General features: G+C 48.2%; 2 protein-coding genes, 3 long non-coding RNA genes and 1 other non-coding gene across 12 annotated transcripts; 1 reads left to right on the plus strand and 5 right to left on the minus strand.

Annotated features, from left to right (window-relative positions):
* Positions 1-47,970: 47,970 nt before the first annotated feature.
* LOC144311517 (uncharacterized) lies at positions 47,971-97,636 on the minus strand. 2 transcript variants are annotated; one of them, XR_013377124.1, is made up of 5 exons: positions 95,952-97,636; positions 76,890-76,996; positions 51,426-51,542; positions 49,766-49,900; positions 47,971-48,863 (listed from the first exon to the last, which is right to left on the minus strand). It is a non-coding gene; the product is annotated as an uncharacterized LOC144311517 (long non-coding RNA). The 2 variants fall into 2 exon arrangements; XR_013377123.1 differs by lacking the exon at positions 95,952-97,636 and adding an exon at positions 89,732-90,381.
* LOC144306038 (uncharacterized) lies at positions 63,072-64,885 on the minus strand. Of its 2 annotated transcripts, XR_013373072.1 has the most exons (5): positions 64,613-64,885; positions 64,218-64,323; positions 63,826-63,977; positions 63,248-63,407; positions 63,072-63,143 (listed from the first exon to the last, which is right to left on the minus strand). It is a non-coding gene; the product is annotated as an uncharacterized LOC144306038 (long non-coding RNA). The 2 variants fall into 2 exon arrangements; XR_013373075.1 differs by lacking the exons at positions 63,072-63,143; positions 63,248-63,407 and having other exon boundaries at positions 63,720-63,977; positions 64,613-64,879.
* FLI1 (Fli-1 proto-oncogene, ETS transcription factor) lies at positions 88,626-211,249 on the plus strand. Of its 5 annotated transcripts, none has more exons than XM_077894154.1 (10): positions 88,626-88,859; positions 90,129-90,208; positions 159,198-159,409; positions 168,905-169,059; positions 173,031-173,234; positions 181,699-181,764; positions 204,089-204,151; positions 206,034-206,093; positions 207,968-208,015; positions 209,229-211,249. In XM_077894154.1, the coding sequence occupies exons 2-10, from the start codon at positions 90,170-90,172 to the stop codon at positions 209,756-209,758; spliced, it is 1,377 nt and encodes a 458-aa protein (XP_077750280.1). In that variant the 5' UTR covers positions 88,626-88,859; positions 90,129-90,169; the 3' UTR covers positions 209,759-211,249. The 5 variants fall into 5 exon arrangements, with proteins under 5 accessions (XP_077750280.1, XP_077750282.1, XP_077750278.1 ...); XM_077894152.1 differs by lacking the exons at positions 88,626-88,859; positions 90,129-90,208 and adding exons at positions 97,264-97,625; positions 150,152-150,205; XM_077894155.1 differs by lacking the exons at positions 88,626-88,859; positions 90,129-90,208 and adding an exon at positions 97,264-97,625.
* Positions 167,849-167,921, minus strand: TRNAK-CUU (transfer RNA lysine (anticodon CUU)). The gene has a single exon. It is a non-coding gene; the product is annotated as a tRNA-Lys (tRNA).
* Positions 189,004-203,495, minus strand: LOC144311518 (uncharacterized). Its single transcript, XR_013377125.1, has 5 exons — positions 203,404-203,495; positions 200,012-200,817; positions 194,260-194,398; positions 192,041-192,532; positions 189,004-191,352 (listed from the first exon to the last, which is right to left on the minus strand). It is a non-coding gene; the product is annotated as an uncharacterized LOC144311518 (long non-coding RNA).
* Positions 211,250-236,139: 24,890 nt separating the features above from the next.
* Positions 236,140-267,022, minus strand: KCNJ1 (potassium inwardly rectifying channel subfamily J member 1). The gene is made up of 3 exons (XM_077894157.1): positions 266,807-267,022; positions 253,161-253,290; positions 236,140-238,578 (listed from the first exon to the last, which is right to left on the minus strand). Exon 3 carries the CDS (start codon positions 238,555-238,557, stop codon positions 237,439-237,441), a length of 1,119 nt encoding a protein of 372 aa, XP_077750283.1. The 5' UTR covers positions 238,558-238,578; positions 253,161-253,290; positions 266,807-267,022; the 3' UTR covers positions 236,140-237,438.
* Positions 267,023-280,713: the final 13,691 nt, after the last annotated feature.

Consider the following 280,713-nt stretch of genomic DNA (forward strand, 5'->3'; position numbering starts at 1 on the left):
AACCCACAGAATAGGAGAAAATATGTGCAAATCCCTGATAAGGAATTAATATTCAGAATATAGAAGAACTCCGAACAAAACAAATAACTTCATTACAAAATAACTCCACTACCAAATGGAGTTTCGTAAACAAATAACCCCATTACAAAATGAGTAAAGGACTTGAGCAGACATTTCAGCAAAGATATACAAATGACCAATAAACAGGTGAAGAGATGCTCAACATCACTCATCATCAGGGAAATGTAAATCAAGATCACAATAAGACACCATTTCACACCTATTAGGGTGGCTATTATCTACAAAAACGAAAGAAAACAGTACTGGAAAACAAGTGTTGGTCAGGATGTGGAGACATTTGAACCCTTACCACAAATCCTGGTGAGAACGTAAAACTGGAACAGCCGCTATGGAAAAGAGTATGGTGGTTTCTCCTAAAATTCAACATAGAATCACCATAGAATTCAGAATTCACTTGTAGGTATATACCCCCAAAAGAATTGAAAGCAGGGACTCAAGCAAATATTGTATACCTACGTACACTGTAGCATTATCGACAATAGTCAAATGGCTGTTGAGACCTGAATGGATAAATACAATGTGTAGATACAAACAATGGAATATTATGCAGCCTTAGAAAAATGAGATTCTGACAAATACTATAGCATAGATGAACCTTCAAGATAGTATGTTAAACAAAATAAGCCAGACCCCAAAAGACAAATATTGTATGACTCTGCTTATATGAGGTACCTAAAAGAATCAAATCCTTAGAGACAGAAAGTAGAATGAGGTTAGCAGTGTCAGAGAGGAGGGAGAAATGAGGAATTAGTGTTTAATGGGGACTAAAGGTTTCAGTTTAGGATGATGAGAAGTTCTGGACATCCATGATGGTGGTGATTACTTAAGGCTATTGAATTGTGATGGTTAAAATGATGGGGTACCTGGCTAGTTCAATCAGTAGAGTATACGACTCTTGGTTTCAGGGTTATAAGCTCGAGTCTCACATTGGGGGTAGAGATTACTCAAAAATAAAATATTTTTTTTAAAAAAGGAGGTTAAAATGGTCAATTTTATATTCTGTATATTTTACTAAAGTGAAAAAACAAATGCACTGACCTGAAGAAAAAAATATAGAGCACCAGGGTAAAGTAAACCATCCACAGAAGGAATGTTTTCTGATCCACATGGATGGTGTGAGGAAAAGGAGAATGATCCTCCAAAGGGAGAGGGTAGGCACTCGTAGAAGCATGGGACCGTCCTGAGAGCTCCTCAGTCAAGTCATCTGTCAAAGAAGGGATAATATATCAGTCCAATTTCATGAGGTTGTTGAGATTATTGTATGATTGGATGATTGGGTATAAACATTTTACTGAGAAAGGCAAAGCTGGGTTGTTCTTTTCCATGCTCTAGGATATCAAATTCTATGGAGAAGGACCTCAGGGAAGATGACTATATATTTTAAGATGCTCAAGAAAAAAATTAAAACCCAGTTACCTAGAGGACATAGATACCTTTGGGCTCCCAAGTGAAAGAGTTAAGTTGAAAGAATTTGTTGCTTCTCTGAATATCCCCATAGCCCAGCCTGAAGGATGGTGGTTTCAATATAGTTTAGACACATTTGGAATAGAGCCTGAATGAATTTCTGGAATAATTACCACCAAGCTGTTTGTTGCTCTCACTGAGAAGAAATCTTTTTCCTTTTCTCAGCATAACAAACAACACTGCAAGTTAGTATTTCCTAAGAGGAAAAATGGAGAAGATGAATTCTCTCAGAATCTTAGCCTTGCAAGGGTGCTCAGCCCTTTCACCATCAACCTCCCCTCACTCCCACCCAGCCTCCCCAAACACAGGAATCCCCTTTACAGCAATCCATATTTTATTTATTTTTATTTTTATTTTTATTTTTAAATATTTATTTCTTTATTTTAGAGAAAGAGAGAGTGCAAGGGGATGGTGAGGGGTAGAGGGAAAATGAGGGGAGGGAGACAAGCAGACTCCCCATTGAGCACTGAGCCCCACATGGGGCTCGATCTCATGACCCTGAGCTCAGGACCTGAGCTGAAACCAAGAGTCAAAGGCTTAACCAACTACACCACCCAGGTGCCCCAGAGATCCATATTTTAAACCACTGTGTCTGTACACAAAACAAGTTTGAACTCAACCACGGCCTTAAATTTAACGAAAAACAAAGCAAAATCATCATTTATTGCTTTGTACATACTATCTCTTTTCTCTTTCCATCTCACTTAAAAAACTTCTGATGTTTCGGAAGACCCCATATCCACAGGAAAGGAGCATCTAAACAAATTATCAAAACTGAGTGGAGGTAAAATCCAGATACCGTTACAAGCGCCGTTGTCACCAAATATCGGAGAGGCCCCAAAAGATAAGATGAAAGGAGAGCAAGGAACAGAGAACCTTTGTCTATTCACGCTCCAGCTCTGGAACTTCTTATCCTGTACTTTGTAATGAATCTATCTCCTTTCCATGATCAAAAGCCAAGCCTGTATCTTGAGCCACAGATGGATCGGCAGTGGCACACATACGTGTGTGTGCACATCTGGCCCCCAGGTGCTGGTCCTTCTCTGTGCCAGCGAGCCTATGGAGAAGCCAGAGTTCTTGGCATAGTCCTCCCAGGACCTCATGGTTGCTCGAACCCGCTTTCTGCTATTTCCTTGCCCTCTTCAATGTGAGATGGGCTGGGGAGAGGACCCCAGAGGGACATCCTATCAGGCTTGTGGAAGATGCTTCTCCATCCTAGTTAGTTCTCTTGGGTTCGCTGAACATCTTTTGAATTCCATAAAGTTCCAACAGAGCAGAGAGGATGATTGTGGCGTACATTATGGCCCACTGAAACCCATCTTGAATCACCTCCTGTTGACTCTATTCCTTTTTCTATGCTTCTGTCACTGTGCCCCCTGTTCCCTCCTCCCTTGAAATACCTTTACTTTTTCTGTCAATCTACTCCTACACGGTTAGAATTAAATCTCAATTTTTAAAAAAGTTTTTATTTAATTATTCATGAGAGACACAGGCAGAGGGAGAAGCAGGCTTCCTGTGGGAATCCTGGTGCAGGACTTGATCCCAGGACCCCAGGATCATGACCTGAGCCAAAGGCAGACGCTCAACCACTGAGCCACCCAGGCGCCGCTAAATCTCAATTTCTAATTATAAAATTAACATGTGGCTGTAGTATTTTCAAACAATACAGAAGAGTATGGATAAAAACTAAAAACCACTACTCTGCCCCCTTCCACCCAATCTCACACCAAAAGGTAACTATTATTTACAGATTGGTAACGTGCCACACCCCCAGGGCCCCTGCTTGTTCCTGTATCTTTCTCATGGGATTATGTTTTCTGCATTGTTCTATGACTTGCAGTGCGTTTACTGGTGTTGTCTCTCCAGGGTGGCTCAGCAGAGCTACCCCATTCACTCCAGCAAGCGAGCCTAATCCTCTCTCACATTGCACATGAATATGGAAGTCATGGAGCCTAACAGGTTACAGCTTGACAGGTCAAAATATCATGCTTACAGCATGACACCATTTGTTTGAAATCTGAAAGTACTAATCACCTGCGTCATTTGCGGTGGCGTGGGAGATCTGTTTGTTTCATTCTTGTAGGTTTGTGTCCTCTGCTTTTTGTGCAAAGTTGTGCTCCATCTGTATTATGAAATAAAGCAAAATTTTATTTTCAAGTGTGTTGATTCTATTTGCCTGATCAAGACCACAGTTATAGCACAGTGTTGTAGACTTGAGATTGAACTATCCCACCTTGAATCCTAGCCCCGCTTCTTACCATGTTACCTTGGGCATCTTAACGTTTTCGACCTTTCGTTCCTTGTACGTGAAATGAGAATAAGGATACATACACCTCAGAGATTCTTGGGAGAATTAAAGAGCCTTTGAGTGCTAAGTATTTAATTCCTTAAGTTTGCGCTTGATGAATATGAATCATTGTTATCAATGGCAGCGCAGGGCTAGACCCAAGGCTTCCGTTTCCCCGCCACCATGCTCCATGAATCTTGAGAATGCAGGGACTGCTCCTCCCGCTGGCTGGGGTGCTGGTCTGCAGCTCAGGACACAAGAGCCTGATGCAGCACTCAATCATGTAATCAGGACAAGCTCGCTGACAAAGGGGGTCCTGCTGGGTTTGTAGGACAACGGGTGGCTCACACCAAGCAACATTGCCTGCATTAATTTTCCCTCTAGAAATAGTTCACTGATTACAAATTGAGCCCAGTGTTGGGGTCAGGCCCTCCTCCCCAAGACGACAACAGGACCGACCTTTCAAATTTCCCCGAGCAGGTTTTCTAGTCCCCATTTAGAAGGCAAACCACTTTCAATGGAGGGACACTGAGACCATTAATATATTTCCTGATTTATCCTGGATAAAGTGGTCCTAAACTCCCTCTCCTTCATGGGAGGCTGTCGAGGCTTCTGGGAGGCAGTCTGAGCTCTGTTTTCTCTGGGTGCTCAAGATTGGCTGCCTCTGCTCCACCTGTACCCTCTTTCTGTGCCTCGGACATCACCCTATCCATGCCTCTCACCTGGACCGAAATAGTAGCACCTGCTCTGACAAGATCTGATTCTCAGAACAGCACCATCATGACAATGGATCCCAGTGGCCATGAATTTGTGAGCTGGGAAGAATTTTTTGGGATTCTGAAATCTCATCACCTTTCAAATAAGTAAACAGAACAGGGAGATCAATTGTTTAGTTAAGAAAGCTAATAAACAAATTTGTGACATCTCTTCAAAGCTAAATGGTTAGCATATTTGTAGGAACCATCATATTGGTTCCTGCATATTGAACATCTTGGGTGAGTCTGTAGGTCTATGTCTGAAGCTCAGGTAGCTAGCACTATGGGAGCAAAATTCATATTAATTAATTAATTAATTAATTCATATTAATGAACTGTTGATGGAGTAATTCTCCCATCTTTGGATGAGATGCCTGGGGATTCAGGAGACAGCTCATTCCCCAGTAAACCAGGGAGAGGAAAGAGCAGTCCGATGTATCACCAAAACATCACCACGGATTTGCTGTTTCCAAGCCTGCTTAGGAACAGAAGTCCAATAGCCGCAGTCAGCTACAGCCATAAATGCGTTGAGAGATTTATAGAAAGCCACATTCGTCAGTTATTAATGTGCTCTCTTTTTTTGGCCTGGTGCTGATGAATGATTAGAAGTAGATTGGTTTGTTTTTGTGCTTTTTGGAACACCATTTCAATCAACTGCCAGGTTTGCTGTTGACAACTTTATCCTCCATACTTCCCTTTCTTCCTCAACATAGCCAAGATGATTCCTGAACTCAGGGACCAGGAAGGCAAACTAAGGTGATCTGTAAGTCTTAGCCATGCACAGATGCCTGGTTTCAACCTGAATTCCACCTCTGTGTGGAGGCTTTCTCTGACCATCCCCATCTCCCTTCTCCACTAGAATGTCCTCTCATTATATGTTTTAATAGCATCCTGCTCCCTCTTTTTCTTTTTAAAGATTTTATGTATTTATTCTTGAGAGACACAGAGAGAGAGACAGAGACATAGGCAGAGGGAGAAGCAGGCTCCATGCAGGGAGCCCAATGCGGAAATCGATCCCAGGACCCTGGGGATCATGCCAGGCATGAGCCAAAGGCAGACGCTCAACCACTGAGCCGCCCAGGTGTTCCTATTCCCTCTTTTGTAGCAAAAATGGTACTGTGATTACTTGTGTAATGCCCATCTCCTTTGTTTATTGTAAAATCATGGGGGGAAATGGATCAATCTTGTTTAGAATTGTTCCTGCAACTCTTATCATTATACCTAAGACCTAACGTAAAGGCTGTATGAATATTTGATGGTGGATTAAAGAGTGGATGGATGGATGCAGGGATGGATGGATGGATGGATGGATGGATGAATGGATGGATGGATGGTGGGTGGGTGGACGGATGAATGAATATTTGAATGTTGGCTATACTGTATCTAATTTACCTATAATTTCTTAATTTTGGTTCTTTGATCTTTAATCCTCCTTCCATTGTTCCTGCTATTGTCACACATTTTACCAAACTCTGGCACCCAACTCTGTCCCTAGAAAACACATCACACAACTGTTTCAGCATGAACTTTTTCCCAATCAACATAAAAATAAACCTGTCAGGAAAATAATTTATCTTTTACATAGCACAAACTGAAGTGAAGAACTGTCAATTAACCAGAAAATTTAGGCTGTGTAAACAGGCAGAATGAGTCACCACTTCACACCAGATTTCTTTTTGTCTGTTATCTGGGTAATTCAGTCTACATCTGGAGTGTTTTTCCTTTACTATTTGAGTAGTGGTATCAGTATATCCCTCATCTTATTTTTCCTTAAGGATGAGGAAAAATAGAAGCAACTGACTTGGAATTACTGGACTGAATCTAGACTTTTGAATTGTGTTTCTCTCCTAGTTTGTTTTCCAAGAGTTTTAGGTCTGAAAAAATAATTCTGAAATATGCTGCTCATACTTATCAATGGCTGTTGGTCACAGAAAACTGTTCACAGTATATACGTGTATAGAAACGGGATCCAAGGACTGATTTAGATAGAATAGGACGAACAAAGAGTATGGAAAGAAACACTGTGCTTGTACAACCCAGTTTTTTTTTTTAAGATTTATTTATTTATTTATCTATGATAGAGAGAGAGGTGGGGGGGCAGAGACACAGGAGGAGGGAGAAACAGGCTCCATGCTGGGAGCCCAACGGGGACTCGATCCTGGGACTCCAGGATCACGCCCCAGACCAAAGGCAGGCGCTAAACCGCCAAGCCACCAAGGGATCCCCTACAACCCAGTTTTTAACTTCCCAATAAGCATATAAATCTGTTGCCCACAACACCAGTTTCTTTCTTTCTTTTCTTAAAGACGCGGCTAAGGAAATTGCGTAAGCTAGAACTCAAACTTTGCACCAACCAGAAAACATCTGAGATAGCCAATGATGGTGACCTTGCTCCCAGGGAAAAGCTTGTGACCAGAGAGAATCTGGTTCATTATCCAATAAGCCAAACTCTGATTTAAGGCTGCCTCTTGCAACTTGCATCATAACCTATCCCTGGCCAAACCACAGCATGATGTAGTCCAGCACTTATTATCTTTATTTTGGTGGCACTTTGAACATGGGTTTTTAGAAATGATGGGTGTATGGATAATAGGCACATCTAAAGAGGGCCAAAAGACCCCCAAAAGAGTAAAAGTGAAAAAAGCATTATTGTTCCTTGATTAGTATAAAGCAAATGCTCTGATGGGTCAGAGGTATAGAAGGGCTGGTACTTATGCAGATTGTAGAGGTCAGCTCTAAAGGTGACCAAAATTCAAAGAAGCTTCGAGAGACGAATGTAATTAAAATCATGCTTTTTCTCTTAAATCACTTCCCAAGGACTTTATATTTTTTAAGATTTTTATTTATTCATGAGAGACTCAGAGAGAGAGGCAGAGACACAGGCAGAGGGAGAAGCAGGCTCCCTTTGGGGGATCCCGATGCAGGACTTGATCTCAGGGCCCTGGGGTTAACAACCTGAGCCAAAGGCAGATGCTCAGCACTGAGCCACCCCGGGGCCCCACTTCCTAAGAACCTCAATCTTCAATCCAAGAACAATTCTGTCTTCTTTTTTTTTTTTTTCAAAATAATCATTTTATTAGCTTCTTTATTTCTTTCTTTTTTCTTTCTTTCTTTCTTTCTTTCTTTCTTTCTTTCTTTCTTTCTTTTGAGAGAACAGGGGATGAGGCAGAGGCAGAGGCAGAGATAATCTCAAGCAGACTCACACTGAGCGTGGCAACCAACTCGGGGCTCGATCTCATGACACTGAGATCATGACCTGAGTTGAAACCAAGAGTCAGATGCTTAACTGAATGAGCCACCCAGATACCCCAATAATTGCCTTTTTATTTATTTTTTTAAAGATTTTATTTATTTATTCATGAGAGACACAGAAGGAGAGAGAGGGGCAGAGACACAGGCAGAGGGAGAAGCAGGCTCCATGCAGGGAGCCCGATGTGGGACTTGATCCCTAGTCTCCAGGATCTTCAGCCTTGGGCTGAAGGCGGCACTAAACCGCTGAGCCACCCGGGCTGCCCTAATTGCCTTTTTAAATTCAAAAGTGATACATGATTGTTTAAAATTTAGGAAATCTGAAAAAGGAAAACAGAAGATTGAATTCATCTACAATTCTCCATTCAGAGGTAGCTAATGATAACATTTCATGAGGGCAACTTTTTCTAGTTTTTCTACATAGATAAGTACTTGTAATTTATATACAATAAAATAGAGCATATTACATGATATTTTAACCTATTTTTTCTTAGTTATAAATCTTTACCTCTTTTTAATGTCAATAAATTATTACCTTTGACAGCATTTTTAATGCTTCCTAATGTGTTTGTATGTATCCTAAAAAGTCTAGAAAGTTAGCATAAGACTGAGCCTTCATTTTATCTTTTTGCAGTACTGAAAGAATCACAAGACCTGGGTTCAATCCCTAGTTCCACTAACTGGCTGTATGTTTGGGGGCAAGGTCTCTGGGCAATGGTTTTATTGTCTATGAAGTTAAAGATTATCTAGTGCATTTCTAGGAAGTCCAAGAGAAGCATTTCTGGTACATAAATCATACAATGCATAATTTCTTAACTATTCCACTTGGTCTACTATGTCTACTCCATATGAGAGGGATTTCCCCTTTTCCTTCATCCTTTGATTTGTTTTCCTTTTATTTTTCCATTTCCGTTCTCCTGAAACAATGAAATATGATGCCTTTGATCTGCTCATCAGAAGATGGGTGGCTGGATTCTTCTATGCTTCTGCAAACTTGGCACCACTCTCCTGCTGTGAAGTGCAAGGTCTGTTTCGAGCCCCAGGCACCAGATAGGTACTTCCATAAGTAAGTGCTCCTGCCACCAGGCTCATTTGAGCTCCATGCCCCTGGTGCAGAAAATCAAGTCCTACAGCTTCAAGCAAGTCTCTGCCTTCTTGAAGTCTCCAGCCAGACTATAAGAAAATATAAAAGGCACATTCATTTTCTTTGGACCAGGAACAGAAATGTTAATCTCTTCTGCTTTTAAAGGGGCCAGTAAGGATTTTGTGTTCCACATCAAAGAGAATCTAGGAAGAGACGATGTTTTTCCACTGTAACTTATGAAAATGGATGGGGAACTCAATTTGCCTATGATTTGGAATCTAAAGGAATTCCTGAGGTCTGATACAGTAGTTCAGAGAAAGATTTGTCAGGTTTCCTGAAACTTTTGCATGCAATCCTACACAACTGAGTTCACAAGGTATTTTTCATTTCCATTGCCTGTAAGGAAGGGTATCCTCCTCCCCCATCCCTGCCCCTTCGGGTCTTACCAAACTGGTCATGTAACTGGCCCAAGACTGACAAAGATCAAGAGATTAAGTACAGATTTGAATTTTATCTCTGTGCATTTCTGGAGTCTGTCAACTTGGGTATCTCAAGAAGAGCCAACATCTCACCAGAGAGTTTTCTGTAGCATATCCATAGAGAAGATGTGAAGAAGCCTCTGATGTTTTGCTTTTATCATGAATTCCATTGACCCCGGAGACTTGTGATTCTGGTGTGAAATAGGAGGGGAGTGAGGGATAGTCCTGGCACATTTCATTATCTCAGGAGGTGCCGATATTCCCACATATCAGCAAGTAGGATTCCAAAGGATGACGGCATCAGATCACTGAGCATCTTCAGAGACATTTCCTTCTTGATTATTTCTCTCCCAACCTTGTCAGTGTTGCTAAACACAGCAATAATATTCATGGAACTAGGCACCACTCCCTACTGCTGCCTAGGCTCCTAGCAGGTCTTTTCTCATTGAGATGTTGAAAAATAAAATGAGATAATAGAGACAGAAAATGCTTTGAAAGTCAAATGCTTTGCATATGAAAGGGATTAGAGATTTTGTTTATGATAACTCTGATGAATCCTGCCTTGTCTCATTGCAGCAGTCTGTTATAATATTTCATTGTTAGAACTGAAATTGCCCCATAATAGACAAGTGTCATAGAACTTGAATCAGTAGATAAACATTAAGGGAAGCATATTTCAGATCAAAATGATGAAGTGCTTTTGAACATTTAGAGAGCTTTTGAACATTTGGAGCCATTCAAAAAAGAAATGAGTGCCTGGAAAAGCACTGGATAAGTTGATATAGAGCTGTAGAACCAACCAGCAGGGATGCTGTAGAGAAGTTTCTTGCATTGTACCAGACAGCTAACGTTCCATCCGGCTCAGAGAATCTATGAAGCCACTATTTTGATATTGGCTATCTCTACTGCTATTTTTAAATATGTAAAGGGCTGTAATAGAGAAGAGGGAGTGTTTTGCTTCAGGAACATCAAGCTAAGGCCTGATTGATAGAAGTTAAAAGAAGCTGAGCTTTGGCACAACAGAGAAACAATATCCAAGCATTTGTAGGTAATTAATTGATTCAAAATTGAGTAGCTGTGACTATGGACAAGTCGTCTGACCAAAGCTAACCCCCCAGTTCTGGCTCACAAACTCCTGATGTTTAGCTCAGCTCTGGGTTCCTGTCTCACACCTCCTCTAGTCCAAAACTACAATACTTGGAAATCTCGTATTTTAAAAATCAGAGGATAGCCATGTGTTGGTGACCACTCGCTAAGAGTCCTTTCATGGTCCTGCTGCCTTATAACCCCTTCCTCTCTTAGAATCTCCCTCTCTCCAAGGGAATAATTAAGTTAATGTGCTTGTGCTACTTTCAGACCTCCAGAAACTAGATTTAACTAAGTAAAAACTCTTGATGGGAATTTTCTATTTGTTGTTAGGTGTTTGTGTGGTAACTACCATTTGAAATGCCCCCATAACACAATCATTTGATTGTCAACTCCTCTTCTCTCTGAATCTTCCCTGCCTGACTTTACCTTCTCACCACAGCAGCACTGTGGGATCAGGTATTCACATTCTCAATTCACATTTTCAATTTCTTTGTACATAAATCCAATGTATTTGCTGCCTTACACATTAGTTATTTGTTTACATCCAGGGCAAGGATGGTGACTTATCTATCTTTGTGTCTCCAGCATCTCACCTGGTGCTTGGCCCTCAGGAGCCTCTCAGTATTAGCTTAATTGGTTGAAAATATTCACAGGTTTTAATTTATATTAGAGCCTAGGAGGTTAGTAGCAAATGGATCCTGTGGCAGCCTCCAAAGCAACAAAATATGAGTATCTTAAAATTTTAGATATAGTTAGGAATCTCCCAAAATGCCTTTTTGATCCACTATAGAAAGAGCAAGAAAATTGCTACCTCAGCACCCTTTCCACTTGTTCTTTCTGCTACAGTTCTATGTAGCTGCTCCTGCGACTACATACATGTCACATGGCAATATTAACTTATCAGTGAAGTCTTGCTTGATTATCCTATATAAAATAAAACCAACTAGGATGCCTGGGTGGCTCAGTGGTAGAGTGTCTGCCTTTGGCTCAGGACATGATCCTGGAGTCCCAGGATTGAGTCCCATATCGGGCTTCCTGAGTGGAGCCTGCTTCTCCCTCTGCCTGTGTCTCTGCCTCCGTCTCTCTGTGTGTGTGTGTGTGTGTGTCTCTCATGAATAAATAAATAAATCTTTAAAAAATAAAATAAATAAAATAATAAAATAAAATAAAACAGAACCAACTATTCCCATCCTCAGTACTCATCATCCACCTTACTCTTTTTTTTCTTCATAGCACTTATTTATTCTGTATCTACTCATTCATTTGTTAATTGTTTGCCTCTTTTCTCATCAAAAGGATACATGCTTTGTAGGTTTTGTTCATTGCTGTATCCCATAGAAGAATGCTTGCTCAGTATGTGTTTACTAAACAAGTGAATGATGAATGAATGAATGAATGAGCTGTTGAAAATTTTAAAAAATACATGATTTCCCAATAAAAATGTAACAACATGCCTGGAAAAAAAGTCCAAGAGCTCTCTTGGAACAAAGAGCAAAATGTAAAGAGATGCAAAATTTTGAATAATATAAGTTTAGAGACATGGAAGATCAATCCAGGATATCCATCATTCACCTCAAGAGGTTTCCCAAAAGAGAAGAGAAAAAATAAAGGATAGAATATATCAGAAGAGAATTTATGAGAGCTGAAGAAAGTCACAATCTCTTTTCTTTAATTTTAATTTTTACTTATTTTTTAAATAATCTCTACACCCAACATGGAGCTCAAAGAGATCAAGAGTCGCATGCTCAACTGACTGATCTAGCCAGGTGCTCTGAAAGTCACCAATCTTAAAACTGAAGTTCCATTCAAGGATAAGATAAGAGTCAAAAAGCTTTTAGAAAGAAAGTAGCAAGTCATTTACAAAAGAATGAGAGTAAGATTGGCATCAGGCTTCAAATTACCAACAGGATGCTAAAGGATAATAAAGTCATGTCTTCAAGGTTTTGAAGAAAAATTATTCTGAAACTGAAAGTCTATATCTAAACTATCAAGCAAGTATTATAACAAAATAAAATGTTTCAGGCATACGAAGAATTTGAAAAGTTACCTTCCATAAAGCTTTTCTGAAATTAAAAATAAGATGTACTTTAGCAAAATAAAAATAGAAACACAGAAAGAGGTGAAATAAGATCCAAGAAACAGTGGACCTTATCCAGGAGACAGGTTTACAGTAGATTTTCAAAGCAATCATAGAACAGGAAAATGTCTTTAAAAGAAGATAGATTCCTTTGGAACATACAATTAATAAAAAGTTGGGTGAGAGGTGAAAACATAAACTGCTTTAATTAAGAGGGAAGAAAAGCAATCAGAAACAGCAGGAAAAACAAAAAGCTATGTAACAAAGTCACATGATGAAAAATAGAATGTGATCTGATTTTAACGGATTTATGGAATCTAAGAAGAAGAATTCATTTGATCTTAAAATTTGGCATGTGGCATTGGCACACATGTGTATGACATGGGATTATACCTCATTCTATAAAGTCTAATTACACAGTTTGGTTCTGTGGTGAACCATCTTAATACAAATACATTTTAATTTTTAGAATCAATGTGCAGACAAAGCATGACTGACTTAATTGTGGTTACAAAATTGAATGCAAATGTAACTTTGATGATATGAGGAGGTGGAAAGTATATAGAAAGGGAGAGAGAAACAAGAGTTCTAATTTCCTCATTTCAAATGACATGACATCAGAGATGTTTTCTAAATATGATGCATCAAGAAATAAAAATTTACAATGATAACTAAAAAAAAACCTAAAAACTGAAAAATCACTTAAAGATTAGGAAGCTGATGGGGTTGGGTATAGTGTAAGCCAGTTACATATTTCATGTTTTGTATTGATGGTTAATTAGCATGGATTAAAGTGATTAAGTCAAGAAATAACAGAATTATATTGCAAAAAATATGGAATTAACTACCAAAATATTAAAAATAGAAATAGCTCAAGTGGTACCTTTTGGGAGTGTGACTCGCTGTGAAATGGGAATGTCGACTTTCTCTTCTCGTTTCATAATGTCTGTTCTGTTTGACTTTTCATTATCTCATAAATATATGTCATATATTTAAAAACTCTGCTTTTTAAAAGAGACCATTTGTATTGGAAGATACTGGCCTGTAATCTTTTCACTTATGACATTTGCTGTGTCCGCATGAGATAAGCCTGACCAAGAAAATCCTAAAAATATTTTATTTTACTTCTGATTTGGTTTACAAATGCTATGAGGGCCTTTGGAAAGACAATAGAATTTAGTATATAAAAAAAAAAAAAAAACAGGAATCTTAGACACATCTCTTTTTTTTATTTTTTTAATTTATTTTTTTTAAGACACATCTCTTAATAAATTTCTATGTCTTCATCTTCTCATCCTTCAATGGAGTCCTTGCTGATGTTTTTTTACTCCTCTATTCAGTGTTCCAAGGAGATGAGAAGTTCAAATCCTAAACTCTAGGAAGCACTGCTTGTGGTTGTTTTCAGACTATGTGAACCACGAATTGTGGAAAAGAGCAGGGCAGTTTTTACGAATTTTCAGCATGCAAATGAATGTGCCAAATGTTGTTTAAATTGCTCCGTATGATTTCTAAGTCAACAGCTTCCACGCTCCCTGTGGCATAATCAAATTTCTACATGAAGAGAGCTGACTTACTGAACATCCTGCAGCCAGCCACCCACCCAACTCACAGCACATCTCAAAAACTCTCAGGTGGGGTGGGGTGGTGGATGGAGAATGTTCTTCACAGAGACCTGCAGCCGGCCTCATCCTCCTATCTCAAAGACCTGGATTTTTGACATTTTTCAACAGACTCTGGATAACCATCCATTCTACTGCATCAGGCTCCGATAGGACAGTGGAAGGTGCCCTGCAAAATTCCTCTCTCCCTGCTCACATGCATGGCTTTCCTTTCTCTTAAACAAAGGGCTCTCCAGTTACTCTTTCCACAGTGGTGGTGTTTCCAAGGGGTACATTGGGTTGGGGTGGGGGTGGACAGGAAATCTACAGAAAATAGAAAACAAAAATGATTTGTGCAAATTCTCATCTGGGAAGCCGGCATTCCTGGTTGCCTGCATTTATAATATTAAGGGGGAAATTACAAATAAGGCAGTCAATGAGTTAGTATGAATCAGATCTTTGTTCTTTGGCAAACCCTGCCTGGAAAGCTGAGTTCAGGCTTCTCATTGACTTGCAGCATCAATATTATAGAAATGGCTTCAAAATGTGCCCAACGCCCATTCTCCTCCCACCAGGCCAGAAAGAGTAGGAGAGGGTGGCCACACAGCTGGATCTCCTGTGGTCTGGCTTATGAAAGGGGCAAACTCTATGCAGTGCCTATGTACTCCTCAAAAATTTGGAAAGGAGATGAGAAAATGGTCCCATGGAGGGACCTAAGAACAGAGAAAGGGAGCCAATAAGACTAATAATTCTCCTGGCTCTGTTATGTGCCACCCACATCCATGGGCTAGAACTTTCTCTGAATGCCAAAACTGCCCTTCCCAGTCAACCTGCCGCCAAAATGTTGCTTGAGAAGGCAGCCAGAAAATGCTACAACCCAGGCAAGCAAAAGAGTTTGACTATGTACAAGACCGGGGGTTGAAAGAGAGAAAGGTAAATCATTTCATACATGTGTAGATCCCTTTTGAAGTTCAAAATGCTTGCACTTTTAACTCATTTGTCCTCCAGATAAATTTGTGGGGCAAGTTGATTTTCCCCATTTAATAAATATTGAAATCGAAGCCCAGACCTGATTTGGATCATAGCCATCCCGTGCAGAGAGGACTACTCTTTTCCTTGACCTTGTTGTTTTATGGTCTTTTTCCCAGAGCATATTACCAGTAGATGTCATTATCTGACCAGCAGATACGTGCTTGCCAATAGAAATGCTAGCCACTTCGTAGGAAGGTAACTTTGCTAGAACTGGAGAGGTTTGAGACCTTCCTTCTTCTCTAAACAGAGCTGGAAGACTAGATCTCATATGATCTCCCAACACCTTCTTATTTCTCTTCCTTTCTTCCTTTCTTTCTTTCTTTCTTTCTTTCTTTCTTTCTTTCTTTCTTTCTTTCTTCTTTCTTTCTTCCCTTTTTTACAGACACTCAGTGACACCTCAGTGACACTCAGATCTCCTATCTTGTTGAAGCCCCGCTACCACAAAAATAGACGTGTTGGCCCACATGTTTTCCCTCCAGATATAAGATATAATTCCAAGGGGTTTATTTTTATGTTGTTGTTACTTATCCTCTCTGGTCATGAGTCCTAGAACAGGTGGGTTCGTATATCTTCCATTCTAATTTTAATTTCTACATGAACGGAATAAACATGGCTGCCTTGATATCTCGTTTTCCTGTGCTGATGGAAATTAAAATTCAGCCTTTCTCTCACTGGACAGCTTGCTGTTTTGATGCTCCTGCCATTATTAACATGGCAGCTGTCATAGCAGTTAGCCATGGAAAGACCCATTAGCTCATCTGATCCCATCTCCCTGCCAGCACAGGATATAGGCCCTAAAAATGCTTCCTGGTCTAATGACTGCTTCAGGGTTTATTTATCCTAGGTTACAGCAAACATGGCTTCAAAAAACAGGAAATAAAGTCTCATCTTAGTTAATTATGATACCAGTTATAACAACATAGTGGAGGCTTTCTGGAAGCAAAACTTGCACTTCCATACAAGGCTGTGCTGCAACGTCGGCTACTATCAGAGAGCTGGAGTGTGCAGCTGTGATAACTCTAATAGGACCTTGGGAATATTGCATATTCCTACTGTTACATTTCAGAGGGCATCAGAAATAAAGAAAATTATATCTGTCTGTGAAATTCTGAAATTGGTCCTAATTTACTGAGCTCCCTGTGGGTAAATTAAATGTCTCCTTTGCCTCTGATTGTGGCCAACACTTAAGAAATGCTCAATAAAATTTTAGTTGGTTAAGACTGATTGAAAAGTAGCCCAGGTTTATCAGAGAAGAGGAGAAAGAGAAAGTGCACAAGATCCTGGGTTCCTTTGTATGGGAGAAGCCTGGGTGGATAATAGCTCAAAACCAAGAATCATCTTCCCTACTTACCACTACATTGTTAACAAGAAAATGAATAAACCCTTACTGCATACTTATTGTCCAGCACTGAACTAAACATGTGACATGTATTATCTCAGTTAACAACCCTAAAGGGAGGCAGTATTATTATTTTTATTTTGCTGAAAGAAAAGAAAATAAGGCCACAAGAAGTTAAATCATTTGCCTGAAGTCACATACAAGTAAATCTGAATTCAAGTTCAAGTCGATCTGACTGTTGAAGCCCATATTAGTGACCACAGTGTCATACTACCTTTCTGCTCTTGGTTTATTTTTGGACAGCCCATGCTTTCAGAGAAGAGAAGTGAGAGGCCATACCTTTGTTGTTATTCATGAGATAATTTTAACTCTTCCTCCATTTCTGAGAGGAGGTTGTTTACATTTTCTACCCTTCTTGGTCCCCAACTGATACTCACTATGTCTCCCATTGCTCTACTTTTCCACTTTCTCCTTTTTGCCTCTGTCCTATTACAACCCTACATGATAGGTAAACTAGGAAGCTCAGTCATGGTCAATAACCTTGGCTAACTCCACTTTCTTTCCATTTGTGCCTCAAGCTCGGGAGAGGAAACCATCTCTTGGGTGCCACCTTCCATGATTGAGGGTCTAGTAACAAATAATTTTTGTTCATCCAGCACCTCAGCTCTCAATTGTCTTATTTAATGTGCAAGACAACATATGAATTGGGTCAGGCAGGATTATTAACCTATTTTACAGATAACCAAACTGAAGCTCAGAAATCCAACTGTGTCAAATCTAATTTCAAATTTCATCTCTTTGCCCGAAAACTATTCTCTAATGAGAACCAAGGCTGCCTGTTCATGCCGTCCTAAGAAATGATCTGCTCAATCTGGGACTTCAAGGTCCAACCCAGGAAGCACTGATGTCCTTCATGTAGGCAAGGTTTTCTTGGTGAATAAAGGTTTTCTATGAGATCTCACTTTATGTTGGGCATTGTATCACTCTTCTCCTTGCACATAAATCACATTAATTTGATTTCCTTTAGTTGTTTCCATGTTGCTTTAAACATTGTCTTGATATAAAGGGAAAAATATAAAGTCTTAGGTATCAGTACAAAGCTTATCAGCATGTCTAAAAGGAAATATGCTCCTCATTGCAGAGCATAAAGGGCAGTGAAATATGAGTCAAAAGACCTGGATTCTAGCATAGATGAATTCTATGAAGACATCGGGAGGGTCCCTCAAGCTCTCCAAAACTCAATTTCTGCAAAGGTAAAAACAATGATGGGATCAAGGATTCATATCGAGCCTTGGCATTAAAAAAAAAAATCTATGTTTTTAGGATTCTTGGCCATGCTGACCCTGATCTAAGCAGGGGCAGTGTATTCGTTCTCAACATTGCTATTGTAGAAGACCAGGGTGTTTCCTTTATGAAGTGGCCAGGCCAAAAAAGGTACAGACGAGATATCCAAGAAACAGAACACGTGCTGAGCCAGAGTGGGCTGGTCTGTCGGGGGAGAACAGAAGTGTTGAGACCCTTCACTGAGGGGAGTGCTTTGAGCCCAGTCCATGATGCTGGTGACTCTCCATGGGTGGTCTGCAAACTCTCTTTCTTCTAAGAAACCTGTTACAAAATGGGCTTAGCAGGATTAACTCATCCAAACAACGTGTAATAAGCCCTTCTGTGTTCCAGATATTTGATAAGAGCTAAAAATAAAAGATAAAAAAAAATAAATAAAAAAAAATAAAAATAAAAGATAAAGCAATATCTGTTCTTAGAGCTTACAGTTTATCAGGGAACAAGTAACTGAGATGATCTACATTTTTAGTGGAGGCTTCTTAAGTGTTAGATGAGGGAAGAGTTAGGGAAACTAAATCTGATGATCTCTGAGGATCCTTTCATCTCCAAAATTTGTGTAATTACTCTTTCTATTTGAACATCACACTATCTAGGGCATTTTTTGCAGATGAGATTCTCCTCACTTGCCTCCTCACAGCTTGAAACACTGTATTTGAAATCCTACTATTCCTTTCTTTGTGGTTCAACGGGACACATTATTTTATAGCAACTCACCCTGTTCTTCTACCACTGGATGTATGGCAAGTCCTCATTCCCCATCTATATAAACAACTCCTTGAGAGCGGGATCAGGACTCTTGTTTATTTTGTTTGTTCCACAATGCCTAACCCAATAGTAAGCACATCAAATCTGTTCTCCTTCCCCAGTCTGGGCATGTGATAGAATCTCACTTCCCTGTGCCCTTGAAATTGGGAGTAGAATTAGGACTTGCTTTCACTGATGAAATTAGAGCAGTTCTAGCAGAAGCTTGGAGAGCCCATGCACAGTTTCAACCATTCTGTTTTTCTCTCTGGCATGTGTCAGGTGACAGCTGCTTATCATCCTGGGGCCCAGAGTCACTTGGATGCTATTGAACCTAACTCCCTCACCACCACCACCACCACCACCATCACCCTGTGATGTTCACGTCGCGATGCTGATGAGTAAGAAGTGTTGCTTCAAGCCACTGAGGTTTGGCGTTTGTCTCCACAGCATAACTGAGTTCAGACTGACTGGCCCAGAAGTGCTCAGCAAATATTTGCTGAGCTCTGTACCACTGGCTTCATTGTAGCAGATAAGTAAGAGGTAAATAAATCATGTTGGCAATGTCCTGGGGAAAAGCCCCCCTCCATTGGAAACCATTCTGCTAGCTCTCTCTAATATGCTGTTGTTTTTGTTTCTAGAAAAGTATTGACAGTTCATATCTCTTGACATTTCTTTCATTTTGAGTCCACTTCACCTTAGCAGGAAATGTCTGTCTTTGCCTCTGAGACGTTCACTTAATCTGTCTGCCCTTTACGGTTTCCTCATCTGGAAGCCAAGGGTAAGCCTAGAACTCCGTTCTTAGGGTTACTGAGGATATAAAAAGCTAATGTTCCTTAATAATAAGGAAGCTTCTTTATATCATGTGCTTCTAAAATAGCTTAAAGATAAGTGAGATCGTTTTCTCAGGCACTTAGCACGGTAACTGCAACATAATAAGTCTCCAAAAAGAAAGATAACTCTAAGAAAATAAAAGGATATGGAAGCATTTACTAAGGGCGATGGAACATAAAAGGGAACTCTGCCTGGGTTCAGCTTCCAGGAAACTCTAAAGTGCTTGCCCAGAGCTCAGTGATGCAGCCATTGGCCCTCACCCACCCCATGATGATTCATTCTCCAGATAGCAGAACTTGCCTAAACCTCAGCCAGTTAAAAGTGCTCTCTGAAAAGTGCTCAAGTATGTTCTTGAGAAGCCCAGGAGACCATGAAGTGTGAGCGATCAAATGAAGCGAGAACTTCATTTTTCCTGGGTTGGGTTGCAGGGATATTCAGAATGTTGGAGGTGATTGGCTTTTGTTGTCCTCACCTTACTTTGGGACACTGGCCAGAGGCCCCAGGACAAGAAAGAACACAGAAGGTCTGTGGTCCATCTTCAATGGGGGTGACCACCCTTGTCGTCTTATTGTTCCAAGATGTGGCCTCAAGAAAAGTGGTGAAGGATGAAAGGCTTGCTCCCAGGGTCCCCCACCTCCATCCTTCTGGGCCCTCTCCCTCACCAGGGCTTTTACTTCGGCCCGCACACCCAATGCTTCCTTAACTTTCTGCCCCTGAGAAAACTATTCTCCCTGGCAGACTAAAGAAAACAAAAGTTTTGGAATAAAATACCTGAAGCTGAATGCTCTCACATCAACTTCTTAAGATTTTATTTATTTATTCATGAGAGACACAGAGAGAGAGGCAGAGACACAGGCAGAGGGAGAAGCAGGCTCCATGTACGGAGCCCAATGCGGAACCCGATCCCGGGACCCTGAGCCAAAGGCAGATGCTCAACCACTGAGCCACCCAGGCGTCCCATTCTCACATCAACTTTTAAGTATTGTCTCAAATAACCATCACTTTATTATCTTCTAGCAGAACAGATTTGGGGTAGATTCGAACAGCAGAGACAGAGACAGATTCATTTCTGCTCTTGCAGGTGGAGTAAAATTTAGCTGGATAAAAGTCCCTAACCTGCCTATTCCACTGATTTTTCCTCAACCCTTTCACTCAATACACATTGATTCTGTGCCAACAACTGTACTAAACAGCACTAGTAAGGATCACGAAAAGGTCCTTAACGCAGAGTCCCCAACCTCATCGTGTTTAAGACCTAAGGAAGGGGCCAGCGGCAGAAATAGACTGTGAGGCAAAGCAGCAAATGCAACATTTGAAATATGGCCAGTGTATTTACAAAGGAAGAGCACCAATTCACTCTAGAGAATTCAGGGAAGGCTTCGTGGGGGAGGAGATGCCCGAGCCCGAGCGTGAACCGTGGCCAAGAGGGCTACAGGGAAAAGAGGCAGGAGGCAAGGCCAGCAGGGATGGGGTTAGCGGGGCACAGGTTAATTCAGGCAAAGAGAGGCAAGAAAGGGAGGTGGGCAAGGAGACAAAGCACTTCCCTTTTGCAGCAACATTTAGTAGGAGGTGGAGAATCAGGAAAAATAGAGATGTTCCTTTGCACCCGGCAAACTTTCATTTTAGAAAGGAAATTCTAAAGCCAAGGCCTCCTCCCTGGAGCCACCTCTACATCCTGTCCTCCTCAGATTCCCAGGTACATTTAATCCACACTGAAAATGGAAAGAAGAACAAAGTGCCATCATCGAAATGTTCAGAGCTTCCTCCAAGTCTCTCTCTCTCTCTCTGTCTCTCTCCCTCCTTCCTTCTCCCTCCCTCCCTCCTCCCTCTCCTGTTTTTTGTCCCTTTTGTGAGCACCAAACCTCCAATGGTAGGAAGCATTTGTCTAAAAATAGCCCTTCTAAAAGACCCAATCTTTTCTGAGTTTCATAAAACATCTGCTGAACAGTTTCCTATAACTGTTTTTGGCCATTAAATCAAAGCCCGGAGAAACAATGTTCTGTTTCTGCCTTTAAAGCAAAGAATTGCCATCAGACCTTCCTCTCAGCCCCCGACGACAATGGGGCCCGAAATAGCCACGGGAGGCTTTGAAACACCTTGAGGCCCCCGGGGCCAAGAAGCGGGGTTACTAGTGTCTTGTTTTTCTTTCTTTTTAAAGAGGCTGTTCATCTCCCAAGAGCAGAAAAGAAACTTGGATAGGCAAAACCTCACGGGAGAGGCCAGCCTCCCCCATGCAAATCCACACCTGCAGGGCCGCGGCGGGGGGAGCGTGAGCTGCGGGCACCGGGCCACACCTGTGCCCGTCCTCACCCTCGGTTCTGGGCTGCTCCTGCATCCTCGGGGGGCACCCACGGCTCGGGAGGTACCAGTTTGCACCCACCAGAAAGCATCTGCCACAACCGATGATGCTGACCTTGCTCAACCCTGGGAAAGCTTGTGACCAGAGGGACTGGCTGATTGTCTAGCAAAACGAACTCCTCATTAGTTGCCTCTTGCAATGGCATCGCCGCCCGCCTCTGGCCAGGGCACACACGATCCCGTTATGTTTGCTGGTCTACGGGGAAAGCTCGCAGACCCAAGGTCTAGAGACCGAGTGGGTACTGTGCAGTCTCTGCTTCCAGCCAGCTGAGGGCCACTGGCAAGGTGTCTCCCTTCCCTGCCCCTGGGAACCCCGCGAGCCGCAGGCCGCCCTGCTGCAAGTGAACTCTGCACGCAAATTGCTGGGCCTCGCCACCAAGGCGGATGGCAGCAGGAGGACGTGGGGTGATGCAGCCTGGAAAGCTTCCCCGGGGCCAGGCTTGGCGCTGCCCAGCATCAGAGAGGTCAGTGCGGTGCTAAACGGCGGCCGAGGGGCCGATGTGGGCAGAGCCAGCGTCAGCAGCAGCGCTGGGAGCTGAGACATCACGTACAAGACCCAGTCAGGGGCTGGGCATCCACAAATGCTGGGTCCAGTCCCCCAGAAGGCGTCCCAGGGCTTCTCTAGGACTTGCCTTCAGTCTGTGTGGCTGACTTGAAGGTTAGGTGAAAAAAAGTTAAGACACGAGAGAGTGACACATGACACCAAGACACGAGAGAGTGACACATGACACCAAGATCACATGACACCAAGATCACAAAGGACTCCTGCACGGCTGGTATCAAAGGCCCTACATGACACATGATTTAGGCCTCAAGACAGTGTTATCTTAAAAGGGGTGATGAAGGGACAGCCTGGGTGGCTCAGTGGTTGAGCATCTGCCTTCCACCCAGGGCATGATCCCGGGGTCCTGAGATCGAGTCCCACGTTGGGCTCCCTGCACAGAGCCTGCTTCTCCCTCTGCCTATGTCTCTGCCTCTCTCTCTCTCCCTCTGTCTCTCATGAATAAATGAATAAAATCTTTTTTTTTTTTAAAAAGGGGGTGAGGGATCCCTGGGTGACGCAGCGGTTTAGCGCCTGCCTTTGGCCCAGGGCGCAATCCTGGAGACCCGGGATCGAATCCCACGTCGGGCTCCCGGTGCATGGAGCCTGCTTCTCCCTCTGCCTATGTCTCTGCCTCTCTCTCTCTGTGTGTGTGACCATAATAAATAAATAAAAATTAAAAAAATAAATAAATAAAAAATGAAAAATGGGGGTGATGAAGCCAAATTCACAACATACTATGTGCCATCATCAGGCAGAGGGGGGCCCCAGGACCCACAGGTGTGAACAGGGGACATGGGTAAACAATAGTGCAAGGCTGACACAGAGCTGGACCTAATGAGCAACCCTCTCTCTGATGCTCTGTGGTGTCTCTCTGTTTGTAAAAATGACCCTGGCAGGTTCTGGTGGAAACGGTTTCCATGGTCCATGTCCATGGGGTCCATGATAATCTGTGATTGAATCAGAAGGCTACAGAGGCTAGCCCATCTAATCTGTGGGCACAGTTGGGGGATCCCATCTGTGATCGTGAGGGCGGAACCAGAAGTGAGAGCTGGTGGGTGCTCTCCGTTGTTCATTGTCTTGCCCTGAACACAGACAATCAGGATGGTCATGCTGGGAGAGACATGGGGTCACTGCCTTTCTGGCTCCTTCCTCCTCCCTCCCTTCCTCCCTCCCTCCCTCCCTCCCTTCCTTCCTTCCTTCCTTCCTTCCTTCCTTCCTTCCTTCCTTCCTTCCCCCTCTCTCTTTTCCTCCCTCTCTCTGTCTAGATGCCAGGTGGTATTTGTAGTGCTCTAAGAAGTATTTAATAATAATAAAGAAAAGATATAGAGTCATAGTTTAAGAAAAACAATGAAACCAAAACCATTTAAGATGAAGGAACAATCCTAATACAGTTATGAAACCCTCCCCCAAATCTGCCCGAAAGCCCACAATCCAGGAGATACCTACAACATCCAAGCAAATGATGCAGAGCAAGCCAACTTTTTAGCACATTTATAAAATCATTTCTGTACACTTGCCACTTTTTGAAGCAGAATGCAAAAGTCTATTTATAGATCTGCATCTACTTGATGGAATAGCAACAGCATCGAATGGGCTGCTTTAGGGTTTGCCTGTTGCAAATTGTGTGTGTGTGTATGTGTGTGTGTGTGCATGTGTGTGTGTGTGCACGCCAAGCTGGGAAGCACTGAGGAATGGCTCAGGCTGTGCTCACGGCTCCCCAGTCCCCAGGCCACCCTCACTGGTTCCCAGCCACCGCACACAGAAGCCCAGTCCTGGGGCTCGGCCCTCTGTACCGTTGCCAGTGAGCAAAGTGTGCCTCCTGCTAGTGAAACAAAACCACACGCAAATAGAAACAGGAAAGTAGCCGAACCCCAGTGGGTCATGACGGTCGTGTCTGATACTATAACTGTGGATAAAAGCATCATAGATAATTTTTTTAATGATTCCACTCTATTTTCCATCTTAGTCTTAGCCTGCCTGCCCGGGGAGGCCAACGATAAGCCCTCTGCTTCCGTAACCCGGGCAGGGCTCCCGCGGTGGGACAGCGGCCCGCAGGTCCCCAGGAGTGCTCTCGCAGCCCGGCCCCTGGAGCCCGTGTGCGCAGCATCACAGACATGGTCCCTCACAGGGGACCTGCTTGGAGCCATCCCTGACCTCGCAGGGGGCAGGCCTGAGCCGCTCTGGGGGTGCTGCCAGCTACGCGGCTAGAACAGGGTCACACTCAGGCACCAGGTGAGGAGCTGGCCCTCCCTTGCCCGTCCCCATCAGCGAGCTCAGGGCATACTCCAGCCCCCTCCAGGGGCTCAGAAGCGTGGCCCCTATTTCTCGCCTTCTGCTTTTATTTATTTATTTAAAGATTTTATTTATTTATTCATGAGAGATACAGAGAGAGAGAGAAGCAGAGACCCAGACAGAGGGAGAAGCAGGCTCCATGAAGGGAGCCCAACGTGGGACTCGATCCCAGGACTCCAGGATCACACCCTGGGCCGAAGGCAGGCGCTAAATCACTGAGCCACCCAGGGATCCCCTCGCCTTCTGCTTTTAAAGAGCACCTTGTTTTGCTTCCTCTTTCCCCTTCCCTTCCTGCAGAAAAACCCAGCATATTCCTCGTGGGATGCAGATGTGAGCACAACACCTGCTCTGGGTGGGAGCGACGTGGGAACCGCTGGGCCCCTTCAGCTGTGCCCACAGCAGGCAGGCGGTACTGAGCAGGCCGGTGCAGGTGGCTCCTGCAGGGTGGTGGCATCTGGACACGCGTGATCCTGTGCTCGGAGGGGGTTCCGGGGGCTGCCCAGCAGTGTGCAGAATTGCCCAAGGCCGTGCGCTCTGTGCCCACAGAGACAGGACTTTGGGGCCCCTTGTTCCCCGAGAAGCCACGGACTTGGTAGGCAGTCAGGGGACCTCACAGTGCTGGGCCGTGGGGCTCAGAGGAGGTTTCTTGAGGATGAAGAGGCTTCAAGAGTAGAGGGGCCTCTTACGGCAGCATTTAATGTGACGAGGTGACAGAGATTGCAGCTGGGGACAGCCGCCCATACAGAGGGAGCAGCTGCCTGCACAGGCCAATACTGGAAAGAGAACGTGGATCCAGATACACTCGTGCACACACATGCACATACATACATCCATACGACCTAGGTTCAAGGTCGGCTCCCCCTCCTAGCTTTGTGTCTATGTGCCAATTATTCAACCTCCCTGAGCCTCAAATCCTTTGTGCAAGATAGATAGATAGACAGACAGACAGATAGACAGATATTGTAATAATTAAGCGTGTACACTCTGTAGGCCTCTGCCAGATAAGAGGAACGCCATGGAAAACAAAGCAAACACACTGTTGATGTGGCTACAGTCCAGGGAGAGACAGATCACAAACAAGCAAAGACCCAAGTAAATATGCATTTGCAAATTGGGAGGATCCTGACAGAGAGCAACAGGGAGGGGTGGAGGCCCCCATTCTATCTGGGATGGTGTTGAGGCCACAGTCCAAGGGTGAGAAGAAACCAACCTGCAAGCACGCTGATGCTCTGTCCATTTCAGAGCACCTGTGAGGTGTCACCGGGCTCTTGGGACACAAAGACAAAGGTCCCTGCCCTCGTGGAGCTTACAGCTGGTGAAGGAAGCCAGCTGGGAAACAGAGAGCCTAAGAAATAATGACATGAGCACCATGGGGCCGAACAAAACCGGGCCATAGGGTGGGGTGGAGGGGGTGTTGTTCATAAAGAATGCTCAGAGCAGAATCGATGGCAGAAGGGAAGTTCGGCTAGCCCTGAGGAAGGTGGGGGAAGAAGAGAACCGTGGCCTGTGCACTCTGGCTCCTCGTGAGGCAAACTGCCAATAGGTCAGCACAGACAGGGTGCGGGGACCGGGGAGGAAGCCATTGCGAAGCTCCAGCGAGACATGACGTGGCTCCAACTGGGTGGGTGGCAATGCAGGGGACAGGAAGCAGCTGGATACTGGATATAGTTTAAAAGTAGAGCCAACAGGATTTGTCGACAGGCTGGATGCGGTTGTAAGAAACAGAGGCGTCAAGCACCACTCCAAGGATCTGGGCCTCAGAAACTGGAAGCGAGGAAGCACAGTGGCGGGGACAAGGCTGGCATTAGGCGACCCGTTGTGGCCACGTGAATTCCAATGTGTCTGCTCTGCGGGTGCCCCATGTGTGTGTCTGGAGTCAGAAGGGAGTTTGGGCTGGAGATGCAAGCACAAGGTTGACCTCCTACATCCCCGCCTCCTGAAGCCACAAGACTGGATGAGTTCACCAGTGAGGAAAGAATAACGCAGAACCCAGAGCCAAGGACTCTCCAGGGTTGAGGTAGTGGGAAAGCGAGGGGCCAACAGAAGGGGTCACATGGAGACCGGGGAGTAGGGGCAAAGCCCAAAAGAGGGCCTTCCAGAAGGCTGGACTCGGAAAGCCTCACAAGGAGGGAGGGATGATTGTGTCCCCTGCTGCTTGAGAGGGAAACTAACCCAAGGACAGACGATTAACAATCTTACCTCTGAGTGACCTGAAGGAGTGTCCAAGGCCTCATCCCCCCAGACAGTTTCCCTTCCTGCCCCCAGCCTGGACCCCGGCCTAGAATGCCCCCTGGGGACAGAGCAACAAAGGCCAAGGCATCCTCTAGTCTGGGGCAGGGGGGTCGCCACAGCAGAACGGTCTGTTCCCCAAGCAGCAACCAGCCTAACCCACAGATTCATAAGTACCTGAGTGGGAGGAACAGACGGGTGGGTCTAGGCACCGAACCCTGACAGAAGGCCGATGACAAAGGGCTCTTCTGGTAGGAATGATGTGGTGAACGGAGACTACGGACCGCTCTCAATATTCACACTCCCTGAACACTTTTGAAATTTCCCCCCGATCCCTAAGCCCCTCTCCGCTGAAAGCGTGGGCAGCTAGAGGCAGCTGGACACAAGGGGTGGCCCTGCTGCAGCATCTGAGGTCAGTGGGGGCGACGAGGGACAGCACCAGGGCAGCCTCATCTGCAGGCCCCGGAGCAACCTTCCCGTCCCCTACTCAGCGGTGTTTATGGATAGGAAGGCAGCGGGGCTGGGCCACAGAGAGGAAAGCCAAAGCCCTGGTCTGCTTGCTGCTGATAAGTGATTCTACAAGACAAGCAGAAGGAATCCAGACAGAGATCTAAGAACATCCAGATGCTCGGCACAGCGGCCGGTTCCTGAGGTATGACAGGCTTTCATGTGCGCCCAGCTCCTGGGGAGAGGGGCCTGGCTGCTGGCCTCTTCGATCTCCAGCCCAGACCCAGGCCCCCCAGGCAGGGGAGGGGACCAGGTCTGTAAGCAGATCTCCCCGCTGCTTCTTCCCTGCACCCCCTAAAGGCAAGGTCCAGGCTCTGTGCAAATGAGGTGTTTGGCCTGTGCTTGATAATGGAAATGAGAAGTGTGCATCCGGCACCGTGCCAGGTCCTTTAGATATTTTAATAGACTCAATCCTCACAGATGATCTAGGAAGTAATTATTATTTTGTCTCCACTTGACAAAGGAGAAAATGAGGCTCAGAAAGATGAAGTGACTTCCCCAAGATCGCACAGCTAATAAATGGTCATGCTGTGGCTCACAGTCACCCCGTGTAATTCCCATGGTAGGTCTGTGCTTGAGAACTTAGCAGGCCACTGAGCCCAGCTTCCTTGATGATCAGAGGTGAAAGACCACTCATATCCGACATGTACTTTTTCTACTCCTAGGGTGTCTGACATCAGGAAAGAAAGGGAAGGAGGGAGGATTTAATGAAAGCTAGGTACCCTGTACCCCACACTCCTGGGTCCTCCCTTCTCCAGAAAAGGAAAAGTAAATAGCCTAGTTCCTTTTCCCCTGAGTTTCACAGAACAAAGAAACATAGGACAAAAGCAGGGAAGAATGAGATGACAGGCATAAAATTGTGGCCAATCGACTTGGCCCATATCAAAAGACGGTAATTGAAACAAGATCTTTCTATGTGGTTGGGGAAAAAGATGAGCTGACCTCAGAGAGAGGCTCTCCTTCCTACCTTCTGATCACTTGCCATCCTGCCAGACTGATGGGATAAAAACACCAGGAAGGAGGGCAGAACTGGAGAGAAGAAGGGGCAATGGTGAAGAAGGGAAAAGACATAATCAATGTGACAGACAGATGGATCTAGAAAGAGCCAGAAGACCAAAGGACTGGGCACAATTACTTTTAAGGTCCAAGTCTGTGAGATCTGGTGGTTTGCGGGGATGACCCAGAACCTGAGCCTTCAGAGTCTCCACTGGAAAAAGCCAAGCACAAAAGAAGAGGAAAACTCTTAGACTGTCAAAGCTCACAATAATCAGAAACCAAAGATCGACAAGGACCAGCAGAGAGAGAACACAGAAAGCAAACAGGGATGTAAAAAATGAGAGTGGAGTCAAGCTGAGTAAAGAAAGAAAAGTCATTGAGTGGGAGAGTCAGGCTGGGGTTAGACAAGGAGTTCCCATAGAGGACTGGGAAATTTAAGCCAGAGATTGATTTTTTTTTTTTTAATTGCAAGGAATGGAAGAAAATGCGGTAGGGCAGGGATGTCCTCTCCAGGCTGACCATGGGCTTAACACAAAATGAAAACATGAACAACTTCCACAAGGTGTTTGGGAGGTAGACTCCTTGGGTTCTGTACCAACTGGCTTCTAACTCCAAGTCAGATCCAAAGTCTGTCTTCTACAAACATATCCCGCCGCGAGCCAAGCAACTGTGTAATACTCAGTGTCAGGAACGAAGCAGAAAATAATACATACTAGATCGCTCTCCAAATGGGAGGGACACCTGGGCCACTGCAGAAAGTGTGTCAGTAAGGCACTAACGGTATGATTCCAGGTGCAATAAGCACCATGAAAGAAAAGCATGAGAGCCCATTATAGGCCAATCCATTTCAGTCAGGAAAGTGTCCCCTTATAAAGTGACACTTAGTGTCCCCCTAGGAAGTGAAAGAGGAGTAGGAGCGATTCTGTTAAAGATGGTGGAAAGGGATAGCAATTATGGAAGCCCTGGTTGGAAATAGCCTGTCATGTTTCAGGGACAAAGAGGCCAGGATGGCCGCAGTGCAGTGGAGAAGAATGTGTCCAGGTCACTCCACAGAGGATGGGAAAATAGGAAGTTTGGGGACACTACATTCTTGCTTGTAGAGTCAAGGCTCCAAATACTGACAGTCTTACAAAGCAATAGATTGGCCTATCTGTAAAGTCCAGGCCTGTACCCACCTGAGAGACTTGTGGCTCAAGGACAAGGTGAGTCTGCCTAAGAGGCCCTTAGGGGGTTGGGCACAACAGACTCAGGTGGGGGAGGGGCACTTTTAATTGAAGACTTTTTTTTTATTTTTGGAGGAGGGGAGGGGCAGAGGGAGAAAGAGGATCTCAAGCAGACTCTGCCGCCAGCTCGGAGCCCGATGTGGAGCTTGATCTCATGACCCTGAGATCATGACCTGAGCTGAAATCAAGAGTCAGACTTGAGCCCCCCACCCCGCAGTGCCCCTAATTGGGGACATTTTAAATTTTAGCAAAGATGGGTTCAACCTAAAAGTCAACGGTTGTCCAGTGTAGTTTAAGCAGCAAACAAAATCTTAGGAGGAACCTCACACGTACGGTAGACTGCAAGGGAGATGCTCTGGTGTACAAGTAGGCCTGCCTGGAGCCCGGCGCTCAGCACCCCTCCACTCGCCTCTCAGGTCCTCGGGGCTCCTCGGGATTGGATGGGAAGCCCACTGCTACGGAAGGTTGAAGATACTGGCCAAACTCGGATGAGAGATTAGAGTCAGAGATGAAGGTTTGGGGTTCCCAGTATAGACCTGATAAGTGGAGACATTCACGGCACCTCTCAGAAGGAGAGAGCAGGGGGGTCGCCCTCGGGTAGGGACAGGGAGAGCAGCTGGTGACCTTGGACCAAGCCTCCAGACCATCTCTGCTATTTCAAATATTAAATTCCCGCTCGTAGTCATGTGTGCAATAGAGACATCTCCTCTCCAGGACTCTCCTTCCTCTGTCTCTTTGGTCCTGCATCAAGGCATGTCTCTGGCCCAACGTCCATTCCCCTCCCCCCTTTTCTCCTCTTCCCCCCACCCCGGCTCTCCATCCTCCAGCTCCCCTGGCATCCTTCCGTCTCCTGTCTCCCTGCCCTCGGCTCTCTCAAGTTCTTCATCACCCCCCACCCCACCGCTCCTCACTGGGGTCTGTTCGGTCATGGTTTATTTTTAGCCCCCGTGCCATCCTGAGGATGTGAACAATATTCCTGAGTCATGGTTTTACAAGGAAGCAGAAACAGCTCCCTCAACATCTCTCAAGATCACTTATCAACCTCTGGCCAGGCCTGCAGCGGAGAGAGCATAGCCGGCCAGTTCCTCTTCTGGAAGGAACCCCCCCACCTCAGCGTCTTAGAGAAGCAGCTGCTTCTGCTGGTCGCAGAGAAGCAACCTGAGCTCATCTCATTACGTCCACATCACATCCTCCGCAAAGCCCGTTTCGGGAGCAAGGACCGTGCTGCAGCCTCTGCTGTCTGCGTGATTGAAAGCAGAGAAGAAGCCTGTTCAGAAAAGGTGCAGGTGAAATCAACTCCAAAGAGCCCTGAATTTGAGTCCAGAGACGTGAGTGTTAGGGCCCTGCAGAGCTTGGCAAGTCTACTCATCTAGTGTTTACAGAGTCCCTCCCCCTGAGAAGAGTCAGTCTGCTTTCTAGATTCTCCCGACAAAACTAGAGAATCACACTACATCATAAGAAGGGCTTCTATCGGGGCGCCTGGGTGGCTCAGTCTGTTGGGCGTCTGCCTTCGGCTCCGGTCATGGTCTTGGGATCCTGGGTTCCAACCCCAGGTCGGGCTCCCTGCTCAGTGGGAGCTTCTCCCTCCCCCTCTGTCCCTGCCTATGCTCCCTCTTGCTATCTCTCACTCCCTCAAGCAAACAAATAAAAAGAAGAAGAAGGAGGAAGAGGAGGAGGAGTTTCTATCTTTCGAACAATGACCGTATGCAGTGCTGTATATGAGATCCTCAGTCACTCTGACCCATAGGGAGAAGCTGAATCTCAAAGGACTTTTTTTAAGAAAAAGATTTTATTTATTTATTTGAGGGTGTGAGAGAAAGCGAGTGCACAAGCGTGGGGGGGGTGGAGAGGGACAATTCTATAATCCAGACATCTATAATGTTCACGCAATATCAAATGCAGCAGAATTATTAATTATAATATTACAATAGTAAGCCTTAGAGACCTGGCTTCTCCCTGGCCATTTTCTTTCCACATTCTTTCTCTGTCTCTGTCTCTGTCTCTGTCTCTGTCTCCATCTGTGTGTGTGTGTGTGTGTGTGTGTCTTTCCCTTTTTCATTCTCTCTCTCTCCTTTCTTTGCAACCCTCCTCTCCTCCCAACCCAACACACACATACCTTTGGCTGCAGCTTGAGTATCACTGCTTGCCTTTTAGACGCTTTGGGATTTCCCAAAAGAAAATTTAAAACGATGTGTAAATCGCAGGCTGGGTGAGAGGTGGGAAGAGAAATAAGCCCTGAACCAGACTCAGAAGCAAGTTTCTTCCAGATGGACATGAACATTCCCAGGGGTGCTGCTCAAAGGGGGGCTGGGCTGCTGACCCCGCTGCAAGTCCTGGGACCCAAACGATCCCTGTAGGATATTAGTCACTCTATAAAACCTCTAGGCCAGTTTCCCAGGCTGTGGGGCCCTATAGGCGATCTCCCATAGGGTCTCAGAGCCTGAGAACCTATGCATCTCACTGCTTGGCGGAAGGTTCACGTTGCATCGGATGTGATTTCTTTTAAAACATGACTTAGCAAATGTCCCAAGACAAAGCTGTAAACTTTCTCGACTTCTCTCGCAGAGGGAGCTCTGAGACCCACAAGGTCACCCTCCTGGCCACTGAGCTTTTCGGAGCCTGGGGGAATCCAGAGTCCTTGCCACATGTGTTTCCAACAAGACACAGGCTGGGAGTCCCAGAGATGGTCTTGGGACAGACGAGGTGGCCGCTAAGAGCTGGGAGAAGAAAGTCCGCTCCCCAGGATACCTCGGAGAAGCACAGGAAGCCCAGATGCTGGTGGCAGCCCTCAAAGACGACCCAGCATGAATCCTCCCACAACATCCCATTCTTGGATTTGTTTGCATCTTGGCTCAGGCTTCTCTCCCCCCTCCCCGGCAACCAATTTCATTTCTGGATTCCTTTCAATGTTACTACATTTTTTTTTTTCTGTCGCTGATGATCAAATAAAGCAGTAGCAGAGATTTCTCACCAGTGACAGAGCACATTCATTCATTCCCTGCTCCATCTCTCAGGCCGGGGCGGGGGGTGGGGGTGTCTCATGTCCACAGAAAGAATTCAGACTTAGGAGAGGAAGCAAGATCAGAATGAGCAAACACTGGGAGACGAGAGGAAGGAGTAGGGGATGTGGCTGGATGACCGACAAGGAGGGCGGAGGTATCCCGGGTGGATGTTGGGGTGCGCAGGGAGGTAGCTCGGGCCTGGCTCCCATGCCTGACGTAGGTGTTCAGCACATCCAGATGCCCTGCAGGAATGATTCCCGAGCCACACTCCTTTCTTTCTGCCCCACTCCCCAGCCACCTGAGTACCTGCATCTGTGTCTTATCTACCCCAAAATGACGCTAGCCGCTTAAGATGAAGCCCAAAGCGTTCCTCCGAAAAAGCAAAAGTGCTATTCTATGGTATTTTCACTCTAGATGATGACATACATGAATGCACCGTTTCGGCCATAAGGGCCATAGCATCAACCCAATAACAGGGAAACCACAGCAGATTCCAGAATCCAAGGCCTCATCCTTTATTCCAACCCGCACACGCAACTGCCCACCTGCAGAGCACACGTGCTCGTCCGGGCCGTGGGAGGGCTCTGCAGACCCACCACCGTCCTTCCTTCAAAGTCTCGCCTAAGAAGCAAGAGTCTGAACCCCAAGCTGAGGGGGAGGGAGGGCAGTAAGAGAAATCTGGAAGACTGGAAGAGGACAAAAGGGCAGTGGCTGGGCCCTGGAGAGGCCTAACTTGCCAAGTCTTGAAGTGACTTTCTGAGCACTAATGAAATCCAAACCCCTGGGTGTGGGGGCTGATTTACACTGGCCCGAGGTGATTTCCTGTTTTTGAAGAAAAGAGGTGGGAAGGAGCTCAGAGACGTGTCCTGGGCACCAGGCAGCTTTGACAAAACAGTCCTCTCCTGCCTTGAGCATCACGGGGGCAGATAGGGCAAGATAGAGTTACTCCCTGCGCCAGAAGTTTTACAAACCAGCCGGGCGGGCTCCGTTCTTGGGAGAGGGGAAGATGCCAGCTTGGGGGCCGGGCTCTGGGGGCCTGAGAGGGGCGGGCATCGGCACCTAATGAGCTCGCAGGCTGCCTTGTCTCCGCACCAAACAAAGCGAGCAGCCCCGAGAGTGACAAGAGAGCCAGAGACAAGTGCCAGCTGCTGCTGCTGCTGGGGCCTGGCTTTCCCACTCCCTATCCCTTGTTTACTCCCCGGGAAAAGCCTAACGGTGCGGAGGCAGCTGAGCAGGTGCCACGGGGCCCGAGTGCACCAGCAGGTCAGTAGGGCCACAGCCCGCCCGGGATTTTCCGGGCGAGGCTCGGTTTCACGTCGCCGATCCAAAGGTGTCGGTAAGTAGAACCTAGCTGTCAGGCCACGTGCCCTCTTGCAGCAGTGCAGCAGGGTCACCGTAACCAGGGACCTGGCCTGGGATCGGGCATGTCCCCTGTTCGCCGAGACCTTCCCTGACCGCCCTGCACGAGGCAGCTTGCCGGCTCCAGCATCGTTCCCTCCACCTCGAGCTCTTGTTCGGGGTAACAGCGACCGTCACCACCTGACATGTCCTTTGTTCCCTGGCCTTCCCCCATCTCACCCTCGAAACATAGTGAAGCAGTTGATAAGTCGTGTTTTTATTTTTTTAAATTTTTATTTATTTATGATAGTCACACAGAGAGAGAGAGAGAGGCAGAGACACAGGAGGAGGGAGAAGCAGGCTCCATGCACCGGGAGCTCGACGTGGGATTCGATCCCGGGTCTCCAGGATCGCACCCTGGGCCAAAGGCAGGTGCCAAACTGCTGCGCCACCCAGGGATCCCCGATAGCGATAAGTCGTGTTTAAAAGAGCGAGCACCTGAGGGATCTCTCATGCATCCCTTCTCAGCCTGAGCTTCCTAGGAACAGGGCTGTGTCTTACAGTTCTGCACCTCTGTAGGGCCTCGTGAAGAGCAGGTGCTCCCATAAACGTACACTGACCAGTTCTAGTGGATTCCATCTCTGGAAGAAAGGACAGAAGGCTAGAGGGTGGGAGGCCTGACAACGGGCTCTGCTGAGGACCATCCAGAATGCACACGTCATCAGAGCCTACATCTTGGGTGCTCATTCAGCAGCCCCTGCCTGGGTCTCCTCTTGCTCCAGCCTTCGGCCTGCTGCACCCTGATATGCCCCCTCCCCTCCCCTGTGGGTTTCCATTGTCCTCTAAAGCCCTGTTTACGTAGTCTTTCCACCCTACCACTCAGTGTTACCTGGTCACTCAGGGTCTCTAAACATCTCTATACCCAAACCAACCAGACCCATCTCTGCCTGACTCCAGTTTTAAAGACAAAAAAATCCCTGGTCTTACCTAGCAACCCAGAATCATGACAGCTGACTTTCCCCAGGGATGAATTTCTCTGGCCAGGAAAGCACAGTAAATTCAGGATGGGATAGGAAATAAGAGCAGGGAAGGGTGTAAAACTCTTTGTTACCTTCCTTTTTTTTATTTGGAATGCCTGCTAATTGCAGACAATTTACTATGAACCTATTGCACTTAGCAGCCACCTGGAGGATGGCATTTAGCACTTCTATTTCCACCTTATACACAGATAAGGGAGGTGCAGAAAAGTCAGGCGCTCACAGGGAGCTTCAGGGAGAACCAAATTCTGGGCCCAGGTCCTCTGGCCCTGCATGCACACACCCAGCCACCGTGCAGGTGCTTAGGGGTGACACAAAAGAGCCCAGGCTGCGGGGCCAGAGGGGCCGGAGCACGAATAATACCATTTGCTAGCAGTGTGACCTTGAGAAAAACAACTGGAATTCATTGAGCCTCAGTCTATGTCACGTGAAGATGATAACATCGCATTTAACTCACTGGGTGGTGTGCTACGTGAGACAGCAGACATAAGGTACCCGGTCAGCGTCCAGGTATAAATGTGATAAGACCAAAATTAGCAAGCAAACCTTTTATTTTGGGGAGAATTCCAGGTACCATACAGGCCCAGCAGCGATTTCAGAAATAATATTGTCAAAAAAAAAAAAAAGAAATAATATTACCAGCTACTTAGAAAGCAGAGAAAGAGATGGGAGAGGAGAAGGAAGACAGGAAGAGGGACAAGAAGAATTAAGAGTGGTTAGCACTCTCAAAGAGTGGAAGTAATAATGACAGTAATAGTGAGCCAGCAGCAGCTATTTGGATGGCAGAAGGGGGCCCATTCGAGACGGGGGGAGACTCTTCATATAGGATGGCCTCACACAGTCAAAATGAACAAGAAGATCCAACAGGGAGGCAGAAAGTCATTTCAGGCAGAAGGAATCACAGGTGCTAAAGCACCCAGGTGAAAGCCGGCCCCCTGGAGGCTACGCCATGGAGCGCACAGGGGAAGCAACAAGAAATGAGACCAAAGAGGCAGAAGAGGCCAGACTGGGAAGGCCTCAGTTTGCCCGACTGGGTAGTGGGACTTTATCTGAGTCCCCCAGGATGTCTGCGGGAGGTGGTGCTGGAGACGTGTCCAGATTTGCTTCAGAAAGTTGACCCAGGTGGCTGTGTGTGTGTTGGGGGTGGTGGTGTCACAGATGAAGAGAAGCTGGACCAGGGAGACCCTTAGTAGGCCCCCCTAATAGGAAAGCATACACCCCAAAGATGGCCCCATCTGGCAAAGCACAATAACCTCCAAAGCCAAAGGTGAAGTCCAGAGTCACTAAAATCGAAAATGTGAGTTTGGGTTGCTCAGCGTGGTCTGTTTCTCCCGCTCTGTGTGAAAGTCACTATAAACCCTATCTCTGCTTCCCAGCTGCTTCGTCATCCCAGAGATAAAGGTGAGTAATCCAAAGGAAAGGGCCCCCAAAACCAAAGGGAATATTTATTTTAAGGAGTTTGACGTCTGTAGGAAGGGGAAAAAAAAAAAAAAAAAAAAAAACCCTGCCAAGGCCTGAATGGAGAAGCATGACATTCACATAGCCCTGCCATTGTATAAAGAGAAAAAGTCCTCAAGATCGTGTTTGTCCAAGAAATCAGACAGTTTACGGTCCCTGAGTCAAAACACTCAAGGATTGGAAGCCAGAGTTTCCTGGGCTGAACCCAGTTACTAAATAAAATGAAAAGGAAAGAGCAATTAGATGCCATGAATTGTTGTTAGGCGGGCAGGGTGGGTTGCCAAGGCTCTAATCCAACAGATGCGACAGAAAAAAATCCAGGAACAAGGCACTTGGGTTTGCCAACCCCCCGCCCCCACCTCCCCTCAGCCCGCCTCCCCAGCCCAACTGGTGCTGCTGGTGCTGCTGGTGCTGCTGGTGCTGCTGGTGCGCCATGGGGAGACCTACTGGGATCTGGAAATGCCCTGGGACCCAGTGGAGGCTGCGAGCCTGGTCATGGCTCAAAGGCCAGCCGGCCTAGCACCCGGCCCATCCCAGAAATCAAAAGAAATTTCGGCCCTTCTTGCTAATTGAGTAGCAGCCTTCACTAGTGTCCGGCAAGGAGTGACTCCCAGGAGTCTCCTGTCCTCCTTTAACCTGATTGAAAAAGCTCGGGGGGGGGGGGGGGGGGGGGGGGGGGTTTATCACCTCTGGGGGGAGGGGTTAGCAAGGAAAGCCACCCACAAGGGAGTAGTGAGAAGGAAAGAGGGGGGAAGGAGAGAGAAGTGTGAACTGGGGAGGGAGGCTGCCCCAGAACGTTCTGGAGCCTACCCACTTCCGCCTGCAGCCCCTCTCCCCTGCAGCCCCCACTGGACACGCAGGCTGTAAGGGAAGAGCTCTCTATTGGCAACCGAGCTCTTATCAGGACCACCCTGGCTGAGCACTCAGGGAAGAACGAGGGACAGTGATGAGGAAAGAGTGTGCTTGACATTGTAATGCCTCATCTGCGCTGCAAGTCACTGAAAGTGACCTGTTTGTCCTAAGTTAGAATCCAGCTGCCTCCTGCCTGGGGAGAAAAATACACCAGGCACTTCTGGCCAGGCTGTGTGTGTTTGGGGTTGCCCAGTGACCCTGGACATTGCTCAGATGTCTCACACATGGTCACACCTCCGTGGCCCGCAGAGGGGTATGCTTTCCGAATCGGGGTCGCCGGTGGAGTGCAAACTGCTGCTGGAAGATTCTCCGGGACTGAAGTCCTAATGATTGCATTTGATGAGAGATCCTTCAGCCCGGGCATCCCGAGTCATGACGCAGTCGGAGGGAGGTGTGAAAGCTCTCCTAGGCGAAGAGCAGAAACATTTCATAAACACATGGAAGAGGGAAAACCCCCAGCCAAAGTCTGTAAACTGTGAACCGTATCTTGGTTTATCTCAAAAAAGTTAGGTGGACTGGACTTGCTTGTAAAAAAATAATAAAATAAATAAAATAAAATAAAATAAAATAAAAAAATAAAATGAAAAAAGTAAAGGGATAGATTTTTTTTTTCTTTAAAGTCTTTTTTTAGGGAAACTCCATGTCTTTTCTGGGAACAGGACTGGGTGTTTCCTGGAGGGGAGGCTGGTCCTGCCAGCATCATCAAGGTGTGCAGGGATCAGCCACACGGCGTGGCAGGGACGGCCCGGCCGACCCACCGCACACAGGCCATCGGAGCGTGGGGAGGGCCTACAGTTCATACCCGTCTCAGGTCTCCACCTTCCTCTGTGGAGCTCTGCTTACTTGGGTGGGTGTGGAGGGTGGGACCCGTGTTTTGAAACCAGCAGCAACACCCTGGCACCTCATTTTATCCAGGGTGGTGTCAGAACCCTGCACTCAGGCCCGGGCGGGGTCCTGCAAGGCAGCAGCACCTAGTCCCTTCTTCTTTTTTTTTTTTTTTCCCCTAACTCTCCTGCTTCTGCTCCCACTCCTAGGGGTTTTTTTCTTTATCTTTTTATCTTTTCTCTTCTCTTCTCTTCTCTTCTTGCTTTGCTTTGCTTTGTTGTTTTTTTTTCTTTTCTTTTTTTCTGCCAAAGAAAGGAGCTGTAAACTAGATCATAGTCAGATATTAGGGACTAAATTAGGCATCCCTAAGAGAGGTGTTTGTGTTTTACACAGCAGAAGGTTCTGGAGCGGAGCTGCGGAGGGGATGGTGAACACTGAGCCAGGAAGATCAGAATGGGGGGCGCCGCGGTGGGACGGGGGTGTCTGGCAAAGCCTTCTGAGTACACCTTCAAGGCCACCACATTGGCCCTGACAGTCAGGCCAGAAGTAAAGACCTTTCTTGATAAAGATGACCTTTAGAGACTCGGCCTGGGGGCTGGGTGGGGGAGGGGGAGACAGAGCAAAAGGTGATCTTATCGCACTCCCCTGGGCAGCCCTGCAGACTGCAGCCAGGGAGGGGACAGGGCCAGCAGGGCGGGGTGGATTTGATCATCAGGCCGGCTGCCACTCTGCGAAAGCTGAGGATCTGGTCGTTGAAAGGCCGGGGGACTGACATCAAAAGAGCCGGGACCTCCGCAAAGCCCCTCTGAGTAGCCGTGTGACATTGAGGCCACTTTCCTGCTCGTTCTCCTGTAAGACACAGAGCATCCCCGGAGAGGGCTGGTGGGGAAAGGGGCCTATCCCCTTGCAGATGCCTCCAGTTAGGGCCGCGTTGCCAAATGCGCTACAGAAGCCCTAGAATTGGAGGCTCCTTCTCCCTCCCGCACCCCGCGTCGGCCCCGGGGAAGGAGCATCCTTGAGCGCGCACGGTGGGCGGTGGACGGGACCAGGCGCAGGTGTCCGGGGGCGCAGGTGCCCCGGGGGCGCGGCCCCGAGTGAGCGCAGGGAGCCCAGGGGACGTCGGGGCAGGGCCGGGGCAGCGGACATCGGGCCCTTGCGCTTCCCTGCTGAGAGCTTTCGGGGAAGCCACCCACTTTGGAGCCTCAGATGTGGCACATAAGCAAAGGGAACACGGGTCCCCTAATCCAGACGCAGACATCTGGGTTGCTGGGTGCAAGGGCAGCCCGGCTGCAGCGCGGCCAGGCGGGGAGGGGAGGGGAGGGCGCACCGGGTCGGGTCGGCGGTGCCGCGGCCTCCAGGTGCGCGTGCCCGGGTCAAGGCAGCTTTGGGGGTCCCTTTCTCAAGTAAGGGGAGCAAAGAAAGAAACAGCACACGTTGCCCTCACCTTGGCTTCTGAGAAGTCCTCCCATTCCTGCTGGGCAGCAAATTTTTTTTTTTTAATTTTTTAAGAGCTGTTTCTGCGTAAGGACAAAAGTTTTTAGCAGTTTGGATTTCAGCTTTTGGGGTTTTTCTTTTCCTTTCCCTGGTATGAAATTTCAAAACGCCTGAACTTGGTGAATACGGCTCAATGGCGCCCCCCGAAGGCCCAAGGGGAGGGATGCAGGGGAAGAGGATGCGGACAGGGATCTGGAGGCCGGTCCCCTCCCCGCCCTCCCGCCCTGGACGGTCCAGCTCTGACACCAACAAGCTGTTTACACCTGTGCCCACCCGGAGGAACAGAGGCTGAGCTTCGGCCTAAAACAGGCCTCCGGTTGCATTCCAGCCAAGATGAGCTCTTGTGTCCCTCTGATTTGGTTTCCCTTTCCGTATGACAAGGAACACAGAGCGACATTTTTTGGTTGCTGACTGAGTGGCAGGCCCTGTTCTGAGTGCTTACTTAGCCCGTGGGAACCCATTTAATGCTCACAAACACCCCATGACTTATGTGCTGTTATCCGTGCTATGCAAAGGAGGGAACTGAGGCACAGAGGGGGTTACAAGCCCTCCCGGCTGGGCAGAACCAGGTTTGCAACCTCGTGGTGTGATCAGGAGCCCGGACTCATCAGGCATCTCCTGGCCTCCTGGACCTCTCCCGCTGGGCCCCTGGAGGATGGAGAAGAGAACGGCCACAAAAGAAATGCTCAACAAACAGTAGCTCTAATCAGATTCTCTTTCTCAGTCAACCACTTCCAAATGCATGACTGGAGGCAAAATAGTGTCACTTCTCTGTGCTTTAGTTTTCCCATATGGGTAATAGGTCTGTGGACATGTCCTCCAGGTGCTGTTGAGAAGATATTTCATGCTAACCTATGAGTCTCAGAGAATTTACCAGATAAATCAGTCACTTCACCCCTCAGGACATTTCCTCGTCCATGGATAGAAGTGGTCAGTGATCCTTCAGAGCACCAGTGGTGTCACTGGACCCCATCCTGGTTCAAAGACTGTGAAGCCATTCCTGCTAACCATTGAGAGAGACCAAGAATGTTGTGGACTGTAGGCATGAGAGCCAAGACCCGTGGGATCCCGCTCAGCTCTATGACAGAGAGGCTGGCTGAGTCTTTACAGTGTGATCAGCAAACAGGCTTGGGGGCAGAGAGAGAGACCGAAGGCTCTCTGGTGTTGCGACGCACCCTTTGGGCTCATTGTCCACCCAGTGACACAACGTGCATGACCTCTACCTCGCTCAATTAGAAACAGCGCAAGAAGAAAGGATGCATGTGGGGTACAATGGGGCTCTAATTCGCTGTGCTGAGTTCTACTCCCCACTGTCAGGTGGGAGAGAATCCAAAAGGGTCTAGCACCTAGCAACAAAAATCACCATCCGTGCAGGGAACTGGTTAAAAGAGACAACTAAGAGGATGCTTGTTGTATTTTAAAACTCGATTAGATCTCACGTTTCTGCCTCATTTCACCCCGTGTAACGTCCTCCAGGTTCATCCATGTTGTCACATATCACAGAATTTCCCTCTTTTTGGAGGCTGAACGATTCTCCTTCGTATATCTGTATAAGCCTCCTTTTCTTCGTCCATTCATCTGCCAGTGGACACGGAGGTTGTTTCCAGATCTTGGCTACTGAGGCCAGTGCTGCCGTGAATGTGGGAGCGCAGCTATCTCTCGAAGGTCCTGATATCAATTCTTTTGCATAAATGCTTAGAAGTGGGATTGCTGGCCCCCGGGGGTAATTATTCTATTTTTAATTTTTTGAGGTGCCTCCGCACTGTTTTCCATGGCAGCTGCACCGTTTTGCGTTCCCACCAACAGTGTGCGAGGGTTCCCAGTTTCTCCAGGTCCTCGCCGATGTTGCTGCCTTTTTTTTTTTCATAAGAGCCATCCTGACAGATGTGAGGCGATACCTCATTGTGCGGACAACAGGGAAATGCGTTGTCACACTAGTGGGTAAAGAAACCAGTAAGTACCACAGGGGACGTAGGCACACCACGTCAGAAAATCAATTACGTACCTATCAAATCGTCCAATTAACTCTCACTTTAAATTCTAAGTCTTCGCATTGTTATTAATTTCTGACGATAGAAAGATTGAGCTCAGGGATGACTTCCCAATTATTTCTGTTACACGCACAGCACACGTGCACACGCACATGCACAAGCACACAATGTTATTATGCAAAGAAACTCCTTGTCTGCATTTCTAAGGAAAAGGACGCATGAATCTAGAGGTAAGAGGGGGGAAGAGAGAAGCTGTGTCCTACAGGGAGGGGGTTTTGAAACATGCTTTCCAGAGGGAGCCCAAGCTTAGGGGCATTTCTTTGGAGAACGAAGGACTGAGTCTCTCCCAATACAAGCGTGAGCCGGATTTCAAGGGAGTCTGGCTTCTGTCCCTAGAAGATGCCCTTCTCAGCGCTTCCCTGGCCTGCAGCGTGGGGGACCTGGGCTCTGCGACTAGAGAGACCCCTTCTGCTCAAAGGCTGCTGGTGCAAGGCTGGTGCAAGACTACGAGACCTCATAGGAGCTGCGGGGGAGCAGGAGCTGCCCCAACCCGCCTGCACTCTGCACCCCCCAGTCAGAGCACCCCCCTGCCCCTCGCCGAGCACCCCCACCCCCAGGGCCCGTGTCATCCAGCCAGCTCTTCCCGCTCCCGTGCCGGAGGCCAGGCCCTGCGCTGACGGCTGGGAGGGACAGAGGTGAGGCACTCTGAGCCCGCTGCAGGAGAGAGCTGGCACTAGAATGTGGTGGAGGGTCTTTAATGTGGGTGGAGGGTCTTTACTACCTCAGGAGAGAGCTGGCACTATAATGTGGGTGCAGCAAGGCAGCGGTGACCCTTTTGTAGGAACACACAGAACCTCTCAGAGGCCTGGCACTGTGGGACCCCCGGGGTTGTTTTTTTTTTTCCCCAGGGCTGGGGCATGCAGTGGGCGGTGGGGGGGGGCGGTGCAGCAGGAGAAAGCCAATGCTGGAAAGGAAGGATGAGGGGATGGGGAAGGATCCTGTGTGTCCCACTGAGGGTTTATGATTTGTCCTATAAGCAATGTGTGACCTTTTAGGATGTTAGTGGATGCTGAAGGTTTAGAAGGGAAACCGGGGACTCTTCCAGGATGCACACCTGGCTTGGGCTGGGAATGACACAGGGATGAAGTGACAGGACAGTGGCCCCCCAAGGAGCCAAAGACATCTTCCCTCACTTAGCTCAGTTTTTCAGCCTAAATGTCATTATCACCTCTTTCCTAAGGACAGTATGATGCATGGATGACCAGAGGGGTTGGCTACGGAGGCCCACACCAATTCCTAATTTAAAGCACATAAGCACAACAACAAAAAAAGCCCCTATCCCTCCATGGGGCTTCCGAGCAACTAGATCCTAACTTAGAGGAAGTTTGCAATAAAGCAGGGGTAAAGGGGCCCCTGCGTGGCTCAGCTGGTTGGGCATCTGCCTTCAGCTCAGGTCATGATCCCCGGGTCCTAGGATCGAGCTCAGCATCAGGCTCTCTGCTCGGCGGGGAGCCTGCTTCTCCTTCTCCCTCTGCCTGCCCTTCACCTGCATGTTCTCTCTCTCTCTCTCTCTCTCTCTCTCTCATTCAAATAAGTAAATAAGTCTTTTAATAAGGTAAATAAAGTAAATAAGTAAATAAAGTCTTTAAAAGTAAATAAAGTCTTAAAAAAAAGTAAAGCCAGGGTAAAGAGATGAAAAAATATCTGTAAAAAATATATAAGAAAGAAAGGCATCACTAAATTCAGTTTTAGAGTGCATGAGTTTTTTAAGAAAGATAAATCTTGTCACTGGATGACCCTGGTGATGGGAGAGGTTAGTAAGGAAATAATTCGTGTCCCAAATGGCCCAGACCTCTAGGATCTCTGCAAATTTTTTTAAATGCCCCTAAAGACAATGATCCCTACAAGGCCCAAGGAGAATAACTGACCAGAAGCCAGAAGCCTGAATTGCTCTTCAAGGAGAGCCTGGCCCTAGGTGGCTCCCGGGTCAGACACCTGGGGCTGCCCTGGGTTCTGGGCTCCACCTCCTGCCGCTGGGAGTGGGGCGTTATCCTGGGTACAGAGAGGTGAGAAGTCCACTTGGCAACAAGGAGTAAACAGAGGGATTGCGCTGTGGATCCAGAGAGCAGCACCGGTCTCCTGGAGCCCCTGAGGCTTCTGAACAGATCCCAGGCCCAGGGCCCATCCCAAAGCCTAGGGCTTGGCCCGAAAACCCATCAAGCGTCCTGTCCCCAAGGCCGCAGCGCAGTGATGGGCTCCCCAACTCCTATTACCAACCCGGGGGTGGGGGGCAAGTCAGGGAACACGATCCCCCTCTGGGGCCCACCCCAGGGCTTTCTTACAACCCTGCTGCCCAGGGCACACAGACTCAAGAGCTGCTGACAGTCATCCTTGGGGAAAGGAGCAAGAAGTGGGGCTCCCTGAGATCCTGGAGGCGTCCCTCCTCCGACCGCAGAGCCTGGCAGCTTCACGGCGGCCCCCAGGGTGAGAGAAGTCCAGGGCAGGGGCCCACCTTGTGGATCCCTAGCCGTCCTGCCCCGCACACTTGAAGGCATTCAACAGGTGCTCAATCATTGTTTGCCGAGCGCCCTGGTTGGCAGCTGAACTCGGTCTCCTTCATCCCCCGCATCCCCATCATCACTGCTGTCACCCACAGGGCAGCACAACAGCCGCAGTAGCGCTTCCGGCCTCCCCACCTACGTGTCCAGTGACCCCATGAGCTGGACACCATCATCGTCCCATTTCCCAGATTGGGCGGGGGGGCACTAGCAGTGCTGGGTGCCCCCCAGGCCTGGCCCACAGCACCTGCGCAGGTCGCTGCCCCTCAGAGACACCTTCTCCTTGTGGGTCTCCAGCCCCCAGAGGCCCTGAGACAGCACCCCAAGAACGGCCTCCTTCCCAGACAAGGGGGTGACAGCCAGAAGGGCATTTCTCCCCATTTGCAGCCCTGGGAAATCACGTTGGCATTGTCGTCTTTTCCAGCTTCGTCTTGTATTCACTCAGCACAGAATTTTCGGGTCCCTGCAGTGTGGTCCACTAGGCAGGTGAGGCAAACAGTGACCAGGACACCGGTGGGTCTGTGTGGGTGAGCGTGTGTCCCAGTGAGGCCAGTGCGGGGTGAGGACGGAAGGCGGGGATGAGTGGGAGTTACAACAAGCAGAAATCCTCTGCATCTGGTCTCCCTGCCTCTGTCTTCTGCTTTCACAACCGACACTCACCGCCCCCCCCCCCCCAAAAGCCTGCCTTTCTAGAAGGCACCTGCTGTCAGCCCCTCCCTGCTGGCATTGAGCTATGGGGAAAGCATAGATGTTAGAACAAATATTATTTTTTTAAAGATACTTATTTATTAGAGAGAGAGAATGAGGACGAGCAGCAGAGAAGGGCAGAGGCAGAGGGAGAAGCAGACTCCCCGCTGAGCAGGGAGCAATGCAGGACTCGATCCCAGGACCCTGGGGTCCTGACCTGAGCCGAAGGCAGACACTTAGCCAACTGAGCCACCCGGGCGCCCTGATATTAGAACAAATAAAACCTAAGTCCGAATTTCACTTTCACCGCTCCCTCACGGATGACTCTGTTGAGACTCGGTTCACAGCTGTAAGATCATTTTCCCTTCGGGGCTCCTGGGCCGGGTGGCACCAGTTGGGGCAAGATCCGTTTGGGATGCGGGGCCAGGGAGTAAATGTCAGGTGGGGCAATGGGGACAGCAAATGAAAACTTGCTCTGGGGAAGTTTGCCCGGAGAGAGAAAGAGAAATGTGGTGGTAGGTGGGAGTGGGAGTGTGGCCGAGACAGGCGGGTTTAAGGATGCAAGGAGTGCCACACCTTTGTAAGCTTAGGAGAGCAAGTCACAGAGAGAGGCTGAGACCCAGGGAGAGGAAGTGTGACTCGGGAGATTCAGGAACCAGCAGGCCGACAGCGGGGAGGTTAGGGGGGAGTGGGTTGCCCCTCTGCTCAGCGCCAAGTGGGAGGAGGGAGGTACAGGTGTAGACAGGTATAGAGAAGCATGTAAATAGCCAGTGGACACATGGGAATGGTAATTCCTCATGGTGTCCCCCTTTTATTCTATGAAATTGGTGTAAGAAAAAAAAAAAGAAATTGGTGTAAGAGCCTCTGTGAGGACCAAGGAATGAAAGATTTAAATGAAGCTTGAGATGAGAGAGGGAGATCTGAGGTTTGAACCCCAAATTATGGGGTCATGGAAAGGAGGTGATTAAAAGCAAGTAAGAGCTGATAGGAAAGTCTGAGTTCTAGCTGAGGTAGGAAACCACGAAGTTTAGTTGTAAAATTACACTTAAAAATAAAATGTGGTTTAAAAATGGGAGAGGATGATGAAAAGTCATCCGGAGAGCTCCTGGGGCTGCACCGGGTGTCGGGAGGGAGGTAGGGGGAGCAGGGAAGTGATGGGACAAGAGGGAAAATGGGCAGAGGGGCAGGGAGGGGTGCCCTTGCGATGACCCAGTGCCATGGGCGTCGGCAGCATGGCTGGATGTCGCTGATCTCAAATACCTGAACCTCGGTCCAAACTGGTTTGGAGCCAAAACTGACCTCAGATCCAAGACAAAATTCAGCCCGGCCTCGGGGAAGCAAGAGTCAGTCACTCGGGAACGTTCTCCCATTTTGCACAAGCTCTATCTCCTAGGATCTGTCCCTGATGAGCTAGCTCCCTGTTGGGAGCCGCAGTGAGGGACCAGGGCAGGGGCTGGGCAAGCCAGGTGCCCAGGGCATAAAGGACAAGGAGTACACACTCTGGGTGGTGCGCAAGGTGGGTTATTGCGGGCCACTACCCTGCAAAAATGACCGCCCTCAGCTTGGCTGCGCACCACGGTGCAAAAAGAATAAAAAAAACATACATGCTGCCCAATCCCGAACTTGCAGGCTAGCTTTGGGAGCATTTTAGAAACAGGCAAAAAAAAGAAAGAAAGAAAGAAAGAAAGAAGAAAGAAGAAAGAGAAAGAAAGAAAGAAAGAAAGAAAGAAAGAAAGAAAGAAAGAAAGAAAGAAAGAAAGAAGAAAGAAAGAAAGAAAGAAGAAAGAAAGAAGAAAGAAAGAAAGAAAGAAAGAAAGAAAGAAAGAAAGAAGAAAAAGGCAAAAAAAAACAACCAAACAAACTCTTTAAAAAAATAAATAATTAAACAGAATTAGCACGGTGCAAACGTCCTGTTTTTGCCAGGGGATCCCTTATGAGTCCAGGACATTCACATCCATCCACCCTCAGCTGGGGGAGGGGGGTCAGGATCTATTCTAGAATCTGCTCCCAACACCACTGACATGCAGGTGCCGAACTCGCCCCGGGGGGCCAGGCAGCGTAATCCATCCAGGGTCCAGGGTTTCTGGAAGGTTTCCGTTGGGCGGGTGGAGCCCGGGCAGCCCAGCAGCCTGGGCCTCGGCCTGTCGCCCGGGAGCTCGCCGCCTGGTGGCCGCCGGCTCGCCCGCACCGCGCAGAGCTGTCACCCAGGGAGCCCGCGGCGCCCCTCCCACGCTGCTCCCCTTCCTTTCTGCTTCTGCCCACCTGCTTCCACCGATTAGAAGCCACTGCCCTGTACAAGTCGATAAACTACAGATCCTAGCAGGGACGACCAAAGAAGCCGAGAGAGCCACTGCGCGGCCCCTTGGCCTTCCTGGCCACCTGAGCCTCCATGCAGCTTGGAATCTCACCCTGGAGGGGCCCAAAGCAGCAGGAGCCGCCGACCACAAATACGTGGACTTCTCCCCCTCCCTTTCCCGCTGGATGATTTTCCCATCACCTCCAGCTTTCAGGGGTATTTGCAGGGGGCGCCTGGCAAGCAGGGCCTGCTGGCCACTCCAGAGATCCACAGGCCTGGGCCACACTCCCACACGCCTCAAGTAGGCCCATGGAAGACCCTCCGGGTTCTCTCATTAAAAAAAAAAAATCTATGGTGTCTTAAGGAAAATGGGACAGGGAAGGACGAGCCCCCCAGATGGGCCTCGGCACCCTCTGCAGCTCTGGCCACTGGAAGGACCTCTCGGCTCCCTAAGGAGGCTAAGACTGCTACAGGCAGCCGATGGGAAAGGAGGCTCTGGCAAGTGATGATTTCATTCCACCATTGTCAAAGCCAAATAGGAAAATCCAAGAGAAATAAAGTGTGAGGGGGATCCCTGGGTGGCTCAGCGGTTTAGTGTCTGCCTTTGGCCCAGGGGGTGACCCCGGAGTCCGGGGATCGAGTCCCACATCGGGCTCCCTGCATGGAACCTGCTTCTGTGTCTCTGCCTCTCTTTCTCTGTCTCTCATGAATAAATAAAATCTTAAAAAAAAAAAAAAAAGAAATAAAGTGTGAGTTACTGGATCTGGGTTTTAATGATCAAGTTGACTACGTGTTCCCTATTTGTCATGTTTTCACTCTATGCATTGCTAGGTTCGCATAGCCACAGGCTGGAAGGACAGGTGCTCAGCAGAGGGAGGAGGGAGGGATGGAGGGAGGAAGGAAGGAAGGGAGGGAGGGAGGGAGGAAGGAAGGAAGGAAGGAAGGAAGGAAGGAAGGAAGGAAGGAGGAAAGAGGGAGGAAGGGAGGGAGGGAGGGAATTGGGCTGACTCCATTTTCAGATAGGGAAAGCCCACGTCAGCTCCCTACCGTGGCACATAACGCTCTACCCCCCACTCTCCAGGTTTCTTAGCTCCTATAAAAGTCACATGTCTGGGGGCTCCTGCCTGTAGGACGCCTGGGGGAGCAGAGCAGCTAATGCATACTGCGGTACCAAAGAGGAATAGCTACCTCCTCTCATCTAACCTTTGGAGTTCCAGCAGCCTTTATTGCCCTGACCCCGGTGCATGAGGGTTATGAAACGGCGATGGCTCTCCCGGGGGATGTATTTGTAGGGCAGAAAGGAGAGTTGAGAGCTCTTTAATTACCTACAGATTTTATACTGCTCGTGTGACTGGGCCAACGTCAGGGCTTTACCCGGAGCCGAAGGAGGCCCATGAGGGTCCTGCTCAAACACAGGCCCCCGAGCTCCCGGCCTCTGAAATCATCCTTTGGAATCTACAGAGGAAGTCTGAGGATTTGGAGCAAGAGGGGACTGGAGCAGAGATAAGAGAAAAGAAGGAAGCCAGTGAAAAGGGGGAAAAGAGAACTCCTTTGGGAAGCATTTGATGCGATTTGACTCTCCTGGTGCACACGCTTCATCCATGAGCCGGAAGTCTCCACAGGATGTGTTGGTTCTGATGGAAACAGGAAACTTGTGAAGAAGTATCTAGAAGAGGAAGACATGTTTCAAAAGATAAATCAATACCCTGTAAACCCAGTGATGGTGGTCGTTCGGACACAAGCTAAGACAAACAGGACACCAAATGATCCTTAAAACAGAGAGCCTGGCAGCTCACAAATGGGGACCCCAAGGCTGTGGTCTGGATGGCTGTTGCCACCAGTCAGGAATGCTGACCCCCTCCACCCACAATTGCTTTTCCTTAAATACCTGGGATTTCAAGCAAACACCATCTAATGCCATCATAACCTCAGTGGATCTTGATTCCTCACTTCCCTTTATGAGCATAAAGCGTTTCTATCAGTCTCGACTCCACTTTTTTTAGGAAATAATTTCGGACTGCCCAACACTGGGGCAGAGATCTCTCCTGCATGTCCCCAGTTTCCAGAACCATGTTATAAAATAAGCTGTTCTGTGATCACCTGATTGCTTACCCGAACCCCTTTCCGTATAACCAAAGAAGGCAGTGACTCAGTCCTCTTGACTCTGACATTCACAGTTAAGCACAATGCCTGGCACGTGATCGACCCACATGTGGCCTCCATCAGCCAGGCACAGGCCAGATCCTCACTTAATGTAGAATCGAATCTCACGGTAGCCCCTCCTTAATAAGAGGAGCACATGTCTATCTAGCACCTGCTGATCTGTATACTTTGAACGTATTAACCCATTTAACTTATCATACCCCTCTGAGGTACGTGCTAGTATTCTCCAGATCGGAGAACTGACACCCAAGGAAATGAAGTTTCTGCCCTGGGACACCCAGGAACTCCATGTCACAACAAGGCTCTGGACCCAAGGCAGTCTGTCTCCGGAACCCCTGCTCTCTCCACTGCACGACACTGCCTCTGGCCACACTTAGGGGAACTTTCAATTCAACGAACACTTACTTGACATCAACTACTCCACACCTGGAGGTAGAGAGACGAGCAAACCATGATGCCGGTCAGGAACTGACAGGAACATCTCACGTTAAGCAGGGTCAGGGTTACTCCAAATCATTTGTCAGCGAACCTTCTCAAACACTGGAAAGAGCATGTTGAGTAATGTGCTAGCAAAAAGGCTCTGTGGACATGAAGGGCCACGGTGATTCCTCATTAATTCAGATTTTCCCCCACTATTTAAGGGTTTCTCCTTTTTCCAACTTTGTGCTGAAACTTTTCTTTTCACAATGGGAAGAAATGAACAGTATAAATATAATCTCCATGTTACAGGAGCAAAATGATTCCTACCATGTCAGGAATGCAGATATATATTATAATCCTTTACCATGGGAATTACTAATAGGTTTCAATTAAAAAATGCTCACTTAAACAGGTTCCCTCTGACATAATACTAAAAGCACAGTGGCAGCTAAGCTCTGAGCAACGGGTCCAGGTCAAATGTGGAAGCCAACATAGCATAGGCCTAAATATTTAAAAGTTTAAATATTTAAAGGGACTCCTGGGTGGCTCAGTGGTTGAGCCAGTGGTTGAGCATCTGCCTTTGGCTCAGGTCGTGATCCAGGGGTCCTGGGATCGAATCCCACATTGGGCTCCCTGCAGGGAACCTGCTTCTCCCTCTGCCTGTGTGTGTGTGTGTGTGTGTGTGTGTGTGTGTGTCTCATGAATAAATAAATGAAATCTTTGAAAAAAATAAGTAAAAGTTTAACTCAGGCTTATATACTGGTAAATATATATGTTCTATCCTCCTGGCTTGATAAATAAAACTTTACAGTGACAACATGTTTTTTTTTTTTAAATGTGTAAAGCTATGATCTTTTTTGTTTTTTTTTAAGATTTTATTCATTTATTTATTTGAGAGCAAGAGTGAGAGAGAGAGAGAGAGAAGGAGCACCAGCGGGGGGGTGGGCAGAGGGAGAGGGAGGAGCAGACCACCCACTGAACAGGGAGCCCAGTATGATGTGGAGCTTGATCCTAGGACCCTGGGATCATGACCTGGGTGGAAGGCAAACACCTAGCCAACTGAGCCACGCAGGTGCCCCAAGCTATGGTCTTTATAATACTGAAAGTCAGCAAAATATCAAAGACATCTGAATTTAGTTATTATTTCAAAGGCTTGACTGATGAAATGAAACAACAATGTTTGGGTGAGAATAAAATCAAGACATATAAATAATAAATTGTTCTGTATTTACTCCATAAACTTTGCTACTCGTAGCTACATTTTGGTCGAATTATTAATTATATTGTTATAATTAGAATTTTCTTTTTTCTTTTTTATTTTTTTAATAATAAATTTATTTTTTATTGGTGTTCAATTTGCCAACATACAGAATAACACCCAGTGCTCATCCCGTCAAGTGCCTGCCTCCCAGTCACCCCTATCCCCTGCCCTCTTCTCTTTCCACCACCCCTAGTTCGTTTCCCAGAGTTAAGAGTCTTCCATCTTCTGTTTCCCTTTCTGGTATTTCCCACTTATTTTTTCTCCTTTACCGTTTATTCCCTTTCACTATTATTTATATTCCCCAAATTAATGAGACCATATAATGTTTTCAAATAATTTATGTCCTACCTACAATGCTAACCTAAAGAAAAAAGGTAGTTGTACCTAAGGCACCTGGGGGGTTCAGTTGGTAAGCACCTGACTTTCGATCTCAGCTCAGGTCTTGGTCTCAGAGACATGAGTTCAAGCCCCACTTTGGGCTCTCCACACCCAGCATGGAGCCTACTTTAAAAAAAAAAAAAAAAAAAAAGGTAATTGTACTCACAGCGTAAACATTTTGAATGTAGCTTATCAAAACCCTAAATTAAAGTGAATGCTAAAAGGAGAAAGTCAATTAGTGTTTTTCTTTTCCCAGCACCCTCATCTGGCATCTTTGTCATCATATCAGTCAAAACACCAACAATTTCTCTTGCCAACATGGCCTTTTCCCCTACTTCTCTCCAAGTTCCCATATGGGATATTTGAAACATTTTCCTTCCCCTTACTCCTCTTTACCCCAAAAGTTATTTTTATGATGTTTTTCCTTCCCCATTTTACCAGCTCATTTTGTTAAGATTTAGTTTCAGGATGTTGTTAAAATGCACCTTGCAATCAGTATGATCTATACTTTCTTTTCTGAATCCTTATTTAGCATGTACTGTACATGACCAGAAAGAAGACTTTTAATCCAGGTGGGTTCTGCTCAGATTTGTTATTGTTGGGTTATTTGACCACCTCCTAAGGTCCGTTGGTATAGATAAGAAGTCAGATGTGAGTCTGATTGCTTCTCACTTAATGTATAATGTGTTCTTTTCATTTGGAAATCAATACATTTTCTCCTTTACTTTGAAGTTCTGTAATTTTAATTTTACCTAATTTTATAATTAGGTGCTGAGCACCTAATATTTATTGAGCACCTACTATATGCTGGGCACTAATCTAAACAGCTTTCATGTATTAAATCATTTAATACTTACAACAACATTTTGAAGTAAATGTTATTGTTATTTCCATTTTACATATGGGAAAATTGAGGCCCAGTGATGAAGTGGATGGCCTAAATTCAAACATCACATAAATGGTGGAGCCAGACTTCAAAGGCAAATAAACGATCTGGCTGTAGAACTGCTCAACGCATGTGTGCCTTTTTTAAGGTACTTGGAGGAACCTGGTGGCTCAGTTGGTTGAGCGGCTGACTCTTGGTTTCAGCTCAGGTCATGATCTCAGGGTCATGGGATTGAGCTCCATATCGGGCTCCGTGCTTGGTGGGAAGTCTGCTTGAGATTCTTTCTCTCCCTCTCCCTCTGCCCTTACCCACTGCTTGCTCTCTTTCTCATAAATAAATAAATAAATAAATAGTTAAAAAAATTTAACTTGAGTGGATCTGGGTGCCTCCTTTGATTTTGCAGATTTAGGGCTTCTTTCAACTCAAGAATATATTCTTCAATAATAGAACTTTTAAAAGTATCAACTCTCTCCTATGTGTGCTTTTCTCTTTCTAGAGTTTATGCATCACTTTTTTCAGCAATTTACTGAGATTAATTCAACAGTCCCCTCCTGGGGACTGCAGGTTGCTTAAGGGCAGAGAATGTATCATGTTGACTGTTGTATCCCCAATACCTATTTCAGTGCCTGATACATGGTAGGTTCTCAGTAAATATTGGCTACTATTAAATCAATGGAATAGGCTCTGACTTCTAAATACTCTTGGTGTTTCTCGCAAATATTCTGGCAAGACCTCCAGGCAACTCCCTTCTGTTGATCCATAGGTATTTCTAACAGGGAGCCAGCAAAGCCTATGCAATGTCTGGAAGGCACCCATTTGTCTTATTCAGGCACACCCAAGGGTCTCAGTCTGCCAGCACCCTCTCTTCTAACTTCTTCCCACACAATTAGATGCTGCTGCACTCCTTTCTTTCTTTCTTTCTTTCTTTCTTTCTTTCTTTCTTTCTTTCTTTCTTCTTTCTTTCTTTCCTTCTTCTTTCTTTCTTTCTTTTCCTTTCTTTCCTTCTTTTATTAGTTTCAAAGGTAAAGCTTAGTGATTCATCAGTTGCATACAACACCCAATGCTCAACACATTCCTTAATGTCCATCACCCAGTGACCCCCATTCCCCCACCCCCACCCCTCCAGGAACCCTCAGTTTGTTTCCTAGAGTTAAGAGACTTTTATAGTTTGTCTCCCTCTCTGATTTCCTTTTATTTTATTTTTCCCTCCCTGCCCCTGTGTTCATCCATTTTATTTCTTAAATTCCACATATGAGTGAAATCATATGGTATTTGTCTTTCTTTGACTGACTCATTCTGCTTAGCATAATACCCTTTTGCTCCAACCACATTGTAGCAAACGGTAACACTTCATTCTCTTTGATATATATATCACATCTTCTTTATCCATCCATCTGTCGATGGACATCTGGGCTCTTCCCACAGCTTGGCTCTTATGGACATTGTTGCTGTAAACACTGGGGTACAGGTGCCCCTTCATATCACTACATTTGTATCTTTGGGATAAATACTCAGCAGTGCAATTACTGGGTCATATGGTAGCTCTACTTTCAACTTTTTGGAGAACCTCTATACCATTTTCCAGAGTGGTTGCAGCATTCATATGTCGATGGACATCTGGGCTCCTTCCATAGTGTGGCTATTGTGGACTTGCTGCTATAAACACTGGGCTGTAACACTCATTTCTAAGCATTCTACTAGAAGGAATGGAATAGTTTTAGGAGATGGACGAGGTCTCAGAATCCCCCAGAAAGGAGAGATCTACACAGTCTAAGATGTGCAAGAGAGTCTGGAATAGTACGTCCTTCAGAGTGCAGCAAAAAGAAATGTTGATCCCATGCTGAGGGGCACACTCCACAAGCCACCTGCTGCATATCATCAGGCTGGCTCTCACCATGTCCTCACCTTTGCCCAAAGCTTTCATCTTACTTGATTAAGATTTATTTCTATGGTACCACCACTCAAATTGTAAAAGAAAAGTACAAAATGACATCTGGCCTCAATTTAAGTCCCTCAATGAAAACTTTGCCAGCCTCCCATTTAACATTCATATTAAGAGAGAAAAAGACAAAAATTCACGATACCAACATTTAAGACTATTGATCAATCTGAAGAGACCCACTGTCTACAGACCCTATAGAACTCGGCTGATGAAAGCAGTCCACAGGGCGGGGAACAAGTCAAATCCATCTGCTCATCACTCCACTTTGCTTCAGGGTTACAAGATCAGGATCAGTAGGGAAGCCAGTGAGCTGCCCCCCTCTGTCATGCAGCACTTTCCTCCCTAAGTGTGTCACTTCCCCAGCTCCCCCCCCACACACACACACTCAAGGACTTGCTTACACAACTACTTAGAGGTTGCAAATCTGAAAAAAAAAAAAAAGGTGACAAGCTGGGTGTGAGGACTAGAAGCAGCCCATTGCCTTCTGTGAGACCTGAACCTCAGAAGAAAAGCCCAGTGAGGGAACATAGACAAGCAAAGCGAGCCCCCATGGCCTCACCTGCTGGACCTTAAAGGGGTTCACACAGCCTCTGTGTTCAGCTTGGCAGAGAAAAGTAAACTATGGGCACTGGAAGATGCTCTCTCATGCCAGTTAAGGAAGCTGGCTGAGGAACTAGCAGACATTGAGTCTATACCAGCCTGACACATATACCTGTTGAAATAAACAGGGAATTGAACACATGCCTAAGGATACAAAGGGCATACACAGGCAATCTGCATACTGAATATTGGCAAACATTTTGTTTGGTTAGCCACGGGTCTTGTGGGGGGGAAAAAAGTTACAGAGCACAAGAAAAGGTACACCATCATAAAGGCTCTGAAACATTGCAAACCTCTAACATGGTGGCTTCAATAGAATGCCAGAAGATACAGTCTCTTTGACAGAGTAACAGTGCACCCAAGGAGAGACAACAAATGATTTTGGAACAAAAACAAAAAGATTAAGAGGACATGATTCAGAATACAGAAGATTGCAAACTAATGAAAAATATAGTCTCAGAATTACATTGAAGGCAAGAAAATGGAGAGTGGAAATTGCAGGAAAAAGAATTAGTAACTGGAGAATGAACTTGAAAAGTTCTTTCAGACTGCAAAGGAAAATGGTCAACTGAAAACAGAGAAAAAATAAGAGACGCAGATGACAAAGGGTGATGATTGTGTCTAAGGCTGACAGTGACCCCCAAGGAATAAACCCAAACTGCTGGAATGAGAGTTGGAATTGGAATTGGAATCTTGACTAAAGAACACTTTTTTTTTTTTTTTTTAGGAGGTTCAAATGTCCTTGAAACCAAAAGTGTTCACCATGTCCCAAGCAAAATCTACAAAAAAGAGACATGTCCTGGGAATTTATTATAAACATAAGATAACAGGAAAACACTCTGTAGGTACATATAGGTAGAAAACCAAGCTACCTAGAGTGGAACAGTAAACAATATTGGCAGAGTATTTGTGGAGAATGTTGAAATACAAAAATCCCATGCTCACTGCTGTTGTCTTTCACTTGTGAAGGTAATAAGAAATATTTTCAGTTATTCAAGAGTTCAGAAAATACCATGCTGTATGCCTTTTTTTAAACAAACATACCAAATGAGGGAGGGATTTCAAAACCCAGGAGTGGGGATGTCATAAAAGCATCACACCAGCACGCAGCATTTTAACAAACTACATATAGAGTTAACTCTAAACAATTGCCTTAAACCACGGTTGCAGAACTAAATGCAAATGTCAGAAGAGGTTTTTAAAAAGGAACGTGCAGGATGTAAAAAAAAATAATGATTTTGCAACCATTATTTGGCTTAAAAACTCAGGAAAAGGAAGAAAAGGTGTATGGAAAATGCTTAGCTGCATTATTTCCTATAGGAAGTGCTTCAGAAAGCAACTTTACTCTTGACTTTGGGTAATTAAAGAAATGCAGATTAAAATATTTTTCTAAATGTCAAGGTAACCAATGGTGCAGTTAAAAGCATAACACATTCCACTGTGGCCGTGTTTCTTTCCCCTGCAGCTCAGGATTACACACACAACGGTGCCTTCTCTTCCCTCCCACCTGGACCCCTCCTATCAACAATTAAGCACGTTCGAGTCCCTGCAAATCCTTAAAATAGATTTGTATATCATTTCAACCCCACAACTCCTTTTAACCTGGTAATTGCCAATTTGGGTTGCACATTAGAGCCACCTGGGAGCTTTATGAACTGTCCCAGTGCTTGGGTCCAACTCCCAGAGATTCCAGTTTAGTTGGTCTGGAGAATGACCTTGGCATTGGGGTTTTTAAAAGCATTTCACATAATTCTAGTGTACAGGCAAGGCTGAGAACCACATTAGCCCTAACTCTCCGCTCCACTTCTCAGTAAAATTACTAAGAAGTTTTTCATGAAATGTGCTTCCATTCCTTTTTCTCCTAACCTTTTCTCAAATCACAACCAGGCTTCTGCCCCCATAATGTCCCTGAAATAGGTCTTGCTAAAGTCACTAAAAACCCAAATGCCACAACATCCAACAGCATGTTTCAGTACGCATCTCTGCCAACCTCTCTGCTACTCTAGGTGTTTATTAGGACCTTGCATCTCTTGACACACTCTCTTCCTTTCAATACCGAGACTCCGCACTGTTCAGCTTATTCTTGGACTTCTCTGCTGCTTCTTGGAGATTTATCCTCCCCATCCAGCCATCAAAAGTTGATGTTCCTGAGCAACCCAAGCGTCCACTGATAGATAAGTGAACAAAATGAGTACGTGCGTGCGCACGTGCACACACACACACACACACACACACACAGGAATATTACTCAGCCATAAAAAAGTTTGAGATCTTACCACTTGTTACAATGTGGATGAACCTAGAGGATATTCTGCTAAGTAAATTAAGTCAGACAAAGATAAACCAATGCCATGAGTTTGTTTATATGTGGAATCAAAAAACAAAACCAACAAAACCAAAACAGAAAACAGACTTGTAAGTACAGAGAACAAATTGGTGGATGTCACAGAGGGAGCAGCTGGGAAGGGGAATGGGTGAAACAGATGAAGGAGATACAAACTCCCAGTTATAAAATCAGTAAGTCATTGGGATGAAAAGTAATATAGTGACAAGTCAGTTACACCATAATAACTGTTTGGTGACAGATGGTAACTACACTTACCATGGCGATACTTTTGTAATGTGTATAAATGTTGGATCACTATGTTGTATACCTGAAACTAATATTGTATGTCAGCTATACTTCAGTTAAAAAAAAAAAAAAAGTTGGTGCTACTGAAGACCTACCTTAAACCATTTTGTGATTAGGAATCTCACTTACATTCTCCTTCATAAAAGACAATCTCCTCCATGCCCATGATTGCAATTTCGATCTTGTTTTTGATGATTTACAATGTGTTTCTCCAGCCTAGACCTTTCTAGAGCTGCAAGCCACATGGCCCATGATAGCTCCACTGCCTCAGCCTCTTCTGGTCCACACTATACTTGTGACCTTCTCTCTTAGTGCACCCCTCCATCCATTTCCATGAACCCAGAAACAAGGTGTCTCTTCCACTCATCACATCCACCTGTCACCAGGCCCTCTCCATAAGAATCAACATCTCCTACCCACAACTTCTCCTCCACCACTTGCCCAAACCAGCAGCTACATCTCTCTCAAAGGTGGTAGAGCTCACCACCAGTAACCTCCCACCTACCGTGTCATCAATAAGCTTTGCAAGCCCCATATCAATACTATCAGTTCCCCACAAAAGTCTTTGAAGACTCCCGCTTGTCTCAGTCAGGATAAAACAAAATAAAATTAATTTTTTTTTATTTTTTAAAAAAGATTTTATTTATTTACTTAAGAGAGAGAGAGTGAGACTGAGTGGGAGAGAGCATAAGTGAGGGGAGGAGCAGAGGGAGGGGGAGAAGCAGGCTCCTCAGTGAGCAGGAAGCCCAATGCGGGGCTCCATCCCAGGACCCCTGGGATCATGACCTGAGCTGAAGGCAGACACCTAACCAACTGAGCCATCCATGTGCCCCAGAAAAAAAAATTAAGAGAAAAGAGAAGGTCCTTCCTGGTCGGGTCCCTGCCCTCCTATCAACTTCTCTTCCACTCTTCCTCTCAGCCTCACCCTCCCCATATACCTCCTCTCGGCCTCACCCCCATCCTCCCTTATCAGCCTCACCACCACTTTCCCTTCTCAGCCTTACCTCATTCTTCTCTCTCAGCCTCACCCTCCTCTCCCATCCCTACATTTCAACGATCTTGACCTTCCTGTTCCTCAAATGTGCTTACCTACCTCCTGACACATGACATTTACCCACTGTGTTTTCCTCTGCGGAGAAGAGTCTCCCCTATCCCATTCCCCTCCCTCATTCTAGCTTTCTTTGCCTAATCCACTCAACCTGATTTCTGCCTGGAGCACTTCCCTTCACTTCACACCCCTCCTTCTTCTCTATCCACAGGCCTACCTGTATTCTACACCATTCTAACATCATGCACATTTCCTCTCCTTTAACATAAGCCTCACTGTGTAATAATGAATTTATCTTTGTGGTTTCTGATAGATGCCTGCCTCCCCGCCACTCTGACGGTGAGCCCTATGAGGGCAGGAATTAGCCCCACAGCCTATCCCTGGCATGTAGTAAGTGTCCAATAAATGATTGTGTAATGAAAACTAAATCTATCTTATATAACACAAGTGAGAAAAAGTGAAATTGAGGACATTACAAAGGAGTATGCAAAACTAAGTTCCGTTTCAACAACTTTGAAAAATTATATCAATGGTTGGAATATGATGCCATTTAAAAAAAATTTGTAATGATTACATAGGATTGTGTAAATTTTCATGTAATGTTTGGGAAAAAAATAAGCAATAAAGCTTTTCTGTATAATAATCTTAATTTCTAATTTCTTCTCAATAAAAACTGAAAAGAAATCCCCAAAATGTTAATAATAATTGTTCTGGGTTGTGCAATTAGGGTGATTTTTATTTTCTTCCTTATATTTTTCAGAATTTTCTGAATTATTTGTAAGAAAAATATATTAATCAGCAAAAGTGTCAGTCAATTATGCTCTGTGTTATAGGTGACAGAAAACCTAAAAGTGGTTCAGAAATGACAGGAATCTATGAGTAACATAACTGAGAATGTTTGATTATGGTTTAACGAAGGCCTTGGCTTCATTTCCTGCAAGCATTTTGTGTTTGGTCTATTTCTCTGTTTAGCTTCCTCCCCAGATTGACTTCCCTCATGATGGTGAAATGACTGCAGTGACAATCACAAATTTAGGGCCATTGGAAATGGACAAAGAGGGAATGAACAGTTGATGGACATGTCTGTTGTAAACATTTAAAAATGAAATACTTGCTTACCTAATTTAAAAGATTAAAAGGCACTACAATGCAGGGAAAGGGGCATTGAGGCAAGACAAGGATGTTCCCTTCTCACCACTTCTTTGCAACATCATACTGGATACAATACTCATGCAATAAAAAAGGAAAAGGTATAAGATTGGGAAGCAAGACATAAAACTATCTTTGTTCCTAGATGACATGCTTGTCTATGTAGAATATCCAAAAGAATCAAGGGGAAAACTCCTGGAACTAATAAGAGATTAGATAGCAAGATTGTAGGATACACGGTTATTATACAAAAGTCAATTGTTTTCCTGTATACCAACAACAAACAAGTTGGATTTAAATTAGAAACACCAATCATTTACACTCGCACCCAATGAACTAAAACACTTTGGTATAAGTCTGACATATATATTAGATATCTATGAGGAAAACTACAAAACTCTGATGAATAAAGCCAAAGAACAAAATAAATGGAGAAATATCCGTGAATAGGAAGACTCAGCATTGCCAAGATGTCAAACCTTCCTAACTTGACCTCTAGATTCAAGGCAATCCCAATCAAAATCTCAGCAGGTTATTTTATAGATATCAACCGATTGATTCCCAGGGAGAGGCAAAAGACCCAGAATAGCCAACATAATATGGAAGGAAAAGAACAAAGTTAGAAGACTGACATTGCTCAACTTTAAGACTTACTATAAAGCTACAGTAATCAAAACAGTGTGGTAATGGCAAAAGAATAGACAAATCATCAATGGGACAGAATAGCCCAAAAATAAACCCATAGAAGTATAATGATGTAAACTTCGACAAAGGCACAAAGGGAATACAATGGGGCAAAAACAGTCTTGCCAACAATGGTGCTAGAACAAGTGGTTATCCACACGTCAAACAGCGAATCTAGACACAGACTTCGCACCCTTCACAAAAATTAACTCAAAATGGATCATAGGCTTAAATGCAAAACTATAAACATGTAGAAAATAACACAGGAAAAAAAAATAAAATAACACAGGAGAAAACCTAAACGACCTTGGGTATGGTGATGCCTTTTTAGATACAGCACAATGGTGTAATGTACGAAAGAGATAATTGGTAACCTGGGCTTCATTAAAATTAAAACTTTCTGCTCTGTGAAAGCCCGTATCAAAAGAATGAGAAGACAAGTGCCAGACTGGGAGAAAATATTGGCAAAAGACACACCTGATAAAGGACTATTATCTAATATCTACAAATAACTCTTAAAACTCAACAAGGAGAAAACAAACAGCCTGATTTTAAAAATGGGCAAAAGACTCTAACAGACACCTCACCAAAGAAGACATGCAGATGGCAAATATGCATATGAAGAGATGCTCCACTTCATAAGTCATCAGAGAAATGCAAATGAAAAAAAAAAACAAAAAAAAAAAAAATAAAAAACGATACAACTACAGACCTGTTAGAATGACCAGATCAAGAACACTGACAAAACCTAATGCTGCCAAGGATGTGGACTAAATAGGAACTCTCATTAATTGCTAATGGGGAAAAAAATTGCTAATGGGTATGCAAAATAGTACAGAACTTTGGAAGATACTTGGGCAGTTTCTAACAAAACCAAATGTACTCTTACCATGCAGTCCAGCAGTTGTGCTCTTTGGTATTTACCCAAAAAAGTTGAAAACCTGTGTCCACACAACAACCTGCCCAGATGTTTGTAGTAGCTTTGTCATAATTACTAAGCTTGGAAGCAACCAAGATACCCTTCAGTAGATGGACAGATAAACTGCGATATATCCAGACAATGGAACATCATTTAGCTCTAAAAAGAAATGACTGTAGGCAATGGAAAGACACAAAGGAACCTTAAATGTATATTTCTAGGTGAAAGAAGCCAATCCGAGAAGGCCACATACCGTGATTCCAACTATATGACATCTGAAAAAGGCAAAACTATGGAGACAATAAAAGATCAGTGGTTGCCTGAAAGTGGAGGTGGAGATGAATTAGGCAGAGCACAGAGGATTTTCAGGGCAATGATAATAGTCTATAGAACATTATAACAATAGATACATGTTATTATATGTTAGTCCCAACACAATGAATATACAATATCAAGAATGAGCCCTTAGGTAAATTATGGACTCTGAGTGATTACGTGTCAATGAAGGTTCATCTTTGCCTTTAAAAAAAAAAATAAAATTACCATTTGGTAAGTGATGCCAATAATTGTGGGAGCAGGAGCCATATGGGAAATCATTTTACCTTTCTCTCAATTTATTATAAATCTAAAACTGTTCTTAAAAAAATAAAGTCTATTAAAAAATGAAAGGAGGGAGAAGTGCACTGAGACCAAAAATCAGGCAATGTGAGTTCAAATCCTACCACCACCTTTTACTTCCTATAAGATATTCGACAGTTCTCCAGGTCATTCCACACGTTTCCTGCCCTGTAAAATAGCTACTTAAAGACTTGTCATAAATAAGAAGGAAGAGGGGTGACATGGAGGCAGATATAGGATGCAGATTTGGTGGCAGGAAGTGAAAGGTGTTCCCAGCTTGATGGCTTCCATTGTCTCGGTGGAAAGAGATATAGATCACCTATAGAGCAGGAGGTGATGTGGGGGCACTAGAAGTGCAGGAGGGGCAGACAAGGCTTAAAATCATTATGGCAAAAGCGGGAGAGGAACGTAGTAAGATCATCCTCACAAGCTAGTAACTCAGTAAATATCTCCAAATGAAGCAAGAACAGCTTTAAAAATTGTAAATCCGCTTTCTGTGATGAAAACAAAAGTGAGCTATGAGAATGAATGCGCTATTCAAATATAAAACAAGATTATGATTGAAGTTAGTGGCTAATGAAAGAAGTCACTTCCCAGACATTTGCTTCGGATTTTCTCAAATACAGATGTTCTATTTCGGTAAGACCTCTTCAGAGGACTAAACTCTGTAAGTATTCTCACATGGATTACCACTCTTCTAGACAATTTGGACTCATGGCTGGGTAGCGTGGTAATTCAGCTAACTTGACCATCATCAGGACTAAGCGACTGCTACATTTAACTCAACCTGGAAAAGGTGAGAGAAGTTATAAAAAAAAAAAAATAAAAAAAGGCAAGGTGGCATTTTCCTGGAGTCAACAAAGGAGACTGTAAGACAATGACACCGGGAGGGAAAATGCAATTACGGACAGTTTATGTTCTGTTTATGTCATGTGGGGGTCCTAAGGGAGGGAGCTCTCTGCATAGGATGTAGGCAAGCCTATTGCTAAATCCTCTTTTGTCCCTAAGACCAGGCAGGGCAGGGCTAGGTGAGGTGCCATCAGGCTTTCCTTCAAAGGCTCCGAGAGCTCACCCTCTTGGGCCCTCATCTTCATCCCAGTGACAACTGTGCCTGGCATCCCAGCATCAGGGGAATTAACCTTAGGGGAAAAAAAAATAATTTCTTACTTCTTACCCCAACTCTCAACAAGAATACCGTCGCTGTTTCTTGTGAGCCTTGCAGTCTTGTTTGACAATATAATGAGATCTGGTGAAACAGATGAAAAATGCCTTAACCTGACTGTTTATCTCAACCCTGCCAAAGCTTTCAGCCCCCCAGGCACTCCCTTCTCTGCAGAGAGGGTCAAGAACCTTTAGTTGCAGCCCATGGCTCTGAGCTGGCGTCTTGCTACACCAAGCCACTTTTGCAATAGCAGAAGGCCGGGGTTTCTGTCAGTTTGAATTTCCTGAAGTGTACTGGCCTGTGTCATGATCTCAATGGTGTCTGAAGGCAGTTTGCTCTGTCAAGTTTCTGGAGTAGAATGGGAAGGGAAAGGAGAAAGCGAGCGTTAGAAGCGGCTGAAAAGCAGGTTGGTAAGTGACACTCAACAGTGCTCGGCCAGGGCCAGGCTGGGTGTGGGGGGGCTGGGACCCCACAAATGAATAAACCCAAGAAAGCACCCTCTCAAGGTTCTAGAAGACCAAGTACATAGCCCAGAAGGGGTCTGTAATCCAGCTGACTCACTGATCACCGTTTTAAAGCCAAGTCTATGAAGAAGAAAGTAGTGAAGAGGTATTGAGAAATTTTCCAATTATTGTAAGTAAATTATGCAGCCAATCAAGATAGTTTTGAATGAGAATGCAATTTATTGTTTGAATAATTAGTGTGAGAATTTCTCTGACCTATCGGATGATGGTCACCCACCCACCTTGGGGTTTTGCGCCCTAACCTGATGGTTCTCTCCTGCTAGTCTCTAGCACGGATCCTGAACACCATCGTGCTGTCCTGGTGTATTTACGTGGATTTCCTCCACCTGCCGGAGCTCCTCAAAAGCAAGGGATTGTTTTCTCCCCTCACATCTTCATTCCTAGAAGGTGCTCTCTAAACAGACAGTAGTAGAATTAACCAATTAATGAATGAATAAAATAAGGTCGTAAGAGAAAGAACATACACACACACACACACACACACACACACACAATGCCTTGAGGGTAACACTGTGGGTCTCTGGGAGCCAGATTACCACAGACCTTTACCCTTACCCACCATCCTCCAAGTGAAGGGATTATCTTTCATCTCAATACCATCGCCCCAGCTGCCTCAGAGAGAAATCAGCCTCACCTCCACTTCCTGTTCTAGTGCTGGGCAGCACTGCCATTCAGCCACCCATGCTTGCACCATGGAGGCTTGATTTTCACGAACGATCAAGTGATTTCCAGAAAGTCTCCTGAAGGGATAGAAAGATATCAATACATCTAGATATCCAAGAATTTCGTAGGATATTTAGGCAAGTTATCTTTACCTGGAATTTCTTTTTTTTGCAGTGGTTCACTTTATTTTTTTATTATATTTATAATATTTATATATTATGCTGTAGTCTGATCTAGGCTACTATTGATTTCCATGTGGACTCTAAACTTCTTGAAGACAAGGAAGGGCCTTGACTTTTTACCTACCACGTGCTTGGCCCATGGTCATTACTCAATATTTGAAGAATAAAGAAATTAAAAACTTACTTGAGAATGAGCCCAAAGGGATCCAAGATATAGCTCTCATTGACATCTGGCTTTGCCTCCCTTGGAGGGGGATACTGTTGCTCTCTCTTACTCTTGATGATGCCGAGCATCGTAATTTAGACGTAGAGGAAAACCATAGGCCCTTCGTGCCTTGTGTGAAGTTCTTGTGTGTATCTATTTGGGGGTTTTACTTTCTCTTTTAAGGCTGTGTAAGTGAAATGAACACCAAGTAGTCTGCATTGCACAAACCGCCTACCCCAAATGGTAGTTTGCCCAACACCCAAGGAAGTCAGATCTTAAAAAGAAAAGGAAAGCCCACAGTGGGGAACGTGATGCCGTAAGGAGAGAAGGGAGACCGAACAGTGGAGCCGAGCGGGGCAAAAGGCAAAGCTGGCAGGAACAAAGGAGGTGTTGTCACCGTTTTCCCCTTCGGATTGTTTCCACAAGGTTAGAACCGAAATAAAGCGGCATGTTCCTCAGAAAATTAAGATGTCCCTTTTAAAAATGATCTCTCCAGTTATCATCAGGGCAGCCTGTGTCCTGAGGGTCGTTAACCTTCTGCCCTCCATCCCTAACCCTGGGGCGCTGGGGGTATCTGTCTAAGAGACCGGCTTCTAGAGGGGGTCAGTATTCCCTCTGAAGAGCCCCCCCTCCCCCGAGCAAATGACTGAACAGATTAGGACGGATTAGACAAACAACAACTCAGACCCTTTTACAAGCACATTTTTCACTCGACACTCAAATTCCCTTCTGTGCCCCACAGTGTCACACAACCCAACGACTGGATAGTATTACTGAAATATCTTTGCGCCAGCCGAGTGCGTGGAACTGTGCAAAGCCAGATGTTCCTGTAACCGTGTTTTACTGAGTTATTTATATCCATATAATATTTGACATTTCCTGTGTTGTTAAAGAGTTGGGGGCCTTGACGTATTTTTAAGAGAACAGTGCCGACTTTTTATTTTTTTCTTTGATGCCCAGCACCAGAAATAAGTAATAGAGAAGAAGGACTGAATTAAACAGATGCTTAGCTATCTAAAGTCTACCTTATTTTAATGCCTTTCATCTTAAATGATCTTCATGAACGGCAAGATCCTAGAGTCATCTAGACTGAGCGTATGAATTAAGCCTACCATGCAATAAAAGCACATGCCCATGGGCTTAAAATAAGTCAGCCCATAGACAAAAAATTTTAATAAATATTGAAAATATAATCCACATTTCTAGGACTAGACTTTATGGCGTATTGATACATGAATTATATCATCCCTTTGAACTTGATAGATATGGAAAGGGCTAGTTAAAATATTTTCAGGCTTAGTAAAATATTAGCTGGCAGATTTCTCTGGTTAAGTGAAATAATGGAAACTTTACAGAGCTGAAAGTATTTGGTTGATTCTAAGTGGTAAGAATATTTAAACTGTACATGAAATTTTATATCACAAAAGATAATCATTCTGCTTTCTTTATTTATTGTAAAGATTCACTCGCAAATTATTGTTTATTTTTAAGATTTCCAAATTTGAAAAAAAAAAAAGCCTTTCCCTCTATAGGATGACAAAAGTAGGGGTCCTGGTTTACAGTCCATATTTGATATCTCTGGCTGAGACACTGAAAGTAAGGATTTTGGAAAAACAAATAAGATGCAAATTATTTATGGAAATTTTGCTCTTCAGAGTTGCTCCATAAACTTTTTCTTTTTTCTATTTTTTTAAGATTTTATTTATTTATTCATGAGACACAGAGAGAGAGAGAGAGAGAGAGAGAGAATGGCAGAGACACAGGCAGAGGAAGAAGCAGGCTCCATGCGGGGAGCCTGACGTGGGACTCAATCCCGGGTCTCCAGGATCACGCCTGGGCTGAAGGCAGCGCTAAACCACTGAGCCACCCGGGCTGCCCAACTTTTTCTTTTTAAAATTTATTTATTTGAGAGACAGAGAGTGGAGTGGTGGGCAGAGGGGGAGCAAAGGGAGAGAGAGAGAGAGAGAGAATCCCAAGCAGTTTCCCCACCGGGCACAGAGCCTGATGTGGGGCTCGATCCCACAACCCTGAGATCATGACCTGAGTCAAAATCACGAGCCCAGCGCTCAGCCGACTGAGCCATCTAGGTGTCCTATTTCATAAACTTTTTCAAAACTCCTTATGCTAATTTTTTTCCTTAAGATAAGTTTCTTTTCCCAAAAACAGAAGAGGTATGCTCACGACATTGTACAGAGAAATTTCCAGGCTTCCACCGTCTGCCTTATTCCTATTCATTCCACTCTATATCCCTTCCCATTCTCTGAAGCTGAGGACCCTCCTGACAAATCAAATCCTTCCCCTTAGTTTAAGAAAAGATGTCACGGCCCAGTGGTGCCCATCTGAGCACAGTAAGCCTGCCCACTCCATCCCGCCATCAAATCCCTTGCAAATCCTCTAAGCTGTGATAAGTCTCCAGTCTTCAAATAACGGAGATATCCTCTTAGAGCATAGAGGTCAGGAGAGCCCCCAGGACACAGGCTCCTTTGTACCACCAATTCCCCAGCCTTTTATCACTGATCGTAATCAGATTCTGCACTGAATCGTGCCAGAGTTGCTCCACTGTAACAATTGGGATGGGGGGTAGTATCTGGAAGACCAGCAGAATCCGAACCACTGGCAAGGGTATTTTTCTGGATCTGCATCTCCCAGATTTTTCCAGACCCTCGCTAAACCACTGGCCTCTGGCCCCTGAGTCAAGATTTTTTCCTATCTCCTGAAACTTAAGACTTTTCCTTCTACTAATATTCAACCCCCTACTCTTTCCTTTGAAAGACTAGATTTTCGTTTCCCTCGACATTTGTCATCCAACTTTGCTTCTTTCCTATTGACCTCAGAACTTTCTCGCTACTCCCACTAACAATGTCGATCTAACACTAGAAAATCTCCCATCAGGAGCCCCCTATAGTTTCCTGTGACAATTGTCCCACAGTATTTGGGAAGAAATAGAATTCTGTTCACAATCTTCTTCCACCGGCCTTCATTTTTTTTAAAGATTTTATTTATTTATTTATTCATGAGAGACACACAGAGAGAGGTAGAGACACAGGAAGAGGGAGAAGCAGGCTCCCTGTGGGGAGTCTGATATGGGGCTTGATCCCAAGACCTCAGGATCACGCCCTGAGCCAAAGGCAGATGCTCAACCGCTGAGCCACCCAGGTGCCCCTTCCACCAGCCTTCAAATACACACACCCAGTATATTCTCATGGCAGCATTTCCTTTCCTGAAGTATAAATTTACACACCAAATACAAAGACTCGAGTCCAAAAGATATTTCCTCTGAAAGATCTGGCCCTTTCTTCAAAAATATCAATTGATTCACCTAGCCAGTCTGGAGTGTATGAAGCAAAGGTCCCACGTTTTGACTTTGGGGTGGGCAAGTTCATTTCACATAAAGACTTTCACAGTCACTGGTAATACCATTAACCCAGCAGAACTGGACTAATGGATGTGGATACATTAAGACAATCCATTGACACCACATGGACAATGAACAAACAAAAAATATTCTACTGGCTTGGGTAACATAAAATTCCCAAATGTGAGAACTGTACATTGAAGTCTAAAGAATGATATCCACCTCAAAAAAAAATGGAGACAAAGAATGTTGAAAAGTCTAGAAGAGTTAGGGAGCCATTTCTACCAGACATCACAGATTCTAGCTTCTGAAAACTGAATATTAATAAGAAAACATAAGCAGAGCATCTAGTACAGTGCCTGTTGTATAATAGGCACTCTGTACATTATTGCTACAATCATTATGGTTATTATACTAGGGATGGATAGAGTCCTGTCTTCAAAATAAAAAAAAAAAAATAGAGGCACAGAGGGGGAAGAGCTACCTTCCACCAGGCCAAACCTACCTCTCCTGCCCCTAATCTCCATGCTCAAAGCAAATGCTGCCTATTAGAGTGGCCAGAGCAGCCACCGTTCTATTCCTGATTCCCATCTTCTGAGCCTAACATTCAGAAACACTTAGAAAACAAACATCTAGTCACCAGATGTCCCTAACATCTGGCTAAACCCATAAAACTATCCTCTACCACCACCACCGCCTTCCTAAACTCCAAAGGGTAAGGGGGGGGGGGGTAAGAACCTTATGAAATCTCTGATGTAGTGAAATAAGATCTTGACATGTTCATCATTGTGACTTTTTTCTTTCTTTGTTGCATGGCCCTAACTCTCTCCTCCGTTATGCAGAGGCATCCACGTGGCCTCAAGGAAAAGTCGGACTTCTATAGCAAGAGGATTAAAAGAAGAGAAATTCTAACGTTCTATTCTTTGTCAAGTTCTAACCTAAGCTCTTGTATACCCAAAGGGAAGGTCATAAGTGCAACTGGAAATCATGTGTATGCGAAGGCAAAGAAGACAGAGTAAAGGAGGAGAGGAAAATGATCATACCCTCCAGCCTACAGAGACCTGATCATGGTGACCAGGGCTGGCAGTAGAGGGGCAAACGTGCTGAGGTCAAGATTACAAGATGTCAGGGGCTGAGACAAAATAAGGAAACCTGAGCAGCTTCATTGGAAAGAAAGGAGTCCACCCAGAGACAGCCACGCGGCCCATGAGCTCACCGCACCAGGGGCCCGGTAGAAGCAAGACGCCTGAAGAACCTTGCACATTGTTCGAGAGGTATACCAGCTGACCTCAGTTCTTTCAGGTAGAGTCTTCTGGCATCTGTTTCTGGCAAGAAACCTGTAGCTTCTCCAACAGAAGGACATCCCAGCCAAGCTCCAAGATGTCACTGAGTCTCAGTGTGGGTGTCAATCTGTGAGCATTCCAGGACCCTCACTCCGACCCCTTAGAACAAGATGGGTTGCCTGACTTCTAGCCAAACAGAATGATATAGAAAGGAAGGCTCAGCACCAGACCTTGGATAGTTTGGATCAAGATCTTTCTTTCTTTCTTTTTTTTTTTTTTAAGATTTTACTTATTTATTCATGAGACACACGGAGAGAGAGAGAGACAGAGACAGATACATAGGCAGAGAGAGAAGCAGGTTCCCTGTGGGGACCCTGATGCAGAACTCAATCCCAGGACCCCAGGATCACGACCTGAGTCGAAGGCAGATGCTCAACCACTGAGCCACCCAGGCGTCCCAGGACCGAGATCTTTCAACCTCGACCCTACTTTCATTTGGAGCTGGCTACTCCTGTGTTGTGAGGGCTGTCCTGCGTAGCGGAAGATACTTACTTAGTAGCATCCCTGGACGACAGCCACTAGGTGCCAACAGCACACCACTACTTCTTAGTTGTGACAACCAAAACATCTCCAGATGCACCTGCAGGGGGGCGGGGTGTGAACCTGTCCCCATGTGAGAACTACCGGTGTAGCCAGGAGGGAGACCCTTCCTACTTATGGTGAATCTGTCCCCTCCTTCAATATTCCAGTACAAGGTATTGCATCAGCGATATCCACTTAGAGCTGCAATCTGTGACCAGTGAGCCACTATCTCAGACGCTACCCCAATAAGTGCATTTCTTTTAATAGTCTCAAAATATTTAAAGCACTCACCACTACTATTAATATCCCAACACACTATTCTCACAACTCACACACACACACACAAACTTTCAGAAGTCTGGTGTAAACCAACGCCAACGGAAACGATTTATTTTCCGAGGGCAATAACTAAGTTGAGTAGTTCATTCTGAAGGGGGAATTTTTATTGGCTTAAGGACTTAGGGAGCAAATGAAAGGAAGCTAGATGATGATGGCATGAGTGGTAAAACATCAAAAATGGGAACAAGTCTAATACAGAACTTGGGGCTGGTGGTAATTGCTGTGCACTGGGCATTGTTCACGTAATTGATACTATACTCAAATATAGATCACTAGATGTATAATATTGGTAAACGACGTTAATTTTTCTAATGCTTTTTATTCATCTGCCAAAAGGGCATATAATAACATACTATATGGGATTGCAATACGGATTAAATGAACTCAGTCAATAAAGTCATCAGCACGGGGCCAGATATTTAATAATGTCTTCATAGAGTTAGGCACTATTATTTTCATCATAACAGAATAACAAATGGACCTGGCAAATGGTGCTAAGAACAACGTTTGCCATGTTTTGAAGCTCTGACTTATCTGATCCTTACTCAGTCTTGTGACACAGACACAGGGATCGTTACACCCCTTTGACACAGAAATCAAGGGCCGCAGGTCACGCAGACTTGCCTCCAGACACATCACAAGTACAAGGTATAGCTTAAGACTCTAGGCTAGATGCTCCCGTCCTTACCTGAGTTCTCTTACACCATGCTGAGAGTCAAAACCCTTAGGTCAGAATGATTTCAGCTGACTCAGATGGCTTAAAATTCCTTCAAATAAGGAAATTTATTTTATCATATAACTGGACATCCAGAGGTTGGGCAGATTCTAAGAACACGCACTCAGGACTCTGGCTGCATTTCCCTGAGATGCTCTCAAGCTGCCCCCACTCTGAGTATCTATTTGTTCTCAAGGCACCTTCCATAAAACGGCCACCAGAGGAAACTGAGATGGAGAGAGAGAAAGTGCCTATTTACTGCTCCTCTTAAAAGTGAGAAAGAACATTCCCAGAAGTCTCTGCACACTTTGCCCCAAGCAGAATAAGACCACATGGCCACTCTTGAACTAAATATGCTCAAGGAGAATGGCACTGCCCTGATTTATGTTGTCGAATCGTAGCCCATCCCTGGAGCCGAGGGTGGCTGAGGCATCCCTGAGAAACTGGGCAGGGCCTGAGGAGGCATGCACTGTGCCAAGATGCGCTCGGGAGGGAAGGTAGGCAGGTAGGCCGCCATCAAACCCACTGGTGTTTAGGACTTACAACTCCTAATGAGGGCATTGTCCAGCTTCCACATTTTTTGTGTGTGTGATGATCATCCAAAAAAAGAGTTCTAGATGAATCTCATAATGCCCTCAACAAGGGAGTGAGACTTAAGGAGCCTTGGAGAGAATGGGGCAGAGGGGGACAGGGGGCTCGTACAGACCAGGAATCCTCTCAGAGGCATTTATATCTAAAACAGGAGAAGCAGCAGGTCTGAATGAAGAGAAGCTCAAGGCATGAAATCCTCAAAAAGATGAAAATCCCATGTAGTTTCATTCCAAAGCCTCAGACATCCCACCACTGCTTCACGGTCTTCCCTGACATTTCATTTGCTCTGAGTAACAAAAAGCAGCTCTACACCTTCGGTTTGTTATTTAACACATTGCAGAGAAGTTGGCTTGTCAGCTTTTTATGAACAGTTCCTCCTCTGAAACATCATAAATCCCTAGCAGTTCAAGTGTTGGGTTCGCTCTGTGTTTCCAGATCTGAGCAGCAGCTGATTCATAGATACTGCCTCGTGCTGGCCTGAAGACATCCCCGGAGGACAGGGATGAAGAGCTGAGAAAGCCTGGAGAACATGACTACCAGGATATGCTTTCCTCATGGGCTTGGGGCTCCTGCGCAATCCTGAGGCGCCAACCACTGCTCTGTGCGTCTTGGTGGAGGCCCCAGAGGAGGGCATCCAGCGGAAGCCAGAGGCGAGCCAGCGTTCCTATAGGTCAGAGAAGAGAGAGGAAGGGAGACACACGGAATGGGTGGGGGTAGTGCTCTTGCACGACTTCCTGAGGGGTGCCCAGCTCCCTGCCCAGACCCCACGCTGGGGTGGGAAGGGATGGCTGCAAGCACAGCGGGAACCTCCCAGTCCCACCACGAGGCCCAGACCTTGGCCCTGCGTGCACCCAGTTCCCCGGCAACGTCCACCCTCGCCTTCATCCCAGCACACGAGATCCCCAAGCCCTCCCGCCCTCCCAGGTGAGTCCTAAGAAAGCCACGTCACTCAGACAAGCACAGAAGCCTGAGAAGGCTGATCTCACAGCTCTGATAAGTCAGCGGCTCCTTCAATTCTACCCAAACATTCCCAAAGGACTGGCCACCACCCCCCCTGCAGGCACACCCACACTTTCCAGCACCAGGTTAAGACCCATTTAACCCACATATCTGGAGCTGCAATGTCCAGAAACCCCATCACCAACTCAAAGCTCCATGAGCAGCAAAACCAAAGTTGGGGGACAGGGGAGGACAAGACCTCAAAAGAACAAAACCAAGAGCACTTGCTTGTGAAATTTCTTTTCCAAGTCAACTCTTTTTTGGGGGGGATTAGGGGAGGTGGCTGCACAGTGGGTCTGGGATCTTGGGCCGGGGCTGAGGTATGGTGGTCCGTCTGCCCAAGACATGGCCCGGCCTTCGGAGCAGAGCGCTCCTCCTTGCTCTACACATGTGCTCCCTGACTTATGCGACTCCAGCCTTCTGTTTCTGTTTATTTGTCTTGCGTTGTGTTGTTTTATTAACCAGAAACTTGAAAAGGAGGCTTTCTTTGTTGTATTGCCATTTGGCAGAAGACTAGAGGTTACAGTAGCAAGCGGAGCCTAAACATTTTTTTTTTTTTAATCTCGATGAAAGTTTCTTCCAGAGAGAAAAACTATATCCGATTCCCTGTCTCCCATTGAACCTCTGAAGGACTTCCCACACCTTACCTTCAAATAACAGAACCCTGGCCAACGAAAATGGAAAAACATAAATTTGTGCACGTAAAATGAAAAATCAGAGGGTGCCGACAGGCCTGTGTCAACAGGGTATTTTTAGCTATCAGTGGATTTTTAGAATCAAGTTTTAAGGCATGGTTCTTTGCACATGGACATGGGATGTGTATTTTTAGGACCTCCGCTACCCTGGCTATCCTCACCTCATCTTTATCCTCATTAGGTAGAGAGTGTCCCCACTTAAAAGACTAGGAAAACAGAGGTGCAGGGCAGGGTAGGATGACTGGCTGAAGGGTAGGATTCCTGGTGACTGAGAGGCCCAGATGAATGTCTACAAGGGACAACCCCTTGGGAACTACACCTCTCCTTCCATCATGCCTCAATCTCCATTTCTCGATGTGCACTCGCTGGCTCCCTCCCTAGGATTAAATAGTGCCCTTTTATCGTGCATGACTTTCATCTCTGTCCACTACAGACTCAGCTCCTCATCTCTAAGCTCAAAGGAAAAAAAAAAGAAATTAAGCGCAGAAGGAGCTCTCCTGCAAGATTCTGCAAGATTCAGAATCTCTGTCCCAAATCCTCACCGAATGGTATTAACACAAAGGGTGACAGTGAGTGACGAGCTCTGGCTGGGGTTCAGTTACCTCGGGCCCAGCCCCTGGTGCCAGAGGAGGAGATGCAGGCAGCAGCTCAATTTTCCCTCTATTTCCCTCCACAGTCACGGGTGGCTAAGTCTCAACGATCAAGCTGTGGCCGTTAGAGGCAGGAAATGGAATCGGAGAAGAGAGACTCGAAGTCACCCACCATGGAGAGCCCAGGGTGCTATGCGTCTTCCAGGTCCCTGAGCTCCCAGCCCGGGAGCACCTGGACAAATCCTCTAGGGCTCCGATGGCCCATCTCCTTTCCTGAACTCCTGGTGAGTCTGTGTCTCGGTCCCCACTGGTGGCTGTTGCTCCGTGGCTTTTGAGGAGGGAGCTGTCCTGAACTTCCTGAAAAACTGGCTCAATAGGGTCAAGTCGTGCACAACTGTCTGGGCTGAGAATCAGGTGGGGTGGCCCAATCCTTGCTCCTGAACCAAATGGAAAAATCGGATTGGAAACCGCTTCCCTTTGTCCTCAGTTTCCAGAAACTGTGACCGATCATGGATCTAAAAGTAGGATCTAGAAGTAGGACATGGTCCTCTGGAGGTGGTGATGGGGACCTCATTTGCCAACACCTTGCATAGGGTCTTTTCTGTGGCTGCTTCTGATCAAATATCACCCGGGTCTGTATGCTCATCTACCTAAATGATGAAAATTAGGAGCATGATACAGGCAGCTTCTCCTACAGTCATGCAGAAACAGTGAGAGAGTAGAGGATTTTTTTTTTTAAGTAACTGTACAGGATTGTTTATAAACTGAACCAGATGAATTCCTAAAGCCAAATGTGTCTCACTTTTCAACCCACCACAAGGTGCAGGTAGGTGTGTGTGCCTACAAACTGAAGAGAGCCTTCTTACCTTGAAATTAGTTCAAGAATACTATAGATTGGGGCACCTGACTTGCTCACTTGGTGAAGTGTCTGCCTTCGGCTCAGGTCATGATCTCAGGGTCCTGGGATCGCGCCCCACATTGGGCTCCCTGCTCAGCGAGGAGTCTGCTTCTCCCTTGACCCCTCTCTGCTGCTTATGCGTGCTCTCTCTCTCTCTCTCTCTCTCACACACCCACACACACACATAAATAAATAAATAAAATCTTTAAAAAGGAAAAAGAATATTCTAGACTATCAGGCTGCCTGGTTCTGTTTAAAAATCAGTCACTGATACTTTCAATTTTTCTAAAAAAACAATTTTTTAAAAGATTTTATTTATTTATTCATGAGAGACACAGAGAGAGGCAGAGGGAGAAGCAGGCTCCATGCAGGGAACCCGATGTGGGACTCAATCCCAGGTCTCCAGGATCAGGCCCTGGGCTGAAGGCGGCGCTAAACCACTGAGCCACCCGGGCTGCCCTGAAAAACAATTTATGAATTTATCCCTTGTATGTAGACTGATTTCAATGGAAATAATTCAGGTATTTTTTTATTTGAAGTTTTTCTGGAGATGTTACTACATTTCAGAATAGATATACTTTTTTAAAAAGTTTTATTTATTTAAGTAATCTCTACACCCCCTGTGGGGTTTGAACTCATGACCCCAAGATCTAGAGTCACATGCCCTTCTGACTGAGCCAGCCAGGTGCCCCCAGAATAGGTACACTTTAGGATCTGTAGCTTCTGAATTCTTTAGAGTTTGGTGTAACCAAATTTCATCAGTGATAATAAAAAATATTTGAAACATTTAAGATAAAAAGCCATTTATTAGTATAGTTAGTATTTATTGGGAATCAAGTTCCAGACATTGTGCTGAGTACTTTAATACAAAAAATAAGTTGGTATTTATTAGGACTTTTTGACATATTAGAACTCTTTGTTAATGAGGAGCCATTACACAAACCTAGGTCTATTTGACCCAAAGCTGGAATCTTACCCGCTACACTATATTGCTTCATAGTACTGTTAGTGGTGGAAATCTAATTGTAATTGTGAAATCATTCTTGACAGCTCTGTTAGTCAATCAAATTTCTGAGCCCTTAATAGGTACTCAAATTTCTACATATTTGGTCTTTTCAAGGAGTTTTCCAGTAGTTAAAAAAAGAAAGTTTCTTTTTAATTGCAAATATAATAAAACTATAGGCACAAGTAAGTCTTTGTGTATGTATAGCATTGCATGATTTTTTGGAGAATTATTAGCCTAATCCCTTAATAATCAAGGGTATATTTATGTTTATATGGTTCAGTACTGAAGCATTTATGTAATGTTAAATACTGATATTTGTGGCTAATCTTAGCCACTAGTGACAAAGTTGAGCAAAAATAGTACAATTAGGTCAGATGGAGCAATGAACACCAATGTCATATAAATTCCTTAGAAAATACTTGCAAATTTCACGTTTCTTGATATTGTTAAAATGTCAGTTCCTTCTGTTTTACTATAGGTTCATCACAATCCCCAACATAACCCCAGTAGTCTTATGGAGTTCAACAAGGTGATTCTAAAATTTATCTGGAAAGACAAAGGTACTAGAGTCGCCGGAACAAACCTGCAAAAGAACAAAGTCACAGGACTCACGTTACCCATTCACACTATGATTTCCAGACTCAGTACAAAGCTACCATAGTCAAGGCAATATGGTATTGACATATAGATCAATAGAACAGAATGGAGAACTCATAAACACACAAATACAGTCAACTGATTTTTGAGACAGGTACAAACGAAATTCAATAAAGAAAAGATAGTCTTTTCAACAAACAACTCTGGAACAGTTAGATGTTTGTATGTAAAATATTAAGTAATTAAATAATGAACCATTACAAATATTGCACATCTTATACAAAAATTATTTCAAAATACGTCAGAGGCTGAAATGTAAAGTTCAAGGCTATCCAAGGTCTAAAAGATAACATAGGCGAATACCTGCTTGACTTTAGGTATGGTAAAGAGTTTTTAGATATGACAGCCAAAGCAAGACTCATAAAAGAAAAAATATAAACTAGACTTTATCAAAATTTAAAACTTTTGCTCAGAGAAAGACACGGTTAAGAGAATCAGAAGACAAGACACAAAATGGAAAAAAATATTTCCAAAGATAAATGTGACAACAGATGTGTTTCCAGAATATATGAAGAACTCCCAAAACTCAACAAGAATAAGGGGCACCTGGATGGCACAGTTGGTTAAGCGGCCAACTCTTGGTCTCACTTCAGGTCTTGGTCTCAGGGCCGTGGGTACGGGCCCCACATTGGGTCCATGCTGGGTGGAGCCTCCTTAAACAACAACAACAAAAAAAAATTAGTAAGAACTAAACAATAAAATCCTAGACAAAAGGCTTGAAACAACACTGCATCAAGGCAGATGTATATGCAAGCACACACATGGAAAGATATTCAAAATGGTTAGTTATCAGGGAAGTGCACATTACACCAAGTGCTCATGTGCTCAGAAGTATTAAAAGCAAGGGGAGCTCTCTAACTTACTGATAAGAATGCAAATGGCACAACCACTTGGGAGAAGAGTTTGGCAGTTTCTTATAAGCTAGATGTTCATTTACTATAAAGACCAAAAATCCCACTCCTATATATTCACCCAAGCAAACTGAAAACTTACATACAACCAAAACCTTGTATACAAACATTTATAGCTTTATTCATAGTCACCAAAAATTGGAAATGGCCTAGATGTCTTTCAGTAGGTGAATGGATCACTAAAACATGGCACATCCATACAATGAGTACTACCAACAATGGAATACTACTCAGCCACAAAAAGGAACACACTACTAGGTCATACACCAACATGAATAAATCTTAAATACACTTTGCCAAGTGAAGGAAGCCAGACCTAAAGGTTACATATTGTGTGATTCCACTTATATGAGATTATGAAACAGGCAAGACTCTGGGGATGGAAAGCAAATCCCAGTGCTTGTCAGGGATTGGGGGTATAAGGAAGGGCAGGACAAGAGAATTTGGGGGTGGTGATGTGATACATCTCTCAGAATCATAGAACTATATGCCACAAAGAGTGAATTTTACAGTATGTAAATTTAAAAACTCAACCCCAGTTTCAGGAGAACCCCAGGTGGAATTCAGACCATGACAATTGAATATAACTGCATTAAAATGGTTGATATAACTATACCAAAAGGTTGAGTAAGAAAGGGGACCTAGTAACTTTGGGAAACTGTGTGTTGACCAAATACTGTAAAGCTAAAAATAAAAAGAACCATATATAAAGAGAAGCAAACCACTACATTTTAGTTGGGTGAATCTGTTTCTCCCAAGGGTATGGATTAGGAATTCCGAAGGGCTTTGTAGGTACACTATGGTTGAACAAATCAGTAAATATCCTGTAGATAATAAGTGCCACATTTCTCATTGTTGGAGACAGAGATTATAAATAAGCAAAGAGGAAATTCCGGGATGAACCCTGTGGCATTGGGTTGGCATTGGAGGTAATGGCATTAACTCAGAGTAAAATATAGAAACAGATTGTTATGGACCATATAATTCATATGTTGAAGTTGTAACCCGGAATGTGACTGTATTTGGAGAAAGGGCCTTTAAGAAGGTAACTGAAGTTAAATGAATCATAAGGATGGGGCCTTCATATAAGATGACTGTATTCTTATAGGAAAAGAGAGAGAAAGAGAGACCATGGCTGTGTGAGGCCATGGACACCTGCCACCCAGGGAGAGAAGCCTCAGAAGAAACCAACCCAGTCAACATCTTAATCCTGTACTTGCAGCTTCCAGAACTGTAAGAAATTTCTGTGTTAAGCCACCCTTTCTGTGCTATTCCATTATGACAGCACTAGCGGACTAGGGCACAGATAGATAAAGAAATATGGATATGTGTGTATATTCCCTTGTTTTGTCTGCTGAGAGGGACTAGAAGCTGTAGCCCCCAGTAGCAAATAGAGCAACTAATCCTCTAATCTTGGTTTCTAAATACATTGTCAATCCAAGGAACTGGGGATCCTTGGGGAAGCAGATAATTCCAGGGCTGGGGTGGGGAAAACAACAAGATAATCCTGAAGCATTGTGTGGTGCCTGAAAGTAAGGAGATGTTAAAGGAAAAAATTCAGACCAGGTGGGTATGGCAAAAAGGATATGGAAGTCAACTTGAAAGAGCTCCCAATGGCCCAGGTCAAACCAGTTGAAATTTGAGCTACAAAATAAATTATAGTAATAGATGGCAATTCAAATAATAAAATAAATATATGTGAGTTCATAGTAATTAAAGAAAGGAGAAAGAAAGTAACAGAGAGGGAAGGAGGAAGAAGAGAGGGAGGGAGGGAGGAAGAGAGAGAGAAAGGCGAAGGAACAACTATTTTTTAAAAAAGAATTCCAATTAATAAATGTAGAAGGGATGAGTGCAATCACCATTAGAACACCACAGTAATTACTGCTTAGGGTGAATTCCACCCTAAATTAATGAGCAAAAGGGTAAGGAAAAATAAGATATTTGCATGATCTCGAAGTATTCATCAAAGAATATACTTGTTAATGGCAAATATCTTCCCCACCATCAAATTCTAGTTAACTGTGAAAAGAAAAAAATGGTAACATTGTAGTGGCGTAACAGGGCCAACACCACTTCGAGCAGTGCTCAAGGACAACATTGCCAGTAATAAGGCATCAATGTCATGGACCCTCCAGGATGACACGCTGTAGAAGGCATGTCACCTCAATGGTATTATCCCCCAAAACACATAACTCTATTTAATCATGGTAAGACTTCAGATAAACCCAAATTGAGAGGCAGCCTACATCATGCCTTACCAATGCTCTTCAAAAATGTCAAAGTCATGCAATGGAAGTAAAGACCAAAGAACTACTGCAGATGGGAAGAGGCTAGGGACCCCTGACAATAAAACACATCATAGGGTCTGGACTGGACCCTGGAACAGAATAAGGATATTGCAGGAAAACCAAGGATGTATGAATAGTCTGAAGTTTAGTTAAGAGTATTGTACTAATGCTAAGTTTTCTCGTTTTTTTATAGAAAATTTTCTTCAGATTTTATTTATTTATTTATTCTTGAGAGACACAGAGAGAAAGGCAGAGACACAGGCAGAGGGAGAAACAGGCTCCCTGTCAGGTACTCAATGCCATACCTCTGGGATCACGACTTGAACGGAAAGCAGATGCTCAACCACTGAGCCACCCAGGCGTCCTCTAATGCTAGGTTTTGATAATGGTACCATGGTTCTGTAATATAGTAACACTAGGAAAGTGGGGTGCATAGGCACGAACTATCTCTCCTATCTTTGCAAGCCTTCCTCCTGGGATGAAAGAAAGGGAAATAGAAAGTAACACTAGGTGTTTTCAACATGGAAGGAGGGGGTACCTAGGGCTCAGCAGGTTAAATACCTGCCTTCAAGTCACATCATGATCCCAGGATCATGTGATCGAGCCCTGAATCAAGCCTCACATTGGGCTCCCTGCTCTTTGGGGAGCCTGCTTCTACCTCTCTCTCTCTCCCTCTTCCCCTCCCCACTGCTCATGCTCTTTCTCTCTCTCTCTCAAAGAAATAAGTCTTTAAAACATATATAAACATAGAAGAAGAGAGAAGTGAGTCATTAAAAATCAGGGAATTGGGACTGATGTGGAGCAACCCCACCATCACTGAAAGGAGATAGAAATTTCAGGAGCCATACTGATAGAAACTCAACAGGGAAATAGAGGATTAGAAGTGCAAAGACTTGAGTCCTAGCCAGGCCCCATGGCTCCCCCTGCAAAGTTTGACCAATTATTTATATAATCATAGATAATGTCTAAAACATGTTACTTAGATAATACATGAGATGATTCTTGACAGATTCAGGTTTCTCATACATGATTCAGTTTCACCATGGAAACGATGGCGATAACAGTAATCACGTTGCTTGATGAAATAACACATTTAAATGTTGCCATGAAAAAAGAAATGATTTCTGTTTCAGATTCTGTTTCTTCATCTGGAAATTGAGCATGGATTTCCCTAGGGTCCGTCCAATCACATGTGACTGTAAGCACCACATGAAATATGTTATACAAATGTTATAATAGCAGAACGAGATGGAGCTTTCTACACACAGTCCTATCTTTCTTTGACAGAGCAATATGAGAAATTTTTCATTAGCACAAGCAATCTTCTCAACAGCACATGTATGAAAAATGGAATAAAATTCACCCTAACGATAAATGCAAGAGGCGGGGAGAGGCGCCTCTTTACAAAAGCATTATTTGTTTATGGAATGTTTCAAAGGTGACACTGTGGAGCCTACAGGAATGCTCCCCTGCTGCATCGAAATGGAACATAGTTTTAATTTTAATATAACCGGTTTAATGGTAGTTGGTCCAGAGAGTATCGCTTTCATCACAGCAGGTCAGCTGAGCATCCACGCAACAGGCATATGCAGAAGGTGTACTTGTGTACGTGTGTTCAAAAAGCAACAACGGGTGGTTTCTGCTCTAGGTTTAGGTGTCAGAAAGCTGTATGAAAAGTGTATCAAAAAAAAAAAAAAAAACCCAATGACCTCCTTCGCCCTAACCCACACCCTGTCTGATCTTCCCCCTGCCCCCCTCTCCCCACAGCAGCAGCAGCAGCAGCTGCGAGGCTGAAATGAGGAAACCTGACATTAGCAGTGTGTTCCCTCCATCCCTGTCCCCAGTGGGGCAGGCAGGAAATGCCAGCCTCCTCACAGGAAAGCCTGTTGTGGTGAGATTTCCCGATTTACTTTATAAATGCAAGAAGGCCAGATACAGCAGGAGATAAGCGCTCAAGATTGCAAATGCTTATCATCGCTCAGGGTTCTGGGCCTCACAGCCATGACCAGTTTCTTCTCTAGAGATGGAAGCCAAAATTCAGTTTGCTTCCAAATCGAAAAGCTTCCCCAACTGAAACATCTGACCATCTGCCCTTGTCGGCCCTTGCGAGAAAACCATTTCAGACAGCTTGCTCAAGTTTGACCATGAGTGATGTTCTCGCCCCAGGAAGGCCTAAATAAAGAGAATCATCTAGGGATGCAGTAAAAAAAAAAAAAAAAAAAAAAAAGATTGGGGTAGCTGGTTCCCCAAGCTAGTAGCTGAAGACGTGGTACCCATTGGACTCTGGTCTCAGCTGACCCAAGAAATTTCCAGTGAGAACTGCTTTTGCACTGCTGGTGCCACTTCTATACAAGGCCTAGCAGAATGAAAAGGACAGAGATCTCAGAAGCACAAGACAGCTAGCTAGCTCAGTGGCTAGCTGAGTCAGAGAAGGGACTGACGGTTCCATCTGAAAGTCAGGCATGCTCCGGTCGCCACACAGGCCGGCCCCTTCTGGGGTCAGAATTTGGAGGGAAGAGTGATAAGGATTGGAAGGGGCATTACACACTTCTTAACTATTTCTTCAAGATCCACTTCATTCCACCCCTCCCTCCCCTACTAGTCTTTTTTTTTTTTTTTCAATAGAACCAAAGCCATCACCCCCAGAAGCAGCAAGTAGGCCTCACAGAGTGGGGAACATAATTCCTTTTCCTGTTGTCCCCACATTACCAATCACGCTGAAGCAATGAGAACCTCACAGTCCAATCCTCTGCTCGTCCCTCGTGGCACTCACGGAGCTGATCTTTTAAAAAGAGAAAGGAAGATTCGGGACAGACCTATGTTCCACTTGCCCCCAGCCAAAAACCTAGGAGACACCTTCCTTCACAAAGTCTGATGTGAAAACGTGTACCGAGAAAATGAAAACACACCCTCCCTCCACTTTTGATCTCTTATCTAGGGAAAGCAGGTTCACTGAGAGGAACTCACAAGGCCGTGAGTCCCCAGTGTTTGTTGTGTTAAGTGGGGGACATTGTTTTATGTTCAGCTATGACGTGCATTGAAGTAATAGTGAGAGACCAAGCTCTCTCTAGGACCCCACTGCGCCCGTCTATCAAAGTTGAGAGTCACCAAAATAAAAATAATAATGACACCTCAGACCAGTATCTCATCAGACCAGTATGGACACAGCATCTCTTCCATCTAGAGGCTGGAAGCACTTGGTCAAAAGCATCTCAATTCTCAAAAAAAACTATCCTTAGGGGTATTACTGGTATCCGTCCTCATTCAAACATGGCCCACACCTCACCCTGCAACTACCACCTCCATTTAAAAAATATACCCCAAAGACCTTTGTGTGGAAGCTAATTGGCATTGGCCCCGCCCCAACTTTTGTCCAGTTTTTTTTTTCCCCCTTTTTTCTTTTTAAAATTGAGGCTATGAAGGCAGGCAGGGGGCAATGAATAAAGCATCTACACTCCATATAACACGCTGCGGTGTCCTTGGTAGCCAGAGTAAGCGTACTTTTACTTCTGTGGCATTTTTCTCAACAGCAACCCAAAGAGTTATTTTGTTTTCAGCGAATACCATCATCCTCCACCTCAAAGCTGAAGCAGACACACTGTCGTCCCACTCCACACAATTATGTTTTGAATCCTTTAAGATCCCGGACTCATTGCCCCCAACACCGCGGTGGTTGTACAGGCAGCTTTGAACTTGATGGATAACATAGTCTTTGCGAACCTTTGCCTTCTCAGAGATAGCAAAGTGATGTTACTCAGGTCCTTCCCAAGACCCACCCTCCTGCCCCCAGCAAATGAATGAATGAATGAATACGTGAATGAATGATTCCATTCTACCAGAAAAAGCATCACCCAACTTGGAACCATACTGGAATTATTTATGAAGGATTGGCACTGGCCAACTTCGACTTCTGTCTAGGTTTTTTTCTTCTCACTTTTAAACAGGAGCAAGGAAGAACAATGTCTCCCAATAACCTAAAAAAATATATAACCGTAGATGAGACTAGTAATATGCTCTTTAAAATTACTAAAATTTAAGCCGGAACGGGGCTCAGGGATTATCTAACAAAATTAATTAATTGATATTCATGAAAAGATAACTTAAGGAAGAGAAAAACTAGCTAAGGGAGTTGAAGGAAAGAATATAATGTATATAAAAATCTTTGGTCTTAAGAGCTCCTCTTTGCCTTAATGCTCAGTCTTATTCATTCTCCAGTAACCTTACCTCTTCATCCACAGTCCTGGGATTTTTTTTTTCCTTCAGAAAGAGAGAGCACTTGAGTGGGGTAGTGGGGTGAGGAGTGGAGAGGGGCAGAGGGAGGGAGAGAATCCCAAGCAGACTCCATACTAAGCACAGGACTTGATCCCAGGATCCTGAGAGCATAACCAGAGCTGAAATCAAGAGTCAGACACTTAGCCAACTGAGCCACCCGGGCGCCCCAGTCCAAGGAAACTTTACATATGTTTGATCTGCAGGTGGAGGTGAGGGATGAATCTGTTAGCTTAGGAGAGGCCCTTTCTCATGCACCTGCTCAGATCATAGATCTCTCCATCCAGCAGTTCTCCATCCTTGCTCTGAATGCTCCTTAGTTTGAACCCCATGCTCCTGCATCCTAAGAGCCTCTGCTACATCAAGAATATGCATGAATGAGTGTGTGTGTGTGTGTGTGTGTGTGTGTGTGTGTGTGTTGGTATGTGATGGGAATCAAAGGACCAGCCCGCTCACACACGTCAGAACCCAAAGTGCCCCAGTCTGACATCTCTTCTCATGGACCCTGTTCTACTCACTGCTTCCATTTCCTGGACTTATCTCCCTGAGCAGATTTCCCACTTCTTCTCTCCTTGTAATTTCCAGGAGCTCAGTCTAGGTTTGCAGCCTGTCAAGGGCTACAAGAGGACACAAATAATGAGAGATAAGGAGCGTGACATCTTGTTGGCTACCCTTTAAAATCTGAAATAGCTTGTTGGAAGAGCAGGAAGCAACTTCCTTCCTTCCTGTCATTAAAAGCAAAAGGGATAGGAAATGTAGAGGACGTTGAAACTCAATGTGATTTAAGTCTTTACTTGGGGTGGAAAGACCAGAAGACTGCTTTATACACAAGGCTACACAGGGCGAAAAACATTGTGGATGTGCAATGAATAGATCTTGATCATCCCAGAGGGTTCCAGAAAAGTTAAATCAAGTGTTTCAGCATTGTCAAGTCTTTTACTCACTTGAGGAAACCAAATCACAGCAAAACACTATTTCCCAGTTGTATTAGTTTGCTAGGGCTGCCAAAATAAATACCAAAGTATTAGTGGCTTAAACAACAGAAATTTATTTTCTTGCTGCTCTAGAAATGAGAAATCCAAGATCGAGGTCCCAGCAGGTGTGCTCACTCCCGAGGCCTTTCTCTTTGGCTTGCAGTTGGTAGCCTCACTGTGCCCACACGTGGTCTGTCTTCTGGGCGCCCACACTCCTGTATACTACTCTCCTGTTCTTATAAGGACACCAGCCCTACTGGATTAAGCCCCCACCCCCACCCCATTTCACCTTATTTACCTCTTTAAAGGCCTCTTCACATGATGCATTAATGTTCTGAATTACTGTTGGGTAGGGCTTTAGCATCAGGGGGACACAGTTCAGCTCATAACACTACTCACCAGGAGCAGAACTAAAACCGGAACCCAAAGTTCCTAACTCTAGAACATTAATTTTCCATTGATCCACATCCTTTCCCAGGTTCCATACTCTCACAGAATTATGGCATATGCTTGTCAGAAGGCATCTCAGGATGATCTAACTGTAGCTCTCTCATTAGCTGGATAAGGAAGCTGGGCCCTAATGGTCTTGCTTGGGAACCATAGAACCCGTGGTGGCACCACCCAGATAAGGACCCAGTCTTCCCCACTGGGAGCCTTGCTTGGATTCCAATCTCCAGCTCTCCTCAACTCAACACCTGAGTCACGTGCTAATGACCAGGCTCTGGATTGCAAATCTATGGCCCGAGGAAGCAGCCTGGTACAGGCTGGCAAGGGAGCAATACCCTAGAGTAAGAAAGCCCCCTCCCCTTCTCCTTTGGAAGCAGTTAGAAGGATAAGCTGGCTTTAATGAGTCTTCCTGCCCCGTCCCCTTCATTCTCTCCTCTCTTAGGCTCCTCCTTATGGCAGCTGTTACCAATTTCAGCAATTTTCTCCTGGCAAATTGAAGGCTCCAGGTGACAAAGGGAGTTGGCTAATATCCTTCTAGAGGATGAGAGAGCCTGGGTCCTAATCCCATCCCACCCCTGCTCCCAGACACGGTGGTTAGGGCTGTAGGCACTCCCCGGGTGGGCATCCACAATCCTCCCAGTGCCCTCGTGTGCACACAAACACGTCCAGCCCTGAGACCCTAGCTGAAAGGGAGTCCAGATCGGGCCTCACTGCATTCTCAGCTCCTCTGCTTTTTCCAGGACCACCAAGATTTTATTATGTGCATGATCCTTGGCGTGAATACCCCTTCTGGGTCTTAAAATTACAGGAAGAGGAAGAAATAAGGAGGCATACATGCATATGTATGCACAGACACTGAAGAGTTTGGTACAAAACTAGCAGAGGACCCCTCCATCAGCCGACCACACCCACGGTGCTTGGGGAAGGGGATGATCTCTTGATCCCCAGTTAAACTATTTATGTAAAAAGGAAACCTATAGGTGAGCACTGATTTCCTCCAACCCTGCAAAGCAGAAAATGAATTAGTACCTGCAGGTGAAATGTTCCTGTCAGTTTTCCCTTAGTAACAACATGATGGCTTGGTTTAGTATCATAGTCCCCTCCTTCCTCATTGTTCAGAAAGAAGAGGCGGAGTTAAATAATTGTCGCACACCGCTACGTGTCTATCTGTATGGACACTGGGTGTCCAGCAGTGGGCAAAACAACCTCAACACCTGCCTTCAGGGAGCTGACACTCTAATGAAGGGAGGCAAATCTTGGGTAGATAGGTCTGCAAATAAGGATGTGATAACTCTGAAACAGAAGAAAGGGTTTGAAATCAGAAGCAGGTACTCAGAGCGATCTCCTAGAAGTCCCCTTCAAGAAGAGAAAAGAGACAGGGGGGTGAAAAGAAAACAATTTCAAATCTCCAACTATCCTGGAAAGAGCCCCTCTTTTTTTTTTTTTTAAGATTTTATTTATTCATGAGAGCGGCAGAGGGAGAAGTAGGCTCCCTTCGGGGAGCCTGATGCAGGACTCGATCCCAGGACCCCGGGATCACACCCTGAGCCAAAGGCAGACCCACCCAGGTGTCCCAGAACTTCTCTTTTGAAAAGCATGACATGTGGGTAGGATGTATTGCCCGACAGAGGGGCACCGTCTGTTTTATTTGTGGTTGTTTGGAATAGCGTGTGTTCCCTTTGGGAGGGAAGACGATCTCTCCCCAGTCCCAGGAACAAAACCAAGGGGGCACTGGCTCCTGTACTTCAGACCCCACCCCTCCCCAAGCTGCCTTGTTTTCCTAAGCAGTGGTCAGGAATGCGCTAGGCGGGGGCGCCTGGCCGGCAGCCCCGAGCCCAGGCAGCCCCAGTCACGGTCCCAGGCTGGCCTTTCACCTCCGAGCTCTCCCGGCTGCTCTTATTAAGCAGCAAAATGTTTCAATATGTTGAGCTTTGGGGGAGGGACGGAGAGAAAAATCGGGATATTGTTGAGAAGGAAATAATGAATAACCCCGCCGCCAGTCTTCATACCCCCCACGTGGGGAGATCTGGGTGATAAGTGTGCTTTCCCCAGAAATGGAATCCTAGCAATTGCTTTTGCTCAGAAATTTCCAGAGCCGGTTGAGGGGTCGGGAGTAGGGGAGGCGGAGAAGAGGGAACAGGTACCACATTAATTTTCTAAGTGTCCAGAACCAAAGCAGTCAGGGGTCTGGGTACCCAAAAAGGAAGGACCAGGAGGGGGAAGCATGAGAAACTGAGGCAATGGGGATCCCCTGGTGGCTCAGCGGTTTAGCGCTTGTCTTGGGTCCAGGGCGTGATCCTGGAGACCCGGGATCAAGTACCACGTCGGGCCCCCCACAGGGAGCCTGCTTCTCCCTCTGCCTGTGTTTCTGCCTCTCTCTCTCTCTCTCTCTCTCTGTCTCTCATGAATAATAAATAAATAAAATCTTTTCAAAAAAAGAAATTGAGGCAATGAATTCTCAGAGGTAACACAGCTGTGGTTTTGTTCTGATGAACTGACACATTCTCTACCCTTACCTGTCACCCCCACTTCCCCCCCAACCCAACCCAACACACTCGAGGGCTCTGGGCAGGGGCCTGGTGAGCAGCCCTGGTTACGGGAGACTTGGGAGCAGGGAAGTCAAGGGTGTGAAAACCACCGGCCAGCCAGGGAGAGAGCACACAGGCAGCTCATCCGCAAGGCAAGGCAAGGCCCTGCTGTTATGTGCAGAACAGCCCTAGGATTGGGCAACTAAAACAGCAAATGTGGGCACGTTCACAGAAATCTGAGCCCCATTCGAGACTAGGTCTTGCATTGAAGAAATGAGCTAGGATTCCAAAATTTAAAACAAAACAAAACACAAACTCGAGGACCCAGAAAGGACTCTGAATGAGGGTGTTGTTAAATGTGTTTTAAAATTGAAATTCCATGACAGGGCCGCTTCTCTGACCTTTGCAAATCCCCTTGCTCTTAGAGATGCTGCCTAGAAAACATGGATCCGAAAAGGATGTATGCCAAGGAAAGTCCAAATAAGGGAAAAAGTCACCTTTAAGTAAGATGAACCTAAGGACTTGCAAAATCAAAGAGGACTTCTGTCACAGTGTTTAAGTCTGAGAAATAATTATTTGCATGGCAATCATGTAAACCTCATCAAATAAAAGAAGGCCTGGGTCTCAGTGTCTCCTCTTGGCTTCCCATTTGTGGTATGTGTGTGGTTCCCTGGGTTCCTTGACATTTCCCAGCAACACCGTGAGGTTTCTGGAAAAGCAGCTAGGGGCAGATGGGTGGCTGTCTATTAGAACAATTCATCAGACGGCAGTTGAAATATTGATAAGAAAACGGAAATCAAATTAAAAGACGGGAAAAGAGAGAGGAAGGGGGAGTGGGATGAAGAGAGGCGTCACGGAGGAAAGCTGCAGGGCGCGCAGACCAACGAGTGGTTTCTACAGCCCCCCAGCTCCTGCAGGGACTGAGGCTGGCTGTCTGGATGCGCGCTGCAAAGAAAGGCACACTCGGACTCTGGGCAGCCAGCAGGTTTAATTCGGCTTCACGGATCGGATCGGGGGCTCCGGGCGCAGAGAATTAGCACCCAGTGCTCCAAGATCCTGGAGCCAGCTCCTGCTGGCTGAGCAGGAAAGGGTGTCTAAGGTGAGCGCGCGAGCCGAGCGTGGGGGACCTCTGGGGGAATGCAGGGTGGTGGCAGCGCCTTTCTCTCCCCTGCCGGGCTGCCTGTTCCAGTTGCAGCCGGGAAATGCTTTCTGGGGCTCTTTCTTTCTCTCATTCTCCCCCTGGAGCTTTCTTTTCTCTCCTTTTTTTTTTTTCTTTTATCCTCTCTCTCTCACTTTCCTGGCAAAGTGCACTCCAACTTTCAAAGAAAATGGGGGACAGTCTCAGCAAGGACCTGGGGTAGAGGCAGGGCACGGGAATCTAGGAGCCCAAAGGAGCATACCTGGTCCCTGAACTCGTGGATGTGTGTTGTGGCTTCAGGAGCCAAAAAGCTGGAATTTGTTAGTGGGGAGAAAAGTGCTTTATCAGAAACACATTGGCTGCCGGAGAAGCTGCACGCTGCCACGTTAAAGATGGTTTAAAAAGAAGGAAGGGAAGAGGGGAGAGACAGCCGCCAGACTTGGCAGGGCAGGGAGAGGCTCACGCAGAGGCACCTGGCGTCCTAGGGTGGTTTTTGCACCCGCCAGCCCAAATATTCAGACTTCAGACACCATCTCCTCTGCCACTCGAAATGAGACTGCGTCATTCATTGTCTTTGTCTCTGCCATAAAACTATTTTCTTGAAGAAGCAGGGGCTGAGGGAAAGGGCCTCCCTAGATCTCCAGAACCTTCAGCCAGTCTTCTTCCCCAGGCAGTCCACCAGCAGGGAAGAGGGGGGGCAGCTGGACACTGGTGGGTTCCAGGGGTAGCAGAAGAGCCAGGCAGATCTGTGTCCTGAGAGCCTGAGCTGCAAAATATCTGTTCCCTGGGGCCTGGGGCCTGGGGCCTGGGGCTGCCTCCCAGGGGAGACCTACCTCTATCCCGGCAGCCGGCAGGGGCAGCGTTCTCTCTTCTGGCTGCGACGACCCCAGTGTCCGCAGGTGTGAAACTACCCCGGCCTGGGGGAAATGGGTGTCTCCCCCTGTGGAGAGGGGAGGGTTGCAGGTCTGTGGGAAGGAGACCCAATGACGTGAGCTGGCTCTCAACCTTCACCATCTCCTAGCCTGCGGTCTGGAGGCAGAGGCGCAGGGCGGGTGTCCAGCACCTAAACCATTCGGATCCTCCTTGCAGACCCAGGCGGAGCCCAGCCTCGCAACTCCCCGAGTCTTCTCCCTTTGAATTTCTCCTTCATCACCAACCCCCACCCCGACCCCCCACCGGCTCACCCGTGTGGGGAGGTACCGTCGGGTCACTGAGGTTTCTCCTACCCAGGTTGGTTTCGCGGCCTTCCCGACCTTCCTCACCAACCGAGGATGTTTCAGACAGTCCCCGACACATCGTCTTACGTCAAGGTAAGACATGACAGCGCCTTTAAACAGGTAATGACCCCCAGCCCCCTCTGCCATCGGGGCCTACGGGCCCTCCCCGGGGGAAAGGACGTGGAGGGTCCGCGGGCGTGTCCGGAGCCTGGGGCGCTCCCGATGGGTCGTAGGAGGGTGGCACGCAGACCCTCGGGCATCCTTGGTTGAGGAGGACCGTTTGGGAGACTGAAGGTGGGCAGGGCGCCCAGACGCCAGGCCCGGGACCGCGCGCCAGGGTGGGACTCCAGGGGCCCTGCGCTCGCGCCGCTGGCGCACGGCGGGTCTCAGGGTGGGGGCCTGTGCGCGGGTGTGCGCGGGTGTGCGCGGGTGTGCGCGGGTGTGAGCACGCCCCGCGCTTCTCCCACCGCTTCCAGGCCCCGTGCGTCCTCAGGCCCACCTTCCCTGGCCCCACCCGCCCCTCCCGAGCGCAGAGCGCGATCTCTGCCGACGGATCGGACGTGTTCTTCACTCACAACAGTTCCCAAGAATGTAAACAAGCCGGGGCCGGGACATCTGGGTTACACGTTCAAATGAAAAGCAACCCCAGGGGGCGGGGCTGGGGGTGCCCGGGGTAGGGACCCGGCGCGACCTCCCTCCTTCCGGGTAGCCCCGGGAGCGCGGCGGCTGCGAGCCTCGAGCCCCTGCAGCGGGAGGAGGAAGGGCGCGCCGAGCGGCTGCAAACCGACGGGTCGGGTCCCGGCCCCGCCCCCGCCCCGCCCCCGCCCCCGCCCCAAACCCCGCCCCCGGTGCCCGCGCGGAGCTCCCCCTGCGTCCGCGACCGCAGCCCCGGGTGGGGGGGACCGTGTGCCCGCACGTGGCCGCCTCCGTGGGGTGCGACCCTCCGGAAGCGCCGCTTTGGCGTGCAGCCCTCCTCCCATTTCTCTAAAGGGAAATTTGTTGACACAAGGTGGCACCCCCCCCACCCCCTCCCGAGGTCTAAAGGAGTTTTATAGCCACTTTGGGAGCCCGGGTCCTGGAGCCCCGGCGAGTACGAAGGGTTCCATCTGCAGTGAATCAATGAACAATAAGTGAATCAGTGTATCGGCGACAATCAGTGGATGGACGGCCGGCCGGACGGCGGCCAGGACTGGGGGACGAAGGCGCGCTGGGGTTCGTGGAGCCCAGTTTTCCCGGGAGGTTAGGCCGGGGCCCCTCCCACCCCCGCCAGTCCCAGGACCTGAAGCCAAGGGCGCTCTCGCTTCCAGCTCTGCCCCCGAGGCTGCAAGTGGCCCCGCGCGGGGAGCTGCAGTATCCCTCCCACCGCGGCCCCCCCCACCCCCCCCCGAGGTCTGCACCCACCCGGGGACCCCAAACCTCGGGGATGGCGAGCCCCAGAGGGGCACGTGGGAGCCCGGGAGACCCACCCAGGCCGAGGGTCGGGGGCAGAGCGGGCCGGCCCTGGAGAGCGGAGCGCCCGGAGTGGGCAGGAGGGCGAGGGGAGCGAGCAGTCTAGGAGCTGCCCGCCGCCAAAGGAGCCGCTCGCCGCAGGAGCTCTTTTCAAGGGGGAAAAAAGGGATTTTTCAGCAGCCACAAAGTTTGTATTGTTGCACAAAGGGGTGCATTGATGGCGGCGAAAGGTCTGCGTAGCGGGGACAATCTTGGGTCTGTTCCTCCGGCTCCCTACATCGACCATTTGCCAGAGGGGCGCAAACAGTCCCCGGCTGCCAAGCCCCTGCCGCGGCGCGTCGGGAACCCGGCTCCGAGGCTGTAGACGAACACCCCGCGGGCCCAGGCGCCCAGGCCCGGAGCCTGCAGCCAGCCGAGCGGCCCAAGCCGCCAAGGGTGCCCACTGCACGCGGCCGCGACCTGGGTTCTGAGAACCCGCAGGGGCCTCGGGGAGGTGCCCGCAGGAGGGCGCTGAGGGCGGGGCGAGGCTGGAAGGAGCAAGGGAAAGGGCCAGAGGGAACCCGGGTGACTCCAAGACAGGGACGGCGCAGCGGGTGAATAGTGGTGGCGACTTGAATTCAGGTCGCCCTCGCCCCTGCCAGGCCCCGTTCTGAGCATCGCATTTGTGCTGACTCACTTAATATTACTAACAACCCTAGGAGGTGATCCATTTTGCAGATGAGAAACTGAGGCCTTGACAGGTTAGCAGCTGGTAAGGGGCGGAGCCACGATACTATTAATAATGGCAGATTCGTGCTCAGGTTTGCGACAGCCCTGGGAGGGTTAGGTCCCCATTACAACCCCAAGGTACGGGTGAGGACACTGAGGCACAGAGAGGTCAGGGAACTCGTTTGAGGCCACGGAGCTGGGACGTGCAGAGCAGGAATTCAAACCCCAGGAGCCGTTTTCTCAGTGAGCCTTCCGACCTGGACGGTCAGCTGGCAGATATGGGGCGGAGGACGCGGGAGACCCCGCGGAGCCATCCTGGCCCCCAGAGCAAGGAGGAGCGCAAGGCGGGAGGCCACGCGCGCGCCCCACCCCGCCCGGCGGGGTCCTCCACTTTCCAGACCTCTCCTCGCTCCCTCACCACCTGGCCTGCCTTCAGCCCGTGCTGAACCGGGGCGAGACCCCCCTCCACCCCACACACCAGACCAAAGGAGGCTTATGGCCCTAGAATGTGCGCAGCGACACGGCCCAGGGGCAGCATCTGGCCGGCAGGTCCTGCAGCGGCGCTTCAAGGACGCAGGTCTGTACTCGGAATAAATGCCGTTTGGGGCGCCGGGAGGCCGGGCGGACGGAGAGGGGAGAGGCTGAAACTCTCCCTCCCCCGCCTGCCCCCACCCCTACCCCCGGGCCGCGGGTCCAGGCGCCGCCGCCCTGGGTGAGAGTCCCGGCACCTGGCTGGTCTCCACCTCTCGTCCGCCTGCGCTCTCTGGCCGGCCCCGGGCTCCCTCGGGATCTCCCCGTCGACGCCGCGTGGTCTGGGGACCCTCGGGGCGCACGGACCCTCCCCCAGCCGGGCCCGCGGCCCCCGGCCTCCCGCCGCCGCGGCCTCCCACGTAGCGCCCTGAACCCGCTCAGCGCAGAGGCGGGAGCGAGCGTGGGGAGCGGGCAGGGCGAGCAGAGGCTCTAAATCTTCCTTCAATCTGTGAGTAGATGAAGTCTGAGAAACAAATTCAAAGCAGGCGCGCCTGCAGAGCCTTCCTGCAGAAATATTCCCCGGCATTCAAGCGCATCCAGGGGCGGCTCGAGCAGCCTTGTTTGGCTAAGGTCAGACGAGACTCGAGTTCTCCAATAAAAATAAATCTCAAATTAATTATGGCCTCGAGCGAGGGGCCAGACACTTGAAGCCGAAGTTGTGCAGTCTGGGATTTTGGCGCTCGCTCGCCCGTCCCTCCCCCGCCCCCCCTCCGCGCCCCCTCCCCCCTACTCTCTTCCCCCCCCCCCTCCCTGCACTGCCTGCACTGCCCGCGCTGGACCCGGGTTGGGGGGGCGGTGGGGAGGGATGGAAGGATCCGCCCGGGACGCTCCGCCAGGCCGGGCATCCTTCGGGGTTCCCAGTGTCGGAGTCCCGGGATCCGAGGAGGCACCCCGCGGCCTGGGCTCCGAGCGTCGCGCCCTCCCACCCCCAACCTGGGCCGAGACCAAAGCAGCCCAGGAAGTCGCGCCTGGAAAGTCTTGACCGGGTCAAAAGGGCTGACATTGAGCGAGCCAAGACACGTTTCACCCAGCCGCTCCCCTCCCGGGGGGAAGCAGGACTTCCGCGGCTTTGAAAATACTGTCAAGTGCGGACGGTGCGAGGCCAGTCGTCCCACCCAAGTCCCAGCGAAGATGCTCGACAGACGAATGTCTCCCAAACAGTCGCTTTCTGTCTGGACGTGGACGTGCTTTCTGTCTGTAGGGGACCCTACAAATGGGTCATCAATTGGGTTCCCTCCCTACCCACCTAAGTAACTTTTGTTTTAAATGCTGGCCCGGCCCCCCCGCGGGCTGCCAGCGCTCCCTGACTTGACAGCCAGTCCCGGCTGGTGGAAGGAGCACCGGTGGCCGCAGGCACCGGCTCCCTGGTCCCCAGCCCTGCCCAGTCTGGGAAAGGCGGGCGGACAGTCTCTAGTGAGCCAGGAAAGAGGGTGTGTGCCAGTGTGTGGGCTGGGGTAACCAGTCCCCAGCTAAGCTAGGAGAAGGGAGAAGGAAGAGGGGGAGAGGGGAGAGAGAAAGGGGAGGGAGAGAGAAGGGGAGCTGTTCCACCTCCCCAACTCAAAGACAGTTTTCATTTGCAGCGGGCCTTACCACAGGCTCTCTATCAATTTGTCTCAATGCAAACATTCAAAATATTCTCTTTGGCTGCTCGTGAAAACAATGTGAGCTGCCAGGATCAAACCATCTTTCCAGATGTCTGGTGGTAACCACATGAAACAGGGCAGACTTGTTTACTGTTGTGTTTGGTTAGGGCTTTTTCCCCCTTCGGGATTTAAAATAGAAGCAGCAGCAGGAGTTGAGCGTCAAACCCAAAGTTACATAAGTGGGGCAAACTTGCCCACCAGCCGGTCAGGATGGGGTGGAGGGAGTCTCGAATCCCTCTGAGAGCTGCGGTTCCCAGTTGGGGTGGGGGGTGGGTCCTTCTTTCTGGGTGGAGGGCCATGTGAGTGGACAGGAGCTCCTCATGGTGGGGCTGGTAAATAGCAAAAGGCATGGCGCCAGTGCCAGTCAGTGAGTCACGAAGGGGTGACAGTCATGCCAATGCCAGCCTCTCCCCCCTCCCCATCTTCAAAGTTACGAAACTGTCATAGCTTTGGTTTCCCAGGGAGAAACAGAGAGTGCTATTGAGTCCCACAGCTAACACAGGACGGCAAGTGCTCATTTTAATGTAGTTTCACATTGAGCAACTCGCAATGGGAGAGGCAGCGCCTGCAAAAAGGAGTTTGGGGGTGCTCGGGGTGTGGGGGTGGCGGTACTGACCAGTGCAGTGAAGATAATAATACGCTCTTTGCCAGGCCTCATAGGAGTTGGGAAGAGAAACCTAGCCAACGTTTGTTGCTGCAGAGGTGCCTTCTCAAGCACTAGGAGGGTCGTGCAAGGAAGGGGGAGTGGAGCACTGGTGTGGGGTGGCCATTAACAACCTCAGTGTTTGCCCAGGACCAGGAAGGGGGCCTCCCGGTGGTGAAGTTGGAATCCCTTCTGCCTGAAAGAGGGGCAATGTGGCTGGGGGTGCCGGGTTTCTGGCCAGGTCCGGGTGGGAAGCGGTCTCCCCGCACCCTCCTGAAAGCCCTGTTGTCGTTTGAAGGTCGGCAGAGTCTGGGCTGAAAAGGAAACAATTTGGGGTTTGAAAGGATGTAATTCATTCTTCCTTTCCCTTTAACCTCTTTCCTCTCTGGAAAGCATGTGGAAAAGCTGAAGGGAAGAGTGAGAGGGCAGGCGGCCGGCCGCGGGGAGGAAAGGGTTAAGCCTGATTTCTTTTAATTGAACTCCAGAACTGGTGGCCCCAGGCAAAGGGGGGGACTGACCCCGCTAGCGGTAACCAGATGTGGCTGTCCCAGGGGAGCCCCGGAGCAGACCCCTGGATTGAGAAGCAGACAGGAGGTGGGGGGGGGGTCGGCCCGGCCCCCATCCCACCCCCCACCCCACCCCCACCCCACTCCCCCATAAGCACACCGAGTCTCAATTGCTGGCAGGCTACACTCGCCACTCCAGGTCTGGTCACGTTCAGACCCGCGTCTGTATTCGAACCCAAAATTGGAGCTGAATTGATGAGACTAATTTCGAGAGGGGGGTGGGGGGCGGGCGGGAGGGAGGCGAGCTAGCTTTCTGGCTCAATCGCTCCAGAAGAAATAAAGAATTAATAAGTCACCTTTTTTCGCTGCTGTGGACACCCTTTTGAATTTTTTTTTTCCTTTCCAATTGATTCGGATCTCCTCTGGATTTTTTTTTCCTCCTTCCCCGGGTGGACTCTTAAATAAAACTGAAAAAGTCCAAAGCGTGGTCTGGAGAGCGTGGACAAGGTAACCTGTTTTGGAGGTTGGGGAGAAGGGAGTCAGGCCGAGAGCGCCCGGAGGTGTGGTGGTGGTGGTGGGGGGGTCCCCTCGCTGAGCCCGGACTCCGGAGGCTGCCCCAGCCCGGGCGATCGGCGGCGGCGCTGCAGGGGGACCGCGGGGAGGTCTCCGGGTGGCGGGGGCCGGCCAGGCTGGCCTCCCGGCTGGGTGGGGGTGATGGTCCCGAGCACTGACCCCGGGGGCTCACGGTGGGGGCGCAGTCTGAGTCTGTGCGGCGATCTTGCGTGCTGCGCCCTGGAGACCTGCTGACCAGTGTGGAGGCGACGTGCTGCGGTTTCTTGGGGCGCTGAGTAGCGCTGCCTGGGGGGGCTCTGGCCGGGCGCCGGGACCCGGGCCGTCTGGTCCAGGTAAAGCGCCTGGGGTCTGCCCCTAGTCGGCGCGGGTAGGTGGCCCGGGGTGCCGCGGGTCCCGGCCCTGGGCGGGCGCCGGGAGCTCTCCAGGAGCGAAGGGCCGGGACGCGCTGCCCCGGGGGCGCCCTGCTGCTAACAATGCGCGGGGAGCCGGGTCCGCGTCCCCGACGGCGGGGTCCTTCCGAAACCGCCCCGAGTCCGCGTCGGCAGCCGAGGGCCCCGGTGGAAAAACTCCCATTGGATGCTTTTCTTTTTTTCTTTCTTTCTTTTTTTTTTTTTTTTTTTTTAATGGTTGGTTTGCTTCGGTCTGAGTCGAGATCTTCCAGGGCTGTAGGCTCCAGGTTATCCCCAGCCCGAGTAAACTCTCCCCCCCCCAACACCCCACCCCACCCCCAATAAGTTTGCCTCCGGCTGGAAAAAGCATTAATGAACGTATCTGTGGGAAGAAACGGAAAGTGAATGAGTCAGGAGGGCCACCTTCGGCCAACGGCCCCGGGAAAAGGAAGGAGGCCAAAGGCGCTTGGTTTTGGACTTTGGGGGAAGGTGTTGGGGGCGGGTGGGTGCAGACTGCGGGAATCAGGGCGCGGGCGCCGGGCGTGGACGCCGGCATTGTTCCCAGCTCGCCCTTATCTCCCAGGAGCAAGTATCCTGTGTGCGCCGCGCATGAATGTATCTGGGCATCTCCGGGTGTATTTATATAGTGTGTGTGTGTGTGATGCGAAAAGCAGGACCAGCAGAGGGGAGGAAGAGGGGGTGTGGGGGGAGGGAAGACGAGGGAGAGCAGAGGGGAGAGGAGAGGAGAGCGCGAGACAGAGAGAGAGAGAGAGAGAGAGAGAGATAGGACTTCCTCCCCGATTCGCAAAGTGAAGTCACTTCCCAAAATTAGCTAAAAAAAAGTTTCATCCGGTTAACTGTCTCTTTTTCGCTCCGCTACAACAACAAACGTGCACAGGGGAGCGAGGGCAGGGCGCTCGTGGGGGGCACGCAGGGAGGGCCCCGGGCGCCAGGGAGGCCGCGCCGGGCTAATCCGAAGGGGCTGCGAGGTCAGGCTGTAACCGGGTCAATGTGTGGAATATTGGGGGGCTCGGCTGCAGACTTGGCCAAATGGACGGGACTATTAAGGTAAGCGATGCGGCGGCGGGCGCGGGAGCGGCGGGGCCGGCCGGGGCGGCGGGCGGCGGGCTCGGCGCGGGGCGCGGGGCGCGGGGCGCGGGGCGCGGGGTCCCGGAAGACGTGGCCCTCGCCCTCCCTTCCGCGCCCCGGCTTCGCGCCGGCTCCTCCCGCGCCCCGGGGGCGAGCCTCACGCGCGGGGGCGACCGTCCCGGCGCCCGGCAGACAGCGATCCCCCCACCCCCTGCACCCACCCCCCCTCCAGCCTCCACCCCCCGCACCCCTCGCCCCAAGCCGCGCCCGGTCCCCCCCCTACGCGCAGCGGGCCGGGCTGCGGGCGGGGGTCGCGCTAGCACCGGGGACCTCGGGGGCGGATCCAAGCCGGGGGCCGCAGACCTCCGGGCCGCCGCTCCCGCCGGGCGGGCTGGGCGCCTTGGCCCCGGCGCTGGGCACTGGCCGGGCGGCCGGCTTCCTCCTGCCCGAGGCCGACGGCGAGCCGGGGGCGGGAGCTGCAGCCGCCAGCAGCTCGGGGCCCCGCGGGGAGGGCCCTGGGCGGGCAGGCGGCTGGGTTGCAGGCGGGTCGGGGTGCAAGTGAGCGTGCTTGGGGTCCGTCTGCGCGGGCTGCTCCACTTGGAAGTGCCTGTTTACATGTCAGCGCGGGCTGGTTTCCCTTCCTCTTGGTACTGGTGCTGCCGGGCTCTGCGCCTCCCCCGGACTGACGGGCCCGCCCCGGCGCTCCGCCGCGGGCAGGGGACCCCTCCGCGTCCGGCTCTGCGTCCGGCTCTGCGCCGCTGCCCCGCGCCCCGGGCCGGCTCTGCGCCCCCGGGAGCGCTCCGCGGGCTGCCCAGAGGGGGTCCCGCGCCCGGCCGAGCCCGCGGCCCCCGCGCCCGCCCTGCAAATCCACCCCCACCCCACCCCGCATCCTCACCCCACACCTCACGCCCGGCTCTAAGGTGCAAAATGCAGCCCAGAGGGATGGATGAGGGTCTGGGTTTCGCATCAGACTTGAGGGCTGTTGCTTGCCTGGCTCCTCCTGGAAGCGGGAAGTGGGACCAGGAGCAGAGAGGAGGGACACCCCCTAAGGTGACTGGCCTCCGAGGACCGAGAGGAATGAATGGGACCGGGAGTCGGCTTCCAGGCTGTCCCGCAACACCAAGCAGGGCTCAGTCTGGAAAAACTATTAGGCTGGTGAGTGGGGACCGGCCCAGCCCGCCATTCCCCAGAACCCAGAGGCATCAACGGCTCGCTCGCTGGCTCGCTGGGGGCTGAGCTCAGAGGAGACTAAGATGTTGTGCTTGGAGAATTTAAGAGATTTTTATCATTCGGGTGGAGTCGTGGTTTTTATTTTCTAAGGTTTTTTTCGGAAAGTCTGAAACATGCTGACTTAGGTAAAAGGCACCAACAGAAGGAACTTGAAAATCTGGAGATGAGATAACTGATTGTACTGGGTTAAGGGGAGCCTGCGTGAGTCTGGGTTCCTCCAGTTTCAAGTGTGAGGGGGTGAGGGGCCAGCGTGCCTCTGGCCAGGGTGGAGGTGGCCACTGGCCCGTCATGCCTGTTTCTCTTGGTGCTGGTGTGTGCCTGCTGGTGGTGTCTTGTGTATCCCTGGTTTGGTAAAAGGATGCTCCGCTCTAGAAACACCCGCCCCCCACCCACACTTAGGATACTTGCCACTTACCCAGAAGCACTCCCTCTGATCCGGAAGGGTGGTAAGATGGCTCCAGGGTCTCGATGTGGACACCCTAAGGAGAAGTGAAGCAATATCTCCATGATACTCAGACCTCTAAGGCCCTGAGCAAATGGAGGAAGCTGTGGTCTGTGTACCCAGGATGTGCTAACCTCTTTAGAGACACACACAGGGATTGGCATGGCAGGCTTAGACCAGGACCCCAGCGCTTCGTGTGAGGATGGAAGTGAAGGTCTTCCTTTTCATGTGGGTGGGGGGAGCCCATGGGTCCCTCCAAACCCTCCTCAGAGCACCCCTGTCTCTCACCCAGGTGACCCCACTAGGCAGACCCACCCACAGAGCAGTGCTTTTCAAGTCCTGAGGGACTTCAGTCCCCCCAAATGCTGAAGGATTGAGTTGTTAGTGTGCACTTCGGTATTTAAATTGTGTGAAAGCCACAGTTTCCTGTCGCTGTGTGACCTTTGGATCTGGAGGTTCCTAGACCCTTTTCCTGCGATGGTTCCAACACTGTGTTTGGAGGGGACAGTGGACAAGGGGAGGCCAGTGGATGTCTAGACTCTCCCGTGAGCATGCAGAGTCCATGAAACCTGTTTGAACTTCAAAATCTTTGTACAAATGAAAGTGGGACTCAATTACCTCCACAGTGGTATCTTTCCAGTCCTCTGTTCCTAAAATACCACGCATATATGCTCTTCTAAGGACACGTACCTGCCTGTCCATGGAATCCAGTTCTGTACAGATTGAGGTCCGCAGACAGATCTAGAATGTGTTCCCAGTTTGAGTGACCTTGACAATTCATCTTTGAGTGATTCTGGAATGTGATTTTTATGTACCTGACATGTTTCTTCTTCAAATCTGAGGCATGTCTATATTTCAAAATCCCTATGGGTCTCAGCCCTCAGGAGGCATGTAGTCCAGGATGCCAGGGAGGTCTGGATTTCTTTGCAGAAGCCTTTTATTTTGTGCATAATTTGCACAACTCCGTGTGATTTCCAAATCCTAATCTTGCGGCCCTTGTTCTAAGTCCTTCTGCGTCATGTTCTCTTCTTTCCAAGAATGTCTCCTGGGAAGCCTCTGAGCATCACGTTGGCAATACCAAAATTTTCAGGAGCCATTCCCCTCTTTGTTGTTTAACCTGCGATATTAAACAACACCTACCCCACCCCTGCTCCCCACAGTGATATTATCAGTGTTGACAATCGCGTGATACTGGTTGCTGCTCCAGCGATGACCTGGTTTCAAAACCTGCATCTTAGTTCTAGGCAGTTCAATTGAGTCTAAGTATCCCATCTATCAAAGCTTGATTCAGTGCACATGGTGCCATTAAAGACGGGGAAGCAATCAGCGCAGAAGCAGACATGGTGAACGAAACAGGGACGTGCATGGTGGACTCAAGTCAGAAGACCTGAGTTCATTCTCAGCTGCTACTCAGTTGCTGTGCGTCCTCCTGCAAGACGCTTCAGCTCTTTGAATGTCAGTTTTCTCACCTGTCAAATGGGCCAGAAATCACAGTGAGGATTAAATGAACTCTGGGACCTTCGTTGAACGTGCATTGGTTGAATTTCTCCTTGGGGAATAGGGGCTTGTGGGGATCACCTGGTTAGAGCATTAGATCACATATGGTCTGGATGTGCCATAATCCGTATTTTATTAATTCAACCGATATTAATTATGTGTCTGCTATGGTCCAAGGCTCTGCTTTCTGTGTTGAGAATGAAACAGGTATCAAAGCCCTCCTGGAATATATACTCTCATAGAGGTAGCAGACACGTAAATAAATAATTCTGTGTCTGGAGCTGACACACCTTCTAAAGATCCATAAAGCAGGTTAGAGGATTAGAAAGTGATGTGCCTGTGTCAGCCAGGATGGTCAGGGAGGATGCTTCACATGGAGTCACAATGGAGCAGAGATACTATGAGTTTTCATCCTTTACCTTGGGGAGCTATACAGCACTAGACAATCCCCTAAATGATGCAAGAACAAAGGGGGAAAGAGAGTTTGAAGTCACCTCTGGGCCCTGAGAGCCAGCAGAGTGTGTGTGGCAGACAGGGCCAGGAAGGTAGATGATGGCTCACAGGACAGCGTTTATCCAGTCGGGAAACAGAGATGGTATCTGAATAGAAGGCAGCAGAGTGAGGAGCCCTGGGAGCAAAGACTCTACTCCTGTCCTCAATATAGGATGCTGCCTTTACTTTGAAGAGTGAATTGCCTCCCTTGCACACCACCTTCCCACCTTCCTACCGCCTGGACTCTTGAGAACTTCAGGCAAGGCAGCACTTTGTCAGACAGTTTCTCTGTCCCCGTGACCACATAGAACTACCTCCCTCAGGTGATTATTTATGGTGAATCGCGTTTTGTTGGCGAATTCCTATGACAATCTTCCTTCTGCTCCTGCTGCCATTCACATTCAAGCTTATGGGTTTGCAACTTGAGAACTTTAGGGATGATGGAGCTCCATATGCTCATTCTATGGGTGGAGAAACTGAGGACCAGAGTTATTTCAATTAGACATACATAATGTATATGTATATAACTATTTCCAATAGTTATTTCTAGTTATTTCGCCTACCTAAGATGGCACAACTAACTCCTGACAGAGTCAAGAGGAGGATTCAGGAATCCTAACCCTCCGGCTAGTGTTCTTTCCACCACCCCGTGAAGATTTCACTTGCTTTTGTTAAATATCATGAATTATAGAATCCCGGAGATAATGTGTGTGAGAGATAGAGGCAGACAGGGAAGTACAGAGAGAGAAGCCTTTAAAAGAAAAGCTATAAAGAATCTGGCACTTGGAACCAAAGACATTTCTGTTATTTAATGAAAAATGTGTTATTGCCATCCTGAATTATGTCCGTGGTTTTTAAAAAATTCCAAATTTTCAGGTAGCACTTTTAAAATATTTTTTAAGATTATTTATTTATTGATTCATTAGAGACCCCAGGATCACAGATCACGACCCGAGCCAAGGCAGACGCTCAACCACTGAACCACTCAGGCATCCCTCAGATAGGATTTTTACATAGCTTTTTTTTCCAAAATAAATCTTTCTTTTCCTATACACAAACAAGGTCTCTGTTACCAGGAGACAACAAAAAATACATAGTTTTACTTTAATAGCCAATAGGCCCCTCTACAGACTGGGGGCAGGTGGACTGAATTCCTATTTCAATTCCTTTAATAATTGAATATTTGACTCTTTCAGCAAAATATCTACAGATGCATTACAATATAACTTGCAGACACATCTTTCAGGCTGTGTGATAAGTAGGTCTTAAATAACAACTACCTTAAGTGAGATTTCAGATTTCAAAGTCTACTTCTATTTGGGGTCAACTAGTTAGCTTGGCATCAGGTTTTACAAAGTGATTGATTTAAACCAAGTCTGTTTTCTAGAAATGTAGCATTAGTCTAATGCTAGTACTGAGTTGCCCCAGCAAAAAAAAAAAAAAAAAGTTGGGAAAATTTTTATGATGATGAATCAGCAGGCAGGATTTCTAATAGACTGAGGCCTTTATCCTACCTCAAACTTCAAAAAATATCCTCAAATTGTAAATCAATCCTCAGGCCATCCTAGTCTTCTCTGAAAGAAGTCTTATTCTTTCTGAAGCTTGATAGACAGGTTTTCAGATTAGGGACTGATTACCTAGAGTAAGAATTGAAAATCTACTATTTTCATTCATTTTAGACAATTAGCTACATTATGTATATCTAGAATAATGTTTTTGTTTTGTTTTGAATAACATGACTTTCTTTTTTTGGCTTGTAGTTAAAACTGTCTTTCTATCTTTGGCTTGTTATTTCATGACAAATTGAGAAGGCTAAAGGACATCAGTCACCATGTACACACACACACACACACACACAATTTCACAAAATCATCAACCAGAATAATAGCTTTTTTAGTAACCTCAGATCTATGCAGGTGTGTTTTCCTTGCAGAAGACTATATTCTGCTTCATTTTTCTGTTGCTTTAATGATTTATATCTATAGTGCTCATCCCATTCATGTCTCAGTTCATCGGTGGGATGGTATTACTAAGTGATGTCACTCTGATTCTTCTATTGACCTCATAGACCCAACATCAATAGCCTATGTACTTTGAGATGTTTCCCAGAGGCAATGGATGGGATTTTTCTATCCCATATTGTCACCCTTAGTGCCAATATCATGGAATTATGACAGAATTAGACAATCTATGGAATAGCCCTTTTCTGTGTGAAGCCAGCTGGCTTTATGGGGATCTATAACCTTAGCCTCATTGGCATCATAAACTGATGCCAGCCATATTAATGCAAGTCAGTAACCATGCAAATCAGTAAAGTCTTTCGCATGACTATAATGCAGGGTAACAAAGTATGGTCAAGATATAATACCAGTGTCAAAAGGGCTGCTGTTCTGGAGACAGAGCAAGAGGATAAGCCATGTGTGTGCACAGCGGAATGTAGTAAGTGTTATGCTAGCCTCAGGAAGGAAAGAGCAATTTCAACTGGAGAGACACAGAAAGACCTAACGTCAATGGTTATTTATATAGCCCCTTTTATTTACAAAGCACATCTACGTAAACCCTCGTAATTAATCCTCACAACAGTCCTATGGGAGATAATGGCATCATGGAATCCATTTTGGATGGGAGAAATGACAGTTCAGGTTGGTTAGATAAGTTATCTAAGATGACAGCTGATGGATTTTGAGCCTAGAGTCGGGTTGAGACCCCATAGTTTCCGATTCCAGAATACTTGCTTTTTCTATACCCACCCGCCACATGGCTTCTTAGCACAGGTGGACCTGGAGCCTGGCCACAAAGGATGGGCAGGACTTGCACAAGAATATATGGTTCAGGGGCTTTCTCAGAAATCGGAATACTTTGGTGAGGTGGTGGGTGGGGGATGCATATGAAGGAAAAAGTAGAAGTGAAAAGGTTGGGTACCATTGGATTCTGGAGGACCTTCAATACCGTAACAAAAAGGTATAGAAAGGAGAAATAGAATTTTGAATAGAGGGATGACCAACACAGCTGTACAAATCTCTTAGGAATGGAATCCTTCCTATCCTCATCCAACTCCTTAGGAAATGGAGAAGAGAATGGCTCCATCACTTGTCAGAGGCCTCAAGAAGTGAATAGTCAACAGGATTAGACAGCCTGTGATAGGCTCAGGCAACCAGACCATGATTTCAGCTGTCTTTAAAGATGTCTGTTTATTAAAAATGGAGTCGGGGAAAGGAGGAGAAATTCCATTTTGCCAAAGCTCATAAAAATGTGATTTTCCTTTCACTCATTTAAATGTGTCTTCTGTCTCAGTGTTCTAGAAACCAGCCATCATTTCAATTGTGCACTCCATCCCGGGGTACAACTTTAGTTCCTTTTGAGAATGAGTCAGCAGATCATAATTGAGAAGAGACAAAAGGAAAGGTTGTTTCCCTGAGACTCAAATCAAATTTCAATGGAAAGTCAAACAGGTCTGACATACTTTAATAGTTTGGTTGTGCCCATCACCTCATGCTGAAATTTCACCCAGGTACATCAGAGACAGTTATCACCGTCATTCCAAGCAGGATCAGAGATGAAGCGTTCAGATGCATTTACAGATCATTCAGTTCCACTATACAGCAGCTTCCAAATCGCTTATACCTACAAAAATGAACCAAAATGCTGACATTTTTAAGATAGTTCCCATCTTTGGGGAACAGTGTATCTGCCATGTAGCTCATGATCAAAATCCCAGAGTGTGTAAATTTTTCATGTTGCCTCCTAGAGAATGTAGACTCGAAAACTGAAATGTTTTCACAACACCAGGGCCCATTTACTCAGACGGTGCTATGTGTCCAAGGTAATGAAAGACCTTATGTCACATCTCAGTGCATACATGCAAGAGGCCAGAATTACAGGTGCCATGGGAGCTCTAACCTTGCGTTTCCAGACATGTGTGGGTTTCACGTGTCTACTGAAATTTAACATTCCAGTAGCAGTTGTTGGGTCTGAATATATGGGTGTTCATTGATTTTAGGTGTGAAGGCGTCTGAGAATGAACGATTTTGCACTATTGTTCATGTTGCAGAAATGTGAAAAGTTATTATTGTAAAATTACTCAGCTTGTGAGTTGTCTTTAAGTTAATGCTGTTACAGTCCGTATGAATGCATGTAGTTAGATCTAAATGCTTATGCCTGAAGGGTCATTTTGCCTCTTAGGCATTCATCACATAATTCATATTCATTCGTTTCTTCGTTCAATCCCAGACTGAATAATACAGGCAGGCACAATTCTCAACAGAATCCCACGTAAATGAACAAGAGCAAGATGCTTATCATATTTCTTCCAAACTTCTAGAGAATAGAGCTTTCTCTGCTTTCAGATTTTAGGCTCTGATTGTTGGAGATTCCAAAAACAGCAGCACTCAATGGGAGAATCCTTATTTGTGGCTTTTTAATATAAAGAAATGTAGGCACATTTTCCCAAGGGTAATATCCAGCTTATAATTTTCACTGCCCCTTCACTCTTGGTGATACTAGTCTGTTGTATGGACATTTTTGGAAAACCAGGGCTTTGGCTAAAGAAAGGACTTCTTCTTATTCTCTCTTTCTCAGCTGTAGTACCTCTATGTATATTTTAACACAGACAAAAATACCACAAAGCAAGTGCAAAGATAAATGAGAAACTGAGGAAGAATATTTCTCAGACATAAAAGAAAAAGCAAACATCCTAGAATACTAGATTTCTTATAAGCTAATAAGAAAAAGAAAGACCAGATAGCAGAAGAAAGACCAGATAGGCAAAAATGCTATGATAGACAATGCTAGAAAAAGAAGTACAAACGGCCAATAGACATATGAAAATAATTTCAAGCATGTGCCAAACGATATTCAAATGAAAATCATGAAATCCCAACATTTATCACCTATAAGTGCAGTATAGCAAAGACTAAAACAGCTTAATAATGCCTCATGTTAGAAAGAGTAAGGGGAAATGTCACTCTCTTACCTTATGGGTGGGAGTCTAGCTTGGTACAGTCATTCTGGAGCATACGCTGACAGGAAACATCAACTGAGATCTTAAATATTTATAGAAATTAGATAACAAGTCCAATTTCTAAAAATTTAGGTTCCAGATATGTTCAGTCAGACATGAAAGATATATGCATGATGTTTATTGTACTATCCTAATGACAAAAAATTGGAAAGAATCTAAACATTCCTCAACAGGGGACCTGTTAAATACATTATGGAAGATGCTTATAATACCATGCAACTGTTTTATGGAATTAAATCAATTGTCTATACACACTGATTTAGAAATATCCTTAGGATATATTGTCACATGGAAAAAAGCAAGTTACAAAATGTGTGGTCCCATTTTTGTAAAAAAAAAAAAAAAAAAAAAAGTGAAAAAACCCAAAGCACTCACATATATGTGTGATTGTGTATAGACAGTTTCTAAAAGAATATACAAGAGGCTATTGACAGTGGTTGCCTCTGGGAAGGGAGAAATAGACTTTTATTTTTTATACTATAAACTTAGGTAGTCTTTGATTTTTTAAATCACTAGTACATATTCTTTTCTAATTTTTTTTTAAAGCGGACATAAAAAAAAAAAGCATTCTAACCCAAATGTGCTGATTTCAGAGACTTTTGGGTCCCACTTTATAGTAAACATAGAGAAAAATTGTCCAACCTAAGATCCAGAGACCTAATCCAGAGCTCCAGCTCTGCCGGAAATGAACAATAGGGTCTTAGGCAAGTCACTTCAGTCCTTCAGAATTCATGTAAAATTTCTCATGCTAAATGTTTTCTTGTGTATACAGTGAGGGCATAATTTCAAATTTTTCTTTCAGCAACCATGCTTATAAAACTGATCACTGGCAGTCTTTAAAAACATTTCTTATTTGGGGGCATGGATGACTGAGCCTCTCATAGAAGTTCGATCTGGGCCCATATGGCTCTTCTCCACAATCTTGGGGCTAAATTCTAGAGTGATCTTTGAGGCCAGTTGAAGCCTGGGGCTCTTAGGAGGTGCTTTGTGACTTTCTGTGAGCTGGTTGTTTTTATTACCAAGTGACACTGGAGCTGTGCTAATCCCTTTGCATTAATGAAAACTAAGAATAGGGCCTCATTCTACTATGGGGTCTTACACTCTTTTCCAAAATTTGGTCTCATTTAAAACCCAAAACACATTTGGCCCCAAGCGCCTTTCCCCTGGACTTTTAAAAAATCCTGTTTAATTGAAGGGAAATTGAATTCGTCTGGTTTTGATTCATTTACACTTAATTCTTAAAAAAACGATATTCTGAGGACTTATTTGATGTCCAAGAAGAATTTTGAGCCTCTTAATGAGTTTTCTGGAAGGCTTTTTTTTTCTTCTTCTTAAAACAGGAAGTGGTGCTATGCTATGGGCAAAAACAGTCAACCCCGAAAGGCCCCAATTCAGTTTGAAACTGTATCACCCACTATTTTACATGAACCCCAATGGCTCTACCTAAGGCCTGTCTTTCTCTACTTCTTAAGATCAAGAGCCTCTTAAGGGTAACTCATCTTCCATCTAAGGAGGGATAGCAATGAGGAGGAAGGAGGAGCAATCAGAATTATAAGAAGGAAAAAAGCTATTTCTTTAGTTCTTACTATGTGCCAATATCTGTGTGAAGCTTATAGACATACCGAACTTTGATCCTTGTACCAACCTTATGATGTATGTATCACTTCCGTTTTGGAGAGGTGGAGTAACATACCCAAGGTCATAAAGGTATAAAGTGAAAAAGCAATGATTTGAACCTAATCCTGTTTGCCTACAAAGCTCTTAGAGCTTAGCCACAGTGATACACTGCCAGATTGACACATACTTCCATGAAGTTTAGGCTTCAAATCGAACCCATCTACCATGTCGGCTTTGTTGTTGTTTGTCATGCCCTTTAGTCTAAGTTACCCCACCCTTAGCCTGCAATGGTCAGATTCATGGCATATCTCAATTCTCTACCACTCTTTGCTCAAGAAGTTCCTAAGCTCTGTATTTTCCCCAGGAAGGAGTCCCTGCCCAACTTTGCTAGCAGGTGTACTGGACAGCAGGCAAGCATAAAACCAACAGGTTTTACTGGACTTTAATAAGCTAACAAGATGATAAAAAAGAGAGTTTTGTAGCTCAGTAGAGAATAGCATATTCTTTGCCTTGACAACTCATCCTCCTTTACCCTCTCCCTTTTCTCTCTTGTTCTAACTCTTACTTTCCTTCTCATGTTCTTTCACTTATACACACATACACACATATACACAAACTATAATATGTTTAAAAAAAAAACAGATTGGGGGCTTATAGAAAACACAAAGAAGGGAATGTTTTGCAAGGTTAAAAGGAAACCATCGAAAAGGGCTAACTTGAGCTCCAGTTTCTCCTGAATAGTATTTCTTGTTATTTCAAGGCTGATTGACTTATAACTGCATCCACAGCTACCTCACATCGGTTCCTTTATCAGCCTGAGTGAGACTTCCTGTGGACTGGCCCAGCTTCCTGATTTATTTCCTTTTTCCTTTGGCAGAACAAAGAAAACCAGAGCTCCAAGGATACTTGGGACCAAACATAATTTAGCACTGAAGAAGCTGTTATTTAAAATTTTTCATTCTCAGTGCGAAGGGCCCAGGACCTGCCTTGGCAGTAAGTTTTCCATGGTGTGCTCTACAGCAGCATGATGGACTCTACATGCAAATATCAGGGGTCAACAAGCCACTTGAACTCATCCTAGTTGCAGTTTGATTTCATTCAAAGGGGGAAATGGAGCCCATTCTCCTCACTAACACTACACAAGCACCCCCCAACCCCATACACATAGGCATACCTGAAGAGTTACATGGAGCGCCTCTGTATTAAGGGTGTACTCTTTTATTAACCTAATTCAACCCAACAGGCCAACAAGGAAGCCCTCTTCTTTTTTTTTTTTTTTTTTTTTTTGGAAGCCCTCTTCTTTAGAGATTTCATTCCAGCTATGTTTGAAGTATCTGACTCTAGAAACCTGCATATAAGAAAAGAAGCTTTGAAGTACATCCAAAGGGTCATTGATGTCAGTTGAAGAAGAAATTCCAGAAATTGGGATGAAGTGTTGCTTTTTTCTCTTGTCTGGAGTATGCCGAGAGAATTGCTCCTTATCACTTGGCCTCACCACCTACTGTGCACATTATTTCTGAAAGACCGTTAGGCATAATCCAGAGAAATAGGGAACATGACTAAGGGAGGTATCTGCATCCCTGTCGTATCACCTGAGACAAAAATCACAAGTTGTCAACTTATAGTATGCCCCAGTACTCTTAGAAGATAAGAGGCCGATGCACAGAAGAGATCATTGAGGCTTCAGGATGTGATATGTCCAAAGATGAGAACAGGCAGTTCATACTCCAAGCTGAAATTGGGTATTCACATACCCAAACAACACATTTACAAAAGATAGTATTTCCAGGAGCAAAGTTATCAAGACTTCATGAATTCTTGCTTTCTTTGTTTATCTAATTTCCTTACAACTGTATAATACTCCTGGGGAATATTCTGGGAAAGATGGCACTTTCCAGAGGCACCAGCTAGGCATCTAAGCAATCATCCAGCCACCCAAATATTACTAAAGTCACTGTTTTTCTTTCTTTCTTTCTTTCTTTCTTTCTTTCTTTCTTTCTTTCTTTCTTTCCTTTCTTTCTTTCTTTCTTTCTTTCTTTCTTTCTTTCTTTCTTTCTTTTCAATGATCACTGATTTGAAATGAAAATCAAATTGAAACTGAAATGCACCTCCCGAGGCAAGCAACATATTTCTGAGAGGGTTAGTTCTCCTTTGTTAATTTACACTGATTTCTCCCAACCCAGTCCTCCATGTAATCATCTCTAGAAGAAAATAGATTGAAAGGGTATTTCATAAAGGAAAACAACTCAGACATTATATGGCACGAGGGGAGTGTGTGAGGGTGGGTTTGGGCATGATTGGAGTGTCTTCACATCACCTACTTTGGCAATGTCAAAGGGAAAGGAGTGAGTGAACTTACATGTGTGAGCAGGAGACCTCTCTTTTCCTGGCACTGAACTTGGCCAGAAGCTCTGTACCAGGTTTGTGACCAGTCAGGAATCCTAGAACACAGATCTGTGAGTTCTCTCATGCACTTCCCCCACCCCTGATAATCTATCTCTATAAAGAACCTTATACTGACCTTGGAATTCTCCTCAATAAGAGCATATTGGGCCAAAGAGCACAGGTAACCTTGCTCAAATAGGGTCTTTGTGCAACATAGAACTTCCCCAGAGGTCAAGAACTTGAGGAGCACCTGTATTTTCTGCACTTTTCCTAGAATGGGGAGGGAGAAAGAACAGACTACTTTCCTGGACATGTCATTTCAGGAAAACTGGCATGTGGAGAGTTTTCCAGGGTGCCTCCGTGAAAGCATCCAGGTATGGCTTTACTGTTCTGGACACCACGGCCTCTGAGCCCTTCCTTCTGGAGACTGGTGGGTCTCCATATCCTTTCTGGGTCCATAGTGTGGTAAACAAGTAACGCAGCCATCCTCACTGCCTTCTTAGAGTTTGCCCTGGAAAGTGTTATAGATAAGCCTGGTCCAGGCAGTAAGACTGGGTTCAGAGCATATCAGAATTAACCATTTCTTCCCATCACTTTGGGGTGGGTATGACCCAGACTCTTCTCTGACCCTGCGCACGCACACACACACAGACACACACAGACACACACACACACACACACACACACCCCGCTTGATTTTTAAACCCTGTGTGCATTTCATGGGAAATTTCACACGCCTGTTTCTGATTCACTTCCAATTAAAGGCTCAAAATGCTGGTTTTGTAAGAGCTCTTTGATGATTCAGATTCATGTTGGTTCATCTTTTTTTTCCTCCCTCCTAAAAGCCCACAGAAGTTTAACAAATTTTGCTCAGACATTTGCATGCTTAATTGTTAAAAATAATTGGAAACAGGAGGGAACGTTTGGCTAGTGTGCAGAAAACATGCACATTTACGAGGAAAAAGAGATTGATGCTCCAGTGAAGGTGAATTCCTGTGGGAAAGTAAGGGGTATCACCGGGGGTGGGCACCTAGGTGTGCCCATCACTGGGAGGAAGGGATGGCCCTGAGCTCAGGTCTTCTGGAAGGGTCAGGGGGGTGTTACATGAAACACAGGAGTCCTCCCTAATGCAGCTTGCATCGACAAGCTGTTGGTTGAGTGGTCAGTCTCATGGGAAGTGGAACAGGTGGAGTGGCATTTTCCAGATGCTAGTGTTGCTTTCAACTCCCTTCTGATTGAAGTAAGTTAGCATTCTTGAAACAGCAAGCCTCCACCCCTTCCTTGTAGACTTTACTGAGCTCTGATGATGAGCTTATCTGGGGACACCCACCTCTGCCCTAAATGCAGATGTGTCTGATGAAGCGGATCTCTGCTCCCCGGCGAAAGGCTCCCTCGCCTACCTACCTATCAGTCCCTCCAAAGTGCCAAAATGGGAACCAGGGTTGGCTAATTTCAGTTCTGGCCCTCTCTAGCCTTAGGCTGGCTGGATGACATTGGGCAAGTTACTCTCCCTTTCTTAACCTCAGCTTCTCCATCTGCCCAAAAGGATTAAAACTACTAGCAGGAACCTTCTTCTCCCACGGATTTGGTAAAAATTCTGGAGTGATGAGTTGCTTTGAATTTCTTGAAGAAAGGCATTAATTAATTGCTACAATTTGACTATTGGGTGGCTCATTACATGGTTGTTCTTGTCCATTGTAAATCACGGAACAATTTCATTTCTGAGCCTTATTTGAACTTTTTACTAGGGGATCATCCTTTTCTCTTTATTGTCAGGGGCTGGTTCGTAGTACTCAGTCAGCCTGAGTTACAAAATACAACTTTGTGTTCACACAATGTAATGTGGGAATGCTGTGTGCTGTGTGGTGCTTCTTGCTTAAGAAGGGAGACACAAAAATCTTGTCAAGGCTGGCAGTGAGACACCGGAGGGTTTTGTAAATCACTATGACAGTGATGGAACGGTCCCATGAAAGCCATGTGCCATGTGAAGTGTGAAAATGTAGACTTAAACCCACTTATGAGTGTGTGATCTTGGGCCAGCTATTAACTTCTCCAATCCCTCCTTCTCTATCTGTGAAATAGGAGTACTAATGATAATAATAATAATAAGTAATATTAAGTTTTCCAGCTGCCTTCCCGACTAATGGTAAGAATCAAAAGAAGTCCAGAAGTCAAAGCACCTTGTAATTGCAAAGCTCTGTGTAAATGCTGGTTATTGTTGCCTTAGCTATTATTCCCACCCAAGCAGTGTTTGAACATAACAGATAATCAAGGTTGCTTAAATCGAATCTATGAGGTTGCTTCTTTCTGCCTTTAAGGATTCCCAAGACTTACTTGCGTTTGGTTAATTTTGCCAATCAGCTACTTATTCATATCTTGTTGCCTATAAAGACACTCTCGCCTCTGAATGCATCAGTACCGACCAAACATCACATATTCCTCCTTTCCCTCCCTCGTATCCGGCCATTGTTATACTCATGAAACTCCCATCCCAATCAATGGAGGTTTTACGTAAAAACTGAATTCAGGATATGAGTGCAGCCTCAGGAATTCCAGGCTTGTGCTGCTGATAAAGAGAGTGTGTCAAACTGAAAATACCAGAGAAACAAAATTCTCCTGTCCAACCTATGCTCAGGGATTTCTTTTTTTTTTTTTGGCGGGGTTGGGGGGGGGGGTTGTCCCTGCATTTCAAGAGTCAAGAGTCCTCCTGGAATATAAAACACATTATCTTTTACAACACTTCCTTGAGAACAGTTTCAAAATGCTCACCCAGTGAGCCAGGCCCCCACTGGCTCTCCCGTGCCCCCTCCACTCTTCTTGTCCCAGTGTCCTTGTGGTCTCCAGCTAGGGCGATAAGGGCCAGGCCTGAACTCGGTTTATTCAGAGTGGAGCTAACATTTCGGTCTTTCTATACGCTCTGCTCCACCATCCCCTTCCAGAAAGCAGAGTTTTCCAACCTGGCAGGAACTACAGAACTGAACTCCCCACTGATCAAGGGCTGTGAATATGTTTGGGTCGTGTTGGTCTGTCTTAAGTGTCAGAGCCACTAATAGGTTTCACTGATTTAAGCATGAGTGAAGGACCAGCAGGTTGAAAGTGATTTGCCTCCATAATGGCCCTCTGTTGGTGTTGAAGTCGGGAATAATCCTGGCTCTTTTCCCATGTGAGATTAGATAAAGTAGGCTTAGTCTTTATTCTCATCGTGCATCATCAACATTTTAGGAGAGGTTGTATCTCTGTCTTCTAGGCTATACCATGCAACCAAATAGGATTATGTGACCAGAAGTGAAGAAGAAGCACATTTGCCCATATTCTACCCACATTGAAGTAGCTACATAATGACATAAAGAAGGGAAAATGAAGTTGACAGTTCATTTTAAAGTACCCATTCCAGGCATTTAGGATTGAGAGTCAGAGCTTCTCCGTAAACCTTTTTTCTGAAGGTGTTGAATTATGTATTAGAGTTTTATCCCAAGCCAACAGAATTGGGATATCAAAATCCCTGGGGCTGGACATTGTGCTGCTCAGATAGTCATCTGTCGTTCTTTGGGAACCACAGTTAGCCTGAGATCAGTCCTGCTGTTTCTTTGCCCATGGAAACAAATAACCACCAAGACCTTGATGTTGTACTCAAGGAGAAGTCTATGTTCTCTAGACCAAAACCACAGAGTGAAGGCAAAGAGATGAGAGAGCATCTCGAATATGTATCTCAAAATTATGAAGAACATCTCACACAATGGAAATAAATGCCACCTTGCATGAAACTCGTTTTGTTTAACAGTGGTGTCTACCTCTGTGAGGTTGGATCATGCAAAGGTTCTGGACAAACTCATCATGCTGCTGTCTTAACTATGACCTATGTCTTGCCTAAACACTTACACATTTGAGAAGAGCTAGTGTCTAATCTTTTCCAAGTAACTCTAAATTTCTGGTCTTAAATTTGATCTGGGTAGAAGGGAGCAATATTTTCTTGGGCTGTGGAAGGTGCAAATGTCTCTCTCAGGAGTCCTAACGTGTAGGGAGCCTCCTGATAGATATGGCTCTTGTGCAGTTTTTAGGATAAGGGATTTGGGAAATGTCATCAGCAGTTCTCATCTTCCTTAGTCTTATCTCAAAGGCAGAGGAAAGTGGCAGATTTAGAGACCTGTCTTTATTAGACTTGTCCTGTAGTATTCCCTGCAAAGGTGGAATGTGCTGTTTTGCACTGTCCAATATAATATGGTAGCCAGTAGCCTGGCTATTCAAGTAGCTACTGAGCACCTGAGATGTGGCTGATGCAAGGAGGGACTAAAGTTTTAAATGCATTTCATTTGACTTGTTTTAATCTTAATTTAAATAGCCACATGCAGCTAGTGACTCCTTATCAGACAGTACACATCTATAGAATTCAGATCAAAAGCCTCTGAAAATGTGAATTCAGTCAGAGGATATATTTACCTGGATTATTCTTATTGAGTTAGCAGTGTGTTGTTTACACGGAGACTAGCACTTCCCCTTTCTCTTACGACCAACATAGAACCAAAGAAAAAATAAATGTCCTGCATTATCCAGGTACTACCCATGTTGGCCCGGAGCTGGAAGTAAGGTTATCCTGTAGTCTCCTGGCTTCTTCACCAATCCTATGCTGATCTTTAAGAATATAATGTTTTCTTTTCCTTTCAATAGAGTGGAGGCATTGGGAATGTATCACAGGGATATTCACAAATTGTGATTAAATGTATATTGGACTTGTCAAAGAGAGGTATGGGCTCTTACCATGCACCTTTTCATTGAAAAATGACTTTAACCAAAGAGAATCCTGTACAACGTGGTAATTTCGGTTTCCTCGTTTGTAAAATACTGGCATGGTGCTAAATTAGTTTGAAGATCGTTTTCAGTTGTAGTGCTTTGTGCTGCTGTGAATATACGATTTTCTATTATGTAGGACTCCATCCTCTTACCAGGTGTTTGGCTTTTCTAGTTCCCAGAGCCCTATAATTCGTTGTTGGAAGATTTCTTCTTAAGTATAAATATGAACAAACCAACTTCATTTTACGAATAACTAGCTGGGGTGGTGACCTTTGAACCCCAATTTCCCTCCATTGAGTATTTCCTAGGTTTGTACTGTTCCATGGGGACTCTCAGTTACCAAGATCCAAATGCTTGATACATCCGAGACTTGAAGCAAGTTCTCTCTTTCCTTTGTGGCCCATGGAACAGTACATGGATGGTAGGAATGACGTGCTATACCTGATGTGGCTTTGGAATTACCATGAGGAATAAATGCCCTGGCTTTTCCCAGGGGGCACCTAATGAGCAGATCGATGGTGGTGTTGCCTTAGAAAGTCTTCAGGTTGGCATCACCTGGAGGCCTGTGGCCTGTGTCCATCCCTGAGTCTGTGGCATGCATTTCTAGTTGAATTCTTTAAAACCAAGATGGATGGATGCCACAGAGAAAAGGCAGAGCTCCCTGAAGCCTTATGCCGCCAGATAGTTTCAGGAGTGCTGGACCAACTGTGGTCAGCTTCCACTCACACCTGCCCTACAGAAAGGCTAAAATACCCATCAATCCCCAGGCCCCAGGGGATGCCCAATTAGAGTCTCATCCTGACTACATGGCGACCACCATGAGCCCCAAATTTCTGTGGTGCATGCATTTTCAGAAAAGCATCTCTTCAGTTTGAAAACGTCCACCTTTGTTCTTTTCAGATTTTATCTGGAGTGAGGCGAGGAAGTGTGCATAGAACACAATGCTGTGACCCTGGCAATTTAGTTACTCCTGTTCCGTTGTTTTAATGAGCATCCAAGTGTGGGTTTTTAATGTCTGCCTAAGGTCCTTGGGGACACACACTCTGCCAGTTTTTCTTTGCACCTCAATGGTGGCACATGTTCATGCATTTATTGAGCACCTTCTGTAGGCTACGGTCTGGGTTACCGTAGCAAATCAAGACAGGCAAGGCTCCTGCTGCGTCACATTAGAGCAAAGGAGGGAAAACGGATACAGGGCCACTTGCTGTAAGTGCAAATAGAGTGAAAAGGGAAGTGGAGGGTGCTTCAGGGGAGCATAATACCGGGCCCTCGCCTGGTCTGAGGTCAAAGGTTTCCCTAAGGAAGTGACATTCAGGCTGAACCCTGAATGATAAGATGGAGCAAGCATGAAACAGGCCCTCTGTAAGTCTTTACAGGATGAGCGAATGAATCAAGGAGCTGCTTCCCTACCCAACAGCTCCATGGCACTAAGTTGAGCATCACAAGCTTTGTCTCTCTGTCCAGGGTCCCACCAGCATTTTCTGTGCGTCCAGGAGCCGTTTCCTTAATCCTGGTCTTCTGCAGTCAAGGCAACTAGAGCGTAATAAAGAATCTTGTGAGAGGACAATGGCCTCTGGAGCCACTAGCAGACCAGTGTTCTACTGAGTGCATAGAATACATATGTACCGGCTGGTAGACATCTGTATCCAGAAATGTCAAGGGCAAGAAGATTCTGGAAGGCTGCCTTCGCACCTTTGAGAATTCCAGTTGGTGGAATCAGCTTGGGGTCAACGGGTCTGACTCCTCACCTGCAAAGCGAGGCAGCTCTTTGGCAGCCAGAGTTCTGGGAGCCACACTCGTGGTCTGTCCCTCTGTTCAGGCCTGGGTCTCCCCATGCTGCTGCTATTTCCTCAACTGCACGACGGGGAGATACTGTGTCTGATAACTTTACCCCAAAGTGATGTTGTAATAAAGATGGCCACGAACGCACTTTGCAAGGTTAAAAAACACAACAAAATGCCTATTGGGGACGCAAGCTATCTATATCTGGTATTTGCTAGAATGTCAGAGAAAGCTCCGTAATTAAGAGGAGGGGTTGGCTTTCAAGATCTTTTCTGGAATCACCATCGCCTTTACCTCATTATTATTTTATTTTTTTCTAAGATTTTATTTATTTATTCAGGAGAGACACAGAGAGAGAGGAAGAGACACAGGCAGAGGGAGAAGCAGGCTCCCGGTAGGGAGCGCGATGTGTGACTTGATCCCAGGACCCCGGGATCACGCCCTGAGCCAAAGGCAAACGCTCAACCTCTGAGCCACCCAGGCGCTCCCTCATTACAACCATTGGTGGGAGGTATCTGCAATGTCAACAATAATAATAATGACATTAACTGTAATAATATTTATTGAGTAGTTACCGATGAGCCAGGCACTGTCTTTATTGCATGTAAATGCATTGTAGCACTTCTTTCCCACCGCAGCTCGCGGACTACATCTATTATTAGACACGCTTTACCGATGAGAAGGAACCGAGGCATAGAGAACTCCAGTGACTTGCCCGGAGTTATGCAGCTAGTGGGGTCTGTGTGATCCCAAAGACTTTACTCACTACATATGTGAAATATTTTCAGCTCTTCAGAATAAGAGCTCGGGGTTGCTAAGTGACTAAACATATACAATTAATTATGCCTGCCCTGGAATACAAGAGTGTTAACATTAGCAGAAGTTTATTTTTGCAATTCCTCTGGCCTTCTGGTGTTTCCACATGCCTCCACCCCTTTTCCTAACTGTATTGCTCTCCTGTTGTTTAAAGGGGGAAGGAAAAAAAAATGCAGTTTCAGACTTGTCCAAATAGAAAATGAATCGCATTCACACCAGCCAGTGCCACGGCGAGAGACTGACGTGCAGATGCCAAGCACGTTTGGGGAGAACCTTCTGTTGGCGCAGTGGGAATGTGGGACCCAGGCGCTGTTTTACTACCGAGATCTTAAACGGGGTTCAAGGGTCCTGCTATGACCTCCTCTGTCCCCCATCCCACCTCATTTACTTGGATGTGAAAGAGAGAAAACAACACTTCTACCTTCTTGAGATCGAAACAATAGACCTCGCCTGTGCTACTTTTATTTCCCCACTGGGGAATCTGGGAGCTGACCTGATTGAATTCCACTCGTAGAGGTCATGCTTTGAATTCAAGGCAGAGGAAAAAGCGAAGAAAACATTTTGCAATGATACCCCACCGGGTCCGAGCACACCGGGGCCTCTGGTCGTCCTCGCTGCTTTGTGGCCTGCTGATAAGGATAACGGGGATGACAAGCGGAACATTTCCAGGACAAAGGAAATTCCCTGTTTCATTGTTCTGAGGAAGCCACCGGTCCAGCTCGGGAGAACAGGGGTTCAGGCCCAGAGGCACAGATTTCCCGGCCCGCAGGCTGGAGACGCAGAGTAGGGCTGGTGTAGTGCGGCGGGATGGGGAGCTGCCAAGCGGCTCGCGAGCCCGTCTGTCCCTAATTTCAAGTGGGGCGTGCTGGCGTGGTTGGGAGTCAAGGAAGGGTCACTGCAGTTTATGGGGTTTGCAGGGGGGGTTAGAGAGGCAGGCATCGCAGGTCGGGAGACTCAAAAGCCTGAATCGTATAATGCGGCCCGCTGAAGAATCGCAGAAAAAGCGCCAAGAGATTTAGAGAAGTTGATCTGGTTTTGAGTTTAAATTCTGGACCTCTTTTCCTCCCCACCCCCTCCAAGCCAAAATGTCAGAAAAAGGGCCTGGTTTCCCTTTATGGAGTGCAAAATAAACAGATCTTCAGCAGCGGGAGAGGGGCCCAGTTCCCCAGCCCATAATGCCAGAGCTGGGGGTGGGGGGCCGTGGGGAAAAGCAGTTAGTCTTCTGTCTGCTTAGTATTTGGCATTGACTTTCATTTTCTCCAACCTCTGTTTTCTAGAAGCCTGCCTGTACGGGAAATTCAGGAATAAAAGAGAAGCTGATCTTGGGGGTTTTCTTGCCAGACTTCAAAGGAGGTGGATTTGGGATTTTTGATAGTTCGGAGAGGCATTTGCAAAATTAAAACCGCTTTGGGGAATTGAACCCAGAGACGGAGACCTTCGCTCTTGGGCCCGTCCCAGGGCTCTGGTCCAGTCCGGCTGGAACCCGAGCCCTCTGGGCTCCCTGCGGGCCCCTCCCAGCCCGGGGAGCGCGCCGAGCCCTGGGCACCGCGGGGTCAGCTGTGGTTAGCCTGGCCACAGGGCTCTGCATTCCTTCTGGGCTTTGCTTGGTTTGGGTGGGTGTGACCACGAGTTTACTCTGGAGAAAACTGAGACAAAGAGTCTAAATTGGGCAGGATCTCGAATCTAATGACTTGTTTACAGATCCTGTACTTTTTCCAGGGCAGGGAGGAGGAAGAGGAAAGGGCAAGCTCGTCACTGTGGGCATGGCACATTGTTGTTTTTCATTCTAAGGAGGCAGGATAGTTTCAGAAAGCAGCAGGGCATCTGCCCGGCAGCCAGCGGGCACAGGGCGCTCTGTATAATTTTCCAAGGTGGGGAGGAAGCCGCGCAGCGGCCTGGGCCTCTGCCACCGGCTGGGCTTCCGGGGAACGTACCGCTCTGGAGAGAATGCCCGACCTGCCACATGAAAGGCCCTGTTTCCTCCTGCTGCAGCTTCGAGCGATGGGGAGAGATTACCTTCCTCACCCCTGCTCCAAGTGCGCCCCAACCCAGAGCACCCGGTGGCGAAGGTGCACCTGCGGCGAGGCTCAGGAAGCGGGGCGGGGCTGGGGCCAGGAGAGAGGAGATTCCCAGGAGGCACCCCCCCTCCCCACGCACACACCAGAAAAGCAGACTCCCTAAGCTTGTGCCTGGAGGTGGCGTGGATTCAGTGATTGCTCAGCGTCAGGAAGGCCTCCAGAAGAAAGGATACTGCAAGTGGGAAGACTTCTTCCAGCTCCTGGCAGTTCTGTTGGGGCTCAGAGGGGCCCCCTCCCAGACGCATAGGGTCCCCAGGGTTTAATCCCCAAAGGGCAGGTGGTGGGCTGCAGGGGAGCGAGGGAAGAGCCTGCAGCCACACGCTCCCTTTCCTCCGCACCCCAACATGTGAGGTGTATATTGCAATTGCCCATCTCGTGATGGGGAGATTGAGGCCCAGAGACCTTAAGTCATTTACTCGAGGCCACACAGCTGCTCGAGGCATCATGCCTCATCTCCTTTGCACCCCATTTATACGGGTCTACAAGGCGAGACAGTCTCTCCCGTGTGCCTGCGCCCCCCGAACTCAGGAGGACGTGGCCCCAGGAGGCCGTCTGCTACCTCTCCTGCACTGTTTCAGTTGGGTGCAGCTGAGTTAAAGTCGTGCAGCCAGAGTGCACCCCAGTCTGTGCATGGGGAGCCCACACCACCATGCATGGAGGGGTCTTGCTATCCAGAAGCCCCCCAATGTTCCCACAGGGGTATCTAAGGTGGTGCCCGGGACCGTGGGGCGGGATGGGAGGGCGATTGTTCCCGGCAGTCTCTGAACAGGGAAGCCCCACAGATCATGGCCCCCCCAGAACACGCTCACTCTAAACCTGTCTCTTAAAAACCCTAGGACCTCCCCTAAGTCATTTGACTGCTGAAATGCAGGGGGGCCAGCTATCAGAACTGGAGAAAGAGGAGGCTGCAGGAGTTCTCATCCCAGCCCTGCCGTCAGCTAGATAGGAGGCCCCAAGCAAATCACTTCTCCTGGTCTCAGAGTTCTCATCTGCAGCCCGAGGGACTTACTCCCCATAGGCTTTGGGATACAGAGGCGACCCCCCCACCCCAGCCTGCTGGGGCTCCCCCGGAGCTGGCTGGCTGTGCGAAGCCCGGAGCTGAGCACCACCTGCCCTTCCGCTTCCCACCCGGCTGGAGTCTAACCAATGGGGAGGCTGGGTCTCTGGGAAGGAGGAGGTGGCAGGAGTCCTGTCCACTTGTTTCCGGCACCTGGAGACTAGAACAGAGGCCATTATTTGGACAACTTATTGTTTAGAGATTTTGTGCGTTTGGGTGTATTTTTTACTTTACAAAAAGGGGGCTTGCATATTTTCCAAATTTCAACTGTTCCTCCCTCTCCTGACCAAGCCAGCTCACCGCCCTGCAACGGGCCACGCACCCTCGTGCTAGCAACAGATTTCACTGCTTCGCTGCACCCCACGCGGGAGGTAGAGGGTCCGTGAAATGGGAGAAGCGGCGGCACAGCTGAGCTGGGTTGGCCTCAGTGGAAAATCCAGAAGTGCAGATGTTGATCCAAATTGGGCTGAAAAATCTCATGAGATCAGGCTTTCTCGGACTTCCTGCTTTTAGCCGAAGCAATGTGTTCGACACAAACGAACTTTCGGTATTTTGAAATTTCCGCTTCTGATCTCAGAACCTGGAAGTCAAGGGCTTTTGTGAACATTTCCACAAATATTGTCATGGTTATTCTGGAGGCCAGGTCGAACCCAGTAATTATGGAGCTTTGGGACACACCACGACCACAGCAGCCTGCGGGGACAGCGACACTGGAGGGACAGAGGCGCCCTGGCGAGGAACTTGGGAGACAGGCAGGATGGGCCCGATTCTAGCTCGGCCCCTTCTGGCCCTGCGACTTACCCTCTTAGACTCTAAGTTTCCTCATCCGTTAGATGAAGAAAATATACCATTTCATAATACCATGAGGACCAGATGGGGGGTGTGCGTGCTCCATCTGTCCCCTCTTCTCATCTATACGTGTGTGCCGCGTACATCCATGTGTGTGTGTGTGTGTGTGTGTGTGTGTGTGTGTGTATCTCTGTGTGCATCTATACAAAGCACCTTTGTGTGTATCTCTTACTTACCTACAACCTGACTAAAGTCCCCCCGGGAGTCTAAGGCAGCCCGTTTCTGATAGGTGCACACTTGGGAGTCGCTAACGTCTTCCTGATTAAAGGGTCAAATGGTGCTTTACACAAATCAGCGAGGTCTCTGGGTGCAGGAAGCATGAGCTCTATGGAGAGACCTCAGGCTCTCTCCGGTGACCAGTGAGACTCACACTGGACCTTGGAAGCTGAGCTGCATTCATAACAGCCGCTTCTGCTTCCAGAGCTTCTCCTGCTTCCCTCAAACAAGCCAAAAGTGATGCCAGGTAACAGGTGCCGCAGGGAAGCAAGGTGCTGTTGGAGCACCGCACGGTCACCGGTTGGGAGCAGCAGAGCTGTGCAGGGATGAGAAAGGAGGAGAGATGGAGAGCCAGGGACAGGAGGGAAGGTCCATCAAAATCCACCCAACGCTGAGAGGACTGGCTCCCTTGGTGAGCCGCCACTGCAGACGCCGCCACTTCTTTCCGTTTCTGTGTTGTGGCCTGAAATTTTCTTTTGCTCACTAAAAAGCATGGTGTTTTTTAACGTATTTTTCTTTAAAACGAAGATTTCCAATGGGATACATCAGCTTTGTATGGAATTGAGAAAATACAGAAAAATCACAAGAGAAACATGCCAAAGCACCCGCAGAAGCCCGCCAAGACCAGATTGCACAACCCAGAAACAACCTGTTCTTGTGTTTCCTTCCAGTCTCTTTAATGCAAATATATAGACATATAGGCCTTATTCTTTTAAGAAAGATTTTATTTGTTTATTTGAGAGAGAGAGAGAGCGCGCAGGAGAGGGAAGAGCAGATGCCCCACCGAGCAAGAGGCCCAATGCCGGGCTCTGTCCCAGAACCCCAGGATCCTAACTCGAGCCGAAGGCAGACACTTAACTGATGGAGCCACCCAGGCGCCCCTATATATGCTTTATTTTCATATAACCAGAATCATACTGTTTTGCAACCTCATTTTATTCTCTTTTATTACTAAATTATGGATATTTCCTGCATCGTTAAACATTCTTCTACATCACTCCTCCTAATGGATGTGCATTAAATCATTAAATGAGCGTTAAATGCCAGGCTTTAAGTATATGTCACTTTGGTTCCCCCCAGTTTCTGGACCTAGGATGGCATTTTTTTTTAATATTTTATTTATTTATTCATGAAAGCCACAGAAAGAGAGAGGCAGAGACACAGGCAGAGGGAGAAGCAGGCTCCCTGCAGGGAGCCTGACGTGGGACTCGATCCCAGGACCCCAGGATCACGCCCCAGGCGGAAGGCAGATGCTCAACCACTGAGCCACCCAGGCGTTCCTGGGATGGCATTTTGTAACAGGGCTGGACTCTTTTCTTTTTTATTTCAATAACATATTCTTTACAGCCTTTAGAAAAGAAACCCACATGAAATACTGAAAGAGGGATGTTAAAAAAGTCACAGAGTCCCCCTTGAGTCATAAAACCGGAGGCAAGAGAGGCGGGGCCAGCCTGAGCTCACCTCCCTGGCCTCACCCCATGGAAGCCCATGAGACCAGATTACAGGCAAACCCAGGACCTGATCTGATAGCACAAAGACACCCACAACTCTGAATTTCCTGCTGCCACGAGGCCTCTTTTTGCATAGGCTGTTTGACTTACACATACGTGGAAAGCAACTACTAAGAATAGAAGAGTTGCCTCTTTTCTTCCGTTGTCAGACTCCCAGGTATTGCTCAGCCGGTGCGGGGCTGGTGCAGCTGCCTGCTGCTCCCCGGGCCCTCCAGCAGCAGGGTCAGCAGGCTCGGCGACAGCAAGAGGCCAGTATGATTCTTTCCCCTGCTCCGTGTGTGGCAGAGGTTGGGAAGGCAGCTTTCTGAGGGCTCTTTGTCCAGCGAGGAAGCAGGACCTCTGCAGGTAGGGGGCCCTCTGGCCACCCCCCTGCGCTTCCCCCGCCACCCGGCCAACGATTTTCTTCTTCTCCAGACTCCTCTAACCTGAGCTCGCTCAAGCAACCTTGAGAAGCTGGCACCTCCTGGCAACTTTGGTAGAATCTGCTGGGTGCTGACAAGTTTGTGAACAAGCATTCTGTGTGAGCCCCTCAGGACCAGCCCTGTGTTGGCTCCCCCGCCCCGTCCCCCCGCCGGCCCCCCCCCCCCCCCCCCGCCCTCATGGTGCCTTGCACAGCTGGGACGGTCAAGCTCTTCACTGATGCCTTGACTCATGCTGCCATTCATTCATCCCACCGATACGAACTTCGTGCCTCCCATTGCAGGCATTGTATTGGTGGTAACAGTAGGATGGGGAATAAAAACAGACAAGATCCCTGCTGTCCTGAGAGATACGAAGAATAAGAAGGAAGCAACTAGAGTGGAAGAGTGTGTGGTGGGGGGCTCAGGGGAAACACCTGCTGAGTTATAAGAGATCCTTGATGCTCTTCTGTGTGATGTCTGGCATTGGGATCCTGTCCTTAACGTATCTCCAGCCTCTCCGGGCATGGCTCTGAGCTGAAGAGAGACCATTTCTTTGTGCAAGATCAGTTACCGGCAGGGGAGCGAGCCTGGCTCAAGCACACAGCCCCAGAGACCCTTGTGGTCAGGGAATTCCTAAATGAACTCAAACTTTTGGGGGCTGGGATCTGTTTACTCTTGGCACACTGGGATTTCCTGTTTCTAAGAAAATGGGCTTAGATGCTCAGCTGCATTAACCAAACAACATGTTGACGCAAATGAATCTGAAACTTGCCAGCTCCAAATTCTCAAGAAGGTCAGCTTTAAGAAGGAAGGAATTGAATGACGTTCCAGGTCCTGAATTACAAGCCAGGTGACTCAGGCCAGGTATTTATTGGTGGATCTTCTTTCCTAACCTTCTAGCCTAAAACCCCACTAACCAGCTTTAGAGTCAGAGACTCCCTGGGTCATTCTGGACCAGGGAGAAGGTGGGAGGAAGCTTTCCCGTGACCATGGCTAGCCTTAGATGTAGGTGTCCTAGGTAGCTGTAATGAGAGTCTCTGAAAGATTTGCCCCCAAAAAATTCCATCACCAGTATCCTACCTGCCTGATATGGTCACACTGAGCTCATTTCTTTGAGCCTCCAGGAACCTCATGTCAAAATGCAAAAGCCTCTCGTTGACATGTCTTGAGTGACTCCATTTACCACATGTGCTTAGCATAGCAAGGTCCTGTGAATGTGGCAGGCCTGGCAAGTTTTGACAGGGTGTGGGGAGGCAAGGGGAGAAGTGGAGGAGACTTTATTAAGGGATGCTTTTTAGAGAGGCTCAACCCACAGAGGGGAAGGCACCACGGTGGGCGTGCAGGAGGAGGATGTTCAGACAAGAGGCAGAACAGGCTGCAGATACCAGTTTGCTGATGGTAGACATCAAAAACCCACCTGGCCTACTTAGCTACAGTAGGCCTTCACATGGAGCCTTCACCTTCTTATCTATGGTCCTGGGGTGTGAGCCAACTCTGCAGGGAAAGGCCTGCTCAGGCTCCAGGGGAGACAGCTCTCTCTGCTGGGAAGAATTCTATAGTTGTTGTCGTTGTTGTTGTTTTTGTGGGGTTTTTTTTAATCAATATTTGAACCAAGAAACGAGTGGTATGGCTTCCACAGTAAAGTGCAATGATGTGAGTCAAAGGGTGTAAATTATTGGCGATTTATTCCATCGCAGAGAGTATAGTCCCTGAGATGTGGCTGATGATTGTTACTTCATCAGCAGCGAGTCAAACGAGGTAAAGTTCTCCTGGGAAAACCCAGAGTCTGGAGAGAGATGCAGAAAGTCAACGTCGGAACATCTAACACAGTCATTCATTTTGTACACTGGTCATGTATCAACTAATGGGAACCGTGGGGGAGTCTCCAGAGAATTGGGAGAAAAAAAATAATATCGGCAGAAAAAAATAATATCCATGACAACTGCCTATGAGTCCAAAACAACAGTGGAGTGAAGAGGACAGAGAAGCAAGTGAGAGATTAGGCAGCTAAAGCAAGAAAACCAAAACAAACAAAATTCAGAAGGAAAGGAAAAGGAGCTGTGGGCTTGGGCTAGGGTGGGAAGTCTTCGTGGAGGAAGTACGTTGTGATTCAGGAAGGCTTGTCTTTGCTGGGCCTGCATCTTTGGGTGATAAGAGGCCTGAATAGGTATCTTTATAAATGGTGGAGGCTGCGGAGCAGGGTGGGCGGCAATGGCTACGGTCAATGTTATGGAACTCGTGCATGAGGATATAGACATTTCTATATTTCTAATGGAAATAACAGCACTGCGTTTCTAGCGCCATGTGTGGGCTGAGCGTCGGGCGGTGGCCGCGTGTGGGGCACAAGGAAAGGAGGAGGACAGGTGTGGGAGGACTCTGCTTGAGATTCCAAGGAAGAGATGAATGGAGCCCATTCCTTCTCTCAGTAATTTAGTGATCAAACGTTTACTGAGCACCTACTACCTCTGGCCGGGTGCAGCCCTGTGAATGCAGTTGTGCAGAGGACAGGGTCGGTGCCTTGGATTAACTCAGAGTTCCCCGAAGGAAACAGGCATAAATGGATGCTCACACACTACAGACCAGAAAGTGCTTTCGAAATATGTGCAAAGCATCCCAGGAAACCAACTGAAGAACAACTAACTCTGCTGGAAAGGGCTGAGGGAGTTGGGGATGGCTTCCCAGGGTGCAGGTATCCACAGGGTTGATTTCTACAATGACCTGGCATTTACCCGACACCACAGTCCAAGGACAGGGAAGAGGCATGAGCGGGAACGTGGGAAAGAGTGTGCCACAAGTTGTGGAGGGAAGCTGGAAAATAGTTTAAAAATTTTTACACCGGACGGTAGAGAATTAGATCTTATGTTGCAGGTGACAGGAACATTATTAGCACATGTTTTTGTGAGACAGGATGACAACCAACATCCCATTCAATTCCAGTGAATAAGCATTGGTAGAGGTCCTCCTCCAAGGCAAAGCACTCGCCGAGCTGGGTAGCTCTATAGGGCATGCAAAGAGGACGCATCCCAAGCCCCCAAGAGAGCCCCCCACCAGCAAATTTGGAGAGAAGCCAGTGGAGACAGAGGGTGAGGAGAAACATGACCACAAACAATTCTGATATAAAACTGGAATGGCTTCCTTGTTCTCGGAGAGGTGAAAACAAAGGGTTATGGAGGCAGAGAGTCTCCACAGCCCAGATTTGCCTAGGCCCTCTCAGGCCCTAAGCAGGCCTGATCTGGAGGGCCAACCCTCCCTCGTTCCTTGGTCACATGACCACGACCCTCCCTCCAACTTCATCAGGGTCCACAGAGAGCTGTGGGGTTCGAGTCCAGAGGCCAGCATAGAGAAGACACCCAAAAGCCGCCCACAGCGAGCTTGACAGCTCACTGTCCCCACAGGTCTCTGTGCTCTGCCCCGGGGTGGGGGTGGGACTCTAGGCTGTAGCTCTAGGTGTCCCGTTGCTTCAGATAAAAGCTATAATTAGCTGCCACAAGTGCAGTGACGGTGGGAGGGGCCAGGGGAGACCTGAGCGTGAAGTTTTTTGGGGATTCTTTTATTCCTGGCGCCTCTGGTTGCCTCAAGTCCGTGTTCAGCTAAATACAGCTGACCCTTGAGCAGCAGGTGTTTGAACTGCGTGGGCCCGCCTGGCCTGGGATCGTTTGCAGTCCAGCAGGGCAAAAGTATTGGCTCTTCCTTGTGATTTTCTCAGGAACGTGGTCTCTTCCCCGGCTGGCTTCGTTGTAAGAACACAGTGTATAATGCATATAACACACAAAATACGTGCTAACTGCTGTTTGTGTTCTTGGTAAGGTCAAGAGGGGGAGAGCCGAAAGCTAGAGCTGGATTTTCGGTTGGGCGCGGGGTTCCACGCCCCTAAGGTCTGCGTGATTCGCATTATTCGAAGGCCAACTGTACTTATTTTTCACGTGTAGAGTAACCCACTAGGAGAGCCTGCAGTGGATGCCTACAGAATACTCAGAAGCTCAGGCAGGGTCTCCCGGGGTCTCCCTCGCCCTCTCCTGCCCTCTGTCCCCAGCACGAGCGCGTTGTGTGTCCATGCGGGTGGGCATCTAGAAGCAGTACATGGGCCGCTGGCAAGTCGTCTCCAAATAATGACCAGGAATAGTCAGCTCCTCACGTCTCACCTGTGAGCACGGGCTGCCAGGGGCTCCGGGATAAGGAGCACCCTCCAGGGCAGCCACCTAAAGGTGTCCAAGAGCCTTTCACTAACAGAGGCCTGGGCGAGAAGGCGAAGCGAAGACGAGGCTGCCACACGGGCCTTTTGTGCATGCAAGACATGATTTACAGACATCTTTCATCCTTCCTTTTATTCTCTCTCCTTTTCTTTCTCTCTTGCTCTCTATTTGACTGAGTTCTATTTGACTGGTGGTTTCAAAACTAGCAGCTGCAAACTTATGAAGGAAAAAAAACCCAAACCGCAAAACCCTTCTTGTGAAAACTGTGTGTGCCAGTCTAAAAGCGGTAGGCCGTGCGGGAGGAGCGCCTGCGAACGTGTCAGGAAGACAGAAGCAGGGAGTGTGAGGATCACAGCCGTCTAGAGCGGAGGATTACAGCGCCTTCAGGGCGCGCAGGGGTGTAGGGGAAGGGCTGCAGAGGAGTTCGGGAGGAGGGAGGAGCCCTCACAGGCCAGGAAAGCCCTCGGAGGAATGGCTCCCTGCATCAGCTGAGCTGTCTGAAACACTCTGGCTTCCCAAATGCAAATCAGACCAGCTGTTACTACCACATTACTGGTATCTTCCCCCCAGAAGGCCCAGGATCCAGCTTCTACTCCAAGTCCACCGGGGAACTTCTGAAGCACGGAGTAACCCCTGGGTCTGGGTCCCAGCTCCTGCATCACCCCCAATATCCCCAGCTAACACCCACTCCTACTCACCTATGTACTCACACCCTTCAGACACCACTGATCAAAAAGAAAGATATCTCCCCGCCCCCGCTCCTGTCCCAAACCCCTACTCCATTGCTACTTTCAACCCACAGGTCCATCTAAGGGAGTAGGGAGTAGGAAGGATGTGAGGAGAAATCCTAAGGCCCTTTGAGAGAGAATCAAGTTCCTGTCTGGCCCAAGACTGGAAAAGAAAGTCCTCCAAAGTTTCATTGAGTGTTAGGTCTGGAAGGGAGAATTCTCAGAGTGACATGGAACTGGCCAAAGCTCTTGGTCCTGGGTCTCTTCTTGCCCAAGCTCCTCGCCATCATCTAATCATTGGCCAGCACAAAGAGGGCGCTTGAGTTGTTTGGCCAGATGGTTGAGAGCGTTTCCTTGCACGCCGCTGTGGATGGACTGGGCAGGCCGTGCACGGGCCCACAGACCCAGACAAAGGGGGCCCACCCCAACAGGCCCTGTGGACAGCACTCGTTGCCAGGTACCACGGGAAGAGTACAAAAGAGAGGGGCGAGGTAGGGCTCAATGGAGAAGACCCAGGTGGGCTCCAGTTGCAAAAAGAAGGCAGAAGAAATCTAGGTAAATTTGAGTATAAGTATGTGAGGAGAAGCAAAGTTGGTGAAGTGATCAAAACTGGGTGGGGTTAATGAGAGAAAGCTTCAAGGAGGAAGTAAGTTCTGAGTAGAGGTTGAAGGAGGGGAGGGACAACAGGCTGGGGTAGAGGAGGGGGAAGAGGAAGTGTGTCCTGTGGGGGAGGGTGCTTTGTCTTTGGGAAGGGTAATATTGATTGCATGGTGGCCCCGGGAGCTGGGCCATGCTTGAGGTCCTGCCTCCAGGCAGTGTCGTTTGGATACATTTTTAAGGAGGAAGAATAATATTATTTACTAACCGTAGTCACGTGGGGTAGTGGGAAGACTTTGGAAGGGGCCCAGGCTGGCATCAGACAGATCTGAGTTCAGATCTCAGCTCTGCCCCCTGTAAACTGGGGAGCCTCCCACGCTTCACCTTCCTGAGCTAGCTCAGGAGGAAATGTCTTCTTAGGGCTACGGTGGGATGGAACTGGACGAGGAAAGTCAAGGTGCTCAGTTTTGTACCTGCCGAATAGTAGCTGCTCGATCCATAGTGACCGGGAGGCTATATTCTATTGCTTGCGGATTAGGAAAGCAGCCACAGGATACTGCTCCAAGCCTCCAAGGGCAACAGAATAAGGGATCGTCTCTGCAGCCAGGCCCTGTTTCAGCCCTTCAGTGCAGTAAGTCCAGCAAGACCTCAACAGATTGCCGTGCTAGGTGCTAGGTGCTAGGTGCTAGGTCTAGGGCCGCAGTCGTTTGTTTGCTTGAGAAGCGGGTACGTCCAACCCCGGGTGCTGAGAAATGTCCAACAGCCAGCTCTCCGGCTTTGTGCGACGTTCCCGTTTGCATGATGTAGATACCCTGACCAGGGTGTGCCTCTAGCTCGAGAGGTGGGGTCACTGGACGTACAGCTCGGGGGAGAGGCGTGCAGCGAGCACCTGCACACCAATGCAGTGGGGGACCCGCATCCCAGGGGCTGGCCGTGGCCATCGCGGTGCAGGACGGCCCCCCGACGGCCCCGTTGGCTCCCTGATTGTTGGTCAAGTGGAAGGGTGCCGAGGCCAAGCGGCGGAGGAGCAGCATTCCGTCTGTCTTCTCCGTCCTGCGTCGGGCAGAAGTAAAGGTTCCCTCCCGGCACCCACTTCCTCTCGGGACAGTTCCATACTGACTAGCCAGGTCGCTTGCCTCCCAAGCTGAAACAGAACCAAACAGGGGCTCCGTCGGTGGGCCTTCGGCCGAGCAGCAAGAGGAATAGGCAGAGGCATAGGGGGAGCTAGCGCCGCCCCAGACCCGCTCTTCCCAGCCTGCGCAGGGGCCACGGTTCACCCCTGTGGGCACGGGGGGACGTCGAGGCAGGGCACTTCCCCCCTTTAGGGGGCAGCAGGGTCTGGCTTCATCCTTGCTGGATTATCTGGCAGGGGCTGTCACAGACTCGTGGGTGCCAGATCCAGAGAGGTCTTAGGAATTGTGGGTGAGCCCCCTTGCCGCCCAGGGGAGGGTCCTGGGGGACAGCCCCCCCCCCAAGCTGTGTCAGATCTAGAACCGGACTTCCCTTTCTTGGCTGGACGGTTCTCCTGAAAGCTGATGCTCTTACACATTTCTCACATCATCACGTCTGCAATTCCTGTGGCCCCTGTGAGCGTGAGGTCCCTCAGGCCAGCCGTGTGCCTTTCCTTTCTGGAGAATTGCTCACAGGTGCTCCGCACGGCGCCGGGCAGACGTGGGGGGCGAGCGGATAACGCAGATCTGCTCCTGTTTGTGGCGAAGGGAATGATGGCAGGAGTAGTGGGAAGAGGAGCGGAAGAGTCAGGGTGGGCCTTCCAGCAAATCCCATCTTGGGAATCCGTTCCCTCCTTCAGTTACACGGGGTACGTCCTTTTCCGTCCCCCAGTTTTACACGCGCAGGCATCACCAACTTTTCTGGAAGAGGAGGGCACCCCGCCTTCCTCACATCATGCTCCGGGGGATCGGAAAGCATGGCAATCCAACCTCATTGGGCTAGCCCCCTGGCTCGGGGTGGGGGGCGAAGTGACAGGAACCCACAGCTCTCCACCAGCTCGACTCCAGCCCCCAGAGAATGTGCCCTTCTGCGGGGGGGGGGTCTGGTTCAAGGAGGTGACACCCACGTTGAGCCCTCACGCTGCCAACGGAGTGGGGCTCGCACCGGCCTCGGTTCCTGGAGAGCTTGCTCGGCCTCTGCGTGAATCTTAACCCTAAAGACAGGATCGCAGTCGAGTTTCATCTGCAGGGAGCACCTCTGCCTTGCGACCCTACAGACGAGGACGCTAGGGTCCCCGGGCCAGGCTCTGCCGAGAGAATCTGTTGTGCAGCGTTTAAAAGGAAAAATGTAGGGGCTCCTGGGGGGCTCAGTGGCTGAGCGTCTGCCTTTGGCTCAGGTCGTGACCCCGGGGTCCTGGGATCGAGTCCTGCATCGGGCTCCCTGTAGCCAGCCTGCTTCTCCCTCTCTGTCTCTGCCTCTCTCAGTGTCTCTCATGAAAAAATCAATCAATCAAAAAAAAAAAAAAAAAGTAGAAGGAGGAAACTAATGGAGTTACAGGGTGAGATCATTATATTTATAAACAATGAGCCCGTGCTAGCATTTCAGGTGTCCTGATTTATCTCGCAGGTGGGAGGGAAGAGCTGCTGGCAACCTTTCACTCAGGGCCCTGAGTTTTGGAACAGGATTTCCTCTGCAAGTTGCCGAAGATCAGATAAAAGTCTTAATCTCAGGCACACATAGCCGCAGGCTTTGGCCTCTGCCACTGTGTGCTCCGCTTTCAATAAGAGACTGAACAATGGTTTGGGACTGGGGCAGCGAAGGAGGTGGGAGAGGAAAGGAGCAGGCCGGAGGTGGAGGGGCTTCCAGGGGCGACCTGCCTTCGCCAGAGGCTGCCAGTGCCGGGCTCAGGGCACCCCGGGTCCCTTTTACTGCCTTTGGCCTCCTTGTGCCGAGGAGAAAGCATCAAAACAGACTCCAATACCTACGCCTCCGCCCCCACTTTAGATCTCTGCTTCTTGAGCTGGGTCCTCGTGAACCAGCGTCCCAGGCCTTGGCCTGGGGGAGTGCTGGGGGGTGGGGGGTGGACCGCGAGGAGGAGGAAACGTTGAAACTGCCCTCCAGATTGTTTGTGCCTATTTTTTCACAATGCATCATACGACTGTAACGTCTTTTCAGAATAGGAAGGGCCAAGACCACATTTATGAAGTGGCACTCGCTTAGAGGCTGCTCAGAGGGACGGGAGTGAGCCAAGCCCCCGAGCAGTTGCAGCCTCAGAGTAACAGTCTGTTGGTGTTGAATGAGGTGCCAACTGAGTCAGCACAAGGCGAGGGCCTTGAAATCGGGGTCCGTGCTCCCCAGGATTCTGCTCTGCAGCCCCCCCCGCCCCGGTGCATATCCTTACTACCCCAGCCCCGACTGCCAGTGGAGCATGTACTCCGTCACATGGGTACTAGGCTCACCGCTTTTACCTGGATTCTCTCCTCTCCTGCTCACAACCTCACTATTCCCATTGTACAGATGCAAACCGAAACCGGAGTCTCAGAGCCCTTTCCTAACTTGCCCCCAGGTCACCTAAGCAGGCACAAGTTAGATCAAAGCACTGAGGCCCAGCTTGGCTTTTGTGAGACCAGCATTTCAATGACCTGCTGCTCCTAAGGCAGGGGGTACAGGGCGGGTCAGAGCTGCTGAAGCCTGGCCCTGGCTCCAGAACATGCATTTCAGTCTAGAATTCCAGAAGTAAACTGGGCGCTGGGAGGAAGTCACATCCAAAGCGGTGAAGAAGGAAAGAGCTGGAATGAGGATGCTTTTCCCTTTCCTTCTGGCTTCTCTTGTTTGAGGACAGAGGTGGTCTGCGGTGCTGGGCCCTGCGAGCCGGGCGCCCACAGCCTTTCTGTTGGCTCTGCCCCGGCAGGATCCAGGGGAGCTGGACCAAGGGCCATGTGAGGGCCATACTGGGAAGGGATGGACTTCTTTATTTGCCTGGAGAATGGAAGGCGGAGGTGGGGGGAGCAAAGTCTAATTAATGCGTTTCAGGGGAAACTCAATCTACAGAATGAATGATTTTCCCAGATGGGTTGTATTCAGAGGCTCATGAAAATCCTGCATTTTTCCATTGCTGTTTCCCATCCTTTCCGAGCCTTGGCTGAATGGATCCGGAAATCCTTTGGAAAAGAAAATGCACTGGTCCGTTCACCTTGAAAAGGCCTAATGTCCCTCTTCCTTCTCAGGTGGACTGATTAATTTTACAAGCACCTCAGGAGGCCCTGCGGAAAAGGCAGATGCCATGTCCTCTCCCGCTGAAAAAGTTCATAATAATCTGTGCAAAACAGCACCTTTGGATAAACACAATGTGGCTATATATATACCCCTGGCCGTTTCCTGTTGCTCTTGTAGCTTGTGCAGACTCAAAGGTAGGGTGAGGCTGTGACCATAAGCCACACGGTGACATGTACATTAGCCATGCCCTCTGCTTCCTGTGCAGCAGACAGCCCGGGCTGCCCAGGGGGATGGAGCCCCCGAGAGCTGCCTGGGGATGTCTCCGAGCCGTGGTGCTCTCCCCTCTGGGTTCCCCGAGCTGCAGCCCGAAGCCCGTGAGAAAAACACCAACGAGCCAGCCAGCATGCGTGTCCAACGGTCTGCTTGTGTAACTTTTGCACCACAAAACAACAGGTCAAGTCAGAAAGGGTGGTTAACAAACTGAGCCATCCTTTTTCTGTTAAAGGGCCAGCGTCGGTAACATACTTAAGTCACTTTGGCAGAACCCATGGGTCGCGGCCGGCCACGTGCTAGAAACCCACAGTGCCAGAAATAGTAACCATGATTCGAACTTCAGAATCACCTCTCATTTCGGGATTTCAAGCTGCTCACGGAGACAGCTCATGGTGTAGTCTTGGAGCAGCTGGTGGGACACCCACTTCACTAAGCGGCGCAGCCAGGCCCCCAAACGTGCAGGGGCTTATCCCAAAACCTAGAGTAAGTCATAAGAAACCAGAATAAAGGTCTCAGGGGCCCTCCTTTCTCCCCACCCAGCCAGAGGTCAGCCTGGTAACCTGCCACAGCCTCCTCCTGTGGGAGATGGAGCCGCAACCTTGCACCATTTAGAGGCTTTTCAGGAAACTCTGATGTGCAGATGGAGCCACTGGGAGTCTCCATTACCGGGGCCCACCTGTTCTTTGTGATTCACAGAGTTAAAAGTCTGTAATGCACTCAGGCAACAAATATTTATTGGGTGCTTACTGCGGGCCAGGCATTGGTGCTAAGCCCTGGCTTCGAGGCTGAACTGGTGAGAGCAGACACCCTGCCCTCAGTTGGGTCTAGCAAGGTGAGACCTTCATGACACTTTTGCACAAATGAATATGTAAGCAGAAATGTGGCAGGGACAAGAAGAAAAAGTAGAGTGTCCTGAAAAAAAAGAACTCCAGGCCGGATATCATTTGGATGGGGCGAGTCACAGAAAGCACCTGTGAAGATGTGATATTTCCACATAAATGATGAAGATGGGAGGAAGGAGTATGCAACATTGCTTCCAACGCATAACTGAAGCAAGTTATGATTCTAAGAAGCAACTAGTTCCAAAAAAAAAAAAAAAAAAGGTCTTGAGCTTTTTTTTTTTTTTTTTTTTTTGAGCTGCCTTGGGCTCACTTCCCTCTTGCAATAGTTTGGGTGGTCTGTGGCAGGAAGAGAGAAGAAGAGTGAGCCCTGGGGAGGTAAGGTCCTCCGATGAATGACAGGTGGTAAAGGCACAATTAGGGCATTTCATTGCTTCCAAAGTATGCCTGAGGGATGTTCAGAGGTGCTTTATGCAACCGGATTCTGGGTTCAAAACAGTGTGGGAAACTCTGGGTTATGGAAACATACAAAAACCCTCAGGATTTACCAGAACCTCGCATCTGCTACTAGCTAACATATATCCTGAGCCCCCAAGCAAAGAAGAGGAACGACATCCTTCTGCAGCATCTTCCAAACAGAGGTGATGGTGGAAGTTTCTTTTACTGAGCACCTCACATAGGTTCTGACGCTTGCATCTGCCTAAGACTCACTTGGGGCGTGTAAAGAGTACTGGTTCCTGGGCTCGGCTCTGAGATCCTAATTCACCAGGTCTAGCATGGTATCAGGAAGTTTTTATTTTTTGAATTAAAATACACTCCGTCCAGGAACCATGCTTCAAGAAAAAACGAAGCAGGCTGGGAACCTGCGAACCTGAGAAGCATCTCAAGCAGCTCTACTCATTTCCCCGGCAAGCTTTTCCTGTCTTCCCCTCATTCCTGTTAACCTGGTTGGTGCTGAGCGAACAGACTCGTTGCTTATCTAGAAGAAGACAAAAAAAAAAAAAAAAAAGTCACAAAAACAACAATAAAAATAATAAGCAAAGTGAGTCACAGACCACAACTCCGTCTAGAATCTGTTCGGTGTCTCACGTCCACCTACAAAGACCAATGCTTGTCCTTGGGACCCGTTGGCAGGAACATCATGTATGGTGGAAACTCAAAAATCCCTGACACCGTGCAAATGCAGGATCCAGCAGAAAGTTTTCTGACATGCCCATCTGTCTTAGCCTAATTAGCCCTGTCTCTTTGGCAGCCTCCTGTCCTTTCAAATGGAACAAAAGTACCCAGAAAGACACATCTTGGTGCATTCATATGCAAAGAAGTTTGTATCTTATTTTCTCTCCCTCTCCTCCAGGCCCATCAGAATGAAAAAGCCTGGAGGAACAGGCTCTTTACAGAGAGGCGTTGGCTCCCACAAGCTCCTCCTATGTGGGGTTGCAGTCAGCATAGTGGGGGGGGGGGTGATAGGGGGCGAGCCTAGGATTGCTATTGGAGCTGGCTGTTGAGACAGCCTGGGCTCAGATTACTCTTACCTATGCCCCAGCAGCCCCCCACCCCCACCCAGAGCTCCGTGCTCCCCTCTGCAGACAGAAGACACCTCTGCAGTCACACACCAAAAGAATTCGTAATACCAGTCTGCCAGAGATCTGCCCGGGTTACGGACAGACAGGACGTGAGGAGGCTATATAACAAGGAGAATGTGAGAAAAAAAAAAATAGCATTCTCCTGCACGCTAAAGCAGCCCAGCCTTGCCCTTCTCGGAACATTCTTCAGCCAAAACAGAGTCCTTGTGCCCAGGCGCAGAGACTGGGATTTTTGCAAACGGCAGGTCAGGGGGGCGAGTGTTGGGCAAGCATATATAGGTGCACAGTTCAACCTGTTCAAAGTTGAGGGTGACTGTCACTGAAACCAGGATGAGAGGAAGAAATGGGTGACATTTCTCCAGCGATAACTACAGATGGAATGCGTTTGTCCTGCTAGCCACGAGGTCTGCATCTTGGTGTGTTTTGCTTGGTTTGCACTAATGCTCCGGCTGGTGGTCATTTGCTCTCGGTGGCCAGTTTCATTTCCTCGTTTTGAGAAAATGGCAGTGAGGCCTGTTGCCTGGGCATGCTGTGTCACTGAAGGAAGTGTGCAGTTGTAAAATGTCAAAGCCAGCAGCCTCATGCCCAGGGCATGCCATCAATCAGCAAGTGTCTCTGGACCCCTAATGAGCCCACCACAAGTTAAAATGGTAGCTAACAGATAAAGATCTCGCCTTAGAACTGCCTAGAGTCTAACCAAGGGGGCAAGATCAAAAGACAAAGAAAAATGGCATCAATATGAAAAACAAACTGTACTCACTGCCTCTGCATTCCGGGGCAAAGAGTTGCATTAGAGAAAGGGTGGCCCAATGGAAGAGGCTGGGTATCTGGAGTCCAGGGGCCTGGGCTTGCATTCTTCTACTTAGCAGCCTTGTGACCAGGAATGAGGTCTTACCCTTGCAGAACCTTCCTTTCTTCACCAGCAAAATGGGGAAGGCGAATAATACTACCTACTTCCCCATTAATCATGGCGATTAAGTAAGATTATAGGTGTGAGAAGTCTCCTGTAAAGATTAATGTCCGAAACTGTAAAGCAGTCCAACAATCTCAGTTACTATTATTGTGATTATTGCTATAATCACAGTATGGAAGGAAATAAATCTGGAAGATACATCTTCTGCCATTATTAAAAAAAAAAGAGGAGCATCTGGGTGACGTGGTTGTTTGAAGGTCCATCCAGTTCTTGGTTTTGGCTCAGGTCGTGATCTCAGGGGTCATGAGATCAAGCTGTGTGTTGGGCTCCACTCTGAGCTCAGTGTCCACTTCGGATTCCCTCTCTCTCCCTCTCCCTCTCCCTTTGCCCTTCCCACTTGTGTGGCACCCCCCCTCTCTAAAATAAATAAATAAATCTTTAAAAAAAAGAGAGAGAGAAAGAGACAGAGTCTGAGTGGACTTTGTTCTGGTCCCTTGTTATATACTTAAATTCCTATAATAATGTAAAGGTAATTAATAATGGTTATCACTTGTATTGAAGGATTTAAGGTAAACTTATTTCGAAGATTTGGTGAAATCCAAGATAATGAAGTACTTCTTAAGATACCATTTGGTTTTCATTTTTCGGGAGCTGACCTCTGATGTAGGAGAACTCTGTGAATGTGTCGGCGGTGCAATTCCTTGACAGATCAGTTTGATGGCTAAGAAATAATCATAGTAGGCATCAGTATTATTAGGCCTCTAGATAAGATAGGCAAATAAAAGGTCACGTGATAACACCTGTGTGATGGTGATTTACTCCGTAGTTGAATGCACCAGGGGCCTGAATTTGGCTGTATTTGGGGAATAAAGTGTGAAGTGCTTCTGAATTTCATAGGTCTTTCTGAGCCATCTCTACCCTTACATGACAGGTCCCTTGGAAATTCCTCTGATTCCTGCAAGTAGATAATAGTATTAAGAATGAGATGTTTTTAAAATTCTCCTCTGAGGGTCTCGTGTGCTGGTCTGAGAAACTGGTTAACCGGACTCTCAAGGGAGGACCTTGGAAGGAATAGGACAAAGGACAATTGAAACTAGCAGCTGGAAATGGGGAGCAGTTGATCCTGAAGTTCTTTAGTGCTAATACCTCCATCTGGTATCCAGAGGCCAAATCTCAGTTCCTCGGGCACGACCAAGGAGGCTATCTATTTGGTTTAGCATTGAGACCTTACCACTTGAAACCTTCACCGGCCCCACTAAACAGGAAATGCAAGCTGCTTGAGCTTAACATGCAACCACTCCTCAGGTACCCAACCCCCACTCCTGCCCAGCGTGAGTATATTGTTCTTCCTTTCCATTATGATGAGCTGCACACATTCATTTAATATGTGCAGGTTGGGCAGTTAGAAATTGTTAGAAAAAGAAGGCATGGTAATAATTCTTACACTCAGGAATCCTAGACTCAGGAGACCTCCAACCAAAGCAGTGGGATGAGTTGATAAGCTGCAGCTTTTGATGGTGACATTAGCACTCTGGCTTCTGAAATCCTTAAGATATGAACCTGTAGCCATCTCATGCTTGCAATTCTAATTGTTGGCTTGATATCTGGACCCCCTTTGTCACTTGAGCAACTTAGAGAATGTGGGAACCTGGAGGGCTCTTGTGACATGCACCCATTTCAGACACACCCAAGACATGCCAGGTGCAGATAAAAATCTCCAATGTAGCTAAAACATCTAAAAACAGAGCTTATGTCTAATGGTCTATCAATAAACCAGGTTGTTCACTGGCTCTCCAAAGCAAATGTTTATCAAATACTGTGAAAACTAGAAAGAATGGTTATTTTTTTGATTCTGGAAGAGCCAAACAGCTACCTTGTTGTCTATATGCATACTTTCTGCTATCTTACTATTTGCATAAGTTACATATTTATGGTGCAATATTTAGTAGTTTTCAAGATGCATTGTAATTTGTGGGTATTTGTGCGTATGCAGGTGTGTGTGAGGGACCATGAAAAAGACTAAGATGTCTCCCCAATGGGGAGAAGAACCTGACTCAGCACCCCAACCAGTCTAGGCCTCAGTCTGTGTTACAAAGGATGGTACTAAGCAGATGATGATACTGAGCCTTCCTCTCCATGCATCAAGCAGGCATTTTCTGAAGGATCTGTAAGTGTATTTAAAGGAGTATGGGTATCTTCCTGAGCTCAAGGGGCATGGTTCTCCAGTAGATTTAACACTTAAATGCACAAGAACTTCTGAAGACCCCTTTCAAATTGAGTTTGTTAAATCCAGCTGGCTTTGTAGCGATGATGGTGTGGGAGGGGTCCCTCTCTGGGAGCAGGAGAAAGGCCTCTCGATAGAAAACAGAAAGAGTGAGACCTGGAAGGCTAGTACAGCTCTTGCCCCTCATCTGTAAAATGAGGCTATACTCTTTGACCTACCTCGGAGTGTTATCTTCAGGACCATGCTAACTGGGAGCTGAAAAAAAACAGAACACACAGCACCAAGTAAGGTATTCCTGAATGAGACTCCTAGGAGAGACGCCAGGGGGACATGTTTCACGTCTCTCTAGATGGCCTCCAGCACACACACCTGAGCACCGGCCATCCACAATGCGGCGTCTCTCCGACGTCAGTGAATTCTACAACTCGAATGAGCCCTCTCAACCATGACCTCCACCATGAACACGATGTTCTTTTTTTAAACCTGCCTTTTAAAATCGATTTTTAACTAAATGAATAACACATGAATACATTATTTTAACAAATTCAAATAGAGATTAAAGTAAGAGCCACCTTGCTTCACCATACACCCCCCTCCTCACCCCAAGTCTTACTCCCCATCCTACATGTGGCCAGTGAGGGTTTGTTGAGGTTCCTGGGACAGAGCATGTGGATGATGTATCACCTTTTCTCTCAGGAAATGATCTTTCATGCTGAATTCCAGTCACTTCTGCTCTAGTGTTACTGGGGAGGGTTTACTTTCTATCCCACGGCAGATGGCCAATATTATATATGTAGTATGGAAGGCTTGGCAATAAGGAGCAGAGTGTCTCAGGAGAAACTTGTGTGGAGATAGCTTGCTGTCTTTAGGGACATGAAGAGCCATCGATAGTTCCCTGAGCTGAAGACTCCCCCATTAGCCGTAGAACTTTGGATGTGGAAGAGATAAGTGTGGCCAGCTTCTACCCTTGAGCTTTCCATCCTAGTCTCCCAACAGTTTACCCTTAAACTGTCACTATGGTCATGTAATTTTTAGAGAGCGTGCTCCTGGGGGAGCAAACACTCCCCATGCTTCCCTCACCTTCCCTCACCCTTCTGCCTTACATACCATCTATCCCACTCCTTCATTTTATGGAAAGGAAAATGGAAAATCAGAGAAGTAATCCTTCCTTAAGAGCCCATGGCTGGTCAGTGGTAGAGCAAAAAACCAGAGCTCAGGATCCCTTGTTCCTGTTGCCCTGCTCTTTCTACCCTGTACCACTTCGCATTAGCCTCTTGCTCATATCCCCTACTAAGAAATCAGGTATAAACAACACTCTGACATATAAGACAGGCAAGTCTCTGCCTTTTTTGCCTCACTCAGGTGCTTCAAAGCTTGGGGCCTCTCGCTATCTCAGTTCATCCCCAGCCACCCAAGCTTTCCAAATGCTTCTAGGAGGGGTAACCAAGTTCAAGGCCATTTCGATTTCTGGGTATTAGTCTACCTGCTGAGCCTCTGCATGGGCTAGAATGAATGGAAAAATCTGGCTCGTACTCCTGGAACCCCCACTTCAAGCTGTGTGACACTGGACAAATCACATAACCTGGCTCAGGCTCAGTTTCTGTATGTGTGCACCGTTGGGCCTACCTTAGGGTATCGTTATGAAGGCCAGATAACACAACAGCAGTGAAAACATTATAGGAAAGAAAATGCTAGGGGCAAATTGTCCTTGTTGTCAACGCTTGGCTCATCCTCTTGTGTCTGGGACTGAAAATAGCTCCTCTGTTGACGTCGGAACAACAACAACAACAAAAAAATTGAACAAAGTGAAGATGCAGGGCTGTGTTTCTACTCTGGAGTCCCCTGTATTATAGTATCTACGTTGGGCTTTCCAGTGTGTAGGTCAAAACAAAACAAAACAAAAAAGAAGAAGAAAAAGCAGCAGCAAATACTGCTGGGTTTTGCATTTTCCCTTCTGTTTTCTGATTAGAGTCTCTATGGCCTGTGAGCGCAGAGAGAACCTCAAAAGATTGTGTTTGCTGCAGATAAGCACCAAACTTGATGTTTATCAGCACTTATCTCCTGCAAACTCACTCTCTGGAGGCTTCAAAGACCAGGGAGATCTCTGAGCCTGCTTCTGAGGAGAGGCAAGCTCCTGCAGGGCTCAGCAGCAGGTGTGGTCCAAGAGCCCATGCTCCATCCCTAGGAACATGGTTCTCTTGTTCCTCTCCATGCAAAAGAAGGAAGCAGAAGGTTTACTCAATGCCTGGGGATGGGTAGTGGGGTAAAGGGAGCAGCAGAAAAAAAAGGGGGGGGGAGTGTTTTGAAACCAGAAGGGCTGAGAAAGGAGGCAAAGTGGGGGAGGGGAAGACAGGCTGCCTACCTACCTACCCAGGGTCCCCCACCCTTCCCCATCTCCGGACTTCATCTGCCTCACAAACCCATCCCGCCTTCAAAAGGTGTTTGAATTCCCTTCATGCTCCCAGCTCACCTTCCCCGAGCATCTTTGGGTGCGCCCACGAGTCTGCATTCAGAGGGATTGTTGGCAGAGAGTGGGACAGTGGGAGGGGGAGGCTGTGGGGGGGGGGTGATGGGGGAGCCAGCATTTTATTAGGCTGTTGAATTTGATTTATTAGGGGGGAAAAATCCTTCGCTTGCTTGCCACACAGGTTATTCTCAAAGTGAAAACTCTATTTTACTTTGAAAAAAAAAAGCAGTGCAAGTGCCTACAGTTATGAATGGAGCTCTTTGTTACCTTCCAGATCGACAAGACAGACTGTTTGGTTCATGTCTGTGCACTAGCAAAGGAGTGTGGGGGCCTGGGAGACAGATGTGGCCTTAATTGCATGGAAATATTAGAAGATCGTTAAGCCATTTTGACAGGATTTTCCTCTTGCTGCAGGAGCAAAGGGCCACGTCTGAGCTGCATCAGGTCTGGCCAGACCCTCCAGCTGGGCCTCTTGTGCCCACGTGTGAGGGACACATGGGCCCTGATTCACTGGCCCCAATGTTAGAAGGAGGCAGACGCCTCCTTGCTATCAACGTCAAGGCACGTCTGCGCTCCATGAGTACAGAGAGCAATCTCCCAAGAAACCCTCAGACTCAAAGTGGTCTGAGGTTGGGAGAGAAGCTGTATATTGAAAGAAATATTTGGGAATGGGTGCTCACGTGCATACAGAGGGAGAGCAATCAGACTGTCTCTAAATTGAAGGGTGCTCTCCATAAAGCTCTTGAGGGACCCACCGAGGGCAAATGATTTATTGAAAGAGTAAATCTGTTATCACAACAAATAATGGTATTTAAAGGCAACAGTTTTCTATCTATTCACTTTTCCCTGTGGAGTTTACATCTGGTGCTTATAGGACTGGCTCCTTGGGAGGCTGGGATGAGCTCAGAGCAATCTTAGAATAGCGTTGGGTGGTCAAAGAGCAAGAGCTGGTATATATGGTCCATCAAGTCTCTCCTCGCCTGGCCTGACATGGCTCCACTACACTTTGACCCCCTCCTCTTCTCTACTGGCCCCAGTTAATTTTCTGTGTGCCTAGAGATTGTAATTTTTTCCCCACAAAAGCCTATATTAAAATAAGTAGGAGGATTGATCTCCCAGGAGGGAAGGGGGACCCCCTCTCAAACTACAGTGTGGTGATCCCTTTGGGTTAGAACAGTGAAGGTTGTAGAGCAAGTCTGTCTCAATGAGACCAGGCCATCGAAGGTTGACAGTTGGGACCTGGAGGGAATTACTGTTACACAGCCCTCCCTTCAGAGGGGTGAGGTCATGTGAAGCATCCTAATGGTCAAGCAGGGCCCCTTCTTGGAGATGGGAGGGAAGGCCCTTGCTTAGATGATGTTTGGACCATGGCCTGGGAGGGATGGGGATAGGGTGACCAGAAAGGAAGGGAGGAGGAGAGAAGGGAGAGAATGGGCAGCAGCAAAGATCCTGTTTTCATGCAAATGTTGTTGTTCATCTAGAGGAAAAAAAGAGAAGGGCTACCAGGCAGCATTGGTGTCATCCGCTCGCCAGGCACTGGGCTTGCCAGGCACTGGGCTGTGCTAGTCACCGGCTGCTCTCCCAAGGGCTGAAGCCCTGAGAAGCACCAGGGATGTGTTATAGGGTCAGGGGCACCCAGCCTGCGAGCTCTGGTTGAATGGCCACTCAGGCCTGGGCTCTGGGCCCGAGAAGCAGAGTTTGCCTTCCAGCCAGTCGGGATGCAGGGCCACCTTACCGCAGGATCTTACCCCTGCTCCTGCAGAGCCCTGGAGACCTAGGTGCTGTTTTAGGACCCTCGGGGAGAGCCTCGGCATTGCACTCAGTGGAGGACAGTGCCCTTGGGCATAGCCTTTGTAGGTGGTGGCCAGGAGTCTACACCTCCTTCTCCCTGCTGTATGCTCTTCAGAGGATGCGACGAAATGTTTACCTGAGGTCCTAGCTGGTTATTTATGACCAGGAAAGTCCCTGCAGCAGGTTTGCTGATCATCAATGAAGTGTTAATGCCCTGCCCCTTGGCCACACTCCTGCTCAGTTCACTGCTTTCCTCTCCTCTGAAATCCCCCTGCCTTGACAGTTGGTTGTACTCTCTGTGCTTCGCGACCTGTTGCCTTCTCACCAGGCACTGGCTCAGCTGCTCTCTTGCTCTCCGAGATGCTGGACGGGGGCGCCTGTGGGAGCCACTGGCCCACACTGTTTCAGGAGCTGCGGCACTTTAACAACGCAGACACCTTACACTTGCCAGAGTTTTTTTCATGAGCCTTGTTTTTATTTAATCCTCACAACAGACCGTAATTCCTGCGGTCACGAGTTCAGGATCTTCCCCCGCCGCCCCCTTCTCCCTCTCTTGCCACACCTTCGTCCCCGAGAGCACACAGCAGATTTGGAGCTGCTACTGACCTGTCCGGGGTGACCCCCTTAATCAAAGAGTCATCTGCGTACTTGTTAAATATTTAGTTGACTGCAGAGATAGCGTCGGACCGGTGTGGGGGGTGGGGTTCTACAAATCTCCTAATTCTATAGAAACAATAATGCTCTTAACACTGCGATCCTATTTTTTCCATTGACATATTCCCGAATTTTATTACAGCGCCTGGCACGTAGCACAGGTCCAGTAAATGTTTGTTAAATGAATGAACGCATCAAGGAATGAATGCTTTTCTGGTGGCAGATACGTTCATGATCCCATGATGAGACAGGATGTGTCAGGGAAATAAGCCAAAGCGACTTTCGCAGGTTCTGAGTAGCACGGAGTCCGGCCACCACGCCTGAGTGTCTGGAAGCTACGCGGGTCACTGTGGTCACTACCTGTGGCTATTTATGTTGAAATGAACTATAATTCAATAAAATTTTAAAATTCAGTTCCTCAGTCACACTAGCCAACATTTCAAATGCTCGGTAGCCATGCATGGCTAGTGGCTTCTCCACTGCACAGTGCAGATTTTAGAACATTTCCTATCACAGAAATTTCTGTTGGACAGTGTTGGTCTAGACAACCAATGCGGGAGTTCAATTTCTTTCTCTGTAAAAGAATAATATGTTTGGAGAAACATTGTGTTTCTTAATTTTGATTTTATGGTAAGACTGAGGGTAAAGAGCATGTTCATGTTCTCTTCCAGAATCCTTCACATTTTCGAAGTCGTTCAGGCTGTTAGACCTGAGACCTTCACTGAGTCAGGATTAGAAGGAGCAAGGTGACCACAAGGTTCCCCCAGGGATGTTTTGCTTCCATAGCTTCCCAAGAAGTGCAGGGCTGTGGGGGGAGGGGGGTGACATCACTGGTTTTGGCCCTCTCGTGGAAATCACCAGGGCCATAATGAACGTGGGAGATCTCAACCGTGCAGAAAACTAAGTGGAAGTGGCAGTATAAGAACTCGACAGCCTTTGACAATGGAGCCCGGAGTAAAGGGAACGGGAAGGAAAAAGTTGCTGATGAAGTTTGTGCACATCTGCTCAGGGCGTCCCCACCTGGAGGGCTACTGTCCCATTTCCCCTAAGTTTTGGAGCCGTCAAGGATTAAGCCTTACCGCCACCATGACACATGTCCCTGAGAGAGACAGACAGGCTCCTACTGGTCACGGCCAATCCCTTCAGAAGCTTCCAAGAGTAGAGCTCTAAGTATCCTTTATAGAGTAACTAAATCAGCCCCAAGTCCCCAGGAACTGTCAGTGGGCTTCAGCTGGGTTTTCTGTTCTAAAGCGTTACTGAGATTGACAAAGAAAATATCTCCATGTAATCCCACTGAGATGTTTTCATTGGAAGGCCATGGCAGGACTTGTTCACAAAATATCTGCTTTTCCTATAGATGGATGCCGAGAGACAGGGGGCCCGGTGCCAGACTGCCTAGGTTTGGCACTCAAGTCAAACAAGGATGAAGGCCAACCCAGTGGGCGACCGCTTTGAGGGTGGCTGCCAACCGAAAGACCAGCTGTGTACCGGAGATGGAGCCTGAGCTCCAAGAGGAACGGATGCTTGGCTTTTTGTGTAGAGACCAGGCTGTCCTCGGTTCCCCTTACCTCCTCCCTGGAAGGGGGAGCAAGGATGACAACCAATGGTCCCATGAAGCTAAGATATATCTGAGCTTGCTCATACATATAATGTGTCACCCAAACGGGAACATTCTGAGAGTGAAGGGAGGTAGTAGTTAGCATTTTCTGGAACAATAGGCATAAACTGGGACTGTCTCAGGCAAATGGGGGTGTAGGATCAATCCACTAATTGATTTTAGGATTGGAGCCCTGGAGAGGAACTGGGGTATCATCTAATTGGGTCCTTTAATGCTGTAACTTAAGAAACAGGCCCAGAGAAATGAGGTGCTTTTCTTAATAAGTTAGACTCTGAATCATATAAAGAAGATGAGGTTCCGAGATTGCTTACTATGTGCCAGGCATGAGTGAGAATACAATTATTGTCATCGCTATTTTACCGAAAAGGAAACTATGGCACAGAGAGATTTAAAAAGCCTTGCCTCAGGTCACAGAACTACCAAGAGGTAGATGTAGAATCCAGATCCTGTCAGTCTGGCTCCATAGGCGACATCTCGAAGAAGACAGTGGGGGGCCCTTTCCGTGTGTTAACTCGCCCCGTCTCAAGCGGGTGCTGTCACTGTGCCCGCTGTAGGGATGAGGGAGTCAAGGCTCTCCATCAGTGGTAATAATGTCTAGGGAAAATGGCAAAGAAGATCCGTCCCTGAGGGATTTACGGTCTCACAGAAGGTGAACCGATGAACACCTACCGCAGATGGTAGGAGCGAAGGAGAAAGCAAAGCGAGTGACCAAGCAGTCTGGAATAAAATGCTGAATGGGTGGTCGAGATAGAAGGTAGTATGGATTCAGCAGTGTAGGAGGTGACTGTGGTGGGCTGGAGGGGGCGGGAAGCTCCTGGAGGTCGTGGCACTTGACGTGTCCTGGAAGGTCATCTCAGGCACCACCTCCTCCAGGAGGCCTCCCCGAGCCCCTGCCACTGCTGTGTCTTCCCACCTCCACACGAGTATCGATGTCTGGATCAGTCTTCTGCCCAGACTGGAACTTCTTGAGGACAAGTGTACAGTTTTGGGGAATCTTTATCTCTGTGCCTCGCCCAAGGCCTGACCCGTAGCAGGCCCTCCATGAGAGTTTGGTGCATCAATGAGATCTGATGGGGCAGGAGGGCTGCGGAGGCAGTGCTGTGCCGGGGTGGGAGCCAAGGGCAGAGGAAGCGGGTTTTCACCCGGGTATTTGCAGGCACCCAGGGGGCAGTAGGCGTCCCAAGGTTCGGAGGGCTGGGTCTTATGTAACCAGAGGAGAATCTATTTTAAACAGAACATTAGCATGCGGAGGAGCAGGAGGGAGAGAAGGAATGGGAGCCGGAGGCGGGCAGTGCATAAATTCTGGGCATTTCCAGAAGGGAAATGTGAGCAGGGGGCAGGGGGTGCCAGAGGAGGGGAACAGAGGGAGGACTAAAGCCGGGATGCTGGGCAGAGATGGGGTCAGGGCTGCTGAGCCGGCCCAGAAGAGAACCCCTCCCTCCATGGACCCCCACCCTCGGGGACTCGGCCACACGTCGCTGCAATGGCGCGGTGACCACATGCCGTCAGGGCCCCAACAGAACGAAGCACCCTGGAGGGAGGATGGTTCATCCAGATGTGAGAGCTGGAAATCACGCACCCAGGACTCGTCGGGCGTGAGGTCACCAAGCGTGGCCCCTGGGGCCTGAGTCATGGGAAGGAGACAAGCCGACTGGAGCCGAAATGGGCTCAGGGGCCCCTGGTTGCCCAGCGCCCTGCGAGGAGATGAACTGATACGGAGTCTCTCCCGCTAGGCCTGGCGCCCATTGCGGCGACACGGAGCTGTCCCTGGTGGCGCCAGCCGTGGCTGGCACCCCCCGCCCAGCTCGGGCGCAGGAGGCCGGATGCCCCGCTCCCCGGGGTGGTGGTGCCCTCCCCCTGCTGCCGGGGTGCTCCGCGGGCCTAGCTGCAGGGGAGACAGCGAGGGGCCCCCGCCGGCGCACGTTTCCTCGTGGGCTTCCTGTGACTGGGAGGACACCGGTTGCCACGGAAACTGTCACACGAGGAAATTGTCAGATAAGATCGTAGCTTCTAGGAACAGGACCTCGAGGGGCTGTCGAGAAGGAGCGGTCAGCGGGAACGAGGAAGGGACGTGGGGCGCGGCTGTGAAGGAAAGCGGGCAAGTGTGGGGCGCCGGCTTCATCGAAGTCGCCCACGGGGCAGACACAGGACAGGAAACCCAGCCGGTGGCGGAGGGGCTGGCAGGGCATGCGGGGGCGTCGCTGCGCTTCCTCTCAGCTCTGGGGCTTTTATCCATCAGAAAAGGTCATCACTGCGTACCTACTGGGTGTCAGGAGCTGAGAGAGCAAGTAGGAGGGAAAACTAAGGGTAAGATGGGGGGGGGGCTTCTCTCCCTGGAGGGTGCCTCCAGCAGCCGACCTGGTTTGGGAACAAAAAAGGATGGGCAAGCTCTCGTGACCCCAGGCGTCAAAGAAGCACCCGAGGGCACCTGCCACCTTCACTTCCTCCTCTCCCCAGGGCCTGCAAACTTTGCACAAAGTGCCATTTCCACCCCTGCTGGGCAACTGTCTGCCCCTTGGGGGAGCCCATCCTTTCAGGTCTGAACGGCCTCACTGCCCCCCATCCCGTCCTCACACAGAGTCCCCTCTTGTCGCCACAGCCCAGGCTGAGATCCTCCCGGTCAGGCTACTGAGCCAGACCCAAGAGACAAGGAGGCCCCGAGGACACTGCCAAGCAACGGGACGGGGCAGGAGCTGTCCCCAGCGCCCAGGCTGTTCTGCAGACCCTGCGCAGGGTGAAAGGCAGACTTGGGGGGTCCCCTGCAGCCGCTGCCCTCAGAGGACACTGCTTCCACGCTTTCAGCTGTCTGCGGGCAGGGCAGTGTGGCCGCCCATCGTCGTCAGAGAGCATGACACATTGGTAGAAGACCGTTACGATTTTCCAGGAGCCAAGCGCTTAGGTAGTTTGCCCAAATGCACTCAGCCAGGAGGGCTCCGCGTTGCCCCAGCGTGGGACCCGTGGGACTGGGGCCTTTCATTGAAACCATTTAGAAGCAGCTCCCTGTGGGGGGAGGGGAGAGCCCAAGAGGCCCATTTCCTCTGCCCCTTTGCCTTTGACCCCTTCGGGGGCAAGCGCGCTCAAGGGTCCTCGCGGGGAGAGAGACTGCTCCCAGGCCAGGCCGGATGTCAGTGGTCCTCACTGGCCACCACCTCTGCAATGAGAGACCCCCACCCTCCAGGTCAGGGTGGGTACACGTGTGCCCCGGGCCTGGGGCGCCCACCCCTGGTTTTGGAGCAGGGTCCAGGGGGACCCGCGGTGCCAATCATTGAGCTGTTGGTCGTCCCTCGGGCCAGAGGAGGGAAAGGGGCCACTGGTGTGGAAGCGTTGCGGTGTTTGTGGCGCCTGGAACTGCCAGCCCTGTGAAATGAGGCCCAATAAAGTCCCGATGCAGTTGAGGAGTGAAATCAATACACAGGGAACTGCGCTGGTACATCTGGGTGTCCATCCCCGTCCTCCCCTGTCTGCTCCTCCCCCGTGGCGCCTGGGCTTCTGTGTTGCTGGTTGACAGCTGTCACCACCATAACCCTATCGGACCAGCGGGGGCTCAGTTTACCCCTCTCCGCCCCTTGGAACTGGCAGCAGAACGTGGGCTCCGGTTCACAGAGGAGAACATCCAAAGCTTCCTAACCCGAGCGGCCCTCCGCTTCCCATCCCCGTCCCCAGCTACCCCTCCGACACCATGGGGTCCACCCCAGGGGCCAGGTCACCCCCTACTATGGGAGAGGAGTGGAGCTTGACCCCCTGGGTGGTCAAAGGCAACCCACCCTACACCACAGGTCTTTGCTGGGCCTTCTGCTACCCCCACTGTCGTCGAGAAAATGCAGGCAGGAGAGCCGTCAGACCCATTGTAAAGAAACAGAAAGTAAAGCATACTATAAAGTGTTCCCGTCTTGGGGTTCAGACTAACCTTCTATCCCCTTCCTGTTAGTTTCCATATTCAGCACTTTTTTTCTTTTCAGCAGTAAAATCATTCTCTGTGGGAGGAGGATTTAACTTTGATGTTTAGAGATGCCCTTTAAATGTGGTTATGGTCAAAACAGTGACTGTGAAAACTCAAAGTCAACAGGCAAAGGTAGATACCATGGGAGAGCTGGAGAAGCATCTAATGGGGACCGTGATTAACACAAGGCCACAGCTCTGGATTCTGTTACACGGCATGCCTTTATAGAACACAGAGACCCTCTTCTCTGAACTCATTTAGACTCATTCCCTTAATTTATTAAACTCCATTAAATAAAGTACTTTCATCTGCAAAGGATTCTAATTCCATTTTCTAGGAACTTGGCTGGCTGCCTTTCCCTGGGTCGCCTGCTGCAGAAGCCCCCTCCCCAGTAAGTGAAGATTTAAGGGGGGGAGGGGGGAGAGAAGGAGTGGGAAGGGGGGAGGGGGGCAGAGAGTTCAATAAAATAACTTGAGAAAATGGGCGAAGCGCTCTGAGTTCCCGTGGCGGGTTTGGCTCTGTGGCACAGCCGAGGACTATAGTCACGGGGCTGGAAGGAGTTTGAGGGGCGAGCGTGAGTTTTGCAGTCGGGCTACCAGTGAGCGGTTCACTAGCTGAGAGACCTAAGGCATAGTAGAACCGCTTTAAGCCTCAATTTCCTTTTTAATAATATGAGGATCCTAATGAACCTCTTAAAATGCTTAAAAGAGGTAACAGTCGTACAAGTTCCTTGTGAGCTTCAGAGTATCAAATAGTGCCTGTTCCGTTTATTCTTTTAATTAAAAAAAAAAAAAAAAGTGGTCCTGGTTTGCTTTTTATTTGTTTGTTTTCTCGTTGTTGTTTAGGGGTCCTCGTACTAGGTGGTTATCAGGGGAGGTAGGCCCGAAGGCCGAGAGGGACTCTTCCTCACCGAGTGAACCTAGAGAGGCTCAGTTTCCCCATCTGGTTCATCCCGACGCCGATTCCCACAGCCAGGGTCAGAAACCTAGTGAAAAGGGTACGGGTTCAATCATCCTCCGCAGCCTTGGATCCGGGTTCTCTTGTTGCTGATTAAAGTGGTAGGAAATGTTCTGGTCCCTGAGGCTCCGTAAGAAGTTGTGCTGAAACTTAGCCACAGAAAACAACCATGATGCTCGTGAGCATGACCTTCATCTGAAGGCTCATCGCCCCGAGTCTGGAGGCCGATGCCGGCCGGTGGCTGGCGGCCTCGGGGTCCTCTCCGTGTGGGCCTCTCCAGGCATGTCGTTCCTCTGCGTGGGCTGGTTTGGGCTTCCTCGAGGCATGGTGGCTGCTTTCCGAGGCCTAGAGCCCCGAGACAGAACGAGAAGCAGGTGGAAGTCCTGCTGCCTTTTATCACCTGGCCTCGGAAGGCCCGCCACGTGACTCCTGCGACCTTCTGCTTGTTGAGGCAGTTATAAAGGCCCGGCTGGGCTCCAGCGGGCAGGGAAGTAGAGCCTGTCTGCTGACGGCGAGTGGCGGGGCTTGGCTATATCATCATGGCCCTTTTGGGAAAAGACAGCCCGGCAAATATGAGCGAGCACAAGGCAGCTCCAGCACCACACCGTGCACCCAGGGGTTTCCGCTTAATATCTGGTGACTGACTCATGCTTTCCATCTTCTTCTTTATTCAACCTGTCACAGAGCGTACCTTCTTTTCATTTTTTAAAAATTTATTTATTCATGAGAGACACAGAGAGAGAGGCAGAGACACAGGCAGAGGGAGAAGCAGGCTCCTTGCAGGGAGCCCGATGCGGGACTCGATCCCAGGACCCTGGGATCATGACCGGAGCCGAAGGTAGGCACTCAATCGCTGAGCCACCCAGGCATCCCAAGTTTACGTTCTTTTCATTTGGAGTTTTACCTTCTGTCCGTCTGCCCTCTGTGGGGCCGAAATAATGAGCGAGGAGTGGGTGCATGGCTGGCAATGAGAGAAGAGGCAGAGAAGCAAAAGGCTCGACCTAACTCACAGCTTTAGATATGACCACGGTACTTTAGATGTGACTGTGACGAGACCCCCCCCCCTCCCCTGCCCCCACCCCGAGCTGGATGGTCCCACTGCTGCAGAGCCCGCCGATTTTCGAAAACAGAGAAGTCAGAGCATTTTGCTTCCTACCTAGAATCTTGTCTGAATTTCATATGCTGTCTGGCTGACAAGAAAAGGGACTTCATGTCATTATGCAAAGAATGTAATAAAAAGCCAAAGCTGGTGTGCTTCCCTGCGGTGACCCAGAGATTAGCTTTCCAGAGGCCCGGTCTGGGACTCCGGCGGACCCGCTGAGCAGGGCAGCAGCAGGGAACTTGGGGTGGTTGCCTTTTTTTTTTTTTTTTTGGAGGGGTGGTTGCTTTTGACGGCCCTTGCACCCACCCAGCCAAGCTCATTGGCCACAGAGACGGGTACTCTAAGGGTTCTGGGCAGGGGAGAGGGAGCGTAAGGGGGAGGACACAAAGTAGAATTAGTGCTTTTTGGGGCCCCATGTCTTGGATCATTCCCTGTGCTTAGCATAAAAACTCAACCCAGCAGTAAGAATGAGCAAAGGACAGGGTCTCCCCTCCATGGTGGCGTCTGGTGCTTTTCCTCCTCTGACTCTTCTACGTGTATTCTTCTGGGGACCGGGCCACGGCAGAAATTTCTTTCATGTATTCCCAAATAGAATGCAGAGATGATCCAGGCATCATCTTAAACTTTTTTTTTTCCTCCCGCTACTCTGGGGGTTTTTCCATCTCTGTTTCAACAAAGCTTTTTCAGAGATGCAATTGTTTGCTCATCATTAATATCAGTCAGGCCATCATGTGGCAATGCTCTGACCACATCTCCCTATCACCCAACTGACGCGCACACGGAGAGTAACATTTGTCTTAATCTAAGGAAAACAAATTTGGGAAGATACATCTGCTAGTATTGAAGGAAGGAAGGAAGGAAGGAAGGAAGGAAGGAAGGAAGGAAGGAAGGAAGGAAGGAAGGAGAAAGAAAGAAATATATATATATATATTTATTGTATATCTATCTATATATATATATAGATGACAAATTCCAAAATAGGGAAGTTTTTTTATTAATGAATTCACAGACGCATATGGCATTTTTCTGATATTTCTCCCATATACGATGTACGATGTACGCGTGGCACTCCCAGTAGGTGGTAGCCACCTCTACTTTGATTAGCTCAGCACTAAATGGCTCTTCCCGTCACTTGCCTGGCTACTTAACAGAATGTTATCTGTGCCATCTAGAAGCCTGAATTCAGAAGCCAGAAAGAGAGGTTTTCGGGCTGCAATGAAACAACGTGCATGGTTTGAAAAATAGGAGTGGAAACACATTAGCGAAGCAGACTCTGTTCTCAAAACCCTCATGGAATTTGCATTTCAAAATCTTGCTATTATCTCCAAACCTGCTAATTTTGAACCTTAAGCAACTTCCGTTGAAATAACTCACCCAGGGGAGAAGAAGGTGTATCTCTGGCTTTATCTGCCTCCCCGCACCACCCCCCCCCCCCACTCCATCTCATGGCTCCCATGCAGAGGTCCCAATGCCAACTCCTGGCATCCAGATTCTTTTAGATTTGACTATTTCCCATATCCTAAGAACTTTAGACACTTGCTCTGGGAAATTCACTTGCAGTATCTCATTTGACCTTTATTCAATATCTGCCAGGTGAGGCACTGTCATTACCCTCATTCTATGGATAAGGAAATGAAGTTCGGAGAGTATAAATAAATCGCAGTAGGTGACGCACTAATGAGCAACTGATGGAGCTCAGATTGGGATTCGTCTCTTCCCAGCTCCAAAAATTGGGCTCTAAATTACAATAAACTCAGGAGTTGTCCTTGAGCACTCACGGTCTCCCTGGGAGGGGACCAGGCAGCCGACCTGAATTTGAACCCCAGATCACACTCACTTGCTGTGTCACCTGAGCGAATTCTTTCACTTCTCTGAATTGCCATGTTTCCAGCTGAAAAAAATAGAAGTAATAACAGTGCATCCCTCATAGAATTGCTAAGAGGATTAAATTAGATTACTCATATAAATAGGGCCTCACACCTAACAAATGCTACGCTAATTGTCTGCTATGACCTCTTTTCTTTTTTCTTTTTTATCAGTTCAACTTATTTATTTGTTTTTTTATGAATTTATTTTTTATTGGGGTTCAATTTGCCAACACATAGCATAACACCCAGTGCTCATCCCATCAAGTGCCCCCCTCAGTGCCCACCACCCAGTCACCCCCACCCCCCGCCCACCTCCCCTTCCACCACCCCTAGTTCGTTTCCCAGAGTTAGGAGTCTCTCATGTTCTGTCTCCCTTTCTGATATTTCCCACTCATTTTTTCTCCTTTCCCCTTTATTCCCTTTCACGATTTTTTATATTCCCCCAAATGAATATAGACCATATAATGTTTGTCCTTCTCTGATTGACTCATTTCACTCAGCATAATACCCTCCAGTTCCATCCACATCGAAGCAAATGGTGGGTATTTGTCTTTCTAATGGCTGAGTATATGACCTCTTTTAAATAATGAGACTGCAGGATATGTTAGAAGCGATGTTATAAGGCCCTTCATCCAAACTGGGTAAGGAGCATCCCATACCAAGACAGGTGCCCCATTGGCCCTATACCTCTGTTGGTTCCCTGGACCAGCAGGGGATCATGGGAAGGAAGGTTGACACAGTTTGGTCAACATTTCTGTGGGCAAATATGCCCATCCACTTAGCTCACAACTCCAGCTGCCACTCCAGGTAGTCGACCTTGTCTGAGCTCTCTGGCAAATGGGTCAAGTGGGGTGCTAATGTGCTTGGAGTCAAGGCACCGTGTGCCTCCCTCTGGGTCTAGGACTCAGTGGCTGAGGGACCAGAGCACCCTGAATTACAAGCCTCGTTGTCCCAGCAATCAGCAGAGCAAAGGAAAGATGCTTCTCAGAATATAATGATGACACCAATCCAGGGCTTCCTTTCCCAGTGACAGCTATTAGGGCAAAGAATTAACCCTGAAACAGGGGCCACACAGGGTTAGGGTGCCTATACCTTCTGTCTTCTTCACCTTGAAGCCAATTTTTATGTAGCGTGCTCAAAGCAACCCAGACTCAACCACCTTGTAAAGAATAACTTGTCTTTTGTGTCATGTCCAAAGTCAATAGAAAAAGTGAAGCTGTTCTGAACTGAAGGAACTTAGTTGCCCTAAGAATAGTTTGTGAATTTCATGAGGAAGGTCTCTCTAAACTCAGTTTCTCATCCAAAAATTAAATTCTTATCAAGTCATGAGCCAAAAGCTCTTGAAAACCGACAAGTCCTTCCTGCAAGGAGTTTTCGGTGTTAAGATTTTTATGTTTAAACTTCTAGAAGTGTTAAGAGTTTAAGTAAAAGTAAACAGCTTTATAAGACATACATAAAACAGCAAGAGCTGCACGTGTGTAAAACCTATAAGTATGTGATTGAAATGTCTGCCAGCTGAATAGCTTCTCACGTGATAAAAGCAGTAGCTTGGTGCCTACACCCACACCTGTTACCGCCCGGTGGCCCCCATGAGTCCCCAGCAGTGACATGATGCTCTCACACAAGTCTGCCGGCCACAGACACCCAGGGCCATGTTCTGTGCCCGCCCCTCCCTCTTGGCCTGTCCTCCTTTACTGCGCCCAGTGGCACCAAAGCAGTTTGGAGAAGGCTCCCCATCTTAAAGACAGAAGCATACTTGCCAGGGGTGTGGAATTGGGATTCTCCCATAGCTCCCAGCCTCCAATGACTAAAGGAGTGCTGTTTCCTTTCAGAGATGGTGAGAATGTTCTCATCCCCAATTTAATTGTCCACCAGGATCTTAAATCAGCCTGTTTGGGGTCCAGTCTGACCAAATCTATTATTCCCACTAAGTGGCCATCATCTCCGGCCTCCTGCCCTTAGGAGCTGCTCTCCTTCATCTCTCTCTTTCCAGCCTCCCCCAACCACAAATTCTTTTCTCCATGCTGTTATGGGGCAAGGGTGGGGGGAGCCCATTGCTTAGCAATTGCTTAGCAATGACTGGAAGTAGGAGAGAGAGTGAGAGTGAGAGAGAGAGAGAGAGAGGGCTTGTGCCTACCCAAGCAGTATTCTTACTGGGCTGTTAAAAGCTCAAATGAGTTAGAGTGAATTATCAGGGAAGGTTTCATGGGGTGAGGAAGATCTCATTTACCTTAGAAAATAGGGAGCATCAGATGCACATGCAGGTGGAAAGGACAAAGAAAGGGTGCCCACAGCCCAAGGCCAGACAAAGTGATGCAAGCCCCAACAGAGGGAGATAGTGGGAACAGGGGGCGTTGGGCAGGAGGTGCAGGAGGGGGAAAGTCATGAAACGTGAGGGTGGGTAAGGCTGTGTTGTGGGAAAGCAAGCGGCTGGCAGGAGATCTGCTGCGGTCCACATGGAGCGAGCTCTCGGAGGTTTGAGGCTGCGCCGTGGCAGGATGTATTTCCAACTTCCAAGGGAGCTGCAGCTGACCAGGGAATGTGCAAGGAGGGCTGAGGGAGGGCGGAGCGGGCCAGCGTGTAGTCGTGAGGGAAAGAGCCTGAAAAAGAAAGGCAATGGGACGCACACGTGCCTGGCCTGCTGGACGAAGACCGGTCAGGCAGGAGGGGCCAGACAGGTTCTGGAGGAAGCCAGGGTTCTCTGCTCCTGTGATATTACCACTTGGCTGGGGTCTCTTTTGATTGTGAACTATATTCCAAAATGAGTTCAAACAAGTGTTCTGCCCTTTACCACACAGCCACTTTATCCCGTCAGCTATTCGTTCTCATTTCCCCCAGAAGTCTCTCTATGGTCTGCCATCCAAGCCCCCAAATTTACCTTCTCTGTTTCTGTTGCCATCTTTGACTTGAACCTTGGTTTTGCCACCTGCTTGGTGCCCTTGGACTTGGAACCCTGCCTTCTCTTGCTTCCTGGCCCGCTCTCTTTAGGGATAGTGATGGGAGGGATCTTTCCTATTTCCTTAGGGCATCGCTATCCCCAGTCCCACCTCTTTTCCTTCAAATATTCCACCATTGCTTCCCCTGACCTCGAGGAAGGGAGATAAGATGTTCTTTAATTGGAAACTCCGAGATTTGTGCAGGATTGGCCAAGTATAAAGCCACTCTCCGCAGTAGAAGACGATACCCGATTCCTTACATGGTCTCTCTTTGCAGCAGGGTTGGTGAGCGTTCACCTTTATCATCAGAAGCACACTGATGGGTCCTAGGTGGGAATGTGTCTCTGCTCCTCATGTAGGACCCCCCTGGAATTTCAGGGACTCAGGCTCGACTCTCTGGAAGATTACAATGTCATGCTTTTCAAACTGGAACCATAACACCGAGGGCCTGGATGGCAACTCAAAACTGGTTTGGGACCTGGAGCCAGGTCTGCTCCCTAACAGGATGCGGAGGATGGGTCCAATAATGGAAAGACAGGGGTTCTAGGAAGCCCAGCTTTTATCTGAGCATGACTCAAGGGCACTTAAGTGAAACATGAAGAAGGATCCCAGCATCTCTTAGGTCTGAGTCAAGGGACACCTCTGGGGGGGGGGGGGGGACGTGAGCCTTTCGATATTGTTCAGGCAGCTCAGCTTTGAAACTGCCATCTCTGGCCGTATCTACACCATCCAAAGCCTTCTGGTGCAAGAGCAGACTTCCTGGAGCAGGTTCCAGTAATTCTTCCTCGATCCCAGCCGGAAACAGGCACAGAAGAGCCTTTTTCTTTGAAATCTGGCTGTCCTCCTTCTGGGGTGGAGAACGACCCTGGGAGAAACAGCGACAGTCGGCTGGTAGAGCGGACTGTCATTTTACAAGGTATAAGGAGGGCTTAAGCAAAGGGGCTGTGTTACGGCTGCCATCACCAAATTCCATGGACTGGGTGGCTTTAGCAACAGATTATTCTCTCACAGTTCTGGAGGCTGGAAGTGCAAGATAGGTTGCTGGCGGGCTCTGAGGGCGCTTCTCCTTGGCTTGCAGATGGCTTGCTGCCTCTCCTCATGGTGGGCTCTGGGTGTCCAGATATCCTCTTCCTATAAGGACACCAGTCAGATTGGATCAGGGCCCACTCGAAGAGCCTCATTTCAACTGCCTCACCTCCTTAAAGCCCCTTTCTCCAAATACAGCCAGATTCCGAGGTATTGGAGTTAGGGCTCTAACATGTGAATTTAAGGGAAAAGTAGCAAGTAGCCTAAGAAAACCTTCACTGGAACGCTAGGAATCATCATAGCTGACATCTGTCGGGTGGCAGTGGGTGCCAGAGACTGTTCTAAGCATTTTCTGTATATCATTCCATCTCATTTTCACAATTGCAGATTGTATAATTACCGATTATATAGATTATAAATTAATTCTGGGTTAGAGATCGTTCCCTTCTTTTCTGAAAGGCGGACAACTTACTTTGGTGTAATTATGCGATCTAGTGAACATCACACCCCAGTCTGTGGCCCGGGGCCTCTGTGATCTGATGTGAGCTGGAATAGTGGGAGCATCTTCTCGTGGTGCTTCGGCGGGTAGGAGGTCCCTGCAAAGTGCCAGGCTCCCTTGCGCAGTGCGGATCTCCGCAAGCCAGCCTTACACCAGGTGATGGGACAGGAGGCGTGGGCAGATTGAGAGTCTCTGCTGGATTCCCCCATCCACAGAGCTGGGCTTCTGCCCTCGTTCCTGGGCAAGCTGAATCATCAGAATTAAGACAGGAAGCTCTCATCTCCAGGAGCCAGGCAAGAAAGCATGACCGAGCACTGTCCCCAGGAGGCAGGCAGCCTCCCAACTGAGTCACGGATGTGTAAGATGCACCGCACGTCCTGGAGAACCCCCCTGCACAGTGCGGGGCAGTTTTTCAAGCTAGACACCTGTACCAAGCCTTTTCTCATTTAACCCACCTATCAGCTCTGAAAAAGCTATTCTTATTCCTGTTTACAGATAAGGAAACTGAAATTAGAAGCAGCCACAGCCCTGGGCCCCACCCTTCCCTAGAGTGACCTTGAGTTGGATGCTTAACCTTTCTGGGTGGGTCTTGCTGGCCTCACCTATAAAATCAAGGCTCACTTTCATATCCCCCTCCAGCCCGACTGCTCCGGCAAGCACCACCAGATCTCCGCACACACGCACACCGTGGACCCACTCCTCCTGGCCCCCTGCTCCCCGCCCTCCTTCCTACAGACCCAACAGTGAACACACGCCGAAGGCCCCCCCAGCCCCACTCCGCTGCCCCAAACCCCTCCTCACCCAGGGTAACCTGCTGAGAACCCAGTGAGTTTGCATACGGGTAAACTTGCCCCGGGAGTGTGAGTCAATCAGCAAGCCGGACTGGCCGCCTGGGGTAGCCCTGGGCCACCCTGCCAGCTCAGAAGGAGACTAGGTGAAGAGTGACATGAGGTGAACTGACACTGGGCTTTCCGTCTCCCTCTCTGACCCTCCAGGAGGCTCTGTCGGTGGTGAGCGACGACCAGTCCCTCTTCGACTCTGCCTACGGAGCGGCGGCCCATCTCCCCAAGGCTGACATGACCGCCTCAGGGAGCCCTGACTATGGCCAGCCCCACAAAATCAACCCCCTCCCACCGCAGCAGGAGTGGATTAATCAGCCGGTGAGGGTCAATGTCAAGCGGGAGTATGACCACATGAATGGATCCAGGTAAGCCCGCCAGGCCTGCGCTGCTCCTAGGGGTGGGCACGGCCGGCTGCCAGGTGCGGGGCTGCGGAGGCTCGAGGCATGCTTGCTCCCCAGGTATCTGAGTCAAGCAGATCTGACCTAAGTGGCCTCTGGCCCTCAGGGTGTCTACAGCAGGTGGGAGCTCTGGTGCTGGGCTGGGGAGCCTGAGTCAGTCCCTAGAGAGTTGAGATGAAAGGCTGGGGGTTGAGCAGGGCCAGGAAAGCCCATCTGGCTCTCTGCGCCTTGGTACAGCCCTCAAAGGCCAGGTCAGAATCAGGCTCGTGGCCCTATGCAGACACTCTGGAACACCTATTTTGTGTCAGGCCTGGGTGGAGTCCCTCTTGGGGGTAACTTAGTGACGACATACCTTACCTGTCCTGTTGAAGATACTTGACCTCTCTGGGTCGGTCTCAAAGATGACCAAACCATCCGTGCAGTAAAAGTTGAGAAGTGAGAACAAAGACGATCACATCTACAGGCTTCCTGTGCCAGGGAGGACGCATCACACTTGGGAGGTGTATTAGAAACTGGTGGTGCCCAGGGCAGTAAGACTTTCCTCATGGAAACAGGGAGGAGAGCCCAAGCAAAGAAGCATCACAGGAGCAAGGAAGGGCACACCTGGAGGGTGGGTAGCCCACGTTTCACTCCCGGCTGTGCCCTCGGACGAGCTATTTAGCTGTCTGAGCTCCAGCTTCCTCCTTTCTGAACCGGGGGCTGGAGGATTTGCTCCTTCACAGGCCTGTTTGGTTGACTCTGATGCGGTGGAGGGAGGACCCAGGGCAGTGCCTAGGACGCAGAAAGTGCTCGATAGTGATCTCGATCGTCCTGAGCCAAGGCTTAAAAGAGAGAAAACATGAGTCTTATTTGTGGACTTCAGGCCAGCCAATGGGCCTACAGCACAAGGAGATAAAAATGGAAATTAAAAGAGGGCTCTGGGGGATCCCTGGGTGGCTCAGCAGTTGAGCGCTTGCCTTTGCCCCAGGGTGTGATCGGGGAGACCCGGGATCGAGTCCCGCATCGGGCTTCATGCATGAGCCTGCTTCTCCCTTTGCCTGTGTCTCTGCCTCTCTCTCTCTCTCTCTCTCATGAATAAATAAAAGTTTTTTAAAAATTTTAAAAGAAAAAAAAAGGGGGCTCTGAATGGCATGCTTAGAAAATACAGGATTTATTCCACATGCAGATACCGACCTGAAGCATAAACTTGACGCGTAACATCTTCAGAGCTTGGTTTACAGAGTTGTGTACAGAGGGTGGGCGGGGAAGGAAGTGTCAGAAAGAGAAGACATTAGTGAAATATCCCACTAAGAAATTATCAAGTTCTTATTCAAGTGATGGTAATGATCAGGGAAATCAGAAGGAATAGATACAAGAAGGACACAGCAAAGGGATAATGAGTGGGCCTCAGGTGGACAAATATTGAAGTCTATGGGGGAGCGGGGACAGAGGGTATATGAGAGGAGAGAGTAAAAAAAAAATGGCTTGAGCTTGCATGTTTTTGGGAAGGATGGTGCGGTTAGCCACGGGAGGTAGGAAAGGAAATGCTTTGAGAAGAGATGTCAATGTTCCCTCTGAGGTCCCTGTGAGCAATCAGTAGGACATCCAGATAAAAATGTCTACTGGGCCTTGGAAACTGAAGCAGAGATAATATTTGGGGGCTGGAACCTAGGTTTGGGCATCATCTCTAAAGAGCTGTCACTAAGGGTGGGTGAGGTCACCAAGGAACCGAGTCTAGAGGAGCCAACAGAAGGGGGTGAGCGTGCAGCTGGGAAGGAGACCTCCCCCAGACAACTCTTGGTCCCAGACCTGCCTGTGGGAACACCCAGCCCTACCACATCTCAGCCCCACTAACCAGAACCAGCCACTGGGATCCCAGCCACCGTCCCAGAGTCTAGCAGTTGATGAAGGCCTCGAGGTTCTAAGCCAGGAGCCTCTCACATGAGCGTCTCTCCACAAAGATAATAAAGATAATGAGGTCCTCACCGTGTAGGGAGGGTATCACTTGCTAAATGTTTTTCTCCATATTATCTTATCATTTGCTCCCCACTGTGATCCTAGGAGATAAATGTTGCAATTACATTTTGATGTTTAAAGGCAGAGAGGGTTTGGGGGCAGGGGGTTGGCAGACGCCTCGCGTAAGGATTTAGAGGAGGCACAGCTGGCATGGGCTCTCGGGCCCCTCCCTCCCCACCTGTACATCGTGCTTTGGGGCTCATGGTCCAGTTTCTGCCCCCACCCAACCTGGCAGTGCCTCCCAAACTGGCCCGACCCCAGGACGGACCTTCCTGATGCCTATCGAAAATCCAGATTCCACGCTTGGAGTGGGTTTGGTCTGTCGGAGCCTGAATCCCCTGCAGGCCCACCCCAAGCCAGACCAGCAGCTCCTGCCCTTCTAGGGCCACCTCAGTAGCACCCTGTTCTCCCCACTTCTGTTTGCCTTCCTGAAGTTTGTTCTTCAGACAGTGGCTAAAACCAACCCTTTTATATATTTTATTTTTTTATAAAGTCTTCTTTTTTCTTTTTCTTGTAAGATTATTTATTTATGAGAGAGAGAGCACGCACAGAGGGAGAGGGAGAAGCAGACTCCTCACTAAGCAGGGAGCCCGATGCGGGACTCGATCCCGGGACTCCGGGATGGTGACCTTAGCCGAAGGCAGATGCTCAACCAACTGAGCCTCCCAGGTGCCCCCAGAGTCAGCCTTTCAGAATATTTAACTCTTGCTCCAAATCCTTTAATAGCTTGTGACAAAATCTAAAGTCCTCCCTATGCCCGCCCCCCATCCCTATGAAACCCTTTTTATCCTTCCTGTCTCACTCCTTCCTTCTGCATCAGCCACATAAGACTCTGGACCCCAAGCACACTCCTGCCTCAGAGTCTCCTGCCTGCAGTCCTCCTTTCTGGAACATTCCTACCCTGTCTAGGCATGTGACTCTCTCTCCTGCTTGTTCCAGGTCTCTGCCTGAATGTCACCCTCCCAGAGGCCTTCCCTGACCGGGGCACCCATCACTCTGGACCTTGCTTAGATTTTTCTTAGTCCTTCCTGGTCAATCACATCCCTCTCTACTATGCAGGCAAGGCCCTATTTTGTTTACCGAGCAGTGCCCGGCACATGGTAGGTGCTCAATAAATAGTCATGAAATGAATAAGCAGATGGAGGCACGGCTACCCAGCCTCAAAGGTGAAGATGCCTGTTCAAAGCCACATAGGTCATGGGTGTATATAGTCCACCAAAGTGTGTGGACATCGCCTCGGCAAGAGCCTGGGTTTGCGCTCCGGGGAGGCTGCACTTAGGAGCTGACCGCTGTCTCCCCAGGAGAGCACTCCCCGCGTACGAATCCTGGGCAAAGAGGGCCCCCCAAGGAAAGCAGCTTTCAGAACCCGCTTGCCAGCCGTCCCTGGCTGCAGTCAGAGCAGCAGGCAGCTGGAGGAGAGCTGTGTGAACGCCCCCAGGGAGCAGATGTGGCAGTTACGTGGCTCTGGTTGCACAGAGCAGCCCCTGCTTTTGATTTGCCTGTCCTGACCCAGAGCCTCTGCAGGTGACGCGGCAGGTTCAGAAAGACAGCGCATTCTCACCCACCTGGGGAAACAAAGAAGACCCAGTGGGCTCTCAGAAATATTCTCCAAGAGCTCACACGTAGGCCACCGGCCTGGTGGGCAGCAGGGAGCAAGGGTTCTCAGAAAAATGACTTTGCTGAGGATGAGTCTATCATTTGGCCATACAAAAAAAAAAAAAAAAAAGACACTATGAGGAAGATGCCAGGCAATTCAAATCTCTCATCGTGGACACTGTGCGTCCCCTAACCCCCTGAGTATTATTGAAATGGCCCCATTGAGTAGAAAGAATTCCTAACTTCAGGTGGGAAAACCAAAGCAGAGAATCTCTCTCATTTGGGGTCTCCTGGCTCATGGACTAGATTGGTGGCATCCAATGCAGCACACGTTGCTTGTGAGCACTTGAAATGTGGCTAATCCAAAACCGACACGTGCTCGAAATGTAGGATGCACACCGGACTTCGAAGAGTGTGGGGGGGAGAAAACAAAGTAAAATAGCTCATTGGTTATTTTCATATTGATGATGTTGAAACGATCGTTTCTTTTGGCTGCGTGATCACTTCTTTTGGATAATTTTCTTTGGGCTGTAGTGAGTTAACATACTAATATATTCTAATATATTTTAAAATTCATTTCACCTGGGTTGCTTGAAAAATGTGGCTGCTAGAAAACTGAAAATTACGTAGGTGGGCTCACATTGTGCTTCAAACTGGACGCCACCGGGCCGGGACGCTTTGGACCGTCCCACGCTTCGCGGTGCAGGTGCATCTCTCCGTGTCCTCTGATAGCTTGGGTTTCTGAGTTGGTTCATGCTTATTAGAGACCCTGTAGATATTTGTGTCTCTGGAGGAGGTATTCTCTGTGCCTAAAAGCTACAAAGCCCCTCTCGCTTTTTAACCCCACTATTAAGTCACTTGGACCAGGGGCGCAGGGTCACGTGGGGAGACTGAGGTCTGGCGAGCTCAGAGAAAGCCCCGCTTGCCCATGTTGTGGGAGGCTTGCTGCCTTTCTCCAGCTCTTCGTGTCATGGTTGAATGTGTTAGGTGAGTTGTTCTGGGAACAGCGTGGCCCAAAGGCTCTGTGATGTATGGAGACTTCAGCGACTTGACCCCAGGCTGTGGTCTGCAAATAACTCAGCTGTATCCCGCCTCGCCCTCAGGGATTGGGGAAAACATCTCGTGATAGAAAGAGTTATTATTTTGTGGGGGGGAAATGCAAGGACCCGCTCGCCTTGTGTGCCTGGCATGCAGGATCTGAGTCAGCATGGCTCTACCCCAGACTCCCTAGCACTGGGCAGCGGGCTCTGGATGTTCCTAGGGGACGTGTAGGGACTTCACAGGGCCATCAGCCCCACACACCCTGGAACTTCTGCCTCTGATTGCAAAGCAGCTCCCCAGGTGCGCCCTTCGGTTCTGCCCTTGCAGTAAAGAGCATGTCCCGAACCACCTGGGGGGAAGCCACCCTTGGGGTTCTGGAGAAGCTGTGAGCACCTAGTATGGAAGGAGATGAAAATACCTATGGGATTAGGGCAAATGGCTATAATATGGGTGATTTTCTTTCCTTTCCTTGGTATTTGCTTTAATTTCTTGCATATTCCTCTTTTTTAAAGGTTTTGTTTATTTCAGAAAGAGAAAGAGTGTGTGGGGGGGGAGCATGAGTAAGGGGAGGAGCAGAGGGAAAGGGAGAAGCAGGCTCCCCGCTGAGCAGGGAACCCCACCCACAGGGTTTGATCCCGGGACCCTGGGATCATGACGTGAGCCAGAGGCCGACGCTTAACCAACTGAGCCACCCGGCTGCCCCGCATATTCCTTTTTAAAAACAACAAGTCATAGGCACACATCTAGTCACAGATCCTATAGAAATCTTAAAGACAACACGGATTCGCTCAGCTGATAAGTGTGTACATTGCACGGAAGACACACGTGACAGGTCCTACTGCAGCTGTGTGTCCTGGGTGGCCCTTGCGCGTTTGCGTGAGCCACGTGATTACAGGGAATCCACTGGACGCCAGCGCGGGCTGCACGCGTGTGGATCTGGGTGGCGCGTCCTGATCCCTGGGGGCTGAGAGAGGCGGTGGGGGAGACGCCTGTTAGAGGCTAACGTATCGGGGTCACCTTGGGAATGGTCTTCGTAATCTTCGCTCACCCAAATACCCACGATTTCTCACCTTGTTTTAAACTGCTGAACACTTTGCAAGGCACTCTTGGAAACCGCTGGCGGTATTTTTAAAGCAGTGCTCCCCGAACGTCCAAAAATAGAACCAGAGGAATAAAAAGCTTCCGTCGCCCCACGGTGAGAGTAGAGGAAAGCGGTGCCAGGTCCATGTGCCCTTGCTGTGGCCTCTCCTGCCGTGGCTTCCTGCGCCCGGACGGCGAGATGCCCTGAGCTACATTCTTGGAACCGGCACCTCCTCCCGCGCCCTGCGGCCGCCGCGCCCGGGCCCTTGTCACCTGTCCCGGGGCTCTCAGCTGCCCGCGGGCCCGGCCCCACACTCCCGAGTGCCCGTCTCAAGACAAACCAGCAGCAGCGCAGGCAAAGCTGAATGACAAGGCCTCTTCCCCTCCATCCGCGCTCCCCCCTCCTTGTCACTGGGCCTCTCCACGGTGCAGCTGCCTCATTAAAGCGCAGCCCTGGGGTTGGCCTTCACCTGTGCCCACCGGAGCGGTGCTGTCAGGGCGGAGGGGCCTGGGACCCCGCACTGGGCCTTATTCCAGAGGGGGGCCACCTGAGAGCAGGCGGCCGGACTCATGCCTTGGCGGCGGGGGGCCCGGGTGCCTGCACAGGTGCTGGAGGAGGCAGAGACAGGGAACCTCCGTGGGACGGGACACGCGGGGGTGCCAGCTACCCTACGGCCCCCTGCGAGCCCTGGGCCCGACCGTGGTCCCTGTGTCCCCCTCCGGGAGCTGGCCGATCCTGTGACCTGGGCGCCCCCCTTCCCGGCAGGTGCCTGTCTCACCTTGGTGCTCGTGGCTCCTCTTTCCACCGGGTCACCCACCAGGTGGCTTTTCCCTAACGTTTCCTCTTTTCAGCCCGACCCCACTGCAGGTGCCTATGGGACAGAGACTGACTCCTCTCTGGCCGCTCCCGAGGCTCTGACCTTTCACTTCTGCATGGTGAGGGGTCAGCTTTCAGCTCAGAACCCGCCAGAGGCCCAGCGACAGGGGAAAGCATTTTCCCAATCCTGTCTCCCTGATGCTCCCAATGGGGAGCACCCCCTTTTCCAAAATCACTCCCACCTCCAGGTGGATGCCGCTCCGGTCCCTGGAAGTCTCCTCCCTGCCCCAAGGCCCTTGCACTCCCGGCCTCCGCCAGAGGAAGTGTGCGCTCTGGCCACCCCACCCTCTGCCCCACGGGGTTCCGGCCAATGAAAACGCTGCTCCCTTGGTTGAAGGCCAACTTAATCCTCCAAACTCCTGCTGCACTTGGGTTGTTTCACAATGGACAAGTATGTTGGGAAGGGCTGCCAGGCCCGGACGGCGTGTGTGCGCGTGTGCATGTGCATGTACGTGTGCATGCATGCATGTCTGTGTGGACGTGTACACACGTGTGTGCTCAGGCGTGCTCCTGTGGTTAGCAGCGAGGCAGCCGGGGGCGGGGGGCCGGGCCCAGACCCCGCAGCGGGGCTCGCCGGGCGGCCTCATGGCAGGCCAGGGCCCCCAACAGCAGAAGCCAGAGGGCCCAACTGGTGAAAAGCCCTGATGTGCTACTGCCGCCCCTCAGACTGCCATGGGGACATTAAACCTTCAACAATCTGGGGCTCTGACGGCTGGTTCTTGGTTCTCTGCCTGGAAAAACAGTAGGCGAATAGTAAAACCTTAAATTCTAACATGTGTAAGTTATACATCTTATTTTCATTTTCAGCCCATGTTCCCCTCTGTAAGACATCAGGAAAAAATTACCGTCTGACTTCTAATATCTCAGTGGACCATTTATCTCCCGGCTATGATAAGTGATCTTCAATATTTTTTTCCTTTCAGATTAAGAAACAAATTCATTTAATTGTCTTTATTGGATGGGCTCCGGCCCCCCTGCCCGGCCTGGGCCCCCGCCACCCCCCTCCACCCCCGGGGCTGCTCCTCCCTGCCTCTGGAGGTGCCGCCACCAGCCGCGGGATGGGCGAGGCCCTATCTGGCTCGCCCTGGCTCCTTAAGTCCTCATGATGGTTGGTCCCTGCCCAGAGCAGGGCCGGGAGGGCAGCGGCCAGGACTTTGGGAAGCCTGCAGTCTTTCTGTGGCCTAAGGTTGGGCCGCTGTAATCTGAACCTTATCTGAACTCCTTGGTCTGAAGGCCTGGTTTGGAGCTCTTGAGAGAACTGGCTGTCTCCCAGGTCTGATGCTTCCTGCACTGTGCAACCACGGCTGCAACCTCTCCGGGGCCTTGCAGTCGTCCCCTTTGGTCCTGCTGCTGCTGCCACCGCTGCAGTGGCTGACCAGGAGCTGGGGCAGGGAGCGATGGCACTTCCCCCAGGCCCCTGGGAGGGCCCATGACGCTGGGCTGGGGCGGATGGGGAGCGTCTTCCCAGCCTGCTCTTGTGAACCTGGTGGCCGCAAGTGGGGTGTCAGCTTAGATCCCCAGATAGCTGCTCGTGGCTGGCCCACTGCCGGGGAGCGGCCTCTGTGAACCCAGGCTGCACAGTGCCAGGTGCCAACTGGGCTACGTACATCAAGACAGGGTTGGATGATTTGTCCCTTCTGCACTTCCTTATGGTTCTTCTGTGAGTGTGGTGGCCAGGGCTGCAGCGTGCCACAAGAGCCACAACCGCGCTGGCAGCCTGAAGGTCTTGAATTCTATTCCTTCTTCATGCAGCAGCCAGCTCGTTTGCATGCATGTGTGTGTGTGTGTGCATGTGTGTGTGTTTAAAGTAGACTCTCTGCCCAGCGTGGGGCTTGAACTCAGGACTCCGAGATCAAGAGTCACATGCTCTACCAACTGAGCCAGCTGGGCGTGCCTGCGTGTGTGTGTGTGTGTGTGTGTGTGTGTGTGTGTGTGTGTGTGTCTTTTTTTTTTTTTAAGATTTTATTTATTTATTTATGAGAGACAGAGAGAGAGAGAAAGAGAGAGGCAGAGACACAGACAGAGGGAGAAGCAGGCTCCATGCAGGGAGCCTGACTTGGGACTCAAATGTGGGTCTCCAGGATCACGCCCTGGGCCAAAGGCAGGCGCTAAACTGCTGCGCCACCCAGGGATCCCCACTGCGTGTGCATGTTTTGATTAGGAAAGCTTAACACCAAAGACCCGAGTCCTGCTTCCACTTTCGCAAGCTGTGTGACCCTGGGCCAGTCACTCCCCTCCCCGTTTCCTTAAGCAGAAAGAGGAGATAGGAACCCTTGCCACGGCTACCTTGGAGGGGGTGCTGGGCAGCTCAGATAGAATGGTGTCCGAGACGTGCGTTAAAAGCCTATCCATGCAACAGACACAGTTCACTCGGCGGACCCTGATCACTCACCTCCTCTGTCGGGCACCACATAGCGCATGGAGGTTTGAAGGAGAGAGGAAACCCCCCACCCAGCCAGGGGAAGAGCCCCCGCCACCCCAACAGTCCCCCGACGTGACCCGTGCTGGAACCGAGGCAGACACAGAGCGCCGAGGGGGTGCGAGGCCTACCTGGGGGCCCGGTGCTTGTTGCCTGGCGACCAGGCTAAAAATGTCAGCCGCAGTCAGATTGGGAGGGCTGCGACACCATCCTGGGAAGTCCAGACTGTAGTCTGAGGCCACTGAGGAACTGCCAGAAGTTTCTGAGTGCCGTAATTATAGGATTGGGCTGGGATTTGGAGAAGACTCTGGTGGTGGCGTGGAGGAGAGAAATAAGGCGGCGGCGGCGTTACCCCGAGTGGGGCTGGGAGCCGGCGCCTCGGTCGTCTGCCCACACTGGGCTGATGGCAGCTGCAGTGATGACTTCCTCTGGGCTTTGTGTCCTCTCGCTCCAGGGAGTCTCCGGTGGACTGCAGTGTTAGCAAATGCAGCAAGCTAGTTGGCGGAAGCGAGTCCAACGCCATGAACTACAACAGCTACATGGACGAGAAGAACGGCCCCCCTCCTCCCAACATGACCACCAACGAGAGGAGGGTCATCGTCCCTGCAGGTACTTGGGGATCCAGGTTGCCGCCTGGCACCCGTGTCCTCACTTTTCCGGGCTAGGAGTCGGAGGGCAGGCTTGTCCCAGGGGGCATCTAGACCTTTACCTGGTACCCCCTTCCCTAGGGGAGTGCTTACTTAGGAAAGCCACATCCCCCACCTTCCTTCCAACCGTCCTGCAAGGTAGCGTCCCCAGTGTCACCAGAACCCTAACGTGCAGGTACCAGAAGTCCACCCTCTAACAGGTCACGACACAGACTCTCCCCCAGGGGCCTGGGACCACAGGATGAGGCCTGCAAAGAGGGCAGAGGCAAGGCCGTCTGAATCCAAAACGAGTCCCAGGAACTCCTGACGGGCCCGCCCTCGCCTTTAAGGAGAAGAGTGGCTACCGAGGTCTGACATGTCCATCAGGCATGCACTTCCTGGCATCTGCAGGGTCCCACCTTTCCAAAATTACAGCCAGCTCTTTCAGTTTCAAAATAGAAAGAACTATATTTAACAAATGGAGCGCCTTAACGTGTGCAGCAAGTTATGTCATTATGTAAAAATAGCCTATTTTTCCTAGGTATTGGTGCTGTTGGTTACAGAAAATAAAATCATTGTGTTCGAGCCTTCAGTCCACTGGCTGGATGCTCCGCCTCGGCTCAGCAGGCTCAGCAGCCTGGGCAGAAAGGGGGCTTGAAAACTGCAACGTGTGGAGTTGGTGGAGGGAGCGAGAACGTCCAAATCTGAAAGTGAATTACAGGGCAGGGATCAAAACTAATCTTACCAAAATACCATGACCAAAAAGGCAAAAGCCCTTCCCCTTGGAAAAGTGTAAATGCCGTTGTGTCCGAGGGCAAAGGATTAGACAACGCAAAGGAATTTATTTGTTGGTCTAGAAAGCATGGTTTTGCAGTGAGGCTCTCCTTCCGACGCCTTGTGTATTTATGTTCCACGGGAGGCTGGGCCTCGCCATCTCCGAGGGCTGCAGCCGCGTCCCTGCGTTCTGGGCCAAATTCAAGATGGCGGTGGGGGTGCCAGGTGTGGAGCCAGTGAGGAGGGGAAGCTGGGCTCCTGGGAACTTCTCCGTGCCCTGTAGGACTTGAAAAGAATGTGGAGTTTCCTTCTTCCAGGAGCGCATGACTTCACAGTGGAAAAAGGAGAATAGCTCCCATTCCCTGAGCGCACCCTCTGGATGTCAGGCGCCACGTGCGCTCTCTACGTTACATTACTTATGTCATTTAGCGTTTGATCTCCTCCCTCCCTCAGGACAGCAGGGAGCCTTAGCTCAGGTGCATTTTTAGGGTCCAAGAAAACCAGAAAACTGTGTTTCTTCCCTCTTGTCAGAGAAGCAGACGATGAAACAGTAGTAAAGCTGACACGGTGGGAACCTCCTTGTTCTCCCCTGAGCAAAGCCAAGGCTCACCAGGCCTTCACCCATCTGGCCCCAGATGGCCCTGCTTGGCCGAACAGTGGCCAGCTTGGGAGGCAGTCATGAGCACTCAAGATTTAAGGGATCAGAGATTCTCTCTGAACCAGATGTCGATAACCATCTAATTTCCGTAGTCACTCTGGGGAGGTGAGAGGGGGCAGACATGGCCAGACTGCTCGGTTGACCCTTCAACCCTGAATCGGCGTTGAAATACTTTCAAAAGGAATATCAAAATGTCAGTCCTCAGTGGACCAAGGTAACCATGGCAGTAATCCCGATAATAGCGTAGATTCATATCAAAGGGTTTTTAAAGCATTTCTTATAAGGAGTTCACTAGCTATGGATTTACTTCATTCTCCTACCTGTGGTGAGATCTTTAAACATTATCCTCGGACATTTTGGCTTCCTCCAGGCCAGCCTCCTTGGACGTGAGGGGAAGTCTCATTTGGGCGAGTCCGCAAATCAAGGCAGTAAAACATTTGTCGAACAACTGATTGAATTTATGGTGGGATTTTAAGACAAGTATAAACGAGGGCCCTGGTTAATCACCAGTTTCAGGTTCAGATGGGAAGAAATGAGGACTAAATCATCCAGGAAATACATTTGGAAGAGTTTAGCATGATCCAGAGTGGAAGATTTACAATTCATTGTGCTGTAAAGGAAGAGAAAGAATATTGTGATAGAGCCCAAAGCAAGAGAGGAAATAATAAAACAAATTAAATATATGGTGTAAAATTGAATTCGAGGCCTCACATACTAAAAGTGAGGAATTAGGAAAAGCAAAGGAGATCAGACGACATAAAACGCTCTGTAACCCAGGCCCCACCTGTGCCATTCTTCTTTAGAATTCCAAAATGGTGCAAACTATTTCCATTTACCAATGGTCCGTGCCTCATTGTTTCTGGAAGAATAAAAGAAAAAAAAAACTAACCAAGAAATTTATCTGAGAGAGAGAGAGAGAGAGAGAGAGAGATGCATATAGACATTAGGAGGAGCTCTGCTGTTGGGCGTAATAGCAGAGCAAGTCACAGGTGAGTTAAGGCAGGATCCTGAAAAGGTGAGAGGAGGGGCTTCAGGTCAGGGGGACCCACCCCCTCAACTAAGTGAAGTCCTAGGAAGACTTAAGTTTGAGCTAGGGACTTACCCTTTCAGAACTCCGTTTTCTGTCATGAAGTGAAGGTGAAAGCCATTTCACTGGGTTTTCTAGCTACGTGGAAAATGGGACACGTAGCTGGCACATAGTAGGCACCCCAGATCTGGACCATTAGGAGCAACCGGGTACCGGTTGTTGGCCTGACCTTCGGCAGCAGTTACCTCTTAGAAGGCGAGGGAGGAGGCTGAGAAGCAGCACAGATATTCCTACCAAGGAAACATGCTAATCAAGCAGGCCCAGTAGAAGCTGGGGGTTGACGGACAACAACGTACAATGTCAAGTCTCCTCCCCTCTCCCGGGAAGCCTCCCAGGACTCTCCAAGTTCACACTATTTCCCTCCGCCCCTGATTCCTTCAGCTACCACCACAAAATCTGTTGCTTAATCCTGTGGTTTCCCACCTACATGTTTCACACATGTAGATCTTTCATGTGGCCAAGAGCCATAGTTTTCCTGTAGGGTGGCCATATCTAAGGTGTTCATTGGATTTGCTAATAATTGGTTGCCAAGGAGAGAGATGGCTTCCAGCCTGTGATACGTGATGAGATACAAGTGCTCTACCTGCTGTGGAATTTGCTGGAACTCATCACCAGCACTCAGAGTATTACACACACCCCCTCTCCCCCCCACAACCCCCCTCCCCAGCTGAAAAGTTGCTGTGAGGGTCCGGGCTGGCGATGACCTCAATCATTCCATTATTTATGTTCACTCAAAGGCCTGAAAGGTTTTCTCCCTCCAATACTGTTTTTTTTTTTTCTTTTTCATCTTTGGAGACTTAAATATCATAAAAATGTTTTGGGGATGACCTGGTAGAAATTTCAGAGCAGCTGTCTCCACAAGGAGAAAACCCAGGTTGGATTTATGTCCGAGGCTAACGCCACTGGGTTTTCCAACCGTACAGACGGAAGAGCGTGCACATGTGTCGTCTCGTGTCACCATCCCAGAGAGCCCCGTTCCTCCGTGAAATCCTTCATGTTAAAAAAAAAGAAAGAAATCCTTCATGTTCTGAAGATACAGATGGTTTCCCTTTCCAGAAACTTTGGTCCCCGGGCCCGTGGCAATGTGTATACTTTCATTTTGATGCCACCCTTTTTCAGGCAAAGGTTTTAATTGCCCTCCAAAAACTTTAAGGGGAACATCCTGTCAGGATGCCTAGGGAGACATCTAAGAGCCTCCCCAGAGCGCTAAGTGGTTTCGGCAGGGCCAGATGTGGAGGAGCCAGATGGGAGCTCTAGGAGGACCATCTGGGAGGGAACCCACTTTCCCACCAGGGGACAGAGGGAGGGAGGGAGCCAGAGAGGGGTGCGGGGCAGGAGGAGGGGTGGGGACAGAGAGGGTCTCCCTGGCCCTCCTGAAGTGGGGGGGCCCTCCCCGGCCAGCCGAGCCCAGGCTAACAGGTCCTCTCCTCTGCAGACCCCACGCTGTGGACTCAGGAGCACGTGCGGCAGTGGCTGGAGTGGGCCATCAAGGAGTACGGCCTGATGGAGATCGACACGTCCTTTTTCCAAAACATGGATGGCAAAGAACTGTGCAAAATGAACAAGGAGGACTTCCTCCGAGCCACCTCCCTCTACAACACCGAAGTGCTGCTGTCACATCTCAGTTATCTCAGGGAAAGTAAGTGTCCTGTCTGGGTCTGGGCCAGGGCGCCCCGCTGCCCCCCCCCACTACCCCACCCCCCGGGGGTGGGCGAAGACTCTATGAAGCCACCCCAAATGAAGACTGATTTCTCAAGGAGCCAATCCAGGAAGAGGAACCTGGTTCTCCCCACCCCCCCACCCCCTGACCCTACCTCCTACCCCACCCCACCTCCACCCCCTGCGGTCACGTTGGCTGGGTAGATGCTGCAAGAGCCCCACGTCAGGGCCCGTGGGGTTGCCAAGGTCACCTTGGCTCCAACAGACCCCGAAAGGGGGCTGACCCAGTCCCGTAGTGTCAAAGGAAGCACTGTGAGCAAGGAGCGGTGACCCAGTGGGGTCTGCCAGAAAGTAGTCACACTGTTTCCATGAGAACCCCTTTCCAGAAAGTGCCTTGCCCTGTAATTATAAATAGTTGGATACCCTGGCCGGTATTCTCCTGTGCCATGATTTCAGGCTCCTCCAGTAAACTCTAGATCCATGGATTTAGGATATAAGGTTGTGAAAATTGACACATTCACTTCCTCTTATCCTTGGGGTCACTCTGGCACACCCGAACCCCACCTTTGCTGGCTGCCAGCCGCACACCCTTGGGAGCCAAACATGGAGAGCAGCAGATGCTCCAGGTGTGCGAGGGCGTCTTGAGCTCTGTCTTCTGGCACAACGACGAGGAACAGAGCTTTGGAAAGGGAGATTTTATGAGCGAACGTATGTGTATCCGACATGAGAGCGCTCAGGCTGCAAGCTCCCGTCGATTTCATATGAATTTCATTTGATACTAAACATACGCGGAGATAGGAACAGAATGTGTTCAGGCATGCAAGAAGCTCAGCCCTGACGCTTCAGCAGAAATCCAGGCCCGGTGGTCCTGCGGGGACCCCAAGTATTGAAGGATTTGTCTGTGGCCAGAAAAGATGGTACTGTGATCGGAGTCGAAGCAACAGGGAAGCAGATGTGGGCTCTTCCTACAAGGGAGTTTTCTGCAGTCAGCCCTGAGCTGGGGGAGACCAGCGACCCCGACCTGCGGAGTGTCTGCTGTCCGTAGTTGAGGCTGCCTGGCGGCCTGGCGTCTTGCAGGAGTTAGGCTTTGGAATGAAGGAGCTTGATGACTTTTAAAAAATATTTTATTTATTCATTCATGAGAGACACAGAGAGAGAGGCAGAGACACAGGCAGAGGGAGAAGCAGGCTCCATGCAGGGAGCCCGATGTGGGACTCGATCCCAGGACTCCAGGATCATGCCCTGAGCCAAAGGCAGACGCTCAACCGCTGAGCCACCCGGGCGTCCCAGCTTGATGATTTTAAAGCCCCTTCCAAATTGAGGTCTTTGGATGCTACCTATGGGCTTCTTTTCCTGGTCTCCTGGGCTCTGGGTTGGTGAATTCTTCATTTGCTCCCCATCGCCCAGTGGGTCTTCAAACTCACCCTCTGTGTAACCTTCCGTCTCCTTCTACAACAGTGCACGACCTGGGAGCAACACTCACTGGCTGTAACATTTAAAAATTTTCAAAATGCCTTTTGGAAGTTTCCACTGGTGCCTCCGGGCTCTCTGGTCATCTCTCCGAGGCGTCTGGTAACCAGCGAGAGTGTGGATGATGCAGTATATGTTAACACCAGAGCAGTTACCTCATGTCTGAGTCTTGCTGCAACATGAGGTCAGCCCAAGAAACAACAAGTTCAGAAAAGGGGGTGATTCTCTACCCGATTTTTCCTGAGCTCCGGAGAATTAACATTTTCTAATGATCTGTAGTTCTCAGCGTTTAACGGTTTATGGATTTTTTTTTTTTAAGTTTCTTTGCACAGAGTCCTCCAGCGATGCTTGCCAGGCAGGGCAGGGGGTGGGAGTGAGAAGCAGAGACCGGCCTAGCAGGAATGCCAGTGGAGCCTACCTTTCTGCTCCTTCAGGCATCATATGGTGGAGGTCCAGAAGTCATTGGCACCTTTACTTCCTTTGTGGGGGAAGAGGGGCACAGCAGTAACATGGACAGCGTTTCCGAACTCTTTCCAATAATTTGGGGTTCCATGACAGATACCTTTGTTGGGGAAATGGTCAAGCACATTCTGACTTGATGTTGGGGGGGTGGTAGCCCATTCATGCTATGTGACTCCCCAGGCCTGCTTTCTGGCAGGTCCATAAACAACCCAGGTCCCACTAGGATTTCCTGCCATAAAAGAACCCAAGCCACAGACCCTGAAGCAAGACTATCTGTCACCTGCCCCAAAGGCCTAGTCATTTGACATGGTGGGTCCTGGTAACCACGACGGATGAGCACAGATAACCAAGGAGCAAAGGACTGAGCAGGTCATGAGACAGCGGAGGCCAGAGTGTTGGTATTTTGGGAGTACAGGTAGCAGGGCAAGAAAAAGTGTGCATGACTCCCTTCTTTCTTTCCTTTTTTTAAAAGAGTTTATTCATTCATGAGAGACACAGAGAGAGAGAGAGAGAGAGAGAGAGAGAGAGAGGCAGAGACCCAGGCAGAGGGAGAAGCCGGCTCTCGCAGGGAGCCCAATGTGGGACTTGATCCCAGGACCCTGGGATCACACCCTGGGCTCAAGGAAGGCGCTAAACCGCTGAGCGCTGAACCGTCCAGGGATCCCTCCCTTCTTTCTTTTAAAGGATATTTGTAGATATCAAGGAAGATGCCCCCCAGGGCAAGAAGCTTCCAGAAAGGAGCTTCATAATAGAGCAAATTTCCAGAGTGGAAAGGAGATGGAACAAATATTTGTTCCATCTGCATATTTGTTAGGATGTCGAGTGAAACAGCTAAATATAAAGCACTGGGTGCATTGATATAAAAACCATGCTTACCTGCAGAAGCAAAAATTAAAATACTATACAAAGGTTCAAAAAAACTTGCCCCAACATAGTATTGTAATCGTCTAAGGGCCTTTTGAGGAATCTAGACTTAAAATGATCCACTTTCATGGGAAAAAAAAAATTGGTTCATGCTTCTTTTCAACTGGTGTCTAGCTTCAGACGGTGGCCTCTGGGACCCTCTGTGTTGGGTGGCGGGTGGTCGGCTGAGACCCCTTCCCCGGGGGTCACGTGCCCGGTGACTGTCTGCTCTCAAGATGGCTGAGAACTCCCTGGTGCCGACCAACATGCCTTCAGACGCTTTATTGTTTTTCCAGACTTACTTCCAGCGGATGTTTTGTGCTGAGGCAGGGAGGCCAGGGCTTTGGGGACAGAGGCTGGGGCAGCTAAGTTGAGGCAGGGGAAAGGGGAGCTAATTCCTTGTGCTCTGGCATCTGTCCTTTTGTTGACGAGGGGGTTGGGGTTCAGCCTTGTCCACTTGGGCAAGAGGTGAGAGGAAGGGAGCTGAGCTCCCCGACACGGAGGAGGGCCGTAGGGCTGCAAAGTCAACAGAAGGACATCGGAGGCCCTCTCATTTAGCTGGAAGTCAGAAGATCTCCAGTTAGTCGGGTCACTCCAAAGTATCTGATCTTTCTGGACTTTGGTAGAAAAAAAGAAAACCTTTGTAGGACAGGAAGCTCGGGCGTCAAATTCACACGTTCACAAAAGGTGCTTGAGTACTGATCCTGGTTGTCTGGGAGGCCAGCTATACCTTTACATGTTAGAACACCAGCCTTACATCTTAAGGTGTTATTCCCCAGGGTGGAGAAGACGTAGCAATGCCCTGAGCGCCTCGAGGCCCTGTCTGATGGCCTGACATGTTGGGGTATCTCTGGCCTGACATGTTGGGGTATCTCTGGCCTGCCTGGAGGCGCGTGCTCTCCATACCTGGCTCCTGAGCTGTCCCAGATGGAGCGGGCGGGCGGGGAGGAGGGCACGGCCTCTGTAACTTCGCCCTCACCGGAAAGGGGAGGAGGATGGTGAGGACGGCCTTGGGGGAGGATGCTCATGGTAAGTGGGACCCCAGGGCTCAGGGGTGCAGCTCCCCAGGTGCCATTGGCTGTACATGGACAGGACGCCCCCTTGTGGACGTCACCTGGGCCACTCTGCGTAATGCCCATTTTAAAGCCAAAGCAACTGAGGTCTGGAGGCTTTGGGAACGGGTTCAGAGGCGGACAGCGGAGGGGGAGGCTGGTAGCGGAGGCCCAGGCCTGCCAGGCCCCGGTCCGCAGCCCGTGCTCTCTCCTTCAGAACGAGCCCCGCTCCCTGGGGCTCCCGTGCGGAGGGCCAGGCCCCTCTCCCCACTGCATTTTCTGTTTTCCTTTGCACCAAGAGATAAATGCTTTCCGAAACTTCCCCGTGGCCTCCTGGAACGAGGCAGATTAAAGCCAAACCTATCGCCACACTCACCCTGTCCCCCTCTCTTCCCGGCGCCACCCCACACCCCGGCCGCCCGCGGCCCTGCCAGTATCTGCGCCAGGCACACCCCGCCTGGCAGGGGCTGAGGGAAATGAGATTGAGCCACCCCTGGGCTCGGTGGGGACCTCCCCGCTGGCCTCAGAGGAAGTGACAGCCGCCCGGCTGGCAGTACAGACTCGGAGCCGCTGGGGGGAGTTTGGGGTTTCTGGGAGCCCAGGAGGTCCTGGGCTTGGGGTGGCCAGAGGCAGGGGGAGGAAAAGGAGTCCCTTTTCATTCGACAAAAAGTCTGTCGTGCCCTGTGTGTGTTTCTGAGTCTGACCGTGAGAAATGACAGAGAAACCGTGTTTTTGCATCACAGTGGCACAGGACAAAGAAATAAAGTGTGTGACAGGGAGACTGCAGGAAAGGTATCTATCTTGATTCCCATTTTTAATTTAAGCTTAATGGAAAACACATTCTGCGTCCTGTGGCCTCCCCCCCGCCCAGCCTCAGATGCCTGGGCAAAGGTGATGGGTCCTGGCAATTAAGCTGGTGAAGTATTATCCCTTCCAGGCCGGGGTCTGACCAGCAAGAGAGAACAGGGTTCAGACACAACAAAAGGCCAGATTTCCCCTGGACCCCGCAGTCAGCCAAGCCTGTTGGGAGGACATGGGGCCTTCCTTCCCTGCCCCCTCCTCCCACCTGCTGGGCACTTCAGCCCAGAGAAAGGGGACCCACAACCGCAGGCTGCGAGGCAGGAGACAAAGGCCTTGGCACCGGCCCCCAGACCCTTGTCTCCCCCGCTCCAGGTGTCTCAGATGAGGAGCAGGTTGGGTTGGGGGACACGGAGCTGAAGAAAGCCCCATTGTTGGGGCCCTACCTCACACCTGCAAAGCTTCACTCTATTCATTTCCATCTTCTTTCACATCCCTCGTACGACATCCTGTGACGGATGGGCTCAGAGACGGAAAATGATTTTTTTCTTCCCTCGTGCTTTCATTTGGGGGCGGGGGCACCGCATTCTCAGCAGCGCCACCGTGTGCTTCTCGGGGGCCCCGAACTGGCGGATGTACATATATGCCTGCACACGTGCCTTAAGCACAGTAAATAAGCAAGTAAATACACATTTTAATGGAAGGATACAGAATCAAGCAAAACCACGAATGCACGACTCCAGGAATTATCTACAAAGGGAATCGGCTCACTTATATAAGCACCTGCAGCTCAAGGTCAAGGGGGAGACCAGAAGCCCCCTCGAACCCTTTCCCTGTCGCCTCCCCTTCATCCTCCTCAAAGGTAACCACCATCCCGATTCCCAACACCATACATGAGTTTTGTCTGTGTCTCAGATTTAGCCCGAAAGGCTGCGGCGTCTGCCGGCCTGAGCCCAGGTTCCGTACACAGGATGGGACTCCAGCCTCCCGGGCTTTCTGGCTGTGTGACCCTGAGCCAATCCCTTGACTTCTCTGAAGCCTGATGTTCTCATCTATCAAAGGAGAAGCACGGATACTGGCTCGTGCGAGGATGGAGCGAGGGACTAGACGTGAAGGGCCTGGGGCCTACTGCAGGCAGTGTGGGCTTCCCTCCTGCCATCACGGCCTGGTCGCGGGGACGGGACGGGGTCCGGGAAGATTAGGAGCTCACATCAGCCCCACACAGGGGCCTGAAAGCAGGAGAAAAAAAATCCAGAGCAGGAGGCCAGGCCCCAGGAAGGACCTCCTTGGTATCAGAACAAACTCCCATAAGAAGAGCGTGTGCGGTGCCATCCTCTGCAGCCTGAAGAACTTGTCACATGAAAGTTGGGACAGGAGAAGGGGATATCGGTCCCTGGGGAGGGAGGCCAGATGCCCCCGAGCCAGCCCCTCCTTCCAGGACTGAAACTTGAACCGGGAACGGTCTTCGGGGCAAAATCCTTTTCCTAGGTTACCATGAAATATGTATTTCATGCAAGCTTTGCAGGGGTCAAACGACCCTTTCTCTTGGCTTTCTGGGAGTTTCCTGTGGAATTCATATGTGCCCAGAGAAGAACTTTCAGCAAGGGGAAAATTTAATAAATGTGGTTTATCTAAGCTTCGTGCTCTCAGCTAAATCTGCACTAATGACTCAAGCAGTTTGCTCCTCTGAGACCATCATTTTTCTTTATTTGCTCCAGCCGTGAGGTTTCAGCCTGAGGGAGGGAATGTCGGGGACAGAGAGGCAGACATTCTTGGTCTTACTCCTGAGACTTTTTTTTTTTTTTCTATTCCCTTGGAACGTTTGGTTCCATTTCTTAACCTCCTTTCAGTCATGGAGGATTATTTCTTATTGCAGCAGAACCCATTCATAACTCCAGGTCCAGAGGACAAGGTGAGCCACTCAGCAGGCTCTTTTACAAAGGGTTTAATGTCTGTCATTGTGGTGTCTGTGGGAGAAGGGAGTAAAAATAATAATGATAACAGCTCAACACTCACTAGCAACCCGGGATCTTTTGTGAGCACTTGACGCGTAGTATTTTATTCAATCCTCGCAACACCCGTGTTAAGTAGATGTTATTATTAGCCTCTTTTTATATATAGAAGGAGCCTGTGGCTTAGCGAGACGAGGTAAACTGAGGAAAGTCACAAAGCTGGTAAGTGGGAAGAGGCCAGTCTAACCGCCAATTCTCGTTTGCAAAACGACTCTATTGAAATGAGGTTATCCCAGCCTCACCTGGTCCTTGATACTGTTGAGAGCAGACTAACCAACCAGATGCATCTGGTTCTCAGGCTGCGACATGCATGTGACTGTCTCATTTCTCAAGTGGTGTGTGCACCCATCCACGCTTTGGTGTGCTGGGCTCTCAACACCGCCTTCCCCCCTCCTCTTCTTTGTTTGGAGCTGTTTCAGGCCTAGCTGGCCTGAAGTCATAGGTGCTGGGCAGCTGGGTGATTCTTATAAAATTCTCTCCCTCATCGTCTGGCCTGGAAGGGCACACATTTTCTCCGAGGCACACAACCAAACGCCCACAGCTGGGTGAGGCAGCAGCTCCACTCCGGTATCCCTGCCACGACTGGAGGCTAAAAATAGGAGCGTCTGACAGCCCGTCCCCGGTCCTCAGCCCTGGCACCCAAGTCCGCCACCCGTCTGCACAGAGAAGGGAAACTTTTCAAAGGCTTCCCTAGCCTTGAACCCCCAGGGCGGGCTTATGTTGTCCTCTGTGAAAGCGTATCCCAGACTCTCAAGGAGAATTGCAAAGCTGCCTACATTTTACAAAATAAAACTCCTGGATTCTTTTGAAACTAAGGGACAAGCTTCGTTTGAGGGGAAAGGGGGAATTTTTACATGCAACAGAAAAAAAAAAAAAATCATCCCTGAAAATTCCTAGACTAGAGCCTGGTATGAGAAGTCACACATTCAGGTTTAATTTTAAGAGATTGTCTAGCAGCGCTCTGCGGTGACAGAAAATTCAGTGTACCGTGCCTCACGGTCAGGTGTATGGTCTTAGACAGTTGCAAAGGAAGACAAGAGTCACGACTGGAACTCCTGTCACCTCCACCCCTCCCCTCCACTGACAATGAGGAACATCCAAGCATCTTACCCACCAGCAAAAGGACAGGTCCATAAATCCACAGGATATCCTAGCAGGCAGGAGTCGTGCTGCTTCTCCTCCGGGGTGTGGCAAGACTGCAGACTGCAGGCCAAATCTGGCCCAAATCTGGCCAACTCTGGCCCATGGGCAAAACAAAACAAAAACAAAAAAGAATGTGCAACAGAGACTGTATTTAACCCACAAAGCCTAAAATATTTACTATCTGGTCTTTATAGGAAAAGCTTGCCAACTCCTGCCGTAGTTTAACTCCTTCCTTTTTCTGCTGAAGAAACCCAAATCTAGACTTAACCCCTGAACACATGGGGCCATTCCCAGTCCTGTGCTCCTGCCGTGACATGGCGTGGACACCCAAGAACTTCAGAGTCATAAACGTGCCAGCTGGGGAGGGCTGTGCGTGTCCCACCCACCCACAAGCATTCTGTCCTAACCTGCTCTGATGGGAACTCCAGGAATCAAATACATTCCCCCCAAGACGGGTGCCATTAACTCTCCATTTCTCTCAAGGAGCCATATGGCCCTCTGCTCTACCCCCATCTCTTCCCTCCCCATTCCCGTCTCATCCCATCTTCTACTCTCGATCTCAGAAGAACACCTTATTAAAACCTGCTTCTGCTTTGCCTTCCAGGTTCACTGTTGGCCTATAACACAACCTCCCACACAGACCAATCCTCACGACTGAGCGTCAAAGAAGGTGAGTTCCTTCTCTCATGCATTTTCTTCTGTACCAGGCTTGGCACCCTTCCGTGCAAATCTGTGCACCATGAACCTTAAAAATAAAACGTGGTTGTTTTACCAGCAAAAATGGGTTTATTTGAGAAGAGCAGAGAATAACAATGCAGGATAAACAAGTGATGGCAAAACCATAGGTCAGGCCAGCAAACAAAGGAGAGGGACATTATTTTGTGGAGAAGCTGGAGGAAGTTGGGAGGAGTCATGTTGAATGGAAGTCCATTAGAGAAAGTTAAGAGGTCAGGGTGATGACTGTCTCATCGGCTGAGGCACAGGGGTAGCGGATCTCTTATAAGAGATGCAGTGTACGTCCTTCCCTGTTGGGGCCTGTAATGGATGATTCTTTCCTGTTGGAGACTGTTCTGCTGTGGTAGGTAGTGGACACATCTGTTGAAGTCTGTAAATGACAGTTCTTCTTGCAACTGACATCTTGAGAGACACTAGCCTGCCCTCTGGGTTCCCTCTCTGGCCTCCTAACTCACTGAGGTTTCCCTTTGTTCATTTTCAAGCGCCAAATCTCTTGTTTTTTTTTCTAGCACACAAGGCAAGAAGCCAAAGCTTATCCCACTTGCACTAGCAGCAAACATAGAGCAAGGTCCTTAAAGATCTTGTAATAATATCAAAGATGGGACTTGAAGTAGGTACACCATGGAATAAATGGGGTTGCTCTCCGAGCCTTTCGAAGCTGGAAGTCAGGGCTTTCCTCTGCTGAAGATAATAAAATTTTTAAGGATTTTTAAAGGATTCTTGCAATGCCACATTTTAAGCGCTTTTTTTGCCCCCTCACAAATTTTAACAATGCCAGTTCATTTTTAAAGTGGTGATTTGGGGATTTGGTCGCATTGGTTTGGTTTGGTTGAGAGAGACAGAAAACAACCTCAACAAATGATTTTCTGCCAGTGAGGATTTCATTGTAATAGCATTTCTCAGTGTCTTATTTATGGAACATCGTGAGGATTTATTGCTCCAGATACTGTGTTAGATTTAGACAAGTGAATAATTCATGGTACCTGGTTTAAAGGAGAAAAAAAAAATAAGTGAAAAAAATCTGCCCAAGGCCAAAAAAAAAAAAAAAAATTCCATGGAAGAGGGGAATTTTGAGTGGAGGCTTAAAAAATGAATAGGAGTATGGCATCGATGCCCACCTCCTTGGCTCTCTACTTCACTACTTTTTCTTTAGCATATATCTGCTCTACTACAGGATGAATGAGGGCGGAAGTTCTCCGTACAGGGGGCATGTAGCGTAGCACGGCCTAAGATTTCAGAGAAACTTAAAGCTTTTCCAAGGGAAGAGCCTTAGAGACCATTTGATTAAGAATCCTCACGGGTTATGAAGAAGGCAGACCCAAAACACCTGGGTGTCTTGGCCACCATCACACCTTTGAGCACGTAGGATGTTGTGTTTGCTGTTAACAATTTATAATCAGACGATGACCAGAAGATGTAGTAGAGGAAATATACGACATGATGAATCTGCTTTTAAACTTTTGTGGTTTTGTTTGCTTCCTCTCCCCGCTCCCCCACCCCTGCCCCCTGGGTCGGTCCTACTTAGGCCACCGTTTTCCCTCCCAAATCAGTTTTTTTTTTTCTTTTGGATTTCGCCGTGAAAACTAAAGTTCTATTGACCCATCCTACAGTCCAACCCACGCTTTACTTGCTGACCTATTTGACACCATGTTGCAGACATCTATCGTAGAGAAAATGTACTATAGTGACAAACATTAGAAGATGCCCTGGAAGTCAGGGCATCTTTGGCTTAGTTTGGGAAAATCACTTGATGCCCTGAATCTTTGTTTCCTGTCAAATAAAAAGGACTGAACTGCATCAACAGGAGTCAAGCCCTGACTCTTGAGCTCTTGGCTTTTAGAGAGAATGTCCTAGAGCCACAGGCGAAGCTCTGACTTCATTCAGGGCCGCCCTGCTTTGATCTGGTTTATTTATTGAACGAATTTCATTCGCAGAAAGGGATCCAGTTCTTGGAAGGAAGGGGGCAAGAGGAGAGGAAGGAGGAAGGGATGGAAAAGAGATGCAAGGCGATCCTTCCAAGTTCCTTTAGTTCTACAGGCCAAAGCCTGCTGGAGACCGGTGAGGCTCTGCTCTGGGGCAGAGCCAATGAGAGAATATTTGATATTGGGCTTAAAATACAGATCGTCATTTAGAAGCAAGTCTGAGTTGAACCGCGTTGATAAGCAACTCATTACTCGTCCAGGGGTCTTAGCTTTCAGCCTCTCTCCTCTACCTACCATACGGCATTTCCTTCCCTTGGCCCTTTTGTGTGCAGGCGGCCGTGCATTTGTAATGCCACCGGGCTTATTCAGGCTTATTGCAGGAATAACTCGCTCTTGCTGGGCAACAACCCCTTTTCTGAAATAAATTAACTGTAGTATCCAGGCAAACGCACGCTGCCAGGACCTCATTCAGGTGGTGCCGGGGCATTTGTCTCCCAACATCGGTCCTGGCCTCCGGAGACCATTAAGTCTGTGCTTTGCAGGTGCATCTTTTGTCCCCAGCAAAGCTTTCCACTTGAGCTGTCTTGCTTCTGTGTTGCCTCCCCCCTTGTGAGGTGGACTGAATCTGTCTGAAAGGCCCATCATCCACAAAACAAAGTGCATTAGCAAGACAAAGCTAATCAGGCTTCTCCCTCCTTCCTTTTCACCCTCCTCCCCATTTCTCTCCCTCTCTCCCTCTCTCTCACACACACATGCATGCTTTTTCTCTAATAGCTAGCTTTATTACTTAAAATATTAAATGGAAAAATAAAGAGAAGACACCATACAACCTTGGCTCCATCTTGTTTGAATAAGACATACACTCAGCCCCACACAGCCCCAGAACCTCAAGAGCCCCGGAGCTCTGTGTGTGTGTGTGTGTGTGTGTGTGTGTGTGTGTGCATGTGTTGTGCTTCACAAAGGGCAGGTGCTGGCATCAAGCACAAAAGAAAGAAGGTGCTGGCATCAAGCACAAAGGAAAGAAGTTGAGGAGATGACGTCTATTACTACTTCTTCAATTCACTTATCAAATTAGAACGCCTTTCTTTGCTTTAAAATGGCATAATCACCCTTCCAGCTTGTCTCTTGAAAATGATTGCTCTCTGTAAAGGTTATTTGTGCCCAGGAAGTAAGACTTGATTTTAAAAATTAATTTATAACAGTCTTTAAGCCCCTTTAAATTAAGTATTCTATAGTCACGGCTTGGCCCCCATTAAAACAGTGGTGCTCTCTAGACCTTTACTTGCTGAGGTTAATGCACTTTTCAAAAATAAAGTAGGATGGAAGTGATTGTTCCCGGTTTACAATAGCAGCCACAACTGCCGTCTGGGTAGGATTTTGAAATGCCGTAGACACTTTCACATGCTTTGCCTCTGCTTTTGACCTGCAACATCTCTGAGAGGTAGCTAAGATCCTCTCCGGTTTGCAGACAGAAAAAGTGAAATTCAGCAATATTAAGTGGTTCACTGAAGAGCACACAGCTAGTCAACAGCATAGCAAAGGCTCAAAGCCGGGTTGTAGGATTCAAAATTTCCTTCCCTCAGATGGTCTCCCTAACAAATACGGCTCATTCCCTCCCGCTGGATTTCCATGCAGACAATATCTGGCCTAAATGTTGTTTCAGGAGAGAGTTGAAATTTTTCCCATTATTTTGCCCCAATTCATAATTTTCCCATCATCTCCATCCACACCTCCATCCTGTTCTCTTTTCCCAAAAATGACTTCATACGCAAGCCCTGCTTGGCACTACCTTCTGGTCTGAACTGCGCAGAGAATCACTGGGAGAGCTTTTAGAAAATACTAGTACCCTAAAACCAATATTGTACGACCCCATGCCTAGGACGGGATTCGAGTACACAGATCCATTAAGACGAAACACAGACCGGTGGTTACTGGGGCTGGGAGGAGGGACGGGCGGGGCAGCTGTCATTGAAGGGGTACAGAGTTTCAGTTTGGAAAGATGAAGAAGTTCCGACGGTGAGAGTTACACAAGGAACGTACTTAATGCCACTGAAATGTACACCAAAAAATAGTGAACGATGGTGAATTCCGTTGGGGATGTTTTATCATCACAATAAAAAAAAAATGAAACCTTTAAATTTTAAAAAAAATCTAAAATCCTGATGCCCAGGCTGCACACATGACCAGGTAGTTCAGAATAGCTGGGAGTGACATGTGGACTTCAGGGATGGATGGTTTTGAAGCTCTCCAGGTTTCTCTCATAACCTGCAGCCAAAATCAAGAAGTGCTGTGCTAGGGTGCAGACACAAACTAGAAAGACGAGGAGACCCAGCTCAGAGCACCCCCAGGCTTTCTTAAAGATATACTGGGTGGTTGATCTTGACCTTTCCGGGCGCTTAGTGCGGGTCCTATAGGTTCAGGTTGAGTGAAGGGACCACATGATTGCCATTTGTTCTTTCTTCGATGTCATTGATGATGTTATAATTATCACTGATTTTGACACGTTTGTGTTAGTACCTCTCTTCACATCTCAGAAATTCCTCTTTCACGCCCTCATTATATGTATCTAAATAGCAGACATGGTATTGGAACCTTGATTTTATTTTGGGGAGGGCCAGAGGGAGAGGGAGAGAGAGGATCCCCAGTGGGCTCCAGGCCCAGCAACCACCCTGAGATCATGACCTGAGCCAAAATCAGGAGTCAGACACCCAACCGACTGTGCAACCCCTGGCGCCCATATAGCTTGATTTTATAATAAGGACGCTGGGGTTCTGAAAGCTAAGAGGCCTCTCCAAGTCCATGTGAGTCCTGGAGCCAGGACCACAGACTCTCCAAACCTGTTCTCTCTGCCCTCTACCCCAAGGTGGGCATGTGTTTGGGGGCGCAGGTCACAGCTCCACCTTGTCTTCGGGGCAAACCCTAGGGCCTCCCCGTGCTCTCCGCTGGCCGATGAGCATGCAGCAATCAGCCCATCTCTCCTCCAGAGCTGCTTTGCATGCCTAAACCCTCATTTCCTTAGCTCCTCATGCTGGATCTGTTTAAATACGTCTGACTCTCCAAAAGTCAGAGGATATTGAGCTCCTTGTTTATTAACTCCTGGAACTCATAAACCTGCCAAGGGCCCGCGTAGCACCGAGCTTCTTGCCCCAGCCAGGGAATCTCAGAACCTGCTGCTGAATGCAAAACCTGAACTCGGTCGGGTAGGGCGTCTGCCTGTGGAATAGTGCCTCTAGCAGTTGCCTTGGCTAATGGATAAAAAATCTGTGTGCTTACACTCTAAGTATGGGGGGGGTGGGGAGCAACTACCTTTCCACGCCCTTTGGAGAGAAATGCCGAACTGGCTCTGAAGATCATGCTAACAAGAGCCCGGCTTCTCTCAAGGAGATTTCCAGATGGCAGGGCCCCCCCACCCCTCTACATAGCAACAGCCCCTTTTTTGCAGCCCTTTATTGTTTGCCAGGCATTTGCACATCCATTATCTCATTTGCACCTCTCCGCCATCACCGTGAGACAGCCCGCTGGTATTATTATTATTCCCATTCTGTAGATAATGAAAACAAGTCCTGAAGAGATTATAGGGTTCATGGAAGTCCCCCAGGTCTCAGGGGAGAGCAGGGCACAAACATAGGTCTCTGGGTTCTTTCCTTCTGCCAGGCTGGTCTCAACCTCTCAACATACTTAATTCAAGCATCTAAATTTAAATTAATTAAATTATTTTAAATTTAAATTAATTAAATTATTCAATTGATGTTCTAAATTTACCTAAGGCAGGTATTCCTCTCTTACTTCAACATTGTAGTGTATTGATTAAAAACTCAAGCTCTGGACTCAGCCTGTGTGACCCTGGACAAGTCACTTACTTTTGCTGCAATAGTTTCCTCCGATATAAAATGCGGGCAATTTTAATACCCCTTCAGGGCTGATAATACTACTCATAAATCACTTCGTGTGGTGTCTGACACGGCAATAAATGCTCCATGTGTTAGCTGCATGAATTAGAATAATAATTAGTATTATCATTGCAAAATAATTAGAATATTTTTGAGGGTTTACCATTTGCTGACAGCCACGCCAAAGCTTGAGAAGGTTACCTTACCATGTCGTATGGCTCGGCAATACCCCAGATGAGACATCCGCGTGGCTTAAAATCTTATTAAGGAGATACACGTGGAACTCTTAAGGAGTAAGATGAAATTGCATATAACCAATTAGGAAAAATGCATGCTTATATCCAAGAAATTCTCTGAGAGTAACAGAGAAACATCATTAAACACTGAAGTTGAGCATCCTCCCCCACCCCCAAAGCTTTCATGTGACAGAAGAGATGTGAGGCCAGAGAAGACGTAGGTCCAGCCAAGACCACACAGGGAGTGAAGGGCAAGGGACAGAGCTTGAAGTCACTCAGTACCTTAGTCAGGGATGGACCAAAAGTCTGTGATTCATGCCATCCTCCGCCCTCTTCAATCATATCTTCATTTATTGAGAACCTACCATGTTTGGGACACTAGGTTGTGCCCCAGAAATATGGTGTGCCCTCAGCACCCACCATCGAGGGGCTTACAATCAGAGATACTATGGACTAGGCCAGTAAGTAGTTAAATACTGTGTGTTGGAGTCTGGGGGATATATCACCAAATATTGCCATTCCCCCTGCATTCACATCCTCTCTGGGGTGTCCTTTATGGTTGCATTTTGGAGGTCAGAGTGGAAGATGGGAGGCCTCTGGAAATCTGCAGCCTGGTAGTCCTGGGGGTGGATATGGAGACAAGGGGAAGGTGATAGACCCCAAAGACACCAGTCAGTGTGGCTAGGCCTGTCAGATATGGATATGGAGGGGCCCACAGTGAGTGGGGGTGCATATGTGTTCAGGTTGCGTTTAGGGAGAGGGGCCCCAGGGAGCCTCTCTAGGGGTGAGCATGCCCTGGGGAAGCACCAAGGCCTCCGTGTAAGACAGGGCCGTGAGGAGGGGAGCCCTGAGTGGACTCCGGGTGGCTTACGTGAAGCTAGAAGACCGCGTCCAGTTGGGTGTCTCCCTGTAGAAGACAGGGAAGCTCCGCGAAGGAACCCAGAGCCAGGAGTTTGCTTCAAAATAATGGGAGCTGAGGAGGGGAGTAGGTGGGCGTCGAGCTGAAATAAGATTGGCCATGAGGCCGTGCTGGTTAAAGCAGGATAAAGGATCTCCTCCGGGGTTCCATAGACTTTTCTCTTTGCTTTTCTATATCTCTGAATTTTTCCCTAACTTGAAAAGCTGCCTTGAGAAGTTTTGTTTTGATGGGGAAAAAAAGAAACAGAGAGGAGTTCAGAATATTTATTCCCAAAGCTACGCACGGTGTGTATCACGTAGCGAATGAGGGTGACGTGTCTTCGAGTACAGCACTTGGGGGACGGTGGGCTTCGGGCGGCCTCCCGGGTGCAGTGTCTCTGCGGAAGGGGAGGGTGAGCGTGGTGCCGGGCACGGGCATGCCCCGGATAGGGTGGCACATGGGGGTTGGTCTGGAACACGTGTCCCCGTAGGAAAAGGCCTGTAATACTCTGAGGTAATCTCCTGTTATTTTTAGGGAGTAAATAACATCTCTTATGTAGCAGGTTATATGGTTCCACAGGCTCTGTCTGTGTCAACCAACATGCACTTAAAATTTGAGGGTATTAAGGCCTCACAGGAGGGCCCGTTAAGAACTTTGTCATTATATGTTTTTCCTTTATGATGAAATACCCCTAATCCATTTTTAGCAAAGCAGGGGTGATTGCTGAGTGTGTGTGTGAGAGAGAGAGGGAGAGCGTGTGCTGTTTCTGTGGTCCAAAGGCAAGATTTATGATTCTAGAATAGACAGTAGCTTGCTCTCTCCATTTTATTTTTTTTAAACTGTTTTTCTTTGAAATTCCAGAGTTAATGTTTTGTCTGCTTTCGATCTGACCCTCTTTGGAGAGCTACATGTTTTTGTGTGCGTACGTACGTGTGTGTGTGTGTGTGTGTGTGTGTTCACCAGAGAGAGATTGAAAGAGAGAGCGAGCGAGTGAGCTGGAAACAAAGAATGGTTGTCTCCAAACTGTAGCAGGCAGGAAACCCCAATCCCAAGGGAATTTAGCCAGCCAGCCCTGTCCCGGAGTCAGACTCCAGCTCTCTGAATTCAATTTGACAGCTTGTCTGGGACACTTTCTAAGTAACCATTATCCTTCCTTTCTCTTAAGTAAAAGCACTGTTATTTTTTTCCGTGGGTGTGCTGTGTGCACTGTTATCGCACATGTGTGGGTTACACACAGCGACTAGGACATGCTTTCTCTAAATTATTGGAAACACTTAGCCTGTTTCCTAAGACAAGTGTAAATTTGTTCCAGAATAACGAGGCAAACGACTTTCCGTATTGGTCCATTGCCTGGTTGGAGGAAGGTACAGAGGAATGTCATTGGGACATATCTTTTCTTCCTTTAATTCCAATTAGGGACTTAATTCCCTTATTTGAAGGAGCTCATCTGTCACAGGAATAATCCAAATTGTATACGTTTTATTCCTTTGAGGATTTAAAAAAAATGTATTCAAGCAAAGGTATCTTCCCAGGATCATTCTCCTTGGTGTCTGTGTTTGATCGATGGATGGGTTATTTTAAAGACCTAGACCGCCATCGTCACACTGCAGGAGAGAATTCGGAGGTGCTTGTGTGTCAACCAGGAGCCCCCCAGGTTGTACGGGGCAGACACACACAACTAGAGTGACAGTCGAGAGTTCCAAGCGGGCTCTTCTCAGTCTTGTCTCCTCTAGATACTCAGATCAGTTGACTTTGCTGCCACAGCTCAGTGGGATTGTGGGGCCAAAGCCAGCCTCTCCAAGTGTGCATAGTTGAAATCTGCCCAGGTTCACCAGGCAGGGTCCACAGGCACAAGTCAGTCCCAGTACAACCTAGGTCCCTTCGGGGTGTACGGATGTGACAGCCTTGTCCAGTGGCACATACCCTTTCTCCCCTGTCTCACCCCCAGCCCAATCTCCTCAGAAGCGACATTCTGAAATCTCCCCCCGACGCCACGCCCACCGTGGAGAACCAGTGCTGCATTTGAATATTTAATGGAGAAGAAATGTGCCTCACCCTTACGGCCCGGCCCGGCTCAGACGCCATCTCCTCCATATGGTCATCCTCCCATTCCCACCGAGCTTTGCTTGGACTCACTGTCTTCCCAATTTAGCATCCAACAGATTCTATCATAATAGTCTTTGCCTTGCAAGACCTGAAGCATCTTGGAGGTGGCCACTGTGTCTTAGACGAGGCCACTGGGTGATGGATGAAAATTATAGGCTAAATGCCTCGAAGCATTCCCCAAGAGCTTAGCGTACAGCTAACCCTTCGTAGTGTTTCCCGAGCCCGAGACGAGAGCGATACTTTGGCTTCATCTGCCGCAGGGGGGCTGTGGACCTTGCCTTTTCTTCCTACCATGTGTCCCATTTCCCCTTCACTTGACCCCAAGGTGGTTCCTCCAAGAGGGAAGAGCTTGTGGGGAACAGACTCCGGTCACAAGACGATAGCTCCACTTCACCCTTTTGGAGCATTTTTGATCAGCTTAAACTCCCCTTGGGGGCCCTGCAGATCTGAGTCCTCTGGTCATGTGTTCCCCTGCAAAGAAAAGGCAGAGGAGCACCAAGTCACCAAGCCACCAAGCCAAGGAAAGGTAGTATCACCTGCTGCTCACTTGAACCTTCCCTTCCTTTCTCACCGCCTTCCCCGCTGACCATAACAGCTAGCACTTTCAGAGGGCTTTCGCATGCCAAGAACTTGCTGTTCGCTTCACTTCACAGCAACCTTATTTAGTTGGCACTATTATTATTTCTCATGTCCCACATGAGAAAACTGGGGCACAGATAGGTTAACCCCAAATCCCAAAGCTGGTATGAGGCACAGCAGTTTCCACCAGGTGGTGACAAGGCTCCACAGTCTTCCTTCCAAGCCACCCCTTGGAAAGACCCGTGTCTTCCAGGCAGCTGCTGTCATCTAGCTGCTAAGAGGATGTGATGAGATTAATCAATTCCTGCTAAGGACCAAAAAATCAGAAACCTGACTCAGTGTGCTCAGTGTTTGCATTTCGAGAAACATGTGAGGTGGTTTCACAGACGTGCTTCTCATTATCGTGCTCTATAATTTACATAACATTACACATTCTTTTGTGTTCTATGATAGATTGAGTAACAGTCCGTCAATGAGGACTGTAATAAACTTAATTTTTACATCAAGGGTGGATAGACATGAGGCTAGTAAACCTAGTTGTGAAATGTCCCCCAAATTGCAAAGGCAAGCAATCCCTTACCTTTATCTTCAATGACACATGGTGCTCCAAGAGGAAGAAGATCCCAGGATGGCCTGGGGGCATTTGAAAGACGCATGCCAGGAAGCTCCAGCCACCCCACCCCACACACACCCTCCTGGATTCTTGTGTGCCTGTGCTGGATGAAGGAGCCCAGGAGCAAGTCAGAGCCCAGATTTAAATTCTTTGAATAAGTGACTTCTGGAATCTTGTCCCCTGACGCCACCTCCACCAAGCCAGAGCTTTGTTTGAAGACTGCAGGGAGAAGAAATGTGCCTCCCTTGCTCTGCATGGGCATCCTTTCTGCAACCACAGTTTGGGCCTTTCCTTGTCCCTGTGCCCAGAAAGCACTCAGGCCCAGGTCCTGTCCTGGCTGCTTATGAGTTCTCACAACTTCGGCCTTCCTGCCCTCCCCGGGCGTGTCTTGTCTTTATGTCTTGAAGCTGTTCATAAATGCTCCTGGAGCAACCAAGACCAGAGAGGTACCAACTTGCCCTGCAACATTAATGATGTGACAAGAAATGGATGAGCCCATTAAAATGCTGCATTTGCATTTTAATAAGAGAAAATTGTTTTAAGTAAACATGGGGGTGGGGGGAGTGGGAGGAGACAGGGCAAGGCTGTGGAAAGGTATTTGGAGGCCACTTGACCTCAAGAGCACCCTTCCAATCACTCAGCCAGACACCTCCACCCCACCCCCACCAGGGAGGGGCCTCCCATGACAGTGCTGGGGCGGGGGGTGTGGCTCCTACCACTGTTAATGCCAGTTTCTCAGTAACACTTCACACTTACTAAGTGGGCCATTTGAGTTTTGAATTTCCAATTCATCTCCAGACTCTTGATTATTACTATTTTAGGCCTCTCATCTCTACCAAGTTTCACTTTGACTCAGACATTTCATCCCATTCCAGATAGCAGAGCTAAGACTCAAAGTGAAATTGGCCTAGGTTGATGTAACTCCATGTCTATTACCATGTGGTCTTGGTTTGTAATAGAAGCTAGAAGTGCCCCCTGTTGGCTGTTTTGAGTAGTGAGGTCCCAAAGCACTTGAGAAAGAAAATACTAGGTCAAGGGCTCCAGAGGACCTGCTGGTGGCTGCCTCAACATACAATATTCCAAATGCATTTGTTTTGCAAAATTTACTGATATAGTAATTATTCAGGGAGGTTGTTTGGGGGCGGTAGTCATTGGAAAGTATTTGAAAGAAGCTTGCTTTGTCTCATGCCATAAACCAAATTCTATCATCTATGTATCCCTCTATCTACCTACCTATCTCCCTTATCAATCTATCTATCTCTCTATCTGTAGAAAGAGAGAGAGAGAGAAGCTTCTTTCCTGCCAGACAGAGGTGTAGGGGTTTGGGGCATCTTCTAGCGAGAACCCAAGCCATCAATAGTGTCATCCGTTACTTTAATATAAAAACCTTTCCCAAGTTGTTTTTATAAATAAATGTTGATAACTTACTCTCTTTAGAGAAGTCCCTATCATAGAAAATGAAGAACTTATTTCTCATGAATTATCCTTTTCGAGATTAGTTCTTTGAGGAAGAGATACTACAGCTAGAAACACTAACCAGGACCTGTGTGGGCTTTTCCTCTCTCATCTCAGGGATCTTTAAGCTCCCACCTGGGAGGATCAAGAAAAAGTTTAAACATGCCTCTTTGATAAAGTTCAAATTCTCGTGTCAAGTATACTCTGAAAGGAAAATGTCTAACAAAATTCAATACACCTTTCAAAGCCCAATTGAAGTCCCACTTTCTTCAAGATATTTTTTCCTTACTCTCAGAGACTACAATCTCACTACCACACTCACAAGCTGTCTATGAACCTAATTACTTAATTACAAGATTTCCTCGTAGTCTTTAATTGTGAGTTTGGTCCTGCAACCTTTCTTCCAGCCCTATAGATATCCAGTAAATAAACATTAACAGTTGATAGATTCACCAGGGAAGAGAAATCTAGTCTTTGACAATTTAAATAATTAAATATTTACTCAATCCTTCTGCTTCACTAAAGAAAGAACCGAAAGGAATTAGCTTTGGTTGACACAAGAAAGAATCACTTCCTATCTCTGATGAATTAAACTATAAAGCATTCTCACACACACATGATCTCATTTCTCCTCAGTAGAACCTGGGGGGATTAAAGGAACCATTTGGTTTTCCAAACTCTTGAATTTAGAAGAATCCCCCCACCCCTACCTGCCCCACTCAAGTACCTACCTTTTACAGATAGGTTAACCGAGATTCAGAGGGATTAAGTCACTCGCCTTAATTCACGCAGCTGGTAACCAGCAGAGATGGGAAGCAAGGAGTTCTGAACCCCAATCCAGAGTTCTTCCCATTGCAATGAGCTGTTTCCCTGCTTGGAGTAGATTAAAGAGAAATTACGGAATTCCTTCTAGTGAAAATCTTTAGGCACCCTTGCTAACACCACAAACAGCCTTATGCTCACTAAGGTTTAGGCACCACTCTTCCAAAGAGAGGAAAATCATTCTTGGTATAATTTTGAAAAATCTTTGAGCTTAAAAAGTCTTTGGCCTGCCTGTAAAATAATTATCAGGTCCTGCCCAATATCCTAGAGGAGTTTAGAGAATGGCAGTTTTTATGCTATGAGTCATACTTTCAATTTCTATTAAAATTCTTATATGGCCACATATGCTTTCTCTCAGGCTTTGGGCCTCCAGGCCTGTGCTAATTTGCATGTCTGGTTTAGATAATGTCTGAGGTCTCTTCCAGTCTGAAAAGAAGCCTCTGATTCTGTTATATAAGTGAGATCACATTCCACCTACCAAGAATTGGTGGTTCTTTTTCTTTAACTACTGTGTTTTTGTTGTGTGGATGGAGGACTCACGGATGAAAGTATTCCACGCTTACCTACAAGGCCACAGAGATGGAGTGTTCCTTCACAATAAACTGACCTGTCCACTTTTCCTACGCTGACCCCAGAGAATCGCCCTTTCCTGCAAACTATTTCAGATGCAGGTCAGAAGACAAATCATAAGCTGTGTTGGGATTTTTAAGTTTCTTGACCTGAATGACAATCCTAAGTCAGTGGGAGGGGAAGACCTCAGAGTTGCCAATTGCCCTGATTCTAAATTTGCAGAAACTGGGCAGCCCCAGTGGTGCAGCGGTTTAGTGCTGCCTGCAGCCCAGGGCGTGATCCTGGAGACTTAGGATCAAGTCCCACATCAGGCTCCTGCATGGAGCCTGCTTCTCCCTCCTCCTGTGTCTCTGCCTCTCTCTCTGTCTATGTCTATCATAAATAAATAAATCTTTAAAAAATAATAATAAATAAATTTGCAGAAACTGGTGAAATCTCTTACTAGACTAGATTCATTTTGCCTCTTACTGTCCTCACCCAAACACCAAACACAGAAAAGATGCTGTCAAATTTTTTCACTGATTTTGTTGTTTTCCAACATAAAGCAATTCTCATTAAATCAAGAGCTAATGAAAGGGCATCGGGCTTTCCGATCAATGTAAGGCGAGCTGGTCACTCTTCATGAGAAAAGTAGGGCACAAGGGAAAGCTCTCTTGTCACAACAGTAGACAGGTCAAGTCTTTGCTCCAATCGTGTATTTTCAGTGAGGCCCTCCCCGTCCTAGGACTGCCTGCTGCGCTTTCAGTATTTTTTCTCTTTCTTCATAGCTCTCACCAGCTTCTCATATACAATGTAGTTGACTGTTTGTTTTGAATGTAAGTCCCACAGAGCGGGCACGTGTGTCTAGCCATCATTGTGTTCTCAGCACATAGAGCAGTGTCTGGTGAGATAGTAGACATTCGATAAAAATTGGTTGAATGAATTAATGTGGAATAGGATATACTGATTCAGTCCAATAAGCTAGTAGTGGAGAAGGGAAGAATCTTGGGTGGGCGAGGGAAACAAAGATGATTTAAGACAGTCCTTGTCTCCCAAAAGATCATCACCAGGCAAAGGGAGATACGTGCACAAAGAATTACACAAGAAAACCAAGAGGGTAGAGCAATAACCATCTGACTCTCACCAGGGAGCCTTGACCCGCAGAGCTTGAAAAGAAAAGGATGCAAAAGCTGATTTGGGGAGCAGACACAGGCTTGTCTCCCTAATGCCCAGAGCGAGTGAGGACAGCTTCACTGTGAAAACGTCAGCGCCGGCCGTTCCCATCAGGGTCTTCAGCAGAGCGAAGGGAGTCAAACACAGACTGCCTCTCATTTCTCCTCAAGCCCTGTTACCTAAGGGAACTGTTAGGGTTTCTTTTTCCTACTTGGAATCCTTTTAAACCTGAGGCGGATTTGACCAAAAAGCCTGCACTTTAGTTGTGTCTACATGGCCCAATGTGGAGGGGAATTTGGGCAAACACTCAATTAATCTAGTCGGGGCGAATTGCTTTTCCACATAAGGCAGGCCCAAAAATCCCACTTTGAGGCCTTATCAAAATAAATAGGTCATTTAGACTTCTGTGTCTCTCAGAGCCCATGGGAGACACCGGGTGAAGGAAGGGACCAGGCTCTGCGGGAGCCTCGCGTGACTCTGGCCGGGTTGTGCCTGGTGAATGTGCCACTTGCTTTTCCAAACTTTTCATATTTAAAAGCCATCCATTTTTTTTTCCAAGCATTTTTCTTCTAGGTCCTTTTTTTCCCTCTTCGCACGTATAATATCTTAAACAGTACCTCCATTATACTCCACGCAGCGGGGCTGGTTGTGAGGCTGAGGAGCTGTTTGGATTCCAGGACGAGATCCTTGAGCAAAGGAAATCTGATCCAGGATGTTTTTTTTCTGTGAGTTCCAAGTTTGAGGAAAGCCTTCCCTAGATACTTCCCTCCTCCTGAGGTCTCAGTGGAAGCCAAGATCCTCTGTTGCTCTTTGGAACATAAGATGCCACTGAGGTGAAGGCTGGGCTGCCCCTATAGAACGGGTTGAAATGAGGTGAGGCGACACAGCTCTGGGCACCGGGACGGGCTGGGCAGGGACCCGGGGCAGCCGGCAGGAGGGTGGACGCTGGATTTGTACTGCCTAAGCCTACTCTACCAGCAGGCAGCCCCGCACCGTCCTCTAGGGCCGTGTCTCTCAAACCGGGGTCCCAGCCAATCCATCTCTTGTTTGGAAAGAGAGCTGCGCGTTATTCCGATTGGAGAATCACTGATTTAGCAGCGTGGGAACGGAACCATTTCTTCTCCTCTATGGCTTCTCTTCCTTTTCAAGGAAGATGAACTTTTTAACCCCAACTCACCAAGAGAACCATTTTAGAGGTGCAAGGAAGTTAGAATAAACTCCAGGTCTACAGTGTATCTTTTGAAGTTGCCGTTCATCCGACGTTCACTGAATCCTCAAGACCATCTTCTGATGCATTTGTTGTTCAGCTCTTTTAGAGAAGCAGAACCAAAAATCAGAGGAGCCTTTTGGCCAAGATGGCTCAGCAGAGCCAATGATAGAGCTGGGACCTGAACCTGGGAGGAACTGACTCTCGGTGCCATGCGTGGCTGCTGAAGGAACCCCAGGGCCTCCCACAGAGGACGGATGCCTTCACGGGGGCATCCTGTGCCTGCATACAGCGTCACCACTCAGGGGCTAGGTGCCTGTGCACAGTGTTTGAAGTGAGAGGCCAGGCTGGAAGGTCAGGCATCTTGGCGTGGTTGCTGGGAGACATTATAGTGGAGACAGTGGCAGACCAAGAAGCTGGTCCTGAGTTGGGGGTCTAGAAGGTTTAGGAAGCAGAGCAGCCTTTCACAGGTCGGGTCCAACGTCGAAGCAACATGAAGAGGAACACAGAGGAATGCAGTCTGGGTTGGGTTGTTGGCCAGTAGGGCCAGCTCCTCAGAGATGGGGCCTGTCACAAACCCAGGACCTCAGAGGGATCCCTGGAGGATCATCCGGCCCGACCTTCTACAAGAGACAAGGTCGCTCCCCTACGTGCGTCTAGGGGATGTATCTTCCTACATATATTGGGCGGGCTGGGCCTTTTCTTGGGAAGTTGGGGGCTCTGGTCTCCTTCGGCATCCTCACTGTCTCAAGACAGGAAGTCTGGATCTGGCTGAGAAAAGCCTCTGCTCTGAGGGCGAGCAGCCTTGTCCATTCTTCAGCTGAAAGGTCTACATTCAGAAGTTGGCTTTCCAAGGATAAACAGGGTCCGGTGCTGCCAACTCTTTCAGCAGCAACCAGAAATGCGATGAGAAGTTTCAGGGAAAATTCGTCTTTTTCCATCAAGTAATTGAGAGCGCGGCCTTGTGTTGTAAGGGATCAAGAGAGAGAGGCCCTTGTGTGCTGGTGTCACTGCATCTTTGGCCTCCAGGTGAGGTCATGACGAAGTGGAGAGCTGCGTGTTCCCTGGGACATTAGGCCTTCAGACGGCCAACCGTGGGCGTCGGGGCAGAAAGAAACTTTCTTTCTTGAGTCAGTTGGCCAGATTTCTAGAACCCGTTTAAAAGCTTCACATAGAAACTGAGTTAACACTGGGATGTCTTTGAGAAGGTCATGTCCAGAAAAAGCTTTCCCTTTTCCAACAGGGACTTTTCAGAAAAAAAAAAAAAAAAAATCTCCATGCTCATATTTCTCTGCTCCGGGAGGCTCTCCTGAATCTGAGAGGCCATTTAGTGTCAGATTCAGCCACACTGAGTATCACATAATGGAGATACTGTTCAGGCCATTATATACATGAGGCTGAATTATCTACAATGCCCAGCAGTGCCCAGATTCTCCAGAACAAGCCTCCGGTCTCTCTTTGCTTTGGCAAAAATTGATCTCGGGGCTGCCCGAAACCACGGACTCCAGCCGGAGTCCTTTTGGTGACTTCTCTGAAAAGGAATCACAGGGAGATTTGTCATCTTAGTAGTCTACAAAGCCAGGGAGTGTCAGCCTTTACCAAAGTCAAAAGACAGTTCCCGAGAGTCTGAGCGAGTTTTCCACTGATAAGGCCATCTGCCACCACATAGAAGACCGTCCACCAGTCTGCTGGTCCCTCGCAGCCACTTTTTTTTTTTGAACATTGTGCTCTCTGCTGCTACCTTAAGCTTATCTTTTCAGAAGACAGTTCTCAGAAAGCAGATAGCACGCGCCGTATTTGGGGGCAGGTTGGGGGTGGAGCTCGGGGTACACTCAGGCTGCTGCTGCGTGGACCCGTCACACGCCACCAGGAAGCTCTTGCTGCACTGAGCAGCAGCGGGGATCAGGGGCTCTGACACAGCCGGGCATCAGGCCCAGGGAGGGCTGGTGTTGGCGTAGAAATGGGAGCCGCTGGGTTAACTCCCTGGTCCAGGCTTTTCCATGTTGGTTATAGACATGTTTCTGTTTGTGTGTCTGGAACTGGAGCTGCCACACTGCTGAGTTTTCACTGGCGCGACTTTTAAGTAGGAGAAAACAAACCGTCATTTGAACAACGTTATGAAGAGTATATAAAATAAAATGCAGGCACATAGATTCGTGGTGTCCACTCCTTGCCTTCCCTGTGGGGACAGGGTTTTAGCCGATGTAACATGTGCGCTGTTGTCCACTGTGTCCCGAGGGTACCCAGGGCTAATACGGCCTGCACACCTCATCACCCAGACTTAAATCACCTAAGAGACCTCAGTGGGGAGAAGTCAGGATAGGGGCCTGGAATTCTCTTCAACTAGTGAAATAGTGAACAGTAAGAGGAAGTGTGTATACTTAGCAAGAACAAAAGAATGGCCCTGTCTAGTCATTCATTCAACAAATAATTATTGTGCACCTGTTCTGTGCGGGGCACTGTTCTAGGTGCTTGGTTATATCGGGGAACAAAAGGAAGATTGCTGCCCTTGTGACCCTGGCATTCAGGTAGGAGATGCAGACCATAAGCAGCACACTTAGGTTAAATTAGGTGATAAATAGACAAATTAGTAGAGCAGATGAAGCGGGTGCGGGGAGGGGAGGGGAAGTGAACGTGTATTTGGTAGGGCCGGCGAACGTGTCTCTGGGGCTAATCATTTTTTTAGGTGTCTAATAATGATGCCAATAATAATATTACTGGCCAACACGTACCAAGGCTGACTCCGTGCTCTCACTGTGCCAGGCATTTGTTTGGCTCTCTCATTTAATCTGCAGGGCTACCCTGGTTCTTCAGGTCTCTAAGGCCGAGCGCCAGACCTTGGTTCTTGGCCTTGGTCTTCTCCAGCATCACGCTTTGTCTTTGTAACAGGACTTACTTCCGAAACGCTGGTCTTCATTAAAATGTTGCGTGTAGCTGCTGTCCCCGTGAACCCCAGGGCCCACGGAGAGCACTGGTTAACCTCCTCAGTAAATGGACCCAGGATGTCCTTTGTGAATCCAAGTACCAGTGGCAGGATTTTCCGTGCAGGTAGATGGGAACAAAAAAGCAACCGGCAGAGGCCTTGTGGTCTGTGTGGCTCCGATTTCACACACTGCCTGGGGACCGCTGGCTAAAGACACCAGCTTATGGATGGCACGGCCCATTGCTCTTCATTGCTTTGTTAGAGGCACAGTGAGGACAGAGTTCAGGCTGATTGCTGGTGGCCTCGCTGTTTCTGTCACTTCGTTTTTTACCTACTAGAGGACTTGGGGTTGGTTAGGACTTCAAAAGTCTTCTCAGCCAGGCTTTCCCCCGTGGTAGGCAAGTGGGAGAATCACATCCCCCAGAGGCCCTCCCCGGGCCTTCAGGCATGGGAGGAAAGATGGAGCTACCAAATGCTTCTCTGATGAGACATCGGCTTCAAACCAGGATTGGGTACCTGGAGTTCGAGAAGAATCCAGCCATCGCCCACCCTGTCGGTTAGAGGGAATACATCCACACATTCTATAGCCTTTATGAGCACGGTCTGATCCTGGAGCTGCCATAAAAGAACAGAAGGAAAAGTTGATAAGTCGATGGTAACCCTGGGCATGGCCATAATTAGGTCCTGAGAATGGATGTAACGTAGCTTTCAGATAGGATGGAAGCCTTCAGTAGAATAATGATTGACTAAAAAAACAATAAGTAAACTTTGAGCCAGAGATTCTATCAGTGCAAATCACACACCAAGTCAGAACTGCAGATGACACATACCAGTTCCTGGAACTAGTGGTGTGTGTGTGTGTGTGTGTGTGTGTGTGTGTGTTTGTTTGCATGAACTGGTCACTTTTTATCCCACTTTCTGTTCTGTCCCCATAAGAATCGTCTCTTTCTCCAGATGCATCATCCATCCTACATTATCCCCACAAGCTCCATTCTGCACCACACGCTTGGTGATGGTAATGCTGCATGCCCATGATCTCTCTTGGTTTCCACTGCCTGCACCCAAGGTTACTGCGCTTGCCTAGCTGCCAGCTCCATGGCCTTGAACATGACCTCGGCCCTCACTTCCAGCCCTCTCTCCTCTCCCTTCCCCTCTACCTCAGTCATGGGCTCCCACCCATGGCTGTTCCCCAGATGTGACTTTCTTACCCCCTAGACACATCTGTCTTGTGCCTGCATGACTCTCTCCTCCCCAAGTAATCCCACTCAAGGCAAATGGCCCAAATTACACTCATCTCTCCCTCTTTAACATCCAGTGACCCCTTGATATCAGCACCACTGCTTTGGCACATGGCCCATATTTCCCCCACTGTCTTGCTCATCTTCTCATATTTAAATGCAAGGAAGGGGAGCTTTTTCCATATTAATCCTCATCCAGTCTATATGACCAAGCATGAGATACGACACAAGAGTCACTCCCAATTACAGTTAACCCTTGAACCACATGGAAGTTAGGGGTACTCACACTCTGCCCTGTTGAAAATTAATGTCTTAACTTTTTGGCTGTTCAAAACTCACCTACTAATAGCCTACTGTGGACTACTATTGACTAGAGGCCTTGCCAATAATATAAAGTCATCTAACACATATTTTGTATGATTTATGTATTATATGCTGTGTTCTTCCAATAAAGTGAACTAGAGAAAAGACAAAGTTATTAAGGAAATCACAAGGAAGAGAAAATACGCATATAGTACCGTATATAATCTCCGTGTAAGTGGACCCACACAATCAAGCAGAGTTGTTCAAGGGCCGACTTTAAGTTAGTGGAGGCCTAACCAGCATTTGCTCCCTTCCCCTGCCCTCAAAGAGAAATCTTGAGGAATCTCGCCGTTGGGTTTGCTTACACCAGCATTGCGCACCCTCTGTAGACCCTCGCAAGGCATCCCAGCAAATGCTTGCGAGAGCCCTCACCTCAACCCGAGGCCCCATGAACAAATTGGGATTTCTGTTTGTGTTTGTTTTGTTTTTAACCAAGAGGAAGGATCTATGTGCAGGAGAACTGTGAAAGAAAAAAGAACACCAAATAAAAATAAAAACAGACGACTTAAAGGCACGGAGCTTTGTCTCTCTTCTGCCCGACTCTCCCCTTCCCCCTCCCATCCCCATTCCACTCACTTTCTGTTTTGCTTTTCATGCCAGTTGCTACAAACGGTAATTTTAAAGCTGCACTGGCTTTTCCAGAGCCAGAGGAATGTGCATCTGCACGTGGATTTTTCCACAAGAAAACTATCCCTGTCTTTTGGTTCTTCTGAGCCAGAACCGATGAGAACAGGCCATGGGCTGAGCCAGTCCATCCTCTCCGCTCTTACTCTGATTTGCTGGGGAGGCTCAGAAGGGGTGGAGGGGGCTGGTTTGCGTTCCACCCCGTCAGGCTGTTGTTTGATGAGGTTTGTGCCCCATTTGTTCGGATGGTTTTTATGGTTTCTTTGTTGTTCGTGGAAAGACTTTGAAAGTCATAATTCTGAATCCTTAAACTCTTCGGCTGTTCCTGCTCAGTGTCTCAACGGGACTCACACCCCGAGAAAGGAGAAGAGGAAGTTTTCCAGCCAGTTAGTTGTGCAGTTTCTGGACATGGTTATGGAGGCATGTGGACTCTCTCGGGAAAGAGCCTGGGATCACAAAGGCACAGGTTCAGTGGAAGGTTCTGCAGGGCAACTAGAGAGTGAGCCTTGAGGCCTTCCCAGGCGGGAAGCCTCGTCTCTACACCCTTCTTTCTAATCCCCCTGCTTCCAGCCACACCTCTGGCCTTCCTCCTTTCTCTGTGGTCGTCGGGCCCAACCCTTCCACTTGGGTTGGAAGAGTATGGAGAGTCTGGAATGTGCTCCTGCTTCTGAGATATCAGTGCACTGAAGCAAGGGGCCAGGGTTGGCTGCCAGGAACATCACGAGCCTGGTCTTTGAGACATTCTTCCCATGTAGTCTTTAACCTGGACATTGCCCATCTCATCAGAGCTGCTGAAAGGCCTTTGCTACCCAACTATAGACAATTTTTTGTCTTTCTAATCTTGTATTAGTTTATATTTGTAGAAAACTTTAGAAGATGCCTCACATACATTGTCTCCTTTGATTACTGCCCGTCTTAGGCTACTACAATAACAAGGTACCATAGATGGAATGGCTTAGAAACAATAGCTCTTTACCACACATCTCCAGGCTAGCTGAGATCCTGGTGCCAGCATGGTGGGGTTCTGGTGAGAGCTCTCTTCTGGGTCAGAGACTGCTGACTTCTTACTGTACACGCATGCGACAGAAAGAGGACAAGTTAGCTGTAGGGCCTCCTCTTAGAAGGGCACTGATCCCATTGATGAGAGCTCGACTCTCACCACCTAATTACCTCCCAAAGCCCACACCTCCTTGTACCATCACACCACACCGGGGAATGAAACAGCAATACATGTGAATTTGGGAGCTGGCGGGGGGAGAGGACACATAATCCTCAGTTCGAGACATTGCAGGTCAAGTTCCGTGCCCATAAGGTCACTAAACCGTATCAAGTTCCATGTCCATATTAGAGAATATTGAAGCTTGGGGAAGTGTTATGATTCATCCAAAGTCCCAGAACAAATAGTGGCAGGGACAGAGCTTGAACCAATCCTCTGATTTCAAATTCTGGTTGCTTCCCATTACCCCAGGCAGGTTGCAATCACTGTTAATGTTCATCCCACCCCGACCCCGGTCGGAGAGGACACTTCTGGAATTCAGTCATGCTTAAGAAGACATGGCTGATTAAATCGAATTTCTCCTGATCGCGGAAAGAGAATCCTCCTGGCACCCTTCTGAAAAGCTGGAGATGCTAATGTACCTCTGCTTGTTGTTTTTCATTAGACCCTTCTTATGACTCAGTCCGGAGAGGATGGGGCAATAACGTGAATTCTGGCCTCAACAAAAGTAAGTAAATATCATACTCAAACATTTTTTCTGCAAACACGGGTGGAGAACGGGGTCATGAGCTAAAGCAGGGCAGGAGTGAGCTCACGTTGTCTTGCTTGCAGAGAGGACATCAAAATTCACTGCCAGGGTAGGACAATCCATGATACCTGTTCCCTGAAAGATGGTGAGGGGTTTTCATGCAGGCCTTTCGGTTGTGTTGCACTGCATGTGGTTTTCGCCTTTGTGAAGCTAGAAGGCTTCTCAGGACTGGGTTTTCTATATGCATGGAAGGCCACTGGATTTGGATCTTGCCATTCATGTTAGAATGACAATCCTCCATGACTTTCCTCCTCTGAGCACCGAAATTTGATCATACCAGCATCCCTGCCCTGGTATGGATATCCCTGAAGGCTGGGATATGAGGCAGTCATAGGGGTCTGACCCATCAATTTGTGTTCAAGTCCAACCCAAAATTTCCCACTAAGGGAGTAGGGAAAGAGAATGACTATACATTCCTAACCAGAGTGTGTGAAGCTTGCTATCTGTAGGAAGCACATGGGTGGTGAAGGGACTTCTTCCAAGAAGAGGTTGGGATTACAAAGTTAATGCCCAAGCAATTTCTAGGACCCCTTTCAGTACTATGTCTTTGTTGTTTGTTTATTCTGTGCCCAGGACTTGGCACTCTCGGGTTCATAAAGATGAATTAAACACAGGCCAGTCTGTCAAGCTGGGGAGAGGGTTTACACACACACACAGCTCTTTTCATCTGGGTGGTATCAAGGAAGGCCTGTGAATCTGGCATCATTTGAGTTGTGTCCAGAGGAGAGGCAGGATTTGGGCCTGCAGAGATGGGGAAGACAGGCTCTGCCGGGAGGGGTGGGCAGGGAAAGATGTCAAGGTTAACATGTCTGACAGTCAGGGACCATTCCAGGTTCCTAGAGTTTAGGATGCACAGAGGGAAAGCAGTCTGGAAAGGCAAGGAAGGGGCATGAAGAATGCTGTGAGGGTGGACCTTCCTTCTTTAGTCAGTGAGGACTCACAAAGGTGTTTGGATGGTGGAGCGAAATGGTTTAGGGAAATGAAACTGGTTAAATATCATATGATGGGACAGTGGGAAGAGAGGGGTGTAGTGAGGATATAGTCAGACTCATCCACAAACCATTCAAGAAGCTCTGTAGGTCTAGGATGGAGAAGCTAGGTGGGAGCAGAAAGGTTGCACGTGAGCAGTTTCCACGAGAGGACCTCACAAAACATGGAGACACAACAAGCAGGTGACGTTCACTCACATGTCACCATCCCATTAAGAAACTCTAAATTTCCTACTTAAAAATGCAGTTCACAGCAGCAATACCACTAGGCATGCTGTGCTGTATGCTTGTTGTAGTTTCTCGTCTCCCTGTGAAAACCTAAGTTCTTCTGGAACCGCTGGTTCATTGCTGAATCTCCAGCACCAAGAATACTGCCAGGACTAGTAGATTCTAGACAAATATTTATAAGATTTATTTATTTGAGAGAGAAAGAGAGAGCAAGTGAATGGAGGGATGAGCAGGAGGAGAGAGAGAATCTTTCAAGCCGATTCCCCACTGAACATGGAGCCCGACCCAGGGCTCGATCTCATGACCCTGAGATTATGACCTGAGCTGAAACCAAGAGTTGGATGCTCAACTGACTGAGCCATCCAGACATCTCTTTAGATAAAAATTAATAAAATAAAATAAAATAAAATAAAATAAAATAAAATAAAATAAAATAAAATAATAAAACAAAATAAAATAAGTGACTAGAGAGTGGGTGGATGAGCGAATGCGTGAGGAAGCACATTGTGGAGGGCTTTTAACAAGACATTTCTCTTCCCTCATGGACGGTGGCCCCACTCACCTTATGTCTTTCCCCACCACAGGTCCCCCACTGGCAGGAGCACAAGCAATGAGTAAGAATACTGAACAAAGGCCCCAACCAGGTACCTGTCTGGGATGGGTAATCCCTTCTTTGCTCCTTATACAGCCGTTGATTCCATGTGGTCACCTGAGGAGGACTGAATCAATATGTGGCATTTTTCTTTCACGGAGGGTCGATATTTGGCTCCCTCTACGATCTCTGTGAATGAAAAATGGCAGGCACTAGAACCAGGGGAAGGTTTGTTAAATATCAGAGGTAAAAAGAATGTAAAGGTTAAATGTCCCCATGCCTCATTTTGTAAAATAAAGAAACTGAGGCCCAGGGAAGGAAAGTAATTTGCCAAAAACCACACAGCTGGTTTATGAGAGAGCTAGAGCTCTAACCCACAGACTCCCGAGCCGCTGTCCAAACCTTTAAGGCTCCGCAAAACCTTTCTTCTAAAACTACCCCTGTCCCGTGATGGGTCTGCTTAGCAGATTAAGCAGGGGGTCTTCTAAAACCATGGAATTGGTCTCTTGGTATTGGAGTGAAACTAGGTCTGTCACATCCTTCTATGACATCTGTCCTATGATTACCTCACTTCTACATGAATATTTGTAGCAACAAAGAGTTTGCTACCTCCTTAGGCTCATTTCCACTATTGGGGCCAAAGTCCCCCTCCTTGAAACTGCCTCCTTGTAGGCTTTCTAGTTTGCCCTCTGGAAAGCCTTCCTCCCGTTCTGTGGGAAGGTCCTTCCCATATCTGACCACAGCTGCCATGTCCACTCCCAAGCCCAGCTCTGTCTTCTCTGTGTGACACAGTTGAGACTAAGTTCTGGACAAAGCCACTTGCTTTGGGACATGCTTTGGGACAGAGAAACATCATTTTCCATCTCTACTGAAGGCAAAGCAACAGAGAGTTGACCTACGTGTCATCGAGACGGTTAGGAAAGCCCGGGCTGAGTGAAACACCCAAGCCAAACAGGACTTGACAGTGGATTTAAAGAATTCCCAGTGACAACAGCATCAGACATTACCTGCCAAAAATATTTCAGTTGTCGTACTGAGTGTGTATATGGATGGGAAAGGGTTGACTAAGCAGCTTTGGGGACTTTTCAAGTTAATTCACAATGGTAAGCAGAAACCCCCAAATCATGTTGATTCTTTAAAAATGACAAGTGCAAAAATAGTAAAATTGTATCAAACATTTAACAAGCTGGCTGGATTATGATCCAGCTGTGTATCAGGATTTCCTTGCCTGAGAAGAAGAAGACCAATCTCATGGAACCAATATTGCAAAGATTCTTTTTATAATTAAATAATCACGTGAGTTTCACGGAGACGGAGATAGAAAATATAGTCACTTTATGGCCCAAATACAAAATCTGGCTAGTATTGTCATTTCAAAGTGGAAGGTGCCAGAATTTGGTACTAGTCGGGGACGGAGATTGCCCAGTGAGTTCTTTAGTTTATAACACAGCTGGGGCTCGGACCCAAGCTGTCTGATTTCGGGGCTCATGTTTTTTTACGCCCCATCTTAAAAACAGAGATGGGTACAGAGCTGTTAAGGACCAGGAGTTCGTTAGACCTTTCTTTAAACCCATTTTGATAAAACATCTTTCACCTTATTCATGAAGATTGAGTATTAGCCAGCTTCTTTCCAAATGGTTTCCATTTTAGGTAATGACAGCATTATCTACAAATTTTAGACACCGAATATGAAAAACAATGATGCTGCTAGTACCCTGTGTTTCTGCAATGATGAGGATGACCACCCGTAACTGCTCCAGATCTTTGAGGTCTGCACATAAAAGCAGTACAGTTTTCTGAAATCAGTTTTTTCCCCATGATATTGAAATAAAAGTATAAACCCCGGGGGTATTCTTATTACTAATACTGTTGGTTTTTTTATATTTTTAATAACAGTGAAGTTAATTTCCTTTTTTGCTTCCTTAGATCCATATCAGATCCTGGGCCCGACCAGCAGTCGCCTAGCCAACCCTGGTGAGTTTACTTTGGCCTGCAAGGTTTTTCTTTCCAGAATGTTCCATAGCTTTGTGAGGTCACAGATACCTGACTAGGAAGTAACATGTACTCTTTCCCTTGGAATGGTCAATATCTGCTTCTCCAGCATACAAGTGAGAGGTTGGAGCTTGTTATTAGGTGGTAGTCATGTCCATTGGCTGAGGCTGCTTCTGGAAAGCAAACATATTAGCACTGCTGCATTTCTGCACGGAGGCTTGGATTTGTAATAAATGGCACAGGTAGAAATTTTTGCAGGGAAAGATGGGGAGCAAGGGAAAGAATTCCAGTGAGTTCTCAGTGATGGCTCTCATGGAAGTCACAAGTGAATAGATGTCCCAAGGACGTTTTATTCTAGAGCCTGGAGAGTATTTCAGTTATCTAGCCTCATCAAAGAGGCATGTCCCTGAAAAGTCGCAGATAAAATAAATCTGACAATGCCATGTAAGGGTCAGTATTAAAAATAGCTCTCAAACAAGTTCTAAACCAAGACCGCCAAGCACATGAGCTACCTGGCCCTTTGCAGTGGTAAAGCCCACACCTTCCCTTCCCAGGGAACTACCGCTGCCAATGTCTGCAGGCCCATTCTTTAGTGCAGAAGCTACCCAGCTCCTGCTCCTCTTATTTTTCTCTCCACCCAAGATCTTCTCTGTCAGACTTAGAGCTGAGAGCCAAGCACTAGGGTTCTGCAAAGGAACATTCCAGATCCCTTCAGCCTGGCCCCCAGGCCACACCTTCTCCCTGTAACTCTGACAGTGGTCTCCTGGCCCCGACTCCCTTTGACACCGACAGGGGACTCCCGGGTGAGAGGGAGGGACTTCATCAGTAGGTAGAGACTAGTCAGTGGTGCAGCTCTTTCTAGAAGAAGAGACTCAAAAAACAATCTTGCCAACACGGGTGGCAAGCAGCTTGCCCCAGAATCCTCCAGCTGGTTCTGGGCACCTCGTTATCCACGGGGCGTTTCACGGGGCCTCGGGGCCAATCATCTTAAGGTCTCACCTTGCTGGCTCTGGCAAGCTGGGTGGCAAACAGAAAAGCGAGTCAACAAGGAAAAGAGGGGCTGCCGGTCTAGGGAGATGCTGAACGTCAAAGGAGAGAAAGGATTTCCCCAAAGAGGGCGAGACGATCGTTGCATTGGGGGGCCCTGGGTGCTGACTTCGCCGGGCCGAGCTACTGTGTTTTCTCCCGTTTGCAGGAAGCGGGCAGATCCAGCTGTGGCAGTTCCTCCTGGAGCTTCTCTCGGACAGTGCCAATGCCAGCTGCATCACCTGGGAGGGGACCAACGGGGAGTTCAAAATGACGGACCCCGACGAGGTGGCCAGGCGCTGGGGGGAGCGGAAGAGCAAGCCCAACATGAATTATGACAAGCTGAGCCGGGCCCTGCGATACTACTACGATAAAAACATTATGACCAAAGTGCACGGCAAAAGGTATGCCTACAAATTTGACTTCCACGGCATCGCGCAGGCCCTGCAGCCGCACCCCACCGAGTCGTCCATGTACAAGTACCCTTCCGACATCCCCTACATGCCTTCCTACCACGCCCACCAACAGAAAGTGAACTTTGTCCCCCCCCACCCGACCTCCATGCCCGTCACTTCCTCCAGCTTGTTTGGAGCGGCGTCACAATACTGGACCTCCCCCACGGGGGGGATCTACCCCAACCCCAACGTGCCCCGCCACCCTAACACCCACGTGCCCTCACACTTAGGCAGCTACTACTAGAAGCTTAACCGTCGGTGGCCTTCTACCTGAAGCCCCCATTCCTCACACTTCCTGGGATACTTTGGCCTCTGAAGGACATACGTGGCCTTGAAGAGAAAACAAAACTGGATGTTCTTTCTCGTTGGATAGAACCTTTGTTCTTTAAAAACAATCCTTTATTTTTGTTTTTGTTTTTTGTTTTTGTTTTTAACGTTGGTAACTTTTGCTTCCTCTACCTTGAACCAAGAGATGGATGATTTTCTGGGCCAGTACACCAGTTTGGATTCTCAACCCGCTATCATCTTCTGAGCTGAATCTTTAGATTACTGGAATGGTTGTATCATGGTTCTAGGGAAGAAACTGTAAACGTTCTCTATGTTTTCATGACCAAAGCAGTTTCTTATCAATACACGGGTCTCATCATGGACCCTGTAGGGTTCAGTATGATAAAGAATCATGGACTTATAACCAGTTAATGCTCTGGTTTGAGACTGAGTGAAACTAGAGGCAGGAAGCTTATAATCTTATTTTAGGAGGACATATATTCAGTGGATGGCAACTGGAACATTGGTTTATAAGGCCAGTGAAGTTTTCACCCAACTGGAATTTAAAAGAAAGAACATGTGTGTGTGTATTTAAGAAGCCGTGGGCATTGCAAAATCCCTCCCAGTGGGCAATATGCACTAGGCTGACCATCCTCTCTAGAAATAGTCAAGATATGAACTAAGAAATGTTAATGCAAATGCAGACATTCCTGAAAGACAGAGAATTAAATAATTTTTTTTTTTAAAGTAATGACAGCGGGTCCCAGAACTTTGAAAAGTCTTAGGGATTTCTGAACACAAACAGATTCGCAAGCGCTGTGCGTTTGTCAGACCACCAGTCCAGGGTCAACCAATCAGAAGGCAACTTACTGTATAAATTATGCAGAGTTATTTTCCTATATCTCGCAGTATTAAAAATAGATAATTAAAAAAATAAAAAGAATAAATTAACGAGTTGACCTCGGTCACAAAGACAATTTTACTATCAAATCAGTCGTTATTTTTTTAAATGTAATTTGTACATCTTTTGTCAATCTGTACATTTGGGCTGTTTGTACGTTTTTATAGCTGGTTTTTAAAAAGCATAATGTGACTATTGCTAAAAAGAAAACAGGACGTTTGAGTCACTGACTTTACTAGAAAGAGAAGCACCACGCAGTATTTAATGGGCGTACACAGGCAGGTAAAGGCAATCCATTCAAATCTTTAATGCTTTGGAAATGTTTGTAAATAACCATAATGCAATAATCACAACTTTGGAAAGAACAAGCAAACCGTCCCTTGTGGATACGAGGGATTTTCCTGCCCTATATATGCAATATATTTTTTAGATATTAAAATATATATAATTTTGCAAGTAATCATTGACTTTTTTTAAAACTATATTAAGTGTTAAGCTGACAACTGTCAATGAAGACTATGTTGTAAAATAATTTGACTAAATAAATTGTGCCTTCTTCTCTCGGAACTGAGGACATCGTCTTCTTATTTACCCCTCATTAGGTCAAAGGGTTTTCCCAGGGGAAGTTTCCGATTGAAACTCTTGCACCAGATAGACTTTTTCACGTGTGCATATACTGCTGTGCAGCAGAAAGCACAAAATCGGTGTGGTTTTTATTGCTGTCTGTATTAGTCAGTTTCTCTCCAGAGAAACAGAACCGGTAAGATGTACGGTATTTGTGGAGATTTCACAATGAACACCTGGTTCACAAGACCTCGGAGGCGGAGAAGCCCCGTGACCTGGCATCTGCCAGCTGGGGACACAGGAAAGCCAGTGATGTGTGTCTAGTGTGAGCCTGAAGGCCCAAGAACCAGGGACGCTGATGGGAGAAATCCCAGTCCCAGGGGAGGAAAAATGTCCCACCTCAAGCAGGCAGGCAGGAAGCAAAGAAGAGAATTCCTCCTTCCTGTGCCTTTTGTTCTATTCAGACCCTCCATGGATTGGGCGATGTCCTTGGGCGTTGGGGAAAGCAATCTACTTCAGGAGTCCACAGATTCAAGTGCTAATCTCATCTGGAAACACTTGCACGTACACACTCAGAAATAATGTTTAGCCCGGGCACCCAGTGGCCCAGTCAAGTGGGTACGTAAATTACTGATGACATCTGCAGGGATTTTTTTAAATGTCATTTTAAATTCTTCCTCCGGCCTAAAGGGGCTTTATAGGATGACAGCCAGGGCCACTGATAATCCGTGTCCAAGAACCAGAGCAAAGCACACCGTTCCAGTTCCATCCAGGATGGACTCCTTGTCCATTAGACTCATCCACTGCACACCTCCAACCCAAGTGGCCATCCTCTTGATATTCCAGCAGAGAATAAGATGGTCTGGCTTCCTCTGGTCTCATGTCAGGATCTTATGGCCCATGGAGATCATTAGGTTCTTTTCTCTTTCCAAGGAAGAAACCTGCTTCAAATTGCTTCACTGTTAGGTAGCTAGGTTTCCATTTCCTTTACTTTATAATGAAAACAAGTGAGGCCTGGAAAGCCCTTGATGGTATGAGAGATGAGACTCACAATATCGGTATCTGTGTAATCTTCCCTGGGTAACACTTTGTACCTTCTAGACAACATGTCTACCTACGTGGAAATGAGGTGTGTCTCGGAATGTTGGTCTCCAATTTTTTTTAATTGCACCCTACCATTAAACCATGTGTTAAGCAAATATTCTCAATACATGAACATGGATTTATAAATCATACACTCCAACTGTTACAGTATTACTATCTATATTATAAAACAAATACAAAACAGAACATTTTCAAGAGCAATATAAATTCAAAAATAAATTGAAACTGAAATTCAAATGTTTTCTTCCTATTTTCTTCGTATCACTTATCTCTCACTGCTAATACTCAACAAGAAAGGTAGTCTGAGGAGGAATGAGTATGCATGTGTACATCTGTAAGGGTTTTCTAGTGACTTCTAAGAAAGGAGAAGGTAAAAGCCGGTGTTAGTGGCCCAAGTATAGAAAAAGAAACCATAAAGGCTCGGTATGTTTAAGAATAGCGTGGCTGGATCCTTTTGCAAATCTCCACAACAGCCAAGCAGTTTTCCATCAGTTTTGAAATTTGCAAAGTAATCGTTAGGGAAAATAGAGGCACGTATTTTTTTGCTGCTCTGGAAAGAAAGGGATGCTCCAACCATTAGGAGTTCACCTTTTTAAGAGGTTTTCTTCATATGCCCTAACCAAACACTGGCTGAGGTCCATCACCTCTACCAAAGTCTTAGAACTTTGACCAAACCTTGCCCTTGAATTTGCTCCCCAGGATGCTTCCACATTGAGGAATTTGGTGTCTCACTAACAGGACCAAGACACCATTTCCTCCTTCTAGAATAAGGCTGGCATTCGGTCCCCTATAATGCCCAGATTTAGGGTTTACTAGCTTACTCACAGGCATCCAGCTGACTGGTGGCAGAGGACAAACAGGATCTTTGCCATCCTGGCTGCTTGTTCAGTATTTTCCCCACTCAACCATCTGTACCTGTGCCATGAAGTTCATTCAGTCGAATGCAAGGTGCAAGCCAAGCAGAGGGGAGCATAGTAAGCCCGTGAGCAGTTCTTTTTGTTTCTTTAAAAGATTTTATTTATTTATTCATGAGAGACACACAGAGAGAGCCAGAGACACAGGCAGAGGGAGAAGCAGGCTCCCTGTGGGGAACCCGATGTGGGACTCGATCCCAGGACCCCTGGGGTCACACCCTGAGTTGAAGGCAGATGCTCAACCACTGAACCAGCCAGGCATCCCCTGTGAGCAGTTCTAATGGAAATTATTCTTTCCCAAGGTTTAGCATGCTAGTCAACAGCTCTGTGGAACAGAAGGTCGTTTGGTTTGGTTTGCTTTTTTTTTTTTTCTTTTCTTTCTTTCTTTTTTTTAATTTATTTTTCTTTCTTTTTTTTTTAGTGACTAAAAGTATTGTTGACTCCCACACAAAGGAAAATATACATTCAATATCTATTGTTTTACAACATTTCTAGTGTTCAGTGACCACAGTAAATAACACCAAAAATGACCATTTAAAAAACTTAACTAGTAATATCTGCTTACAATTGAATGTGTTTATTTAGTCATGGACTAAAGTGTGGGTCACGCTAAAGTGTGGGCCCTCCGATGGGTGTATGACTAGTTTAGACCAGATGAGATCAGAAGGTTCCAGAACACCGGGCAGAAAGTAAGATCTGTCCCTCCCAAGCCTAGGGGTGGCCAGGCCAAGGCAGTGGTTAGTGAGGGCTTAGAAAGCAAAGAAAAATGAAACAAAATGCAATGTTTTCTGTAGTTGGTCTATAGACCTACATGCTCCACCTTAAGTATCTATTGAATCAACAACCATCACACGGATATGTGATCTGAAGAACTATTGAAAAGGTACCACCTTGGGGAGCAACCCTCAGGCATGGCTCTTCCGCCATCCAGCCCCGATCCAACACCTCACTGGGGATCTGCCTCCTGGAGGCTCCTCCACCATCAGCAGCAGGGCTGGGCTTGTGTCCAGCAAGCTCTCAGGAGGAGGCAGTGGGATGGTGCTCTGTATCAATGGGTGACATGAAGAGGGGAATAAAGAACTAGAGTGAGGGGGACCAGGGGACTGGGTTCTGGTAAATAAACAGAGACTTCAATTCTTCTCCAGGACGTGCTTTTTGCAAAGCCAAAAAGCACCCTGGATACCTCTCATATAGAAAGCTACTGGATTTGCCTCCGTACCCCTTCGGCCAGGGAGCCCAGCTCCAGGATTATGAAAGGTCAGCTGATTCCAGGACTACAAATCCCAGGCTCCCCTGGGAGGGGGGACGGACACTTCTGAGAGGAAGTGGTTTAGCCAGTCAAACCTCCAGGGCTTCAGCCAATTGAAAAAGGATACGGAGGGAAGCTTTTGAAAGGAATGTCGGCTCACGTGCCTGGGGTCTGTCTCCCTCTCACTCTGACTTGGCCTCCTGTCTAATTGTTTCAGTCTGTCTGAGCTGGTAAATTCCTAAGCACACAGTCAATTTACACTTCGCTTAAAAGCTCTAAGGGGAAACAGAAAAAGTTTCCAGGGAGACCACTCACTTACCTACAACTGCTCCACCAACCTTCTGGATTTTAACTGAGTTCGTTACTTCCTGTGTTTTCTTAGCAGGAGGAGGGAGGCAACTTAGGTAGATAAATGAGCAAGGATGCAATGCCAGAGGTGCTGGGTTCAAATTCTGACCTTTCCGCCTACTGGGCACCTCGTTTGCACTTCCCCGACCTGGGCAACCGAGTAACGTCTCCTGCAAGAGTTCCTGTGAGGTACTGGATGACACACGTGGAAAACCCTTTATTATTAACTACTGTACAGGAAGTATATACGCAATCACTGTTATCTGCTAGTATTTGCTAGGTTTTTCCAAGAACTTTTATTAAATCCTCGGTAACCAGTGAGCACTTTGTTCGGGGAGTTGAGTGCAGGGTAGATTTTGCTTTGTGGGCAATAAGGCATTTTCCAAATGGGTGAAAAGTGGGAGTAAATTGGATTTTCCAGAGACTCATCATGTGTCCCCCATGCCCGGCCGGCCCTCGTCGTGCCCCGCTTGGGCTCCTGCCCTCCACTGGCTCTGTGTACACCTGAAGTCTGTCGAGCACGCTGCCAAGCTGTGGGATGCTGCAAATAAAATGAGATTGTTATGAAAGAATGCTAAAAATGCCCTTTGTCAGAAATGCTGGGTTGGGTTTTTAAATCAGCTAAGAAATAGGGGCTTGGAGCTGGGATTTTATGCTTAGTAAGCTTGGCTCCGATTGTTTGCAGACCCCAAGCAGCCTGTAAGTTCCATGAGAGAAGAGACGGTATTTTGTCTGCTGTGGTGGCAGCAGGATGCAGTAGTGGGCCAGTCGTTTACATGCTCAGAGAGCAGATAAAGGGGCGGGGAGGGGGTGGAATCAGAGAGACCTGGGTGTGAAGCCCAGCATTTCCACTATCCTCATGATGATAACATGCTGTATCTGACGCTTGATTTTCCCTTCTGCAAAGCGAAGATTATAGTCCTAACTGTACAAGGCTATCACGAGAGCTAAGTGAGATACTACAAATAAAATGTTCCACGTGTCGAAAAGAACTGTGGAAATCCAAGATACCGTCTTGGTAAGTAGCTCTCTGTTCTTCTCTGATATCATAAAATAGAGTCAAATCACACTCCTCAATTCTTATGCATGTTATGAATATACTATTCTAATTTTAAAAATTGTAAAAGCTTGAAACAGTCACAAACTAACAGAGGAGCTGCGTCTACGAAGGACATTTTTTTATCGAGCCACTCCAAAGCTGCCGACCTGATGCCCCGTCACACAAAATCCTTCAGTGTGCATTTCCTACAAACAAACAAACAAACACAAACAGTGTGTATTTCTCCTACATAATCCAATATGATCGTGAAAAATCAGAAAATTAAGATGGGCAGACCACTCCCACGTAACCCGTAGGCACCATGTACTCTTAGCTAATTGTCCTACTATTGCCTTTTGTAGCAAAAGGATTCTGCTCGTAATTCCAATTGCATTTAGTTGTCCCATGTGTTTAGTCTGAGATGCTCCGGAGTCATTCCTTGACTTTTAGGACTTTGACGACTATGAGTATTTTGGGCCAGTTATTTTGTAGAATGGCCTTCAGTGTGGAGATGTCTGGTATTTCTTCCTTATCAGATTTAGGCTAGGAATCTCTGGTGGCAGTGACGAGTGCCTTCTCCACACACTTTATGGGTGGCACACACTTTCAATTTATCCCATTATTGATCAAGTTCATTTTGCGGTGTCTTCCAGTCTTGTCCACTGCACAGTTACTCTTTTCCCCTTTGCAGTTAACAAGAATTTTGTGGGTAGGTACTTTGAAATTATGTAAATATTCATCTTCAAAATTCAATATATTCATTCATTTATTTTGCTAGAGACTCATGGTTTCTTATTTTATCTGCTGGATATATGTTCCTATCATTGTTTGATTTGATGATGCACTTGCTCCAGTGAGAGGCCATTTAAGCTGGCTTGTGTGTCCTTTGATACGTTCCTTTGATATGTCCTTTGATCTGCTCAAGCGATCTTTGAGCACTTCCTTGTTTTTCCAGCAACGTATTTTAGGCTCCTGGTCCTAACCATGAAATCTATTGTTTCCTCTTAGGATCACTTGGAGAAAAGGCTCTTTTTAATGGGAAATGATATTTAGAACCCAATATCTCGGCGCTAGATGTGCTCATTGCTATTGTAGCATCACTGCTCCTGGACCTTTTCAGGGGACAGAGCTAGGCAACATTTGTACCTACATATACATACATCCCATAGACACAACAGAAAGAGATCTATATACACACATATCCCGTTAGGGTTCTCCAGAGAAACAAGCTGATGAGCCTGGAAAGCCAGTGATGTAATTCAATCTGAGTCAGTCCAAAGGCCAGAGAATAGGGTGGCGGGGGGGGGGGGGGGGGTAATGATGTAAGTCCCAAGGTGATTCTGAAAACCTGAGAACCAGGAGTGCTGGTGTCTGAGGACAGAAGAAGGTGGATGTCTCAGATGAAGCAGAGGAAGAGAATTTACCCTTTCTTCCCCTTTTTGTTCAGATTGGCCCTCAAGACTGGATGGTGCCCACCCACACTGGTGAGGAAGATCTTTCCTCTGGTCTACTGTATCAAATGCTAATCTCTCCCAGAAACACCCTCACAGACACACCCAGAAATAATGTTTTACCAGCTATCCAGGCAACACTTCACCCAGTCAAATTGACACATAAAAATAATCATCACATATGCTTAGACATTGGTATCTGTATTTATTTCTTTATCTATTCATATTGAAAACCCGAAGTTCACGCAGATGCAGCCATTTCTGATCTAACACCACAGGGTTCACCTAGTTTTTCCCCTTCCTTATTGTAATTCCCTTATTTGACAATGAGAAACATGGTTTCCATTAAGCAGAATATATGCACTTACTTATCAATTCTCCTGCAAGTAACCATCTCCATCTCTGCTGCCCCGCTGCCCCCCCCCCCCGCCCCCGCTCCCAGTTCCCACTCTGGTCACCTCACCATGTGCTCCCTCCTTACCCTACACCAGGCTGTGCTTCCGTATAGATGTCCTCTTCACCCAGCCCAAGCCCTGGCACTCCAAGCCAGGTCACCCCTCTGCAAGGACACCCTCCTCATTCTGCTCAAGCCCTGCCTCTCACGACAGGTCACACCCCAGTCCCCCCAGCCACTGTCTTTCCTCCACATGGTGCCCTTCTCACCCAGGGCAGGCCCTGCTACCACTGCACTCTGATACTTGGCCTGCTCTGTTCCCCCCATATGGATTCAAGAATAAATATTTCTGGAGAGAAAGGAAATGAATGGGAAGAGAAAGGGAAAGAGAAAAGGGAACAGAAGCAGATAAAGAGAAGATCTGTAAATATACATTTCAACCCGCACATAGCTCACTGCATGTGTGTATCTTTTGGCCGTGGGGGGAGGACAAGGGGCTCCAAACCTCACTAATGTGTGGTCTCTGCCTGTCTCTGCATTCACACACACACACACACACACACACACGCCTACACCTCTGACACGCAGATTCTAGAGAACAGTAAGAGAAAGGAGAGAAGAGTAGAGGATTTAGCCAGAGAGACTAAGGAGCTAGTTGGGGATGGGCATAAAATGAAGCAAATAATTTTGTGCTAGGTATCCAGGGGAGAGACTGGAACGGGGGTGGGGGGAGAGATGGATACTCAGTGTGAAAAAACTATGCTCTGGGATATGTCATAAATGTTTTTTGGGAAGAATGGAATCAACTTTTTAATTACTTTTGGCTATTGAGCTGGGCTAAGACCCAGAATCTATTTTATATCTGAAGGTCTGTGTCCTCCATTAGACTATAAAGACAGGAAGGATAGGAACTGCTGGGCCTAATGTTTTCTTTTTAATTCCTCGCACCTAGCAAGTGCCTGGCTTTATAGAAGGATCTGATACATGGGTCTGTTGTTTGTCAGACTGCACCTGCCGACCAGAACGCATCGGAGCCCAGCTGCCCAGCAGGTCTGAGAGGCAGGGTGAGGTGTCTGCACCACGACTTTCTGGTTAACTCCAGAGACAAAAAGAGAAAATAAAAACATGAGAGATATGGTAAAAAGTACAAGACCAGAGCACTCTTATAATTTGCTGGCAATTTTCTTTTTTTTTTTTTTTACCAAGTCATTGTCTGTCATTCATTGGTTTCCCCAGAAGATGTAGCATTTCCTTCCCCACTGATTCTTATATTGTCTTGAGGCTCTGACTTCCAGAAATGTTTAATCAGGCATCACATATACTCTAGCGATACTTTCCAGATACCTCAGCTTTTCCTGACAACTTTCCCTTCATTTGCTCTTTGTCTTTTTGAGGAACTTCTACTTATCTAGGGTTTTTCTGAGTAACTCAAAGTTTTGTCATTAAAAAAAATCATAACAGAACATATGACTACTCAGAAACCACTATTCATAAGACATCCACCTTGATATCTTTAAAATGTGGAGAGTTTCAACTCTCTGTCCGAAGGAATGTAGCCGGTAGGGAAGAAATATGAACTTGCCACTGATTCTGAAAAGCAAAGTCAACTAAATTGTAGCTTAAATCCGCCTTCAAAAGTGTATCGCGGAGGATTCTCAGTCTTCTTTTTTATACACTGAATCTTTAATGAACTTTGGTGATTACCTGATCAGAATCTAAGACACAATACTCCAATGGATCCAATTTTTCAAGTGGCTTCAATCCAGCAACCAAATCCTAGACTTGCCACTCGTGCTCAAAGCCAACCCTCGAAGATTTTGGTCAGATAGGAGTGAAGAGAGAGTAGCAGAAGAAAGCAAGGATTTTCATCCCCACAGCAAGCTGTGTGGCCAAAGACAGAGTCTTCCCCAAGTTGCCCTTCATGCCTAGGAGACCTGCATTCTGCTAGAAGATGCTAGCCCCTTACCTATACCTCACTCCTAGAAGAATATCCTATATTCTGAGTATTTGTTCTGCAAGGTTTCTGGAAAACTCTGGAGATGCCTCAAAAATCATTTGCATAGAATGTGCACTTAGGTTAAGTCTTACTTTGCAAGAAAGATCTAGATTTCAGGAGATCAGTTACTCAATTTGTTGAGAGTTCATTACAAATGGCTCCACAGCTTTGTCTTAGCAAATGTCCAAAAGGCAATGGAGAGAAAACTGGAGTCAAAACAAGGTCTCATAATTCACAAGCAGTAGGTCCCTGGAGGGAGTCTAGTTCACCTCCAGCACTTTGGGTAACAGAGCAGATGGACAAACGTTCTTTATAAACGTTCTTCTTCCTTTATATAGGAAGTCCTGCTGGTTTTCCTGGGAGAAACTATGACAAAAAGCCAGAGGAACAGATAACTTGGCTTCTAAGACATAAGTTTAACCAGCTAAATGCAAAAATATGAGTTTACTCAGAGTCAGTCATAGCATCTTGAGAAGGTGAAAACCATCCCTCTCTAAATCCTCAACCATCTTCATCTCTGAGGAGAAAAAAAAAAAAAATGGAAAGATTGGCCTAACCCTGGAATTTCCTGATCTTAGTGGATTTATGACCAAAGATCCAACGGATGACCCAGGTCATTACTGCTGGCTGCACAGCAAATTCAATTATCCTAAATTCCAGCACACCACCCTTCTTCCTGTCCCTCACCCCTTCCTTATCATAATCTTTCCGGGGCCATCCACCCCCACTGGGTTGTCTGAGCCCAAGTTTCATCTCTCAGCAAGCTCCGAGCTAACCATCAGTGCCGAGGACATCTCATCAGAGAGACAAAGCCACGTTCTTGATGAAGAGCAGTGACATAAATTCCGGCCCAGCCAGGACCAATTCCCAGCTATCTCTAAGGATGGAGAAAACAGCATTAGGACATGAGAAGTTATTTCTCGGGATGATAGCTTGGAAGCCCTTAGTAACTGATTAAAGGACAAGTCTTTTGAATGGTTTTATCTACAGAGGTTTTAATGCCATTGTGTCCATTATCTGCCTATCCCCCCCCCCTGGCCATATATGGTTAAGGAGCATCCTTACCTTATGTAGACAGATCTCACAGAAGGTAGGTCTTTGCGTCAGAAGGGACAGGCGCTCATTCAGAGTCCCTGAGGTACTGGGAACTCGCTCTAAAACACCCATGGCGATGAGGGAGGTGGGTGTCTGCAAAACTGGACAGACAGCCTCATGGAGCCTGGAACAAGAAAGCTACTAGAGCCCAAGGAAGTCAAGAGAAGATGTTTCTCAGTTCCCATGACCAAGATACCTTCTTCACATCCACTTTTGTGTCCTTCCACCACCACACGCCTCCATCTCTCCATATGCCCGTTAAAATGATGGAGAGGGGTGCCTGGGTGGTGCAGTTGGTTGAGCAGTTGAGCGACCAACTCTTGGTTTCACCTTGGGTGGTGATCCTGGGGTGGTGGGATGGAGCCCCTTGCCGGGCTCTGCGCTCAACACGGAGTCTGCTAAAGTTTCTCTCTGCCTCTCCCTTTGCCCCTACCCCACCCCTTCAAATAAATAAATAAATCTTTTTAAAAATTGTTTGAGAGAAGGTCTGCCGAGTTATTTACTTGCTAAGCTAATTATTGTCACTTCACTCAAAGCACCTCAAGGCTTACTTGAAGCTCATGGCTTAGCTGTCCTTGGGTCAGGGCCCCACAGTGGTGACCCAGAGAGTCACATGTTACAGAGCAGCCCTGGCTCTTCCCTGAGTGGGGCTGTGGGCATGGCAGGCACCCAGACTGGCTGGCCTAGGCCATCCCTCCTGCCAGAGTCAGGATGACACCAAGTGCGGAACGACCCAGCCCAGCGTCTCCTATGAAAGCAACCCCCGGCCTCAGCTTCCAGGACACATTTGGTTTCCATGCTCCACCTGGAATCTTAAATTATGTTATTAAAAGTCTAAAAATGCCATTTTACACCAGGATACTACATCACCACTGGACCTAAACTAAAACATGGCTTCTTGGGGAGGAAGGAAGTATCAGTGGGTGGAGTGGGTTATGGGTTTTCATCTAATCCTACAGCACCCCAGTGAGGTGGGTGTTACTGAGCTGATTTGGGGTCGAGGATTCCAAGGCTCTGAAATTACCTTAGTAGGTGGACTTGAACCCAGGCTTGCTGTTTCCACCTGAAATGTGATGGAACCCGCAGCACCTTCTGACTCTTGGGGTTGTCCACCGGCGTGCACTCATCTCCTGGGTACCTGCCACAGAGGAGACAAAGCAGCCCAGAGAGCCGTTTCCACCTCAGGGCTGAAACACAAAGCACTTTACAGTTTTCAAAGCAATCTCCGTATACTCTCTTTTTTTTTGGAATACACCTCACTCTTTGAGTATTTGGCCTTTATTGTCTGTCTCTCCCCACTGGAACCTAAGCTGCAGGAGGGCAGGGTTTTATCCATTCTGCTCCAGGCCGCATCTGGCCCTCGAGCCCTGGAACCTGGAACCAGGCAGCCCCAGGTAGGTGATGAGCACGCATTCCTGCATGAACGGCTGTCCTGTGAGATGGTCTTGGCTTGATGCTCACTTTGCGAGGTCGGCGCGGGAAGCCCTGCAGCTCCTCTGAGGCTGGCCAAGGTGAGGCGCCTCTGCCCAAACCCCGACTGGACAAGGAGATGCTCTTTTGGAAGGCAGGGGAAGCTGCTGTCAGAGTTTCTAGAAGCCTACCTCCGCAGCAACATTTGGCCCACCAAAGAAAGGTTTTCATTTGTTTGGAGAAACATTCCTGGAAGCTCTCCCCGCCCCCATCAGGGTCCCAGGGGAGAGGGCCACCTGGCAGCGCCCGGGCGCTAGGGCCTGACCACCCAGGTCCGCGGGGCTCCCCGGCCCCCCTCCCCCCCAGCCGGGTCCCTCCTCCAGCCGGCTGAATCCAGCCCATTTAAAATGCCCTTTGAAAAGGTCTCTGTTTGGGTGAGCGCCGTGGGCTCTGCCTAGAGAGCGGCAGATTATCTGAAAATAGGTGTTATTGATTACAACCAGGTGGTCTTTGTGGAAAGGCGTCCACTTGAACCAAAATAAATATTTGCCGCACAAAGAACAAGCCGGGCCCTGTTGCGGGGCGGGGGGCGTGTTGGGGGGGTGCTGGGGGGTGCTGGGGGGTGCTGGGGGCGGGGGTGCTCGCGGCCTCTCCTGGCCTCGCCCGGGCGCGGCGGGGCAGCCCCGGATTGTGTTTCTGCAATTAGGACAGAGACGCGCAGGGGGTGGCCCTGGGGGGGCCCGGGGGAGGGGGAGGGGGAGGGCGCGGGGAGGGGGCACAGAGGCCCCGCCGTCCAGGGCCAGGCCCGGCTGCGGCCCCCCCCCCGCCCCCCGCCCCGCGATTGTATTTTCTTTGGCTTTCGGGCGCGCTCCTTATTATTTATTTCTTTTCTCTCTGCTTTATTTTTATTTTCAAGTTGCCGGCGGGGCTGGATGCCGGCCATTCACCCCGCTGCCTTGGAGCGCGGCGCGCAGACAGCCGGAGCCGGCTCGGGCTCAGCCCCGTCCGCGGCCGCCCGCACCGAGGGCGGGCGAGGGCGCAGGGGGAGGGGGAGGGGAGGGAGGAGGGGGCGGTGCTGCGGGGGAGGGGGAGGGGGCGGTCCTGGGGGGTGCCGCCGGCAAGGGGTGCTGCGGGGAGCAGGGGCGTCACCACAGGCGAGGGGGTGCTGCCAGTGAGGGGGTGCTGCGAGGAGCAAAGGGGGTGCTGCGGGAGAGGGGGTGCTGCCGGGAGCAGAGGGGGTGCTGCAGGTGAGGGGATGCTGCTGGGAGCAGACGGGGTGCTGCAGGCAACGGGGTGCTGCTGGCGAGGGGGTGCTGCGGGCAGTGGGGTGCTGCAGGGAGCAGGGGGGGCACCACAGGCAAGGGGGTGCTGTGGAGAGTGGGGGGCACTGTGGGCAACAGGGTGCTGTGGGGAGCAGGGGGACACCGCAGGCAAGGGGGTGCTGTGTGCAAGGGGGTGCTGCAGGGAGTAGGGGGCTCCACAGGTGACAGGGTGCTGTGGAGAGTGGGGGGCACTGTGGGCAACGGGGTGCTGTGCATAACAGGGGGGCACCGCAGGCAACAGGGTGCTGCATGCGAGGGGGTGCTATGGGGAGCAGGGGGGGCACCACAGGCAAGGGGGTGCTGTGGAGAGTGGGGGGTGCTGCAAGCAACAGGGTGCTGTGGGGAGCAGGGGGCACCGCAGGCGACAGGGTGCTGCGGGCGAGGGGGTGCTGTGGGGAGCAAGAGGGGCACTGCAGGCAACAGGATGCTGTGGGCAAGGGGGTGCTGCAAAGATTGGGGAGCGCTGCGGGCGAGAGGGTGCTGCAGGGAGCAGGCGAGGCACATGCCAGGCTCCCCTGTCCAGACCCGGGCCCACAGGACCTGGCCAGAGGCAAGTCGCTTTCTGGAGAAGATGACCTAATTAGGGGTGAGATTTGGGGTTAGTTCAGGAGTGGCCTGAAACTTTGACACCCCCTAGGTCCCTCTGTCCCATTCTATGTGCAGACTCTGCCCTGGCCTCCTGCCCCCAGGATCGGAGTCAGACAGCCTCTCAGGGGACACCCGGGGGCTCCCACTCCCATCCCCAGGCTCTGAGCGGTCCCCTCTTGCCTCTCCAGGTCCGGAACCTGCTTCTTAGGAGCCAGGCGTGACTGGGGATGCCCAGGAGAGAAGGGAGGGCACCAGAGGCAGTTGCCCAATGCCAAGGGCGGAGGGCTGGAGGCTCGAGGCTGAAAAAGATGAGGGGACATGCGAAGCAGGAAGGACCATCCCCAGGGCGATTCTGGAAGGCAGGTAGAAAAGCTGGGGCCAGGAAGAAAGAGAGATAAGAAGGAAATCAGAGAGAGAACGATGCAGGAAACCATTCCTGTCAAGGTCAGATCCTAAGAGGGCTTAGTGCGGTGCTCACAGAGGCAGGTGAGGGATCAGAGGAGAAGCCCCCAGCTCTGAAGTCCTCCTCTTACAGACCTGGTGCTCCTCCTGGCTGAGCCAGAGGTTACCAACTCCTCAGCAACCCAGCATCCTCTTGCTTCGAGAAGACATTCCTGGTGGCTGCTACTGAGCCCGTGGGCTGTTCGCTGGCAGCGTCCCGAGGGTTGTAAAGTAGAATTTCAAGACACTTAAAAACATCCCTGCCTCTGTCTCTCTTTGGCAGCAATTCCCTCTCCTTCCCAGATCATAGCAAGAGCTGCCATTAAGTCCAACGTGGCACAAGCAACAGGCCGCAGGCCAGCCTCTGAGGGGCTAGGCTGACTTTCCAATCCCGGAGGGAACCCAGGACACGGAAGGGCATCAGTAGGCACCTCGCTACGCCCTGTGCTCTTTCCCCTGAGAGGTCACTTCTGAAGGCAAACTGCCTGCGCAGAGCCCCAGCATCACTAGTGAGGACCCGCGCATCACAGGGACCTCCCATCCCACCGCCAGGTTGCCGTGAGACCTGGGGAGCAGGAATGGCCTTGTCAAGGTAGAAACACACCAGCGAGCTCCATCAGGAGCAAAGCTGTCCCCAGATTTCAAGAAAAAGGTGGCTTAGTAGTGGATGATTCCATTATTGCTTGTAGCCACACCAAATACCAAATAGGAGGTATTTTGGCCACGTAGCCTATGACACGTAGCCTGTGACCACATCGGGTGGCAACCAGAAGCAGAGCTTTTATGAGAGCGGAAAATCATCTTTAAGGATCTATACTTCCTCGACTCCACCGCTCATCGGAAAGCCAGTTCCGGCCTATAGGCCTTTGCCATCCCCGCAGGCACCTGAAGGTTCTAATTCCAGAGTCTGCCGTGGGGGACCCACCGCGCTTCCAACGAATGCCCTCAGGTGACTGCAGGCACAGCTCGGCCTGGCACACACGCTCCACTGTGCGCAGGTACATGCGTAACGAGCGGCTCTCTTAAAAGGGTTGGCAGTAGGGTCCTGATTTGTAGACTTTGCTGATTTCCAGGGTGTAAATGCTTGCGCTATAGCCAATTTCAAGCTACCACGTGAAGACTCTGAACTCAGAGCTGGAAAGAGATGCTCCCAATTGGCTCTTGTAACTTGGACCCTCCCGAGAGACGTACGACACTGAAGTGGCAGGTCCTCGGTCGCAAGGCCAGGACAGGAACCTAGATTCAGCCTCTGCCCACTGCCTCGCACCACGGCTCCCTGTCCTCTTAGCAGACACCAGCCCACGGGCGAGCCCCCCGCACCAGTGGCTTGGACCACAGCCAGAACGCAAGCAGGAAACAGAAAAGAAATAAACGCTTGTAGCCTGTCTTTCCTTCCTCTCCCCTTTGCAATCAAGTCCTTAAGAATGTGGTACGGCTGGAGGAAAGACCTGAGTGCCCGGCTCCTGGGGTTTGTGTTCTTTGAGGGGAAAGTGAAAGAGGCAAAGGAACGATTCTGGGAAATGTGGGCAGAGTCTTGGCAAATTTCAGAGGCCAAATAGGAGGTATTTTCGCCAGCTGGCCCTGGACGATTCTACGCAGGGCCTCAGAGACACTGTGGCGGTATCGGGATGGGGGAGGATTGCAGAGTGGTCAGGCTGGGACATAAGGAGACCAAGAGCAGGGCATGGTTCGTCTTTCCGTGGTTCATTCAGAGCCAGCATCAGAAAACCCCAGAAATCCGGTTTACGGGAAAACTGCATCAAAAAAACAAAAGAAGCATCTGATAAGATCCTCCAGAATTCTGGATGTTTAGAGACATCCTCTCGCGTGGAGTCAGGTTTCTAACTATTCAGGCCTCCGCTGGCTCTTGCTTACTCAGAGCTCCAGTTCATAGAGTCGTGGAATTGAAGAGTTCATTCTAGAAATAGGATAAACTTGAGGCCCAGAGAGGTAAGAAAATTTGCCCACGATGGCATGGCTATTGGATCAGCAGCAGTTAGAATTCAAATGTCCTAGGTCTAGGCAAGCCCTGGACCTTTATCGAGACCCCTAGATACTGTAATGCATTTGCTCTGAGTTCTCTTCTGCTTAAAATTATTGTTTAAAAAAAATGCATGGTTATAAAAGAAATGCCGCCACCCAAAGATGATCAGATAATGACCGGGAATCACTTCCACTTGCTTCCACCTAAACCAGTGGTTCTCAGCCTCACTGTATAATTAGCGGCTCCAGGAAAGCGGGTAAAAATCCCTATTAAGCGTGAAAAATCCTAATGTCCAGGTTGTCTCCCTACAGAATTAAATCCGAAAGTGGAGGTGGGGGGCGGCAAACTTTAGTATTCTTTGAGGCTCCCCAGATGGTGCCAGTGTGTGCCCCAAGTCGAGGACCACCAGCCTGGAATATTCTCCTCTCGTGTCTTTGCATAGCTGGCTCCTCCCCGCGGGTCAGAGCAGCTCCGGGGTGCAGTCTTCATTGTCGTCTCCAGGACTGTCGGCCCTCACAGCACAGTTGGTGACTGAGTGAATGAATGAGTGGATTTGTGGTTACTTCTGAGTCTTCATGTGCATACATGCATACGTATAAATATGTGTATATACATATATGTGTGCAACAAAATTGTACATTTTTTTAAATACCTGCGACTTAAATTTTATTTTTCTTTATTATGTTTATTTTATAAATTTATTTTTTATTGGTGTTCAAAATTTGCCAACATATAGCGACTTAAATTTTAAAACACTAAAGTGTTTATCATTTTCAGTTCCCACTTCTTTCACTTGGCATTTGGGGAGCATTGTCTAAAACCATCACAGTGTTTTGTAGATGTGATTAGTAATGCGCTGCGCTCTCACGCCCTGGACTCCGGATGTAACCCAGGAGCACCCCCCCCACCCCACCCCCACCCCCCGTCTCCTGATCCTTGCCCTCTGCCTCCCATCATCTGGCTAACTCTTCCCCGATGCCTCGGGGTTCACCTTCTCGTCTGTTCCTTACAGGCTCTCCTGCCTCAGACGAGGTTGGGCCCCTCGTGCCCCGACTCCCCTTCGACACCTGCATTTCCTGCCGCTGCCTCTAGGACACGAGCTCCGTGATGCTCCCGGTGTATCCTGGTTTCCAGCGCACGCCCAGGACCTCGCCGAGTGCCCAGCATGTGCTGGGGGTAGCACATTATCACACTCCAGCGTGGTCCACACTGCTTTTAACCCATTTCCCGATGGTGGCACACTTGGGTTTTTCGTCACTCCCAATAATCCGCAGACACATAGCCTTGTGTACCTCTTCCTATGATTTAAGCCGCTAGATGCCTACAGTAAAAATAATCCCATAAAAGAGAATCTTGCTTTATCATGGACACTGTTTTCTCATAGGTTTTCCCCATTGATCTTCTGTACAACTTTGTTATTATCTTCATCTTAAGAGGAGAAAGCTAAGACTCAGAGGTTCCGTCGCTTGCCAAAGTCACAAGGAGGGCCACTGGAAGAGTTGGGATCGTAACCAGCCCTCCAGGGGACAGGAGTTGGCCGGCCAGTTATTGGGGAAAGCCCATGACCCGCGCTTGTGCGCATGGGTCTTTTCTGTCTTCCAGGGTTGTTGTGAGGATGGAGTGAGCAAATATGGGGCATCTGGGGGGCTCAGCTGGTTAAGTGTTCGACTCTTGATTTCAGCTCAGGTCATGATCTCAGGGTTGTGAGATCAAGCCCTGCACTCAGCACGGACTCTGCTTCTCTCTCTCTCTCTCTCTCTCAAATAAATAAGCAAATAAATATAAGTGTGTAACACACAGGTGTGTACTAGCTTTGCCCTCAACACCCCCATGTGGACCTTGGGCAAGCCTCAGTCTTCTCATCTGTAAGATGGGGAATAATAATATGAATTCAGCTTCACTGTAGAGAAAATGTGCAGCATCTCAGCTCTAGTGGACTCTTAATAAATGACAGCTTTGGGACGCCCGGGTGGCTCAGTAGTTGAGCATTTGCCTTTGGCCCAGGGCCTGATCTTGGAGACCCAGGATCGAGTCCCACATTGGGCTCCCAGCATGGAGCCTGCTTCTCCCTCTTCCTGTGTCTCTGCCTCTCTGTCATGAATAAATAAATAAAGCCAAATAAATAAATAAATAAATAAATAAATAAATAAATAAATAACAGCTTTCTCTAGTGCCATCCTAATCTCTCTCGTGTCATAAACTTTTATGTCACATTTTCATTTTGCAAACGAAAACGTTTTCACTGACATTTTGTCAGCCCGGCCGTGATTGGGTGACCCAGGTATCTTAGTATCTCAGTGAAATGCCCTAAACATAAGGCCTATTAAAGAGCTCCCGGGGCCTGCCGAAGCCCCTCTCTGCCCTGAGCTGCGGAGGCCTTTCCACCGGCCGCTGTCACTTTGCCATCTGGAGGTGTATGGTGCCACCTCCTGGCCAGGGGCATGCAGCGCTACCCTAGGACAGACCGCTGCTGTAGGGTCCCTTCCCTTCAGACCTCCTCTCTGGTCCGTTCAGTAATATCCCCTGTTTCTCCTCTCCTAGCCACATGCTGCCGCTTTCCCAGGGCCATTAAGACACGGTGAACAAGTCATCTCCTTCTGGAGCTTTTGGTTTCTCCCCCTGCAAAATAACAGGGTAGGATCAGGAACCGGATCGTGGGTCCCCCTCACTGCCAAGCCTCTAGGATTCGGTGCCTGTGCAGGGGACGCAGAAGGGAGGGATGGGAGGAAGGCGAGCTACCTCTCCTCGGTTAAGTTCAAGGCTGGGAACAGAAAGCAAAGGCTGGAATCGAAGGAGCGAGGGATGATGAGGCTCAGGCACAGGGTAAAAGGCACAGGGGTGCGGGATGGGGGTGGGGGGTACAAACCACTCCCTCTTCCTTGCGCATCATCAGCAAAGCCATCACTTACCAGCAGGCCGCTACCGTCCAGCGGGAGCCTACAGTGGGCGCTGTGCTCAGCGCTTCCCCTACTATCGCGTCACATAGCATTTCACACTATTGTCCTTCCAGTGACTCTTTAACATAGATAATAATTCCCATTATTTACAACTGGGGGAAAAAAATAGGTTCAGAAAGGTTAAGAACTAGTTTTGGATACGATGGTGGGTAAATGGGAGAGCTGAGCTTGGCCAGGTCTGTGAGCCTTCAAAGCCACCCAACTTCACGCTGCACTTCCTGCCTTCAAACTCTCTTTCGTTCTTACCTACATTTATTTTTCTTTCATGCTTTCATCAGGGCATGTCCTTAAGAGGTGGTCACAGATGCAGGTTGTGATGTGGGGAATGGACAGAGCCATCAAGAAAATTATGGTCCCTGCCACCGAAGCCAGCGTTGCTCGGGGTCCCAGGGGCCTGCTAATTAGTGAATTGCCTACTTTTTGCTTCATTGGGATTTCTGAAGTCCCTTCTGTGACCATGGAGACAGGCCTCTCCCTGTCTTCCTCCGCTCTTTGCTCTTTGGATACCAAGTGCAAAGATGCAGGTGCCCTCTGCGTCCCCCAAGGACACAGTCCAAGTGTGTGGTGCCTTCTCTGAGGCCCAGACTCAGACTCCCTAGCCCTCTGGTCCTGACAAGCAATCCCCTGATCTCCGTTCGACCTTCCTGGGGAGCTTTCTTTCAGGAACAGTGATGCCTGGACCTGAGGGTTGGGAGTGGCCCAGGGAAGAGCACTGAACTAACTAGAAAACAGAAGCCCTGGGCTCTGCCTCTTGTTTTCCCATCTGTAGCTCGGTGACCCCAACAAGTCATAGATAGGGTCTCTGAGCATGTTTCCCCCGCACTCCCAAAAATGAGAATGGTGGCACCTCCCCCCCACCCGCCTTGAAAGCTAATTTCCACCTCTAATTTTTTCTCTCCAATCCATCCTACACCGATACCAAAGCTACATTTCTAAAATATTCATTTCTTCATGTGTTTGCCCCCCAGAGACTTCTGTGGTCGACTGATGGAGTCAAGATTCAAACTCAGGGCTGACACCAAAACTCTGACTCCTGACCATGAATTGCTACTTGCCTCCACGCTACATGCCAGTACTGCCACCGTGTAAACCAGCCTGTCACCTCCCAGAAGCCCCATGCAAATGTACATCCTGTTCTCCTGTTAGCCTGGGGCTAACCTGCCCACCCGCTCACCCACCTCTCTACACCTCCCCTCCGCCTGTGTCAAATCTCTTCCACGCATTAAGCCCACTCGAGTGCCATCCTGAAGAAGCCTTCCCCTACCTCTACCTCCCTCAGGACTTTTTTCATACTTCATTTGAGCACTGTATTTATTTAATTCATTTAATTGTTTTAATTTTAATACTAATGCATGAAATTTTGCATACAAGGGAGGGTTCCATGACCCCCATCCCAACCTCCAAAGAGTCCCTGAACCCTAATCAAAAGTGATTACCCAGAATGCCTTGAGAACTGAATCCCCTCTCCCCTCACCTCCCCACCCACACACACCCCAGCAAAGACCCCAGACCATGTACAAGAATGAGGATGTTTTCCTTGAGGGCACCTGTTCTGACTTTCAAACCAGCCAAAATTCCAGGGGGTTTTGATCCCTAGAGAACTGTTAGTCCCAGCCAGTTTGTCCCCTGCTGAGAACCCTGCTCCTGGGGGCCCAAGCTCATAGGCAGAGTAAGCCCTGCAGGCCCTCTGCAAAGGGAGGCAGTCTTTTAGGAATGCAAAACAGGCACATCCACAATCTCTCAGGCCCAGTACTGCAGGGCTAGGGGCCTCTGGAGCAGGATTCCAACAACTTCTGCAAAAGCCAGAGAAGGAAAGTGAAGAAGAGGATCCCACCAATGTTGGTATCGTCAGCAGTTATCCTAACACAGTGACCTGAAGGATATACTGTTACGTGAACAAAACTAGAATGTGTAAGACTGGAGGGATATAAATATGTATGTTTTGCTTATTTTTTCAAAGTGAAATGGTAGCGTGATGAAACTAATAAGAACAGTTACCTTTCTGTAAGAGGAAGGGAATAGGGAGGGCACAGAAATAGCAATGAATTTTCTATACTCCATCCTATGATTTTTGAAACCATATGAATTCTTTGCATGATTAATCAAACAGTTAAATCAAAAAGGGAAACAATAAACCAGCTCTAATAATTGGAAATAAAAACGTGGAACAAAAGAACCTAACTCTATGCCAAGTATGTAGTCACAGAGGGAAGAACTACTCCAAGTAATTTTATTTTTTTTAATTTTTTTTGAAGATTTTCTTTATTTATTCATGAGAGAGACGCACAGAGAGAGAGGCAGAGACACAGGCAGAGGGAGAAGTAGGCTCCGTGCAGGGAGCCCAATGCGGGACTCGATCCTAGGTCTCCAGGATCACACCCTGGGCCAAAGGCAGGCGCCAAACCGCTGAGCCACCCAGGCTGCCCTCCAAGTAACTTTAAAACCATATGTGGGGGTGCTTGGGTGGCTCAAGGTCTGCTTTAAGCTCAGGTCATGATCCTGGGGTCCCGGGATCTACAGGGAGCCTGCTTCTCCCTCTCCCTCTGCCTGCCACTCTGCCTACTTGGGCTCTCTCTCTGCCAAATAAATAAATAAAATATTAAAAAAAAAAACAAAAACAAAAACAAAAAACAAAAAACAAAAAAACAGGGCTGCCCGGGTGGCTCAGCAGTTTAGCCCCGCCTTCAGCCCGGGGCCTGATCCTGGAGACCCGGGATCGAGTCCCGCATCGGGCTCCAGGCATGGAGCCTGCTTCTCCCTCTGCCTGTGTCTCTGCCTCTCTCTCTGTGTTTCTCATGGATAAATAAATAAAATTAAAAAAAAAAAAAAACAGTCTTTGACTGCATATCAGTGGCAGGACATATTATAAATAATTTTTTAATACCAATTAATTTTAAAACTAAAGTCAATAGTCTCATTGCCAACAGTCATGTCAATATCATATATGGAAACTACTATAAGCACGTGGCATCAGGCGAGAAAATCACTTTCCTCGAAATCAGCAGTCTTCCAACTCAGCTCTGGTGCATCAGAGTTGGTTTGAGGCCCTCGGGATCCTTTACAGCACCCGGAGAAACCATCCTTCCTTCCTCATTCCTGCATCCCCAGGCCCTGGCTCACAGTAGGCCGCCAGTGAGCATCTGTTGGGTTGAAGTCCCAGGCACCACGATCCTACTCAAATTCCCCAACTCATAGCCTATCCAATAACCAGGAGGCCTTGGGCCTATTGCTTTTATCTGTTGGCTTCCCCTGGCCCCTGTCACAGCCCCCTTCCCCTCTGCTTTCTGTGTCCAGGAAGCCCCAGCCGTGGTCCACCCTGTGGACCAGTGTTTTCCCCTTCAGCTCCTCGGCTCCGAACCCATGCTCCCACCCTGTTTTGCCACGTCACTAGTCATTTGCTTTTTATAAAGGGATGCTTATGTCTACTACTTCATTTAATTCTCCCCTTCACCCTATTTCAAAGCTCAGTTTTACACATCATAAAAATTTCATCATACATGAAATTTAGCCGTCTGTCAAGGCCCCTCTGCTCATGAACGAGGTAACTTGTCAAACATCATTTGGATGGCTGTCGCTGCAAATCCACCACTAACCATATTGACTTGAGCAAATCCTTCATTCATTCATTCGCTGATTCAAAAACCACTTATTGGCCATGTGAGGCACCGTGTCGGTGCCAGAAACACAGAGGTAAGTGGAAAACATAGACAGTGTTCTCCAGGGATAACGGAGGCTCCATGTCCCCATCTGTCAAAATGGGAATCACACCTGTCTCTACCTCCGATGAAAGACTACTGAGAGATCAAAATAAAACAACACATATATACATATATTTAGCATATATGTAGATATAGGAAGGTAGGCTGCACCAACAGGCTGGGCAGATGTTCAGGATACGCATGATATTTCCAGATGCTGACCTAACAGATTACCCAGAGGCCCTGACTAAACGCTACCTCTTCCTAGAACGTGGTAAGTCCAGAGAGGTTTATGAAGCAATAGCCAAGGGCTAAGTAATGAGGGGTTTCTCCCAAAGCATAAGGCAGGACCAGTTGGCACATGTCAACTATCCTTGGGTTCAAGGTAAATGTCTGATGGACCTGGTGAGTCCTCTCAGATGGGGGGCCTATGGCAGGATGCTGACTTGATCAACTTTCAACACGTGGTCTTTCGAGACAGATCAGAGTTTGAATCCCAGCCCTGCTATTTCCTAGCAGGTAATTCTGGACAAGCTCCTTACCTGAGCTGCCTCAAGTGAAAAATAAATGTAAAAGTAGTACCTCATAGAATCATTGGGGAAATTAAAGAAGGTGATGTATATGAGCTCTTAGAACAAAACCTACAACATGGGAGGAACTCAATAAGTAGTCCCTGGCGTTAAATTTCTCCTGCCATAGCCCAGGTCTCTGGGTGTCTCACCAGCCTGACAGATGCCACCGTCTTGTACAACACCCCTGGCAGTCAAGGATGTATGGGCTGAAGATGCAGGAGTGACCCTCTCCAGTCCCTGGGCCCTCCAGCCCCGGTGCAGAGCTCCCTGTCTGCAGGGCTCGGCTCCAAGGAGTCCAGCTGGGTGCATCTGGCTGGGGAGATTAAATTATTTTTGAATTCCTAACTGAATGTTCTTTTAATGGAAACTCAATGACAGGCATTGAAATAGATTTCCTCCATAAGCCCTCCTCCCGCGGCGCCCCCCCACACGGCTCTGTGTTGCACTGTTCCCGATAACCTTTATTCCCTACCCCTGGACTTTTATCTCCCCAGTGACAAACAGCCCTTGCTGGACAGAAAGAGGAAATTCCAGTCATTGTTCTCAAACTTCTGGCTTCCAAAATAAAATGCTCTATCTCCCCTGTCAAGCTTTGATTGACATGCACTTCCTGGAATGGCAGACAACAACGGCCCAGGGGCGGGGTCAGGGGCTCATTTGCATCGTTTGCATCAGAGGTTTTCTAGATGGGGAAGGATCCCCCATGCTCCTCACCCAACCATCCTGTTGAGAAGCAGTGTCCCCTTTTGTGAAAATGGGACACTTCAAGGAAGGAACCACCTCAACTGTCCACACAGTCCACCAGGAGAGTTCTTCGCTGTCCTAGGGCCTGCCCATTAGCCATGGAAAGAGTCTACTCATCTCACTTCTTAGATTGGGCAGCTTCGAGAAGATCTTTTCCTTCTTCCCCTTCTCGCCTGTGGAGTATATGTTTAGACCACTTCCCAAATCTCAAGTCTGAATATTGGCACTTGAGTCGACTTAAGTCCTGGAGGATAAAGGTTGAGAGCCTCCAAATCAAAACCCCCACAGCAACAGAGCTAAATTAGGCACTTTAAGGCGGGGGGGGGGGGGGTTAGTGCCAAGCAAAACTCTGAATATGGTACAGCATCATGGGATGCAGTTTTTCTTGGAAGGAATAAGAAATACTGAATTGCTTTCGGAATGGATAGATAATTCAGCAAATACAACACTACTGCGCACCTGTGGCAAATACAATACTAACGTGGTCAGGTCCTGTTGTGAACAATATTACTTCATTGGAATAAAAACCCTGCCTTTAGCATTAGCATCAACTTTGAGGCAAGTTAGCCTTCTGGAACCTTCTATGTCCCATTTATTTTCTTTACTCACTGAGCTCCTATGCCTTTGGTCATCCCCTTTTTATAAACATCCAGTTTTTTCTATGCTGCTTTCGGGTTCCAGCCACCCCTTGGGATTATTAAAAGGTACCTGTGGGCCCTCATTTCCTCAGGGCTTTATTGGATGTAAGTATATTAATGGTTGCTAAAGGTTCAATGGGAATTACATTAAGAAAGAGACTCCAGGTAGCAGAGTGCCTTAATCCCAACAAAGGAATATTTGAAGGTGCAGATTTCCACCGAGTAACCCAGAAAGAGATGCCAATAACAAAGATTCTGGTCGATCAGCAATCTTAACAATCAAAAGGAGTAGATTTCATAAGATCCTTTCACTTCCAGCAATCCCAGAGCATGCTGTTAATGAGCAGAACAGACCAGAAGGAATGTGTCCTGACTCCCCAGTTTATGAAGGGACTACAGAGTCATAAAACCTCATGACAGTGGGTCAGTAGAGAATTCTGGCTTCCTCGAGCTTGTCATACCTCATTTCCTCTAGCTTTGTCAATAGATCAATTTGCGGTGCAGGGACACTTAGAGGCACAGAGTCATCTCCCGTGTAGGCCAGTCATGTCCAATGTTATGGCCACTGACAAAGTGCACAACTCTTAGCCCATCAGACTCCTTACTAGGTGAGGTCAGAAGGACCCGACCATGTGGATGAATCTGAACAAACTCGTCCCCACGCCTGGGAACACAGAACCTTCCTTAGTGAAAACTACTGCAGCTGCCATCTTATGTGCCAAGACACCCTGGAGTGATTTGATGGAGTGACAAGGGCTAAGGCATGTCTGTAACGACAAGGTCAGTTCCCCCAGGGTAAGCTGGTGTTGAGACACCATATGGTCACATTTGCTATCTTCCTACCCCTTCTACTTCACCCCGGAGAAAGTCTTATCCTCAGCAAGGGAGTTGTCACCTGATGGTCTCTTACAATTAATGTGCAATAACTGACACTTTTGGAAAGCTCATGCACAGCTTCAGAGATTTAATATATTAATCAACACACTGACAACATTTTGATTCCTAAGCAGCTTTGAGTCCCATTCCTTCCAGAATAGATTCAAAATAATGTAGGTGAAGAACTGAAAAGAGACATTCACGGTAAAACCCTTCTCTAAAGATCAGTCCTTCCCTTTTGAGGAAGATGTGGTGTTGGGCCTCAGAGAAAGGCACACCTTGCGTTTTCCTCTCTGTGGGGCCACAGACCATCCCTTTCCTTCCCACACTGCTCCTTTAGAAACAGCATTTCGGTTATAAACTCAAGGCAGAAAAACACAAGATACTTTCTTTTTCAGAAGCACTGGCAGTACTGGCCCTGCTAAACTGACATTACACCTTTAACTCTTGGCTGCCTTCCTGGAAGATCGGGACATATTCTTTTAACTAATTTGTAGCTCCTTATCCCGCCTAACACAAATTGGAAGAAATATCACCACCATTTCCAAATCAAGCATTCTTTCCTCAGGAAGTGTTCATTGAGATGTTAGAGTGGTGATTTAGCCCCTGTCTAAATGTAACCACGTGACATTAATTGGGCCAAAACCCAACTCTGAGCTGTAGGGTCTGGATGTGCCATAAAAGCAGGTTGAGCTCACTGTTCCTCTCCACATCACATATGTAGAGATGCAGAGTCCATGGCCTGAGCCTTCCCTTGCTATTCAGGAGATACAGCATGACCTAGACTAAGATAAAGCTCCAACAACCAGAACTGGAGAAGCTCCGGGCCTTACAAATGTTCTTGGAGTACCAGTCTTTTCTTATCGTCTCTAATTAGTTCATCTCCTCCAACCAAATGGCCTCCAAGGGAGTCCATTTTTCCCTTGATAAAAGCCAGTGTTACAACAAAAGTGCCTTATTTATCATCAATATAATCAAAATGGGAACATGGTTTTTCCCTGACCCTATCTGAAGCTCATAACATCTTCAAGGAGACTTGTAGGATCTCATTTGGCCTGTTGTGAAATTTTGATGATTTTGTCTGTTTCTATCAACACTGCATGATTTGAAATAATCATATTCAAGATTCCAAGTCAACTCCTATGGCTTCCATACTGCCATTTCCTATGAGAATATTGCATGTTCCGATGCAGTTGCCTTGTAGAGCTATGTGTCTTGTAAGATGGTGGCTGTTGGGTTCAGGGGCATGGTCCTGATAGACATTGAAGGCTCTTGTCCTAATTTCATACCCTCAAACTGTCGATTGCTTCCTAATAGTTCTAGTCACTAGGTATCTTCACGACTTTGCTTTACTCCTGTTGAAAAGCCACTGTCACATTTTGGTGTCATCTGTTTCATTGACTTCTGACAAGATGAAGTTGGGATTGTCATAGCCTCTCTTTAGCCTGGCTCTGGCATCTTTCTCATTATAAAGGCATAAGGCACAATGAGGGGTCTCCACCTCCACAGTCTTGCTAAAGTTATGGAAATCCACTCGGTATTTCCCTTCCTTAGTCTTGGATACTATGGGAGCAAAACGGTAGCCCCAGAGCACCTCTTCCGGGACATAGGACGTCCGGACTTGGCAGGTAGCACTAGTTGATTCCACTGTACCATCTAGAAACACCACTAATTCAAAGTCTTGCTGGAGAAGGGTCTCTGCTGCCATGTGGAAGAAGGGGCTGTTTTGATCAATGACATGGTAAATTGTCAATGGGGAGATGAAGAATAAGTTTTCATTCCCTGCATCAACTACAAAGTTGATATTTGTCTGGTCCAGAATAATGGTCTCTCCTTCAGGAGTGACTGTGGTCTTCAGGAGTTTTCCATATATGTGACTCCCAATAAGGAGGCTCTTCCTAAGATTAGCCACTCGGATTAGGAGACAAAGCTTCCCGCCCCGCTTGCTGATCACTGCGTTCTTGCTGAATGTGATGGTCTTGGCACGTTTTTTGGGTCTGGAGATCTTGGCTAAAATGGCGCCGCACATGAAAGAATTGATGATGACCCCAATTATAGACTGGGAGATCAGGAGGAAAATGGCAGTGCCACATTGTTCTGTCACACACCTGAATCCGTACCCAATGGTCACCTGGGTTTCCAGAGAAAACAGAAAAGCTGAGGTCAGGCCATTGATGTTCTCCACACAAGGGGTGTGGTTGACAGAAGGATGGAACTCGGGGAGATCTTTGTGAATGTACGCCACAGCGTACCACAGGAGACCAAAGAGGAACCAGCTCCCCAAGAAGGTTGTAATGAAGATGGTCATTTTGTATCTCCATTTGAGGTCAAGCACAGTTGTCCAGATGTCCACAAAGAATATAAACCTTGATTGTGCCTCCACATTGCCAAACTCTATGTTGCACCTTCCGTCTTTGGAGACCAGCCTTGCTCTTTGCCGAGAATGCCCAAAAAAGTGAGCAATGAACCATTTCCGAAGGTGTTTGAACATTCTTTCTGTCAACGCTCTGATCTGAAACACATCAAAAACAAAACAAAGTTTTGTTTATACCCACAGCGGACGAGGTGACTCACGTAGAGCTAACTGTATCTGAAAGACCATTCAAAACAATCTGAATTGCTGGTCATTCAGGAAAGCTGACAGTGTATTCTGGATACCACAACACTATTTTCAATAGAAACTTTCCACCAGATGACCATATTGCTTAAACATAAAAAGGAAAAATAATTACAGAGAGATAGAGATGGAACAAGCTTAAGAGGGCATGTATTCAAATGTTTCCTGACCATAGTCAGTGGCACAGACACTTAAAAATGTTTGTGATAACCAATTATGACCTGTGCTATGATTCATTTGATATTGTTCTTTAACTCTCCTTTTCCTTTAATAAATTTAGCTTGCGCTAAGCAAAAATATCTGTGAAACAGAAGCTGGAAGTACTATTTATGTTTTTCATGATATATAAAAATAAATAGCTATAAAAAAGGTTCACCAATATACTACCTAAAGCTTCCTCTTTACTGCTATTATCACTCAATAACAAAAGAAATCTTGGCTCTGGAGCACCTGGGTGGCTCAGTGGTTGAGCATCTGCCTTTGTTTGGTTCAGGTCCTGATCCTGGGGTCCTGGGATCGAGTCCCGCATCAGGCTCACCACAGGAAGCCTGCTTCTCCCTCTGCCTATGTCTCTGCCTCTCTCTGTGTGTCTCTCATCCATAAATAAATAAATAAAATCTTTTTAAAAAACCTTGGCCCAATTCAATTTTCTCATTTATCCAATGAAGGGACTGAGATTCAGAAAATTTTAATGACATAGTCAAAGTCACGTACCAACTAGAGGCAGGATAACAACCAAAAATATAAAACATAACGTTCCCTGCTTCCAGTCCAGAGGAACTTCTAACATGCTGCATCTCAGCTATTAAATTTTATATTCTCAAGTCAGTTTTGCCTGAAACATTTTAAGACAAGTATTGGTCAACTTCCTTTTTTTTTTTTTAATGCTCGAGACTATTTAGAACAGAGTTCCTCAATACAATTTGGTCAAGTCCTACCATATGACAGAAGTTTGCTTGGTGGAGCTACAAGCCTATTTCCTTTCTCTCTCCATGGTATGCCAAGATTCCTGAAAGGAATAGTATGGTGATCACCACTAATAGCTCACACTTCCTTCCCTGCTTCTAAGCTGAAGGACTGGGAAGCTCTGATTTAAATAATACTGCATAAAGGTAGAACCACGCTTTATTCACTCCTCTATCCCAGCTGCTAGCACAGTCTATGGGCGCTTTTACTAGTTATTCAATGAACATAAGATGGAATAATTCGTGAACAAAGTGAGCTCTTCAAGATACTATCTAATCAGTGGTTTCTTGTTGATGATATTATTGTGACTTCCAGTTTACATCAAAAAAAGTGAAGGGATTTTCCCCTAAACAGCCAACAACGATGAAACCCACTGTCATCAACACTAGACTACCTCCTCCCCGAGACGTGCCCTCCCCCACTCCAAGGTGTGCCCACCATGGTGAGCAATGTCTTCGTGGTATTTTTAATTAAATGCAAATATGTTTCTAAAATAGATTTCAAAATCCCCCTTCAAAAAGGTGTTTATTCATACAAACCAGGAAGCGAAACCAACTTAGTGATAAATTTTAAACAAAAGTCCTATCCCGCAGTGTTTTGTTCACAGCCTTCAACTAGGTGAAAACACAAGAAGCCAACACCAGGTAGAAGTGATGAAGGGAAAAACCACAGGTATGGTGATTTGAAATGTTGAGGACGAGCGCTAAAGATACAAGGAAAGAAAATGCTACCAGGAGAGCAAACAGCAGTGCACACACTCAGAGGGCCCTGCCCACAGCCCACCCAACCCTCATTGACCTCAAGTCCCCAAAGAGTCTTAGGGGTTGGTCCCAGGTGAGGACCACTGAAGAAGAATCTGCCCCCCACTCTCCCCCAACCCCTGGCTCTCTCCCTTCTCTGCACACACATAGCTTCTCCTGCTTCACATTCACTGGGGGCTTCCTCCCTTTCTTGGGCTCATCAAAGCTCACATTGCTTTCTTTTTTTTTTTTAATTTAAATTCAATTGGCCAACATATAGTGCTTATTCCATCACATGCTCTCCTTAGTGCCTGCCACCCAGTTAGCTCACACTGTTTTAAAAGCTTTTCATAGAGTGGTTGTCACCTAAGATAATAAGTTCTCAAGCTAACATTTATCAGGCGAATCCACATTCTCTTTGTCACCTATTATATTTCCAGTGATGGCTCCTGAAACACAACTTCTGAGTTTTTCTTCCTCATGCCTTTTCTCTTCTAGTCTCTCTTAAGTTCGTTTCATTTTTGAAGATAAAGAATATTTCTATAGGGTGAAGAAGTAGCCTCTGATTTATCTCTTGGATAAATTTGGGTCTCCATGCCTGCATTACTAGTCAAATATCCACCTGGCCTTGCAAAGAGCTAAAACAAAAGCAATCAGCTTATAATGCTTTCCCCAGACCTTCTGCACTTACCAACATCCTAAGCATATTCCGACCCGATGTATCCATGCCTGGGGAATGCAAGGAAGTGGCCTTGGGAATTGGTCTCTGTCTGCAGGCTGATTTCTTTTAGACTCGGCCCTAATTTATTTTAGGCTTTGGTCAGTGGACTGATGCTAATTTGTATTAACTTAAAAATGCTTAATTTGATAGTGGAGTTGGGTGGTTTAAACCAAGGCAATTGGTTGTTCTCAGACCAAGCCCCAAGCCAAGTATGTATTTTTTTTTTCAAACCTCACATGGCTTGAATACCGTCATGCTAAGACATGACAACCCCCCCAGCTAAGGTCTCTGGGCACCAGGCATGGATTGAGTTCCAGCATTTTCCTCCTCTCCTTTGCCACGCTCTATATAGCTCTCTTGCTGTTTCTCATAGGTCATGCCTATTAGCTTTGCAGCAGAAAGAATCAGTTATCATCAATCTCTGAGCTTGTTCTCTGAAACCTGCTGAGATCCTGAGATTTCCAAGTGTTCACAAAGATGCAGGTGAATATATAGACTTAGATCAGTACATATTTGTAAGATGAAAGCAAGATCACACCAGGAAGAAACGAGATACCAGACCACTCTCTCTGTACAATAGTCTCTGTTATGTAAGAAACTCAGATCTAAAAGCAATCTTTATTGTTGGATTTATTCTATAAAATCTGGCATTTACCGGACCTGCTTTTCACATGCACCGGGTTAGCCAATGCTGTTGACTTGTTTATTCAAAGAGTGAGAAGAATTATACCTAGAGAACATAAGAATGTGGGATACATCCATCCCTTGCCCAAACCCATCATTCACCTGGCAGACCCATTATAATCTGCACAGAGCCTACTTTGCTTAGACAATGATCTAATCTAACCACAGACAGAGCCAATGTGTATTTTTTGTACTATGGGGCGGTCAGAGATTGGCCGTGGTATCTGGGTTGTGTAACAGGTACAGCTTTTAGGTTACTTTCTATTGAAATCAGTAAATCTTAATAGCAAGCAAAGGGCTGGACATTAGCTAATATTTACCGAGGTACTCTTAGCGGTCTGGCAAAGCAAGTGAATTGTATTATTGCCATTTTTTTTCTTCAGTGCTCCAGTATGCTTGTTCTGTAAAGAGTCCGTTCTCAGAAAATAGACTTTCTGTAAACTTTCCAAACATCGAGTGTATGCTTATTGTGTATGATTTCAACAACAAATACAATCTGCTGCCATTCTCAAGGGGCTCATGTCAAATGGGGAAGTGAGCTCAGGAAATCAGCAAGTACAATGTGGCGTGGTGTGTATGTGCCCAAAGGAACACCTTTGCTAAAATATCTCTATCAGATGGGTATCCGACCTCTGCGCAACACTTCAACTGACAGAAAGCTCGTTGCCTTTTGGCATTTGTTAATATATTTTTCTATCATTATTCAACAGCATTGTGTTGCTACTAGTACATGTGCCAGGTACTGCGCTAGGTATTGGAGAAGCAATTTTTACCAAATGGACACAGTCCTTGTCATGGCCAAGAAGCTTCCAGTCAAGGGTGGGGGTGGGAGATGCAAGGATGAGAAACCGTGGGAGTGTTCTGGGGAACTCTGTATCTGAGGGGCAAAGAGGTATGCTATCAAGGGCAGGCCTGAGGATGGTGTTGGACTCCCATGTAGTAGGAACTATAAGTATTTGTTGAGTGATGACAAAGAAACTCATCAACCCATGCATAAAAGCAATGAGTTTGTCATCACGTATGTGGGTCCCCCTCTAATCGCAATGTTTTAGAAGAGACACACCTGTGTGTGTAGTACTAAGCAACTGCACCGTAATTGTGTGTGAACCAGGCAGGAGCAGCAGAAGAGCATATGAGGGGCTGAAAGAGGTGCTGAGTGACTAGATAACAGGGTGCTGGAGGGCTCAGTGACACGCTAAGCTGGAAAAGCAAGCAATGGCCAACGCACTCATTGGTGGAACGCCACGTGAGATATTTTCATTATAGACCTAGAGAATGGACCGGTATGAAGAACACTGGTCTAGCTCTGCTTCAGGGACAATTCGTTATAATCCTAATTAAGTCCGAAGTCTCTTCTGCTTATGAGCCCTTCAAATTCCTGAAAATAAACATGTTTTCCTCCTGGATCTTCTTTTGGCCAAAAACAAACAAACAAACAAACAAACAAACAAACAAACAAAAAAAAACCCACACACTTCATTTGAAAACTGCATTCATTTGAATGCAACTCCCACATCTATCAAAACTCTCTTCATTTTAAGCGGAGAGCCCATGGAGTGTACCTATTGACGATATTGAAAGAATCAATACAGAGGTGGTGCATTTGCAGGTGTCCACCTGAGAACAAGCCAATCTGGATTTGGGGCTTCCTACAGCACTTATCGCAATGTCTCCTGCCTGGTGCCAGCATGCTAGGTAGCCACAGTATCCAAGGGAGTAGAGCAAAATGACTTTGCTTTTGCTGCCTCTTATTTGGAATCACAAAGGCCCTTATTTCTCTTCAGAGAGGAGAAAACATTTACTCCAGTCTACTTTTTCATCAAACCTCTCACCACCTTTACTCCTTTTGGGACATTTCTGAGAGTTGAGATTTCATGTTAGAGGTAGAACCTATTGGGTTTGGGTCCCGAGAAAAGTCAAATGATTTTTTGTTGTTCTTTTGCAACAGGGGTGGAGGAGAAATTCAAGTTTCTGTGAAAATTTACTGCTTTGTGTAAGCCAATAGTCAACTGAATCAACAAATATTGCTGAGGACCTGCTGTAGCAAGGCATTGAAGGGGATTCTGGGTCATGGTCTCAGCCTACTTCACTGACTTAATCAAGCAAACACTCAATTTATTGAACATTTACTATATATCAGGTGTTGTGCTAGGAAACAGAAAGAGTTAAGAACCGCAGCCCCTGCTCCCAAGTTCCTCACAGATAAGAAGTGACTGGATTATTGCGATGTGGCAGGTTTGCTGCCACCCTAAAACAATTGACGATGGGGTTTCAAGCAGCCATCAAAGAGGAGATCCAGTAGGTTGGGTGTCAATCTTATACTCTTCAACATACAACTTTGCTAAGGTGTGTTGCACCTAACTGCTACCACAGAGCACTTCCTGTTTTCTATGAAAATTATCTCAAGCTATTGTAGGATAGCCACCCACTGGATTTGTAAATACTCAAGACCCTGATGAGCACTGAGTCATCTTAGCTCCCGACTACCCTTTCCTACCCAGAACCTGTTGGAGACAGAGGGCTGCTTCTGTCTAGTTCTGTTGGGTAATTCTGGGAGGAGTTACTGCTCATGTCTTTAACAGTATGAGGCAGCTCACTGGAGGTCAACATGGGCTCTTCTTAAACAGATCTCGGCAAGGCCAGTAGAAAGCATTTTTCCTGGTCTCATGGCACGTAAAAGGGCATCTGAGCCTCAAGACTGCCTGGCTAGATTTAGGAATGCATTTCAGAAACAACTCACCTTTCCTTTCGGGTAAGGGTTTCCCGGATCCAGTCCACCGCGAAACCACAAGTCTGCTTGTGTCCAGGGTGGGAATACAACACAGGCCTTGCTCGGTACCTGGCTCCTTCCAAAGAAAAGAGGGTAGGAACAAGAACCAGGGAACCACAAGGTCCAAGGGTGTTGGTGCTCTCATAAAGGACACGGTGTTCTGTAGACTTCTCTGGAACCAGCTGGTCCAGGGGCATTATCTGAATGACTGCAGAGGTGTGCCAGGCATAGAGATTAAGAGAGGATGGGAGGACCTGGTTCAGGATGTTGATGGCACAGTGGCAGAGTGGCAGGTGGAAGGAAGGCCAGTTTGGGTCAGCAGAGACATGGATCTACCCCAGCTCTGTCACTTAATGACCAGGTGACCTGAGAAAGCCACCTAGTCTTTCTGAGCCTCCGTGTCCTCACCTGTGAACTGGCTGTTAAAATATGTTTTCAAAGACTGCCGTGTGTTTTCAAAGCAGTCACATATGTGATTGCACACAAGTTCCTAGAACATAGTGATTAGACAATAAATAGTCAACACTGTTATTACTAGTCCACAAATTTAAATGTGTGCAACAGTTTACTCAGGTGTCACTGACCCAAGCCATTTGGAGTCTATACTGTGTGGAGTTCAATGGGCTACACTGGAGACAGCAGCCGGGTGAAGGCAAAGGCTTCGAGGAAAGTGACAAATGTTCCACCAGGGCATCAGTGCCTGTGAGCTGTACCGGCTCCTGAGCCCATCCCTGCACATGGACCCAAAGACCCGGGAAAGGTGAACGTGTTTTTATCAAGGATTTGCCTATAACAAAGGCAGAGCCTTATCTTGCAGAGGTGGAAAAAGGATAGAGGGAAGAAGAATTATTCTTAACAAATCTGCCCAGAGCTGTGGTACCTGGGGTGACACTGTCCTTCTCTCACCATAGATACTGACACTTGATCATATTACTGAATATATAGCTGCAAAGGAGACGAGCAGCTCCAACATCTGGGGTCTTGGAGCTGCCAGGGGCTGTCCTGGGTCTCACAACTACAGCTCTTTTTCTAAACATGAATAGTTTCACAGAACATCAACCTCAGACGAGGCCATTCTGTAATCATGTCTGAACACAGACAATAACCTGAACATTGTCCAAACCACAAAAAATGACCAAAAATCCCCCTATCTCGACTATTAGAAGTGATCACTGCTTCTTTACCAATAATGACTTGAGCTGTACACCAGCCCTGTCCCCTTATAGATGGTAAGATTTACTGACATAGTCACTCCTAAAATCACTGAGTTACTGACATCTAACCCAAAGCAAAGTATTGCTTCCTTAAATCTTCCCCCAAATCACCTAAACAAGCCCAAATCCTATTTAAGTGTTTCTAACACTCAGTGAGGCTGCCCGCAATTCTTCACAGCATGTGTTCTCACTAGCCTCAAAAAGCCAACTTGTTCAAGTACAGGGGATGTTCCTGGGGCTCTTCGGCTGGAAGGTTTTGATGCCACTAAGACAGAAGAACACACAGAAGAAAAGGCGTAGCTAAGAAGTCATAAAGCCATTTCATGGACCATCTGTTCGCTTTGCACATTTGTTTGCTTTTGTATCCGGATGTGAAGAATCAAGGAAATAACCAAATTTAAATACAAAAACAAGTTATTAAAAAGAGTTAAAATTTTCAGATGCAGGGTTTAAGCTCTATCTAGATGACTTACTTACCATGACCAGTGGTCATCCTGACAGCATTATATTCGCGCCACAAAGACCTATATTTCTACATGGCACCTGGATTGGATCCTAGCAGGAAGCATCAAGGGGTGTGACGTTCCCACTAATTCAGTCAGCCTGGGAGCTAGTGAAGCTGGACCCAAGCAAGACATCTTTAGGGTCTTTCTTCCCAGCCTCTGGTGACAGCGTGCACTTGCTGTAGAATCAGAAACCGACACTTTGGAAGCTGGATGCTTATTCTGTGTGTGTGTGTTCGTTATTGTTTCCTTACTTGTCTCCATAATGGTTCCTTAAGGTACTTAGGAAATGCTAGCGTGTCTCAGCTACATGGAGAAGGACTTCACCTCTGCTTGGTTCACAGTTTTGAAGAGAAAACAACACACTCCTGGGGGCTGTGAGGAGCGGTGACAGCAGAGAAAAGTACTAGAAGACAGGAGAAACTCACAGCCACACAGGTGGATCCACCTGGTTTCTATTACAAAGGTTTTTAAATAATTCTTCTCTTCTAAACTTCAGGGAGTTCAGCTCTTTACCAAGAAGGCATTGCTCCATTGGGTCTGAGTGGACTGAGCCACAGCTAACAGCAGAAGTCAAGGTAAAGCGAAGATGCACAGCTCACGCTGAGTGAAGAGAAAGTCTAGGGCTGAGAAACACCTCCCGAGATTGGGAAATGGCTATGAAGACTCCACAGAGGGCTTAGAACCCTGCTCACAGCTTCAGGAGACGCCTCGCACTCTCCTGCACCCTGTGTGAACAGCACCCTCTAGAGTACAATGCATATGGTGCCCCATTAGAGCTGTGAATTTTTGGGGTCCCGAAAGCCTCTGATGTTGGCCCAGGCACAAGAGTAAAATCTTCTATGTATATTATAGTGTTTGATTCTTATAATAAACCTAGGAGTTGGGGGAACTTAGGTTCAGTGAAGCTAAGCAATTCTCAAGCTCACAAAAGCAAAAAAGGCCAAAGAGCAAAGATTAGAAGAATCTAGATTTGCCTGACTGAGAAGCCCCTGTTTTTAAGCCCTGTGGTACTGAACAATATGGGGGGAGAAGGGGAAGGCCAACATTTTTCCTGCACCCTCTTACTATGCACCAGAAATGGTGATTTTCCACTTATGTCCTCGCCTAGTGCAGAGATCACATAGCACAGAGGAGCCATCAGGAGATAAAACCTTTTTTGAAGATAGGAAACCTGAAAGGATAAGGCGGGTTCGGATTGGTGCATAGGGGGTGGGTTTCCAAGGACAAGGAAAAGCATGGGCAAGAGCATGAGAAAAGGGAAGAGAGGCAGAGACTATGTGCAAGGCCGCGGGGTCGCCATGGAGAGGGTCTAGGGTCAACTGGATTGGATCCGAGGGTGCAGGCTGGAGGAGGCTACAGCCCCGATGTCGCAAGAAGAGCTTCATGATGCCAGGCAGAGATCAGAAAGTGTCATGAAGCCGAAGTAATTAGGACACAACTGCAGAAACAGCTAAAGATGTACTGTCAAGCATTATGCTTCCTGTGGAAACTTCTACAGATTGTCCTGGCTTGAGCTAACTGTAGACAATGGCCTGAAGTCATGGCAATGACATCTTCCATTTGGGGATGTTTATGGATATCTACAGGGGGGCATTACGTCGTCGTCCACAGTCAGAAGTTCTCTGATGATGAGGCTAATGAGGGAGGACGAGGAGCTTCCTCCTCAGTGGAAGAGGAGACTCAGCCTGCGATGGTGAGCTGAGCCTGGTGCCCTCACTGCTCCAGCAGGAGGGCAAAGGCCCTGGCCTTGGAGTTGGCCAGTTCAGCGACGCTTACGGAGTTCCAAGGTCATCCCTGGTCAACAGCCGGGGATACAGACAAAGGAAGACATACAGGGAACCCCCGGCGCTCCACTGGCCCTCCTCCCCATCCCAGGCTGGCTACTTGGATTCAACCTACAGGTCATTTCTCAGAAAGAAACTTAAAGGTCAGTTTTGCCAAAAGAGAGGAGTCCCTGAGCACCCCCACCCCCATTAAATAAGGCTCCCTCCCCTCACAATATTGTTGTATGCTCTACTTTTTTGGGGGGGTGGGTAATATTTATAGGCCTTTCAATTTACACATTAACTTTCATGCTGACTTGGGGGCAGTGACCCCATCCACGTCCTCCGTTGCTATATCCCCAGTGCCACCCAGCCCAGTGCCAGCCTCGATGCTCAAAAAAATATTTGTCAAGGACAGAAATAGATCCAGCGAGGTGTGAATGACTCCAAGCGCTTGGTTTTCAGAAGGGGATGTGGGAGGGTAACAGGGCCTAACACTGCTCTCTAATGGTGAGCCTGGGTCTCCGCAGCTCCAGGACAGGCAGACGGCCGGGGCCTTGGGGCCACAGGCTCCTCACAACCAAACCCTTATCTGGCTTTCTCTCCGCCTGGGTGGTCCACTGTCTTGTTTACAGAGAGGTCAATGTGCACATCAAGCCACTTGCCTCTGAAGAGGTGCAGAGGATGATTTTCAAGTCTCCACGTATAACTGAAATTTGTAGTGACCAACACAACTCCCTGGTTTGGGCTTGGAATTTGCCAACTTGCCTTTGTCAGGACACACCCAGGATTGGGGTGGAAGCACGGTAGGAAAGACATGTGGCAAAACACAAGTAAACGTGGTTATTCACCTGGAGAGAAAGAACAGATCCCTAGAGAATCCTGGGTGAAATTTTAGGTGGTCTGTCTGGGGAGCAGATGAGACTCCTCGACAAAGAAATAGGTAGAAGAATCAGTTCTAAGATGCCCACTGGTGTATCAGGCTGGACCTCTTGAGGGTCATGAGCCTACGTGTTGAATTCTAGTTTCTAATGAACCTATGACAGAAAATGGAATTAACACAATGATCTAAAGACATTTCTCATCTCCTGGCCTATTTATTTTCATTTTTTACTCAAAACAACTCCATGACAGTGCAGACATCTTTGTCCAGGTCTAAATATATATTGGAACCAGTGTACGGTCTTCTCAAAAGATGGTAGGTGAACAGAAATGGCTTGTATATAGTAAGTCATAGTACATGGGCATTAAGATATTAGATATTTTTAAAAATCCTTTACTGAATTATTTGTAAAGTGAGGAACGATTTTGACAAATAAAATAATCATCCTCTCACTTGTTTATCTTGTAAAAGTATGTGTTGGGGGAGTTTGTTTGTCTGAAAACTGGGCACGTGTACAATGAAACAATTCTTAAATTTCATCTTTTGCAACACCCACCTCAAACGGCACCAGGATTTAGTAAAAGAATTTCAATGTTTACAGGGAGTTGCATTTGTTGTTAGTGCCGGGATCCTGTTATTAGTGTGACCCTTCTAGTTCTCTGTGGTCTGGGTTGGTGTTACATCAGCTCAGTCTTTCCAGCCCAGAAACAAGTAAATTCCATGTGGACTGGAGATCCTGAACATGCTCCCCTGAGTGTCTGCAACAGGAAAGTACACTTTCTTTGTTACTGTTTTTTAAAAAACATATAGAATTCCATAACCTTGACAATATCTAAAATAGAGGACTAATGCCTGGGTGATGGACCCTTTCATGATGCCGCCGGGCCCAAGGTAAAGGGTGTCATGTTGGTGCCCCAGCTCTGATGGACGTGCAAACGACTAGACACAGAACACCAGGTTCTTGAGTTTGGAGGGAAATTTCAGATGCCTTCTCATCTTACATTCTAGCTTATGCTGAAGATCCCCTATCAGAGCTGCCTCGAGTGGCTCCCAGGCCAGACTGAAGAAGCGGGTATGTGGGGTTTGGATCTGGAGTCAGTCACTCTCAAGCTCTAACCCTGGGCACTATCACGCCTCTCAGTGTGTTCATCTGAGAAACGGGGACACTTGTATCTATCTTGCAAGTGGCTGGAAAGGGCTTAGACAACACTTGGACCCAGTACATCCTCAGTACTAGAACCCCCAACTCGTTTCCCTTCCAGTTATAGTCTGCCGCCGATTGACAGACCCAGAGACCTTATTATCTGCCATGACTTTAGTCCCGGGCTGCACCACACCACTGTCCAGGCTGCAGGACCACTGCACTTCCCAGGAAGGTGATGAGGAGGGCAAGGTTCTAGGATAAACCACAGAGCAGGGGGTCTGCTAGAGAGCTGGTGTTCCCACAGCTTCTAGTGCTCTGCCCCCCAGGGAGCTTCTGAGGGTCAATGATTACCAGCTTTGGCTTGGGTTCCGCCTAGCCATCGGAGTTGCATTAATGGGGCGGCACGTCACCCACACTCCCATGTCCAAGTACTTTCTGGGAAAGCCCTGGAGGCAGAGAGAGGCAGAGCCAGCAGCCTCTGTGACCCTGTCATTCCATGCCACAGAGCTGCCCTTGGGCCCACGCTGAATTCCTCTCCTTGGGACAGGAGCCCACCCCAGGCACCCACGCAGAATGAGGGCACAGCAGAGACCTCCCACCTGACGCCCCACGAGCCCTATGAGCTGCTCCAGCAGTTGTCTTGAACTGCTCTTGACCGGTCCTCACATCTGCCGCTGAAACGAGGAGGCAAGTGGGGAAAGGGGGGCATCTCCCAGACCTGAGGGGCGGGCCATTGTGGCCAACTTCCCGAAAGAAGTCCAGTAGAGCCCACAGCCGGCCTGTGACGCACTTGCTCTCATTCCTGCCATTTCTTTTTACTCAGTGGCAATGGTGTTTATAATGACCTGGTAAGGTCTTCTTGGCCCTTCTTGGCCCTTCTATCCTAACCAAACCCAATCAAAAGCAACTTCTCTGTCTCAAAAACTATGACTTAACCTCTCTGAGCTGCAGTTTTTTTCCTAATAAATCAGGGACGATGGGGCCTATTTTATGGTTACGGGGACTCTACACAATGTTCACAAACACTTGTAGGTGAATGTTTATACCAGTGTTACTCACAAGTGCCAGAAAGTGGAGACAACCCAAATGTCCATCAACTCCTGAACCAACAGCTAAAACAAGGCATCGCCGTATAATGAAATATTGTTGGCATAAGAAAAGGCACGAAGAACCGCACTCTGCAACACGGAAGAAGCTTGGCAGCACTCTGCGACGTGGAAGGAGCCAGATGCGGCATTATTCCATTCCTACAAATGTCTACAAGAGGCAGATCTGAAGAGATGAAGTATGGTTGGTAGCTGCCAGGGGGAGGGGAAGAGGGAAACGAGGAATGCCTGCCAGTGGTATGAACTTCCCTTCCGTGGTGACGACAGCGTCCTACCATTGATGTGACGATGGCTGCACCATGTTGTGAACGTGCTGAGCACCCAGTACTGTACACATTGAAGTGGGAGGAGTGTAAGTATGGGAATGACATTGTACAGAAAGAAATACACGTGGAAGGGGCCTGTTGCACGGTTGGGACTCAACAAACCCCCCCTCTTTTCTTCCTCTTCTTACTTCGTCCTCCAGCACCAGCCAGAAGCACCGCCCTAGGCCATCACTGGGCCCTGGGCTGGATTTGGTCCCCTCACCCTCCCCTTCAGCAAGTGGCCACGGTGCTCCATCTTGGTCTCAAGAGCCTGGAGATACAGAAAGATGTTTCTGCTTATCCTCACTCCCAAACAGGAGCTCTATTGGGATTTGGAGAGACGTCTCTTCTCCCCACATCTGTGGGGGAAATTCCTCCTTCTCTCCCCATCCAGGTGGTGATTGGTGGGGTGGTTGAGGCAGAATGTGGGCGCCTCCCACTCACGCACCCTCACCCAGGCTCCATGGAACTGAGAACCGCACACGGTGTGACCCTAGTGACCCTGACCTGACCATCTCTCGCCTCGCCCCTCACACCTCCCAGGCTTGGAGGTCAGGCTAGAGTCATGTGGTGGGAGCCAGGTCTGCAGTTCCCCAAAGCAGGCAGGTCCACAGCCTCGCAGGCTATCTGATGGGAGGCCCGGGGGCGACCTTGGCCTCACTCTGTGGGCCCGTGGCCCAGCCTCAATGCAGCGCCCCCGTGTGAGCGTGTCCCCCGTCACTTGTTCATCCTCTCCTACTGCCCTGGGAGCTCGGTTTCATCCTCTCCCTCTTTCTCCTCCTCTCAGTATGTGTTTTATTTTCAATGTTCCTAGCATTGGTCCTTACCCGTAGCCCCCGTTTTATTCCCAGAGCAGGTAACATTAAGAACCCAAGGCTTCTTTACACCCACCTCTGTCGAGACTCCGCACTACCCCACAGGCAAGCCGGGATCCCATGGGACAACTCAAAGCCCCTCCTGGCCCCCACATCCCTCCATGTCATCCCTTCCCTCGGCCCCACACCCACCAAAGAGAGACGAAGGGGACCTGGGGCAGGATTGGCTTGGTGAAGGCAGGGTCTTTGCTGCTGCTGTGATTGTCCACTGTGGGGGTTGCTGTGTGGAGCCCACATTCAGGGTCTCTCCAGAGAACAACGGAAACCCCCTCACTGTGCATTCCCAGAGGTGGGTCCCTTTCTCAAAAGGCCAGGCTGGGTTTCCTTGCATGCTTCTTGAGCAAGGGCCACCATCAAGATCAAGAAAGGGGGCGCCTGGGGGACTCAGTCAGTTAAGCATCTGCCTTCAGCTCAGGTCATGATCCTGGGGTCCTGGGATCGAGCCCCACATCGTGCTCCCTGCTCATCGGGGGGTCTGCTTCTCTCTCCCCCGCTCTTGTCCTCTCACTTGTGCTCTCTCTCTCTCCCTCTCAGATGAATAAATAAAATCTTTTTTAAAAAGCAAGAAAGAATGTATCAGGCCACCCTGTCTCTATTTCAGCTGCCGGCCTTAAAAAAAAAAAATCCTCACCTGGACTAATATAGATCATAAGGGCCTGTTTGATGACACAGTATCAGGACCAAAGCTGATCTTACCAAGTATCACAACTAGACGATGCTTTGGGAGGAGGAAACTGAAGGATGGCCCCTGCCCTCTTACAAGCACTAATTCCTGTGAAAAAGAAACAAGTCGGGTCTACCTGGAGAGTGTGTGCAGGCGCCCCAGAGTCTCCGGCCGTGAAACGTGTAGCCCTGGGTCAGCCCCGGGTTCCAGCTCCACGGCTGCCCGGCGTTTGTACACAGCCACTTCCCCAACGCAACGGACCAAGCCTAGAAAACAAAAAGAAAAAAACTCACTGAGGAACAATTAAGATCCTAGAGCTCAACGTGAGTTGTTCATTTGCTTTTTTCCTTCTCTGTCTCTTTGTCTTTCAGATGTGTCTGTCTGTCTTGCTGCTCTGCGCAGACCCGAATGGTGTACCCGCCAGCCAAAGCCGCTGTTTTCTGGTTCTTGTCTATCCATAGGCCCACCCCACTCCCAATAACTGTCTGCATTTTCAGTGATGGGTTTTCCCATCATCGTCTCAGTCCTGCCACGGGGCCGTCCTGTGCTGCGCTGGGGACGGAGGGAAGACGGGGAGCAATGACAAAGAGATTGACTAAGGGCTTGGCACTGACTGAAATGCTGATTCCCTGGCACCCGGAGAACATCACTGCAAAAAGGCCAGCCAGTGGGGTTGGCAAAGCAGGGATGGGATTCAACGGGTGTCTTGAAAGTACTGAAGGGATAGGCTGTAAGGTGGTATAGACCTTGGCCTGGACTCTACTCCTTCTTCTTGTCAACAGAATAATTTAATTTGCTTCTCTGAACCTGAGTGTTCTCCATAAAAAATGGCACTAGGAGCATCGGTTTCACAGTGCTGAGGTAGGAATGAGTGCAAGAGCACCCAGCAGCGGGTCCAGCATGTTAAAAACTTCATAATGTCAGGTCTTTGGCTTAGAGGGCCGAGGAGGCCTGGTGAAGAAGCAGCCAAAGTTCAAGTTGGCATTTAGGGAATAATTTGAATTCCCATGTGTGGATCTGGGCAGGCAGCTGGCCCAAGGACCAGCAGTGCCCCCAGGAGCCGCAGAGGAAATACTGGGAAGGGCATATAGTCTGGGGGACATGCCAGGCCTTGGGGGCATTCCTCTGCCTCTGCCCTCCGCTCCCCTGGCTCATGGAGAAGGCTCGTCTACCAGAACCTCTGGGAGGGGGAGACAGCAGGCTTCAGGCTGCTCTAAAGGAGACTGATGAGGCCTTTTTTTTTTTTTTTTTTCATACCTAAGGCACAGAGGGAGGAGATTTTTGTCTATCTGGCTACTAGGGGAAAATTAACAAAGGAAAGTAAAGGCCGAGGACCAGGAAAAAAAAAAAAAAAAGATCGTCCATAAATCGATGAAATTGGATTAGACCATGAAGATGCAATTGGGCCAGACCAATTGAATTTCCTCTGAGCTTAGCAGGACCAGACTTCCAGATCCAGAGGCAGCTGGAGCACAGGGCTTGGTGATGGCACCTGGCACAATCTTTTCTCTAAAAGCTCTTAGCAGGGCTTCAGGTCCTGTGACCATTGGGCTGGGTGGGGCGGGGTGGGGTGGGGTGGGGAAGGTGCATGCTCCCTGCAGGGTACCCCGGCAGCGCACCTGGGGGTGATCATCTTGGGTTGAAAATTCTCCAAAAGATTTTCCTAGCACCCTCCTCCTTTCCTTCTTAGCACCAAATACAACCCATGTTATATTTATTTTGCTTAATTGGGGCCTGCCTCAGCTCGGTAGATGGTACATCCACCCACTACTTTTCAAACAAGATCTTGATTCAATCTTGATCCTTCCCTTTCTCTCATCACCGCCTCAGCAAGATTCATCAGCAAGCTTTTGTCTTTCGACAAACCGCATCCAGAACCTCTGTCCTCTTCACTCCAGTCCCATTACCATCACCTTTGTGCAAACCACCTAAGTTCTTGAGGGGGCTACAGTGTCTCTCCGCTGGCTCTCCCTCTTCCCCAGGACACAGTCCCCACCATCATTTTTTTTTTTTTTTGATGTTTCAGGAATTTAAAAATGCTATAGGAATGTAATCACTGTCGTTGCCAACATGTCCTCCCACATAGTCCCAACAACTCATCCCACATCTCCTCTCCATCCAGAGGAGCCCAAAATCACAAGGGATTTGACAAGCATCTCTCTGGGGTTTCCTTCTCTGGATGCCAAACCCTCAAAGGACTCTGATGAGGTCTCGGGAACACTGCCAAGCGTCTCCTACTCAGTCTCCCAGGCTGGCCCTCATCACCACACAGGGGGCCACACAGCCTCTCTGGAGCCTCTTGACTCTGGGGCTGCAAGTTAGTGGCCCAATCTGAAGGGTGGGGTTGACTGTGACAGAGTCCTCCTCTCCACCCCAGCTGGTCCTGCAGGGGGCCGGCCGCTGAGCTGGGCAGGCCGCTGAGCTGGGCAAACCTCTTCTGGGGGGATCAGATGGGGCCCACCACATGCTACTGCACCTTGCAGACCCCGGAATGCAATTGTTAACTGTGTCAATCAGATCATGTGGTTGCCCCCTTGAAGCCTCTCTGAGCTTCCTCTCGCCCTTATGACCTCAAGGCCCAATATGACCCGGGCTCTACTACACTCCCCAGCCCCACTTCATATCACAGTCTTTCCACCAAGTCTGCTGCTCCAACATGCCACGCTACGTCCTGCCCTCATCTTTCAACATACTGTTCCCTCCTTTGGGAATGCCCTGCTCTAGGTCTTCCCATGGCCAGCTCTTTCCCACCGCTCAGGACTCAGCTACACCATCCCCAGCAACAGGCCCCCTCAACATCCAGTCTAAGGTGGTGCCCTCTGCCTCACCAACCCTGCCACTCCATTCTGCTCTGGCTTCTTCCCATCTCTTACCACGACAGATGTCATCTTGTTTGTTCACCTCTTTATTACTTGTTTACCTCCTGTCTATCTCACCTTTGCTATTATGTGCACTTCCAGAGAGCAGCCCGCCTCACTGTCCTCTGCATGCTCAGCACCTAGATCTATAGTGAGAACTGGACAAATATTTCTTGAATGAGTGAAAGTCCGTGTCATCCCCTGGCTGAAAGGACAGTGTGGGGACCTGGTCTCATCTCTTCACCACTTTATATCCACAGCACCTACTGGGCTGCACACATGAGAGAGAGAGAAAGAGGAAGGGAAGGAGAGAAACAATTTTCCTCCAAGTTGCAGCTGGACACATTTTTTATTTTCTCACCCAACTAATGACCAAATAAACATCCACTGATGGCATGAAAATGACACATGAATTCATAACTGCCAACGCCGACAGGTGGCAGGGAGATCGTGCGTGTTCATCAGCACTGCATGCTTTTGCGGGCATTTTTCCCTCATCTTTCAAAGTTAAGCTTAGATTTTCTATAATGCATAGTGGCACGTAGATCTCATGTATTTTGAACTCAATATTGTGCTTGGAAATGTGTATAAGAAATTCATGTGTTTTTGAGAACTCATTTACATGATCAAGAAACCACCTGTTTTTAGCATTGATTTCCTTGGTTTTGGATTTGACGATTTTAAGAGTGCAAAAGCAGCTGAACCACATGCAGAGCTCAGAGAAGCTGAAGAAGATGTGGCTGAAATGGAGAGAGCACACGGAATGCAAGAGTACAGTGAGGCGCCGGGCTGGCCCCCGTCAGCACGCAAGGGCAGCTGGAAGCAAGGAGACAGTGCACGCTACTGGCCAAGCACAAGTGCCCAGAGAAAAGCCCCACCCCTTCAGGAGGCGTGCAGACCAGTGGTGAGCCCAGAAAGGTAAGCTACGGGGAACAGCAATTAAATAAGTCAACTACATGCCACCGTATTTACTGACAATTAACCGTTGTTAGGATGGCACACGTCTCTCTGGCTACAGCCAGTGTCTGTTGAGTGGATGAGGTGATGCATGAATGAAACCAGGAAGGGGCTGTGTCTTTCAATGTTATTTAAAGATGAAAGGAGGGGCGCCTGGGTGGCCCAGTTGGTTAAGTGGCTGACTCTTGATCTCAGCTCAGGTCTGGATCTCAGGGTCGAGTTCAAGCCTTGCGTGGGGCTCCATGCTGTGTGGGGAGCCTCCTTATAAAACAAAACAAAACAAAACAAAACAAAACAAAAAGATGAAAGGAGACAAGGTGTATAAAAGTAACCGGCAATCAATGGAGGTTCCGTGAAGTCTTCTTGAATCTAGTTTACTGTGGGGGTAGTTCGTCCTCTAACGCATGGACCAAGAATAACTAACACTTAGGAACTCTCCATGCAAACACTCAACAGCTCCAACCACTCTATGACATAGACAACATCATTATTATTCCAAGTGTGTCGAGGGGAAGACCAAAGATCAGAGAAGCAGAGTTATTAATCCACATTCACAGAGCTAGAAATCTAGAATTCAGCCTACCGTAGTTTCAACTGGTGTATGTGTCCCTTGGGTTTAATTACTGGAAGAAATTCATTAAAATGCATCTCTTCCAATGTGACTTTCTTTGGCACAGATGGAAGGCTGGCTGTGTACTCTCTACAAGATCTTGTACCAGCTGGGCAGATAGCCTCTCATATGGGGTTGGAGGCTCGCTGCAGGATTGCTTGTACTTTGCAGGACTGAGGTTGGAAGGTTGAAATTATTGTAGAGGAAAGGGAACAACACTCGCTGGATATCTGCCGTGTGCCAGAAACTGGATTTGCAGAAATAATTTCATTTAATCCTCACAATGACCCCATGGAGTACATATAATTATCTTTACTTTACAAGGGAGGAGCTGAGGAGTCAGGAGATTAGACAGCTCATAGGAGGCAGAACTGGGATGGGAACTCAAGTCGTCTAGATCCTTCTACCACAAGTCCCATAAGATTTGGCCCATATGATGGGTGAATTCCAACATCCACAGTAGCAGAGGAAAGGCAGGAAGGTGGAGGGGAAAGACAGGCCCTCCAATTGTTCCCCTTCTTTCTAGCCTTCCTGCTTGCTCTGCTTTTCTTGTTTTTCCTTGTCCCCCTGTCAGTAAATACTTATTGAGGATCTACCATATGCCAGGCTCTGTGCGAGGTGCCTGGGATAGTATGAACAAGACTGATGTTCAGGGACGTAGAAAGAGCTGGACAGACAATAAGAAACAACCAAGTAAACACGATAATTAGAGATTGTGCTCAAGGTTCAGAAAGCCACAGTAACTGGGAGTGACCTTGACAAGTATCAGTAACCAGAGGGCACAGGGCACCAAAGACAGTGAGGGTAGCAATGCCAAGATGAGAAGAAAGGTGCTCACTGGGCCAAGGGCAAGCTCAAAGTCGGCCTCCTCACAAACCCACTCGGGCCAGGTGGGCTCCCTGGATGCCTGCAGCAGCACCTGCTGGCATCTGCCCAAAGCACTGCTCAGAGAGTTCTAGAATTTCAGGGAAACCTAGAAAACCTGGAGAGCTCTGAAAGAAGCTGCCTCCACCCTGTGATGGGCACAAGTCAAGCTTCAGTTATCCTGCCTGTCAAATAACATTAATAGTAGTAGCATCTACCTTGGGATCCCTGGGTGGCTCAGTGGTTGAGCATCTGCCTTCAGTTCAGGGCGTGATCCCAGGGTCCCAGGATCAAGTCCCACATCAGGTTCCCCGCAGGGAGCCTGCTTCTCCCTCTGCCTGTGTCTCTGCCTCTCTCTGTGTGTCTCTCAGGAATAAATAAATAAAATCTTAAAAAAAAAAAAAAAAAAAAAACAGTGACATCTACCTCCCAGGGGCCACCATACAGATAAAATGATGTTGTGTTTGGGAAAATTCAGATGGCTGAGTGACAGGCCATACAAAAGTGAGTTGGAGTTGTAGCAATAGGGAGCTCAGTCAGACAGAAGTAAGAACTTTTTGACTGAAAGGATGATATGATGTTGTAGCAGTTTTCCAATGAAGAATCTTGCTTAGGTTGACAACTTAAAGCAAAGGCAATAACTGTCTGCCTCCAATAAGTGCCTGACACTTCATGGGTGTGGCAGGGTGGCGTGAATCCTTGGGGGAAACTGCTGCATTTTAAAATGTGGATGTGACTTGCAGGAAAAGAAGGTTTGGGGAACTCGGGAGGTCTCTCTGCTATCCTCATGTCAGGGATTCCAGAAGCTTCTCTCTGAAGAAAAGTGGTGGTATCACCAACTGGAATGTTGAAAAGTCACCCGCTGCCCCTGCAGGGGTGGGTCCTGGGATCCCACACCTGCTTGACATCGGGGGGTGGGGAGACCCCAGGGGACGCAGAGCCTGGAGGTCCTTGCTGCAGGGCCAGGAGCTAGCAGATTGCAAGGAGAGCAGGAGGCAGGAGACAGCCTGGAGCTGCTCCAGAAACCAAGAAGTTCTGAAACCCAGGTGTGATGTCCAGAAAGATCTGCGGAGACCAGAGGGCCCAGCTCTCCCCTGACCTGCTCACCGCCCTCGCCTTGGAGCAGTCACCTCCCTAGCTGAGGCGGGGGCCCCACTGCTGGCCCTGCCTAGAATATTTGCAAAAGCAAAAGCACACAGTGTACAACGGGATTACTTTTACGACTCCCGGACAGGGAGAGGCAGCAGAGCAGAGGTGAGAGCAGGGCATGCTGTCGGGTGTCATGCCTCCTGTCCATCCCCGGTCTCAGGCCAGGCCTAGGGTGGCTCAGCGTCTGGTCTCCAGTGAGCAATGACACATGCCTGGCTTTCTCCCACAGCTGCATTTGGAACTCGGCCTTTCTGTGGTCTGGCTGTTGGAGTCCCGGGGGCCCCCTCGCCCGCAGCGCTGAGCAGGCAAAGAGCGAGCCACCACCGCACGCCAGCTTCCGCCAGACTTCTTCTTCGCTGTAGCGAGGCGGCCAGCTGGGGGGGACTGAAGAGGTCTGCTTCCTGCAGCCGCCCTCCCTGGGGGCCCAGGGGGGCTGATCCCCCGGCGGGGGTGGCTTGGTTGCATTGGCACCGCTAGGGGGGCTGAAGCACTTAGAACGGGGCAGCCGACATTCAGGACCCAAGAGGCCCGAGCAGCAGGGCCGAGGGCGGGCAGGGCACAGAGGGGCGGGTGCTAGGCGGGGAGATGGGGGAAGCCTGATCGACTGGCCCCTGTGGGGTCTGTGGGGTCTGTGGGGCCTCGGGCAGGAAGGAAGCTGCAAGACTCATTCACCCTGCAGACCCAGGCAGGGTAGGTAGCCAGAAGCGGCTGCCCCTGGGACACACTTAAACTGTGGGTCATTAGAAACGTGTATCTGCTCCCTGAAGCCACTAGACCCAGTGGGGTCACTGGGGATTCATGCCTGTGGTGCAGGGACACAAGACGAGAGTCAGGAGCTCATTATAGGCCCCCTCTCCGCACCCAGGAAGGGAAGAGGCTTCCAAGAGCAGTGAGGTCGGCCTGGAGGCTGGCAGCCCCTGAACCACTTCTCAGCCCAATGGACACAGGTTCCGTGATTGCGTAAGGAATCCAGTTCCCCCTGAGATCTCTTCCTGACTCTCCGCACCTCTACAACCCAAGCTTCTCCCTGATATCTGCTCCAATCCGTAGGCTGGGATTTGCATCCACTGGCATCTTGTGTCCTGCAGGTGTGAGAAAGCCGGCCCCTGTCTATATTGGACAGCCCTTTAGCCCACCACCCTTGGCCGACCTTCTCAAATGACGGCCCATTTCCCATCTTCATTTCGCTCCCACTATAGGCAGACTCTCCAGGAGGAATGGGGCCATTTGGTGCCCTGAGTGTGGGACCTCTCCACTCGAGTTGCTCCAGGAGCCAGCCCACACCCGGCCCACGTCCCTCACCTCACCACACCCCTCCCTTCTCTGCCGCTAGACACTTAAAGAAGCATTTTTGTCCATAGAAATCCCAAACCACAAAGACCACCAGCGGCTGGCAACACAGAGCCAAAGGAACCCACTTATAAAAAGGTGAATAAAGTCCAAATCCTGTGCACACTTTTCTCCACTTCTCAGCTTGCCTCTTTCCTCAGCAGACTTCATCATGTCAGAGTCTTAGCGGTGAGCATCTGCATTGGCTGTGGAAGGAAACCTTGCATCTCCCACACAACGGATCTGGGCAAGGCAAAGGAGCATGAAGAGCCACAGGCCACCGGGGGCTTCTCAGACCTGGTCCAGGTAAGCATTCTGAGTTAGGACCTCTCAGGGCTCAGGGGTTCCCTTCTCCCCTCTACTGAGGGGATGGAGGGGCTCCAAAAGGAGACTAATCTTCTCCCCTCAACCACTACACCTGACTCCGGCCACCCTGGAAACAGACTCGGGAAGAGAGTGCCCCAGTGAGACCAAAACTTCTGCAGGTTAGGGACTGTGTCTTCACACTTTAGAAGAGCCCAACACAGCATGGACTTCCCAGAAGGTGACCTTCTGGCCATTCCTGTGACTTATCTCTGAATCCAATTCAAGCTCTCCATACCGTATGCATAATTCATCAGCGGTCCAGCTCCCTAACAGCATCAGAATACCTTGATCCCTGAAACGGTCGAATGCACCATCCAGCACGAAACTGGGATTACTCTTATCTCTCCGAACACAACATCAATGGACTTGAACTCCAAGGAACCAAATTTCAGGGAGTCTTTTCCTGTGAGAAGTTAGCAACAGTTATTCATGGTTTCCAGACTCTGTCGAACTCCTCAAGGACAAATGGCAGATCTGGATAGAGCCAGAAAGCTCCCAAGAATTTAATCAAGGGCAGTGAACCATGAGTTTCCCTAGGGGTAGTCACCTGAGAGAGCTTTGGTTGTTCTAAGTGCAAAGACAGTATTAACCTGTTGCTTTCAACCGCGTTGTGTTGCATATTTAAATCTGCTCCCTGGGGATATGGTGCCACATTGATACACTCTGGTAAATACAATTCCTGAATGCAAGCCAAGAAACACTGGTGGTTGTGCAATGGCAAGTGAGGGAGGGTACTGGACAGGGGGACATTCTAAATAAGTGGAAATTTCTGGCTTGTATTTCACAGAGAATTCAAGAAGAATCTTCTATTAGGAGCATAAGGGAGTGACGTGCGTCACACCTAAATGCAAATTTGGCAAGGCTTGATGGGCAGGACATAATGTATGCACATGCACACTGAGGCAGACTGTTGCATCCTGGGAAATCATTTTAGGAAAATAACAACAGGCTCCCTTGAACAAGGAGGAGATTACTGACCCAAAGCGACATTGCGTGAATTCAGGTTGGTAATTTTACTGGGGACTTTGAGCAAGTCAGTTTGCTCTTCTAGACCTTAGTTTCTTCTTTTGCACAATGGGTGAGCTGGACTTGATAAACCTTTAGGAAGATTGTTTAAGGGTAGTTCCAATACTCTGGTTTTTGATGTGATGCTATTGGCTTGAATTTTTTATTAACAGCCCAAGCCCTTAATAAGAGTTTCCAGGACCAACTACCTGGGGTTGAACATCTGTAGACTCAATAGTCTTGAAGTTGTCCAGTCTCTGTGTTGTTTTTGTTTTTTTTCTGTTATTCCTCAAACAGAACCAGGGAGTCTCACATGTTAAGGGCAGTGCTGTCTTTATCTGCTCACAGATTCTGACAAGGCGACAGGAAGGACAGCAACACTTTCTCTGGACATTCTTCCTAATAAGCTCAGCAAGAATGGCTTAGGATCATTCCATCCGGAGCCAAGAATGGACTCCTATGAGCCCTTTGACCTTAAGGTTATTTTGCATTTATTATTGACTTTTCTAGAAGAGAAAAGTCCTATATGTCTCCACATTAATTTTTCCTTCATCTTTTTTCCTCCTTTCCTTCTTTCTTTCTTTTTCTTTTTCGTATTTTTTTTTCAGTGTTTTTTAGTTTGGTTTTATCCCATTTTGCTTTTCCAGTTTCCACACACTCCCTGCTTGTTCATGAAGATTACAAACTATATAGCCAAGCCAACCATTTTTTATCTATCTAGAGAAGAGTTAATATTACTCTTGAATCTTATAGATTCCCCAAAGACAGATCTGATTGGGAAGGTCTACTTTCTTCTTACATTTTGGCTTAGGCTAAGTCATCATAGTCCAATTCTTTTTTTTCTCAACCTGTAAAATTGGAATAATTTTTTTGGCCTGGAGATGAATGTAGATAATCCCTTTGGGTTTCCCCCCATATCAAGCTGACCATCACTTCCTCTTCTGAAAATGTCCAACCAGTGTGGGAAAAAAAAGAAGCAGAAGTCTTTAAAATTAATTGCTATGTTCAACTATCCTCAATTAATTATTGGGAAAACTTTGATTTCTGAGCCAATAAATTCACTCCATAGTGACTTGAACTAGAAATGAATGAATATCCTAGTATATTCTTTTTCTTGGGCCTAATGCCCCTGCCTGGACCCCAGGACTTATTTCAGCTCTAGGGAGAAAGTTTCTAGAGTTGCCTTAAGTGGGTAGACTGAGGTAGATCAGGACTTAAATCCCACAGTGCTGATTTTTCCAGATATTCTGAACCATGAGACCTCAATATTTCAAGGCTTGTCACCCACCTGCCAAGCAAAAGGAGGAGAGATATGTGACAGACATATAGTCCCAGCTCTGTCACTTACTGCCCATGTGACCTGGCTCCGGTTACTCAACCCTGAGCTGAGTGTGCCTGTATGGAGTCATGTGTACCAAGATATTGACCCCTGGCCCTTGAGGCAACATTGGGCCTGGAATGAGTGACTAGGCCTGGAGTGACAGCCTCTTCACTAATCCCAACACGTCTTACAAACGTCATCGTCTTCCATGTGACCCTGTTGGGAAAAACTCAGGAGACACTAAGTTCCCTTTCCTTCTTCTCTTCTTTACTTCCCTGCAAAACGGGTCTGAAAATAGTTCTCACTCTCAGGAATCATCCACAGGAAAGACAGGTTAGTATCTGACTCCTATTTAAGCAGGAATGCATTTGGACAATTAACGGTAGTTACGATAACGGTTACAAGGGCTTCTAGCTTTCAGCAGTTCTGTTGTTACTTCCGATATGGTCCCAACTTCAAGCCTCTGCAATAAGGAATGACACATTTTCTGCCCTACCTCCTAGTAGGCAACCCAGGATGATGCCTCATTTGAGGCATAGATACTCAGTGGGGATAAGAGATCCCTACTCAGTCTGCTGAAAACCCTCCCTCTCCTCAGACAGGCATGCATTTCAGTGGGGCAGAAAAACAATTGACCATTGGCTTTATTTCTGAGGAGGAAGCAGTCACCTGCCCTACACAGTCACTGACTCCTCATGTCGTCTGGGGATCATTAATTAATGTTTCTGTGCCCCATGGGTCATAGTGGATGTATGAAGACAAATGTAAAGAAAATGCTCTTGGGCACCTGAGTGGCACAGCTAGTTGAGCATCTGACTCTTGGTTTTGGCTCAGGTGATGATCTCGGGGTCATGGGATTGATCCCCACGTTGGGCTCCTCAGTGCAGAGTCCGTTTGAGATTCTCTCCCTCTCCCTCTGCCCCTCCCACTCATTCTCTCTCTCTGTCTCTCTCTCTCAAATAAATAAATCTTTTTTAAAAAAAGAAAAATGCTCTTTTCACTCAAAGTTTGGTCATGGTTTGGACTTTGGGGAAATTTCCTGAATGAGACCAGCCGACTCTCAGATTCCTATTTCTAGCTACACTTGGTCCTGGTAGCCTGTTTGCCCCTAGATCTTGTGGGTTCCCCTAACTGGTTTTCCTGTTACTGGTCTTACCCCACCCCCCATCCACCTTGCACTTTGCAAATCAAGCAACCTTCCTAAAACATAAATATAATCTTATATGGCTCCCCACCACCTTCAAGATACTGCCTGAGCTCCTTAGCATCCCACACAAAGTCATCTCTCACGTGTACTCTCTCTGCAGCATCCCTTGCATCATCTTTCCTCACCCCTCCCCATGCCACCCACCCCGCACCAGCTTGGTATTCCTTGTACCTGCCACTTATATGCTCTCTCATGACTCCATGTTTTTGCAAATGCTATTTCCTTTTTCTGCAATGCCTTTCCTCCTGCCCCCCACAGGCACCATCCTGCCTACTACGGGAGTTGAAGATTATGCTTTCATAAGGACTTCTTCGGGCAAAGTAGAACATCCCTCCAGTGCATGCAGGGATTATATCATGACTACATTGCTGCGTGGTAGTCCTTATTCATCGTCGTATGTATCCTGCTGGAGGGTAATCACTGGTTCCCACATATGTACCCCCTAAACTGTAAGTGCCATGAGAACTGGAGCTGTTCAGTAATTTCCCAGGACCTAGCACAGTTCCTACAACATCACGGGTGCTCATTATAAGCTTAAGGAAAGGCAAATGAGGAAAAAACCCATATGTACATAATAATATTAATGAGGACAATATCGATGAGAAGAAAGGCAATAGTCATTATTAGCATCTTAAATGGTAGAAGCAAGAGGGGTGAAGTTTGGGTCAAACTCAGGGTCACGCTGCCGGGAGAGATAAGCAATCCCAGTGAAAACTTGACGGGAAGGAATTAGGAAACATTGAATCCATGGAAGTCACGGGGCAGGTAAAAGGCAAAGCATGGGAGTCAGAGCTGAACGTTTGGAAAATCACTGAGCTGTGAAAAGGTCCAGGGTAGATTTGTAACCTAGCTTAGAAAAATGAATTACTCAAAACAAGAAAGTGACATGCTCTGCAGAGCAAAGCATTCTTGGCAATTACAGTATCTTATATATGAAATTTATTTAAAAAAAAATCAGAGGAAACCAAATGCCACCAAAGCACCAAGTACCATTCACAAGGAATCTACTCCCTGTGCTTCTTACAAGTTCAGTCCTGCCCCTAAATGACTTGGTGTGCACCTGACACAGAAGAAAATCCATCTTCATGCCTTTAAGTATTAAAAAAAAATGTTTTTGTTTTTTTTCTGATGTCTCACAAATTCTCAGATACCCTTACCTCACTCTGCTTTGAAAAACTGAAGCTGACTGAGTGAGGATAACACTGTCACTAAACAACGTTGAGCAAGACAAGACGAGCCAAGCCCATGATTGAAGAGCACCCACTGATAGACCTGAAAAATTCATATTTAAAATGGCCGCCTTACCACAATCACCATGTTTTGCTCTACTTTATATGCAACTAAAGAAGAAGAAAAAAAAAACTTTTCCCAAACCTTGCCTATTGCAAAAGACAAACTTCTTTGGAGCAACTATGCCTAGAATCTATATGATAGAGATGTTGGGAGAAGGGGCTCCATGCCCGTTCATTCTTGGGTTCACATAAAGCAGAGCACTAGGGAAACAGTTGCCACTCACTGCTACAGAGCATTTGTCACAGCAGAAATTTAGGGAGCTGAACAAATGCTGAGAAATCCAAATGCATTCACTCACAATCAGGCAACATTTCATCAAAGGAAGGAAAGGCATTCGGGAGAAGGTAAGCAAAATGTCTTACCAACACAATTCACCCAGATAAGCCTTGCGCCTTTTCCATAATAGACCTTATTAGCATTTTATCCTCTGCCTTCGTGATGGAGAAGCTCTAAGGGAGGTCCTACTATTATGCAAGGTCCCTCCACAAGGGAAATGATGCTATCGGGAACAGAATCCTTGCACATATCTCCACTACCAAGAAGGGAAGACTGGAACCAGGCATGGTGGGACTAGAGGCTTTCGCTGTACTCCAGCTCTAGGCTCAAATGGCCAAGGGGCGGCGGGATGAAGCTCACAGTGTAATCCAGGTGTGACCAGGAGATGGAGAGCCTCAAGTGAGCAAGTTAAAACCACACTTCTAAACCCCCAGGAGTGGTGGACAGCCTGTCTAGACTTGAGGTACGGAAAAAGGAGGGTTACATTTCCACCAGAATGAACTTATTTTTTTCTACAAAGAGGCAATGTTGCATTTCACCCTCTTACCTCATGGATTGCCAGAGTTAAGTGCAGAGACAAAAACTCAATTTCTTGGTCCCCAAGAAAGTAGCCGCGTCCTTGATGGCTGCTTGGAGCCGTCTTGCACCTCTCGTCCAAGAGTTAGGATATCCCGGGTGAGGGTGCTGAGGCCCTGTAGGTTTTTACGAGTCTGAGGGTCAGCTCAGACTGGCTGCCAACTCATCTGTATGCGACAGCTCTCAAAGAACATAGTTTACTTTAGAACTGGATCCAACAAGAGTAGGCGTGGCGGTGGAATGAGCTAGATACACCAGAGGTGTTGGGCTGCCAAGGCTAATTAAGAAGGATCTGTTTATGGAGCCATGGCTTGGAACCAGAAGGCCAGTTCACTCATGCTGACAAGTGTCCCAAGTCAAACGCACGAGGGTGCACTTGAGTGCACACAGGCTAGGTGCCTCCAGGTGTGGGAATTGGGGTCCCCAAGGAGCCCCTCCAAAATTTTCCTGCCCTGTGACTCACTGAGTGACCACAAAAGGTCAGGCTGCCCTGACCTTCTCTTGACCATTCATCCATCTCCCTGGTCCCGGCACTATGTAGAGCTTTGTAGCAGGGACTTTACAGGACAGACAGGGAGCAACACCCATGCTCTACCGACTGTGTCACCTGGGGACAAACTCCTAGATGCTCACCCTCTGAGGTCTGTGGTGGGGAGTGAGGTCACGTATGTGAAGCACTTGACATTGAGTAAACACTCATGAAAACCAACATACCCCAAGCATCACCTTTCTGTCTGCCTTCCTACCCCCAACCCTAGGGCCTGCCTCCCTCTAGTCTGTCCTGAGGGAGAGGAGGTCTTACAATCAGAGATGCTCTCTCAGAGTTCCTCCCTGTCACGGTGTCCTCCGTGGACTTTCCTGCTGGTCACTACCACCCCACCCCACCCCCAGAGCATCTGAGAACAGTCTCCTTGATGAGCTGTCGCTTTGCTTCCATGGAGTGGTTGGGAGGGTGGATGGTGCACGATGTGGGCAGGCCACACATCCCTTCACCGCCTGCCCCCTTCTTCTTCAGTCAACACCACACAATGTGGTGTGAGGTTTCAGGCTTTTACTGGAGGCTCAGCGATTAAAAGAACAGAAGAAACTGGAGAGCGGCCCCGTGGTTGGGAGGCCACCTGTCAGTGGTGCTGCCCCCACCCCCTCAATTACACAACAGAGTTCATACTTAGTGATTTTGCACAGGGAGGATAAAATGGAAATGAATGCATAATCACATGGAAAAAGGAAATGTTCTTTCCAAACACTTGTAAATACAATCAGGTGTTACAGTAAACAGAGAAGAATACAGTAGGTGTCAGTAAAGCAGCTTACAGTCGCATTTCCCATGTGAAGTTTGATCGTAAGCGGCCTCTCCTGGGAGCAAGACCATGGGAAAGGAACAAGAGGAGAGATTCAAGCCAGGGCTAGATGTGCCTTTCCCCCTTCACGGGAGGTCTCCCGTGGGCACGCCAGTTCCCACCCTTGCTCCTCTGTCCCTAGGTTCTCCTTTTTCTCCAAAAGTACCTCCTTTCTCAACCCTCAGCTGTGTGGTCCTCTACCTGCCTTTCCGGGTATCCTGACCCCACTGGCAGGATAACCTCCCCACACCCGGTTCGCACCCCGCCCCCAGCAGTGCACTTCCTCAAGTCTGGCTGTGGGGGCCGTGAGATAGCATCTTGCAGACGTCCAAGGACAGGGAGAGGGGGTGCCCGAGTCCGAGTGAAAGAGCACAGGGCCCACCCGGGAAGGCCGCTGCTGGCAGGGGAGGCTGGCTCCCCCGGCAACAGTTTAGCTGGAGAATTTCTGTACCTTCCCGAAACTCCAGGGCAGGCTAGGAGGCTTCAGCATTGCCTCCATGTCTCTGTCACTCAGAATCAACCTTGAGTCTCATCCCATGGCTCTCCCGGAACCTTCTCTATTTTCTCTCACCTACGTGTTTCCCCAAATAAAATCTTTGCACCATCAATCCTATCTTGGTGCCTCTCCTCCCAAGCCCTGGGCTGGCACCTGCTTTTTGGCCAGGATGGGAGCTCTCAGGTGGCCCTGACTCTCAGAGACACTGGGGTGGCACAGGACAATTCAAGAAAAGGGCTTCTCTGATCCAAATTCCAGGGCAGGGGCTGACATCCAGAGTCCAAGTGTGAGCCGTGGGTATGCCTTTTAATCCCCCAATTACCCACCAGACAACTGGAAATACCCACACATGCAAACAGGCACCTCTCAAAAGTAAACATTAATTCCTGATGACAGTGCAGAACAAATCCCAAATGAGGAAAATAAATGGTTTCCTAAGTGCCTTATTCATTTGCACGGCAAGTACTTCCTGCACGAAGCAGCCAGAACGTGTCATGCAGACCAGGTAATTATCTCACCTCCATCCCCCACCGGAGAGAAGGCCTCTGGGGACCCAGGGGAAGGAGAAGGAGGCCGTTGCTAGGCAACAGAGAGGGGAGGGCTGATGCTTCTTCCATTTCCAGGAGTCTTGGTTATGAGATGCGAGGGAGGATGTCTGACCCCTGGAGCGCAGCACCTGCCACGAGGTGCCTGTCCTCAGTCTGCCCCCCGCCCACCGTCTGGGAGGAATCCCGTCGCTCCTTCCTGCTCTGCGCACCCAGAAAGTCCTCAGCCATCTGGCTCCAGCCCCACGGTGGCCCCCAGCTAGCGCCTGGCCCTTTGCCTTGGCCCTGGCCTGCAGCCTTCACCAACAAGTTGGCCTCTCCACCCGGAGCCTCCCTGCCTCCGCGCCTGGGCCGGGGCCCAGAGTCAGTGCAATGGTTTACTTTTTTCTTTTTTCTTTTTCTTTTTCTTTTTTTTTTTTTTTTTTAAAGAAATCTGGAACATTTCAAAGATATTCTTACTTGTGACTAATATCCCAACAGGAGCCATTTGGGTAGATAACTGGTCTCTAGACGTGCCTGTCTGACCTAGGGGAAAGCGCGGCATCCCATTCCCACCGCAAGGGTATAGCACCTGACAATGTCCAAGAGGCAAGTAGCAGCCTGGGCCGCGGGGCAGGTGTCGGGCAAGACCAGGTCCTGGGCTCTGGGGCTCGCCTGGACAATCGGGGTGCGAGGCGCACGTCACAGCAGCACTACTAAGGCGAGGCCTTCCTGGTCTGAACAGAGGAAGGGGAGGACCCACTGTGAGCTGAGCATCCTGTCTGCGTGGGGACTTCGCCCACAGCAGCTCAGTTCTCCTAACAGCCTTCGGATTAGGCATTACTGTAAACCGTGTACTCATGGACCAGCGGACACTCCCATCTCCAGGTGCTCATTTGGCATGTGACCAAGCTGGGGTGTAAATTCAGGCCCCCCTCGGATGCATCAGCTCTTCCCAGCCATCACCTCACTGAGGTGATCATCTCCCGGGTGGGCCCAATGTCCGCAGGTGAGGAAACGGGTTTGGGTCATTGTCCTGCCTCCACTCTAGTTAGTGAGACAGCAGGTCTTGGGTGGCTGGGTGGCTCAGTGGTTGAGCATCTTCCTTTGGCTCAGGGCGTGATCCTGGCGTCCCAGGATCGAGTCCCACATCGGGGTCCCCACAGGGAGCCTGCTTCTCCCTCTGCCTGTGTCTCTGCCTCTCTCTCTGTGTGTGTCTCTCATGAATAAATACATAAAATCTTTAAAAAAGAAAGAGCAGGTCTTATTAGACCCCCTGAAATTAACATAATATCATATGTCAACTGTACTTCAACTGTATTTCTTTTCAAAAGAAAAGAAAAAAGCAGTTCTAACTGTACCCTTTCAGCCCTGACCTCCTCATTTGGGGAATCTGGAAAAGAAATTAAAAAGAATTTTGCGATGAAAATATGGTAGGTCCATGTTCATTTTTGCTCCCACCGGAACGCCATGAAAACGAGAGGCAAGGAGTTTGAAGAGGTAAAAAAAATCCACAAATACAAAGAGAATGGGAAAGGCGACAGTCAAGGGATTTTGACAAAACTCAGGAAGCTGGAGAGCAAATGAAGAGGGCAACCCAAGTGGCGGCTGGGGGAGCTAGCTGCAAGCTCTCAGCCCCGGGGGTGGGGGCCCGGCGGCCCCAAGGCAGCGCTGCTGTGGGAGGCTGTGCCTGCAGAAAGCAGCGTCCCCAGCCTGGGCTTTGAAGGTGACCGTGGAGAAAAGCAGAGCATGAGGATTTGGGTTCTTCGAATGTAGCTGAGGGCAGGGGTGAAACGCTGAACTGAAAGCAGCAAGGGGGTGGCGTGGAAATGGGCCTTCCTGCCTGGGAGACCCCTGCCCCGCTCCTCCCTCTGAGCACCCAGGCCCCTGTCGGTCCCCACACAGGAGAAGCGCACACTTGTCTCTCTCTCTCTGTTGGAAAACACAATGGGCTGAGCGGTAAGACCTCCAGGATTGACCCCCGGGGGTCACCCAAGCTGCAGTAGCTAACCCAGCCCCTCTCCCTTGCAGCTTTGAGCTTGTTGGCACCTCTCTTAAATGTCAATAGGCAGCCACAGGTCATCAGACAATTGAGGGATGGCTCTAACATGAAAGAGAAAGATCAAGACAAAACAGAAAGGGTACCTGGGGAGAGAGGGAGCAGAGAGCAAAATAAATGGCTAAAACCCACACTTAGATGCAGAGAGAAAGGACTACAGTGCAGACATGAGCAAGGACAGGAAGCTAGATCTTTGGACTATTGTGTGTCACACGAGGATGCGCCCGCAGCAAATGATGCAGGACAGGTGTCAGGAGCCGATGAAAAAATCCCAGAGACTACAGCGGAGCACTTTTTAAAGACATGTTGCACCGCCAGTGCTCCTGATGGCGCAGAGGACCTATCTCGTGACAAAACACAGAAAGAGGACTCAACAACTCTGGACGTCAAAGGGATGCAGAAAAGCTGCACTCCAAATGGGAAATTTCTTTAGAAATATGTTAAGCAGGAGCACCTGGGTGGCTCAGTGGCTGAGCATCTGCCTTCGGCTCAGAGCGTGATCCCGGGGCCCTGGGATCGAGTCCCGAATCAGGCCTCCCTGCAGGGAGCCTGCTTCTCCCTCTGCCTGTGTCTCTGCCTTTTTTGTGTGTCTCTCATGAATAAATAAATAAAATCTAAAAAAAAAAGAAATGTATTGAGCAATTCATCTCACCGGTTTTAAAATATACACCACTATGACGAATGGTAAAACACCTGTAACAAAAAAAAATCTTTAACAATGATTTCAATAAAGCATATGGTAAACATTCTAAGAAAATATCGTGTCACAGTTTAATAGGAAACATGGGGGTTTTTTTCCTTGTGAGTCATCATGGTGTCTTATACTAATAAACTTATGTAAAAAATGATCTAAAAAATATTTTAAAAAATGAACAGAAAAAAATGAACAGGAAGCTAGAAAAAGGATCCCCCCCCCCCATAAAAGACAGAACATTTAGGAATTAAAAATATCAGATGAGGTAAAATAATTGGAAAACACAGCTGAAAACGCTTGTCAGGATTCTTTTTTAAGGGTCGAGGATAGGAAGGGAAAGACTAGAAAAGTACAGGGTCAGTGTAGGCGACTTGGCATCCTCGTGAGACGACGTGGCAGCCAGAGAACATGCCCAGCTGACCTCCGACTCCAGCCCCACAGCCGCTGAGGACTGCCCTGCACCTGCTGGGACCCATTACTGTCGTTGCTCGGGCCGCTTCCAGCCACCAAGGCAGGTTGGTCCAGGCACGGGTGGGACTCCTCCGACGGCGGCTGTCGCTCAGGACAGTGGTCTGTGACGTGACCCCTCCAACCTTCCCTTCCTGTCTCCTGCACCAGGGGCCCATCCACCCTGCACCTCCCCTGCTGCCCTCCCCACGTCCCCTCAAGGGGGCATCTTCCTTGCACGCTCACCGCTGTCCCGGCAACTTGCTTCTTGGAGGACCCAAACTAGCCCACAAAAGTTCCAGGAAGAAGAAAAAACTGGAAAAACGTTACTTCTCAGGGACTGTGCTCCAGGAAATTAGTGGAGGATGCATTTGCCAAAACAGAGGGCAGACACCCCGAGAGAGAGAAAGAGAGACAGACAGAGATGAGAAATCCCAGATGTAGGGACCCAGCGTGGGTGATTGGAAGAGGCGAGCCCAGACGAGGTGAGGGACCACCCTGGAGGACATATGTCCAGCGGCCTCAGGGACAGCCAGTTCAGCCTCTCCGGGAAAACAGAGTCACGCAAGGTATATAAGAGGGTTTCGTGGTTCTGAGGGGGATTTGCACGATGAACGAGTAATAGACACTCAAAGAACGAGGCAAATGTGAAAATTGTTAGCGCCACTAAATACAGACATTTATGAAAAAGAGAAAGTGTATTTAGAATACACCACTTGGCTCAGCTGTGAACAGCATTCAGGGAATCGTAGTGATGTAAACACTGGGCATTGAGCTAATAAAATTTTTGTCATAAACGTGGGAGGGAGTGGAGGCAAGGAAGGAGCGGAAACGGGAGCGCTTCCCCAACGGAGGCCTAAGTCCTCACCTCCCAGATTAGGGAGTCAGTAGGTGATGTCAAATAAGGAAAATTGATACAGTACAAATTCTTTATTTAGAAATAAATAAATAAATAAATAAATAAATAAATAAATAAATAAATAAGGAAGTAGGGATCCCTGAGTGGCTCAGCGGTTGAGCATCTGCCTTTGACTCAGGGCATGATCCTGGGGTCCCGGGATCGAGTCCTGCATCAGGTTCCCTGCATGGAGCCTGCTTCTCTCTCTTGCCTGTGTCTCTGCCTCTCTCTCTCTCTCTCACTCTCTCTCTCTCTCTGTTTCTCATGAATAAATGAATAAAATCTTTAAAAAAAAAAAAAAAGAAAGAAAGAAGGAGGTAAATATTCAATGAATGCCTTTTCCCAGCGCTGCAAGAGCTGCCAGTGACTTGGAACAGCAAACACTGAGTGACTTGGGGTATTTCCACTCAGCGTGTCCTTCCGGGTGGAAGGAAAGGCAGGTGAAGGCTAAGGTCACCGTCACTGTGAGCCTGTCCTTACGTCCTCTCCCCCCACCCCCTAGCGTGTGTCCCAGGACAGGGCCCTTCTCAGGAAGACACGTCCAAGGCTGGTGCTCGGGCTTTGGGCCGTGTGGTGGTGATTTTTTTTGGGGGGGGGCATAGTTTCCCCACCTTGACTCTGATTCTGGGAGGGGGAGCTTGTTTGGTCATATGGACCACACCCTGGGGCCACCCCACGTGTCCCAGAGCCAGGCAAAAGAGCCCAGCAGCGTGTGGCTCGAGACTTCCTGATACATGGCTCTGTCACCAAAATCTTGTGCTCTTTGCCAAACAAGCATGTCGACGTGTTGCAGTTGAACACAGTGAGACCAAGATGGGATCTTCACTCACCTAGACCACAGGTGGTCTGTCATCTGTACGTAAGGGACGGGATTTCCCGTGTCCCCGGCCACCTCCGCCCTATCCAGGTGGTGAGGTAGGGCTCCCAGGACTTGATGGGGACCGGACGGACACAAGGGCTCTTTGATGGAATATGTTCTTTCATCTTCAGGCTTTGATTCTCTTGAGAATCCGTGTCTGGTGGAAGAGTGGCGGTCAAATCGGAACACGCCTGCTACGGAGGAGGAGATAATCCCACGGAGCTAACAAAAAGGAAAGAGCATTTCTGGGCGGGTCTCACGACCGAGAGGTTTCGAGAAGGCCATCTGCGGGAGATGAAATGCTTTTCCTCTGAAACACGCACGGCCCTTGAAGATGAAAGCATATCGCTCTGTAAGAAATTCCAGGTCAAGGGGCTTTTTAAGAAAAGAAATAGGATTGAGTGAAGCGAGGATTTTGGTGGTGATTCCATTTAATCCACTAAAAGCTGAGTCGAAGGCCTTACTGCGTGAAAGGCACAGCGCCAGGCACTTGGGGAGCTACAGAGATGAATAAAACATGACCCTGGCCCTCAAGAGTTTGACATCTGGGGTGGAGAGGACAGTCACAAACACAGGAGGCGCAGCACATGGAAAGTGCTATGAATACAGAGAAGGTTACTTGGGGACGCTCCATTGAGATGGCGGTGTTTGGCCTGGGTGCTACTGGAGAAGTAGAATTTCACCGGGGGAGGGTCGTGGAAGGTGGTGAGTGGATGAAGGAGAAATAGTTTGGAGGCTGGAGAGCAAAGGTAGGTTGGGGCCTGTAGAATATTCAGGGGAGGAAGGTTGTTCAAGAGAAGATGCGCTGGTAGATGAACCAGGGACAAGATGGCGGAAGGACAACCTGCTCGTGTCCACTTCCTACCGCGTGACCGATGCGGCCTTGAGGGAGGAGACAGACACCCGCAAGGCCAGCATGATGGACCATGACGCTTGCAGCTTTTCTTTGTTTTATATCTTCTGTCTCTTGAGGAATTTTGCCATGTTCCTCTCAGAATCTTGTGTTTATGGGTATCACCACCAATCCCGACAACTCTGCGCGCTTCCCGCAAGTGTGAGACGTTTCCTCCCCTGGGACGTTGCCGGGGGCACACCCGGCAGGCCCGGCCCCTCGCACAAGGCCCCGCAGCGCGCGAGTTATGGCCCTGCCAGTCGCGCCCTTCAGAAGGCGCCATTAAACAAGGAGGAGAAGGTGCCAGGAGGCTGCACACTTGGCCCCGTGCCTCTTTCTGCCAGGCTTTCTAGAAAAAGACGCCAGCCTGCAGCAGTGCCCCGAGGCCTTCCCGCGGCGCAGAGAAGCTCCAGAGACAGAGGCTCCACTCAGTTCCCCCAGGCAAGGGCTGCCTCCGTCCTCAACAGCACCAGTTATTTCCCCTCCCCCGGCCCTTTGAGGTAAATGGAACGTGGCTGTCGGCTGTTTGCTCCAGGTAGACTCCGGGCAACGAGCGTGACCGGATTCCAGGTCTCCAGGTCGTTGCCGAGAATGGAAGCCTCCCCAAGGCCCTGGACGGGTTCTCAGGCGCCTGCGGCCTGTAGGCCTCCTGGTCCACCGCGGCCCGCTCGGCCCCGGGGCCTGCTCTCTTCCAGCCTGTACCCACCAGAGGCACCGCGGGACCCTGCTGAGGCCTGAGGGGGAGAGAGACCTCCTTCCTGCCCCTAGTGGAGGCGCTTTGCTCTCCTCTCTCTTCTGCGTCTCCGTAAAGGATGCAGAGATGTTCCTTTCTAGCCCCATTTTAGGAGTGAGGACAGAGGCCTAGCAAGCGCCGTCCCTGCAGGGCCTTCCTTGCACGGCCTGCCCCCAAAGCTCCCGGGCTTGGCGGTTGCACCCGGGCTTGAGACGCCTGCTCTGTGAACTTGGCCCTTCCAGTATTTCCCATCTCTAGATCCCAGACCAGCAATCTGAAAAGCGTCGGTCGCACCCCCATCTTGCCAGGCAGATTCCCAAACACCCCCCCCCCCACAACAGTGAAAGGGACCCTGGCCTGCCCGCGTTTCCCATGCTTTCTCCCCTCAGTGACATCCACGCAAACACTCCAGCCTGCCTATCGTCTTCCTAAAACCATGGTCCCGGGAGCCCAGTGCTCCAGAGTGGCGCTCCAGCCAGCCCAAGTGGAATGGACCATCACCTCCTTCATGTTAGAATGCTTCATGCTCTTATTAATACCTCCTTAGATCTCATAGGATGATTGGCTGCTGAGCTGGAGGTGACTTTTGTTTTGTTTTGTGTTGTTTACAAATGCTAAATAACCCATACAGCCCCCTGCCAGCCCTTGAATGGCTTGTTTTTAGTTGACCACACAAATGGTAAGTAAAGGAAGTGGGACTCAAATCCAAGATCCTAACTCCACTGTGCTATGGAGGCATAAATATTAAGCAAATCGCAACGACAAAATACTCCCTCAATATGTTTCGTGGTCTTTGAGCCTCCAGAGGCCAAGCAGGGCACTTGGTAAACCTCTAGGAGGAGCCCAGAAACTCTCTCCCCTGAGCCTGAGGGAGCGCCCTGGGCTTGATAGCGAAATTACACACCCAGGTTCTCGAGTCTCCTCTTCCTTTGTTTTTAAAATGTCTTTTACATTTCTCTTCTTTTTGAAACTTTTTTTTTTCCTTTTATTATAATCTGAGAACTACTGCAAAACAAGCAAAGACAAAACCGGGGGTCGCTTACTATATATAAACACACATAAAAATAAATACATTAAAAAAAAAGCCTCCTTGGGAAAGGACGAAATAATATAGGTCACTTTAGCCCTGGGACCAAGAGGATGTCTGGTGGACTGAGGAGAGGAATACAAATAGGGCCGGGAGCCAGCCCGGGAGCCCCCGGGGCAGCTGCACCGCAGAGATCCTGCTTTGCATTCTGAAGACTCAGCTGCGGGTGTAGCCTCACCTCCTCCCCAGCGGAGGGGACGCCGGAGGGGCCTCCCGAAGTCGGCCTCCCTGGGCTTCTCCAGAAGAATCTCAGACTTTAAGGCAGCAGATATGTCTTTCTCCCTTACCTCTTGTTGTCTCTGGTTAACACTTTTTTTTTTTTTTTTTTTTTTGTCTTTGCCCCTTTTTTCCATGAGTACAGCTCTCTCCCTCCCTAGGGAGGTTCTTTGTCTGGGTCATCGTTGGGTCCTGCGGAGTTCCTCAAGCTCCAGAGCTCCAGAGCCTCATACCTTGTCCAAACAATGATTGAAACTGAGTCTTCTCTTTCCTTTGCCTTGTACAGCCTGCAAAAGTAGGGCACCTGCTCCCCTGCGAAGCACTACCAGCCTCCAAAAGGAACCTTCCAGAACTTGCCAGCGAGTGTGCTCAAGGTCAGGCACAAGCTGCATGTGCCATGCTACAGTTTTCTTCTTCTGCTGCCCTGCCAGCTCCCCCAGCAGTGATGTCATCTTGACAGAGCACCCCATGCCTCCCTTCCACTGGGGCCACCCTGACACATGGGCCTCCCCATACCATGCCACGCACGCTATGGCAAAGTGAGCAGAAGAGGCACATTCCATCCTGCAGAGGGGTTCGGTTTAATGGAAAGTTACCAAGGCAGCCACACCAGGACCAAGACACACACCCACGGGGCCTGAGCTGAGGACAACGTGGAGTGCCCCACCCTCAGCGGCACTCGGGGTCATGCCTCCCCTCCGAAGACCAAGGGTGGCTACTTGGTGACGTGGTCCCGCCAAGGGCCAACATGCTTCCCTTAGGGCTACAATCTCCGTGGCAGCCAGTAGACTCTTGGAGGACCACCCTCACCACTCCTGCAGACATGCACAGACCTTCCAGAACCCTATAGAGCGTGCAATTCAAGCTAGGGCAGCTGACCACGGAAGGAAGGGTTGGAGGATGGCCTTGCCTCTTATACGTGTCTGTTTGAGGGGCAGATCTGGGGCCAGGACAGGGCAGGGCGGAGGACCAGAATCATGCCAGAAACGTTGGAAAAGCTGGAGGGAAGGGCCTCTGTGTTGCAGCAACACCAGCCTTTGCTGGAAGGGTCTCAGATACTTCATTCTAGATTCTTGGTTGCTCCCACGTGTCCCCATAAAATCAGGAGTCGATATAAATACGTTCATGCATTCTCACCCGGTCACCTCTGTGCTCACTGACCGCTCAGGGGAACAGGGGAGCGGTGGGCAGGTAGCAAATTCCCCTTGCGCAGGTACCCGGCAGGCGCTTTTCCCAGGCTCCCGTAGCAATGAGGGTCAGCTTCTGAACTCAGGCACACAAACCTTGGCTCTGGAAATTGCCAACTTTTCTGCAATGATGAAGCACAAGTATCCTGCACCAGTCTAGTGACCTTGAAGTTGCTGCCTTTTCCACCACAGTAGTTGATGTGAACAGTCCTTCCCTACCACGGTGACCGGCCCAGCCGTCACCACGTTGCTCAAGGTCTGCCCACTAATGGCCTGGATCAGTCTTCAGTGCCCCCAGGACCATGAACCCCAGGCCCTCCAAAGATATCTAACAACTTGGACTCCAAAGAGTAGGTCTCAGTGTCCTTCCAGCCAGATCCCTGCTATTGCTTGGCCCCACTCCGACTTTGGGTGAAATTAATGAGGATCTCATTCAAGGGGAAGACATGTGCATTAGGATACGGACCCTAGATTTCAGGGTGACACCCTCAGGGAGCTTGGGTCATATGAAAAACATGAGCTTGGAGTCAGGGAGTCTGGGTTTGAGGTCTGCCTTTGTCACTTCAGAACAGTACGACGTTATGTAACCCTTGAGTCTCAGCTTTTTCTTTTGAAAATGGGACAAATTCTAATCGCCTTACACAACACTGTGTGGACATTCCTTATTATTGCTAAGTGCGAGATAAATGTTGCTGACTATTATTATTATTATTATTATTATTATTATTATTACTATTATTATTTGTAATACTAAGATCATATATGACCGGGATATTAGGAAATCCTGGTTTTAGTTCTAAGTCCTCTACCAATGCCCAGCGAAGGCCATGCCATGCTGTCTCCCACTGGGACATGAAGATGGAGACAGCTGATTCCGGAGGCCCCGGGGAATGCAGGGGCTGTGGGAATGGAGATGGCAAGTGGCTGACATGCTCTTTGGGGATTGGAGAACACAAATAGGGCCTGGCCTAGGCTTGGGTAGCATGATGTAGGGCTGGTCTTACCCTCAGGCAAAAAATCCCAGCAATGAACTCTCCTCCCTGAAAGGCTCTTGGCATCAATTTATAAAACTATCATCATGGTAGCTTCCCTTTATCTGGCTTATCCTTTGCAAAACACTCTTGTGACCATTATGCTATGTGGTCATTTAAACAAGGGAAAGTAACTGCAGAGAAGGGCGAGTGATGACCCTGGCCTCATGATCCTGGGTCAGATCAACATTCTTGTCCTCATGACCCGAGCTGCCCTGGTGTTCTGGAACAGAAATGATATGAGCACAGGCAATTCTTGTTCTCCACCTTTATTTGTGCAACCCCACCCCTTTCCTCCTGACCTCACCCATCCTCCCTGGCTCATTAGGCAGAGGCGGTGTGCGCCCATCCCTGGACCCACTCCTGTCTTGACCTACAGATCCTCAGCAGAGGAGAAAGAGCCCTCCCAGCCCCTCTCACCAATTGCTTTAGGGCTTGGTTTCTTCCTTTATGAAAACACTGGGGCAAATGATCATCAGGTTCTCTTGAGATAAGGGGGAGCTTATTCTCTGGGAACAACTGCCCAGTAAGTATTTTCCAATGTTACTACAAAAGGAGGCAGGGTGGTCCTTTTCTGTGGCCCTGTAGAGCTTGACAGACACTTCATATGTTTTTTTCAATCCCCACCAGGTGCGCCCACTATCAGAGAGATGTAGGACAGCTCGTGCAGAGCCCACCATCTAGCAAGTGACCATGTCCCATGACCCAATAAAAATCTCAACATTGTTGGAATGTCAGGGAGGAGCGAACAGTTCTGGGCAGGGAGAGGGTGGAATGCAGGGAGAAGAGAGTCTGAACCCGCTCTAGACAAAGCTGAACCCCTTTGCGTCTCCATGCAAAGAGAAAACCAAAGTATGTGAAGAAAATCACACTGTGAATCAGGTACTTTCTAGGGAAGGGCAAGCCTCATTCAGCAGACTTCAATATTCCAGCCCATTGACTATGACCTTCCTTCTTGTTCAATAGCCAAAACTCATAATCAGTCTACCTACAACTAATGCCCTTTGCTGGATTCCAGGTTCACTCAGCAATGTTCTAATCATGATATGACTTCCTGTTTAGGTCTCTCCCTGTAAATTCATCGACCGGGCCATGGTGTGAGTTCTAGTTCCCAGCACAGGTATGATGTTCACTATGAATAAATAAGTTAGCATTTTCGTCTAGACATTAGGAAGGTAGATTTTAATGGGTGCTCTTGGGAGATGGCTAGGCTTGAAATGAGGTAAATGAATTTGCAAGGACCTTGGCAAATGTACTGAGCTCTGCTGCCTTTCAGGGTCTCTTGGGAGAGAGAGACCTGTCCTCCTCGAGGAGGACTTGGCCTCACAGGAGACACCCAGCGATCACCATTAGCCGTGTTCTCTCACTCTGTATGCTTGTATAACTATTTATTATTTATTTGCTACCATGACGGT

The sequence above is a fragment of the Canis aureus genome, chromosome 3 (genome assembly GCF_053574225.1).
Source record: "Canis aureus isolate CA01 chromosome 3, VMU_Caureus_v.1.0, whole genome shotgun sequence".
Taxonomy (NCBI): Eukaryota; Metazoa; Chordata; class Mammalia; order Carnivora; family Canidae; genus Canis; species Canis aureus.

Bases quoted from the DNA above. Each gene is read 5' to 3' on its own strand.
- KCNJ1 (XM_077894157.1), bottom strand. From the start codon at position 238,557: ATGTTCAAACACCTTCGGAAATGGTTCATTGCTCACTTTTTTGGGCAT.
- FLI1 (XM_077894152.1), top strand. The intron at 159,410-168,904 runs GTAAGCCCGCCA...CTCTCGCTCCAG, and splicing joins GACCACATGAATGGATCCAG to GGAGTCTCCGGTGGACTGCA. The intron at 208,016-209,228 runs GTGAGTTTACTT...TCCCGTTTGCAG, and splicing joins CAGTCGCCTAGCCAACCCTG to GAAGCGGGCAGATCCAGCTG.